The sequence below is a fragment of the Rhineura floridana genome, chromosome 6 (assembly GCF_030035675.1).
Source record: "Rhineura floridana isolate rRhiFlo1 chromosome 6, rRhiFlo1.hap2, whole genome shotgun sequence".
In the NCBI taxonomy this organism is placed as follows: domain Eukaryota; kingdom Metazoa; phylum Chordata; class Lepidosauria; order Squamata; family Rhineuridae; genus Rhineura; species Rhineura floridana.
In genome coordinates, this window is record NC_084485.1 from 114212951 (window position 1) to 114442084 (window position 229134).

Consider the following 229134-nt stretch of genomic DNA (forward strand, 5'->3'; position numbering starts at 1 on the left):
ACATAACAACAACAATTGTTTTTCTATTTTGTAATCCACTCTGCGACCTTTTAGTGAAGGATGGAGTAATAAATACATTTAATTAATAGATACAACAGGGCACCTGGTTCCATAAACAGATCCTAAGCAGACTAAGGCAACAAGGCCCTGTTACTGAAGCAAAACAGAGTCCTAAAAATGTTTAAGAAATTAGGTTTACACAGACCTAATACTGCCCTAGGGCCATGCAGAAGACACAAAGTCCAGATTAATAACTAGGAAGTATCTATAATTGGAGCATGGAGGGAATGGCATATTATGAATTGATACATTTATAGTGAATAAGAAATACGCTTCTGAAAACAAAATTGATTGTATTTGCAACTGGTCAAAATGCCAGCCCCCAAAAACATCCAAAGCACATCCAGCCCAATTCTTCTTCCCCTGATGTGGCAAAAATAACCTGTTAAGTAACTGATCTCTTTCAAATCTAGTTCTGAGCACTTTAGTTTGCCACTAATGAGAAATGTCAGTGTTTCCCTCCTTACATTTTGCCTGCAGTGAAATTCCACCTCTCTGCAAAAGGTGAGGACAAAGGTGACCCTAGAGTGTACTGTAAAGCAGGCTTGAAGCTCTTGCAGAGACTTTGGGGAATGTTTGCCAAATGCACAAACAATACTTGAGCAGCTCATCCTCATTGTCATTTGTATCCATAGCTTTTGTACTTCTCAGTACTGGCATGATTTCTGTTCCCCATAAAATGAAGATATCAGTCAAGATCTAAGTTGTGAAGTGGCAATTCAAGCAGCAATAACATCTTGCCAACAGAACAAATGCCAATATTTTTCTTGACAAGTAATAAATTGGCACTGCTTGTCAAAAGTTAGAAAGTAAGCTTGAGGTGGCAATGTAACAGTATCAAATAGACCTTTTAAAAACCCCACTGCAGTGACAGAATGATTGTCTAACATCTAGATTGGCTGTGTTTGCACATCATACTGAAACATGGTTTTTATCTTTTTTATCATTATAAGGATGATCCATGACAAGCTTCAGGCTCACATACTCCCCCCACTGACTCCAGCACACTAACACACATGTTGCAACCTTCCATTTCCATTTTAATCACAGTTTAGCACATCTTCCAAATCCTAACTGTAATTAATCTTAACTATAGAAGCTTGTATTTCTGGAATTTATATTTTATTTCTTAGAAAGTTGCCATGTCCATTGACCGAAAGCAATAAAAGCTTTCTATACTGTATTGTACAAGTATGATTAGTGAAAACAAGCTAGCTTCATAAACCATAGTAGCGTGACAGATAACAAGGTTCATGTTTAGGGTTGCCAGGTTCATGGCCTGCCTGAGACTGATCCTGTATCTTTAGGAGAAGAGAAAGTCAGCCAAGTGCAGGTGTTCTTAGAACACTGTAATGAGGAAAACCACAAGGTGGAATTCTCCCTTCCCCCTGCACAACTTTTAAAGATACAGAAGACCCCTTGGTTGCCAGGCCCGGCCTCCAAGAGGTCTTCTGTAACTTTAAAAGTTGTGCAGGGGGAAGGGGGAATCCCACCTTGTGGTTTTTCCCATTACAGGGTTGCAAGAACACTTGCACTTGGCTGACTTTCTCTTCTCCTAAAGATACAGGATCAGTCTCAGGCCATAAACCTGGCAACCCTAAGGCCATTTCCAGGGTTGGTTAGTGTGATTGCAAATGCATGAGGAGGGGAAGGAAAGGCAGGGCAGGGCACAGTCACTGCTAATAATAGTAACACGCTGCTCTTGTACAAAAACAGTGAAGGCTAGCTAGAAATGCATAATTTTGGAACAGTAGTCAAAATAGGCCTATTCTAAACATGCAGCAGAATGAGCTGGGAGAATGTTGGTGGGACATGCCATTAAAAAAATCCCTCAGTTAAAAAAACACACACAGCAAGTTAAAAGTAACAATCATTAGGACATCAAGGAGTTTCTAGCAGAGCTCACTCTGCTTACAAGGAGTTTTTACAAAGGGAAACAAACAAAAAAAGGGAGCCCCTATGTAGATTCTGAAATGGTATAGTCCATTCTACGACCTCAGGACTTGACTACCACATTATCCTGTAACTGTAGACCAGGCCCAACATGATGTCATGATGACGATTGTCTCCTCTATCCTACTATTAGGAACCATGGGAAGAGTCATTCATAAAAGCACATCACACATTAGGGGGTAAATGCAACCTTTTGTCAGAAGAGAGAATTCGGAGTAATCATCAGAATGGAACATAATACTTACATACTTTCTTCTTGAGCACAATCACTTTGTACATTATTAGCTGGTGATGATAAAGGGACACAAAGAAATCAGACACACACCCCTCCACGTTTCACATGATCTATAATTTGACTCTTGCAATACTGGTCCATCTTCCTTCTACTGTCTCCATTGTCCTATTTATTTTCTGTACTGCTTTGCTTCCAACTGTTCTCTGTTTCTCTGTATAATGAAAAATTCTGCACACACACACACTTTTTAGAAAGTAGAATATACTTCAGTGATACCTTGACATTGCTTGAGACTCACCTTTTGCACCTTACCCCTCACATGGGCAGTCCTGACAGGAAGTATCTGACTCTTCACAACACTGTTTTTCCTAGTATCAAGCAAAATCATGTGTCTCTGAACCCCTACTAGTTTCTGGAAATGCTTCACAATTTGAGAATCACTGTATTTGGTCATCAAACCCCTCTAATGTGTAAATCTTTTAAGCAAAGGGAAGTACCATGGTTGTTTTATTGGCTCCACGCTGGAGACAGAGCTGAAACACAAGTTGTTCTAGCTACAGAGGTTTTCCTCAGCCCACCCATCCCCCATCACATTTAGAATGGCTTGCTGTGCTTCCAGCTGGTGGTATTACATTTTGAGTCTCCACATGCCAACTCTGCATTCTTAGGCTGTAGACTTTCCTCAGTGACGGCCACCATTATCTGCACATAAAGCTACTCTAAACCTGTGAGACAACTTGTCAGGGATGTGTGCCATTTTCAGTGCCATGTCTGTAGTATAAAGCAGAAGTGGGTAACCTAAGGCCCTCTGCCTAATTTCATGACGCCCCCAGACCAATTTCATATGAGTGACAAAGAGAAAAATGGGAAAGGGGGTGGCAGAGAAAACGAAACGGAGGTGTTAAGAGAGTGGGAATATAAACCATGCTTCTTTAAATGACTAGAATCTAACATGGCTGTGTTGACAGGCAAAACGTTCAAGAGATTTGATAAGACTCCTATGGATGATTTGCAAATGACATTGTCATAAATTGTATGTCATATTTGATTCTTTACCAATTTCCTGGCTTGGAAAATCAGTTCATCCTAAGGAGAAAAAATCACTAGATAATTACATTTCCAAAACCATTCTTCATAGTTTCTGCATGAATATACCATGCCGGAGGATTCCTTCTGCAATACAATAAAAGTGCACTTCGTTGCACAAATACATTTGTTTATAAGATTTAAAGAGGATGCATTTGGCATCAGAATCATTCTGAATTAGCAGAAAATATGCACGACTTCTACAAAGTTGTAAATATCCACCTGGTCCCTGGAAGAAACCAGAAAGCTCAAGACACAAAAAGGACAATCAACATTAACCATTGTCTGTTTTTATTATAAGGCTCCAGCTAGAAACTGTATGTCAGACCTGATGGTTTTGAATAATTTATCCAGTGGATTGTCTTCACTTAAGCTAAGAGATCTTAGTATGCCATGTGGGGAAAAAATTACACATTTCTCATAATTCTCAACATTACAAAATATGCCAGAAAGCACAATTGATTTTTGGCTTGTATTGGTTTCTCTTTAGCTATGGAAAGAATAGTATTCACTTATTAACTACTCCCTCACACACATCATCCTTATAGTTTATCTTGATAACGCAATGAAGGACAAACAAGAGGCTTTATACAAATGTTTCAAGTCCGAAAGCATTGTGCCTATAAAATAATGTTACTGTGATAGGATCCCCATTGAGAACAGCAATCCTATGCTCATATTACGCTGAGACCAGAGATATGCTTCTACTATGCCGGCAGAACAGCTACCATTATCCTATGCATGCTCAGCCCAGGAGGAGTGGGGAAATATAGAAAAATGACAGACACCCCCAGAAACATCCCTGGAAACACTGTCACAATCTACCAGTCAGGGACAGTGTTGTGATACCTCACAGACATAGAGGGAGCAAACCCAAGCAAGACATCTGGGGGTCAGCTGGCCTGAATCCAGAGGACTCTGGATGGGGGGGTCTGTCCTGCAACATCACAGAAGATTGCTGTCTTCTACTAAGAGATCCAATGGGTAGCATCTCTAGACAGTAGAGGGACTGCTCTTCAACTCCTTAGCACCTGGGAGCGGTCATTAGTTTTGGAGCGTAGTGTCATCAGTATGCTGAAGACAGGCAGCTCTGTTTCTCCATAACAGCTGAATCAGGAGAGACTGTGCAAACTGTGGACCAGTGTCTTCATGCAGTGGTGGACTAGATGAGGGCCAATAAACTGAGTTTGAATCCTGGGAAGACTGAGGCTGTTGCAGGCAGCTCTTGTGTCTGGAAGACATGCCAATTGCCTGTTCTGGATGGGGTTGCACTCTTCTAAACTAGGAACAGGTTTGCAGTTTGACGGTACTCCTGGTACTCATTAGAGTCCCAAGTGACCTCTGTGGCCAGGACGGCCTTTTACTAGCTTTGTCTGGTATGCCAGCTATAGATTATTTGGATTCAGATAACTTGGCCACTGCAGACCATGCATTGGTAACTTCAAGATTGGATTACTGCAATGGACATATGTGTGGGGGGGCTTGGGTATGGTCCGGAAGCTGCAGCTGGTGCAGAATGCAGCTGCTAGACTGCTGATGGAGGCAGGTGGCCAACAGCATGTAACACCTCTGCTAAAACATCTGCAATGACTGCCCATATGCTACCAGGCCAGGTTCTAGGCTGTTGTGTTGACATATAAAGCCCTGAATAACTTGAGCCCAGGACTGCCTGAGCCCTTATGCCCCAGCCCAATCACTGAGATCATCTGCAGGAACATTGTTAATTGCCCCCATTACAGAGTCCAAGTGCCTCAACCAGAAGTTGGGCATTTAGTGTCATCAGTCCCATGTTGTGCAACACTCTTTCAGCAGAGATTTACATCCTCACATTTTACTTTCAGGCATCCCTTGAAGACATTTTTGTGCTGACAGGCCTATCTGGTTATTTAAATTTTTTTTGAGTAGCCAGTCATTTTAGATATTGTTCTGTATTGCTTTACATGTTTTCATGTTGTTGTACACCACACTGTTGTTTTGTGATAGGGCAATACTACTTTTATAAAAACAAACTACAGTTTCCAGGATTCTCTGGGGGAAGCCATTACTATTTGAAGTGGTATGATACTTGCTTTAAATGTATAGTGCAGATAGACCTAAGTACGTGTGATCTGAGGCCAGATAGCTATAGTAGGGTTGCCAGGTCTGAAGCATCCCAAACACTGAGGTGTCAGGAGCAGGCCCTAGTGATGTCATTAAGCATGATACATTAAGCATCAACCACAGTTGCTTGGAACATACCATTCAAGGAAAATAAATTCTGATTGGAAATTAAGATAGAAATCTTTGCTAAAAGTGGGTGTTCCCAGGTCCAGCTGAAGTGAGAGGATCATTCCTTCTCAACTGCTTAGGGGGCCTGGGCAGAGAATATTTAATCTAGCCTACTTGCTTCTGGCAAGAAGGGTTTAAGTGCCCTCAGGCCAGGCCACTCACCAGAAGGCCATTGTAGGAAGAAGGAAGCTTACTGTTGTGGCAATGTTAGATGGGAGCACTCAGGAGTAAAAATAGATGCCCCTGAAGGCTGCAATTCTAAACACACTTACTATGGGACTAAGTCCCATAGAACCCAACAGGACTTACTTCTGAGTAGATACGGTTAGGATTATTCTGTTGGTAAAGCTTGACTAGGGATCCTTTGCAAAGATATCCATATCAAAGTAGGGTTGGCAACCCCCTGCCTGGAATGACCCACCCCGGTCTTTTAACATGGCTGCTACAAACTTTATAGACTTGACTCTTCATTGCAGAGAGAGGTTTGAGAAATGAGCAAGAGCTAACAAGATTCTCTACCCTTTCCTGCCTACCATGTGGCTGCTATAAACTCACTTTGACAGCCAACACAATTCCAGTTAGGAATAATTGACAGAGGGAAAACACACATGGTTTAGTCAACCTTAACAGGCAGTAGCTTGGGAACAACAGCAATTGCAGCTACACTTCCCAGTATGTGATTTCTCTTTTACCGCTATTGGGCAAGAAACAAGCCATCATGCAACCAACAAGGTGCATCATCAGTGGATTTAAGGGGGTTGAGCTGAGCACATGGAACCACTGTTGTTGCTCCTATGGATATAAGGGAGTGATGTCAAAGGTAAATGAAATGCAAATAGAAAAACAACAGTCAGTAATGATTTCCTAAATGCAATACATACCAACCACAAGATTCCTATGAGTAAGGCAGAAAATTCAGCATCCCATAACCAGTCACGATTCCTAACCAAAAACCAAAACTAAAAAAAACCCTGGCAGCCAGTCAGCCAAGGTCACAGAAATCCCCATGCAGCACAACCTGACCCAGAGGCTGCAGTTAGTACAGAATGCTGCAGCACGATTCCTGACATGAGTGAGACCCTGTCAGCACATAATACCTCTGCTCTGAAAACTGCACTGGTTGCTGATTTGCTACCAGGCCAAGTTCAAGGTGTGCTTCCCATGTTACAGGTGCCACATAGGACTTGTTATGCTCTTGTAAGAAATTGATCCTTTAGTGTGGCAGCACCTATACTGGAACTCCCTGCCTATTTACATTATGCAGCTGCTTCATTGTACTCATTTTGGCACCTGCTAAAAACATTTTGTTTAGGCAAGACTACCCAGGCATGTAGAAGCTTTTGTGCTTATCTGTTTTTAACTCAGTGTTGGTTTTATTATTATGAATGTTTTTAAATATCTGTCTTTAACTGTTTTTGCCAATAATTTTATTGTTCTAATTCCTTCTATAAACAGCTTTGAAGTTTTTCACAATAAAGCCATTCTAAATAAAATACATAAATAAATGTCGGAGTCACTGTGGCCCTTGGGTCTCTTTCCTCTTTTAGGCACAAGAGATTCTGCCTTATGCCGAGTCCGGCCATTTGATACCATCTAGTTTAGTACTGATGACATGGACTAGCATTGGCTCTCCAGGATTCCAGGCAACAGTCTTTTCCAGAGATTGAATTCTGATCCTTTGCATGCAAAACATGTGCCCTATTATTGATTGATTGATTGATTGATTGATTGGTTGGTTGGTTGGTTGATTGATTGATTGATTGATTGATTGATTGATTGATTGATTGATTGATTGCACTTGTATACCGCCCCATAGCTGAAGCTCTCTGGGCGGTTTACAGCAATCAAAAACATTAAAACAAATATACAATTTAAAACACATATTTTAAAAACAATTTAAAACACAATTTTAAAATTTAAAACAATATAAAAACAATTTAAAACACATGCTGAAATGCCTGGGAGAAGAGGAAAGTCTTGACCTGGTGCCGAAAAGATAACAGTGTTGGCACCAGGCGCACCTCGCCAAACAGATCATTCCATAATTTGGGGGCCACCACTGAGAAGGCCCTCTCCCTTGTTGCCATCCTCTGAGCTTCCCTTGGAGTAGGCACCCGGAGGAGGGCCTTTGAACTTGAACGTAGTGGACAGGTGGGTTCGTATTGGGAGAGGCGTTCCATCAGGTATTGTGGTCCCAAGCCGTGTAAGGCTTTATAGGTCAAAACCAGCACCTTGAATCGAGCTCGGAAACATACAGGCAGCCAGTGCAAGTGGGCCAGAATTGGTTTTATATGTTCAGACCGTCTAGTCCCTGTTACCAATCTGGCCGCTGCATTTTGCACAAGCTGCAGTTTCCGAACCATCTTCAAAGGCAACCCCACGTAGAGTGCATTGCAGTAATCTAATTTGGAGGTTACCAGAGCATGGACAACTGAAACCAGGTTATCCCTGTCCAGATAGGGACGTAGTTGGGCCACCAACCGAAGTTGGTAGAAGGCACTCCGTGCCACCGAGGCTACCTGAGCCTCAAGTGACAGAGATGGTTCTAGGAGAACCCCCAAGCTACGAACCTGTTCCTTCAGGGGGAGTACAACCCCATCCAGGACAGGTTGGACATCCACCATCTGGTCAGAAGAACCACCCACTAGTAGCATCTCAGTCTTGTCTGGAGTGAGCCTCAGTTCATCAGCCCTCATCCAGTCCATTGTCGCAGCCAGGCACTGGTACAGCACATTGAACTGCCCTGTTTAAAAAAGTATCTTTTAACATTGTTCTTTTCAGTTCACTAATGAATGCATAGGATACCTAGGGCAAATCTACACCATTCATTTAAAGCACATTCAAAACATATTTCACACCACAGAATCATGGGAACTGTAGTTTGTTAAGGGTGGTGGGAACTATAACTGAGAGGGAAACTACACTTCCCAGGAACCTTGGGGGAAGTCATTGCTTTAAATGCAAGTTGGATGTGCTTTAAAATGTATTATGTGGATCTGCATTATTTCATAAACTTTGCCTGCATATAAATAGTTTTGATTTTTTAAAATGGAAATCAGGTACCAATTTTACTGGGTGACCATGGGCTACCATCACCATCTCTTAGCTTATCTGCCCCTCAGGGTGAAAACAACAGATGGGGACCATGACCACCCCAAGGAAGAAGGGCATACTTAAAATGTAGAGGAAATAATGTACAACCATAGTGTGCAATCAGATACATATCAAGACGAAGTATGAAGAAATATTTATATAAGCATGTGTGTCAAAGTTGTTTATTATTTACATAACCTGTAAAGATATTTATAGTGCAATCCTATGCATGTTTACTCAGAAGCCAGTCCCAATGTATTCAACAGGGAAGCATGCACTGGACTGCAACCTTAACTGATAAGGATTTCACTCACCCAACCCAATATTCAGAATCATGCCACTTTCAGCTGTTTTGCAAGTGTTTTACACTTGTTTTTATGGTTACTGGATTTTAAATGGATTTATTTCTTGTTGTGAGCTGCCTTGGGTTCCAATTGGCAACCATACCTCACAAGATTGTGGGAAAGACTCCATACACACACACACTAGAGATGTAAAAATACATACATCCCGTATAATAGTTTATTGTCATAACCAGTTGGTCATTGAGAACTTTAAAAAAAGTATGTTTCCTACCAAATAAAAGCAGTGACACCTAAGTAAGCCTTGCCTAATTGCTTTAAAATAGGATTGGAGGGAGAGAAAGATTTATAACACAATCTTTTGCTATGTTCACTCAAAAGTCTCATTGATTTACAGCACGATCTAACCATGTCTACTCAGAACTAAATCCTACTGAATTCAATAGGGTTTACTCCCAGTAATGTGGGATTAGCACTGTAACTTTACTCCCAGAAAAGTGAGTATAGGATTAAAGCTTCAACCCTGATTTCACTTATTACCTAAAAACCTGGAAGGGTGAGGATTAGTGTAGCCGCTACTAACAGAAGTTGTGGGGGAGGGCTGACATTTTGGTGTATACCTCTTGAACCAGACCACCACTTAATTTTTTTTAAAATGAAAACTAAGAGTATGGAGATTGAAGTGATTCACCTGGACAGGACCCCAAAACCTCCAGGCAAAAATTGGAGACCTGGCAATCCTAAACTATAGACCTATTGTTTGAGTTGTGGGCTCCCTGCATGGGGATTATATACTGGTGGCAGTGTGCTGTGATTGGGTGCTGAGTTACACCAATTCTAGTACTTCAGGGCTTGCCAACAGGAGTTGTCTCCATCCAGAAGTTGACTATTGGCTATGCTGGCTGGGACTGATGGGAGATGGAGTCCAACAAATCTGGAGGGCAACCAACATGGTTGCTCTACTCTGTCACAGTTCTCAACATGGGAGCAGCAATTTTTCTATTTTTCTCCCTTCTAAGTCAGTGGGAGAGAAACTGCCTGTGCCAAGGGCTGCTGTACAGTGCACTGTCAAAGAGGGGTCTGGTCATGGGCAGGAGTATACAATATGATGTTAAGTCTGCTCATACCCTGAGCTGCTCATGTCTTGGTTACATCTCTGCCCTGCCCTTTGCCAGTGGAATGGCTTTGCCAGCTAGGGTTGGATGGCTTCCACAGTTTCTCAGTTTTGCAATCATTTTTCCAGTTCTCTACATTCTTATAGCAATTTTCATTTTCCCCCAAAAAGAATCCTCATGAAAATTCATCCGCATTTTTCTGTGAATTTCTTGTAATAAACACATTTTTGTATGCAATTCTGACTCATGTACACATTTGTGCGATCATTTTCTCCTAATATAATGGATTTGTGTATGTTATTTTCACTAATATATTCACTTTTATGCACACTTTCCCCTAAAATGCATTGTTATGCAACAATATGCATTGTTTTGGAAACACTGGTTCATTGAAGAACTAAATTGCAAAATTCAGGTAAGTGAGAATTTTGAAAGATCCCTATTGGCTGCAGAGTGTTCTGCCAGCATACAAGGGGAGTTCACCTGGTGTATCTGTATGTCAGTAGTGTATTTGCTATTCCATTGGCATTCTGGGATTTCTAAAGCCCCTCAGCCAGATCTTTAGTATAGGATTGCAACCTTAGAGACTCTGCAGCATTTTATTATTATTTTTATTATTTTGTAGGGAGGAATTACTTAGAAACCTATCAAGGTCTGACTACTCACATCTCGCTGTAAACATTTTAATAAGGTTTATTACATTTCCAGAAAGGTGAAGTGTTTACAGCAGGTTTTTTGAGCTACATTTTATATTCTGTAATAAATATATAACAGTGCCTAGATTCAGTTCCATCGCATTTGAAACTGAGACGAAATAAAATAAACTAAATTGCCCATTATATATAACAACATTCCCTTTTGTTTCATGAGTGGTCGTAGCTAGGTGTAAACAAAATAGAGCGAGTCATTCCAGATGAGCTACATCCAAAACCGGTGGAAGGTTTCATGATGAACTGCAAAGGTCCTGGCAGTGAATATCTAAAAGAAAAAAATGGAAAAGAAAAGCACAAGAATTCAACAAATAGCTTCATTTCAGTAACATAAACACATACATAAGTCAGTATCTGTGAACAATAGAGGGGTGTATATTGGTCCATTATAACGAAACAACCCTCTCAGCATCAGTAAAATAATACCTTTACCTATTAGGAGGCTCTAATAAAGGTACTCTTTTACTGACATTGTGATTTGTAATCCAGAGAACGTTAGGTGCATCTAAGGGCAGGATGCTACAGCTTTCAAATACGTGAAGATGAAGATATGGTTGTCACACAGGCATGGCCACACGCTAGGTGGAATCCAACCATCCATTATTGTTGGGTGTGTTTTTTTTTTAAAAAAAGAGGTTGGCTTGGTTTTTCCCACCCTGGTGTGATCCTGATTTGGCAGCCTCTGCAACACATGTACCTGGTCTCCAACTGTGAAGTTGTATTCCATCTGCAGCCTTTGTAGACATCGGCAGGTTGAATGCAGGAGCAGCATGCTTCTTCTACCCCAAGGAGACAAGTCTTACTGAGGAGCTGATTAATAAATGAATCTCTGAATGTCTACGAGAGGTGTGTCTTGCAGTTCTTGCCCTGCCTGCCTTTCAGTCTTTAAGTTAGGGAATTCATCTTTTTTTGCAGGATATGCACATAATTTATAAGGGTGGGGAACCTCTGACAACCCAGATGTTGCTAGACTATAAATCCCATCTTCCCTGATCACTGTCCATCGTGGCTGGAGCTGAGTCCAACAACATCTGGAGAACCACAGGTTACTCCTACCATTACTCTCCCCCACCACACACACAAAAGTTTGCATCCATGAACCAAAACACCAATAAACCCCTGCACATTCAATAACACTCCACCAAAAGGTGCGAGCTAGAGTTGCACATGCTTTCATGGTTATTCCTATAAAGCAGCCTTTCCCAACCTGGTGCCCTCCAGACCTTTTAGACTACAACTCCCATCAGTGCCAGCCAGCATGGCCAGTGGTCAGTGACAATGGGAGTTGGAGTCCAATAATATTTGGAAGGCACCAGGTTGGGGAAGGCTGATATAAACTACATACAAATCGTACATGTACATTTAACAGCTGTGTTTCTTTGGTCTTTTTGATTGGTATGTTTGTGTCTGTACTGTTGGGTGAATATAGCAGGCAAGCAAGTTTGACTGGTGACAAAGGGATTGAGTAGAATGCATGGGCCACTGTGATCGGAATGATAGGAGCATAACGTTTTTGGATGCTGGCCATCTTCTTGCTCTTGTGGCTGTGATACACAGCAACAGGCAGTAATATACAGGCTGTCATTATGTCTCTCATGTTACTCTGATGTACGTGGAATGTAATGATGCTCAGATGATAATCATGGGATGTCTGCATAGAGAAGGAGTGTACATTTACATCATTCTCCCTGTGTATAGTATGGTTCATCTGTATGCACCCCTTTCCCTACTATATCTATATTCATTATTTATTGCAAGTCCTTCTTTCAAGGAGGCATACATAGCCCCCCCCATTTCTTCCTCACAAGAAGGACAGGTAAGTAAGCTTGAACAGTAGCGACTTGACACAGCAAGTAGGCTTCATGGCTGAGTGAGGAACTGAACTGAGGTCTCCCTGGTCCATGGCCAACACTTTTGCCACTACAACTCTGTATCTCTAGGAGAAACATATACAAAGAAGCCCTCAAATAAATGGGGTTCAAGGGTACAGTTAAATGCTACACTTCCATTGTTTTTAGGGGACTCTAGCATGCCTACCTTTCTCTGGGATGTGCCCCAAATTCTGTATTTGTCGTATTTCCTTCATCTCTCTGAAGAAAGCATTGAAGAATACAGCAGAACCAAATATTTTTTCAGCAAAATTGCAATTTTAAGGAATTTAATGCATTTTGTATTGCATTGATTTTAATGTAAAGTTGGCTTTACATCTGAAAAGTTCAGCATTTGAAATTCAAAAAAGTGTTTGCAAATACAAGATTAGGTACATTGTTGCTATATCTTGCCTTCAGTTAAACTTTGTCTCCAGGGCCATAAAAACACAGGCCAATGTGCATGTAATTATTGCACCTAAAGTTCTTAAAGCTAATATGGGGGGAAAGGGGGGATTCTCATGTTTCACAAAACTCTCTGTAAATGGAGGACCAGCAAAAGGATGCTTACTTAAGGTGCAATCCCATAGCCGTTTACCTGGAGGTAAGTCCCACTGAAGTCAATTGGGCTTACTTCTGAGTAGATATGCATAGGATTGAGCTGTTCATCCTCTCCCTGATGTACTAACTTCCTGAATGTGAGCAGTTTCAAATGTGGCAGATGGAGACACCTCTCATCCTCACTCAAAGTGGTATAATCCCAAGAGAGATGTATCCCGTGCTGCTTCTCAACATGTAGACAATCTTTAAATTGAGAATAATGGGGCAAGAATCCAAGTGGAGATGGGTCAAGCAATTTAGAAGGCAAGTGAGGGCAGCAAGTGTAAGTTACTCCCCCTTGGAGAAGGGAAGGTGGGAGACAGGACATTGACAGGACGAGACTGAAGAGGGGATTTATAAACAACAACACAGCAGCAACGTATTTGTTGAATACAGAACCAAGTCAGTCCACACCTGATATCTACTTTACAGCAAGAGCCAGCATCACCAAGTATGCAACGATGAATTCCTCACAGCGTGTGAATGTTAATGCTTATGCAGTAAGTGCTGCACACTTGAATGGCCTTATCTAAATCCTTCTGTATTCTGGAAATGCTTCTCAAATTTGCTAGTTTCAACGTCAAGGGCTTGCAGAGATGAGCAGCCTTTGGGAATCCATCATGCACTTATTACCATTTTTGTTAAAGTGAATGCAAATAATATGCAGATAATTCCCTCCAGGACACATATCTCTTTCTCCCTCTAGTGAAATAATTCACCTTTTCCCCTTGTGCCCAAACCACAAATTCAGTGTTACTTGTCCTTGAGGTGTGTAGTCTAGTTCTACCACTTTCATGTAAACTTTTGGGACAACGCCTGGCATCATTCCATCCCCACCACATGCCTACACAATTTCATACTGCTTTTTGAATCTTTAAAAAACAAACACCTTGTACCACATGAGCCATTATAATAAGAATATATACATTTGGTATATATATGTATGTGTGTGTGTATTTTACATACACACACACAGACACAAATACACACACACCCCCTTTGCAATTCAAGATCCTCCCTCCAGTTCTCTCTCATCCTGGAATGCTCACCTGCCTTATTTTATTTTTTAAAAGGGGGGCAATCAGGCTTCTGTCTCCCTTTATATTGCTGCTACTGCTGCTGCAAGAGGGTGAGGGAGGAGGACAAGGGGCAAGTAGTTTCCATTACTCAAAAAAAAATGGTCTGCACAAACCCTACATGCCAAAAACACCATTAACACATGTTAGTACATCCGACTCTTATTTAATGAAGTTGTGACATAACCACCACCTCATTTTTATGATTTTAGCAAACTGCTAATTTGCCATTCATCAATGACTACTCTGATTTATTTGCTTAAAAAGCAGGCAATAAGGAGAAGGAGAACTTGAATAAAATCCTTCAAACAATAATTTATCATGAATTGTCTAATAATCACCCTTTAATCTATTTCCCATTACTGATGTACCATAATTACTGGCAGCTATTAGATAAATGCTCTAAAAGTACATAAAAATAACACCTACACTAAGTGGAAGCTGCATAACGAGCAACGCATTATGCTAGAATTGATTACAACTACAGCACATAATAGAGCACACTGTTTAGAAAGAGTTACATCATGCTATAGGACTCTATTGATGAATGAATGCTGGGCACACTCCACAACGGTTATGAAGATTAATCCTACAAAATTACAAGGCAATGCTGTAAGAGCGTATGATGTTTGTTTGGTCAAGTTGTTGCTACCAAAGGCTTCTAATGAATGTAATGCAAACAAAGACCTGTTCTAGTGGGATTTTGTGTACATTTAAGGTTTCCTTCCTAAGACCAAATCCAATGAAAGGTGTAAAATGGCAGAGTTAGTGCCTAAAGGTGCATTGAAAGGCCATTAAATACCACCACAGCCAATGGAATGGTCGTATTCATTTTGATGTTGTTGGGTTAGGAAGAAATTTTGAGTTGTATCAAAAAGGGGGGAAAGGAGTTCTGTAAAACGGTTTGAATATTGCAAATAGTTAATTCTATTTATTTTAGATTGTTGTATGTTCTTAATTATATGTATTTTTATCTGGAAGCCGCCATGAGTTCCAGTTTGGAAAATAGGGCAGGGTAAAAATAAAGACAATAAATAATAATAATAAAAAATAAATGGGGAAATTTAAGAAATTACAATGTCCTTACAAGTGAAGGAACCTTCTTCCTTGGGATTTCATCAGGCACAATTTAATACAAGAGTTACCTTCATGTTTTTTGCCAATAGATAATGGTTAGCTACAGTGTGTAAGATTGATTTGTTTGATCTAAGCACATTATTTCCATTAAAACAATTCCCTTTTTACATTAATGATGAAAAAGAAGAACAAGCTTTGGTCATAGCTGATCAAAATTTACCATTCTACTGTGATAACATATTAATAGTGCACATGTTTAGTTTTGCCGCTGCAGAGATCTCTCTGCCCTACCAAATATTTCTTTTTCCAGCTGGAATGAATTTATGTTACACTGGTGGAAACAATTTCATGATAATACAGCAAGCAAGTTTCAGATATCAAGAAGCTGGTCCAACTCCTATTGTCTCAAACAATACTAAAGCTGTCGATCCAGCTTTTTAAGACTTCTGGATTGCACTCTGCATTCAGTAATCCTATTTAGCAAACAGATGCAATCTATAGGAATTGAAGATATCAGTTACCTGCTGGAATTACAAAGGTGTGAGGGCTGCCCTGAAGGCTCCCAAATAGCCAAGGCAGGAACATTAAGCAACACAAGATATAGCTCTTCATTTCAGCGCTTTTAAGTCACAAATCACTGGTTCTCCAAATTTCAGATGTCACCGGCTGAACTTCGTTTTACATCAGCATCATTTTTACAGCTCCATTTTGTCACAGTCACGCACTGCTCCTTCCAGAGGTACAATTGCTAACATCAGAGGTGCCAAGGCTCAAACTCACTTAACGTGGGAGCTGATTGGGGATACTGGGATGGGGGGGGGAGAAGAGACACTCTGCATATGCTCAAAAGCAGCTGTCTTGATGGCTACTTCACACATTACATTCTTGAGGTATAAAAAGTATACACCTAAAACTGTAAAAATGTAACATGCAGCAAATGTGTATAATATATTATAGAAACACATGCTAAGGAGCTGTGGCTACAACTCCCAACTGAGTGTACTGCATGTTCAACGGGGAGTATGTTGAGTTTGCTCCTGTCAGTGTGTGAAATAGCCCTCAGTTGAATTGACTAAAGGGAGAGGAGAAGGATTCTCCCAACATGCAGACATTCAGCTACAAAAGACAAAGAATAACTGATAATTCCTCAGGATGAATTCTACCGTGTTAAAGATTTTCATTAGCCATAGTGAACAGGGACGCAAGGGTGCTCATGGAATTGGCAAATGGCACCAAGTTAGGAAGCATCTTGGAAGGAAGAGATAAGGATGCATTAATAAAGACAGGAACTGAGAAGCTATGCAGAATGAATTGGCTGATGCCATGAACTGGAACAACAGGAATGAAAAAGTTCAGTATATAATAGCATGGTGCAAAACGGGCCTATACTGCTTTTAAAAAGCCAGCTCTTCAGGCACCGCAGATGTGTGTCATTCACATATTTGTACAGGGAAGGCCACTCAAGGACAGATCAGATCATCATTCACCCTGTCCCTGCACACAAAAGTATCATCTGCACCAACATAGATAACTGAGTAGTAATAAATCTGTATTCAAAATGATGCAATGTTGCAGGGCATTATGAACTCTGCAAAAAAAAAAAACCTCCTAAATTACAAGTGTTGCATGGATTTTGAGTTATAAGATTTTAGTTTCATGTGAAAAACCCCACATTTTAAGACCATTAAATCAAGACTTACAAAGATAAGATGCCTTATCCAGAAGCAAACCACTGGTCCTTCTAGCCCTATCCTGTCTATTTCAATGGGTGGCAGCTCTCCAGGAAAGAGCTATCCAAGCACTGATGATGCCAGGGATTGAACCTGGAACCTTAGGCATGCAAAGCATGTGTGGTACCATTGAGCTATGGCCCCTTCTCCAAGGGCTGATTTATACATGAGACAGGCATGTCATTACCAAAATCTGATTTTGATCATTTCAAGTTAGAAATCCACTAAACTGAATTTTGTCTTTTTGTGTAGCTGTATTGTGTGCAGAAAAGGGGGGGGCAGAGAATAGACACAGACCTTCCTGTGTCTACTTTAAAAGCACTTTGGCAATGCATCAAGAGGGCTATCTATTTTCCCTTCAGGAAGAGCAGAGGAGTGTTTTGGCAGGCACAGCAGAATCTGGTTTTAAGATCTGAGAGCTGAGGAGTGTCTATTAAAATTCCTTTCCAAAGGAAAAGCTAATGACAAAATATGGGTGGTTAATTGCCAACAAGAAATGGAAAAGGGAAATTCAACACTACGATATTGGATATTTAAGGGTGGGAACATTTCACAGAAAGCAAGGTAATGGAAAGGAATCCATTGCACAGATCTTAAAAGCTTTGGGTTGTTTCCAGTGCTGCATCAGCAGGATTTGGCTAGTGCCAACAAAACTTCCGTTTCCTCTTCTTCTCCCACCCTGCACATCTCCAAAATCTGCTCTGGAGGGTCCCCCAACCCTCTGAAGCTTATTTTGAGAGCATGCAGGGGCTGGAGGGGTCAGGAAAGAAAGATCAATTGTGCACGTAGAAGTCTGTTTGTGCCTGCAGAGCTGCAGTGATAGATTTGGCCCTTTATTGCAACTTATCCAAAGTATTGTGGAATTCTGATCCCAAGGGACACCTGCTAGTACTCCTCACTGTTATCTTAAGGTAGGTAAGGATGCTTCTTTTTCAGCTAGCTCTTCTGTGAATTACTAGGGGAGCTGGTTCTGGTTTGTTTGTTTTTTGGTTTGATTGTTCTCATTTTTTAAAAAACCCATCTAGGTTATTGTTTTGACATTTATTGTTTTTTATCATTGTTTCTCATCTTATGCTAGTTTTCAACTTAGGTCGCGCCACACAAAGCATATATTGAATAAGCATCCAGATTTGTTTTCACAAAATTAGCAGTGGTTATACGTTGCCATCAAGCAGTTGTTATTCTGCACTTTCCACTGTAGTTTTTCACCACTCTTCTTATTGCAAAAAGACTGATGGGGGGGAGTGGATTCGTTGAAATATTTAGCCATTTCTATTTATTGCAGTGTACCCAATATTTGTAGTGGGTTACAAAAGGTGCACTCTTATTGTGCAAAGGACATATTCCAGTATCTACCCAAATGTGTGAAAGATTCACACAAAAATATGGAAGTCTAGAAGTGCCCTCGTTGTTTTGACAGTATAGGCTGTTCTGTGAGTGTTTCGTCGTCTCTCAGAGCCTCTGATGATTGGTGTTTTGTTGCAGGTGTATTCTGCAACATATCACTGATGCAATAATAGTGTATCAGAGATGGATTTATATTGGACCATCCACACATCATTCCACTTTATTACTTGTTTTGCGATGCTTCCTCAATGTTACTGCATCACTGCAGTCTTGCACTATAGTGCAACAAAAGTAGAGCAACCCTCTCCCCATGGAACATCTGTGGTATAAACAGGTTATAAGATTTCAGCAGAAAGCTACAGGACATGTACCTATTGCAAATGAAGCAGTGAATCCACTCCAAAACTATTGCAGGTCTGAACAGTATAGAAAGCAGGATCACATGTAACTGCCCCAGTACCATCATGAGTGCAAATAATCATGAATGTGCAATAAAAGGGATGTCTGGAAGAGCCCTCACTCTCATACACATGCTGCCAAAGGCATGTGGAGCATCTTCTAAAGAAAACATTTTTTGATTCAAGTATTCAGAGACATAGCTCGGCGTGGTTTTGCATCAAAAGACTCCCTTAAGTGGCAGAAGCGCTTCAGGACTTGGCAAAGAGTATAGCTAGAAGGCTGGCAGAGTCCCACACTAGGTTCTGGGAGTATATAGAATGGCTGTCTGGGGCTCACAGTCCTCTCCTACCAGGCAAAACAGTCTCTAGTGCTTCACAGGTGTCACTGTGTGCTTAAGTGCTGATTTGTTGAATGCATGGACTTCCACATTAATTTAAATCAGGGGTGGGGAACTTGTGGCCCTCTGGATGTTGCTGGACTTCAACTGCCATCACCTCCACCCACTGGCCAGGTCTGATGGGAGTTGGAGTCCAACATCTGGAGGGCCACAGATCGCTGACCCAATTTAAACGGTCCATAGTAAATATGTCTTTGTGAAGGAAAAATGAGCAGAATGGAAATCTACTAGTTGATCTCCATGCACAGATCGGAACTATGCCCTGTCAACAACTGCTAGAATGGAATGCTGCTAGATTCAGATGAAATATCTCCCTGTGTGCATGTATGTGTGTGTGTGTACGTGTGTGTACATATGTGAATATTTTATATACATGATACGCTGAATTTTCAACCTGAGGTTGCAAAAAAGTATAGCAGTATAACCAAATCCTTGCAATCCTGCATTGCTCTTAATATTGGACTATATGAGGCCAAAGTCAATGTAGTATATACCTTGTGTCATCCCAGTCCGGGTTAATTCCAGTGAGAGACCCTCTAGAATCAGTTGCGTATTTGTAAACCACTAGCAGGCACTGTTTACAAAGTTCTACTATTCGTTGGCAACACTGGAGCTGATCGGCAGTCACCGCTTCTGTGCTTTTACTGAATATCGTCTCCCAGGAGCTCCTGTCGGCATGGAAACAGACATGACCTTATGTTTTCTGTCACAAATGGCAATCTAAAAGCTTTACTACTCCACATGAGGGATTGAGCCACAGAGAAGGAAGAGAAATAAATGCATGACCTTGCCCATTTACAGTAAAGGGACTACCCTATTTCACCAGCAGATGGTGGGAAATATAAAACACAAATCAGTAAGTTAACCTTCATTTTTGAAAAAAGCCCACAAGCTACTTGTTCAGCACGTGCCTTAAAGGTTCTAAAGCAGAAATGTTTAGGGTTAGCACAGAAATGTCTTACTGACATCCTTTCAAATAGTGTTTAATGCAATGCAAGACAGTGATCAAGGTTCAGGCAACTATCTGAAGTCTCTGATGGAATATCAACCCAGCAGCTAAACAAAAGCATGACCAGAATACAGATCTTCATGTTGGATAGCCATTATGTTGTTTGTGAGGGAAACAAAGAAACAAAACAAAAAAAACCTTTTCCTGGAAAAAAAAGCCCAAAAGTGATGCATCTGGCAGGAATCCTTGTTGCTGAGCTTATACACAGAACATCTCTCTCACTGAACAAGCTACTTAGTAAAAGAGAATTCTAGATGTGGAAAGTAAGAGGGAAGTAGAGTGGGCCCCTTACGTTTTTGTTGAGTGAGGTTTTAAAGCTTGCACTCTGTTCTTACTAACAAAATTCCAATATATTGGCCCAATAAATGGTATATCTACTTTGGCTACAATCCTAAGCCATTTGGAACCCCATTTTCACATTAAGCAGTATTTAAACACATATTATAGAGTAAGTCCCCATTGTAATATACATGGAAAGTAATATCATATGACTTTAAACAGATGTGCTTTCCCCAAAGAATCCTGGGAACTACAGTTTGTAAAAGATGCTGAGAATTGTTAAGAAACCTCCCTATTCCCCTCTCAGAGCTACAATTCTTAAGAGGGACTGATTGTTAAACCACTCTGCGAACTGTAGCTTTGTGAGAGAACAGAGGCCTCCTGACAACTCTCAGAACCCAGAACAAGCTACATTTCCCAGAACTCTTTGGGGAAGGCCACATGACTGTTTAAAGTGGTATGATACTGCTTTAAATGTTTGGTGCAAATGGCTCCTATGTCCTGTTGCACTTAAAGGAACATACTGTATATCTAAGTAAACATGTTTAGGACTGCAATGCTTGTGTCTCCCAAAAGATAATGTACTGCATGGGAATCTTTCTCCTCCATTGGAGAAGTACATTGGGAGTAGATTGAGGGAGGATTTGGACCCTGTACATCCCATTTCCCCATCTCATTCCTAAGAAGGGAGGGATAATATGCCAGCCCTGGAGCTGGCACACTTATTTCCCCCCTAGCTATCACACGCACACACAGCTCTTGTCCTAGCCAGCATGGGCCTAGAAGAGCATAAATAAGTAGTAGTAGCACCATTCCCTCTGCCTTCCATATGACTGCTCTGTAAAAAGCACCAGAGTTGCAGGCAAGGGATTCTAGTCTCTCTTGAACAGGGGTAACCAGTGTGGTGCCCTCCAGATGTTGTTGAGCTATAACTCCTACCAGTCCTAGCCAGCATGGCCAACAGTCAGGGATGATGAGGACTTGTAATCCAGCAACATGTTCTGGAGGGCACCTCGTTGGCTACCCCTGCTCTAGAAGGTTGCAAAAGTAAGGCTGCAGAGTAGCAACAACCAATCTTTCTGATCGCAGTTCTAAACACTTCATCAGACAGAAGGCAAGATGCTTATGGATTCAAGCAGGTCCATCCTCATCAAAAGTTTTGAGCCCATCTTCATTCCAGTCCTGGAAGAATATTCTGAGAACCCTTTGGTGAGTAAAGAGTATTTACCAGAACTCACTCTGAGAAATATAAACCACAGCAGTGACAGAAGTAAAGAACATTGCTTTTCGTTAAGGAAAACTATGAGAGTTACAAGGTAATATACAGCTCTTACCCTGAGTTGCAGAAACAGTTCCACAGCCCTTGGCCATGACTCCACAGCAGGCGATTAAACACACGGTTAAAAAGTCGGTACAAATGTAAACAGTCAACATCTGAAACTCTCCAGATATGCTGCAGAACAGAACGGATGCTTGCTTTCACTATATCTAAAACCTGGAAAAGGATGATATTAAGAAAATAAATGTATAAATAAATAAATGAGGAATACTTAAAAAAAAGTTCAAGGAAAAATACTGTGCCAGTATGGCCTGCCTTCAAGTCAATCCCAACTTATGGCACCCCTATAAATAGGGTTTCCATTTGTTGTTGTTGTTGTGTGCCCAAGTCGATTACCTATGAATCAGCGACCTCCAAGAACATCTGTCATGAACCACCCTGTTCAGATCCTGTAAATTCAGGTCTGTGGCTTCCTTTAAGTAATCAATCCATCTCGTTTGGCCTTCCTCTTTTTCTACTCCCTTCTGCTTTTCCCAGCATTATGGTCTTTTCTAGTGAATCGTGTCTTCTCATGATGTGTCCAAAGTATGATAACCTCAGTTTCATCATTTTAGCTTCTAGTGACAGTTCTGGTTTAATTTGTTCCATGGTTTCTATGGTAAGCGGTATTCAGAGGGGGTTTACCATTGCCTTCCTCTGAGGCTGAGAGGCAGTGACTGGCCCAAGGTCACCCAGTGAGCTTCATGGCTGTGTGGGGTTCAAACCCCGGTCTCCCAGATCGTAGTCCAACACCTTAACCACTACACCACACTGGCTCTCAATGTGCCAGTAAGCATCTAGAGGGGAAATGTTCAAAATACTAAAAAGAGGGTAGGTTTTAAAATGTGACACATTGTTATAGCAAGCACCTGCAATCAAAAACAAATGAGAACACATCAAAATTTTATTAGGAATACTGTACAAACATTTTATTCTCACCCGCTCATGAAGGGAACAACAAAAGTACTTTTTGAGGATAAGGAAGGGGTACTCGTAAGATGGATATAGAACCATTAACTAACTTTGAGCACACTTCGATTCCTCTGAATTGTGCATCTGAATTTTTGGGACTACTAGCCATTCCCACTGAGGTGTTTTCAGACTTACATAATTGGAGTGGTGAGCCCACTTATCCTGTTTTGTTAAGATGTACCATTTTCTCTTAAACATTGAATTCAGAGGCAACCCTGTTTTTCAGCCTAAGGCAGCGAAACGCAGCACTGATTGACTAGGACCCTGTGATGTCATGAGACCAACTTCCCGTCCCTCTCCAGAGTAGTTTTTCAACTTAAAAGAAAAATGTGGAACTGTTATGGTGGTGGCATTGGTGTGTGTTATTTTTCAAATAAAGCAAGGAATGAACTTCTAGCTGAATTACATGATGCACTTTTTTAATAATAAAAAATGGCAAGTAGCCTGACTGGCACATAGAGGAGCAAAAAGATGATACATCAGTATTTAATTTGCTGATTATTATGTCATTGGCATTTTAAGCACAAGTGGAAACTGGGCTTACCTTCCTGGGGAGATAAATGAAGCAATTTCTGGTTTTTGGTACTTCTGTCCCAAGCGTACCTCACTCAGTCAGGCTCTTGCATAGCATTTGCCTCCCGGAGGCCCCGTCACTTTCACTTACCAAGAGGGGAGAGATGGTGGCACCCTCAAGGCTATGCAGACTCACCAGTGGAAGCACTAGATTGGTTCTACCAGTGCACCCATACAGCCCCAACCTTGCCCCATCTCTCCTGGTAAGCAGCAGTGATGTTGCTACTGGGAGGCTCTGCCCCACTGGGAGAGCCACTCCTCTTCTGCAACTACCCTTAACTGCCTTTTACAGACTAGCACTATCTACTTGTGTTTTTTTCCAAAACTTCTATATTGACCTTCCAGCTAAAGTAGTGCCCAAGCCAGTTTAACTGATTAAAACTATAGGCTCTCTATTTAAGCTACATAAAACTATAAATTTCACTACTACTGAATGCCGTGCAGATGCATTGTCCCTCATGGGGACAAGAGCTTGAAGGGACTCTTTTGTTTCATTATATAGGACAGGGATAACCAATGTGGTGCCCTCCAGATGTTGCTGGACTCCAACCTCCATCAGCCCCAGCCAGCGTGGCTACAGGTCAGGGACAGTGGGATTTGTAGTCCAACAATATCTGGAGGGCACCACATTGGCTAACTCTGACATATGAAGCCAATGATTGGTAGCATTAAAGGAAAATAAGCCTAAATAGATATCTTAAATAGCAATAAATACTATATTTTTATGCTTGTATTGTGCTTGCTTTTTAACCATGATATTTGGCTTACAAGAGAAGCAGGCGAGGAAAGGGCTGAAATTATTCTTATTATTCTAAACTGCCTTCCCTGTTTGTGTGTTTCAACAAAATGTATAACTTGGTCACCCAGCTGGATCCAATCAAATCTTTTCTACCACACAAAGTATTTCTTACTCTTTCGATGCATAAAATGTTATTTTACAACATAATTTAATGTAACTGTGGGCTAGAGGTTTCTATGTCTAAGGCTGCAATTCAATACACACTTACCAGTGAGTAAGTGCCAAAGAACTCAATGGGACTTCTGAGTAGACATAAATAGGAATGTTCTCTAAGTGACATGGTCACCACTTTAAAGGGTGATGTGTCTCTTAGACATAGGAATCAGCCCTGGGGATATTTATAGAGCCTTGGAAGATAAATTAAAACTCTGTTCACATGAAATCAACTCACTTTGCCTTAGGATACTAGCTACTTTATTCCAATTCATTTCAATGTTGAGTACAAGTCACTGACTCACTTCTTGCTGCAATTAACTTATCAATTCCAATCTTCTGTAAATGAGGGTGAGAGGTTCATAGGCTAAACGCTGGACCAACAGCTTCCACTCAACATCAAAATGTGAAACTGTAAGCGTAAGATGATTGCAGGGACCATTCTGTGCCTGTAAGGCTAATTGTGGAGGAATTGAACTAAAGCTTCTGATTCCAAGAGGAACTTATTTAGGCAGGCATTCAGCAAAAAAAGGAGCAGTAAATGAGCATTTCTTAACTTCTTACGTAGACCAATACAGACAGACATCAGGCTGCACAAAAGACTAAACACCACAGGTAGTTTTATACACAATGCATTAGAATTTATATTTTGTTTTTTTAAGCATGAAGTTGGCTTATAAGACAAGCAGGCGAGGAAAGGACAAAGGACATGTCAACATTTTTACAATCCTATTTTCTACTGCGATTCCCACCTTTTTTCATAGGCTGCAAATGGAAAGGATATTTTGTGCCCAAACATGGAAGAATAGTAGAACAACAGATATATATGTCATTCATAGGTCCAATATGCTGATTGTGGGATTGTTGTTGTTTTAAAGTCCTTCTTTTCAACTTTGTAGAGAATTGCAGATTCTAGTCAAGCTAATGCAATCCCCATTACCTAAAATCAGGTAACATAAACTACAAGGGAAAACTGTTTTGTGCACCCTTGGGTAGAACCTTCATGTGAACACATGTAAGTGCCTACGCAACGATACCTTGCTCATATGATCCTTCTCTTTTTTTAATGGCAGATTATGAGGGCAGGGCCTGCTTGCACAGCCATTTTACACGACTAAACTGTGGTTTATCTTAAAGGTTCTGCATGCAAGTAGAACAGATGCATCAGTCCAGAGGTTTGCTTCCACAACTATCACAAGAACATCCTACATATTTTCAAGGACCGTGAGAGAACCTTGGGGAAATACGTATATTCAATTCTTATAGCATATATACATTCTCCAACATGTTTTGGAGATTATGCATATTGCCCCAAAGATGTGCAAAATCCTTTTGAGAGGTACCTGTTTACCAAAGCTTGTTGGAGAGTGTGTGTATTGATCAGGTAATGTGCACAATGTGCACATGAACAGATGATGTGCACATTCTCCATGGCATATGATGAATGGGCATAATGGCCAGTCATTATGCATATTAGCCATTCAGCTCTCACTGCCCCTAACATATAAAACCAGAAAGTGATAGAGCATTTAGTATATCTGTCAGATAACTCCAGTTTTCTGAAGCCAGAATATTTGCCTGCACTTTATATCTTACAACAGCTGGTATAGCCCAGTGGGGAGGAGAGCCTGGCTGAGAAGTCCAGAGCCTGTGAGTTCAAATCCCCGCTCGTGTCTCCTGGGTGTCAAGGGCCAACTAAAGATCACCTCACAGGGAGTGGCTCAGGGGTTACATGCCCTGCCACCTGTGCAGCCGTGGGCAAGCTGCGCAGCCCCAAGGAGCCCAGTTGCCCCCCAGATGGCAGTTGTGGACAAGGAAGGGGCTGGCTTGTGCAGTTGTGGCAAGCTGAGCAGGCCCTAGCCAGCTGGGGAGGACTAGCCTCAGAGGGAGGCAATGGTAAACCCCCTCTGAATACCGCTTACCATGAAATTCCTATTCATAGGGTCGCCATAAATCGGGATCAACTTGAAGGCAGTCCATTTCCATTTTTTTATATCTTAGGCCATTACTGGATATGCTCCTGAACTGAAATCTTTAAAAAGCTTCCCACTTTATTTTCTCTGCCATCTGCCCTTATCTCCCACACCTCCCAAGTATTCTGCCCCTCTCAGAGCAGCTTTGTACTTATGTGTCACATTTGGAAAATCTTAAGCTGCTGGGTCAATGCCAAACGTTAAGCCATTTGTTTAACTGCATCCTTAAAAATAACTCTGATTGCTCAAAGAGGTTAGGATTAAACACATGAAGAAGCCTGCAGCAAGTCACTGCTGCCAAAAGAAGTCAAGAGTTCATCAGTGCTTCAGGTAATATTAGCCCCCAGAGTCATCAGGCATGTCTTTGCAAGCTGAACAAAGGCATCCACATTTGCAGAAGTGCTGCTTTTCTCCGTAATGACCTAGTATATCATCTTGACCCAGATCGTGTGCCTGGGGTACCACTTATGTTTGGCAGTGGAAGAAAGCAGATAGACTCGTGTCTGTGTGTATGTGTGTGTGAGTGTGTGTGTTCTACAGGGAAAACACAATATAGAATCATTTTAAGGACAGTCGTGCATAGGATGGTTTGAAGCGCAATTCTGAAGAACTACAGAAGAGGGTGCAGAACTACAGAAGTGGGGATGTAAAGGAATCAGCATGATCAGTGAAAAATTTCTAACCTCAACATGCAAGTTTGCGGGATGGTGACACTCTATGCACGCCGATATAAATTCAGATTGCAATTCCTGGGGACAGGATACTATAGTTGGCTTTTATTACTCTGCAGCGTGCAATGTATGCTGGTGGTACAATGATTATGGATGATTATAGTGATGCACCTCTGGTTCACGTCTCAGTGAGTTGTATTCAACTAAGTCCTACTTAGAGTAGAGCCACTGAAACTAATGAATCTAAGTTAGCCATGTCTACTAACTTCAACAGATTTACTCTGAGTAGGACTAGCACTGAACATCATCCTCAGTATTTCCAAGATCAATACTCTGGTGTAAGCCTGTAGAAAGCCAGTGCTAGGGTGCATTATGGGCAAATAAAACAAAAAGAAAAAACCAGGCTGAATTGGAACACTGGAATATAGGAAGCTGCCTTATATACCAAGATAGACCATTCGTCCATCTAGCTCAGTACTGTCTACTCAGACTGGCAGCAGCTCTCCAGGGTTTCAGGTAGGAGCTTTTTCCTGCCCTATCTGGAACCCCAGGAATTGAATGTAAGGCAGATGTGCTATCACTGAACTATGGTTCTTTCCCAGTATCATTTCTCACGTTTGTTATGCAAAACCAGTGCAGTTTCATACTGGTTGGGAGAGACAAGAAACAAGATGTTATCGTTCTTTACTTGTTAAGTCTTTCACATAATCTTGAATGATAAAAGTTACTTTCCAGGATGGTTTTAAAATAGGATATACACAATTTTAGTTACAAGCGCTGAAACAGGTTTTAGGAACTGAGATTTTGAACACTTAATGTATTAAACAGCTTCCCAAACACTTTAAAAAATTATCTCTTACATTTTTAACTGATTTACAGAACCATGAGGACTAGAAAGTAAGAAAAAATCTCTGTGTTATGGGTAAAAGCTGTCATTTTCAGGGGGTCCCCTGTGTTCCATCTGTAATTAAGTTACTTGCTGGGATACACTCCACAATGCCCAGATCTAGTCTAGCAGGCTTACATTGCTTATGAATGGCATGGATATGAATGTGACACCTCCTTCTGTTTCATGACACAATGCGTGTTGATGTTTTAACTCAATATATTGATGTAAGGAAAAACTGGTAGCTAAGTGCAACTACAATGGGAAACCATGGTTTCCTCACTACAAACTATAGCAGTCCTTTACTCCTTCAGTCCCCTCCTATTTTGCACCCATTAGGAAAAGATTGAAAGCTTCTAATTTTAAACTAACCACAGTTATGCATGACATCCAAACGTGAGGATTTATTTAAACTCTTGTTAGTGAGAACAAGCCGGGATTCAACTGTGGTTTCAGATTCTAAATTGTTCACTAACAAGAGTTTAAACAAGCCAAAATTCCCAGGGTTCAGATGTCATGGGGAACCATGTTGTTGAAATTTGATGCTTAAAATCAAAACTGTCTCCTCCTTGCAGGTGTAACAGAGGAAGGGAAGGGAGAGGAAAACCTGTGAGCCTGCTGCCTACCACAGTTCATTCTTGAAGTAAGAAACCATGGTTTTCTGTTACATCTGAACTGAGCCTATGAGTTTGACAACCTAAAGGACCTATTAAACGGGCACAATACATACTGCTTCCTACTGCTCTGCAAGAATATTGAGTACCTACCAAGTTAAAAGAAGTTAAATACACATAGGACATAACCATAAAAATGGCATAGTTAGGGCCACATTCACACCATATATTTAATGCAGTATTATTCCACTTTAAACTGCCATGGCTTCCCCCAAAGAATCCTGGAAATGGTAGTTTGTTAAGGGTGCTGAGAGTTGTTAAGGGTGCCCTATTCCCCTCACAGAGCTACCACTCCCAAAGTTCCCTGGGAAAAGGGATTGACGGTTAAACCACTCTGAGAACTGTAGCTAAGGGAATAGGAGTCTCCTAACAAGTCTCAGCATCATTCACAAACTATACTTCCCAGGATTCTTTGGGGGAAGCCATGATTGTTTAAAGTGGAATAAATGTCAGATGTTTGATAGAAGTATTTCTAATGGCTATCACACAGTGAGAGAAGTACATACCACTCACCTTCCGCTGTTTTACAGAGTCTAGTTTTATTAACCAATATGAAGCCACTTTTGACTTATGGTATTTCCAGTTATCCATAATCTGTAAAAAAAACAAAACCCCAAAAAAGATTCAGTTGGAATGGTGTCACTTCAAAAGAAGCCCTGCTAGTGCCATATGTCCAAATACAATGAGATTTGTTTCCATGAATGTGTCTGCTGTAACGGGAATGAACACCAGCCACTACAAAGGAGAAAACACTGTAGCCATGCACAGGTGAGAACAGTTTGAAAATTAGCCAATAAGGTTAGGGCACAAATGGCATATTTCCTAATGTTTCTCATTAGCACACCTTTATCATATAGATGTATTTTAAAAAAATAATCACTTTGCATTACTGAAGTTCCTTAAGAATGTGCAGTTCTACTGAATACTATTTCAAACTGTGCCACCAGATGGCGCAAATACTTCCTGAAAAAGATTATGCTGAAGGACCATGGAATGGTGGTAGCCATAGTGGGTGGGGGAGGAAGGGAGAGGGATTATATAAAATGCCCCAATTTACAGGTAAAAGTAAAGGAAGACAAAAAAAAAAATAATCCAATACTGACTTGCTTGTGGATCTAAACAACAACAGAAGGAAAATATAGCCATTGTGTGAGAACAGGTTGACAACAAACCAATAAAGTTAGGAACCAAACTTTCAAAAAGTTATCAATATCAGGAAAAAAAACTGCTCCAAAGAGTAACTCCTATATTGTAGCAAACCACAGCAGAGTACTATAGCATATTACACACAATCAAATCAATAGTCTGGAGCCTGCTTTGGGAAATGTACAAAGCAGTCTGCAAAGTGTGGCAGATCTGAATCATTTAATATCACATTGTTACCTCACACACTGCAGTTTCTCCAATATGTGAGCTGCCAGAATCCCTCCTTGATCATGCACACATCCACAATCTTATGGGTAGCAGCTAGTGAAAAATAGGGTATACACGGATATAGCCACAGCTACTGCTATAAGTATGACATCTAAAGAAAATTGCTTGTGGTCAGCTGTGGTTGTGGATAACCCTCACAGCTGTATGTGTGTACAAGACACATGAAAGGTGCACCGTGCTATCGTGGGCATGGCTAAGGATGAGATGCAGCAGCTGCTTCCTCGTGGAGGTAACAATGAGAGCTGATCTTTGGGGACATGGGTTCATCTAAGAGTCATCATCCAACCACCAGCCCAAAGTCAGGGTCATCCTCAGAGAATCTGGCACAATCTAGACCTCCACATTTCACAAGCAGACAGTAAGTGTGTGACAGAAAGGCACCTGAAGTACCAACTTAAAAACTTTGGAACCTACCTTATGCCAGGTCAGACTATTTGTCCATCTAAGAATAGCCAACATGATACTCTCCTGATGTTTTAGTAGGACTCCTAACTCCCATCAGCACAGCCAGTGGTCAGGGATGGTGTGAGATATTGCTCAGCAACATCTGGAGACCACCACATTGGCTACCCTGATTCTGGCCCAATATTGTCTACTCTGGCTGGCAGTGGTTCTTCAAGCTCTTGGGCACACAAAAGCATTTCCTATACACCTGATCCTGATCCTTTTTTACTAACAGATGTGCCTGGCTTTGAAGCTGGATGCATGCAAAGCCTGTGCTTTGCCACTGAGCCACGGTCCTCTTAAGAGTTCCATGTGGTTCAGGCAAGCAAGCCAAGCCACATGCTCTAGACAGAAGGCAATTTGTCCTGGAGAAAAAATCCTACCCAACACCCAACATCAAAATGAATCAGATTCTTGAATTTCAGCAAAACTCATCAAGTGCGGGAGATATGCCCTCTCCACCCCCACCTCCATCCTACCCTACATTATTTACAGGACTGGAGCAAAGTTTGCTTTGGAGTGATAAAGTTCCTGTTTCTCAACCAAGTTTATAAGAATAGTTTTCTCTGTTATACCACACACACAAAGTGATGGCTACGGAGATAGTGTGGCACATAAGTGGCAAGTCCTGCTGCTGAGTGGCAACAAAGGAGAGATGGGGCATGCTGACTGATGGGTGTCACCTCTTCCACTGCCTCGCCTGCAAACACAAAACTCCTGCTTATGATTTCCCTTCTCCGATACTCACATCTTCAATTATTAATTCCGCTTCTTCATTCGTTTTCCCTGGGAATCGAATCTTCATATCAGTGAAAATGACCAGGGTCTCCTTTGTCAGGGACTCCTCTTGCTCTTTTGTTCTCTGCTGCATTTCAGCCTGCCAAGACAGGAGAGGGTTAAGCTAATTGAGGGGTGTGATTTCAGAGATGTGTTGGATGCAAAGTAGCAGGATGCCTTTCTTGCTAATTCTTTACTTAGAAGAATTGAGAGGATGAGGAGATTTACAAAATAACAAAACCAACATATGTAAATAAAAATTTGACATTAGAGGTATGGTACTGAATTCAACGCATCTAGAATCTTACTGTCTTTCTAAGATCCAGTGGAAAGTCCCATGTATGTGCTCCTTTACAAAAGTGAATTAACAAACACACATATTTCAGTAGAAGGAGGACAGTTCAGGCAAGGACATGTTTGAAGCGATGAGTATGTTACATTGTATAAATGGATTAATAACTTTGGAAGCTCTCTCTGTGCTGTTGTTATGGATCCTCAAAGGGACTTTTGAAAGAAATGCAGCAGGGGGAATTAAGAACTGAAAGTATATGATGCATCTTTGAGATTTTTTTAATGCAGAAGAATTCTGAAACAAGAAATTATAATGAAGCAATATAGTATCTTAGACTTCACAGCATGTTTTGTGGACCACTGATATAGTAAAACTGCTTTGAAATTATGCAGAATGTATTGCTTTGCCATTAGCATCTGCTCTGTTGATATTTATATATTCCTCTAGGTTAGCAACTCTGGAGAGCTGATTAGGTTACCTATATTTATACCACTGTCCTAACCACTTTTTCTTGGAGGTAAATCCAACTGATTTCACTGAAACTTGCTTCCAAGTAAGCATGCGTGGGATCATCACCTCAGTTCATGTTTTTCTGTAGGACTGATGTTTAATCAACCGACTCACTAAACTTATTTTATCTCACGACCCAACAACAAACATTTTATCTTTTCCAAATGATTAGTTTTCCAGCATTATAAAAAAGTACGGATTTTTTCATGCTGTTGGCCAGATGCAGTATATTAGTCTTAATTACACAACAATAATGTAAAACTATAAGCTCACCACTAGTATTTAGCCCTCCTACTCTGCAAATGATTTTATCCACATTGTTAAGATAGATAGATATTGCTCTGTCAGAAAAATAACACTGAAGCAGGATCTCTCTCTCTCTGAAGATGAATCATTCCAATTTTTTGTTTTAAAAAGTCATCAAATATTCATTTAAGTGGGCACCCCATTTTCAGTACATCACAACAAAGAAAGGCTCCATACATATAATAGGCTTATTGTATCCTCACCTAGAACTACAGGATATAGGAACATATGTGAATAACTTCAGTTGGCTTGAAGATGGTATGAGTGGCTTTTAGCTTTCAACTTTTAAAATTAAAATGTGGTTCTATTTTACTGTTTTGGCTGCCTTTATATGCAGCACCAAGGATAGCTCCTAGTTACCAACTTGCTTCAACAAAGGTTGGGAGCAAATTGAACCCTGCAATTCACCTTGCCTAGGCTCTGCCCCCTTGTGGAAAACTAGACTCTCTTAAAAGGCCAACCTTTTGGTTTGAAAATAGGCATGTCTCCTGCAGCCCATGGCCTCTGCACTGTTGGACTGGAAGGGTAATGTGGGAGAAACTTGGCTCCTCAAGCCCAGTGGAAGGCACCCACGAGGGTTCTAGCTCTGGCTCTGTAAGTTCTGGTGCTATGACAGCTGGTTTAGCAGGCTCATGTTCAGTGGCCAGGTCAGAAACCTGGTCTTGCTGTTAGCTGGTGACACTGTACTCTGCAACTTGGTGTCTTTGTCACTGCTAGACCCTGGAGTTACGACATTCCTTGTATCTTCTTCCTGACCCACTCTGGTAAAAGATGGCTTGAGAGAAGCCCATGAGCAGGGCCAATGACATACTTCCTTCACATACAAAGATCATCTGTCATGGAGATCATCTGTCATGGAGTCACATTGGCCTGCTTTGCTCTGCCCACATGGTTCCATCATCCATGTGTTACTTACAGTATAATACTCCATGGTACTATTATGAACAGTGATAATGTGCAGTATTGACATATACCAAAACAGTTGGGAACAAGAATTGAATCATGAGATTCCACTAAACACACGGAAGTGAGTATGGCAACAAGTCCTGCCGCAAACTTGAAACACTAATCTTAAACTTATTTTCTGTTGGGATTTGACATTTTCAAGGCTGAATCAAATATACATAAGAGGAAATAGTAAATGCTGACATGCTCCACATATTCTAGTCTTCCCCTATTTTGGACAAACGCTATAAAATGAAATCAAACTCCAAGATAGCAAATTTATTAGTAATGTTATTTGGTTATGTTAAAATATCTGATGTTGCTAAAGGATATGGAAATGACAGCTTGCCTTTTATCAGCTGCACAGATGACAATATGCACGAACTGGAGAAAACCTCTCTTTCATTAGATTAGTGGATTATTAGAATAGGGAAGTACATATGGTTAAATGAACAAATATAATTAGGGTGAGGGAAGGCAGGCCGTCCGTCTAATAACTTACAGAGCAATCCAATCTCTAGATGGGCAGTATTGGGTGTAACTGAGCAGTGGAGCCACTGCAGCATCCCCTTTGCTCATGCTGGCCAAGGTGTAAGGCGGGGCGCAAGCATTTCCCTCTTCTAGAAAGCTCCATTTCAGTACTTCTACCCACTTGCACTTTCAGCAGGCGGAACAGGGAGCTCTGCGCCAACAGAGTGACACTAGCATCACTCAATGGGAGGTGGTGGCCAGAGCAGCTGTTCAGGGCTAGGCAACCTCCCCACCACAGTGCAAAAGACTGGGCATTTTGATTGTGCCTTTGCTCACTGAAAAATGGAGTATGTCCCACCCCCTTTCCCCCCTTTTTATTTCTTATTCTTTTACCTTTTTTATTATCATCATCATCATCACTATAATGATCATCATTATCTGTATTTAACCACTTGGTTGTGTTTGTATTTCTGGCATCTTTTAATTCAACTTTGTAAATGACTATAATAGTCATAGTACCAACCAACAACAACAACATTTTAAAAAGTTCTTCTGCTGAATGCATACAAGTAGCAATGGAGGTTAGTTGTTGTCACCAATGTAACAAAACAAAACCGTGCCAATTCAGAACCAATTTATTCAATTTTTAATATACACCATAGCCAACATCACTTGAAAAAGACCTGGGGAAACATCCCTAATCAGCATTCAGATACAATAAAATACCACACCCATTTTTAAAGCCTGGCTATGTGGGTTAACCATAAGGACATCAGAAGAGCCCTACTGGATCAGGCCAATAGCCAATCTAGTCTACCATCCTGTTCTCACAATGGCCAACCAGACGCCTGGGGAATTCGCAGCAAGTAGGACCAAATTCACCGTATCTTCCCTTTACACCTACTGAGTTTCCAAATGGGATTGGATGTCTCACTTGGTATGAGGTTGATGTATATTATCTGATGCTTGAATAATCTTTAACTAAACTTACACATTTTAAATTCATTTGAGTTAGTTACCTGTGAATTTCTGGCTGCAGAACTAGAAATCTTAGGCTTGGACAATAAGATCTTAAATATTCACCTCCAGTTTGCCTTTTCCCGACAGATTTTTTTTTTTTTAGCACAAAATTGACACCACGGTACAATCTGCTAACTTACCACAGGAGAATGTACAGTACCCAGATTGGCAGAATGAGACATTTTGACTGCAGGTGAACCTCTGTTTAAGGAGTGTGACCTACTCACAGAAGGCAGACGAGAGATCTGTACCACAGTCTTGGCTGAGAAAGGGCGGTTTTCACTGGCTTGTATTTGCATATTCAAAGCTGAAATAGATCGAGGGCAGCTGACTGAACGCCTGATATAACCTGCCGGTGAGGTGGAAGATGGGACTTTTTTAAGAGGTTGCTTCCAGTACATTCTGCCTGCAAACAGATACAGGTGTGATAAAGAAAACGGTCAACCTCTCGCCTTTCTGAAATCAACATTTTTGAGAGGGATTCCCAAACAAGCATGCAGGAACAAACCTCTTTATCTGTTTAAGACATGCTTGGGATCCTCTTTTCCCTTACATAGTCAGGTCTTTTTTATTAGGTCTTGCCTTCCCAGCACCATGTTACAACTGTTTCCCCAATTCATATGTCTGCAGCAACAGCCAAGATGCCTACTGTTGAGGAAGAGCCAGGCAAAGGAAGAATCACTCCCTTCCTGACATCCCTGTCCCTTTTTCGAACACTCTGGCCTTTGCCTCAGAAAGAAGTGCTGGGGATGGGGAGAGAGATCAAGAAACCAAAGACTCTGAGAGGCATAAGAAAGCTTAACCCTCACCCCACTGTTGCTCCAAGTAATGTTTTTCCCCACTCAAGGAGATGACTGATATCCATTTCTATGGGGAAAAGTAAAAACACTACACTTGGGGATATGGCTGCTGAGCAAGCAACACCCTCCACTGAGAAAGACCCACATGAAAAATGTGGAGACACTGCATGTGCCCCCTTCCTGGGGACGCTGTTGTGTGTAGGCCCACCCTTTCCACTGCACTTTCCCATCAAGGAAGATGCATAGTAAAAAGCCATTTTATAACCTTCGTTATGCCTCTCCTTGATTCAAATGCTTAGCGAAGGTGCATGGCACTGACTTCAAGAGGCCGTGCCACCCCAGAATACATGTGTGGGACCAAACATTTGAACATGTTCTTCCCATCACAATCTATCTGCATGTAGAAAGCTAGCATGTCAAAGAAGAAGCAAAGCTTGGTTCTCCATCTTGATGTTCTAGCTTTTCCTCATCCAGGAAGACCATGTGGTGGAAGGACAAGTGATCTTTCCATGTATGTTCAGAAGCTGCACTGGCCTGTAAGGACTGTACCATATGTCCTGGCCTGGTCATTTTGGAGTAGCATAATGTTATTTTAATAGGTTTTTATCTGATAATGAATATATTGCATTGTACTCATTTCTGTTTTGTACACTGCTTTGAGATTCTTTTGAATATAAAGTGATAAAGTTTTTTTTCTTAATAAATAAATAAGATATTTCCAAACACTTGAATTGGCTCTTAGATATTTGCACTGAAGGGTTAACAAGTATCATGGGGCACATCTTAAAAATTCAATACTCCAATCACCTGAAAGTTCACCTTGATACTCTGCAAAGTGTAAGGGGTGGTTGGACTTCAGTTCTATGAAGAAAGAATAGGGTCAAGCCCAGAGCCATTCAAGGATGTATTTCATAAACATTCTTTTTTCATACCTGGCTAGAAAGGGCAGGTGCTGGAGGATACAATTCTGCCCTCAAGTAGTGATACATAAGGGGGAGAGAAAAAGCACTTTTGCTGAGCTTAGGCTGGTGCAACAGCTATGCCAATTTCTGGAAAGGACAGTCCTAGGCAAATTACTCTAGGTACTAGGATTGGGTTACTGTAAGATGCTCTATGGGAACCTTCCTTTGAGATCCTTCAGAAAGTTCAGCTGGTACAAAATGCTGCTATAAGAGTGTTGACCAGTGCCATTTGGCCATGGGGGGGATGTCACTCTACTATTATGTCAATTGTACTAGCTATCAGTCTGTTTCTGGGCATTATACAAAACACTGGTAATCGTATTTAAAGAGCTAAATGGCTTAGCGCCAGGATAACTAAAGAATTCCAAACATACACAAATATAGGAACTTCCCAGGAGGATCCCTCTGCCTGTGCTGCCTCTGAGACGGGCTCCCGTCTTGGATGAAACTTATCCAGTTTTAAATTCAGTCAGAAGGGTTTTTTCTGACTGGGGATGATTTCTTCCGGATAAGGAAGAAGCGTGAGATATGCCACATAGTTTTGTTTTGATTGTTGGAGCCTGGAATTCGTCAGAATTGTCTGTCTTCCAGCAGTTCAGACAGAGCGAGGATTTTATGCTAGCTCAGCTGGATAAGTGACCCGTTTTTTTTTAACGGACTAGCAGGCAAACCTCCTGTCTACATTTATCATTTTCTTATCTATATAGCTAAAGAGATTTGTCAAAGTAACAGCAATTAAGATAACCTAGATGAGGTAAGACTTTCCTTCTTTATTTACGGAACTAAGGGGGAAGAAAATATAAATAGCTTATCTTTTTTTTTTTATTGCAAAAACCTGACATGGAAAATTGCGTTTTAAAGATTACAACGGATGAGAGCTTTCTGATTGGGAGAGATAAGAAATCTTTTTGATTTACAAGACTTTTGTGTAATATATATAAGGGACTATTTTTTCTGATCTACTTTTTTGTTGTTGTTGTTGACGAATCTGCTCATTCTCTCTGCTACTAGTTATTTGAACGCTGTGAACTAAAAGCTGTTTTTGCACTTCTGGACATTTAAGAGATAAGGACTGTCTAGCGTGTGACGTTAGTTGGTTGGAAAGATTAACTCCTTTGTAACTGGATAAAGAAATAAACTGTTCTTTGCTTGGGACATTGAAAATTAAAGGAGTTTTGTTCTTTTGGTTTTAAGAATGGCAATTAAGAAGATCATGGATGTACAAGAAGGGACTTTATTTCTAGACATGCTTCAGAAAATAATGGATGGGATTAACTCAATAAAACAAGAACTGAGAAATAATAGACAAGTGTGGAGAACTGAATTTCATGAAATGAGACAGGAGCTGAAAGAAACTCAGGATTCTATGAGAAAGGAGAATAAAGATAGATCTGGAAAACAAAAAAAGGATGAAAGAGAAATTAAAGGCAAGGTTCAATCTATGGAGATTGGCTTAAATATGGACATGAAAAAAGATTTGGATTTCCTGGTTGTGACGGATCCTGGAGATAAATATTACAGTTTGGAATACAGCGCTGTCTCTGAAGGAATTGAAGAGATTGGAGATAAAGATATTATCGGTTCAAAAAAATTCCTGGACTGGAAGGATTTGATGGAACTTGAAATGGAGAAAGTTAATAGAATTAATCCCTGTTTTGTGTCAATGGAAAAACCTTCAAGAAATGTACTAGTGTATCATGTGGAAAAGAGGAGCAGAGATGCGGCTTTGAAACAATACTTCAGTGTTACGTTTGGATTTGATGGTAAGAAAATATCTGTGATGGAGGAAATTCCTATCAGACTTTTATTATATGACTATGACAGCAAGATTTTTGGGTGCGTAAAGATGGAAGATGGACCCAATATGGATAATGACAGAAGAGCGATTTGAAACTACTGGACTCAGTAGATTTGATGAGTTGGATTAATTGACATGTTTATTTAGAAAAAAAAAATTGATTGACATATATCTCAAGGATTGGAAACTTCTCTTTGACTTTTTGTGGAAGATTAAAATGATATGATGTTAATGAGATTTGAAACCAACTAAGATAACTGCTGGAGGAAGGTGATTTTATAATCTATTAAGAGATAGGTCTGTTATATATTATAGATTTATAGTTGAATTATAGTGTTTTGAAATTACTGGGTTTAGTAGATTTGATGAGCTGGATTAATTGGCATGTTTATTTAGAAAAAAAATTGATTGATATATATCTCAAGGATTGGAAACTTCTCTTTGACTTTTTGTGGAATATTAAAATGATATGATGTTAATGAGATTTGAAACCAACTAAGATAACCGCTGGAGGAAGGTGATTTTATAATCTATTAAGAGATAGGTTTGTTATATATTATAGATTTATAGCTGAACTATGACAAATCGGAAGTCAATATTTTTATATATATGTATTTTTTTGTATTGTATTAGTTATTGATTTGTGTTGTTTTCTTTTTGTATTATTTTGGTTTTGAAAATTAGAATAAAAATTAATTGAAAAAAAAAAACATACACAAATATATACACAATATGAATTTGCCCATTGAGATTAGTGGTGAGACCCTCCTTTACATCCCTCTACCTTCTGAGCAATGGTTGGCAGAGCCATACAACAGGGCCTTTTCTGTTGTAGTACCCACAATGTGGAAACTCCCTCTCTGGGTACATTGGTCCTCTCTTTATCTGTGTTCCACTGTAGACTCAAAACTCTGCTACTCCAGGAAAGCATCAGTCTGACTACTGCTTGAATTTCTTTGTTTACTGTCTCCTTATTGCTCTGTTTTACTTGCCCTGACCCTAACCCTAACCCTAAGAGTCGGAAGCGACTTGCACTATAAGTGCGGAGACACCTTTACCTTTTTTAAGTCTGTTTTTTTATTGATATCAGCCACCTTGAGCATTTTCTTAGACTTGGAAAAGCAAGATAGAATGTTTTCTAACAAACAAACAAGCAGACCGGAAAGATTAGGACACGACTTTTCATGACAGTGAAAGCAAACAAAACTGAAGGTGCTAAACTCTTCCTGCCACCCACACCTTCACGTAGGCATCTTCAACGATATGGGACTGTACTGAAAAGATATTTTGAGAAGTACTGCAATGGTTTAGGATTTTTTTTGTTTTATACAAGTGGGATCTTGGGCTGGAGGGGCATAGAAAAATGATTATGTAATTAAGGGGTAGTTCAGAACCTCACATTCTCAGTCCTAGAAATCGTTCCAAGTGGCCTTTTCAGTTTCAGCAACCAAAGGCGCACTTTAAAAAAACACTTTATGTAAAATTTCATTAACTTTGTATTTAACTTACTGGACCGCTCTATTAATTTCCTGTCCTCCACGTCAAAAGAGACATTCCTCTCTTTCTTTGCATTTTCATCTTCTTTGTCAGCTTCCTCCTCCCATTCAGATATCTCGCTGCTGCTTTCGCAGCTGCTGCCGCTGCTGTAATTCTTGTTTTTCTTCAAGAACTGTGCACTCTCTGGCATGGAATACAGGGGCTGGGAAAAAAGGGGAGAGAAAAAGAGGAAATGTATTAATATTTATTTTCTTTCTTCACTGTAACCTATCTCATACTCTCTGGTTGAGAGTCTGTGTGGCACCTCAAGGGATCTGTCCAGGTTCAAGATATTTTGGACCTGCATTGGGAGCAGCAAATGGTCCCCTCCCCCAAGTCAAGGTGCATAAATACCCAAGGACAGTCAAGTTATTTTAGTACCTGAGGCAGAAAATCCCAAAAGTGTGACTTTCCTGGGCAGTAAAAATACAACAATAATAAAATAATGCACTGCCCTTTCATGCTGGTTGAGGTGGCCACCTCACTCTGTCCAATGGTAGGGCCAGCCCCAATGAGATTTTAGGATGGAAAGGTAAGTTTTGTGTCAGACCATAATCTCTGTATATTTCACATTAAAAATATTATTATGCATGTAGTTGATTTTAGTGTCTTCTGACAATTACAAGATTCAAGAAAATGAGTCCAACAATATCTGGAGGGCTACAAGTTCCCCAAAACTGCCCTATCACTCTCCTTTTTAAAATACTGGCATAATATTGGTGGGAGAAAGGTCATACATGGCCACTAGAACTATCTTAGAATAGGGTTTTCACATTTATAAAAGATTGCCACACAAGTTTAGTCATTTAATTCATTCTCGTGTTCATTAATCTAATATCCCGAAGTCGGTGTGACACAAGCTTTCATAATACAAGTTTGGAGATAAACAAACAAGCAACCCAACCTTGGGAATAACCCTCTAAGCAATGAAAACAGAACGTGGCCTGGTCAATTTCACTGTAATCCCATAAGCGCATGGGACATTATATCCAGGCTGGGTCATTTATCTTCCTAAATATAAGGAAGGCAAGAGCAAGAGATGGGGAAACAGCCAGAGGAACAATTGACAAGGTTGGATAATTGTCCTCCCTCCCTCCCTAAAGCAGACACAAAACAGGACATCAGTCCAAACAATTCTTTTGAAACATATCATTTGTTGCAAGAGGACTGCCCCACTGGCCTTCCCAGCCATGACTGTTAATCTCTTTACCAGCTGAGCTGTTATGTTTTTATTTGACTGCTTTCTGGTGATTTCTAAGTGAAAAGTAGGTCACTCGGCATAAAAATGGCCAATTTATTTTCATAGTGCTCTGTGGCACATTCAGTTGAAGGTTGTGATGCACCCAGCTGTCCTTCAGAGAGTCCTAAACCCTCTCTGTAACCTGGCACCCCAGAGGGAGCACTAGGTAAGCATAATTAAAGTGCCCCAGCTTTACCACTGTGGCTAAACCTAGAACATCCCAATTATTAGTACATGCCATTACCTAACTGAGTTAACAGAACAACAGGACTCATAAGTATCAGGGTGGGTGGGAAGGTATGGAGAGATAGCATTGGGCTCGCAAGTCACCACTCTGCGAGATGCCAATCTCTGTCCAGCCAACACCCAAAGATATCAGTAGCTTGGCTGGGAAGCCCAAGGCAGTATTGTGGGGTGAATAAAATGGTTTAGAACCTACCCAGATCAGAACACACTAAATTAGTTTAACCAAAGAATTAGATTTATTAATTAGAACATGAGACTGCAGTCAAATAAATAAAGACAATGTTGTTTCAACACCCCACCCCAAAGATTTTTATGCAGATCAGATTACACATCACTGACGAATTCTCCTAATGCATCCAGAAAACAGAAATGAAAGCATGAAGCCTAGTCTTTCAAAACTTTGTCAAATGCTATTTACCAATTTGTTTCATTGCTTATGTGTGTATATTAATTTTCTTGATTGCTAAACCTAATTACGTTCTTATCCAACTAAAAAGCATTTGCACTCCATTGCCTTCAAAATATTGCTGCTTGGGAGTGTGCATGTTTGTGTTACGTGAAATGTATGCGCATGAATTTCACTTTGACATTATGTGAGCACGCAGTACTAGAAGAGGCACAATACTACTGTGTATAAAGGATTAAAGCAATATAGTTGCTTCAGCATAAAAGTGTTTTCAGTAAGAAAGTGCAATGTGCCATCTAGAGGACAAAAGTGGTGAGTTCAATGCAAAAATTCTAAAAAATCTGAAGGAAAGAATATAATGCTTGCAATCCATGTAGTTTCTGAATGTATTTTGTTTTAGTAAAGGGAAAACAAAAATATTAGTGCCTTATTGAAATTATCCTCCAAGGACAGTGCATCCTCCTCTGTACACAAGCCACATATCTTCTCATCTGAAGCTCTGTAGAGCTGTCCTGATGCGTTTCCAAATTCTACCTGTCCCCAACTTCAAAGGTGTTTCAAATGCAGTATAATACCTTCGGTCCACGTGTCCTGACAGATTTTCCCATTAATTTTTCATCGTCCAGTTCACATTGTTCCAGAAGATCTAATATGTCTTCTTCCTAAAAGAAAAAAAAATTAAAAAGAAGTAAATCTCTGGATTAATATAAAAAGCCAGAATGCACACAAATACTATTATACTATTAACATGTCATTTTGATTCTCATCAAACAGATGCAGGATTCCAAAAGGGAAGCAATATGCATTTCTGTAGATTTGCTGGGGACTAATTTAGCTTGGAGCTTGGAAAAGTTACTTTTTTGAACTACAACTCCCATCAGCCCCAGCCAGCATGGCCACTGGATTGGGCTGATGGGAGTTGTAGTTCAAAAAAGTAATTTTTCCAAGCTCTGGCAGCTAACAGAGATCTGATTTTGTCATTATCTACTGATGCCTAAAATCTTTTCACACGCCTGCTGGAACTAAACTTTTAAGTGGGTAGGCAGCATTAAGCTAGTTAACGCACACAACAGCAGAGATGACTACATAGGAATTCCAGAACAGCTTTGCTATCAAAAAGAGGCAGCCAGGATGTTTCTTCCATCGTCCAAAACTTTTCCCTGGACCTTTCAAAGCCACATCACTTCTCTTGTAGGGGCCATTTGCCAACCCAGTTAAGGTCACAAGCAGAGAAGGCACATTGGAGACAACTCCTACCTAATGAAATGCCCACTTTACGCATATTATGTTGGAGCAAAGCTGGCTGAATGAATAGAAACTATCTTGGAGACACCTTCTTTCATGTACTGGTCTTTGAAAACAGTTCAGTTGGTATCATAAACTGGAGGAAGGTGGGGGGGGAACCTGATGAAAAATCCCATGGCACTTAAGGAAAAACTCAACAGTGCACAAAGTCACAGAATTAAACAGGGATTAATAATGCCCAGCCCTCCAAATATTGTCAGACTACAACTCCCATGTCATCCCTGACCATTGGCCATTCTGTCTGGGGCTGATGGGAGTTGTGTGCCTGAGTCTACAAATGTGGTTGCAACTGTCAAGTGCATTTTTTTAACCTGGGTGAGCACAGCATCGGAGAGTTGCATTTGCATCTCCTGAGCCTGGAAAAAGTGTGGGGCCTCTCCCCCGACAGTGGGCTGAGCCACGGGGACACATGGAAAGCAGAGACTGCTTACTGAGTGTCTTTGAGGCTCAGTGCAACAGAGAAAAACCCTTAGTGGCAGAGCACATGCTTTCAACTGCAGAAGGCCCCACATTCAGTTCTTGGCATCTCTAGGTGGGGGCGGAGGAAAATCCCATCTGAAACATCATTCCCCATCCCTGCAGTATAAGAAATCTAAGTCGGACATTGATCATTACACCTATTGGTACCTTCATCCTGGTCAGAGGGTTGTTCATCTCCCGTTGAAGCGAAGCAGCTCTGCCAGCCAGGAATGTCTGAAAGGCAGTGGCTAACAAGCCCTCATATTTTTCAAGTAGCAGCTTATCATCAGGAGGGTAAATACGCCTACAATTTTAACAGAAGAAGGAGAAACAACCGCTATGAAGTGAAGACAGAGGCGGCAAACCATCGACGCCGACACATTACATTGAAATGAACAGGAGTCATGTGAGAGCAGAGCAGTACAGCTTCCATTCATTCCAACAAGATGTGCATATTCGTTTTATCCCGGCAGCTTATGTGCAAAGTCCAAACAAAAAGTTCCTCCAGTAGTAGGTTTGTTCAGTGTTCATCACCAATGTGGAGCATACACTGCGAAAAAACACTAACTATAGTTAAATTACACTATGTGTTATTTAACTAGGGTGCGAGTAGCTATTCCATACTATAAAAGCACAGTGGGCACAGTGCTAGTTCTTCTATGGAAATAGAAAGGTTTAAAACTTTGAATACTCACTGAAATGTCAACTTCAGGTATGCATGAGGCATGAAACATTAACAAAACATTGCATTCATAATTCAGAAGTATCAAGACTGAGTTTAAGGAGCAGGGGGGTACTACAAAAGGAAAGTGGGGATCCCATGAGTTGCCTACTCCTCCTTTTTTTTAGAATAACCATCTGTCCTGAGTCATGTCCTGCTTTCCATCAGGCTGGAGGGAGTGGCACTCAACCTTGTCCATCACCAGCACTACTGTCCCACTGCCCAAGATCAGGCTACCGTATATAGCTGGAGAGGTCAGAGGAGCAGAATTCATTCAAACCTTGAGGCAGGGACCTTTCTTTGTTGTCATCGTTTACAAAACTCTAGGAAGCACAATGGCTCTGTACAGATGAATGTATAAATTGCTATGGAACTCCTGTGCCCCTGTCTATGGACATTTCGTTGCCCTGCATGAGCACAGAATGCACCCAAGGATACTTGGCTCTTCCCTACCGCTGTGCATTTCAAGGCAAGCCTGACTGCAGGGCAAGATCTGGGGTGGGATCATAGCTCATTGGCACAACACATGCTTTGCATATGGAAAGTCCGAGGTTCAATCCCTGCCAACTTTAATCAAAAGAATCAGAGAAGAGGGAAGATTCTTTGGCTGATACCCTGGACAGCTGCTCCCAGTCACAACAGACAATATGGAGCCAGATGGATAAGTATTCTGCTTTGCTGTAAATCAGCTTTCCATGTACTTATGATATATAGGTACATCACCTATTATGGGAAAACTGCCTTTCAAGGAAGGTTGTCCACCATTATTTGTCTTCTGACTGCAAAATTCCAGATAAGCTTCCAGGCAACCCAGGGTTCCCTGGAACAATTTGAAACTGGATTGAAGAAGGCTGCTTCTTCTGTGATTAAGGTTGCAATCCTAATCATATTTGGGAATAAGCCCTATTAAAACACACCCTACTTCATCGGACACACTATCAACTAATAGTAATCCATAAGAGGATCTGTCCCACAGATTAAAAAAAGAAAAAAATCAGTAGCGTTTTGCTTTCAAAATTTAACCTTTACGTTTGAGTTTGAGAAAAATGAAATATATTCAGGGTCAAACATCATCATAGCACTCAAGTGATGTTTTCACAGTGGTGTTTGGATTTATGTAACATGTTTTTCACACATAATCAGAGTGGCACTGTGTATGTGTTTATGTGTTTATTTATTGTAACTATTTTCCACCCATCAATCATGTTCTCAGCATGATTTACAAAAAAATAAAACAATTAAAATGTAAATACCAGAACAAAAGCTAAAAGCTACAAAAAGTCAGCAGAATTAAAATTACATTTAAAAGGCTCAAGAAAATAAAAAAGGTCTTTGCCTGTTGCAGAAAGGACACTATATGAGGTGCCAGGTGAGCCTCTCTGCAGAGAGAATTCCAAAAGTGGGATACCAGCACTGAGAAGGACCTTTTATCATTAAATTTATATCACACCTTCTTCTTATTGGACAGATGAAGAAAATTCAGGCTAAGATGAGCAATTAACATAATGCCAGCCAGACCAGACAATGTTTTGTTTTTTAAGGTGGTATTTCATGCTAGTCCTACTCAGAGTAGACCAACAGACGTGGCTCAGTTAGGTTACTTTCAATGGGTTTTCTCTGAGTAGAACTTAACTGATGACAACCGTTCTTTACAACTTCATTTGCTATTATTAGCCACTGGGAATCAGAAACTCTTGTCAGCCTACTGTAATTCACCTAGAAATCGATAGACCAGCCTTTCCCAACCAGTGTGCCTCCAGATGTTGTTGGACCACAACTCCCATCTTCCTGACCATTGGCAATGCTGGCTGAGGCTGATGGGAGTTGTGGTCCAGCAACATCTGGAGGCACACTGGTTGGGAAAGGCTGCTATAGACAGATGATCCTGATCTACCTTCTGCCCAAACGTGGCTTACACTATGTCCTGAGTATTATAAACTAACAGTTAACTAAAACAATCACTTTTTCACCTCTAAGTTCTGGTGCAGGCTCCTTGAATACCATGGTTTGCAAGTCTGAAACTAGCCATAGGAACACATGCTCCCTTCCTCTCTCTCCTTCCTAATTCAGAGCAAATTCCCGCAATTCTTATCGTCTTTGACCATGGTTTTAGAGTAATATCTGCACTGGCACTAATGATGATTAACAGTAACCTCTCATCTTAACCAGGATTTAAAAGGAGAGGGGTGGAGGGAGAAATTCACTCTCTGCAGAGGGGAAGAGAAAGGAATGCCTGTCTCCAAGGACAGCTCCTGATTTTGCCAAATCATGGTTTGCAGCGAACTGGCACAATATCTGCACTCTGCACTAGATGTAAAACTTGCTGCTGGTGATAATGACCAACTGGTACCAGTTCTAAGTTACACTGATTATTCTCATCGCCCCCTACTGCCACCTGCAGAAAGACATTTTTGCACAAACAGGATTTAAGCACAGCACTCTCCTGTTACAAAGCAACTAAGTCCAAGATTTATTTGGGATAGGAAACCAAGATTACATCATTACCTGTAATTTCCCATGTGTCTGTTTTCATATTCTTCTTTGGAGATTTGCCTGCGTACTTGTGCAAGTCTCTCTTTCTAGAAATCAAGAACATTTAAGAAGTGATTATCAAACACATCACTTGAGGAGGGATGGAAACTGTCACTTCTCTATTTATTTATTTAAAAATACCAGCTCCTCTCTCCTCCTTTCCAGGGAACGACGCTGTTTCTCCCAATCAGAAGACACCGGCGACAGCCTTTTCATCGAGCCTTGGCCATAAAGTCTCTTCTGAGCTTCTGCTTTTTGCTTGGCTAAATTTTTTCTTTTATCACTTGTCCTGAAATGGAAAATTACAGATTACAGGGAGATGATGAAAAGAAACCCAGATAAAGTATCCATCAAAGAGGGCTACCATCTGGCCTGGCCTGGCCTACTTCCTGTGCCTTTAAAACAGCTTGCTGTGAAGGAGCCAATGGGCAAAGCCTTTCATGGTGCAGGAATGACCAGCATAATGGCCAGGGATGGGTCCAGGTTTGAGAGGGTTCTGGGCAAGGGGCCTTCAGGGGCCTTCCTCCTACCAGAGGCAGCTCCTTCCTTCAATTCCCAATGCTTGACAGGTGCAGAATGGAGGCTTTGCCATGGTTGTTCACTTTGTATGGTTTAAAATTCGTCTTCTCTTTTTATGTGCTTTTTAAACTGTTTTTGTTATATTTTGTACATTGCCTTGGGACCTATGTAGAAGAGTATTAATAAATAACAATAAGAATAGCTGCTCCTAACAATTAACTGGCATTGGCAGCCAGAAGCTGCTTGCTCTCCCTCTCCTTGCTACTTCCCTGCTTGTACTGGCCGGCAGTCACAGCAGCAGCTCAGTCTCCCTTTCCTGGAGCATGGCTCATTCCATTGCCAGCTGTTTACTTGATAGCCAGGGAAGGCAAGCCACCATCCAAGAAAGTGGCAAGGGCACCTACTACCAGCTACCAACCAGGAGAGGGCAGGTGAGCAAGCAATGGCCACTCTTGTGGATGAGCAGGCAAGAGGCCAGCAGCAGTGCCAGTGTAATAGCTGCTGCTTCAGCCCACTCTGTGTGAGAGGCAGATGGAGGGGAGGGGAGGGGAAGCTGCAGCCACCACCACAGCCTGCACTGCAGCACCAGAGTAGGGATGAGTACCACCAGAGGAGGCCAAATCCTCCCTGGGGCCTCCAAAATGCAGCAGTGACCTCTGCTTCTCCTCCTCCTCCAGGATCAGTGTTGAGCCCTGACAGTATGGTGGAGCCTTGGCAGCTGTCTGACTATGCTGAACACTGAGAGTAACATCACAAATACCTACACATTAAGCTGCTGTCAAAAGCACAGGGCAGAAGCTGGCAGAGAAAGAGAGGCAAACCTACCATCAAATACATCTGGAGAAACGACGACTATGCACTTACATTATTTAGTTAACTAAAATTATAGGAAGGTTGTTAGAATAAGTTATCTAGGGCCTTACCAGGTGTTTTGTGACACTAAACATGGGAACTCCGTCTGCCATGTCCTAATGCAAGACTGACTAGCTACCCATCCACTTAACTCCTTGGGGTATTCTCACTGTTGGTATGGCAGAGGTGAGGGACTGGATCCATGCAGGGGATCAGATTCAAAACTAGCCCTCCCTCGACAGGCTGTTTTGAAAAGTGGGTGGGACCAACCTGTCAATCACCTCATATATATGACATCAGGTGCTTCAAAGTTCAAAGCACAGCTAACAAGGAAACACCTTCATTTGCAGCCACAGTTCTTCCTGTGCAGTCCAGTTATTAATTCAATATGCGGATGGAAAGGAAGAATTTTGGGGTGGGATGGAAATGCTGCCTTTTACTGAGAAAGAGCAGGCAACATTTGTCCTCTCTGATCTCCGCAGTGTGGTGCTTAGTGCCAAGATAAATCTCTTATTTAGCATTTAGATCAGATATCACATATCTCTGAACCTGATCAGGTGAACCACATCAGGTGACTGACAAGTGGTCTGGTTTGCCCAAAATGGCCTGGTGGTCCTGATTAGGTCTAATTTGCCACTGCTGTGCTATGGAGATACTTGGAGAGGGGCATTATCCCCCTGGCCCTTCTCAGCTTCTGTGTAGCAACAGATGTCCCTTTCAGTCTTCTTTTGTCCTCAGCTGCATTGTCCTGCAAAAACAGATTTCCCCTGATAATGGTGGGGGTTGCAATGATAGAAACAGCAGCAGCAGAAGTGTTACCCAAGCAGCTACACTGGGGTTCTTAATGATAAGGCCAACACTGCAGTCCTGCATATAAATTCCCTACACTGAGCCCAGTCGGTTGTTCTGTACAAGCTGGAGGATGGTAGAGTATTCAGGTCTGGAGAAGAGATGGTCAGAGGAAACAAAAGAGTAGAAGTGGGGACATTTTTAGCTGAGGATAAATGCAAGGAATTGGGAAGCTCCGTTCAATGAATATAAACGTTGGAGCTAGGAGAAAGGACCTTGAATGGGAATGTGTCCGGCTTTTTATATTTAATGGTGGTTGCAGGATTTTGAGTTTTTATTATAACAATTAAAAAAAATAGTCACTCAACAAATCAGTTCGTGTCAGAAGGGGGAAAAAAGCCAACAATATTTTTCCAATTCTAGCTGTTAATCACATACAGATTTAAAAAAAAAAACACTCAAATAAATAATTTACACCAATAAGGGTAGCAAAGGAAAGTCATCACATGGGAGGAGAAACATGTAAAAAAACTTACAATGAAAAGCATTCTGGAAAGGGAGACATTTTGCTCAAAGAGAGTTTCCTCTTATTTATTAATCAATCACTCTTAAACGAAGTTATTGAGCTAATCTAACTAATGGTGTCATTAAGAACCAAAATGTCTCTCAGACAGGCACAAGAAACCAAAACGCTTATATTAGACAAAGCAATTAGAGATCTCAATAAGCAGCCAAACAGCACAAAACTGAAATGAACAACATATTTAAATGCAGACAGCAGCCAAATTTCATATTACTATAGCTAGAAATCCCGCAAAGGATGGATTTGATCAAAACCCTATAGCATTATTTCCCTAGGAGGCAGAATTTGGGAAATAAGTGCGTTCCCTTTAATGACAGGTGAACGGTAAGGCTTTTCCTTCAATACCTTCATGGTAATAATGATATATTGCCATCATTATTTCTTCCAATAATTCAATTTAGCTCCAGCATCTCAGCCTTGCACAAGGTATCTTCCTATCATGGGGTTTAAATCCAAGAGTTGCCTGAAAAAGATGCTTTATAATAAGGCTGGGTGGCCCTTCCTCAGCTCCTGGGTCAAAGAAAAATTTCACTTGCTCCCCACTAGCATACCCTCTCTGATGACAGAATTGTGTTATATTTGGCTCAAAATGTTTATGTCAAAAGGGTTGAATATAAATTACAAGTTTTCTACAGAGCATTTTCTGTTACCTTCGCACATCAAAATATAAATTTATCAGTTTTTTTTTAAACCGTAACAAAAGGAGCAACAGGCAAAATATAAATTTACCTTATATTGAGCAGCTTTAATGCATTCAGCAGAACACCTTTTTTCACATCATAGTCTATTTTTTGGTCAGTACCAAAACTTGGGGCTCGGTTAATCTGAAAAATTAAGAGGACAGAACATCTGCAGATGATACAAAATTGGGAGGGATAGCAGATACCCTGGAAGACAGAAACAAAATTCAAAGTGACATTGGTAGGCTGGAGCATTGGGCTAAATGAAATTTAACAGGGATAAGTGCAACGTTCTACACCTAAGAAAAAGAAACCAAGTGCACAGTTACAAGATGGGGAATACTTGACTCAACAAAACTACACGGGAGAAGGATCTTGGAATTGTTGCTGATCACAAGCTGAATATGAGCCAACAGTGCGATGCGGCTGCCAAAAAAGCAAATGCTATTTTAGGCTGCATTAACAGAAGTATAATTCCCAAATCGTGTGAAGTACTAGTTCCCCTCTATTCGGCACTGGTTAGGCCTCATCATGAGTACTGCATCCAGTTCTGGTCTCCGCACTTCAAGAAGGATGCAGACACACTGGAACAGGTTCAGAGGAAGGCAACAAGGATGATCATGGGACTGGAAACAAAGCCCTATGAGGAGAGACTAAAAGAACCGGGCATGTTTAACCTTGAGAAGACTGAGGGGAGATATGCTAGCACTCTTCAAGTACTTGAAAGGTTGTCACAGAGGAGGGCCAGGATCTCTTCTTGATCGTCCCAGGGTGCAGGACATGAAATCACAGAATCACAGAACAGTAGAGTTGGAAGGGGCCTATAAGACCATCGAGTCCAACTTTGTAAAGCACTGGGTGCATTGGAAGCAAAATAAAGAACATGCCAAGATTTTGCCTGTTCAGATTAAATGCAACTCTCCTGCAAGCACATTCATAAATGGAAAGGCTGGGGGCAGAAATCAAGATAGAAGAACCTGCGTTCTTTAAAGAGTCACACATCTACGAAACAAAAAAGAGCAAGCAACAGAGTGTGGCTAAAACACTGTCAATAATGGGCTCAAGTTATAGGAAGCCAGATGTCAACTGAACATCAAGAAAAACTTCCTGTTAGAGCGGTGTGACTATGGAACTAATTCCCTAGGGAGGTGGTGGGCTCTCCAACACTGGAGGCATTACAAAGGCAGTTGGACAGCCACCTGTCTGGTGTGCTTTAAGTTGGATTCCTGCATTGAGCAGGGGGTTGGACTCGATGGTCTTAAAGGCCCCCTTCAACCTCTAATATTCTATGATTCTATGCCTTAATCTACGGAAACGTAACTGAGAAATATACACAAACATAACATTTGGGTGAAGTTTTCAAATGCCAACCACCCACACTCTATTCAGGCATTATTCCGAACTTTCAGAAATAACTCATGGGGGTTTCACAGGATGTTGGTGTGTGTGTCCCAACATCCTTAAACCCAGCAGTTCCACCCCCAAGGTCTGAATGGGGATTCTTCATATGTCTCACCTAAATGTGCTTAGAATCATCCCCATGATCGGGAATGCTGCATAATCAGGGTTCCTGATAAGTCAGGATTCTAACTATATTCAATGTGAACAAGTGAAGAACATCCCCCTGACTTCAGACCTTCCTGCTCAATGTGGGAAGTTCGGGGTGGAGCCTGTGGAACAGTGATATTTGGGGCAGCAGGTGGCCCCTCTGTATGTTTTTTCCACATAATTTAGAATAACAGCTGAATAAAGCTTTGGTCATCTGTAAAATCCCAGCATTTAAACATAATGCCTGGCATGCGCGTGCACTGTGGATGGCATGCAAAATGTCATAAAACAACGGGATTTTAAGTTAACATTTGCTCTGCAATTAATTAATTAATTATCTATTATCTCATTTTTATACCACTCTTCTTAACTACAACCAGAGTGGATCACCAAAAATATATAAAATAAAATACACAATACAAAAAATAAGAACAACCTATAAAAATCATTAAAACTAACAGCAACAGAAATATTTCTCAGCACTCTAATGTTAGGAAAAACGAATAAGTTACTGCAGATACAATTCTGCTTGAGTTGCAATCAACCAAGTATTTGCCCACTCTTTGGATCTATAGCCATAGTTTAGTAACCTGAGCGCACTGAGTAGGATGAAGGTACAATGTAACGTTCAAAAAACAATGGGGACAACCTCTGTTAGGGTGGTCACACAAAGGATGAAATCTAGTGACCATCACATGCCTTGATGTTTTTGGTAGTTCTGCTGCCCTCCTTGGGGGGGGGTATATGCCCCAGGACAAGGGTATTCTCTGTGGCAGCCCCTAAACCTCCAATTTTCTACTGTCACTTCAATTACAAAATTGTACATATAGGACTTAAGCATTCTATGCCATAGTGGTCCAGCTTTCTGCACTCTGATACAATCCATTCATCCTACTAATTGGCAGGAAGGACAGTATTAATTCATAGCAACTAACTATATGGGTTGCATAGGTTTCTTGAGAACTATTCTACAGGAACAGCAAAACCATGGCCTGCTATAGGACTACCTGCAAAACCCTTCCAAAACTCTCAGCTGGCTGAGAACCACTTACTTCCAAGCCATGTCTCAGATTAAAGACTTCTTGACCCTGGGTGGGTACATTTATTGATAGCAGGGATGGGAAACCTGTGGTCCTTCAGATGTTGGTGGATTTCAACTCCCATCAGACACAGCCACATTACCACTAATAAGAATTGGAGTCCAGCAACGTCTGGAGGACCACAGGTTCGCCATCCCTGATTTATAGCTATGGCTCACTCATCTTGACCACTTACATTCAGCTTCACTTTTTCCAAGGTTTATTAGTTTATTGTTATATATTCATTTTCAGCATTTTATGACTCTTTTATATAAAAACTACTACATAAATGGCAGCCTGAGATACAAAAATTAAAAATAATAAACCAAGCATTAACTGCACAACATTACACTAAAACTGCAAAAGATTAGTGTCAGTTCAAAAGCAGCAGCACTGAAAGATCCATTTTCAGGCAGGAATTGAAAAAGCCAGCTGGAAAAGATAAGCCTTAGCGGTCCACTGGAAATTGGACAGCAATGGGCCAGGTGAACTTATTTCGGCTTCACTGTCTCAGCACCACAGCAAAGGCGGCTCTGACTCTTGTGTCCATCCAGTGTATTTCAGGTGGTAGTGGCCACATGTACAAAGGTATCAGAAAGTAAGCTTTTAATAGATTTACTGTGTAGGAGTGATTAAGTTATGTTTCACTTTGCCAGTTTTAGTTAACAGTGTGGCAGCTACATTCCAGGGAAACTGAAGTTTCCAAACTTGCATACAGCATGTTAACAATCCAATGTGGAAGTGACTGACTAGGCCATAAATGACAAGCTTCTCATGGAAAGGGCACAGCTGGTGTATCCCCCCCCCAAGCTGGTAAAAGGCACTTCTAGCCAATGCTTCCATCTGTCCATCTTGCAGTAAGGATGGACCTAGACTCTGTTTCCAACCTGATCTGTTCATCCTCCTGTTCTGTTTGCATACTTCTCTTCTCCCCTTTATCCTCCTCTCCCATCGTCTTGTCTCACTGCCTCTTGATTTTTGTACCATCTCATTCTCTCCAACTCAGTCCTGCACTGGCCAGCTCTGACAATTCCTTGTGTTATCAAGTATGTTCTCTCTCATGCTAACTTATACTTGATGCAACTACTGCTGTCATGTGGAAGTGCTGGATGTCATAAAGTTAAATACTGATTTACTGACTGATTTATTTTCTGGAGCCATTTCTGTCCCACTACTCAGGGCACATTTCAACCATTTAAGACTGCAATATCATATAAAACAATACAATGAAAAGGTGCTGAGTGTATGGAACAGACTTGTTGAGATCTGTTCAACATGGAGCCACGCGGGCTGTGTCTCTGAACAGGTATAACTATTAATGTATTTTTTAATAAAAATGATGACATTCTAGACTAGACAAAACAAGGTAAGACAAGATTGCTCAGCTTGAAAGAGAATCTTCCACTTTTCTTCCACTAGATGGTGCCAGCTAGTTCACCTTTAAAACAAGAGGCAAACTAGAGAGCGAGTCTTGGACTCTCCTTCTCTCCTTACTGTGAAAAAGGGGGATGTTTAGTGACAAGGGAGATCCTGAGCATTGATAAAACCCGTTAATGTTTTCACCCACTCTTAAATGCCCTCTGAAAGTTTTCATTCAGAAAGGCCTTCTACGGTTAGTGAGGAACCTCCAGCCTGCAGACCAATCTTGGCCCCAAGGGGGTCCAAGTTGGCCCATGAGGCTATTTCCTCAAACCACACCCATCAGCTAATGCTGCTGGGTAATGTCAGCTGATGGGCAGGAGGGCAAGATTCAGTCCTACTAGGGTCTGCTTCATCAATGTGTTCCTTGCAGGGAATGTGCATCATTGAGACATTTGACTTTGACACAGTACAGAAAGCGATTTGCTGGTCTTATAATCTTATAAGCCATCATCCCCTGATGAAAGCCTGCAGATAATAGGCTGAAACGCGTTTTGGGTTTTATCTATAATAAAAGTTCCTATTTTCCAGCATCTTGAGATAAGGATCTGGCCCACTGGCAAGAAAAGGGTCCTCATCCTGGGTGTATATGCTGACTTCAGGTTCCCCATCCCTGCAGGAGAAGCAGCAAAATATGACACACTTGCCAGCCCCCCCACACACACACACTCTTCCCCTGCAATCTTTTCTTAGCAGCTAAAACGCAGAGCTACAGAATTTCATCCATTATGAATATTTGACCCTTCCCCCCCCCCACTGCCTATGGCATTTAAAATAGGCAGGATATTGGTTAACTTTACTTAAAGATCTTGTAGTTTTAGTACACTGCTCAGAGATTATATGTCACATTTTTGTATACCGCTTAAGTGATTGTTAAATATGAAGCACTTCAGAAATGCTTTTAAACAGGGCTTTTTTGTATAATAGTACTCACCACTACCAAATACAGACATCTTTTTTGCTGCCAATGCCAGCCATTTTGTGCTGGCACCTGCAGTAGTTTACCAAGATGTGAGTACCAGCGCCTTAATTTTTTTAAAACAAAAAGCACTGCTTTTAAATAAATCAAATGCTCTTGTCATTTTTTCAGAGCGGCTTACCTCAAGGAGCCATGGCTTGAGTTTTCTGTCCAGCAGGATATCAAACCCCAGAACTTCAAAGCAAACACTGTCACTTCCTGGAGACTGTCCTGGTCTACACATACGATAAGCATGAAGGACATGTGGCTCTGCTACGATGAGTGTCTTCACCACCAATTCCTGGGGGATTGTCCAGAAAGTATTTATCTAGGTTCATCTAGATCATTGTTTAGGTTTGTTAAAAAAAGATCACCAGAACGTATTAAATAACACGCATTCAAACACAGAAACAAGATTGTGCAGAATTAAGGAATCTAACTGACAGCTGGTTTCACTCTAAATCACAAGAGCACATAAACAAACAGCATTTAGGGGTCTAATCACAACCACTAAAAGCACACTAGTAATTTTGTTTAATGCATTTGTCAGTCAACTGGAACAATCTGATTCTTTTGGCAATTTTCCAGTTTCAAGACATGAAAAGAATCTTGCCCCAAAAGAATGACAAGGCTTTATATAGAACAACATGAGGTTTGCACTCTAATAAGTTATCTACATAAAAATATGCATTCAAATAAGAACTACAAAGCAACGTGTCAAAAACCAGATTACGTCCCAGTCCAAGTCAAGATGCAAGGAGTACTGTTAATATGCCGACATAAACATAAAAACAGCTATTGCATATTAGTTTTCTCTTACTGAAATATCATTCCAGAATTTGGAAACGTCAAGGTGATTTGTTTGCAGAAACTCAGTAAACCACTTTATAGAGCGCTTACTGCCTTTATCTTCTGTTTCATCCCGTTCAAAACGCTCGTTATGCTTATTCACAGAGTAGTTGGTCAGGTGCATATACAGCTGGCTCTAAAAGCAAGGGAAGGCAGAAAAGAGTCCTGTGAACTACAGGTAATAAAGATAGTTCACAGACAGTTCAAAGTACTAACTTTGACCTTTCAAGCCCTTAAGATCAGATCTCACTTTAAGACCAGATCTCCCTTTAAGAGGGTGGAGTGAGAGTAGGGTTGCCAGGCCCGGCCTCCAAGAGGTCTTCTGTATCTTTAAAAGTTGTGCAAGGGGAAGGGAGAATTCTACCTTTTGCTTTTTCTCATTACAGTGTTGCAAGAACCCCTGCACTTGGCTGACTTTCCTCCTAAAGATACAGGATCAGTCTCAGGCCCTGAACCTGGCAACCCTAAGTGAGAGCTCTGACTACCAAGAGAGAAATCCAATGTTCGATTCTCTCTTCCTGCCATCCCAGAAACTTCCGCAGCCTTTGCACCCACTGATGTCAGAGCTCCAAAAAGGGAGCATGTCAGGGGGAGGGGCCAGGTGAAAGCTAGGATCTGAAGGATCCCAACCCAAGAGGTGGCAATAGCTCATTTCCCTCCCATTGTTCTCAATGGAAGGGAAATGAGCATTTTGTAAAAAGCAGAAAAGGACGGAGGAGTGCAAGACGGCCACTTCATCAGCAGTTGCAGCCCAATAGTGCATTGGAAGTGACAGTTCATCCATCTTTGATTCTCCTTCCACACCCCCACTTTAGGATTGCAGCCCTCATCTTTTAAATTCTGTACAAATCTGTTGCAGCAAAAACAAGGTAAAACCTTTTCACTGCAAATAAGGGGCTTAATAGTCAATGATCAAGGCATAATTTGTATTTTCTACATCTATTGCAATAAAGAGGGTAAATCTAACTAAGTCATTCTCAGAGACCAGAGAAAACCCACTGAAATCAATAGACTTCAGGAATTTGATAACAACTGATGAAAGAAAAGTTATGGACCCACCATCTTTATTCTAATCCAGCAAAAGGCATGCATATTGGAAGCCAATAACACATGAAGAGAGTCTAACTGCTGTCTTAAAGCAAACCAAATGCCTTTGTGGATTAGAGCCTATGTGTGTTGTCATTTTTATATGGAAATAGCAGATGCATAAAATGTTCATGTGCATTTGTGCACAGCAAATAAAACAGGGTAGCTACATTCCAATATGACAGGTGTTCCCTGGAAAGAAAGGTCTGGCAAGTCCAGAGGACCGATTTCTCTTTGACATAGATATATTATTTATTTATTTATTTATTATTTATTTATTAAATTTATATACCGCCCGACTAGCAATAGCTCTCTGGGCAGTGAACATAGAAATACAAAGCATAAAAGATACAATAAATAACACAATATGATACAAAATAACACAATCTAAATCAACGCAGTGACATTTTAAATTTAAATCAATTTAGATTAAAATGGTTCGGAGAATAAGAAGGTTTTAACCTGGCGCTGAAAAGAAAGCACCGTCGGCGCCAGGCGCACTTCCTCGGGGAGACTGTTCCATAGTTCGGGGGCCACCACTGAGAAGGTCCTAGATCTTGTCATCACCCTCCGGGCATCCCTATGAGTTGGAACCCAGAGGAGGGCCTTCGTAGTAGAACGTAGTGTACGGGCGGGTTCATATCGGAAGAGGCGTTCCACAAGGTAACGTGGTCCCGCACCGTATAAGGCTTTATAGGTTAATACCAACACTTTGAATCTAGCCTGGAAACATATTGGCAGCCAGTGCAAGCGGGCCAGAACAGGTGTTATATGCTCAGACTGCTTTCAAATCTCATCTCAGTGATGGAGGGGCAAGATACTATTTCTCAGTTGAACCCTTGCTCCCATATATAAAACAGGAACTGTGATCATTTATATACTTGTTTTGCATATCGCTGCAAGTCTTATAATTAATCATCAAGAAATGCTGGGCCAACTTTGACTCAGGGTAAAGGTCTGTCTAGCTCAACATTTTGGTGTCAGCAGTGATCACCCAGATGCCACTGAGAACCACCTAAGAGAAGTAAGGCAGAAGTAGACGTATTGTCCCCAACATCTAGTCATCAGCCTAATTTGTTCCATTCATTCTAATTTCTGACCAAAATCCTCAATATTATTTTCCTATTTGTTAAGAGTATTTGTTGTGCTACTTTACTTGATGATCTCACAGAGAGAGAAAAAAATGTAAATTTAATTTTTAGGTCGCCTATCTGGCCGAAGCCACTCTAGGCGACGTACACATCAAATTTCAATAAAATACAATAAAATACAATAAATACAATAAAATACAATATAATCAGCAGTAACAAAAATAACAACGTATGCAGTACACAACAACGGGCATTCAGTATGTAATTAGCCCATCCCAGCGGTCCCAAAGGCCTGTCCAAACAGCCACGTTTTTAAGGCTCGGCGGAAGGTATCCAGGGAAGGGGCATGCTGAAGATCAAACGGGAGGGAATTCCAGAGAGTGGGGCTGCCACCGAAAAAGCCCTCTCTCTAGTCCCCACCAACCTAGCTGCTTTTGTTGGTGGGACTAAGAGAAGGCCCTGCATGGCTGATCTTGTCGGGCGGCATAATTGGTGATGCTGGAGGTGCTCCTTCAGATAAACTGGGCCGAAACCGTATAGGGATTTAAAGGTTAACACCAACACCTTGAATTGGGCCTGGAAAACTACTGGAAGCCAGTGTAGATTGAATAATACTGGCGTAATATGATCACGGTGACAACTGTTTGTAAGTAAACGAGCCGCCGCATTCTGTACCAGTTGAAGTTTCCGAACCGTTTTCAAGGGTAACCCCACGTAGAGCGCATTGCAGTAGTCTAATCGAGAGGTGACCAGGGCATGTACTACCAGTGGGAGCTGGTGAACAGGGAGGTAGGGTTGCAGCCTGCGTATGAGGTGTAATTGGTACCAGGCTGCCCGGCTCACTGCCGAAATCTGAGCCTCCATGGACAGCCTGGAATCAGTTATAATAGGAAGTAGGAAACTTTGCAACTATAAAGTTCAATGACAAAAGCTTTGACCCTAAGCAGTCAATGATTGTGGTTCAACATCTACTGCAATTAAACAGAAAAAAATATTCATAATCATTGAAACAAAACACATCCTAAAAAATAAACAACACAAGTGTAGCCTGTGTCAAATTTGTATTTGTGTACATACAAGTGTATTAAACTTATGGAGTCAATAGTTGAGAAGTCTTGTCCAAAGATTTGTTGCCTATTTTCCATTATCTTCCATGCACCCCCCATACTGGTTTGATTCTGGCATTCTCCTTCTTCTCCAGCCCTATTTTGTGGCTCTAGTGGTTTCCAATGCAGTAGGGGATCAGGATTTTATCTTAAGGGACTAGGGTTGCCAAGTTCAGGGCCTGAGACTGATCCTGTATCTTAAGGAGAAGAGAACGTCAGCCAAGTGCAGGTGTTCTTGCAACACTATAATGGGAAAAACCACAAGGTGGAATTCTCCCTTCCCCTTGCACAACTTTTAAATATATTTTTCCCAACACTGAATGCATGAAGAGCCTCCCACATTGATGCAGAAGTCAGCAAACACCCAGACCTTCCTCCATACTGTTCATCAGGACGCATTTTCCAAGCCTAGCAAAAACCTAACAACCCACTGCTGGATCAAAAGAGACAGTATTATCTTGTCCATAAGGAATTTTTCTATGTGAGTTAATTTAGGGTTGCTACTATACTACATTTTTGCCTGTTCTGACATGTGATTAAGTAAATTTAGTTTACTTAAAACACAAGTAGGCCTGAATCTTCTGAATTCTTAGGATAGTGGGAAGCTGCTGCCAGAAACGTGCCTGTGAGATTTGTATCTGAAGCACACATTCAGATCTTCATTCCCCCTATGTATGCCATCTCTTACGTCTTATTACCTGAGAGGTTAGGATATTACATGATGGGTCAAAAAACTAAAATAGAAAAAAAAATAATTAGAAGGGAATAGCTGGGGGGATGGGGAGGGAACATCTTTGGGTGTTCGCTCCCATGCAATTACAATTGCTAGAGGAAGGCAGCCTCACCCCATTCTGTTCCAGGCATTGGTCTCAGCCTAGGGGCTCATCCAGACAACTGTATAATGTGTGACATGATCGCTTTGTGTATTCATTATTTTTCGGCTGTCCATATGATGCCACCCGCTTTTGCGCATTTTTGCGCAGTTAAATCCACTTTGGCATTACCACAAAAAATGCGATTTGCTTTTTTAAACCAGTAATCATCCGCTGCAACATTAGGGGCTCAGATGCAAGACCGCGGTTTATAGAGATGTAGGCGGTCCATGGGCAGACCTTGGGTGTGTCCCAGTACCCCTTCCGTCATTACCATCCAATAATGGGTTTTTACTTGTGCGCATGTGCTCGAATGTGCTTGGAAAAGCCCAGGAAACTGAACCAATCAGAGCCATGTACTTCCCAGATGTGGAAATGCGCATTTCCACATTTGCACACAAGCAGGTACTGCAGTGCGCTGGGGAAGGTTTGGGATAGGAAGCACTGCGATGTAGCAAGCTCAGCGCAGCGGGAGGTGCCGGTGGCTACATTTCCCCCCCTTCTGGCAACATTGTTAACAAGCCAGGGCTTGGGGGAGGGGGATCTCCACCTCCCCCCCTCACACCCCCTCCCCCCCAGCCCTCAGCAGCCTTTCCTAGCTAAGGAACCCCGCGAGGCTGCTGGATCTCTTGATTCTTGGGGGCTGCTTGTGGTGGTGCGAGTCCAGGGCCTCCCCTCCCCCCTTTTGCACATGCACACACACACATTTCCCTCTCCTCCCGCCACTGCCGTTTCTGCTGGGCCTGGGGCTGATCCTTCCCTCCGGAACCTATTGCTTGCGCTTGGACCTTTGCGCTTGGACGCAAGAGTGTGAAATTTGAATTTACGAGCCAGCGAGCAGGCACAAGGCAAGGGCAGAGGCAGGAGTGGCTGCAGCAATCATCTCTTTCCCCTCTTCCTCCTCCGTGTCCCCTCCCTTTCCAGAGTTTTGGAGGGTCCCCATTAAAAATTGGTGCTGTTAGAAGGGGGGTGCTCCCCATTAACATGACACGTCCTTACTTGCTTGCAGTTCCATGAGAAATAAGTGGAATTGCCGGGCGTGTTTACCCCCAGTAAAATACATACATTCAGTTTAGCGCAATATCACAAATGAAAGCAATAATACAGCAATCATTGTCAGATAAGTGGTTTGCAGGTCTCTTTTATCAGAGGGAACACTTCAAAGCGGAGAAAGGGGAATGGATGTGTCCAACGCGCGTGTATGTGTGCAAAAGTGGGAGGGGAGGCCCTGGACTAGGCACCACCACCAGCAGCCCCCAAGAATTGAGGGATTCAGCAGCCACGGGGGGGGGTTCCTTAGCTAGGAAAGGCTTTTGGGGGCTGGGGGGGAGGGGTGCGAGGGGGGGAGGCGGATATCTCCCTCCCCCAAGCCCTGGCTTGTTAACAGTGTTGCCAGAAGGGGGGAAATGTAGCCGCCGCCACCTCCTGCCTCGCTGAGCTTGCTACATCATGGCGCTTCCTATCCCAAACCTTCCCCAGTGCAGCTGCTGTGAAGTAGCCTCCTCCACCACCACCCCGCAGGAGCCAAGAAAGCTCGGCATGGCTCGGGCGCTGCTCAGGCTCCTGCTGTTCCTGGGCTCCAGGGTGGCAGAGGACCCTGTCCAGGCACCCGTTGGGTTCCGGCTGCCCTCAACTGCACAAGGCAGAAATGTAATAGCTGTAAGTGGAGCTGTAAAAGAGCCAAAAACTCGGTGAACTCCATTACAGCCACTATTACCAAATCAACAGGAACTTCAAACTTTTGCGCTCTTACGTTCAAACATTTTTGCTACAGCATCTCGGGCACCAACAACCATAGAGACTGGTGGTCTACCTTCCTAGACATGGCACACAGTTCTGGAGAAATAGGTAGAATTGCCAGCCGTGTGTATCTCCAGAATGTACTATGCATAAAGGCAAAAACACATACATTCGTTTTTGCATAATATCGCAAATATAAGCAAAAAAATATATACAGTAATTATTGGCATATAAGCACCTGGAGACACACACACACACACACACATGCCGGCTCTGCCCCAGAGTGGCGAGCGGCAAGGAACTCCATTACAGCCACAGGAAATTCAAACTTTCATGCTCTTATTGTGCTTTGTTGCAAAGGGGGAGAGGAGCATACGTCATATTTTTGCAGACCAATTGGCTGATAGGGGGGAGTGTTATGGGCAGAGCTGGGAAAAAGCAAGAAGAAGTACACAACCTCCCGCTGCGTGTGCGGGCGCAAAAATAAGTGTTTTTTTTAATCGAGAAAGAGCGAACAAACAGGCAAAGTGAGGACTGTCAGATGACAAACCGGATATGGAAAACATGGATTATCCCGCTCTGTTTGGATGAGCCCTAGGTCTCAGATGGGAGTCTAGCCTAAGCAGCAGGGGTACTTGGCATGAGTTTAGGTTCATGATGGTGGTGGGCTGGATGAAGGCCAATAACTGAGTCAGAATCCTAGCAAGATGGAGGTGCTGTGGGTTGGTGGTCCCAGAGTTTGGATAATTGGTCAGTTGCCTGCTTTGGATGGGGTCATACTCCCTCTGAAAGAACAGGGGTGCTCCTGGATCCATTTTTGTCACTGGAGCCCCAGGTGGCCTCAGTGGCTAGGAGTGCCTTTTACCAGCTTCGGCTGGTAAGACAACTGCAGCCACTACTGGACCGGGATAGCCTGACCACTGTTGTCCACACACTGGTAACCTCCAGGCTGGATTACTGTAATGTGCTCTATGTGGGTCTGCCCTTGAGGTTGGTCTAGAAGCTGCAGCTGGTGCAAAATGCCACAGCGAGACTGCTCACTGGGGCAGGGTATTGCCAACATGTCACCCTGCTACTGAAAGAATTGCAGTAGCTGCCTATAAGCTACCAGGCTAAATTCAAGGTTCTAGTTTTCATGTACAAAGCTCTATACAGCTTGGGACCAGGATACATGTCTTACCCCTTATACACCCAGTCGATCACTGCGCTCTGCAGTCAAGGGCTTCCTGCACATACCATCTTATCAGGAGGTCCATTCCGCACAATATAGGAAGTGGACCTTTAGCGTAGTGGCCACCAACTCCTTGGAATTCCCTCCCCTTAAATATTAGAGAGGGGCCATCCCTATTATCTTTTTGGTACCTACCAAATACCTTCCTTTTTCAACAAGCTATTTAATTACAGACTTGATCCCTGTCTGTGTCTCTGTTGGAATTGCTTTTTAGTATGTTTTTAAAGCTTTTTTAAGAAAGATTTGTTAAAGATGTTTTGTTTTAATATAATTCAAAGTCTGTTTTTATGATGTTTTAAAAGTGTTTTTATTGCTTTTGTTTGCTGCTCTGGGCTCCTATAGGGAGGAAGGGCGGGAGATAAATCAAATAAATAAATAACTTCCCTCAGAGAATCCTGGGAGCTCTAGTTTACCCCTCACAGAACTACAATTCCCAGCACCCTTAACAAAGTACAGTTCCCACGATTCTTTGAGGGAAGTCATGTGCTTTGAATGTATTGTGGATACACTGCATGAGACTCAGAGCTGCAGCTCCAGAATGGCTAGCTCCACTCTGATGACTGCAGTCTCTTCAGTTTAAAGGGCCCTGGCCTGTTTCAGTAGCCCTTAACTCTAGGAGAGACTGTGCTTCTGTTTAGGTTTCTGGGGCCAAGAATGACAAGTGACTTCCTCAGGCCAGAGAGATGTTAACAAAGCAGGATGCTCTCGTGCTGGAGTTTTTTGGGCAGTGGGGGATGTCTGGGACCCCTTCCAAGGACAATTCTCCCTCCCCCTCTGATACTCCCATTGAATCTATAGTCTTATCCCCCAAAGATGGAGAGTAAAATAGCCCTGCTGCCCATGGACTGGAGAAAGGTCTGAAGAGGGAAGTCTGTTCTACATGCACAATTGGGTTTTAAGTCACAGAGGAGTTTACATGTTCAGAGAAGGCTCCCTCATTTCAGACTTTTCCCAATATGGGGGGATGGGGAGAGGAGCTGGAAGGTGATGGGGTCAGTAGACATAGCCTTGCTTTCTCACTGAACACAATGTTAATCATGTGTTCTTGAATACCTGAACAGTGTGTCCTACCAAGAAGACGTTACAGGTTGCAACACAAGGTGGCAATGGTGAACTAGAATTATAATTTACATAATCAGAACTGTGTATTGTTTTAACGCAAAATTTCATTCCTTTTTCTGTCTTGCAATAAGTAAGTCACCTTTCCTTGCTTGCTTAGCACCTAAACAATTTTGTGCTGTACTCTGAAGTGTTTTGTTTGACCCTAACATCCACTTACCAGGTTTGATTCATTGGGGGGATGATACTTCTCTGTGCCCATTCTCACTAGCCCATCATGATATAAAAATATTTTTAACGGATCACAAGAAGTCACCAGAATGTACACTCTCAAATCAAATTTGTAGCCTTCCATAAGAAATGGTTTGTCAAGGTATTCTTGGACTATGAGGTGTTCTTGAGAATGCAGCTTTTCCGCATTTCTTGTGAGAGAGATTCTGGTTAAAAAGCACAAAGGTAAGTTTAGAACACAGAAAGTTAAGCAAATCCTCAGAAATGTAATACTAGTTCTGACAATTCATTTGATGACTTTATCAATTCAGAGATTTAGGTTTACAAATTGCTTAAATGAGGACCATGAAACTTAGGTCCCTTAGGCTAGTTTTCATCCACCAGGTGCTCTTCAGATGTGTTTGGACCTCAGCTCTCAGCATGCTGGGATGAGAGTTGTAGTCCAACAACATCTGGAGGGCACGAGGTTGGCAAAGGCTGCCCTAGGCCACAGGGCATGTCAGCCACATGTTCTGGTGTACCAAGACTTTAAATAAACCCACTGCTTTTGATGCCCAATTTTATACTAAAGCAATGCAAAATTATCTGTAGCACATTTAAAATTAAGGGGCCTATGAGGATTCCTTCATGTGTGACTCCATTGTTACCATGGGAGACTACACCCACTGATGGAAGTAAAATCAAAAAGTTAAGGATTTAAATCAGCTTTTCAAGTCATATGATTTTCCTTACAGTGTGTTCAGCTGCTCTGTTATTAATGTCATCAATTACATTTCTATTGCTCCACACGTATTTACCCAAAACAATCCTTACATGGCAAACTGTTGGAGCTTTGTTTAAAAGAAGCCATGCTTAAAACAAGCATGAGTTATTTCATCTTCATTTCAGACTTTAAAAAATAATAATTTATTAATCACTTATTGTTGATAAGTCCATGCAAACTACTTGAACTATGGTAGATATTCTCATAAGATAAAGAATTAACCTGAGCTGCGTATTTGTCAATGCATTCGTAACTGAAGAGAGAAAAAGCAAAACAAAACAAAAACAATAAAAACCCTCCACTATTTGGAAATGAATGTTTGTTACCATTTTAGCATTATATGAAAAAGGTATTTAACATCATTAGTTACTACTAAATTAGTTGGTCACCTTTATACAGAACAAGAAAATCTATATTCAGCATAATTCACAGTAATAAAAACAGAACCCCCCAAGATTCAAAAATCCATAAGCAGCCTTCCTGAACCCAACATTCTCCAGATGTTACTAGACTCCAACTCCCACTAGCCCCAGCCAGAATGTCCAATGCACATGGATAATATGAATTGTAGTCCAGCAACACCTGTAGGACATCGACCTGGGGAAGGTCAACAAAAAGAACCTTCTTTAACACTGCACATACCCATGCCCCATTGCCCCATTAGCTGGTTTGACTATGAATGTTTTCTGTCTACGTTTTCTCTTGAGTTCTTTCACATAATTCTGGAACTGTGTGTGCTCTGCTGGGAAGATCCACGTGCGAGGAATAAAGCTGTACTCCTGAGGCTGAGATTTGATCATTCTGGGAAGAAAAAAAAAGTCAGTCTAATTGGATTTTCATACTTTGTGGTTTAAGCTTGCTATGTTTCAGTGTCTGGCACTAACAGACTAGGCCACTAAATGTTCCACTGGAACCACTGGGTTGGATCAAATGCTGTCCATGTGTGAGTGGAATGGATGTGCAATGGGCTTGACCTTCCTCTCATCCCTTCTAGAGCCCCCCAACAACCCCAAATTCTGCTTTTGCATTTTGGGTACACTCCACAGCAGATTTTGCAAATGCACAGGCTACAGGGAGGAGGACATAAATTCCTATTGTATGAGTGGAAGTCTGCTTGCACAATGTTGTATTTCACTCAAAGTCATCAACTTGAACAGAGTGTGATCCCAAATGTCATAAAAATCAACCTGTAATTTGTATTATCATCCCAAAAGTTTACTAACTTAATGGAGCACATGATTAACTTAACGATATCAGGATTATGAAAAATCAAAAGGAGATATATTTAATATTTGCATGTATGGACTTATCTCTTTCTTTGTTCATATTTTTCATAGTCTGAATGTTCCTCCAACAAATCATATGGAAATCTTAAGGAACAGAATTTGCATTTGTACATTAACACTGTTTACAATTTATTTTTACTCCTTCATTCACAGGGGGGTAAGACATGAACACAGTTATCATTCATTACATTCAGTGGGGCTTTCAGACATAAACGGGCATCTTGATGCATCTAAAGTCTGAGGTATTAAAAGAAATGTTTGTGCAGGGAAATGTTAACAGACACACGTGCAGTGTCACTTTATCATCCTGTGCAATAAGTACACAGCAAACAAAAAAAGAGATTTGATGATACTGTATTAATTCCACAAGGAGATTAAGTAGAATTCCTACCATGGGGACAAAGAGGTTTATGCTTAAAATTTCTTGTCTTGTTTACAGAAGTTGCATTTACAAGCACATCTGTAAAACCCAGACTAAAGCCAAGAACATCAAGGCCTTTGTACAATAGATAGCCTGTTACAAAAACAACTAGCTAATTGTGCGACAAAACACTTTAAAAACAACAATCGCCGCTGTAGTTTTTACTGCTGTTGTCAGGGTCACTATACCTCCAAATATTGGCATGCATTTGAGGTACCACACCTCAATACGTGAAATTGTATTATTGTCTCATTTAAGCTCAGCAACCTGGATCTTTGTAATATTTGTATCTCTGTAAGGCTATCAAGTAGAGCCAGTGTGGTGTAGTGGTTAAGGTGTTGGACTATGACCTGGGAGACCAGGGTTCGTATCCCCACATAGCCATGAAGCTCACTGGGTGACCTTGGGCCAGTCACTGCCTCTCAGCCTCATGAAAACCCTATTCATAGGGTCACCGTAAGTCGGAATCAACTTGAAGGCAGTACATTTACATTTACATTTAATGCTATTAAAAGGACCTCTTCTTTCATTCAAATTAAAAGTTGGTTCATACTTGTTCTGGGATGTCTGTCCACTGAAAGGTATTCCATATGAGGTGATATGAAACCTGTTGCTGATTGTGTGTGATTTGTGAATACCAGCAGATGTTAGTATTTTCTTCTCCATGCTCTCTCTCATGAGGTTTGCTTTGGTGATTGAACAATAAATGCTGGAATGTATTTTGACAAGGGATGTTGGAGAATTCCGTAAGAAACAGAAATGGGAGCAGAAATGGCCATAATTTGCATGTTCGTCCAAGGTCAGAGACAGAAATCATGCAAATGAATATGAGTACTATTCTGTGTGCTGTCTCTCTTGTATTTTCAATGCCTACTGAAGACCTTACTTTTCAAATGAGCCTTTTAAGTAGAGATCCTTCCTGCTCTGCATCTGTATTGAAATTGTGTTTAGATGTTTTGTTTTATCAATTGTGTGTTTACCATCCTGGGCTCCTTTGGGAGGAAGTTCAAGATAGAAAGTTTAATAATAATAATAATAATAATAATAATAGCCATCAAATGATGAACACAGTTTTCTCCCCCATGCTATTTAACATCTACATGAAACCATTGGGAGAGGTTGTCCGGGGGTTGGGGGTTTGGTGCCATCAGTATGCTGATGACACCCAACTCTACTTCTCCTTTCCACCTAACTCCAAGGACACTGTCTTGGTTTTAAACCGGTGTCTGTCATCAGTGGTAGACTGGAAGAGGGCGAACAAATTGAAGCTTAATCCAGACAAGACAGAGGTGCTCCTGGTCAGTCGAAAGGCAAATCAGGGAATAGGGATTCAGCCTGTGCTGGATGGGGTTACACTCCCCCTGAAGACGCAGGTTCGCAATTTGGGTGTGCTCCTGGACTCAGCTTTAAATCTGGAGGCCCAGGTTTCTGCAGTGGCCAGGAGTGCTTTTGCACAATTAAGATTAGTGAGCCAACTGCGCCCGTTCCTTGAGCCGTCTGATCTGGCCATGGTGACACATGCCTTAGTTACATCCCATTTAGATTACTGTAACGCGCTCTGCGTGGGGCTGCCTCTGAAGACTGTTTGGAAACTTCAGTTGGTGCAACGTGCTGCAGCCAGAATGTTAACTGGGGCTGGTTACAGGGACCATACGACTCCCATGTTACAAAAGCTCCACTGGTTGCCACTTTGTTTCCGGACACAATTCAAAGTGCTGGTGATGACCTATAAAGTCCTATATGGCTTAGGTCCAGGCTACCTGTCAGACCGTATCTCCCTATATGAGCCTACCCGGGCCCTGAGATCCTCAGGAGAGGCCCTTCTCTCAATACCTACATCCTCACAAGCGTGACTACTGAGGACGCAAGATAGGGCCTTTTCGGTGGCTGCCCCAAGGCTTTGAAACTCCCTTCCTAGGAAAGCAAGAATGGCCCCCTCCTTGCAGTCCTTCCATCAGCAAGCAAAGACTTTTTTATTTCAACAAGCCTTTGGAACTGAAAGCTGTTAAGGACAGGACTTGAAGGGTGCTGCATTGCTATTGTCTAATTGTATTATTTTAAACTGAGTTTGAATTATTTTAACTGTATGTATGATTGGTTTTAATACTGTAAATAGTTTAATTCGATTTTAATCTAGACTTTTGTATGTTTTTAATTATATGTGTGCTTTTATCTGGAAGCCGCCGTGAGTTCCAGTTTTGGAAAAAGGGCGGGGTAAAAATAATGATAATAAATAAATAATAAAATAAACATAGTTGTAGAAACAGGGCCAAAGGTTCAACTTTGTGTGCTCCAAAGTATGCTACCTAACAGACTAGATTCACATCCACATGGTGGTTGTTTTAGTAATTCAGGGCTCAGAGGTGTTGTTTCTCATAGGTGATCCTGTTTACCATTTAGTAATCCACAAGTCAAAGTAGGGGAAATCTCATTAGCAGTAAAAACAACATAATCTGCATGGGGGGGGGGACCTCCCTATATATGGAAACTTCTATTTTCCCAGGCACAATTCCTTCCATTACTGAATTCAAGTATCAAGTTAAGGAAGTTTTCATGTAGATACGCTCTTCTAGGGCCTAAGAGATCAGATGTTCAGTCCGCTTGTGTGGACTAATTTGAAATGAAATGAAAGCTAATTTCCCCTGTGTTCCACGTCCCTTCTTGCCAAGGAATTAAATTGCAAGTGTGACTATTTCTCTCTCATTTTCCAGACAAAGTTTAAGCATACCTCTCTGCACAGGACTGCAAAACTCTTCAGAGTACTATACCTTTCCAAACCAAGGTAAGCATACTATGAGCACATAAAATGAAAACTTAGAAACCATTTCAACCAATAGGATGGCCATACATCTGTAAATTTTTAAAGATGGGCATAAAAGAGTTTTCAGCTTTGGGTCTATATTCAGTTTAGGCTCAATTTTAATTCTGAGCCAGGGTTCAGTGGCAGGTACATGCTTTGAATGAAGAAGGTTCCAAATTCAGTCCCTGGCTAGGAAAGATCCCTACCAGAAGCTCTGAAGAGCTGCTGTCAGTGTAGACGATATTGAACTATATGGACCAATAGTTTGGCTCAGTACAAGGCCACTTCCTATATCCTCCAGCTGCTGCTTTGAGACTGCCTTGGCAGTCTTTTCTAATATAATACAGATGTGAAAGACAAGAGACCCTTTTCAGAGGGCTATTCTGAGGCCTTGCAGATTAGCATGGATGCCCTTTAGGAACAGCAAAAGGCAAAATTGAAGCAGGTACCTTAAACATAAACACTGACTGCAACAGATTACAACAGTCTAGGCACGTCTATTTCCTTACTTTGTTATAGCTTTGAATTGCATGTCAGAACATATTAACTTTTTGAAGCCAAAGGGAACTAGGAAGATAGTAATGAAAATATGGGGCAGGATGGTTTGCTGCTCTGTTGGTGTCCTCAGACACACAGTCAAGCATATCACGGTTACCTTTTTCAGTCACAAAGTTGCCTCTAGACTTCAGTTTTAGAACAGACAGGAAATTTGTTTTGCCACCTATGCGGTATACTTTCTTGGAAAGGACTTTCAACTAAGCTCTTATTACTTAGTTGGTGTTTTCTTTAGGTTGTAGTCCTACTCAGAAGAGACCCATTGTAGTTAGCAGATATGACTAACTTAGGTTCATTAATTTAAATGAGTCTGCTCTGTGTAGAACTTTATTGGATACAATCCTTTGGACAACTAAATAACTGCACAAGTGGAATGACAGATTTAGGGGGCACGGGAGTGGAGAACTATCCACTGTGCAAGGAAATCCTTGCGCTGACAGAATGTTTGTCTTAGCACTTCATTGAATACAGCCCTTTGGTTCTCCCTATTCCATTTGTCCTTCTCTGTCTAGATGTCTTCTATCATTTCTCACTTACAATACAGTTTTGCCGCCCTGGGCTGCTGCTGGGAGGAAGGGCGGGAAATAAATCAATTAATAAATTAATAAGTAAGTAAGTAAGAAGGAGGAAAGTAAGTAAGTAAGTAAGTAAGTTAGAGGTTCCAAGGACAGTTGAATAAGGCTGGGCCCCAAGGACTTCAACCCAATAGGGGCCCTAGCCAAACCACCAGTTGAGTGCCTCTCCTTCATGCAGATGGAAAGAATAGGCTACTAAATGTCTTGGAGTAATAAGTACATCTTATTTACACCACAATACTTGTAGCATTAAGTGTCTATAAAAGAGGGGAGATAATTAATAATGAATACAAAAAGGCATAATTAATACAAGAGAGGAAAACATAAACATGTTGATTGTAAAAAGAGTTTCAGACTTATCACTTAAGCCTCAACGTGAAGGTGTCCACCATATAAATGTGGAAAGAGGGTTTGTCACAAGATAAACCTTAGATCCAATCCAATTTACATGGGCAGAAAAGACGGTTTTATTCCACTAGACTTTTACTATATTTTAATCTTGCTTGCTGTGGGCTTTTGTATTTATTTTGGCATGTTTTAACACACTAGGTTTTTGCAGCAATAATTCAATTGTAAATCACCTCAGGGTGGCTGTGTTATTTTGGTCTGATTAGAGATGGATGGATGGATGGATGGATGGATGGATGGATGGATGGATGGATGGATGGATGGATGGATGGATGGATGGATGGATGGATGGATGGATGGATGGATGGATGGATGGATGGATGGATGGATGGATGGATGGATGGATGGATGGATGGATGGATGGATGGATGGATGGATGGATGGATGGATGGATGGATGGATGGATGGATGGATGGATGGATGGATGGATGGATGGATGGATGGATGGATGGATGGATGGATGGATGGATGGATGGATGGATGGATGGATGGATGGATGGATGGATGGATGGATGGATGGATGGATGGATGGATGGATGGATGGATGGATGGATGGATGGATGGATGGATGGATGGATGGATGGATGGATGGATGGATGGATGGATGGATGGATGGATGGATGGATGGATGGATGGATGGATGGATGGATGGATGGATGGATGGATGGATGGATGGATGGATGGATGGATGGATGGATGGATGGATGGATGGATGGATGGATGGATGGATGGATGGATGGATGGATGGATGGATGGATGGATGGATGGATGGATGGATGGATGGATGGATGGATGGATGGATGGATGGATGGATGGATGGATGGATGGATGGATGGATGGATGGATGGATGGATGGATGGATGGATGGATGGATGGATGGATGGATGGATGGATGGATGGATGGATGGATGGATGGATGGATGGATGGATGGATGGATGGATGGATGGATGGATGGATGGATGGATGGATGGATGGATGGATGGATGGATGGATGGATGGATGGATGGATGGATGGATGGATGGAAATTAAAACTTGAGCATTTTATAGATTGCACATTGGTTAGTTGTTTATGGGGCTTCCATGATTCAGAATGGTTAAATCCATCCAGAGGTTTCCCATTTCTGTTTTAGGGCCAAGCTAAATCTCAAAACAGCAGGCCCATATTTTAAACCCAGTTCTGCCCCAATAACATAGAAAGTAGGGTAAACAACAGGAGCATAGAAGTGAGGAACGCTGACCACCCCCATCCATGGTTTACTCCCCTTGCCCCAATTCTGTTCCTCAATATTACTTTTCTCTCAGCTGGGCTCCTGTACCAGAAGTGAACAGATCTGTGTTACTGGCTGGAGCTTTCATTCCACACCCCTAGCCTGTTTTTCCCCCTAAGAATAAACCTTTTTCTGGAGATCTGCATCTATACATTCTTCAATCTGAAAAACTCAGATTCTCGGGATCTAACCAAAGCACACAGTTCACACAAAATTATTTAAGGTGACATCCCTGAACAAAAGAGCTAGATACCTGGTGTTGCATTTTTCAGCTTTGTCCAATTTTCTCCAGATTCCAGTTCTTCACACACAGAGAAATATCCTGATATCTACAAGGGCAGTGATCTTACATCCCTCATTGTATGCATGGAGCTCCAATCAAGACTACAGCAAGGGTGCTCTATGACAGAGCCTTTGGCAATATTCCTACAACATCAGGGATGGACAACTTCTGCCTTCTTGGAGCCACTCAAAGCTCCAAACAGTGGTCCAAGAACTGAAAGGACAATTTTGCCCTAGTTGGGAAACACATGCACTAAGATGCATCTTTTTTACAACTTTTCCTATTTTTTCCTATTCTTTTTGAGTGAACTATGGAAAACTTTTTACTACACTAATAAGAACATAATTAGAGCTGCTCGATCAAACCAAAAGCCCATGTACTCCAGCATCTCACTTGTCACAATGGCCAACCAGACACTTCTAAGAGGTTTACAAGGAGGGCACGAAAGCAACAGCCCTCCCTAGCTGTTGCTCCCCATCAAATGGCATGTCTGTTGCCTATGATGACGGCATACCCATCCATCCTCACAATTATTTGGGAGGGTCATTAGGGACTAGATTAACCTGCATTCTAATCAACATTCCTCCATTGTTCATCATATTTTAAAAAGCAAATTACTTGGTCATGTTTCTTGCTAAGAAATCCTTTCTACAGATCTCACCCATTCCTGGAAAATGGTTGATTCTCTGGGGGGAGAAAAAAAAAAGGAATATATATATTAGACAGAAATCTGGCACAAAATTTACCAAGACTTTTTGAGAGGAAGGGCAGGATATAATAACAATAACTGTTCTCTAGGACCACAATGTCACTCTGTAGATCTCAATTAACTAAATTCTGGGCAATGAGATTTTCTTTTAGGAAAGAAAAGGCAAAAAGGCAAAGGCTCATGGACATGCACAAGAGATACAAGGTCAATCAGTGCACTACTCTTCAGCTGGTCCTGTCTGCCTCCTGTCTCCTGGTGGTGGTTGTACTAATGAAAGCAGCTTTGCTCACGGAAAGACACTTCACACCAGCTGTTGTTCCCCAGATGAAGGCCTAAATACACACAGGCTGAAACGCGTTGGGCTTGGATTACAAATAAAATATTTTTTTTCTAGCACTTTGGGGTTCCCCCCTTCTTTTTTCCTTCTCCTGTCTGTGTAAACTCACCCGTTAGGACTTTGGTAACTGACAGGATCCATTAACACCTAATCACTTATTGCTATAGTTTTCAGATTACAACAGACATATAAGCAGAAGTATGATGACCTGTGTTTGAAGACATAGAACCATCATGAAAATGCTTTCACATTCCCTGTATTAACTGATGTACAGATGGCTGAGACTGCTTTCTGATGTTACCTCTCATGTTTTCATGTTACCTCTCATTTTACCTGCTTGCATGGGAACAGGAAGCACTGAAGCTGTCCTTCAACTTCAGTTGGTGCAGCATTAATAAAGGGAACTTGGAGTAGAAGGGGAAAAGAAATGTGCAAGCACCACTTCAAGAATCATTTTGCACATTCCCCCTAAAGAAGCCCCTTTTCAAACATTATGTCAGCAGACATTCATAAACAGGAAACACAATTCTTGCTTCCTATTACCTCAGAAAAAGGTAATGGGTGATAACATTTTGAAAAAAGGTGTCATCTAATATATAGATTTTTTTTCAAAGTCTGAGCAATACTATGGGGGAGACCTCATGTTATTTCATTTACTGTCCTGATCAAGGTGTGCAAGGCTACCTAAGTACTTCCTTCTTTCACCTGGTAGTTTCGGAGTTCTGCAATCTTTTCCTGCTGCACAGCACAATCACTCCAGATGAGATTTGCAGTCTCATCGTCATCCCGAGTCTTGACATACCCCATTTCTTCCATTACAACACGTACTGCAAGAGAGAAATAGGCACATGCAAAAAAAACTAGAACTACATTTCTGGACTCCCAGAAAAAGAACACAGGGTTTAGTCATACGGCAGCATTAGCACGCAGGCAATTGTTAAGAATACTTGCATTGTTCAGCTTGTAATATTTAATTTTGCAAACCTAATCCTGCCTATTGCACAGTTATCATGATTGTTCCGCTGGGTTGAGAGCAAACATTAGCTCGGTAAAGAAACTGATCAGACCTTACAGTTCAAACAAAAATTATTTAGGAATAATCCATTTGGCTCTGAATTGCATCTCTGACGTGAGATCTGCAACATGTTGGCTTTGAAACAGTTCATCAGGGATGACAAGGTTGACTTTACAAGTGTGATTTCTAACTAAGCATAAATAATCAAATAGAAGTCTGTTGATATGCACACAGAGGCTGGTAGAGTGTCTCTACCCAATTTCTTTTTAATGGCTCTATTTTAGAGTCTAGTAGTTGGCCACGCCTCCATTCCTAACAGTTGGCATACCAAAGGAGATGTCACCGCTATAAACGAACAAAGGGGGAGGGCTGTAGCTCAGCGGTAGAGCATCTGCTTTGCATGCAGAAATTCCCAGGTTCAATCCCCATCATCTCCAGGTAGGGCTGAGAGAAGCCCCTGCCTGAAATCCTGGAGAGCCACTATCAGTCACTGTAGACAGTACTGAGCTAGATGGACCAATGGTCTGACTTGACATAAGGCAACTTCCTATGTTTGTTCCCATGTTCCTAAAGGTAAAATGTTGAGAAGAGAGCAGGCAATATTCCAAACAAGGACAAATCAATATTAATGCCTGACAGAGTGATGAGACTGAAATGATCCCAGAGGAGGGCCAGGATCTCTTCTTGATCGTCCCAGGGTGCAGGACACAGAATAAAGGGCTCAAGTTACAGAAAGTCAGATTTCAACTGAACATCAGGAAAAACATCCTGTTAGAGTGGTATGACAATGGAACCTATGACCGAGGGAGGTAGTGAGATCTCCAACACTTGAGGCATTCAAGAGGCAGCTAGATAGCCACCTGTTGTGCAGGGCCGGATTATCCATTAGGCTTAGTAGGCTGAAGCCTAGGGGCCCGGAGCTCTTGGGGGCCCATGCATAAGCTAAAAATATATATATAATATAGATTTTTCATTATGTACAAAAAGAAAATGTTTGCACTTTGCAATCGCATTCATAACGTTCTAAAAGGATGGCTTAAAAGACATAATGCACACCAGCCAAATAAAAACGGTCCATTAAACATTTTATTTTTCATAAGTTTACTGAGCCTGCGCGCTGCACCAATATTTAGTATTGATCACTGTTTTTAATCTTCGCGGTTTGTGGCATGCATACTGTATGTATAGGCAGGGTTCATTGTAAGGGGTTTGAGAAAAATATTGCCTAAGAGGAGAAGGGGGGCCCAAACACCAATCAGCCTAGGGGCCCTCCTCAGCTTAATCCGGCCCTGCTGTCGGGTATGCTTTAATTTGGATTCCTGCACTGAGCCTTATAGGCCCCTTCCAACTCTACGATTTTATGAGTCTGTGAAGCAGAGTGAAAATCAGAAGACCCCAGCACATTTCTCTCTATATTACAATGTTTGATAGAAAGGATGACTGGACACCTGCTGTATGATCTACTCTGAACGGTAATTATTGGAAGAATATTCAAATGACAGCACAGACCACAGCACCCTTGTCATAAGCCCCCAAACCTAACAACTAATTTACTGTGACTAAACTCAGAAGGTAAAAAGTCAACTTGGGGGTGGGGGAGCACTCTGCTCTTTTGCAAGTCATGTGTAAAATTAATGTGAAATGAGTGACTATGTTGCACTTACTACACTGTGATTAGTCCTGTTAAATGTTAGGCGCTGGAATGATTTGATAGAAGTTACTTAATGCACAAATTCCAGCAAATGTGCAGGCTCTTACAGAACCAGGGTTAGGCCTTTAAGCAGCTATTTCCTCTCAGGTGACATTTCAACCAAGCATGAAAACACAAGGATGTTTAGGGTGCTAAGACTGGTTGCTAACTCTATGTTCAGAATATCTGGAAGCACCACTCCTATAGCAAAGGTGAAGGAGGTGTAGACTGGATCAGTGCCTTGGAGGGAAACCATTAGGAGCTTTCCAAAGGCACACTGGAGTAATTATAATATATTCATTCACTCATTCCCTAAGAAAAGCCCAGGTGAACCAGACCAAAAACTCCTCTAGCCCAGCATTCTCACAGTGGCTAACCAGATGCCTATGGGAGCCCACAAGCAGGACATGCACACAACAACAATAGTATCACGTTCTATCATACTTTGACCTGGAAGCTTTTATAGCTATGTAACTTTTCTTGCTGCATCCACTTTTCTTTATTCTTATCACATAATTAACTGTAAGGTAAGCAGAATTATGTAGCTTGCTACCAATCTCATATTTTGTGCCAGCAATATTCGCAGTGATTGCTCCATGCTTTTTCTTCTCTCTGACTTTTCTCCTTATTGTGCTTTGGAAGGACAGGTCCGAGCTCAAAGTCAGGGAAGAGGTCCCTTGGTTATCTGTTAAAAATATATATTTATATATGCAGATATTAGATCACCACCACAATGTGATTCACAAGCAAACTAGAGAAGTGAACTGAACATGCAGGTAACATTCTTTATTATACAGCCACGAGAGTGGCTGTATACTGTAGCCAGCATGGATTTTTCACATTCCGTGATATTAAACTGAAAATACCCTCCATGCCATTCTGATGCTTCCCATAAGCTCATTTCAAAACAAAATCTTACAAAATTTGTAGTCCTAAACTCAGAAACGCTTGCTTAACAACCGTCCAAGTTTTCATGGCAATACACAAAACACTCAGACAGAATCAAGAGTTCAAAGTGTAAAACAAGAGTGGGGGAAATCCAGACCCCTGTTGGACTGTTTTCTGTCAGGGGTCTCATAATTTGTTAAAATTAATTAAAAATCAGCCATGTTCACAGAGTACCTCTAATCCTATTACTGCCCTTGCCCCATATGCTGACCTTCATCTTCTGCAGTTTAAATGTTGTTGTTTTTAAGCATGGCTGATTTTTAATTAATTCAAGAAATTTAACATTGGAATGCTCAGGCATACTCAGTAAGAACCGTCAGTGTTCTAAAAGTCAGACTAGCAGCTGTTTGGCTTGGCTAATCAGGGGGCCATATCAGGGGGCCACACCCAAGCCAGACCTTGATTCCACTTTAGACAGTGATGACTTCCACCAAAGAATCCTGGGATGTGTAGTTTGCAAAGGGAGCTGAGAGTCGTTGGGAGACTCCTATTCCCCTGACAGAGCTCCAGTAGTCAGAATAGTTTAACAGTCAGCCCCTCTTCTGGGGATTGTAGCTCTGTCAGGGGAATAGGGCATCTCCTAGCAACTCTCAGCACCCTTCACAAACTACATTTCCCAGGATTCTTTGGAGGAAGCATGACTGTTTAAAACTGAATAAATGTCTGGTGTGGATGTGGCTAAGGACAGCTTTGGTTTAAAATTTGGGTGGGAGACTACATGTGCCTGCTGTAGAATAAAAAGGTGGGGGAAACCATGACAAACAATGATATTATTCACAATGTTTTCCTTTGGGAAAAGAAAGGGACTTTCCCTCTGCCCAGTGCCCACCCACCCAATCTCCTCCCCTCTCTTCCCTCCCTCTTCCTCCCCTTCCCTCCTCCTTCCTCCTTCTCCCTCCTCCCCCTCGCCATCTCTCTCCCAGGTCAGTTTTACTTATCCTAAGCATGATTGTAAGGGAGTAAATCCCATTGAAGTCAATAAGCATGCAAATGATCAAACCTGCCCACCCATTTCTATCCCATCCCCCCTCCTTCCCCCTCTCCCTCCCTCCTTCCCCTCCCCTCCCCTCTCCCCTCCTCCTCTCTCCCCTCCTCCTCCCTCCCCTTCTCCTCCTCCCCTGTGGTCAGCTTCACCTATCCTAAGTAGGACTGCACAGGCATAAATCCCACTGAACTCAATATGCATGCAAATGATCAATCCATTCTCAGCAAACTTGCATAGGATCCCATTTCCTACCCCCAGATTAAAAAGCAGAGAAATTCACTAACAGGCAAAAAAAAAAAAACCCTTGTGGTTTAAGAACATACAGTACCTATAGCCAACAGATATTTCTAGCTAACTTTAAAAAGCAGGGAAATAGTGAATGTCCTCCTCTAGGATGCACACCTTAACGTGGGGAGGGGGTTTGAGAGTGTTGAAGAAGTTGAGAGCAATGCCGTCAGGAGTCTAGACCAAGAGGCTAGACTCCTAGCAGGGGCACCCAAGGCAGAATGGTCAAAGCTCAGGCACCAGACTAAGATGCATCCAGACTCAGATGAAGGCAATGGTAAACCACCTCTGAATACCTCTTACCATGAAAAACCTAGGAACAGAGTATCCAAAATGCAACACAACATAGTGCTGGAAGATGAGACCCCCAGATCAGAAAGCACTCATTGAGCTAATGGGGAAGAACAAAGGACAAGTACGAGTAGCGCTGTGACTAATGACGCAGCTGGGTCAAAGCCAAAAAGAAGCCCAGAGGCTGATGCGCACAGATGCAAAAGGAGAGTTCAGAGTTGTACGACATACACAATAGGAACATGGAATGTAAGAAGCATGAACCAGGGAAAGTTAGAAATTGTCAAGCAAGAAATAGAAAGCATCAACATTACAATACTTTGTGCAAGTCAATTAAAATGGACGGGAATAGGACACCTTCAATCAGACAACTACAAAATATTTTATGCAGGAAATGAGAAATTAAGAAGAAACGAGGTTGCTTTAATAGTGAGGAGTGATGTAGCAAAAGCAATTAGGAGCTATAACACGGGACTTCCGGGAAGGGTGACTTAGCCTGTGCCTGCTTTTGAGACGGGCTCCTGCCTCAAAAGAAGCTTATTCAGATATATCAGTCAGTTTTTTCTTTTTTTTTTGACTGATTAAACTTCTCCCGGGTAGGGAGAAACGAAGAGATTAACCTCAAAGCCTATTTTTGTTGGGACGACCAGATCTCATTAATTTATGGGACGAGGTCCAGCCGACGAAGGTGGGACGGATTTTCAACAGCAAGCTCTATCTGTTAAAGCGAACGTTCATCTTATCTTCTAAGAGAGAACGCACTAACAGGCAAGCACCCTTCTTTCTATATTTTTCTTTTACTTGACTTAAATTGTTGCTGTTTAAAAGAGATTTGCCAGATTGATCGGTTTTTGACATCTCACTGGGGAGCCGTAACTTCTCTCTGCTACGCACTAATTAATAGCTTATCTCTGTTTTTGTTGCAAAAAGCTGTCCTGGATTTGCATTCTAAAGATACACACAGAAGAGGGATTTCTATTCCAGATTTTTATTTTGAAAAATATTATACTGTTTTGAGACTACTCTCTTTTTGGTCTATTTTATTTTGACGAATCTGTTTCTTGACGATTGCCATTAATTGCTTCGATCCTGGGAACTGCATTTTGTTTACTTAACTATTGGAGAGATAAGGCTGTCTGCTCTGTTTATACTGTGATGTCACCAAGTTTGGAGTATTAACCCAATTGTTGCTGAAATAAGAAGTGGTTTTCCTATATTTTTCTTTTAAAATGGCAATTAAGAAAGTGGCTGAGAATCTGGAAATAACTATGTTTCAGAGAATAATGAATGAGATTGAGATAACGAAAATTGAATTGAGTAAAATGAAGCAGGAGATTAAAGATATAAGGGTCCCTGTGAGAGAGGTGACCCTGGAAGGGGTCCCTGTGAGAGAGGAGACCCCGGAGATTGGAATAGGGGTCCCTGTGAGAGAGGAGACCCTGGAGACTGGAATAGGGGTCCCTGTGAGAGAGGAGATCCCGGAGATTGGAACAAACGTGGAACAGGAACAAGATTTGGAGTCTATGGACTTTAGAAATAAAATCTATTGTTTGGAACTCAATGTTATCTCTGAAGAAATTAATGAAGATTCTAGAGATAAAGTTATCAATGGCATGGATTATCTTCTGGACTGGAATGATGTGATGGAGCCCAATATAGAGAAAATCTATGGAATTAACTGCAGCCATGTGACAATGGAAAAACTTTTAAGAGATGACCCAGTGTATTTTGAAAAAAAGAACAGAGATATGATTTTACAGCAGTATTTCAGCAACTTATTCAGAATGGATGGCAAGAAAATATTTGGGATAGAGGTAATTCCCATCAGACTCTTATTATATGACTATGGCTTTGACAGCAAGATTATTATGGAATACTGATAATGGAAGATTGGATATTGAAATTACTGGACTTAACAAGACTACTGAAGATGGAAGATGGAAAATGGAACTAATAGAGATAATAGAACAATGGCTACTGAAATTACTGAACCTAACAGATTCTGATGTGATGGATTAATTGAAATGTTTATTTTGACTATGGTTATGACAATAAGATTATCATAATTAGTAATGAGATGGATTAATCGATATGCTTATCTGGAAAAAAAAATTGATAGATATATTTCTTAAAGAATTGAAACCTCTCTTTGACTTTTTGTGGAAAGAATAAAGTAATGTTTATGAGATTTGATGATTAAGTAAGATAACTACTGGAGGAAAGTGATTTTATAATATGACTTAAGAGACAGGATTGCTATATATTATAGACTTATAACTGATTTGATCTTTGACAAATGGGAAGTCAATATTTTACTCTTTATTTTTTATTTTTTTTTTTTCTTCTTTTCTTTTTTTCTTTTTGTTTAACTATTTTTGATTTTGTTTTTTGTCTTTGAATGTTTTATGATTTTGTCTTGTATGTTTTATGAAAATCTGAATAAAAATTATTGAAAAAAAAAAAAAATTAGGAGCTATAACACAAGGTCTGGGTGAGTGATATCAATGAGATTTAATGGGAAATGTAACCATCATCCAAGGCTATGCTCCAACAGTAAACACAGAAGAAGAGGAAATGGGAAGATTTTACGCAGAAGTACAGAAAGAAATTGATCACACACCAAAACAAGATGTGATGATAATCATGGGGGAATGGAATGTAAAAGTAGGGAACAAAGAAGAACTAGAAAATGTGGGAAAACAGGGCTTAGGAGATAGAAATGAAGCAGGAGAGAGACATTGAATTCTGTGAAGCCCATAATTTGTTTCTTGCTAACACATTATTTGAGCGACAAAAAGATAACTGTACACATGGACATCACAAAATAGTCAATATAGGAATCAAAATGATTATACAATTGGTAGCAGAAGATGGAGAAGTTTCATACTTTCTGTGAAAACAAGACCAGGAGCAGACTGTGGTACAGATCATGAACTAGTAATATTGAAAATCAGAGTAAAGTAAATGAAGAACACAAAGCAATCATAATGCCAAAATACAACTTAAATAACATCCCAGAAGAATATAAAGATCAAATAAAGAACAGATTTGAGGCTTTAAACTTAGTTGACGGAGAACCAGAAGAACTATGGAGTGAAATCAGAGACATTATCGGGGAAGAATGCAAAAAGACAATACCTCTAGTTAAAGAGAAAGACCCCAATGGATGACTAACAAAATTCTTAAAATGGTTATAGAGAGAAGGAAAACAAAAGCAAAAGAGACAGAAACATGGTTAGAACCCTAAATGCAACTAACTATACAGTGACTGGTACATAGGGACAAAGAGAACTATTACAATAGTTATTGTATAGAAATAGAAGAGAACAACAAAAAGGCAGAACAAGAGCCCTATTCCAAAAGATTAGAGAAATTAAAGGGAAATTTAAACCAAGAGAAAAGATGTTGAATGATCAACAGGGGAACACACTAACTGACCAAAATAAAATAAAAGGAAAATGGAAGCAATACACTGAAGAACTATATAAAAGAGATGCAAGGATGACAGATTCATTCATGGAGGAACTGTATGATGGAGAACCAGAAATTTTAGAATGTGAGGTGAAAGCTGCTCTTAAAATACTTGGATGAAACAAATCATCAGGAACGGATGGCATGCCACTAGAGTTGCTACAAGTTACTGAGACTGAATCTGTCCAAATTTTGACAAAAAATTGTCAACAAATATGGGAAACAAAACAAAGGCCCCCAGACTGAAAGTGTTCAATATACATCCCAATTCCAAAGAAAGGGGATCCCAGGGAATGCAGTAATTATCCAACTATTGCCTTAATATCCCATGCAAGTAAAGTAATGCTCAAGATTCTACAACAAAGGCTCTTACCATATATGGAGCGAGAAATGCCAGATGTCCAAGATGGATTTAGAAAGGAAAGAGGTACCAGAGATCATATTGCAAATATGCATTGTATAATGGAACAGACCAAGGAATTTCAGAATAAAAGCACGCTGTGCTTTATAGATTACAGCAAAGCCTTTGTGTAGATCATAAAAAACTATGGAATGTTTTAAAAGAAATGGGGGTGCCACAGCATCTGCTTGTCCTGATGCGCAACCTATACTCTGGACAAGAGGCTACTGTAAGGACAGATTATGGAGAAAGGGTGTGAGACAGGAGTGTATTTTATCACCCTATTTGTTTAATCTATATGCAGAACATATCACATGGAAAGCGGGATTGGACCAAGATGAAGGAGGTGTGAAAATTTAAGAGAGAAATATCAATAATTTAACATATGCAAACAATACCATACTAATTTGAAATGAATGTGCAGAAGGCTTAAGTAATAACAGAAGATTTATGTATCTTTAAAGTTGACAATGAGAACATTGAACTTGTCAAGGTTTATCAATTCCAAATTAACTAAATTAACCAAATTTGGTCATTAACCAAAATGGAGACAACAGTCAAGAAATTAGAATGAGCCAAGACTGGGGAGGGTAGCTATGAGAGAACTAGAAAAGGTCCTCAAATGTAAAAATGTATCACTGAACACTAAAGGCAGGATCATTCAGACCATGGTATTCCCAATCTCTATTTATGGATGTGAAAGTTGGACAGTGAAAAAAGCGGATAAGAGAAAAGTCAGCTCATTTGAAATATGGTGCTGGAGGAGAGCTTTGTGCATACCATGGACTGAGAAAAAGACAAATTGGTTGTTAATAGATTAAACCAGAACTATCACTAGAAACTAAAATGATGAAACTGAGGTTATCATACTTTGGACACATAATGAGAAGACATGATTCACTAGAAAAGACAATAATGGTGGGAAAAACAGAAGGGAGCAAAAAAAGAGGCCAAACAAGAGATGGATTGATTCCATAAGGGAAGCCACAGACTTGAACTTACAAGATCTGAACAGGGTGGATTATAACAGATGCTATTGGAGGTCACTGATTCATAGGGTCGTCATAAGTTGAAATTGACTTGAAGGCATATAACAACAAGTGAATGTACCAGAGGAGCAGGAGAACTGACCTCCTCTCTGAGATATTGTACTGCCTTACAAATTTGTAAAAATGCAAACACAATTTGGGATGATCTTTCACAGTCCAATCCACTTCCTATGTAGCTTGGAAGAATTTTGTAACATGTGCCTCTGAGCATATGGTGAGTGGTAGCAACACTTGCAACCAGGACTGCATCTCCAAAGATAATTACATTTTTTATGATTGTTGGTGTTCTTACTTTGCTTCTTTCCTGTGTTACTACTGTTTCTATTTATTTATTTATTGTATTTGTATACCGCCCCATAGCAGAAGCTCTCTACAGATAATCTAACCTAGAAAATTATATTTCATTACTCATCCTAGAAATCTGTGGCAAATTTATTTTTATTAATTTCAAAGCCTTTTTATTGGTCAGTGTCATATGATGGTGAAGACAGCCTTTGGTGTTTCAGACTGGAGAGTACACTCTGTTTCTATTTTGGGTGCTTTAACAGTTGAACCTGAAACTTCAGTTTGATGTAAAATTAGACTGATTACAGTATGTTGCTGCTTAAGCAGTGCAAACTGAGACACTCCTCATGTCCACTGCAGACTATTCTGCAGAATAGTCAGTGACATTATTCCACAATTGTTTCTGGAGTTTTTTTAGTGTAAATTATGCAAAGTGCTGCCATACTTCATATATTCACAGAAACATAAGCAAAAGAACATAATTTACTATAGGAATTTTCAGTAAAATTGCCAAGTAAAGGAAACATATTTAAAGTGACGATCTGAACCTTATCAACTGTCTTAATATTGTTGCTTCTTCCCTGGTAAAACAAGATCAGCATAGCACATGTCGTTTGTTATATGGGTTGATTTCAGGTGTTGCCACCACTCCCCATATGCTCAGAGGCACATGTTACCAAATTCTTCCAAGCTACACAGGAAGTGGATTGGACTGTGAAAGACCAACCCAAATGGTGTTTGCATTTTGACAAATTTGTAGGGCAGTACAATATCTCAGAGAGGAGGTCAGGTCTCCTGCTCCCTTGGTGTATTCACTATAGCTGCCCAGTTTCCCTGCTTTTAAAAGTTAGATAGAAATATCTGTTGCCTATAGGCACGTTCTTAAACTGCATGGATTTTTGCGAGTTAGTGATTCTTTTGGTGTTACGACATATAACAAAAATCAAAAACTAAATACATACATAGGACTTTTAGGTCCTCTTAAAAAAACAATTATGCAACTTTAGTTTAGGATGATAAGATATTACAAACATATTGGAGCAAGTTACAGATAACTCATTTTCAGTCTTGTACCAACAAGATGCATGCTCAAGACTATTTTATGTACACGTGTCTTTTCTGAATAGCATTTTTTCATTTATCTTTTTCTAGTGTTGTACCGTTATTTATTGTTTAAGGTATATATTTCATCCTTTTGTTTCTTTATATTCTGTATACCACTCTGATATAATGTGAGCAGTCTTGTATATCTTTTAAAATAAAAATAAGAATAAAATAAATCTTGCTAATACAAGGAACAGTGCGGCCACATGTGCAACCAGCATGCTTCATGCAACACAGTATGACATATGCACTACGGGAGTGCACGTGTACTGCCCAATCATGTACATTATATTATCATCATTTACTGAATAAAACCAAGATATATGATTTTTGTAAGAAGGCAGCTTACCTCCCTCACTGGGCAAGGATGGCATGATCACTGGGACGTTGCAGGAGCAGAGCCCAAATCCTGTTGCACACACTTAGGAAACGTAAAGGCCTTCTAAGCCAATTCTCTGAAAGCTCTTGTCATACCATGGCAGTTCAAGACTGTGGCAAAATCCAGTTCCAAAAATGAAACAGGTTCCTGTATTTAAATAAAGACATGTACCAATGATAAAGAACTATTTGCAAAGTAAAATGCAAGGTTATACTAACTGATGATGTTCAATTACACACAAAAATACTGTATTTTTTTTTCAAGGTTAGATTCAGGTAAAAGTGCAGATTAGGGGTTGGATCCCTAGTCAGAGGAAGAGAATCTGTAGATCCAACCCATACATTTAAAGGTGTAAATTTCCAAAATGGTGTTCCACTGTTTATTACATTGTTGCATTAAAATTGTACCTATATATTGGTTTAAAAGATGTACAGAATAATTATTACTGCCACTAAATTCTCTACTTATGTTAGCCCCCATACCCTAGATTTCCAACACACCATACAAAAATGGCATGCAAACACATTTCAGATGTGCTTGCAAGACTAAAAAGAGCCATTATTTAATCTCTCTCTCATTATCAGATTATAATACCAAGTCACAAATACTGTATGAAATAAAATTTTGCATAATAAACTGTGATTCACCAACTCATTTTTCTTTGGAAGAGATCACCACAGCCATGACTCTGAAACTTATATTCATAAGTTTGACAAGTAGGTCATCCTCAACAAATCCTTTCAGCAAAATTAGTTCCTTTGGCTAGGCAACATATGCAATCGAAGCACGACTAGTCCAGCCTGTCAGAATGTTTGTTACATAAGTATCACCTTAAGTATCCTATGTAAAGTTACAATGCACAGTTACATATGTATAGTATTACTGAAGTCTATGAGAGGAATATATCAGACTAAGCAGTAATTCATTTGCATCCATTTAACTGAGGGTTTTTTTGTGAGTGGAAGGACAGGAACTATGCACTTACAGAATTTTTTAAAAAACTATGTCATTCACAGTATGTCCCCTTTCACGTCACATTGAGTATCTCTTCCTTCCCTTTCCCCCTAGAAAGCTATTAGATCAGACACTTGACAAAATGCCGCATGAAATGAGGACAGTGATGGATACAGCCATAATATAGTTAACATGCTAATTTCATGCATACAGCAATTTATCATTACACAAAAGTTTATGGACAGTAACACATACCAAATGTGTTTGATTTAGCAGCATCCCCTATATTGGCTCCTGACAATTCTGTGGGGAGAGGGCCAGGAACTACACGAATAAGATACTGTGACATCATTTGTGTTGCTTTTATGCAACTGGAATGGCAGTTTAAAATACAGCATACTCTAAGAACCTGAGAACATAAGGAGAGCCCTGCTGGATCAAATCAAACACCCATCCAGTCCTGCATTCTGTTCTCACGGTGGCCAATGAAGATGCTTGTGCAAAGCCCACAAGCCGGACAACAGCACGCATGATTCCTAGCAACTGCTATACAGAGGTATGGAGGGGGCATACATTCATTTGATTCATATTTTAACGCCGATCTACAAAGTTCACATTTCCCTAACCGATACACAAACCAGACCCCAGTTATCCTTTGAAATTTACACTTCTCTGAATTTTGTGAAGCAGTTCAACAAAAAAATGCATACCCCCCCCAAAAAGCATGTATTTAAATAAGCACACACACACATGCTTATTTTATTATTTATTTATTATTTTATTTATACCCCGCCCTTCCTTCCAGCAGGAGCCCGGGGCGACAAACAGAAACACTAAAAACACTTTAAAACATCATAAAAAGACCTTAAAATACATTAAAACAAAACAACATTAAAAACATTTTAAAAAACTTTAAAAACATCTTTTAAAAAAGGGTTAAAGGTATTAAAAGACATATTAAAAGCAATTCTAACACAGACGAAGACTGGGATAGGTCTTATTTTAGTGGAGGGGAAATGCATTAGGAAACATTGCTTGAAAAAATGTGCATATTAGGCAACCTTGCATACAAAAATGTGTGTATTAGGTGGAATGCTCATAAAAAAGCATGCACATTTTCATGCAGGCTTTTTTTTTAAATCATCAACTGATGTGAAAATGGAGAGCACTGAATTTAAGACTGGAAAAAAATGAGAAACTGACTGATACTGTAGGTAGCATACCCATAACGATTAGTAGCCACTGACAGCCTTGGCCTCTATGAATTTGTCTAATCAAGGACTTTATGGTTTACTACAATTTATTTTAACACAAACACTGTATATATGAGATAAAAGTATAAATGTAGGACTAAATTATTAACGTTATTATTATTAATGTGCCCCCTTTCCCTTCAAATAGGTCAAGAAGGTCCCTTTTCCATCCTCATGAACCCCTGTGAGGTAGGTTAGGCTGAGAGATGGCAACTAGAGCAAGGTTATCCAGTGAACTTTATGGCAGAGAGGAGATTTGATCCTGAGTCCTTCCAATCCTAATCCAAAATTCTACATAGCAGTAAAGAAAAAACGCACTGAAAAGTGAAGCAATGTTCAGCTTGAAAATGACCATCATCAAATCATGAGGTACACAAGTGTAGAGTTCCAAAATAACTCTACCATAATTGTTGAAACTATGCATGTGCAGCAGGGATTTGTGGCTTCTGCCTGGGTCTCCTGGGTGTTGCCTAGTTCAGTAGACTTGGAGAAGAACTGTATGAATCCCTGGTTCAGTTAAAAATAGGATGAGGCCCAGGATACAGCTCCAAGTTTGAGATGGTCTTTGACAAAGTGTCCTCTGACAATGATGGTGGTGGCACCATCCAAGATAGCAAGGAGCTGCCATTGTAATACCCAGAATGCCCCAGAGCACCTGACACAGCGAGACACTGTGAGAAATTTAAATGGTGGCTTGGAGACCCCAGCACTCAGTGTGGCCCAGGACAAGTGTCAGTGGGTCCTGTTGGGCCCCAAGCTCCTGTCCTAAAATGCAAGGTGTCAATACCAGGCCTGATCAGGCAGCACATGATGTGAAAGACCTTTGTCTGAGGCCCTAGAGAGATGGTCAGCAGTCTGGTCTGGTACAAGGCAGTTTCTTACACTGTGGCTACAAAACCACACCAAGGCACAAAGACATGTATAAGTGGCACTGGTTTATGCTTTGGGCTTCACTTGAAGCATTCTTGCCCCCAAAATTGTCCTCCACTAAATTATACACTATGCACAAGGACAAACGGTTTGTACACAAAACTTGATAGTGTTCCTTACAAATAGCCCTTAACAGCCAAATAACCAATACTTCAAGCCCATAAAACCAACAAGGTTGTGCAATGTGTAAATCAAAGTGAAAGCAGAATTTGACCTTCAAGCTTTGCCTCTGGCATTTTTGACCTAATTGCCCAGACACACTGGGCTGCTGCCAAAAATGGCTTCTGGGTGTCATGTTCATCCCCAACCCCCAATCCATAACATGCAGCAACACCTCATGACACCACCACATTTCAAGTTTCACCATCCATGCCAGACACAGCCGATGATGGGGAGAAGACTGGGAGGAAACAGACAATGTGTGACATTGCTCTATTTCTCCTTTTCATCTTCTTCAGGTGAGGTTGTCAATGTGCTGAATGCCTGGCTGCGATAATGGACTGGATGAGAGCTAATAAACTGAGGCTGAATCCAGACGAGACTGAGATGCTGTTGGTGGGTGATTTCTCTGATCAGATGGTGGATATGCACCCTGTTCTGGACGGGGTTACACTCCCCCTGAAGGAGCGGGTTTGTAGTCTGGGAGTACTCTTAGATCCTTCCCTGTCACTCGAGGCTCAAGTAGCCTCGGTGGCACGGAATGCGTTCTACCAACTTTGGTTGGTAGACCAGCTACGTCCCTATCTGGACAGGGAGGACCTCACCTCAGTTGTCCATGCTCTGGTAACCTCTCGATTGGATTACTGCAATGCGCTCTACGTAGGGCTGCCTTTGAAGACGGTTCAGAAACTACAGCTTGTGCAAAATGCGGTAGCCAGGCTGATAACGAGGACCAGGCAGTCTGAACATATAACACCTGTTCTGGCCCACTTCCACTGGCTACCTATATGTTTCCAGGCCAGATTCAAAGTGTTGGTTTTAACCTATAAAGCCTTATATGGTGCGGGACCACAATACCTCCTGGAATGCCTCTCCCGATATGAACCTGCCCGTACACTATGTTCAACATCAAAGGCCCTCCTCCGAGTTCCGACTCATAGAGAGGCTCGAAGGATGGTTACAAGAACCAGGGCCTTCTCGGTGGTGGCCCCTGAATTGTGGAATAGTCTTCCTGTTGAGGTGCACTTGGCGCCGACATTGCTATCTTTTCGGCGCCAAGTTAAAACCTTTCTCTTTGCTCAGGCATTTTAGTTTAATATGTTCAATTTGGTTTTAGATTTGTGGATTTTTATATATATGTTTTTGTACTGATTTATGTGATTTTATTGTATATACTTTCTGTTGTACACCGCCCAGAGAGCTATGCTAGTGGGGCGGTATAAAAATTTAACAAATAAATAAATAAATTACATCATGGAATTGCTACACTCACTGAACTCAATATAGGAATGCTGCTGCAGCCCTGTGTCTCCATTAACACATAGCACAGGAAACTGGTGGCCCCAATGTCAGTGGGGCAGTGAATCTGCTCCAGGTTTTAGTTTGAACTGCTCACTGAAAGTTCAGACTAAAACCCGGGGTGGATTCACTACCCACTGACATAAGAGCCATCAGTCTCCGCTGCACACAGGCCATATTCACACATGTAATGCTGAACTATATTTTAACACAGGCTGCGGCCGCATTCCCCTGTAGGCAACCTTCGGTGGTGGGCAGTGCCATATGCAAAAATGAGCAGAGCAATGTAGGCGACTCTTACCTTTGTACAGTAGGGTACACTGCAGCCTTGCAACAGATCAAAGACATATTCTAGCCAGGCAATGTCACTCAAGGAGGGTGTGGCCTCTGGGAGGGAATATGGTTTGGGAGAATCCTGTGGGCTAAATAAAGAGGCCTGGAGGGCCGCATTTGGCCACCAGGCCTGAGGTTCCCCCAGGCCTGAGGTTCTGGATTAATGCTGTATCAAGTATGGACAACCTTACTGAGGGTTACATTCTCTCAGAAGTCATCTGTTACAAACCACATGTCAGTGGTGGGCAGGGCCATTTCTCTTTCCCTCTTTCTTTTTGCCCCCCCTTCCCCATCCAGTGCAGCTTTGGGGGTTAGACAGATCACTCTTGCTAGAGCTCTGAACTCATAGCATAAGGGGACTCTTGAAATTAGTTTGAGAGCCACATGAAATTAGGCCAGGAGCGACAAGCAGCCCACCCCTGTACTACATGGTCAAGCCTAAGGAAAGGATCAGGTTTGTATGCTTCCTACCTCCCTCTCCACTTCCTGCACAGATGGAATGAGCTAAATTTAGTTTCACTTTCAAACACCTAAGTGTTTAGTTTCACTTTCAAACACCTTTAGATAGAGGTGTGAAACCTGCTAGTTTCACTTTCAAACACCTTTGCTAAGTTTAGTTTCACTTTCAAACACCTTTGGATAGAGGTGTGAAACCAGTCCTAGACAGGTTGGACTGAAGGACCACATTCATAGTTTGGAGATGAACCTGGATTCGTCGCTATCTGGGGAAGCTCTGGCGGTGGCTATCGCCAGGAGTACTTTTTACCAGTTTTGGCTGATATGCCAATTCTGACTATTTAGAAAGTCTGATCTTGATTCAGTTATCCATGCAGGTATCATATGCAGACTGGACTACTGCAATGTGCGCTACATGGGACTGCCTCTGAAGACTGTTTGAAAATTTCAACTGGTACAAAATTCAGCCATCTGACTTCTGGTTGGGCCTGGTGATCAGGACATATTACACCTATATTGTATCATTTATGCTGTGACTTGGATTTTTATTGTTTTATTGCTGGCTGTTAGTTTTATTTTTAGAGTAATCATGGAATGAATATTTTATTGTTACAGATTGTAACACAGTCTCAAAAAGCAGGGTATAAATTTATTAAATAAATAATATTACATACAAACCAGGAATCCTGGTTTACAACAAACAACGGTCACCTAACAAACCAGTTTCATAAGACTGTGCACAAGTCTGCTTTGCTCATGAATGCTTATCTGCGAATTGCTAAACAATGGTTTGGCATTTTGTGCAAACTGGGCCATGGTTTCATCTGTGCTTTGTTTACTTTTTGGGTTACAAGGATTGCAATATGTGACTGTTACCCATAAGATAAAGGGGGAAATACACTGAAATAGTGAATTAGAAGTTAGCTTCTAAGTGCAATGTAAGGAGTTAAGATACAAAACAACACCATCATTAAAAACAGATTCCAAAATATTTTAAGGGAAAATATTTTAATCATTGATATGCTATCCTGGCGGTTCAATACAGAGATGATATTTAAAAATAAAAACTGAAGTGTGCCCTTGTTAAATGCTCAGTGCCCTACCTCATTAAATGCTCAACGATGGCAACTTGCTAGTTCCAGATGACCACCCTCAAAGGTCATGAAGCACAGATGCTATTTCTCTGCAGCAGCCACTGCAATTAGCATAGGAACAAATCAGTTATGCCATCGGGATGTGTTGTTTATATTGTGGGGCACAGCATATACTGTTCTTCCCCCTTCTCTTGCTTGCTTATGAATAATGCAGGCTTAGTTATGTACTCTGCTGCTTCATGGGCTATGATGGCCAATGGTTCTCCATGTGATCCCACTAGATATCCAGTGTTCCAGACTCTCACTGATGGCATAAATAGCCTGCACAGGGTGGTAGAGCCTAGGGGCACTGCACGGTTGGAGGACCTTGGGTTGTAGTGCTATGCCCTGGTGCACTGCAAGGAATGAACTGCTACCGCAGCAGGGCACCATATCTGCCACCCAGCTTGCTATTGTACACTAAGACTCCAGATCCAACTGTTCACACATGAAGAGGTTTGTGGGCATCATCTTTATCCCATGGTCACAGTGGGGAGGAGAGCCTGGCTGGGAGTCCAGAGTCTGTGAGTTCAAATTCCCACTTGTGTCTCCTGGGTGTCAAGGGCCAGCTAAAGATCACCCCCACAGTGAGTGGCTCAGGGGTTACGTGCCCTGCTACCTGTGCAGCCATGGGCAAGCTGCATAGTCCCAAGGAGCCCAGCTGCCCCCCCAGCTGGCAGTTGCAGACAAGGAAGGGGCTGGCTTGTGCAACTGTGGCAAGCTGGGGAGGACTAGCCTCAGAGGGAGGCAATGGTAAACCCCCTCTGAATACCGCTTACCATGAAATCCCTATTCATAGGGTCACCATAAGTCGGGATTGACTTGAAGGCAGTCCATTTCCATTTTACATCTAGTAGCATTGTGCAAAAAAATATTTTTTTTAATGGAGCTGTGTTGTAAAAATGACAATAGCTCTCAAATTCAACCGACAGCCAATTTAAACTTACTACTTAGCCACAGCAATGAAAAAAAAATAGCTATCAGAAAAGAAAACATTATGTTGCTAATCGGCTAGATGTAACACCAAAGGGCAGTCACTGTACATTGCTCCTGACTAATGCATAATATATTACAGTTTTTAAAGGGTGGGAGGAAAGCCGTGTCTTTAGAAGCACTCACAATGCAAATGGAAAGAATGACTCAGTATTTCTGACTCTGTCACATAGGTTCAGTGCATTACCAGAGTGTTGAACAAGCTTAATATCTGGGGGAGCTGCAGTGCTTGTCTGGCCAATTATGCAGTTCACTGCACATCCAGGCCTACCCACTTTCCAGCAGCATCTCTGGACTATAAACAAATACATTTGCAGATGACAAGAAACAGCTGCTTAAGAAACAGCTGTAGAATGACATTAATGTAAATTCTAAACAACAAAACCTTTGCCTTTTACGTTGTAATTAATGGGACTCAATCTATATTGTTCAATCATGATGATACAGAAGAACAGAACACATCGGCACCAGGGTAGAAGGCTCCATTCTCTCCCTGGTAGTTATTTTCAGAGAGTTGGAGGAGATTTGAAACAAAATTGCTGATCATGATACATGTACTAAACCCACTTTGGCCTCTAATCAGTAGGTTTTGCATTGTTACAGAAGCCTACAAAACTTATTTGACCATAGGCAAAAGTGGGACAAAAGTTATTATTATTTATTTATTTATTTATTTTATTTGTATCCCACCCTTCCTCCCAGCAGGAGCCCAGAGAGGCTTTGTATGTTGTTTGCCATGGAAGACCATGATGCTGCACTCTCATACCACTTCCAGCTCTCATCATCGTGCCACTTCCAACTCTTTTAAAAACATACTGTTTACAGTCTTAATAGCTTCAGCTATCACTGTCTATGACAAATAACTGAAAGCATCAGAATCAAAATGCAACAGTACCAAGGTAGTAAACACTGGATCGATTTGTACACACATATCTTGGATTATTAAACTGAGATACACACAAGCCTTGTGCTCGTGTACTCCATCCTTATGCCACCCCTTTCCCTCTGGCGTGCCATGACTGAACACTCCCTGGATTAAACGACCATAGTTTCCCATTATGTCCAAACCAGAAAACTATGATTAACAGGACTGAAGAAAACCAGGATTTGAAACCAATAGTTTCAGTTCCTGGTTTGCTCTGATAGTTTGGACATAACAGGGAACTATCATTAATTAACCTAGGAAGTCTTAATCATGGTGAGCCACGAAGGGAAGGAGAAAGCAGCAGTGTGAAGAGGGAGTGTACAGGAACAAAGTTCATGCACATCTTGGCTTGATACACAAAGACATACATGTCCATGCCAGGCCACATCCATGGTGTGTCAGCCTCAAACAAACCATGGTTAGGTTCAGAAGTGAAACAATCAAACAAACCCACTGTCCCATTAAACAAACCATAGCTTACGCACAGTGAGAATAATGCTGTGACATCCTACCTTGGGCCTGCTGCAATCTTTTGTACCCTGTACAATTTGCTACAGCCTGAAAAAGGCCAGAGTACAGCAGACCATTGGTATCTTGGTATGTTCTTGAACCGAGGCACTGTGTGGGTGAAATTATTTGGCCTTTGAGATCTAGACTTTCCAGGGCCAAGCCTACCCAAAATGTAATAATGTGGCATATGCAGCATCAGGGTAATCTGGGAAAGGATTTCAACAATGTTTATTTTTTCATATATCTCTCAAAAATGGAACTCAGTAACAACTGGTCTTTCAACGGATTACTCTTAACAGTTTTAATGGAACACATTCTAAATAAGCCAGCTATTCTTAGAACAGCACCTTGGCTATTTTTTGCAAAGGGTTTCATGTTTTTAGTAGCTGTCAGCAGATTGCAGGAACAACATAATCACTGTGATTAAATTCATTAGTTCAAAAACTGTGGATTCTGGAGCAAAAAAAGATCAACACAGCTAACAAGCAGCCTTTCCTTGCTCTTGAAGACATATTTCCTAAAACCAGGCCCAATAAGGTCCTAAAAGATGTTTATGATCCATTATCAGACTGTCCATCCCTTTAATCCCCCCCCCAATAAAATACAGCCAAGTGGGTTGGAACTACAAGACTAGGAGAGGAGGTCAATGCTTTTCCCTTATGCAGCTTTCCTAAAGTGTGGTGTAGTGATTAGAGTGTTGGACTAGGAGTTCAAATCCCCACTCAGCCATGAAACTCACTGGGTGACCTTAGGCCAGGCACAGTCTCTCAGCCTAACTTACTCACAAGGTTGCTTTGATTATAAGACAGACAGAGGGAGAACCATGTACATCACCATGAGCTCCTTGGAAGAAAAGTGGGATATAAACGTAATAATAATAATGTGTTGTACCCAGTGTTACTCCTACTCATAGTAGATCAACTGAAATTAATAGACATGACTAGCTTAGAGTAAACCCACTGAAATTAATGGACCCGGTTGGATACAAGCCAATAATCAGTGCATTTTTATGACTGTTCTCACCAGTATTGAGTACCGTCACCTCTTTTTTCCCTTTTTGCTGCCATTGGTGGTCATTTTGTGCTGGTACCCATGCACTATTATCCACATATGAATACCGGCACCTTATTTTTTACCAAAAAAGCACTAACAATAATAATCACCATCAACCCAAAGCTATTTGCCCCATTTTGAAGCACCATCCCCAGTTGTTCAACCCAGGATCAGTTATAAGAGGTAAACTTTTGAGACGTATGAACACACATATGAAGACGCCTATTCTGAGCAGAACCGTTGTTCCATCTAGCCCAGTACTGTCTCCACTGTGTGGCAGTGGCTCTCCAGGGTTTCAGAAAGAAATCTTTTCCAGCATTCCCTGGAGATGCCCAGGATTAAACATGAGACCATCTGCAGGCAAAGACCATACCTGCCCGCACAAGTCTTCAAATCAGATTCTAAATATGCCATATTAAAATACAGGGATCATAACTGCAAAACATAAAACACACGGGAGATACAAGCAAGGAAATTACTCTCTGCTCTGCATTAATGGAAATGGAGGGTCTGTGTATTTAAACACATGAATGTGTTTCTCAACCATAACTCAATCACTCCCCAAGCAAAGCCCTGAAAAATCCAGTACAGTTTACAGGCTAACTTTATGCTGCCTCCGAGCGACAAGCAATGACAACACTGTAAGGTCCACTGGATCTGTAATTTCAAGTAACTGCAAACCCTGACCTCAATGTGCCCATTCCTCGTCATGCCTTGAAGTGCCAATGCCAGAGTTCAGCCCCATGCGAGCAGAGCCACTCAGAACAGCTTTGTGCTTACGTAGTTACTAAGATCAACATTTAAGGACAAATGTGATCTGCAGAGTGTGTCTTTGTGAGGAGTTACTTGATGTATGAAAGAGAGAAAAAGCTTGCAGAACATATACCACACAATTCTTCCATTTCAGAAAAGTCTGCTCTACAATGTATTAAAAAAACTAACAACTGAAGTATAATGAAAGATTTAGAGCTGAGTGAACATGCCTCTTATTTATTTATTAGATTTATATCCTGCCCTTCCTCCCAGTAGGAGCCCAGGGCGGCTTCCCCCAACACCAATTCCTTGCTGTTGCTCCATTCCCAGGCAGCAGGTTTGGAAAGGCCGTTCCAGCGTGTGTGTGCATGTGTGTGTGCAAGAGTTCCCCAAAATTCTGAGGGGCACTTAATATTTAGCAATAGTTGGCTTAATTTGCTCTACTATAAAGAGCTATGCTGTTTGTTATTTGCAGAAAAGGGAAAGGGAAAGGGGAAAGTGGGATGGAGGGAAAAACCACCCCAAAATTGTGTTATGTATACCCTAAACCTTTCAGGAACTTTTCACTGACAACCAAATAACACCCATCTCCACCCCAGTTTCTGGTTCCCTTCCTCCCTCTCCTCCCGTTGCCCAATTTAGAGCCAAAACTTCTCCACGGAAACATTTTGGCTCAGTTCTACAAAATATGCATTTGCCATATTGTTAATGTATCTCATAAATTAAAATTGCCATATGTTTTGTGATGGCTGGTGTAGCATAACAAGCTGGAAAATATATGCCTGCCTCTGCTCTCAGCTGGACCATGTTGACATAGAAGTAAGTCCCTTTAGGCAAGCCTCTCTTCATCAGCCATAGCCATCTGCATGGCAATACGGCAATACTAACACTAACTTATCAAACAAGGGTGTCACAAGGACTACTGACAATATTTGTGAAGCACTCTGAACAGTCAAGGAACACTATTTAATCCTTTAGGATGAGGGCTGAACAATCTTTTTTTTTCAAAACCAAGTTAAAATGAGGCCTAAAGGCTTCCTTTTCTGAATTCAACTGAGTTAGAAAAGAGCCAAGTGCTGTTCTTACATCTAACAGTTTCATCAAGAGAGAAAACCATTTTTTAAAAATCTCTTCAGGTTGCCAGATTTTGACAAATCCTTTTGCATCTGCATATTAATGTTATCTGACAGGCCACAGGAGACATGTCTAGTTTTAAACAGAAGTCAAGGTTATTGGTAATGATTTACATACTACTATTTGCTTGCATGACTTCCTTTCCTGACCTCTGGTGAACATGCGAGTTGGGGTAATTTCCAGTCTCATGTCCATTTCTGATGAAATTCTCTGACATCCCTACCCTAGAGTTGGATCCACCTTCCTCAGGGGATGAGGTTGAGAACTCTGAATCAGAAGGAGAATTGCATGTAACACTTGCAACTCCCAGAAACACTTCCACAATACAAGCCGGTGATGTTGGTGCCCTTTGGGCCAGAATATGCTGTATTGTCATCCTCTGACTTCAACAACTGCACTTGCAGAAGCCCCAGAGTGACCAAAGTCTTTCTCACTCTATTGGAGTAAAAGCCTGCTGGAGTGGGCACCTTTCAGTAAAGGCAGAATTTGCAATTGGAAGCGAACTGCTGCTCCTATACAGAGCTCAGTGTGACTATTGCTGAAACAACATCAGAGCTCTGCTTTCTGTTCATATTCAGCCTGAACTAAGGAGGTTCTAGCATTCCCCCCAATTCTGATCTGGTACCAAATTTTCCATTAATTCACTTATTCGCTATCATTGCGGAACAGATTTTTATGTTGTTATTTTCCCCTGCTATTTTCAGGAACTGGTTTTATGTAAAAAAAATAAAATCTGCATCTAAAATATTGATATTAATATCAACATTGCAATAGGTATTTTCTAAATGTTTCCTTTAAAACTATTAATATTTCCTTTAAAATATTGATATTAATATTTTTCAGAGAGGAAAAAAAATGAATTGATACTAGCCTGTTAGGTCATCAGAATGCTTTGAAACCAGCACTAGCCAACGAATCCCATCCCTAGCCTGAACACACCACAAGGTAGCCCTGGCTTGCTGCAGAGCAAGCAGATGCAATGCTGATAAGCCAAGTAAATGGGTGAACAGTCCCTAATTAGGATCCAAAAGCTCCTTTTGACGAACCGAAGAGGCAGGACTGACATTATAGATAAAATGTCCACTTTCCCCTCCACCCTATCAACCAAGCCTTCACGCCTTACATTGCAATTAGTACAGAGCTGATTGCTGTGTAGAATGACAGCACACAGGGGAATCCTGGAAAATTCTAATCTTCAAATCATACACCGGGTAGACATAGTCAAAGGCAGATTAAATCACAAAATTGGGTACAAAGAAGAAAATAAAATGTGAATTGCTACTAAAATATAAAACAGAATTCAACTTTAATCTTCTCAAAAACATACATAAAACATATGAATGAAATCTCTAAAATGCAGTCATTACAAACACAACAATGTAAGGCGATGCCTAAACAACAGGCTCATGTGGCCAACAATGGTAAACTTAACACACTGAATCAAAGGTAGGCTACGGAAATTGAATGTTTTAAAAAAAATCAGACATCACCACCGCCTAGGAATCTTAGTTACATGTTTAAATCTCCATCTGCTCATAAAGTACATCTCTGAGGAGGATTTAGCTCACAGGAACAGAGTTATTCAAACAGGCTTGCCCTGCATTGCCACAGGATGAAAGAGCTGAAGGTGAACATATCTTTTATGTGCTTTTAACTTCAAAATGTGCTCATGTGTCGACTGCTGCCCCCAAGTATCTACAGAGTCTAGCAAGTTGATTCTTCCTCACTGCACCAACTACTTAGAACACTGCAGATACATCAGGAGAGAGTGTCAGCAGCAACTTCTCTGTCTCTCTCTCTCTTTTAAACTAGGTCACTTTATGAACTTTATGCTTTTGTCCTATTTTGCTGTCATCTATTGTGCTTTGGAAAGAAAGAGTACACAGGGTTCACAGGGTTAGTAGAATAAAGTATTTGATTAGAACCAAACACTGTTCACAAATGATGCACATCAGCTTTTGAGTTGCACAGAACTCTTCCTCAGGCTGGGTGAAGTGAAAAAAACCAGCATGTGACCCTGTAGAAACTACTAGAGCACACTTCTCTCATTGCGTGCTGCAGCCACCGATGATGCCTGTAATCCGGCTGCCTCTCACCCTCCTCTTCGCTCTCTACTCTCATGTTTCATCGCTGCTTCAGAAAACATTGGAGATATGCAAAGAGAAAAAGGAGGAAGGTTGAAGAGAAAGCAATGTTTAAATAGGGCTATGCTCCATATTCAGTTGAGGCCTGAACCCTGAGCCAAATCGGAGGCTTTTGGGCCTCGGCCAAATCAGGTTCAGATGCCCTGAATCGCTACAGGTCAGATATGGTGGTCCAGAATGATACAGGGAGGGGTGTGGGGGGTGAGCTGAGCAACAACATCCAATGCTGGACACTGGCCTCTGAAAGGCAGAGGTTGTGGAGCAGCTGCCGGAGCCCCCAACCAATAGTGACCTCTTACGTGGCTCTTCAACAGTCCACTGCAATGATGCTTTCCCTTCAACACTGGCGTGCAAAGGAAGAGGCCAGTGTCAGGCAGGTTAGCCCTAAGGCCTGTTCTTGACTCCACCCTGCTCAGGCTCTCACAGGATCTCCCGACATCACTAGCAATCCTGCAAGAGCAAGCATGGGTAGGAGGAGGAATCTCCCTCCCATCACTCTGGGGGGCACATGCCACCCCACAATAGCACCCTGTGGCAGATGCAAAGCAGTTCTCATGTGCTGCTGGTTGCACCCTCCTGCTCCTGGGAGGGGGAACAGATCTTCTTCCCCCTCAACCATATTTTTAATTTTAAAAAATCCTTAGCCCTGCCCCCCTCCAATAACTTCAGGGATGGATCCGGGATGGGGTGTGTGATCCCAGCTTGGCCCTCTTCGGATCGAGGCCAAGGGGTGGATTGGGAGGGCTGTGCACAGCCCTATTTTTGGTTACAGAAATGATGCAACTAGTGAAAGTCACATGAATGTTGACGGGTTCCCAATGCATCCTGTGAGCATCTGCAAATTGATTAGTTTCCTCATGTGTGGGAGAAACATCCATAAAGACTGAAACTCACCATTTATCCCTGCCTTTTTGGACATTTACAAAATGCATCTGTGAACTGGATTCCATTTTTCCAGGTGGGGTTGAAAGTTGTGCCTCTGGGTCGCTAACAACCACTGAAGGTCGTTCTTTTTTACTCCATTTCCAGATGTCACGTTTCAAGTCCCACTACACTTAACTGGTCCATGCTCATTTAAAAATTGTATGCCATGGAGTAAGAGGGCCTATTCTATCCCTCTCTTTATGCTCAAGGCAAGAGCATGTACCAGCAGCCAGGCTATGGATGCTGGCTGTGATGAAAAATTCCTGAAAACTTTCACAATAGGTATATAACCTATCACTGTGCTTCTTCATGGGTGCTAAAAATAAAAGCAAATGTCAGTCCAAGGACAAAGTTGGAAGCACACATCTCTAGTATAATCAAAGAAGAATACAGTCAGCGCCTGCCCCGCCCCCCAGCAAATGTTAAAATAACTTTGTCAACAAATGGCTAAATTTGTGCTACACAACACTTCCTCCTTTCAGATTGGTTCATTTTCCAAAGTGTGCATTCCAAATTGCTTCAGAAATCAAACTAAACCAAAACAACAACAACAAACGATTAAGACCTCTCTCATGTGGAGGCAGTTTCCACTGTATCACAACACTGCCCTTGTCTTACTTCCACCTCCTTAACAAGCACAGCAGAGTCAGCAAGGCAAGAAGCAGGAAATAAGAGCTAATTCAAAAGCTGAGACTTCCTTTCATGGAGAAGTAAGCTTGCAAATTGCATGTAGATTGGCTGTAATGAAAAAAATGCTACAATCACACCTCTGCACAGCATATATTCACAGGTGACATGTGGTGAAATGAATGTGGTGAAACTTCAAACAATCGTTTTACAGGATATGCAAAGCAGGTCTACAATGTGTACCTGTTAAAGCATAACATGTCATAGAAGTCTAAGGCTGCAATTCTACACACCACTGAACTCTCATTGAACTCAGCAGGATTTACTTTCAAGCTAGCATGCATAAGTTGGCTGTAAGTAGCTGAAACTCTTTGCATCGAAGAAAGTCTCAGGTCAATACTTACAGGAACTGCAGCTGTTTTTTATTTCATGTTTCCTTCTAATCCCATACTATGAAAAGGCAGAAACAAGTAAGTTCTGATATTGGCTAAAAACATAATATGCAAAGTTGTCAGCTATATTATTTTCATGGTTCTCGGGGGGTTTTTAATTGTGAAAATCTCTGCTCTCACTTAAAACAATCTAATCATGATGACTGCAGATCAAAAGCATGAAATGAAGAACAATTTATTCTCCAAATATTAAAAAATAAAAATTATGCTTTATTTATTCATGTCAAATATCATTAGGTAGGGGTGACAATGTATGGGCACACAGACTGCACCCAATCCACAAAAATCATTCCCACCCAAAAAAAAGCTTCTCTCCCCCCTTTCCCCATGCGTAACAATAATGCATCCAGTTCAATGGCACTTGGATGAGCATTGTAACGTAGACACACAGGAGGATTTGTAACCAGATGGCCAATTGTATAGTTCTCCCTTGTTTGATCAGGGAGAATGTCTATGTCCTGGTTCACACCCAACACTAAGCCATGGTTTGTTCAGCTTAACCATGGTTTGTCTGAACAGTCTAGCAAAATAAAATGCTTTGTTTTTTGCCAACAAAGCACAATGTGAAGTCACAGTTTGTTGCTAGCTTATGAGCCATTGCTTGTTCTAACTATCATTTGGTGCTATGTCTGAACCTAAGAGCCTTGCTGAACCACAGTGACCATCTCACCCCAAACACTCACCAAGCTGCAAAGGCATAAAGCAAAAGCAACTGGAAAACAAACCAAACTTTGGAAAAACAAGGTAAGGTTTGATTGCTCATCTTGTGTGACAACTCACAGGTTGCTGAACAAACTATGATTCAAACAAACCAAAGCTTATCATTATGTGCAAATGCAACCAGCAATAGAAAAATTGTAATGTACTATAAAATGCAGGCACAACATCAGACACTGCTGCAAACAGCAAAATGGTGGTTCTGAGGAACCAGTAATGAAGAAAACTCAGCACTAATCATTCTATATGGATCTACCTGATTTATTTTTTAGCCAAAGTCTTAGGGTTAGTTCCGACAATACTTTTTTGTACTCCAGTGTGAATGCTCAAATGATGTACCAAGTGTAAACAATGGTTGCATTATCATTCCTGTTCCTCCTTAAAACATATTCAATCAAACCCTTCTTCCATGCACCTGTGCTATAAGGCGGCAGGTATTATTCACATTTGATACTTTAAACGTGTGTTTCGGGTATTTACACCCAAGTACAATAGTCACATATAAATAAACACTCCATTAATAAAAATATGCTTCTGAAGTAGCAAACTACCTACAAAATTTACATCAGCTGATCTGCAGAAAGCAATAGGAACTCTTCTACCCCATGACATACAGTTGAATCCAGTAGTTGGCTTTGGGGGTAACATATAATCACTGGCCGATTCTGATGATAATTTGTGTTGAAAGGCACAACAGAAAATGGCACAGCCAAATTTGGATTAAGAGGACATATGCTGACTATCTGGAAACCAGTTTCCACAGCCCTGGGCAAACTGCAGAAATATCATTGCTGTTTTGCTGATGCTGGGGAGCTTTAGAAAGATCTTATGGAGAGGCAGTGAAAAAAATGCCTCCTGACAAAGTTAAACTACAGGTATTAAAGAAACAAAAGGATTAAATATAAATTCCAATGCATTTTCTTGCCAACATTCTCAATTCACAACACTGATGGCAATGCTTAATTCTTATTGCTAAAGAAGAGGCAGTAGTTATGGCCTGGATATCCAGAAATCAATCATATTAAATATAATACATTTGATTAAAAAGAAAAAGAAAAAAAGGGGAAAAAGAAAAAGTATTATTGTACACTGATGAAGTGTTCAAACAAACAAAAATCACACTACTGAATTCATGGAGAACATTTTAAGCATATGCCAGAGACTACTATTGAGGAAGTATTCAATTATCTGGACAGCAGCAGCCTTTTTTGCAGATACAAGAAAAAAGAAAAAGAAATCTATTTGGACATTCATTCAAAACTCAGAAATCAATTAGTAGTTGGAAAAGCAGGAAAACCTATCTATATTTTCAGTACAGCACTCCTGTCTAGGAAACTACTGGCCTGGTGTGAGCTTGCACCATGCACTGCTGAACTTGTGGAGCTCTTTCTCCACAAAATGTCAGCTGTATTGCTGGAGGAAATCAGTGGAGATTGTAGGGCAGCCTTCCTCAATCTGGTACCCTCCAGATGCAGTTGGACTTCCTCCCATTAACCCCGGTCAGCATGGCCAACAGTCAAGAGATGATGACAGTTGCAGTCAAACAGCATCTAGAGGGGACGGAGTTGGGGAAGGCTGGTGCAGGTCAAGAAGGGGCCAGACTGAGCAGCTTGAAAATAACAGTAGTGGAGATCTTCTATTTGAAAATTAGTCTATAATCAGAATAGAGAACACAGTGCCCTTGATTAAGAGGGTTCACTTGGAAAACATTGGATCAAATAAAACTATGCATTTCTAGTACACCTTGCAAGTTTTATTTTCTGTAATTTGGGAAAAGGTGCCTTTCCTTCTTCACCACCACTAAATAGCTTGGGCCATTTTACAATTAGGAATATTCCTCCTACTCCTACTCCTCCTACTACTACTACTACAGTTGATTCCAGTAGTTGGCTTTGGGGAGTAACATATAATCACTATCATTATTAGTAATTAGTATTAGTTATAATGATAGTAACATTATTATTAATAAAGCTGTCTATGCACATGACACTTCACAAACAATAGATTTGTAATCTTTGTCCAGCAGAGGCTTAGAATCTAAAAACAGGGAAATAGAGACAGGCATAAACAGGGAAGAATATGCTATTATTATTATTATTATTATTATTATTATTATTATTATTATTATATCCTTCCTCTTCCTCCAAGTAGGAGCCAGAGTAGCAAACAAAAACACTAAAAACACTATAAAACATCATAAAAACAGCCATTAAAATATATTAAAACAAAACATCTTTTAAAACATAATAAAACAAAATCTTTAAAACATACCTGATGGAACGCCTCTCCCGATATGAACCCATCCATACACTACGTTCAAGATCAAAGGCCCTCCTCCGTGTGCCTACTCCAAGGGAAGCTCAGAGGGTGGCAACAACGGAGAGAGGGCCTTCTCAATGGTGGCCCCCAAATTATGGAATGATCTCCTGATGAAGTGCGGCTGGTGCCACACACTTTTATCTTTTTGGCGCCAGGTCAAGACTTTCCTCTTCTCCCAGGCGTTTTAGCATGTGTTTGAAATTGTTTTTATTTTTGTTTAAATTTTAAAATTGTGTTTTAAATTGTTCTTAAAATATGTGTTTTAAATTGTATATTTGTTTTAATGTTTTTGATTGCTGTAAACCGCCCAGAGAGCTTCGGCTATGGGGCGGTATACAAGTGCAAGCAAGCAAGCAAGCAAGCAAGCAAGCTTTAAAAACATCTTAAAAAGGAGTTCCAGCACAGACGCAGACTGGGATAAAATCTCTACTTAAAAGGCTTGTTGAAAAAGGAAGGTCTTCAGTAGGCGCCGAAAAGATAACAGCGCTTGTCTAACATTTAAGGGGAGGGATTCCAAAGGGTATGTGCTACCACACTAAAGGTCTATTTCCTATGTTTTGTATAACAGACCTCCTAATAAGATGGTATGTGCAGGAGGCCCTCACCTGCAGAGTGTAGTGATCAACTGGGTATATAAGGGGTAAGACGCCCTTTCAGGTATGTTGGTTCCAAGTTGTATAGGGCTTTCCACACCAAAACTAGAACCTTGAACTTAGCCCTGTAGCTAATGGACAGCCAGTACAATTCTTTCAGCAGCAGGGTGACATGTTGACGATACCCTGCCCCATTGAGCAGTCGCACCACCATATTTTGCACCAGCTGCAGCTTCCGAACCAATCTCACATAGCGCACATTGCAGTAATCCAACCTGGAGGTTTATTGTTTCTGTTATATGTGCCTTGGCTCAGTTACAATAGGCCAATATTCCCTAAGATGGTTCTTGCCACATGTTGTTAGACTACAACTCCCAACATCTCTAAACATTGGCTCATGGGCTGGGATTGGAGTTGGAATCCAACAACATCCAGAGGACACCAGGTTGGGGGAGGCTGCAATTGGTTATTGGAACTTAGGGATACAAGACATTTCTCCCACTACTCTCTTGGACCAAAGAGGTGTTCTTTGATAGGCGGTCAGACCTAAGGTGGAAGCGTCAAAATGAGAGATTTCTGCTCTTCAGCATAGGGAATAGCACAATAGGAAAAGGAGGCTTGTGCAACAGAAACATTAGAATGCAGCCAGAGAGACACAATAAAACAATGGAAATAAAATCAGTATCCACAAGACCTTGCATCTGATGATATTAAGGGCAAAATGTGGTACCAAGGAGTGTTTTATTGTTTTATAGACAAATAGTGACGGGAAGCCAAACAGAGAGTTGTTGACAGGCTCAGTCTTCTCCCAAAAGAAAGTCTATTACCCTCGTGGCAAACGCAACGTACAAGCTGAAGGAGCAGGACTGCAGCTTGAGATTGACAGACAAATGGTCAAGGAATACCTAATGACTTTGAACAAGTTCAAATCTTGAGGGCCCAATGAACTGCATGCTAAAGTAATGAAGGAACTGGCTGAAGAACTCTCAGAACCACTATTCTTATTATCTTTGCGAACTCGTGGAGGATGGGTGAAGTGCCGGATGACTGGAGAAGAGCTAATGTCGTCCCTATCTTTAAAAAGGGCAGAAAGGAGGAACCTACGAACTACAGACCAGTCAGCCTGACATCAATCCCTGAGAAAATTCTAGAGAGGATTATAAAGCAGTCAGTCTGTAAGCATCTTGAAAACAATACAGTGATTACTAGAAGGCAACATGGATTTATCAAGAACAAATCCTGCAGATTAATCTTATCTCATTTTTTGTTCGGGTAACCTCAACAGTAGACTGTGGGAATGCTGTGGACATAATATGTCTTGACTTCAACGAAGCTTTTGACAAAGTGTCCCATGATATTCTGATTAATAGACCAACTAAATGTGGGCTGGATGGAACAACTATCAGGTGGATTCACAGTTGGCTACAGAATCGTACTCAAAGAGTGCTTATCAATGGTTCCTTTTCAAACTGGGTGGAGGTAAAGAGAGGGGTACTGCATGGCTCAATCGTGGCCCCAGTGCTTTTCAACATTTTTATTAATGGCTTGGATGAGAAGATGCAGGGAATGCTTATTAAATTTGTAGACAATACAAAATTGGGAGGGATAGCTAATAACCTGGAAAACAGAAACAAAATTCAAATGGGTCCTGATAGGCTGGAGCATTGGGCTGACAACAACAGAATGAAATTTAACAGGGATGAGAGCAAAATTCTTCATTTAGGAAAAAGAAACCAAATGCACCACATTTTAAGAAGGATGCAGACAAAGTGGAACAAGTTCAAAGGAGGGCAATGAAGATTATCAGGGGACTGGAAACAAAGTCCTATGAGGCCAGACTAAAAGAACTGGGCATGTTCAGCCTTGAGAAGAGAAGACTGAGGGGAGATATGGTCACACTCTTCAAGTACTTGAAAGGTTTTTATACAGAGGAGGGCCAGGATCTCTTCTTGATCGTCCCAGGGTGCAGGACATGAAATAATGGGCTCAAGTTACAGGAAGCCAGATGTCAACTGAACATTAAGAAAACCTTCCTGTTAGAGCAGTATGACCATGGAAATAATTCCCTAGGGAGGTGGTGGGCTCTCCAACACTGGAGGCATTACAGAGGCAGTTGGACAGCCACCTATCTGGTATGCTTTAAGTTGGATTCCTGCATTGAGCAGGGAGTTGGACTCCATTGCCTTATAGGTACCTTCCAACTCTACGATTCTACGATGTAGCTTCAACTAGTTTACTACATTATGGGCTTACAAAAACACCATCTCTCAGCCTTATCCAGTAGACCTAATAGTGAGCTACCTTACGTGGATGCTTTATGAATGAAGGCAACTAAATTATTACAAATTAACATATGATGAAAAAATGAGAATGAAATGGTTTGCATTGTAACTATACAAACTGATAACAGGGTGGTCTTTCTCTCTTCCTTCATTTACAATCAAGTATTCTTCTCACTTTTCCAGGCATATTCTGTACTTGAAGTCAGCATTTCACTAGACTTGACAGTAAAGTCCTATTATATGCACAGTCAGAGGTAAGCCCCCTTAGTTCAATGGGACTCACTCCTTGGTACGTATGTAGAGGATTGCACACCTGAATCCCTACTATCTAACATTCAGGCTGCAGTTTTATATACACTTACCTAACTTGGAGTAAACCCCACTGAATTCAATAGGACTTGCTTCTGAGTTAGGACTGCACTGTTAGCTCCTTTTTTTGCCTACAAGGCTGAATGAACATTGGCACGAAAGCAACCACAAGTTCTCTGCCAAAAAGGTAAAGTACATTTCTTCCCATTGTAATTTAGGACATTAGCACAGTTTCTCTGTCTGAAAGCCCTGTAAAGTCTTCTGACAATAATTGTATTTCTCAGCTGTTTTAAAATAGTGCATCATTGCCCTAAAGGTTCCACCTCCTAAAATAATCCCATCACATTCCGCTGTGTAATCAGTATGACAGTCTCCTTGCCTATAACTTTCAAGTCATTTGCTAAACAGCAAACCCATTTGTCCTCTAAAGGGTAATTTGGCTTTGACACTGTGGAGGTCATTTTAACCTTTTTTCCCCCTGCACAGCTTAATATTTCTAATAACCTAATATTATACTTGCATACCTAGCTGTAATCCTTACCACAGCTCTGTCAGGTAAGTCAGTATTATTATCCCCCATATTAGAAATATTTTCTTCTGAATGATGGGCAGCCTTTTCCATACAATACTTCTTTTTGTTATGACCAACAGCATAGGTCAACATAACACAGGCATCTATCTATCCCACATGACTTTGGTGGAATTTTGCAAATATACTTCAGAAAAGAAAGCAGAACAATATACAATGGGGGGAAAGTATACAGCCAATGAGTGACCCCCTCCCCCTTTGTAAAGCACAAGTCAAGCACTTCATATCTATTTTCTCTCACACAGGTGCCTCCCTCATGTCAAAATGAAGATACTGTACCATATTGCACTGAAGTGAAACACCTCCAGACATCACTCTTTCAAATGAAAATAAACATGTCCTGATCTGGCTTACCACATTCAGTAAGATTTCAAAATCAAACAAAATTTAATCAAATGCATTTCATAATCTAGGCCAAAGGGCAGTCGTCTTATGCATTCTTGATATGGGCTCTCCTTCCTGCCACAACCCCTATGTCCCTGACATTTTGCAGGAAAAGGAAATGCTTTGGGGACCATGCCCTTTTATTTTTCAGCAACATCTTTGTGACCAATTGTGCCACAACCCCCTCGGCACAGCTCAATCGGAGGACCCAACCGCAGCAGGAAAAGGGTCAACAAACAGAATAACCATAATGGCAATATTCAAAAGAGCAAAGCAGAGCTGAGCTTTGGGTCCACATGACAAAGCAAGGTTAACACCACAGATCTAGAGATGGGTTAAAGGCAACACACCTTCACAAAAGGCGAAGAGCACTGGGAAGGCCCCTCGCGGTGTCCTCTCCGATGGGGCTCCCTTCTTCAGTTCTTCTTTGCTCTCCAGCTTCCAGGGAATGATGCTGACTCCTGAGCAGCAGCTTCTGTTCCTCGTTCGGTCTCTCTCCCTTTTGATGACACCCGCTCCTAGTTGCTGCAGCATCAGTTTCACACACACACCCTTTCTTCTTCTTTTTGCACTGATAGGGTGGGAAAGAGCTGGAAGGGGTGGTTAAGATATCTATTGTGCTATAATATGCACTCTGGGAGGCCGCCTCCGAGACTGGTGACAAGGGGCTGGGAAGGTTGTTATAAAGGGGTAGAATTAATGCAATGGCTTTCTCGCATTTACCTGCAAGCCGCGAGTCCTCACCCCGCCCCAGGGCAGTGATCCTCCTCCTCAGGAGCGTGAGGATCCAGCAGGCTCCTCTAAAGCAAGGCTGGGTGATGCCAACAGCAAATTAGCCTCCTGTCTGTAGGTCAAGTTCCAACCCGTCCCCCTGCAGCAGTGACAGCATCTGCTCTGGAGCCTGCCAGGGCAACACGCTTGGAGGGGAAATGTTGCAGCAGAGCGGGGAGGCCGGAGCGAACCATTCCTAAACGGGGGGGGGGGTAGAAGAGAGTGTGGCTGCACGATAATGGAAGAGAAGGGCGGACATTGGCTTTTGCGCGCTCTTTGCAATAGGAAGTGGATAGCGGGAAAAGAGTATCTGGTGCCAAGGTGGCACATCCTCCCCTCTCCTGCCGCGAAAATGTAAAGTCCCTTCTCGGCTGCCTCCTCCACCGCCGCTCGCTGGGAGAATTGCAAACAGATTGGTCCTAGCAACGAGAGAGTCTGCTGTTCTGGGCTCGCTAATCGGTGCATCGGCTTCCACCGTTCTCCCGCAGTTCCCCGCAACCAGCACCGAGTTGCGCCAGACCCAGCGTCGGGAAAGTTGTCCTTGGTGTCCTCACATCCGTGCTCAATTGACGGACGCATTCATGTCACCAGATCCTAGACGCGTTTATTTGGAAGTAAATCCCACCGGTTTCAATGGGATTTGCGCCTAAACGTGTTTAATGAGATCGCAGCTTCACCCTTTTTTCATCGATTATCCTTACGCCGGCAGGCTCACGCACAAATTACTGGTTTTACTGCCTTTTCTCCGACTAACATTCTCTAATAGCTTTCTCCCTCACAATTCAGGTGATCCCTAATATTTCTCCTCCTCGCTGGAGAATTACACCCAAGCACCATACAGGCCTCTGCTTTCCACTTGATAAACCCCACTGATCTAGTCTGCAGTCCTGTACCCCTGGGGCAGTCCGCGTGATGCGCTCCAGATTTTTTTGGACTACAATTCCCATCATTTATAACCATTGGCCATGCAGGCTGAGGCCAATGGGAGTTAACAGTCCAAAAGTATTTGGAGGACACTAGCTACCTCTGTTATATAAACTTAGGAATGTCCGATTGATTGAACTCAGCGGGACTTCTGAGTCAGTAGAATTTAAATTTAAATACTGCATTGTTAAATTCCCTTTCTTGAGGGCAGATATAATGTAAGTGGTGTACAACAAAAACAGTGAAAATCATTAAAACAAAAACACAACACAAATCAAGTCTTTTTAAAGTAATAGATGTTTGTCCAAATGAACACCCAGTCCTAGTTTTTGGACAACCAAACAAATGGACACATAAAATTTAATCAATGAACGAACACAAACAGATTGGAAGCCACTGAAACACTGACTAGAGGTATGAAATTATAGAGAAATTTAATACAAAGTAAAACATAGGGGAACATTACAAAATAATTCATGGGGTTATTACAAACCCCAAAAGTCTCTCATAAACGTTTTAACAAAATATTTCCCCAAATCTCTTTCTCAAAAATGTCTTAACAACACCTCTCTCACTGTGATGTCTGGTTCTCTCTATCTTCGTTCTTTTTTTGTAAGAATTCTACTACAGCATGGCACAGATCATAAGCAGCAGTTTTTATTTGCTTTTTAATTCATGTATTTACTGGTGTGTGGGCAAGCTAGTAAGAAGTTTTGCTAGGCTAGTAACTTGTATGCTCATATCTTGCATTTGCAAGGCTATATTTACTCTCTGGATTTTTGTTTTGTTTTGTGTTTTAGTTTGAACCACTTTCACCTCAATCCAAATGTCCAGGCTTGTACATGGTAGAGAGGCTTTCATGTGCAAGCCATTTGAATGAAAAAAATGAACATCTAGTAACAATTCCTTTAAAAATGCCCTGACCAAAACACACTAAGATAGTAATATAACAACATATAAAGACAGGAGTTCAGGGAACTTAAACTGATAAAAACAGGGTCTGAACTTAGGGAAAGTCTGGGGGTGGTACGCCTTGAGTATGAAATGCAAGCAGTGTACCCGTAACTAAACTTTACAAATAAAGGCCCCATCTACACTAAACATTTATAGCAGTATCATTCCACTTTAAACATTCATGGCTTCCCCCAAAGCATCCTCCAAACTGTAGTTTGTTAGGAGTGCTGAGAGCTGCATATAAATTTTGATAAATAAATTAATTAATTAATTTTCTTTCCTGTCTGCTGCATAGATGCCTAGCAGCACACATTGTCTGTTTCTTCTCTACCAGTTTCCACCCCTTCCATGTGCAAATAACTGGAGTAGAACAGTTCTCTTAACAGTAAGCATCAGAACCCATGTGCATTTTATCCTGTGGTTATTGACACCCTCCCTGCATCCATGTCAAGATAAAGCATCCCACCATGGTTCCAAATCAAAACCCTCTTGATCTCATCCCAAGAGCACCCTAATACCTTCCATTAGCACTTTTTGATCACATAAATAGGTGTTATGTAACTGTCAATCATCATCCTGCTATGCAAGAAATGATTGGGAACTGATAGGTTATGCAAGTGAGGGCATACCAATATCAATAATATTCCTCTTCCCCTACTTCTCTTATTTAGTCTCTGCTTTGAACAATGAATGATGCCAGTGAAAAACAACAGATCACAAAGTTTAACACAAAACTCATCTGGAAGAGAAGGAAAATGTTGGGGGAGGTCAGATCTGTGTGCTGTGTATGTTTGCAGAACAGATGCTATAAATTTCAGTCTTTAATTTACTCTTACCTCTTTTGGGGCTAAGTTCAATGGGACACTTCCAGATGTTTTAGCTCAGTGGGACTTATACAGTTTCAGCTGGTAAGATAGCTGCAGCCATTTCTGGACCAGGATAGCCTGAACACTTATCCATGCACTGGTAACCTCCAAGTTGGATTACTGTAATGCCCTCTATGTGGGGCTGCCCTTGAGGTTGGTCCAGAAACTGCAGCTGGTGCGTAATGCAGTGGCACGACTGATCACTGGGGCAGGGTATCATCAACAAGTTACCCCACTGTTGAAAGAATTGCACTGGCTGCCTATTAGCTACTGGGCCAAGTTCAAGGTTCTGGTTCTGGTGTACAAAGCCCTATACAGCTTGGAACCAAAATACCTGAAAGATCATATTACCCAGGGGGATCACTGCGCTCTGCAGGTGAGGGCCTCCTGCAGATACCATCTTATCAGGAGGACAATAGGTGCACCTTCAGTAGGTGCTGAAAAGATGACAGAGATAGTGCCTGTCTAATATTTAAGGGGAGGGAATTCCAAAGAGTAAGTGCGCACAGCATAGGAAGTGGACCTTTAGTGTTGTGGCACCTACTCTTTGGAATTCCCTCCCCTTAAATATTAGACAGGCATCATCTCTGTCATCTTTTCAGCACTTACTGAAGACCTTCCTCTTTCAACAAGCCTTTTAGATAGAGAATTTATTATCCCAGTCTGCATCTGTGCTGGAATTGCTTTTTAAGGTGCTTTTAAAGTTGTTTTTTAAAATATGTTTTTAAGATGTTTTGTTTTAATATGTTTTTAAGATGATTTGTTTTAATATGTCTTTTGTTTTTAAAATGCTTTACAGTGCTTTTAGTGTTTTTGTTTGCCACCCTGGGCTCCTTCTAGGAGGAAGGGCGGGATATAATTTAAATAAATAAATAAACACGCTACACTTCAGCCATGCAAAAGCCAGAGGTTCCTACACACACTTCTCTCCATCCATTCAAGCAACAGAGTCATCATCACAGGTCAAGGGCACATTCTAGACAGATAAAAGCACAAAAGGGGTGTGTGGAGCAGGGCGGGTGAGGGGTTTGGACTTTATGTGAAAATCGATTGCCACCTGACAGTAGCCATGTGGCAGTTGAGGAGGGAAGAGAAGGGATGCAGGTTCACTCCACTGACGCAATTGAGAGGCCAGCAAATGTTGGCACCTTATGTCTTTGAAGCTTTCTACCCCAGGTTGCAATTGGAAAAGCTAAGAACTTCCCTGAGTTTGTTTTTTTCCTTCTTCCTCCAAATCCATTTTCTGTTTGTGTTGTGCGTCTTTAGTTTGTAAGCCCAAGGGCTGGGACTGTCTTGTTTGTGATTATGCTGAAGAGCATAGATAGATAGATAGATGAAAATGGAAATGCATTGCTTTCAAGTTGATTCCGACTTATGAATAGGGTTTTCATGGTAAGCGGTATTCCGAGGTGGTTTACCATTGCCTTCCTCTGAGGCTGAGAGGCCCCAAGGTCACCCAGTGAGCTTCATGGCTGTGTAGGGATTCAAATCCTGGTCTCCCAGGTCGTAGTCCAATACCTTAACCACTACACCACACAGACAGATATTAAACAGTATATAAGATTCATGCCTGGTTACCTAAACGATGCAGGTTGGCAGCCTCACAGCAACTGGTAAATAAAAAGTGTGACAAGCTGGAGGCTTTTTACAGTATGGTGCTGATCTAGTGGAGAAGAAGCCTAGTGGACTATATGCCCACAGGGACACATAGATCCCAAACACTTTCTCCATTTTCATTTTCTTTTTAATAAACAATCACATTTCCTAACGTAAAATAAAATAATCCATGATGAGGAACCTGAACGTTTTATCTGCATATGAGCCACATCTGAACCCTTCTTCCTGGTGAGTGTCTGTTCTTCATCTAAGCAGATTTATTTATTCTATCATGGCTGCCTGGCTTGAATTCCGAGTGGCAAAGGGGTGATTTGTTTATTTTCCTGGCTACTGTTACAGAAGACACAAGAGTATGTGAAGAGCTTCTTTTAAAGCTCTCTTCCTCATAGATTCTTCTCAGACATGTACACACTTAAAATGGACTGGAGAACATTAATTTCCTACAGCAAGAGTTAATCCAACACTGTCTATTATTCCCTGAGATGAATGTCTTTTTTCCCCCAGTACACCAAAATATATATTTAGCAAATATTATACAGAAATAAAGTTGGTATACTCTGAAGGTAATCTTTATCTGCACTGAGCACTTTAAAAGTGAAGTCCAGAAACATAATGGAAATTATATCAAAAGAAGCAAAGCCGCTGCCTCTTACAGTAAGTGAGTACTCACAGTCTGATTCAAGCAGCTCTGAAATGACCTAAACTTTCCCATCAGATTCAGTTCCCAGCTTTTTTCAAAGACCACATGTATGTTCACTGATGTTTACCAGAGTTGTCCTAGGCAACCAACGGAACACAGAGATTTAAAGGGACCACTTCCAGACTAAATATCATCTTCTTCAAATATTATTTCACCGCTTGTCCCTTTTTTAGAGTAACATTACAGGAAGGCGCTGATGTGAAAATGAAGAAACAAACTACTGTTTCTTCTCTTTATCTCTTTATCTCTGTTTTTAAACAGGAAAACAGCAACCCAGTTTTCAATCAGTATGTGGAATTTCTTAGCGCGATTAGAGTATTTACTTTTCAAAAATAACCAGAATGTCACACCCTTCCCTCCTTGGACTTCATGGTATATTTCATTGTTCACATTCATTTGGAAAGTGAAATCAGCTCCCTCTAGTGACAAACGTATAATCCACATAGAGGTCATATCAGGATAACATCACCAATTGCAGGTTATTCTGTTTGTGAACAGGCTCCTCCACCTGCTCCAAGGACTATTAATGTCAACAAAAGGTTGCCAAAGCAAAGACATAAGGAACTGAAAGCAAAAGTGCTGCGGCTCCTTGGGTACTACAGGTGCAATCCTATACTGGCTTACCTGGGAGTAAGCCCCATTCAACTCCTTGGTATTTGCTTCTGAGTAAATATACCTAGGACTCCTCAAATGATGACTGGGCACAAAGCAGCACAAGAACAAGCAAACAAATACCCACACTTTTATTATTTATTTGTTTGGGCTAATTCTAGCCTGCCCTTCATCACAATGGATCCCTGGGCAGGGTGCAATACATAACTGCAAAACACAAAATGCATAAAATTAATTAAACAATCAAAATAATAAATCAGCATAAACAATTAAGAGCAGCAAATAATAATGGTTTAAGAGCTTGCACACCTTTGCTTCTAGCTAGATTTGAAATTGTCTGTTATTTTACTTATAAGTTTTAAAGTTTTTTTAAAATGTTTTTAACGTTTTGTTTTAATGTATTTTAAGGTCTTTTTATGATGTTTTAAAGTGTTTTTAGCATTCCTGTTTGCCGCCCTGGGCTCCTGCTGGGAGGAAGGGTGGGATATAAATCAAATAATAAATAAATAAATAAAATACTGCCCAAAACAGGTCCTTGAAAGTAACCCGATATGGGATCTGAAGTCACTAACCTTCAGAGCTTATTTTAAAAAACAAAACAAACCACCAGATTTCCTGTTGACCCCTCCATGCAGGTCTCCACCTATGACCCAATCAGGTTTCATTTCAGCATCACCCTTTTCTGTCCACCAGATCTTGCCTGGTTCTGCCCCTAAGTACTGATCACACCCAGGAGATAAAGGTTTTTCAAATCAAAAGCTGGCAATCCAACTCTTAGCCCCAGATGAGAATTTGGCCCCATAAGTAGTATAGTGACAAATTCAGAAGCACAGGGTCCCTTCATAATAGAGTCATAGCCAGACCCCCTCACATCCACATCCACTTCTAAGATTATTCAACCTTCTAAGATTATAGAATAATCTGCCCAAGATTGAATGCTGCTTTCTGCTTCTCTGTCATGTCACCATTTGACTGTCTTTTCTCACTGTCAGAGATATTGCTTGAATTACTGCATTGAGTGTCAACACGTTTATTTCTTGCTACTGTGAAACAGCTTCATGATGGAGATGGGATGCTAACATCAGGATTCACTGTCTCTTTTGCAGTTACAGAATTTTCACTCTCCACAGCTTGACATTTTGAAGTAGGAACTAATAGAAACTCCTTTTACTGATTGGCTCTAATCAGGAGGAAACAAGAAGGAAGCAAGTTAGAAACTCTTCTCAGTGCCTAACACACACCCTTTTCATGCTGATTGGTTCATAGGACCTTGAGACATAAGGATCCTGCTGGGACTGGCTTCCCGAAAAGTAAGGGGTCTAAGACCCTGGACAATGACACCTCTGAGGCCCATCTGCACCAGACATTTAAAGCAGTGATCATACCACTTTAAACCAGCATGGCTTCTCCCAACAATCCTGGGAACTGTAGTCTGTTCAGGGTGCTGAGAAGACTGTCGCTATGGTTGTTTTTAAGATACTTTGGGATGTCTTTGAATGCAACAATGCATCAGAAGCTCTTCCACAATAATTGTCTCTCCCATTCTCCTCTATTAGGCAGCTACTGAAGACATTTTTGTTTAAGAAGACTTTCCCTGACGCATGACCCAGACATTTTATGGAGTAATCATTGTACAATTGTTGAAATGGCTTTACTGCATTTAGTTTACCAAGTCTGTAATCTCTTGTGTTATACAGTATATTCTGCCTTATTTTCTTTTATTATACACAGCTTTGGTAACTTTTGGTTGTGAAGCAGTTTCTAAATCTGCAAATAAATCAATAGATTTTTGTAGTAGTGGGTTGTGATAAGAGTTAAACATGATCTCCAGTTATTATGGTTTGGAACTAAGACTCCACCCTTTACCATTTCTTGTGTTGCTTTCAGTGTCCTAGTTAGTTATACGTCATCCTGTTCAGCGATAAACAGCCTCTTGTTTTGGACTTAAGAAGTGAGTACTCTGTTTATATTACATAAGAATTGAACAGTGGTGACAAAGGCAGGATCCATGAGGGCTGAGTAGTCAAGTGACATTAAGATGAAATCTGCATACAGATAGACAAACCAGAAGTACAACAGCAGTCACCAGGGAGGAATGAGCTTACACTGGAATCAGAGTCCAGGAGGGTAACTGAAGATTCTGAAACTGGTAATTTGGCGCCATTCACCAACACTGATGGTAGAGACATCAGAGACACCAGCAATGGACAGATATTCCAAAAGCTACAGGAGACGCCTACTCCTAAGGAAGAGCATTATCCAGTGACAGAACAGCTCCTATTTGAAAGACTATGTCCAGGTTGTAAATTTAGGGTGGAGGAATATAATAATGGGTCATTATAGAGTTAATCTCCAGTTATTATGGGTTGGAGCTAAGACTCCACCCTTTAGCTTTTTCTTGTGTTGCTTTTGATTTCCTAGTTAGTTGTATGTTTGCCTGTTCAGCAATAAATAGCCTCTTCTTTGGCCTACAAAGTGAGTACTCTTGTTTATATTACATAAGAGTTTAACAATTTTGTTGTTTGACTTTTGAGAAATAATGTTCCTTTAGAAGCCTTACACTCATAAGAAAAATACTCTTTGACCAATTCATTATTTTGAATGTTAATTATAGCAAAAGGCAACAACATAGAAGCAAATAATGTGGTGACCAGCACTGCTTCTTAACATGAAAGGTAGAAACACACTGTTTTGCCGATTCCAGTGCATCTCCACCTCTCTGTTCTGAAAATGGAGGTGCATGATGCTAGTCAAACCCCGTTACTTCTTACTGTAAAACCTGGTGGGAGCAGCTTGCATGCTTTTTCTTTAAACAACTTCAAAGAGATTTTGCAACTAATCGGCAGATCCCATTCACCCTCCAGATGTAGCTAGTGGAAATGCTTTGATCTGGCAACTAGTGTGTTTACTGCCTAAGAATCAGTGAAACGAAGGGCTATTTGAAGGGAAAGTGTGTATATGAGAATGTGCCCTTTGTTGTGCTTCATTAACTCTGAGAATAAACAAATTTATTTTTCAGATTTCCTAAACAATTCGTTCCCTTACGGTTACTCTACCTTCTGATCAGGACTGGTGCCGGGCATGACTGGGCCTTTGGGCGCCAGCCTGCCCCGGGGCCCCTGCTCCCATCCCCCCCACAGACCATTCGGGACCGCTCCATCTACCTCTTCTCTCTTTCTATGAATGCCCTGAGCACTGGGTTCACAGGTCGCTGCCATCAACCAAGATGACAGCAGAGGCTTCTCTAAAGGGCTGATACCCCCCACTGCCATCTTTGTTGATGGCACGCATGCGTGCTATGCTGCAAGGCTTGTATCCTTAGTCACTAACAAGTCCATTGATTTCAATGGGTTTACTCTAGTATTACTTAGTATTACTTAGTAATTACTAGTATTACTTAGTTTTCCTTCCTTAACTCTTAGTATAATTTAGATATTACAGTAAATTCATATATTTTGTTTTCCTGCTCCACAACAGTAGGAGTTCGACACTACTTTTCAGAATTGGACAAACTATTGGTCCCAGAGTATAGTCTGAAGGCAATGAGGCCACCCCCTTTCTGAAGCTAAGTAGGTCTGGGTCTGGTCAGCGCCTGCATGGCAGACCACCTGGGAACCACATGCATGCCACCTTGGGTTCTATGATGAAAAAAGGCAGTATATAAATGTCAGAAATGTATAGATATGCCACAGTAATAATGTATGAAAACATTTTATGGTATTGTACTGGCAAATCCCTAGCATAACTTTTAAAAAATCAAAGGGGTAAAATCTAATTTTATAGATATGTTTTAGGCATATCACAAGTCCTCCACATGCCCTCTTTCTTTAGATATTTCAAAAATTTAACATCCAACATAACTGGTATTTCATGAAGTTTCTTAGTCTCAGAGGGCATTCAGACATAAAGGAAAAAGCAGCCATAAGGCTTGGACTCATGTGCTGCCTCTCCTCCTTCTGTTTTCTTTTGTCCACAAACAAGAATCAAACTGTGGTTTGGCAACAAACTATTAACTTGTACATATCACAGTTTGCTGTGTTTTGACACAATGGCAAAGTGTGGTTTGCCAGTAGCTAGAAGGTTCTAATCTCCTCCCCCCACATACATGGAAATAGTTAAGGAATGAAGGAATGTGAGAACTTAACAGCTGCTCCTATAATTAACAGCAATCCATGCTTCACTGCTATATCTGAGTGCAGCCACAGTCTTAAAATAGTTTCCACTTTGATATATTTCATAATTTTTAAGTCTTTCAAATATGTTCCCAACTTGGAAATTAAGACTTCCATAGATCTTGCTCCCTCTCATTTCTGATTTAGCTTTTATTTGGCAGGTTCAGATGTATTGGCTAACTATGGTTTGTTCTAAATTGTAGGTGAGAAGGAACACCAGAGCTTACAGGAGGCATGGAAAATTTGCATACACTTAGCATTTGGTGTTGTGTCTGAATTGATCAACTTGAAATGAATCTTGCTCATTAGTATACAACTTGTGTCTACAGGCAGCCATGCAGCTAAGCTTTGTAGAGTAATTTGGGGACTACTTTCATCTACCTTAGTAAAGTCTACCTTATAACCATCAGTAACTCATTGTCACAACTTTGCACAGCCCTTCGAAGACAAAATCACTTGCCTCCATGCTGATATAGGGCACCACTGTTGAAAATCTCTGATGAGTCATACAATGCATGGTCTTGTCCTCTTTTATGGGATCAGTGTCAGTTTTTGTGATCTGAGGATTTGGATAAGATGGCTCTATTATTTGCACTCTCAACCCTTGTCCATCATGGTTGATTAAAGATAGCTAGTTGCTTGGGGTTGAGCAGGTGGATCCAAGCAGTGATGCATGATGGGTGGTATCTGCCACCATGAAAGAGACACTGGAAGAAACTGATTTTCTGGAGCCATTTCAATCTGAGTTTAGGCCTGGTTTTGGGACTAAATTGACCTTGCTTGCCCTGATGGATATCTGCTCTTGGAGTGAAATGGGGATGATGCAATCTCTTAACCTTGCTAGATCTCTTATCAGCTGTTGATACCATTTACCACAATATTCTCCTGGACTGTCTCTGTGGGCTGGGGATTGGAGGCACTAGTCATTAGACTTTTATCTGCAGGGATGGTTCCAGAAACTAGCATGGGGCAGCTGTGGTTCAGCCACCTGGCAGTTGAACTGTGGGGTGCAATAAGGCATTGTATTGTCCTCATTGTAATTTAACATCCATATGCAGGCACTGGGAACATACAGTACATTAGGAGATTTGGAGTAAAGCGATTTAAATGATGGAATCTTTCAAATTGTTTATTGTATTCTAATAATAATAAATAATAATAATTTAATTTATGTGTCGCCTATCTGGCCAATGGCCACTCTAGGCGATGTACAAATCAGTTGCAGTAAATGCAGCACAATAAAATACACATAAAATACAATATAACAAGGAAACTATAAATAGGAATGATAACAGTTCAGAGTAATAGGCAGTTAGTCCTGAAAATTAACCCTCCCCGGAAGTCCCAAAGGCCTGTCTGAAAAGCCAGGTCTTCAAGGCTTTGCGGAATACATTCAGGGAAGGGGCATGCCGAAGATCGTACGGGAGGGAGTTCCAGAGAGTGGGGGCCGCCACTGAAAATGCCCTCTCTCTAGTCCCCACCAACCTAGCTGTTTTAGTTGGTGGGACTGAGAGAAGGCCCTGAGTGGCTGATCTTGTCGGGCGGCATAATTGGTGATGCTGGAGGCGCTCCATTAGGTAAACTGGTCCAAAACCGTGTAGGGATTTAAAGGTTAGTACCAACACCTTGAATTGAGCCCGGAAAATAACTGGAAGCCAGTGTAGATCGAATAACACTGGAGTGATGTGTTCCCGGCGGCGACAATTTGTAAGTAGTCGAGCCGCAGCATTTTGTATAAGTTGTAATTTCCGGACCGTTTAGTACCATAAAACCATGTCATGCAGCTCCTTCAGACAGCTGTTTATAATGAAGGGAGCCATTTGCATGCGTTTGAACATGCATTGGGTCTAATTTTGATGCATGACAATGGACACAGAAGGTAAGAGCTGCACAATGAAGAGAAAATCCCCTTTTTCTCATCACAATCTCTGGATACACCGTGACAAAAAAGAAAAAAAAGGTTGTAGGGGTAGCCATCCTGCCTCTGATTTTGATTCCTGCAAGTGTGAGAAAGAAACCCATTATGATGTTGACATTATTCCTCCTTTTGTTAATCTAATAGAGTGGCCTGTGAGTTAATGGGCCTCTGCATTGCCCATTAGATGGTGAATGGGTGTGGGAGATCCTATCGTTATTGAAACTATTCTGTAGCCCACCCCCCTAGATATCATATTTAAAGGTTATAGTGGGGTGGGTATGTTAGCTATGACCAGAACTGCCATGCCTGGGAGACCTTTGTCATGCCTGGAGGAACGGTCGAGGAAGTCTGTGAGAAGAGTCTTCACAGTGGCTAAGACACATTAGTTTCATGGCTCCATTCTGTCTATGGCTACAGTGGGGTGGGTCTGTTAGCTATGACCAGAATGGCCATGCCTGGGAGACCTTTGTCATGCCTGGAGGAACGGTCGAGGAAGTCTGTGAGAAGAGTCTTCACAGTGGCTAAGACACATTAGTTTCATGGCTCCATTCTGTCTATGGCTATAGTGGGGTGGGTGGGTCTGTTAGCTATGACCGGAACGGCCATCCCTGGGAGACCTTTGTCATGCCCGGAGGAACGGTCGAGGAAGTCTGTGAGAAGAGTCTTCACAGTGGCTAAGACACATTAGTTTCATGGCTCCATTCTGTCTATGGCTATAGTGGGGTGGGTGGGTCTGTTAGCTATGACCAGAACGGCCATCTCTGGGAGACCTTTGTCATGCCTGGAGGAACGGTCGAGGAAGTCTGTGAGAAGAGTCTTCACAGTGGCTAAGACACATTAGTTTCATGGCTCCACTACTTATTCACACTACCCACAATTTTACTACCACAAGATGTGATGACCACCATTTTTAATGCTATAGACAAATTCATGAAGGATAAGGGTCTCAATGGCTACTAGCCATGTTGCCAGGATCAGAGGTGGCATGTCTCAGAATACATGTTGCTGGGGGGAGGGCTCTTACCTTCATGTCCTACTTATGCAGAAGTTCCCAGGCATCTCCAAGGAGGTCTGGGGAAAAGAAGCCTGCCTGAAACACTGGAGAGCTGCTGCTAGTCACTGTAGACAATGCTGTGCTAGATGGACTACTAGATGGACCAATAGTCTGCCTATGTTGTGGGCCTTTTATTGATTTCTGGCTGATTACTGTGGGACATAGAAGACTGGATTACAGTAGGGCCCCGCTTTACGGCGTTCTGCTTTACGGTGCTTCGTTCATGCGGCGTTTTTCAGTTAGGGAAAGGCCCCACATTACGGCGCTTGTTCCGCTTTTACGTCGGTTTTTTTCTGTCACGCGCCATTTTGACGTCATTTTTGTGCGACGCCGCCCATTATAGTCTATGGGGCCCTGCTTTACGGCGATTTCCGCTTTACGGCAGGGGCCTGGTCCCTAACCCGCCATATAAGGGGGGGCCTACTGTACAAAGCCCTTTAGTCTGATCCAGCATGGCTCTTCTTGTATTCTCATGTCTTTATTTCAAGTCTCATTTCTATCTTAAAATTATTATGGTTGTAATTACTATTAATATGCAAGGAGTACACTGGTTCCTGATGAAGGCTGGTGACTCCAATATCAGTGAGGCAGTGAATCCTTTCAGCAACCCATCCAAGGTGCTTTAAGCTTGAACAGTTCCTTGATAGTTCAGACTAAAACCTGGGGAGGATTCACTGCCCCATTGACATCAGAGCCACCAGCCTCCACTGTTGGTTCCTGTTCAACCTACACTTCATAATTAGACTTATATTTCCAGTATTCTGTCCTCCAAAGGAATCTGATTTTGAAGTGGCAATCCTGAAATTCTTACTGCCTGGATAAGTTGGCACTGGTGGTGGTGTGTGGGTTAATCAGAAGCATCACTATGCATCCTTTGACCTCTTGTTGAAGTGAATCTTCCCAAATCTGCCTACCCAAGATGACACTAGCAGGCTTTAGCATCATGATAGAACATGATGTCATACAACAGGGGTGGCTAAGCTGTGACTTTCCAGATGTTGTTGGATGCCAGCTCCCAACAGAACCATCCAGCATGGCCAATGGTCAGGACAGAAGGATGAGAGTTGTTATCCAGCAACAAACAGAGGGTCACACATTCCCCAAACATACCACAAAACTAGCACTGATGTACAAATGTTCCTTGGGTGACTGAGGCTAGGGCTTGTACCTGATAAAGAGTTAGCAAGGTTCTATATGTGCAGGTTTTAGAAAAACACATGAAAGCAAACTCACATGTACAAATGTACATCTAGGCTGTGACTGAAAGCTCTACGTTTTAAATGTTCACTCACATTCTGCCTGAGATCTGCTGGAGAAGCTCTGCTGGTAGTTCCAGGTTTAAGTGAAATCCAAGGGTCAGTTACCTGGGCGAGGGTCTTGTTAGCAATAGCACTCCATCTGGAAGTTAGGCTGGTGGCAACATTGTATAGCTTTAGGCACCAGGTGAAGATGTGCCTCTTCATTTCAGGCTTTTAACAATTGCAATCTTGGCCTGTAGTTTGGGACACTGACAGATTACTGATGTGATCTGATATGTTAATATTTTGTTTTATGTACATACTTGCTGTAACCTCGTCTGGGGTCCTGCAATGAAGGATAGGCTATACTTTTTTTAAAAAAAAAATCATCAGTGTCAGACAATCGTCCCTGTGTATTGCATCAGGGTCCCTGGATATGCTCTGGAACCACCGGACAAGGAAAATGATGATTTGAATAAATTTATATGCAAGTGGAGAGCTGCAAAAATTTAATGTTTGTGTGTGTATGTATTCTGTGTCAATTCCCTGCTCACATCTTACATTGATTCAAATTCACCCCCTCATTCAAACTACTACAGTGAAGTAATCATCCAACTGCTGCTTTATTTATTTATTTAGTCATCCATCCATCCATCTCATTTATGAATTGCTTCCCATGAGAGAGCCAAAACTGATTTACAATATAATAAAACATATATAAAAGTTACATATGCAAAGACAGTTAAAATATATATGCACACAGAGAGAGAGAGAGAGAGAGATTTAAACAATAATAAGACGTACATAAAATCAACTCAGATCCAATACAGGTATAGTTTGGTACCTGTATGCACAACACCAGGGGTAGGGAAACTTTTTGGCTCCGTGGGCACACTTTGACAGGTGGACGGGGCAACCCACCAGTCAATTATGTCCATTATGACATCACACAATTTACAGGTAAATCTGTTGCCCTTTGGGAGTCTCCCTGTTTTTTCTTTCTATTCCCAATGTCAGCCGTGAAAAGCAGTTTTCATTGAATGAAAGGCATGCTCCTGCTGCCCATCAGCTGATGGGTGTTTGGGAGTGCACCTTGGTCCAGCAAAGGAATGATCAGGTGCCCAGTTTAAGCTTCCTAGTGTTCCTTTGAAGCTCTGCCCTTACATGCCTCAGACCTGGTGCTATGTATGACATCAGAGGTAGAATGGGTGGATGGGGCTTCCCCAAAACGGGCTCATGGGACAAATGGGGAGACCTGGTGGGCCAAGCTTCCCATCCCTGTACTACTTAATACACTAAGAATATGAGACACCGTCCACTTGTACCTTGTGATCCTCAGGGCAGCTCTCCGCCTGTTAGCTTCCTTCCTGCTCTTCCCCCGTGCCTTCCATGGCTGCGCGGGCTTCATGCTCTTCCCCCACGCACCATGCCACCACCTTCCACGTGTTGTTAGCGCGGGCAGGGCAGCTCTCTGCCATAGATTTATATCCCGCCCTTCCGCCCAGTAGGAGCCCATGTACATAATACTACATAGTAAATGTGTGGGAGAGAGAATAGAAGAGAAGAGACATTGGACCCTTGGATGATAAGGGAGTCAAAGGTGTACTAAAGAACGATAAGGAGATTGCAGAGAAGCTAAATGAATTCTTTGCATCTGTCTTCACAGTGGAAGATATAGGGCAGATCCCTGAACCTGAACTAACATTTGCAGGAAGGGATTCTGAGGAACTGAGACAAATAGTGGTAACGAGAGAGGAAGTTCTAAGCTTAATGGACAATATAAAAACTGACAAATCACCAGGCCCGGATAGCATCCACCCGAGAGTTCTCAAAGAACTCAAATGTGAAATTGCTGGTCTGCTAACTAAAATATGTAACTTGTCCCTTGGGTCCTCCTCCGTGCCTGAGGACTGGAAAGTGGCAAATGTAATGCCAATCTTCAAAAAGGGATCCAGAGGGGATCCCGGAAATTACAGGCCAGTTAGCTTAACTTCTGTCCCTGGAAAACTGGTAGAAAGTATTATTAAAGCTAGATTAACTAAGCACATAGAAGAACAAGCCTTGCTGAGGCAGAGCCAGCATGGCTTCTGCAGGGGAAAGTCCTGTCTCAGTAACCTATTAGAATTCTTTGAGAGTGTCAACAAGCATGTAGAGGTGATCCAGTGGACATAGTGTACTTAGACTTTCAAAAAGCATTTGACAAGGTACCTCACCAAAGGCTTCTGAGGAAGCTTAGCAGTCATGGAATAAGAGGAGAGGTCCTCTTGTGGATAAGGAATTGGTTAAGAAGCAGAAAGCAGAGAGTAGGAATAAATGGACAGTTCTCCCAATGGAGGGCTGTAGAAAGTGGAGTCCCTCAAGGATCGGTATTGGGACCTGTACTTTTCAACTTGTTCATTAATGACCTAGAATTAGGAGTGAGCAGTGAAGTGGCCAAGTTTGCTGATGACACTAAATTGTTCAGGGTTGTTAAAACAAAAAGGGATTGCGAAGAGCTCCAAAAAGACCTCTCCAAACTGAGTGAATGGGCGGAAAAATGGCAAATGCAATTCAATATAAACAAGTGTAAAATTATGCATATTGGAGCAAAAAATCTTAATTTCACATATACGCTCATGGGGTCTGAACTGGCGGTGACCGACCAGGAGAGAGACCTCGGGGTTGTAGTGGACAGCAGGATGAAAATGTCGACCCAGTGTGCGGCAGCTGTGAAAAAGGCAAATTCCATGCTAGCGATAATTAGGAAAGGTATTGAAAATAAAACAGCCGATCTCATAACGCCGTTGTATAAATCTATGGTGCGGCCGCATTTGGAATACTGTGTACAGTTCTGGTCGCCTCATCTCAAAAAGGATATTATAGAGTTGGAAAAGGTTCAGAAGAGGGCAACCAGAATGATCAAGGGGATGGAGCGACTCCCTTACGAGGAAAGGTTGCAGCATTTGGGGCTTTTTAGTTTAGAGAAAAGGCGGGTCAGAGGAGACATGATAGAAGTGTATAAAATTATGCATGGCATTGAGAAAGTGGATAGAGAAAAGTTCTTCTCCCTCTCTCATAATACTAGAACTCGTGAACATTCAAAGAAGCTGAATGTTGGAAGATTCAGGACAGACAAAAGGAAGTACTTCTTTACTCAGCGCATAGTTAAACTATGGAATTTGCTCCCACAAGATGCAGTAATGGCCACCAGCTTGGATGGCTTTAAAAGAAGATTAGACAAATTCATGGAGGACAGGGCTATCAATGGCTACTAGCTGTGATGGCTGTGCTCTGCCACCCTAGTCAGAGGCAGCATGCTTCTGAAAACCAGTTGCTGGAAGCCTCAGGAGGGTAGAGTGTTCTTGCACTCGGGTCCTGCTTGCGGGCTTCCCCCAGGCACCTGGTTGGCCACTGTGAGAACAGGATGCTGGACTAGATGGGCCACTGGCCTGATCCAGCAGGCTCTTCTTATGTTCTTATGTTCTTAAATGCGGTATATTTTAACTGATGGATCTGTTAACTGTAGCTAATGTATTTTTACCTAGCTTAATATTTTATTGTGTTTTTAGGTACTGTGCACGATTGCCTTGTGAGCTGCCCTGAGCGCCCGCCCCATTGTGGGGTAAAAAGGCAGGATAGAAATATTTTACATAAATAAACAAGCTTTCGCACGATGAAGAATGAAGCAAAAGCAACTATGATTTGGGTCCAACCCTTCCATTAACCCGTTGCATTATTTAATTTTTCTGCTTTGTTTTTTATGGAATGTATTTGTATTTTATTGTACATCGCCCAGATTGGCAGGATAACCCCTGCCAGATGGGCGTCTAACAAATTTAATAAAATAAATAAATAAATAAAGGATGGCGTGTGTATGGGAGTTTTGGCGGGCTGTCCCGGCCACCGCCCCCTTTTCTCCCCTTCCCTGAGGCCACATGAGGAAAGAGAAAGTTGGTCTCCCTCAGAGCGCCGCTCCCAGCGTTTTCGCTCGGGCATGCGCACCGGCATTCCCTCAGGGAAAGGAGACAGTGGCGGTGCGGCTACGGCAACGCGCGCCTCATCCAACCCCGCCCACTCACCGCTTTGGCACGTGTCCCCCTCCTCCCCCCATGCTCGTTAGGGAGCACGCATGTGAGATGGAGGGAGGTAGGAAAGAGTGTGCGGGAGCGAGCTGAGAGGGAGTGCGAAGGAGCCAGCCTGTGAGGCAGCAGGGCGGGCACTGAGGGAAGAGGGCAGTCACCGCGCTCGCTCCTGATCTCTCTCTCTCTCTCCTCCTTGGCCATGCCTGCCACTTCCCAGCGGTGGTGCCTAGGGTGGGGGGCAGCTCTGGTGTCATCCCCGTCTCGTGGTGTCACCTGGTGCAGCTCGCACCCGCTGCACCGCCCTAGTGATGCCCCTGCCCCCACCCCTGCAGAGGTTCTGAGTCCCAGTAAGTCTAAACCCCACCAGGTAGTGATCTGTCCATGACAACGGAACTACCGAGAGTTCCTCCACACCAGAATCACCATCATCCCATCCAGCACAGAAAAGAAGGTCCAGAGGGTGGCCAGCAGCATGGGTAGGGCCAGATAATACTTGGGACAGACCCATGCAGAGCTTGGAAAAGTTACTTTTTTGAACTACAACTCCCATCAGCCCCAGCCAGCATGGCCACTGGATTGGTCTGATGGGAGTTGTAGTTCAAAAAAGTAACTTTTCCAAGCTCTGGCTCACCCATGGTTGTCATGGAGGCCATGAAATCCTGAGCCACTCCCGACAGGGTGGTTTCGGCATGGATGTCGAAGTCCCCTAGCACCACAAGCCGTGGGGACTCCAGCACCAACCCTGAGACCACCCCGGCTAGCTCAGGAAGGGAGACTGTTGAGCAGCGGGGTGGGCAGTACACCAACAGTATCCCTATTCTGTCCCGGCCACCCAGCTTCAGATACACACACTTGAACCCTGAAGACTGCGGAACAGGCACCTGCTCAGGGGGATAGCATCACGATATACTGCAACTCCATCTCCCCGTCCCCCAGGTCTCACCTGCCGGTGCACAGAGAAACCTGGTGGGCAGAGCTGCGAGAGATTAACCCCCCCAGCTTCATCCAACCAGGTCTCTGTAATGCAAGCCAGGTCGGTATGCTCATCAAGTCCTGGATTGATGTTGCTCTCTTTTCCTCTGATTGATAGTCTGTGCCTTTAACACAGGGTGGTCATTATGGTGAGCTCCAGATGCCGTGGGCTCCATTATTCTTGACCATTGGCCATGCTGGCTGTGGCTGATGGGGGTTGGAGTCCAGGAGATTTGGAGGGCACCATGTTGGCTACCTCTGCTTTAACAGCTGCACCTGGAAATTTAATAAAATGCACCTTCTCCTATTACTGCATCTCTATGCCAGAGAAAGCAGCACCTACTGAATTTCTGCCTGTCGTGCAGCTATTCAAAGCATCAAACCTCTGTCAAGGAAAAGTTGGCCCCCAGTTTCCATTCTCCATGTTTCAGGGAGTTTCTATAGGAAAAAGAAAAGGGCATCTCTCTCCCCCCCTTCCTTATACATTAAGAGGCGAGGTAAACAGTTTTGCCTCACCAAGCCTGGGTACCTTTGCTGCTCTGGGTTACATTTATGAGTTAAGACATGGCATGCTTCAAAGGGAACCATTCATTCAAGCAACAAGCTAAAGTGAAGCCACAGGCCAAGGGGGGAAGAGAGAAGCTCTCATCTTCTCCCCCCTCATCTCCCCTACTTTTTACAGAAGTTAAAATCAGAAATCTTTCAGGAATACCCAGGACTCTTAGTGGGTTTCACCAACCTGCAGCAAATAACACATTTTCCTTGGCACAGAGGGGGCTTCAAACCTCTCTGTTCCTCTGTTCTTGTTTTTATATGAAAGTGGGAAAGATGCAGAAATTGGGGTTTTAAAACCCTCTGTGTGTGTAGTTATTTATTCTTTGCTTACTACATGAATGTCTCAAAGTGACTTACAATTATAAATACACACAAGATTTAAAATACACCAAAAAGATAAAAGAACATTACTTTACTAAAAGTCCTCATCTTGCAATAACAAAAAGGACAGATCCCATTCCATTCCACCCTATTAAAATATGAACACCAATACAGGCTTGGGTACCCCCAATTAAGTGCAAATGCCTGGGTAAATATATCTTGGCGGAGAGCATTCCACAATCAGGGAGCCACCACTGAAAGGGCCTGTTCCCATGTTGCCACCCTCTGCATCTCTCTCCAAGGTGGCATACAAAGGTCTCAAATGAGGAATGTAGACGAACTTAGAGGCACTTTGTTAGTTAATTCTATGTAAGCCACTTTTTAGCAGTTGGCTCCAGCTGGCAAGCTCTACGAAAAAAGCACAGGAGAGAATGCAAGCTTGAGATCAGGGCTACATTCACAGACATTTATTCCACTATTATTCCACTTTAAACAGTCATGGCTTCCCCAAAAGAATCCTGGGAAGTGTACTTTGTGAAGGGTGCTTTGTGTTGTGAGAAGACTCCTTTTCCCTCACAGAGCTACAATTCCCACAGTTCTCTGGGAAGGGGAAATGATGGTTAAACCACTACCGCAAATTGTAGCTCTGTAAGGAGAAGAGGTCTCCTAACAACTCTCAGCACACATTCACCCCTGCACTAGCCGTGGAAGGACGAAGGGGCATAGGAGGTGAAAGGCATTCGCGAGAAAGAATCCCTCCTTTTTTTCAGGAGACGGCTATAGACGATCAAAGCCCAGGGAAGTTGTTCAGAGACATACTGTTAACCACACAGAAATTTAATGACCAGAGTGGTTTCACAGTCATTCACTCTTCTTGGACTTTTCAGTCAGTGAGAGGAATAGTGTTTTTATAAACTTTCTCCTCATTCTTTTGGTGGACAATTGTATTTTTTGAAAGTAAACTTGTTTTAATTTTCAAAACAATTTTTTAAATGAGCATCCCCGTATTTCTTTGTGTATGCTACTTCTTTATACTGCAATAAGAACAGGAACGCATGTGTGATTAGGACTAATAATTAAAAAACCACTTGGAAAAAACAACTTTTTATTTGTTAAGTTAAAATTCTGAAACTATGATCCTACTATTAAGTGATGGTTAAGAATTCATGCATAATCATTTGGAAAAGGAAGGCTACTTTTATACTTTCACCATGGTTCAGTTCCAAATTAAATTAACAGTAAACAACACAACACTTCTTCAGCACATGCCGGCATCCCTCCATGGCATACATTTGGTTTCCGTGCAACTATTCCCATATAGCAACATTGCAAGCAACGCAACGTGATTTCTCCTGCAGTTTACCATGGAGAAAACAAACCCTAGGGGCTCTGCTGTTGTGACTTTTGAACACATCTTGCACTGCTTGAAAAGTGTGGAGTGTCAGTAAGTGGCAGTATTAAGGGGGTGCTTAACTCAGAATCACATAATTCTGAACTTTGCAGTGGATTTAATTCAGCTATGGGACTTGGTGGTTCCCAAATTTGTAAAACTATCGAAAAAATATTACTGTGTCATCATCAGAGTCACTGGTGCCAGTGATGAAGGCCTGTGAAGAAGTGTACAAATCATAACTGTTCCATTTGGGAGTCTGCCTTTTTTCCCTGTCCTATGGCAAATTAAGGTCTGCTTGTTTTCCTACTTAGTTTGGTATTATAGCTGAATGACGGTTGTGAAAGCTGCTGTAGTGGCACACTTCTGCTGTTTTTTCTTTTCTTCCCCACCCTTCCACTTACACTGGCAATGCTTGCAGCGCTACTGTTTTGCTCCAGAAAAGAGGGAGTTAATGATTCAAGGTTGGACACAATGCAATTAACAGCAGGGACTATGCCAGTCATTGTTTCTAGGTACATGGTTCTCTCATGTTTTCTTCTGCACGTGCACTCGTTGTGGCCAGGCTCTCACGAAACAGTTCATTATTTACTGTCATTAGTGACAGGAACGCCTCTTTCTCAGCTGCTGCCTCTCGCTCTTTCCTACAAGAGTACTCTGTTACCTTTTCCAATATTGACATTAGGAGTGTCTCTGAACGTGCTCCTTTTGCCTTCTTTCATCTCAGTTCTGCCAGACGAGCTGCTGGTGACAGGGTAGCTGTGGGGTTGTGCACTGCCGGGTCTGTTGAGCGTGCAAGATTATATGTTAGAGGAGTTATGCGAAATGATGGCATGCCTTGATCCATGGCATAAATCTGAGCATGCATAAATTGTCTTGCATTGCACAAGTCACTATCATGCCCAGTTCATACCATCCCCTCCAAAAAAGACAACTTGCCGAAAGTTCCCCTTGGATCTTCAGCAGCCACATGTTCAGGTGCAGTCACATCCGGTTGCAAACCTTTTGGGGACATAGCAAGAAAAGAATGGATGTTATGAGACAACAAGGGATGTTATGAAGATAAAATAGGGGCAACCCACACCTACGTGTGAATCACAAACGTCCCTCGAGGAAGGAAGAGTGGATACAAAATTGAACCATGTCAACGTACCATCTTGAACACACCCTGCCATTTCTCATGATAGTGATGCTCATTTTGAATTGTTTATGAACAGATCGAAGGACAAGTGTGCAACTGTTCTAACATATAGCTAATAAAAAAAACAGAACACCTGAATGTCTATTAAAAACATTGTAGCTATGCTTCCACACATTACTGCTCTAATACACCACTGACGGGGGAAATTGAAAGAAGGGTACAAGTCAGGGGGCTGACATCAGCTATCAAACCACTAGGCATCTGCCAAGATCCCAGTCCCAGTAAGGTTCCCACTGTTTCAACTCCTCTGCCTTGAAGTTGTGCCTTGTTAAACTGTGTTCTCCAAGCTTGCAAAAATTGACAAGGGGAAGAGGAGGAGCCTGCACCTGTCTTGCCATCTTCCTGTCAATGGCCATGCAGATTCCTTTTTTAATCTTCTGCCAAAAAAAGGGGGGCCTTCTCAGACAAGCTTGCATATGTCAGTGATAAGTACATGCCCTCCCTCCAGCTTGCAGTCTGGAAGATATAGCACAAAAGGAAAGGGGATGGAGAGGCAGGAGGACAAAATTAAACCAGGCAATATTCCGCAGTAACAGAGTTCATAGAAAGACCCACTGGAACGGAGTGGTGTCACTGGTGACAGTGCCAATAAAATTGTCCCACTCTAGGCGGAGGGGCGACAAACAAATCCAAGGGACACAAACCCCATATATGGAGACATCAATGACTATTTGGGTAGATGTTTGAGGAGGGGCCATGACAAGCACTGGTGGCATGTTCCACTTCCACATAAATAGATACGCAATCTCCATGGAGCCTGCAGCTCTATAAAGCAGCCTAGAGAAAAAAGATGAACACCACCACCTTGGGTTTGACTTGATGGTCTTATAGGCCACTTCCAAGTCCACTATTCTAGGGGTATATGATTGACCACCAACACCATCACCCTGGATAGAAAAAAGCCAACACTGTGGCTGCTTACTTGCAGTTGCAATTTTCAAGTGGGATTCAACAACATACCATCAAATTCTGTTTGTGCAGTTAAAAATGCTTTGGAGGACTGCCTCTTATAGTCAGAGGAAGGCAGTACGAAGAGCTAATAAAGGGATAGGATCATTTTTCTTTGCAAGTGCTGATTTAAATTTTGGTGCCAACGGGCACCATTTTGTCCATTTACCTTTTCAACAGGGTCCAGGGCAGGGAACACAGGCAGCTCCTTCCCAATCTCCGAGCGGTGAGATTTCCAGGGTCCCTGCGCTCATCCAGGGTTTGGTTTCCTTTGGGAAGACAGTTAGCGGAGACTGCGGTGTCTTTATGAAATATGGTTTATTTACACACGCCACCCAAAAAGCCATGGTGCGGAGGGCCAGTCTCTCTGCCTGCCTCCTGTCCCCAGCCTTTCTCTAGACATACTCTCAAACAAACTTCTCCTAGCCACCAGGAAGGCTCTCAAGTGTTTCAATAATAAAAGGATCTTCTGGGCCCATTTCACCAGTTGCTGGGCAACTAAATAGGCCCATTAACTACCTGGCCACTCTATTTGGTTAACAAAAGAAATTCATCTGGCCAGCAGATAGAGTGTCTTTTCCCCCAGGTGCAAGTCTCCAAATCAGAGGTTGGAAAGGGGGCCCACAGGAATCATCCTACCCAACCCCCATGTTTCTTCTTCCACGGCGCTGAAACCCCCAACCCCCCATAAGTCGCAGAGGGACCCCCAAGCATGCCCGGGCGACCAGCAGGGAGGGGTGCAGCTAAAGGCCCCCTCTTTTTGTTTTCATTTGGGGTTTTTTTAATCCCCTTTTTCTACTTGATGAGTTTTTTCCCTGACAGCTGTTTCTTCTTCCATGGTGCTGCAAACCACAACCCCCGAAAAGTCACAGAGGGACCCCCAAGCATGCCCGGGCAACCAGCAGGGAGGGGTGCAGCTAAACGCCCCCTCTTTTTGTTTGCGTTTGGTTTTTTTTAACCCCCTTTTTCTACTTGATGAGCTTTTTCCCTGACAGCATGTTTCTTCTTCCATGGCGCTGAAACTCCCAACCCCCCATAAGTCACAGAGGGACCCCCAAGCATACCCAGGTGACCAGCAGGGAGGGGCGCAGCTAAAGGCCTCCTCTTTTTGTTTGCGTTTAGGGTTTTTTTAATCCCCTTTTTCTACTTGAGCTTTTTCCGACAGCATGTTTCTTCTTCCATGGCACTGCAAACCCTAACCCCCCAAAAGTCACAGAGGGACCCCCAAGCATGACCGCGTGACCAGCAGAAAGGGGTGCTGTGACGCCCTTCCCTGGCTCTCCCTGTCAGGTTCCTACCTGCTCGTGGCTACTGCCTTTCACTAGGCACCACCAGGGACTCCACCAGTCCAGACTATCCTTTTTTATGGTTTCTCTCTCCGCTCTAGCACAGATCTCAATAGATCCCCCTGCTAGGCAGCACCACCAGTCATGTTCTACAACCAATGTTCCCAGAGACCTTGCCTGAGTCTCTCTATCCGGTTACATTTGTGACTGCGTGCCTATGCTGTTCCCAACCCCCTTGTATCAATGCAGATAACTCATAACTCGGGGTTGCTCTGGATACTTATAATGTTATCTTCTCCTCTTCACCGCTGCCACCATTTGTTACTGTTTCCCTTCAGCCTTGGTTATTACCTTACTCTCCCTTCTGGTCTGTGAAACCCCAGCCAAGGATCAGGCCTTCGGTAAACCAAAATAGTATTTATTAAATAACATTAATAACAAGATAACTTTGATAATGATCTCCAAGCTTATGGTTTCATCTATTACTGTGATATTTGACTTATCACTAATCCGAACTCCACCTCCCTCTTTCTCCACACTCTCCTGACATACACCAACTCACACCCACCTCCAAACTCCACCAAAACAACCCACTCACGTCCACCCAGATTCAACTGTCATCCTTCCATTTATACTCTCAGCCATCCAAACACTCAGCCAATCATCCAGCATTCTACTGCTCATTTACTCCCCCCTCCTCTTTCATTCCACTTACCATGTATCTTCTATACAAACAGCACTTACCATATATATATTAATACAGGAACATCACATTCCCCCCCCTTAAAAATAACGGCAGAGTATTATTCCTGCTCTAGGATTCATACGCCGCGTTAACAATAAAACCAAGTCTTTATGGGGAAAATGTCTTTTTTGTTCCTACGTCTGCATCACGTCACTGCAGTCCCAGCCACCTGCCTTGAAAGTCCATCGGCCAATACATTGTCCTTGCCTTTTATGAACTGTAAGTCCACTTGATAGTCTTGTAGGGCCCAGGACCACCTCTGCAGCATAGTGTTATGGTTTTTCATAGTCTGTAACCATAACAAGGCCCGATGGTCAGTCATCACCGTAAATCTTCGTCCCCACACGTATGGGCGCAACTTGTTCAGTCCCCACATGACCACTAGGCACTCCTTTTGGACCGACGAATAGTTTTTCTCCCTCGACGTCAGCTTGCGACTCAGATACGCCACTGGATGTCTGGTGCCTTCTCTCTCCTGCAGCAAGACGACTCCCAGCGCGAGGTCCGACGCATCCATAGCCACGATGAATGGCTGCTCATAGTCTGGTGCTATTAATATAGGTACTTGGCACAAGGCTTGCTTCAGCAGATCAAAAGCCTTCTGACATTCATCCGTCCATACCACACGCTCAGAACACTTTTTCTTTGTCAACTCATGCAAGGTTGTCGCTATTTCCCCAAAATTTTTCACAAACTTTCGGTAGAATCCAGCCACACCTAAAAATGCCCCAACTTGTTTCTTTGTTAAGGGGATAGGCCATGATTGTATTGCCTCAACTTTGCTCCATAAGGGGGTTATTTTCCCACTCTCCACCTTATGTCCTAAATAGATGACCTCATTCAATCCAAACTGGCATTTCTTAGCTTTTATTGTTAGCCCTGCTTTTCTTAATGCCTCTAATACTGTGGTAATTACATACGTCACTGTGTCAAGCTTTTCTCTTATGGTATATGGTCCCTCTCAGTTAGCCTGTAATTTATCATGTTTCCTGGGTATGAATGCCATAACCATATCTCCCACATCATACACACGTTCCCTGGCTGTTCTGTCATACCAGTAACTTTGCTTCTCCTGAGCTTGACTCAAAATCTTTTGTACAGCTTCCATCGATGTTAATTTGCTGCGGAAGTCTAATACAAAATCAACTACAGATGTTTTGTACTCTCCCAGGGTTCCTTCCCATGGATTTTTTAACAGTTCCAAAGGTCCCCTCACTTTTCTAGTGAACATCAGTTCAAAGGGTGAGAAGCCTGTTGACTCCTGAGGGACTTCTCTGTACGCGAATAAGAAGCACCCCAAACGTTCATCCCAGTCTTGTGGATGATCTTGAACACAACTTCTTATCATGCCCTTCAGAACCCCATTAAATCTCTCAGTCAATGCGTTAGTGGCTGGATGGTAAGTGGTGGTCTTTAGATGTTTTAGACCACAACACTTCCACATACATTGCCTCACTTCTCCCATGAATACACTGCCTTGATCCGTCAGCACTTCATGAGGGAAACCCAGCCTCATAAAGATTTTTAACAAAGCCTCTGCCACTACAGGGGCTTCTATGGATCTTAATGCTTCCGCGTCTGGGTACCTGGTGGCAAAATCCACCACCACCAATAGATATTTCTTGCCATGCCTTGTGGGTTTGGAAAAAGGGCCCACCAAATCTACTCCCACTCTATAAAAGGGTTGTCCAATTATAGGAAGGGGCTTTAAGGGTGCCTTAGTCTTTACTCCACTTTTTCCCACCTTTTGGCATATACCACAAGATAGACAATGTTGTTTTACATCTTTGGAGATATTTGGCCAATAATAGTGTGCAGCCAATCTCCTCTTGGTCTTTTTTATTCCCAGATGTCCTGCACATGGGACATCGTGGGCTACCTCTAGCAATCTGGTTCTGTATTTGCTAGGTACTATCAACTACTTCACTGGTTCACATTCATCCTTTCTCTCAGCAGGCATCCACAGTCTATATAAAATCCCATTCTCACACACAATTTGATTCCTCAGCTTGTCAGTAAAGGGAATCTTTTGTGTCAGGGCTTGCTCCTTTATTTGCTTCAAACTTGTATCCCTATTCAGTTCTTCCCTGAACTGCTCTGCCTCTTCACTAGAGACCATTTGATACAAGTTGTTTCTTTCAGCAGGCCTTCCAGGGGTTGCTATGGTGACCGTAGGCTCGAAAACAGGTTCCACCCTGTTTCCTTCAGCCCCTTTTAACATGGCTTCTGTTTCTCTGCCAAGTTGTTGACTGGTTACCACATATATTTTTCCTTGTGCCCCCATTACATCTCTTCCCAGTATCACTGGCTCTTGTTGTTGGGCATTAATACCCACTTTATATTTTCCCTCTCTGCCTCTCCACTGCATTTTCACTAGGGCCATGGGTAAGCTTTCTGGTTTACCCCTCACTCCTTGGATAGTCACCGTTTCCTGAGGTAATATTTCCTCAGATTTTATTAAATCTGGCCTCAGTAACGTCTGAGCGGCACCAGTATCAAGCAATGCCCAATAATTTGCCCCTTGTACACTCACTTCCTCTCTCAGATATTGGTATACCTCTGCCAACTCCCCCTCGATCAAGTTCGATAAACATTGCATATATTTATCCTCTGGTAGCCCCCACATTTGAGCCGCTTTTTCAAAAGTGCTGAGGTAAATTTGTGGATCTTGTCCAGGCTCAAACACTGCAAAATCTTTCGGTGTCACCTTTATTTTAGTTTCATTTCTGTCCTTTCTTGTTTCATCAGAATGAAACTTCTCTCTTTCAAACTTTAACTTTTCCACCTGTAATTCAGCATCCAATGCTTGTTGCTTCTCCCTCTCCTCAAACCCCATTCTCATTCTCTCAATTTCCAGCTCCCGCTGTTTTTCCTTCTCTTCCGTTTCAAAGACCCTCTGCTTGTCTTTTTCCTCAGCCTCCCTCCTCAATCTCTCAGTTTCCAACTCACGTTCCCATCTTAACTTCTCTCTCAAGTACTCTATATAAGCAGGATTGCTTGAATACCCTTCTGGGGTCTCTTCCCTGACAGGTTGTTTTTGCTGGACAGTTGTAAAAGCTATTAGTGCTACCCTCAGTTCATCTACCCCTTTACCCTCGTGAGGTAAATTGAATGTTATGCACTTCTCCACCAGCTCCTCTCTTTTCATTTTTATATATTCAGCCATGGTGTTGGAGTTCACTCACTCTTTTCCACACACTTTGCCAGTCACTCTCACAAGTAATCTTTATTTGTTATTTCTGTTTGCCACACCACTTTTAGGGATTCTCTAGTATTCGAATCTGGATTCTCTGTTGTTCGTATCCCACCGCTACAGCCAACACCTCTGACGCCCTTCCCTGGCTCTCCCTGTCAGGTTCCTACCTGCTTGTGGCTACTGCCTTTCACTAGGCACCACCAGGGACTCCACCAGTCTGGACTGTCCTTTTTATGGTTTCTCTCTCTGCTCTAGCACAGATCTCAATAGATCCCCCTGCTAGGCAGCACCACCAGTCACGTTCTACAACCAATGTTCCCAGAGACCTTGCCTGAGTCTCTCTATCCTGTTATATTCGTGACTGCGTGCCTATGCTGTTCCCAACCCCCTTGTATCAATGCAGATAACTCATAACTCGGGGTTGCTCTGGATACTTATAATGTTATCTTCTCCTCTTCACCGCTGCCACCATTTGTTACTGTTTCCCTTCAGCCTTGGTTATTACCTTACCCTCCCTTCTGGTCTGTGAAACCCCAGCCAAGGATCAGGCCTTCGGTAAACCAAAATAGTATTTATTAAATAACATTAATAACAAGATAACTTTGATAATGATCTCCAAGCTTATGGTTTCATCTATTACTGTGATATTTGACTTATCACTAATCCGAACTCCACCTCCCTCTTTCTCCACACTCTCCTGACATACACCAACTCACACCCACCAAACTCCACCAAAACAACCCACTCACGTCCACCCAGATTCAACTGTCATCCTTCCATTTATACTCTCAGCCATCCAAACACTCAGCCAATCATCCAGCATTCTACTGCTCATTTACTCCCCCCTCCTCTTTCATTCCACTTACCATGTATCTTCTATACAAATAGCACTTACCACATATACATTAATACAGGAACATCACAGGTGCAGCTAAAGGCCCCCTCTTTTTGTTTGCAATTGGGTTTTTTTAATCCCCTTTTTCTACTTGATGAGCTTTCTCCCTGACAGCATGTTTCTTCTTCCATGGCGCTGCAAACCCCAACCTCCCATAAGTCGCAGAGGGTCCCCCAAGCATGCCCAGGCGACCAGCAGGGAGGGGTGCAGCTAAAGGCCCCCTCTTTTTGTTTCCAGTTGGGTTTTTTTGCTGTTTGCTGTTTGGTTTTTTCAAAGTAGGACACCCAAGCAGCCACGGAATGAGGGTGGAGGAAGAAGCCTGCAATGCTGCAATGGGTTTTTTTGCCTGGATGACTCTAAACTAAGAGCAGAAAAGAGGAGAATAGAACCCCCCAGTGTCCGCAGACTTTACCTGCAGGAGACAGGGAAACACCACCCCTTCAGTTAACATTTTAAATACAAGGGCGCGGCAAAAAAAAAAACCCAAATACAGTTATTGCGAGCACATATGAACACCAAAAAATATATATATATATCCGCAGCAAGGACGGACATTTCCAGTCATTTTGAAAAGCAATCCGCACATGCTGCACAATACTAATCTAATCTGAAAGTAAAGAAATAACCTGTAACTGCGGAAAGATCCATCTTCAGAAAAAGGCCATGAGAAACTGGAGCAAAGCTGAATCCAAGAGTGGTCCCAAACTACTGCTTCTTAAAGAGCAGTGTACAACCCCAACCAGATCTGGCTGAATACCTATTCTCAGGTTTCCCCGTATGTCCAACCAAGCAAAACCTCAGCCTCGCCTGGATTAAGCCTGTTTCTTTTTCTTTTGCCCACATCCAATCTCTCACTGGTCTGGGCATCAGGTGCAGGATGGCAACCAGGCAGGCATCGCAAGTCAATGCATGTTTACTGGTAAACAAAGTCCCCTGAATTCAAAGTGGGTTCCTCCACGGCAAGTGCGCCAGACTTTAGGCATGTCTACCCAGAAGTCGCCGCGTATTTAATGGGGATTAGACTTTTCCTAAGTAAGCGTGGATGGGATTTACAGCGCACTCTCTGCATGTTTCTCCAGATGTTTAACCCCACTGAGTGCCCTGGAAGTTACACCCAAACAAGTGTGGATAGTAGGGTTGTAGCCGTAGCTGGCTGACTAAGGTGGGTTCCTGAAGCAAACGGCAAGTGGCGGCTACGCTCGATTAATTAACTCAACAGCAAGAAGAGAGTGTCTGGCAGCTTGTGCGTATGTGGTGTGGTCGTGAAAGCGCTGAAGAAAAAAAAGTGAGCTGAACACGAAAGCGGGAGGAACTCATCTCGTTTCATTCGTTCTCCTGCGGCGGCACAAGAGCTGAGCCACGCCAGGCCTTCGGGACACCGATGAGGCTTTTGCGACTGTGAGGCAACGGCCAGGAGACGACTCAGAAGGAGGAGGTGCTTTCAGCGGCCGTCATTTCCGCCGTGTGTGAGTCGGGGAGGGAGTGGGGAGGGCAGGCAAGCAAGAGGAAGAGCGCTCGCCGCCTCCAACTGGGGCCGCCCGGAGACCCAGAGCAGAAAGAAAGGGAGGAAAAGAAAGCGTGAGAGACCAAGCGCTGAGGGGAGGGAAGCCACTCGCCCGCCGGCCCGCCTAGGTAGGGTCAACACGCACTCGGGATTCCCGCCCTTCCCTACTGGACGGACGGAGCAACCCAACCTCCCGCCTCTCGCCCCGTCCCGGCCATGGGGAACGCAGCTACCGCCAAGAAGGGCAACGAGATCGAGAGCGGTGAGTGAATGAGCGGAGAAATGCGACGCATTGGCAGGCTACAGGGAAGGAAGACTGTCCTCCTTCTTCTTCACTCCCCCCCCCGTGCACCGGGACGGTCAGTGGCAGGCCCTGCGGCCTAGCTTGGCGGGCTGCGGCACAGACAACCCCCCTCCTTTACCCGGTGCAGGCCCTCTAGCTGGAGGCTATACTCGGTCGAGGGCCTGCTGTCCCTTTCTAGCTTTCGTGGGGCCTGCTTCGCGAGGTGGCGGTGGTAGGGAACTGCTACATGCATTTCTCGCTCCGGGGCTTATAAGTAAGCGGGTTAACCTGTCTCCGGTCAGCTGTAGAGAGGGGACGGAGAGGCTCAGTTGTCCCTGGAAGCCGCGCTGTGCCCTTTGTAAGGATAACAGTACTTCCAACCTCTTCGTCGCCCGCCCACCCCTTTTCTTTCCATGTGCATCCTCTGCTTAGGACAGTCTGCCCCACCGGAGGAGGGAGTGAATTAAAGCAGGTGGGCTTTCTTTTCCTTTATCGTTTTCCCCTTTATTTTTCTTTAAAAACTGTTAGCCCTGGTGAAAGAAGCTTTTCTTTCAACAACCATGGTGTTAGGGCTAACCTCTGAAGGAGCTCTGCATAACGATAGAAACTCTGCTGTGATTTGTTTAGTAGTACATGTGTGTTTCCTTCTTTCCTTATTCTGTCTTCCCCTTCCCCATATTGCTGCAGAAAACTCCCTAACCCTTTCCGTTAATAGTGTTCACTGCTGTTGTGGAAAGGGTTATTCTCAGCTTCTTCATCTGCAGTTTATGGAAAACAGCCTTCTTCCAGCATGTTAATCTGTTGTGAAATCTCTCTCTACATAAATAAAGTGTTAAGAGTGAACTCTTATCTCATAAGGAAGGTATTGTAACACTAGTAAACTAAAAGTTTTGTCATGCAGGATCTTGAAAGCTGCGTTTGGTTGGTATTCCAGTGAATGCTGGATCATTCATCTGCGATAAGACATTAATGCTGCAATCCTAACCACTTGCCTGGGAGTAAGCCCCATTGAATTCAATAGGACTTCTGGGTAGATTATGGTTAAGATTATGCTGAAAATTACTAATATGATTTCTTGAATTTCTGAGTGTTTCTATTTGTTTGAGATGTTTTTGTTTCTAAACCATATTCAAGATTGTTAACTTGTATTCATTAGCATCTATTTACTTTTTAGTTAGACAAATATTTTACCTCAAAATAAAGGTTGTTATACAGTAGAATATGTATTAATTATCTAGTCCAGGGGTGGAGAACCTGTGCCCATCTAGATACTGGACTATAACTCCCATTAGCCTCAGCCAACATGGCCAGTTGCTAGGGATAATGGGAGTTGTAGGCCAGCAACATCTGGAGGGCTACAGTTCCCCATCCCTGATCTGGTCAACTAAAACAAAATCCTTTGCTAAGTAGAATAATCAATTTAAAATAAGTGGAATTTAAAATTTAAAAAATAATACAGAGAGAGCTATGCATGCTTAACTGCATATTCCTTTGTATGTCTACCAAGAAGTAAGTCCCATAAAATTAAGTTGAACTAACTTCTGGGTAAGTGTGTATAGGACTGCAACTTTAGTCCTACTGTAGAGGATTTGATCCCTTCACTGTGTTTAACTTAAGTTGCCTCCACCAGTTAGCAACTCCTGAGGGTGATTTTATAATTGTAACACTATGCAAAAGTGATGTGGAAGAAAAGTACATTGTAGGACAGGTACCAACTAATATGACAATGCCACACTATAATGCCTGTCTAGAGGATGGGATGTCGTATTGATCCAGTATAAACAAATTGTATGCATGTGAGTAATTTTCTTGGCTTTTGGTGGTTTCATGTCACATTTGAAAAAGGCTCTGGCTTCAGATCTGTGGCCTGAGAGAAGAGACTCCCTTTAGGGCTTTAGCATACTCTTCCTTCCTTGTCGTACTACCTTTGTGGAATGTATTAGTGATTACCTTGGTGAGCTGTGGCCTTAATTTTAATTGAAAGGTTTTACATTTAGAGCAGGGGTAGCCAAAGTGATCCTTTCCAGATGGTAGATTGCAACCTCCATAATCTCTGACCATTGGTCAAGCTGGTTGAGGCTGACAGGAATTGTAGTTCAACAACATCTAGAGCAGTGGTTCCCAACCTGGGGGCCGGGACCCCCAGGGGGCCCGCGAAGTAATCCAGAGGGGGCCGTGAACAGTAAAGAAATGAATTATTTATTAATTTTTTTAAAAAAGTCTTCACTCCCTCTACACTGTCCGCTTTCCACTGCTGCTGCAGATGACACCTCCCCCTTGCTCCAAACGAGGGGAGGCCTTTTGCTGAAGCGCCAGAGTGTCCTTCAGGTGCACCGAGGGCAGGCATGTGCCTATAAAATACATGGCAGACACCAAAGGAGGCTGAGGGTGGAGCTACCAGGAAGAAGAGGGGATTACTATCACTGATTCCCATCTCCTTGCACTGCCGCTACTGGCAACGCTTAGAATGAGAGGAGAGGGCTTTTTGTGAAGCAAAAAGAAGCAAGCCTGCAAAGAAAGGCTGCTTTCCCCCTTCCTTCCTGGCAGCCAGCCTGCCTCCCTGGGGGGAGGGGGTCACAATTTTTTTTCAGCTTATAAAGGGGGTCCCGTGCTCATAAAGGTTGGGAACCACTGATCTAGAGGGCACCATTTTGTCAAATGCTGCTTTAGAGAATAAAGCATCATACTCTTGCTTTACCTCCTGTTCACAGTTCTGCTTCTGTTGAGGGTAGTCTGCATGGGGGGGGGGCTGGAAGAGACCAGATTGCTGGATATCCTAAGGTGAAACATGGGATGTCTTTGGCTTCAACTGAATGGTCTGCCACATTGGAATATGTCTGCAACAGCTCTAGGCACAGAGGTCACATGCAGGGCCGGCTCCAGGCATGTGGGGACCCTTGGGCATCAGCTTGCCCTGGCCCCCCGGTGTGTGTGTGCACGTACGTGCACGCACGGCCCCCCAATGGCCCCCCTACCTGTCTAGTCTTTACCATTGCCCTTAATGAAGATGGCAGCTGCAGTTTCCCTAAGGGGAATGAAGCCTCTGCTGCCATCTTTGTTGATGGCACATGCGCGTGCTATGCGTGCACATCTCTGCCATCAGGTAAGATGGCGGCAGTGGCTTCAGTACCTTAGGGAAGCTGCAGCCGCCATCTTCATTAAGGGCAATGCTAAAAAGCCGGCTGACAGGTAAGTGGGGGGCACGGATCGCGGAAGGGGAGCAGAGGGCCCCTCAGGGGCTCCCGTAGCTCCGGGGCCCTCGGGCCAGCGCCCAACCTGGCCGCCCTTTAGAACCAGCCCTGGTCACATGCTTAGTGCTCAGTACGGAGTTGTTATGCATTCCTTTATCCATCCATGCAGTATGCAGAACTGTGATTTCTAGTGTGGATTGTACTTGGTATGCTTCAAGACACTTCCCCTTCCTATTAACAATGTAAAAACAGTGACATTGTAGTAACAGTACGCAAGTCAGATCTGTCAACTTGTCAGATCTCTAACAAATGCAGTCTCTGTGGTTGCTTTGTTCATGCAGTTGAGGTATCAAATATTAAAGCAAGTTTCTAACCTTTGGCTGGGTCCTGGACTTGCAGTTGTACGGCAGTAGTGGTGATGATGTAGTTCAGTAGAAATGTGCCGTTCACAAGCAGGCTAGGTGTTTGTGATAGACTTTCCTTTGGTAATTATTCTCTTCTGAGATCTGTGCTGGTAATTCTGAATGCAAAATAAGGCAGTGGTAGCAGTACAGTATGTGGGACCCCACAAAATAAGCTTCCTGAGCACCCTTCCTGAAGCTGTGGATTTGGAGGGGCTTGAGAAGAAAAGGAAATCTGCAGCAGTGATAGGGGCTGGGGGTTCTCGAATATGGATACTTTTATGGTTTGCAAGCTTTGAAACAGGTTTACCCTGCTTATATGATGCAGCGTCTCTTGCAGGTTGCATTGTTACAGAACTACATCTTACTTAAAAGACCTCTCAGAGAACAAGTCTTAAGAACTTACACCACATATTAAAAAGATTACAAGTTTGGAGTAAGTTCTGTAAACTGTGACAGTGGGGGGAAAGGCAGTGACCGACCAGGAGAGAGACCTCGGGGTTGTAGTGGACAGCACGATGAAAATGTCGACCCAGTGTGCGGCAGCTGTGAAAAAGGCAAATTCCATGCTAGCGATAATTAGGAAAGGTATTGAAAATAAAACAGCCGATCTCATAATGCCGTTGTATAAATCTATGGTGCGGCCGCATTTGGAATACTGTGTACAGTTCTGGTCGCCTCATCTCAAAAAGGATATTATAGAGTTGGAAAAGGTTCAGAAGAGGGCAACCAGAATGATCAAGGGGATGGAGCGACTCCCTTATGAGGAAAGGTTGCAGCATTTGGGGCTTTTTAGTTTAGAGAAAAGGCGGGTCAGAGGAGACATGATAGAAGTGTATAAAATTATGCATGGCATTGAGAAAGTGGATAGAGAAAAGTTCTTCTCCCTCTCTCGTAATACTAGAACTCATGGACATTCAAAGAAGCTGAATGTTGGAAGATTCAGGACAGACAAAAGGAAGTACTTCTTTACTCAGCGCATAGTTCAACTATGGAATTTGCTCCCACAAGATGCAGTAATGGCCACCAGCTTGGATGGCTTTAAAAGAAGATTAGACAAATTCATGGAGGACAGGGCTATCAATGGCTACTAGCCGTGATGGCTGTGCTGTGCCACCCTAGTCAGAGGCAGCATGCTTCTGAAAACCAGTTGCCGGAAGCCTCAGGAGGGGAGAGTGTTCTTGCACTCGGGTCCTGCTTGCGGGCTTCCCCCAGGCACCTGGTTGGCCACTGTGAGAACAGGATGCTGGACTAGATGGGCCACTGGCCTGATCCAGCAGGCTCTTCTTATGTTCTTATGTTCTTATGATGTACCATTGGTACATGACTCCAGAAAAGTTGTCAAAAAAGTATAGTAATGTTTCTAATGTTTGTTGGAAATGTAAACAACAAGAAGGATCATTTTATCATATGTGGTAGCTGTGTAAAAAGGCAAAATCATTTTGGGCACAGATAGGTAGGAAGATGCAAAAAATTCTAAAGACAAATATTCAGTCAAAACCAGAATTTTTTTTATTGGGTTTTATGGATAAACAAATAGAAAAGAAATATGGAAGAATAATATTATATATGATTACGGCAGCAAGATTATTATATGCACAAAAGTGGAAAATGGAATCAACACCAACAACGGAAGAATGGCTATTGAAATTAATGGACTTAGTAGAAATGGATAAATTGACATGTCTACTTAGAGAAAAATCGACAGATACATTTCTTAAGGAATGGAAGCCTCTCTTAGACTTTTTGTTGAAAGATCAAAATAAAATGATGATATTGGGATTTGACGATTAACTAAGACAGCCTATGGAGAAAAGTGATCCTGTATGTATACATTAAGGGACAGGTTTGATGTATATTATATACTTATAGCTGATCTGCGACAAATCGGAAGTCAACTATTTTATATTTTTTGTTGTTGTATTGTTATTTTTTTTACTTTGTTTTGTTTGTCTTTTGAAAAATTTGAATAACAATTATTAAAAAAAATACTTTGAAAAGAGTGAAATACTTGATAAAAGAATTTGAATATAGAATTATCATTTTGAGATAATGAACCATGTCATACTGCATAGATTCTGAAAAGCTTGCACTTGCCTTATTCAGTTGTTAGCCTTCTAACATTTGGGAAATGTTTAAAACAGTTTTTGATGGGTTTTTTGTTCTTTAAAGTGAGCCTGAGAAAGCAGCTTGATGTCCCTGCAAATGTTTTTCCACATCATTATCTTCAAAACCATTGGGTGATATCCATCTAAGTCATACTTGGAGTTGACCCACTGAAATGAATTGACTTTATTTAGTGGTATGACTAATGTTGGATATCACCTACTGCCTTGCTCTCTCTACCCTGTCTTTCTGTCCTTGTTTGCTGATACATCCATTTGTTCTTCCAACTTTACCACCACTAGTAGCCCAAATATGTTAAACAATTCCCCCAATGATTCCCCCTATGTTTGGGTCTTCTTTCCAGAACAATTATTTTCAAGTTATTCTTCAGAGCCCACCAATTCTGGGAAGCCTTTGCGTAACCCATTAATCTTCATCTGTCAGCTGCAGCATACTGCATGAAACTTTGCTTGCTCACATTTCATCCCTTGTTACTCTTGCCTCTTCCGCTGATCTCTTCTACTGTCAACATGTGGATTATAAGCTTTTTGGGGCAGGGACTTGTGAGTGTGTGGTATGATTGAAAAGCAACAATCTTGGTCTAATAAACCATGTTTTATTAGGCAGAGAACAAATCTTGTCACTAGGTGCTTTGTCTTTGCCCTTCCCTGTACCGCTTAGCTTTGGCACTTCTGCTGTGGTTTATTAAATCACAGTTTCTGTTACCTCTCAACCACCAAACTCTGGCTTAATCTGTTTACAAACCAGACCATGAAATTGATCGGATCCTGCTTTCATATTCTGATTCATAAGCGATAATTAAACACAACTTTCCCAAGTTGAATGTAATGAGAAACTGACTTAATATACCCTGGAAGTGTTCTATTATGATGAGGGGAGGGAATGTGCAGCCACAATTCTTGTTCTACATAACAAACCATGGCTTATTAGACAGAGAACATTATATTTGAACCAGGCCCCTGTGCTTAATTTTTGCTTATGCTTTAAGGCAGGCTTTAACACTCCAGGTTAGGGACCAAACTGGGAAATTTAAAAAAAACCTATATTGTTGCTTTTTAGGACAGCAATAACTTAAGAACTCTAGTTTTATATGTGGGCTAGTATTTGCAAGCTGTTATAACTGAAGGTATTGTGGGTTATATGCAACTGAGTTATATTCTGAGTAGACCCATTGAAATTAATGGACCTAAGTTAGTCATGTCCATTAATTTCAAAGGGTCTTCTCTGAGTTTGACTAACATTTGATATAACCCTGTATAAATAACAGGTTTTTTAAATGAAGCTTGTAAATAGCCACTTACTTGCCTGTAGTAAAAATCTCCTTCAGGTGACCAGGCAGTGAAACTTTTTGTTAAATGGAAAATTGCTGTTGCTTCTTTTTCTTTCAGCTCTTGATGCTCCCACCAATGAGTAACATGGATATGTGAGTAAAGGAGCTAGTGCTGCTTATTATTTATAAAGCCCAAAATAACTTAGTACCAAGCAACTTGAAGGATCATCTTCTTGTATATCAGTGTATCCATCTTTTAAGATTAGATGTTGAATCCCTCTTGTATTTGGCATTGCCTTCTATGGCAAGGTATGTGGCAACATGCAAAAGGGCTTTTTGTGTGGTAGTGCCCATATGTGGAAGTCTCTGCCCCAGCAGGTTAGGTCATCTTCCTCTTTATTTATGTTATGCTGGCAATTTAAAAACTTTCCTTTTTAAACATGCTCGATTCTGTTGCTGTTGAAGGTATTGATTGGTGGTGGTGCTCTTTGTGTTATTTTGCTGCAACAGGTGGTTTATTGGTTGTGTTATTGTTGCTTTTATGTTGACATTTTATTTGTAAGTTACTTGGGACAACTATTTCGTTGAGGGGGGAAAGCAGGGTGTACATTTTAAAAAAATATTAGCACCTTTTTTGGGATACAGTAGGGCCCCGCTTTACGGCACTTCGCTTCTTGGCGCTTTGCTAATGCGGCGGTTCGGCGCTTGTTCCGTTTTTGCGGCGATTTTGCGGCATGACACAAATTGATGGCGCCTGATGCCCTTAGCACGTCGTCAGAGCTTGGAAACGTTCCTTTTTTAAACTACAGTTGGGCTGATGGGAGTTGTAGTTGAAATAAGGAATGTTTCCAAGCTCTGAGTCCGAGAAGAGCATCAGGTGCCATTTTACAGTATAGTGTATTGTCGGTGATTCAGTCTGTTTCAGCGTTTGTGCATTCAGCGTTTCTCTGTATTCTGGCAATTTTGCAAACGTTCAAAGGTTAAGATTACTGTATTATATTATATTATACACTGTATATAAATATATATAAAAATATAATACTTATAATGTATTTATAATATATAAATATAATATTATATACTGTACAGTAATACTGTATAATAATATATATAGTAATATACTGTAATATACAGTATATAATATATACTGTACTGTATACAGTAAAAATATAAAAATATATACAGTACAGTACTGTCTAAAATATATACAGTACTGTACAGTAATATTTTTGTGTTAATTACAATGGCATCTCAGTGTGGTACTAGTGATAAAAAAGGAGTTGTAAGCCTCTTACTTTAGCTGCCAAGTTAGAAATGATTAAACTAAGTGAGCAAGGCATGTCTATGGCTGAAATAGGCCATCAGCTAGGTTTGGCTTGCCAAACAATTAGTACAGTTGTGAACGCTAACAAGAAAGTGTTGAAGGAAATTAAAAGTGCCACACCAGTGAACACTAAAGTTATAAGAAAACGTGATAGCCTTATTGCTGACATGGAAAAACTTTTAGTGGTGTGGATTGAAGATCAAACCAGTCACAATAAGCCGAGCCATCATCCAGGGCAAGGCTCTAAGTCACTTCAATGCTATGAAGGCTGAGAGAGGCAAGGAAGCTGCTGAGGATAAATTCGAAGCTAGCAGAGGCTGGTTTAATAGGTTTAAGGAAAGAAGCCATCTCCACAACATCAAAGTGCAGGGTGAAGCAGCTAGTGCTGATACAGTAGCTGCAGAAAGTTATCCACGTGAGCTTGCAAAGATAATCGAAGATGGTGGATATACTAAGCAGAAGATTTCAATCTGGATGAAACAGGCCTATATTGGAAGAAGATGCTGTCTAGGACTTTTATTGCTAAAGAGGAGAAGTCAATGCCTGGCTTCAAAGCTGCAAAAGACAGGCTAACTCTCTTGTTGGGGCTAACACAGCTGGTGATTGTAAGTTAAAACCTATGATGATTTATCACTCAGAAAATTCTAGGGCCCTAAAGAACTATGCAAAAGCTAGCCTCCCTGTTTATTATACATCCAATTCAAAAGCTTGGATGACTGGCGATCTTTTCTCAAATTGGTTCACAGACTATTTTAAGCCTACAGTTGAGGCTTACTGCAAGGAAAAGAAAATTCCTTTTAAGATTTTACTTCTTACAGACAATGCCCCTGACCATCCTAGAGCTCTAGGAGATATGGACGAGGAGATAAATGCTATTTTTCTACCTGCAAATACAACTTCATTGCTGCAGCCTATGGACCAAGGTGTAATTGCAGCGTTTAAATCCTATTACTTAAGAAGAACTTTTGCTAAGGCTATAAATGCCTTAGACAGCAATACAGTAGCTGGGCAAAGTGAAAATAAATTAAAAGCATTTTGGAAAGGCTTCACGATTTTGGATGGTATAAAAACTGTTAGAGATGCATGGCAGGAAGTTAAAGAAACAACATTGATTCCCTCACTTGTGGATGATTGTGAAGGCTTTGAGAATCCAGTGGAGGAAGTCACTACAAATGTTGTGGAAATGGCAAGGGAATTAGAATTGGAAGTCGAGCCTGTGGCAGAATTGCTTGTCTCTCATGACGAGACCGTAACATTTGAAGATCTTCTTCTGATTGAAGAGCAAAGAAGGCTGTTTCGCGAAGAGGAGTCCCATCCTGATGATAGTCCTGCTGTGCCTAGAGAAATGACAACCAAGGAATTGGAAGAAGCTATCAACTGTATAGAAATGGGGATGGCAGCTTTTGAGAGGATTGATCCAAATTTCAAAAGAAGTTCTAAAGTGAATGCAAGCCTTCTAAACAATATTGCATGCTGTAAAGAAATTCTAAGGGAAAGGAGATGGGAATTCATCAGGCAAAGTTCATTGCTTTCCTACTTTAAGAAAGTACCATCACAACCTTCGACAAGAACAGCTACAGCTAGCCTTGGACAACCTTCAACTTCAACATCAACAGCAAGAGCTTCATCCAAGTCTCCACCATCAAAACGAATAAGATTCGCTGATGTGTCAGATGATGGAGACTTGGATGACTCGGAGTCAGATGATGAAAATGTGCCAGCCCCAGGGACAACGGCGAAGGCTTGCCATGCAACAGAGCGCCAGCCAGCCTCACAGCCCTAAAGGATGAAAGGGCAGACGACGCCAAGCACTTCTCTGCCCAGAGGCTGATCACCTTTGCATGCGCAGGAATAACACCTGCATCAGTGCCAACCTGCTCCTCAGCGCCGTGCCAGGAGACCCAACAAAGATAGCAGTGCTGCAGCCAAGGTAAGCAATGTGTGTGTACCGAGTGAGTGAGCGAGCGGTGGGGTGGTGGGAGGGTGAGCGGGCGGGGGGATGAGCAAGGGAGCCGGGAGGGGAGAGGGCAAGCAGGGGGACAAGCCAGGGAGCCGGCGGTAGCAAGCGAGCAGGCAGGGGGGAGGGCGAGCGGGCAAGGGGGGACGAGCCAGGGAGGCGGTGGAGAGCAAGCAAGCGCTTGAGCGAACAGGTGGGGGGAGGGCAAGGGGGGGATGAGCGAGGGATGCGGCAGAGAGTGAGCGAGCAGGCGAGCATGGGTGGGAAGCTCCCTCCCTGCGATCCGTGACAGGGAGCCTGCCGCGGAAGGGGAGCACTACTCCCCCACCATAACGAGGGCGAGCAAGTGGGGGGGAGGGCGATGCACAGAAAAGTGGAACATCGAACAGCTGTTGCGGGGGGAGCTTCAGGGGCCAAGCACTGTCAGCTGGAGCTCCCTGCACTACAGCTGATCGATGTTCTGCTTTTCGGCAATTTTCGCTTTACGGCGGGGGTCTAGTCCCTAACCTGCTGTATAAGTGGGGCCCTACTGTAGTAACCTTTGTGGATTTATTTCGAAGGCTGCCCTTGGAATACAAATACACATTTAATGCAAGCAAGAAATATTTTAAAATGTGAAAAACGTACTTAGTACAGATTTTTTAATAGAGCAAGGCACCTAAGATTTCAGTTAATCAGAGCATTAACTGAAACATGTTTACTCAGAAGTAATCTTCATTTCAGTAATGATTGATTGTAGAAGGTATAGTTCATCATGCTGATAGTGTCATAAAATACTGTATTAAAAGATAAGTATATAATTATGAGAGGTGGTGATTATTATATTCACTACTGAAGTTATATCAATCTGGATTTTTTCCTAGATCAGAGAATCTCAGTGTGGGAGATGCTATTTTCATCATTGGTAACTTTTCTGTATGTCTATGAACTCTGAACTTGCTAAAAACACAGGAACCAAGAGTGTCAGTGCTTTAACAGGGCATCCAGATGAGCATAGTTCTTAGTTTACAGTTCTGTAATCTAGAACGTTTTACAAGCAAATTCATTCAATGAATGTGTTCCATGTCATTTATAGTAATTTTGTAACGGTGTCTTAGACTGAGATTCTTCAAATACTTATGAATCTGTGTGCTTGTTTAACTTCAGTGGAGCATCCTGATCCCTAAATGTTACCATGGGCAGGCATTGGGTTGTTTTTTTTAAAAAAAAACCAAATTCCTAGGCTCTAGTAGTAAACGTCTTGGTATGCAGGCTTCTTAGAGTTTTCCAGGCTTAGTTTTAGCTTGTTATTGAAGCATTGTTCTTAGCTGCAGTTGAACACTGGGTTCACGAAGACAGTACCTTACTACTGTAGACTGTTACTTTAGGACCCCTTCATTTTTACAAAATATCTATTACGTTCTGTACAGAATGTATGTGTGTCTCCTGTAATTTAGGCTGATTGTGTGTGAGCACCATAGGCAATAACATGAAACAGTGTGACTGCATGAGAATTTTAAAGGCTGATATTGCCGAATCTCTTTATGGTCACACTGCTTGCATGTTACTTTTTGCCTTTCCCCAGATTTTGGACTAATTCAACTTTATTTCTGTAGATGCTGCCCATCTTTCAGACTAAAAGGTGGCTTTTAATATCGCTGAAACATTAAAATACAGAATAATGGAAACATTTAATCATTTGGCACAGTCACAACATTCATGCTGAGTTTCTGTTGAATTGAAGGGGACTTCTAAGCATGTATGTTTAAGATTAGGATGTAAGATTCTGTAGAGCCTCTCTCTTGCCACAGACTATAGTTTGGATTGCAGTCATATTCTACAACAAAGGCAGTGGATGTAGAAAGTAACTTTGGAAAGAACTTTGCACAAATCTCATTGGCTCTCAACTTCATTTCATTTACCTTTTTAAAAAATGTGCACACCAAGTGTAATAAATGCCTCTGAAAATTAGGGGTCAAAGTAGTCTAATAACTCTTATTTTTATTACTACTACTACTACTTCTGTGGTGTGGTAAGATGAAATAATTGCAGATAAAAAGCAAACCTTGCAATAGACCAATTAAGATTAGTTTTGGAGTGCTGAAAAATTGAAAGGGAGGGAATAAATTGTAAGTAAGGCTATGGTTTAGTGCTATGTGTATGAGTTACTAACTTACAACAAATTCAGATGAAGCCTCCAACTCCTGCATGGCTTGGAGAAAGATTGTTTTGGCATGAAAGTTTCAGTTTCAAAGAATCCTGGCTTAGCATTGCTTACGAATACTTAGAACAAGCCAGGTTTATAAACCATAGTAATGTTTTAGTATTACATGTGAACAACTTCAGTACGTACAAATATATATAGTTTTGCACAAAGATGGCTGCCAATTATTGTGGTGTGGTGGTCAGCCATATAGTATCCAGCAATTTACACTCCCCTTTCTATTAGGATGCTGTTTTGTACTTTGGTATCAACTTTGCAGGTAAGGCCAAAAAAAGTTCACAGATACCCGGGTTAGTCATTTTGCACATTAACAGCCCGAAAGAAAAAAGAAGCAACTTTTCCCCTATTTACAAAAAACCCAAAAAACAGTTTCCTAGTTGTCTGATAAGGCAGGTATCTTTGTACAACCCTGCACAGTATGTCAATTTACTTCTTATTTCTCTTTACAACTTACTGATTTTCAGCAGAGATAGAACTGCCTGTGTGATTGCCATTAGGAACTCATTTTTTTTCCAGGCTTCATTACAAAATGTCAGTTTGGAAAATTTCTCTTGAAGTTGTATAATAGGGCTTAGAAGTTATAATAGGACTTAGAAGTATACTATATTTGTTTGTGTTCATGGAGTTCACAAATCACTCTTTTAACAAAAAAGCAAAGACACATCGGCAACCTCAAATTTAATAGTTTCACTAATCTGCTCAGAAGCATAAGCTGCATTGCTAATGTCAGCTCAGTATCTTCTAAGACACTCAGCTTGAGCTTTGGTGAAGTTCATGAGGATCTGTGATGAATCTAAGAGTCAGCCCCTCTCCCCTCCTGCTGGTAATCAGAATGTGATGCTTGGTCTGAAACAATAAAGAAGGCTGGGAAGGGCCAAAGCTCAGTGGTGGAGCATCTGTCTTGCATACAGAATATCCCAGGTTCAGTCCCCAGCATCTCCAGGTAGGGCTGGGAGAGACTCCCTGCCTCAGTGTTGCCAGTACTGAGCTAGATGAACCAATGGGTCTGCCTTGATACAAGGCAGCTTCCTATGTTCCTAAACCTGTGGTATTGAAGCAGCATCTGAGGTCATTTCCACGCCTTCACCTTGTAAAATTGTTATATTGATTGAATATTGGATCATAACAAAATTTTAGAAAAAAAACTATCTTCCGTATGTGTTGAGCTCAATTATTGGGGACTTTGGGGGATCCAGCTGGTGTACTGGGGATATATATGGAATGCTTCAGTTTTTAGAAATCAGTACTGTTTATATATTTAATATCCAGTTGTGCTAAGAGTTCGTGATAAATTGCTCAAATACCTTGGACAACATTATGAATACTTGCCCTTCAAAATCTATTCTCCTCCAGTCTTTAATCTCTTAATTATACTTACAAATATAATATTAAGAGAAGATTATCATAACACTTTGGGCAGCAGAAAATTGCCTATTTCCATTTTTACCTTCTTATAATAGGATATTTGGTTGCTTTGGAGAAGGTGAATTTATGATATTATAAATGGAAATGGACTGCCTTCAAGACGATCCTGACTTATGGCAACCCTATGTATAGGGTTTTCATGGTAAGCAGTAGTCACAGGGGGTTCACCATTGCCTTCCTCTGAGGCTGAGAGGCAGTGACTGGCCCAAGGTCACCCAGTGAGCTTCATGGCTGTGTGGGGATTCGAACTCTGGTCTCCCAGGTCATAGTCCAATACCTTAAGGGTGGTCTATTTGTGACCCAATTTTTTATCCAAGTTTAACTGTCTTACAGTTGCAAAAAGAAGAGAACCTTCTGAAGCCCAACATAAGAAAAACAGACAAATAACTGTTCTTATACAGTATTCATTATCTGAGGAATCACGGCATTGTTCCCTTATATGCATAAAACACATGGCACCAAAATGGAATATTATTCAAACAGTGGCTATATTAAACATCACTTATGGTTTTAAAAAAGTTTATCTGGACACTCACACCTAAAAAAAAATCATAGTTTTACATAGTTGCAACTATTTTGAAGAATTTCCTGGTTTAATAAAATATATATTATCCTTTATCTTGTCCAGTTGGGTCTTTTTTCTCAAATCATAGCTTCTGGTCTGAGGATTGACAACATGTTTTACATTTTATTGTGCATTGATTATATAGAATATAAAAACAATTGTCTTAAAATGTTGGTAATTCAAGAGTTACTAACAACTGATATTAAGGTGCCAGCTGAGTAACCATAATGTGAGGGTAGAAACACACTACTCTTCTGAAAATGGGGACACAGGACACTAATCAGACCCTGCCCCTTTTTACTGTAAAATCTGGTGGGAGTCATTTAAAAAAAAAATTCAGCTACAAAGAGATTTCGCAACTGATAGGCAGATCAACCCATTCCCTCTCCAGGTGTGGCTGATGGAAATGCTTTGGGAAGCAACTAGTGCATTCACAGTCCAAGACTCAGTTTTCATAGTTTTTGCATGCAATTCCCCTATATTCAGAAACACCAATTTTCTTAAGTGTGCTGAAGATGATATCTGGAAACTACTATTCTGCTCCTAAAACTAAGGTCATTGCAAACATACATAACAAAAGTTTGTCTCTAAAAGAAAGGGAGAGTTCCTGGAGGTTTTATAAAAAGCAAAAGAACCACCAACCTGTAGTCTCAAATCTGAAAACCTAGAACATTTCTCATTATTTTTTATCAAAATGGGTTAAAAATTAAACAAATACGGGCTCTGTCAGTACTGTGGAAGATCCAGAGTGATCTTACATACGCACTGTCTGCTTTAGCTTCCTTTGATTCTAATTGTTAGAAGTACACCTATTGTAGTTTGCCTTAAAAGAAAACAGCACGCTAGCTTTTGACAGAGAGTAGAAGGAACAGCTATTTCCAATTCCCCTTTCATCTAATCTGCAGAGAATAGCGTCAGTGACCCCTGGAGTACATTTTAATTTATGACGAAAGCCTTAGGTAGTTGATTGTACTGGGTTAAAGACTGCAACCCTAAACATTACTTATTTGCAAGGTAGTGATTACGTTGCATGTGTTATAGAGATGTGGCTAGATGGTGTTTAGTTTTACTGCTTGTCCATTTCACTTTGGCTGGGCACTCAGTCCACCTTCAGTCAAAGAATGCTTTTGGGGGGAAATTGTGGAAACTGTAAAAGTTCCGTTTGGGCCAGTGCAGCTGTAGTATTCCTATGATTTAATCATGGTTAATAGATAAAATAATTTCTAACCCATGGTTAGTGTTAACTAAGATTAATTCCAGTGCAAATGAACTATATATAGTTAAACACAGGATAAATTCACAAATGAGAAGGAAAGGCCAATTGAAATGAGCTGCCAATAAGGAGAAATAGAATGCTTCCACTTCTGATTTAAAGCTAAGGACAGTTCCAGACAAGTTCCAAATTCATGGCTTGACAACAAGCTAGAACCTAGAACCATTATTATGTCCAAGTGATGAAATCAAGATTCTTCAGCACCCTCATGCAGCTATTTCACTTCTCTTTTTGTATAAGTGGTGAAACAAGCCAGAAAACAGCATCAGAACTGTGAACTATAGGTAATGGCTTGTAAACAAGGCAGAATCTGGAAGTCAACTTTAAACCTTGTTTTTATATTCTGGCTTTTGTGTGGGTTTGTATGTGTGTGAAGCAATTAACCATGGTTCTGATTCAGATATAATGGGAAGCTGTGGTTCTCTGTGGCTTCCTGGCTTGTTTTGCGCAAAGGGAGGAGTAAAGCAGCTGTGCATGAGGGCAAAAAGCTTGTGCATTAATAAGCTTGTGCTTATTAAGTCAAGATCTGATCATGTAAACATGACCAATTATATAATTATGACTAGGGATGGAATGATCTGTCAGTTTCCGTCTCTTAGTTTTTCATTTTTCTAATTTTAAATTAAGTTCTCCACATTTCTAAAGGAATTTGTGAATTTTTTGTGGTACAGCTTGAGGATGTTGACAAGGTGCTTGGACAGGTTCGTGCAACCACTTCTGCACTGGATCCTTGCACTTCCTGGCTAATAAAAGCTAGCAGGGATGGAACAGCCGGCTGGGCCAGGGTAGTGATTAATGCCTCTCTGCGAGAGGGGATGGTCCCTGGCTGCCTGAAAGGGGTGGTAGTGAGTCCACTCCTAAAGAGACCCTCCCTGGACCCAGAAAATCTTAATAACAAAAGGCCAGTGGCAAATGTTCTATTCCTCAGCAAGGTCCTTGAACGAGTGGTTGCAGGCCAGCTCCAGACACTCTTGGATGAGACCAATTATCTGGATCCATTTCAGTCAGGTTTCAGGCCTGGTTTTGACACGGAAACAGCCTTGGTCACCCTGTATGATGACCTCTGCCATGAGAGAGACAGGGTGTGTGTGACTCTGTTGATTCTTCTTGATCTCTCAGCGGCTTTCGATACCATCGACCATGGTATCCTTCTGGGAAGACTGGCTAAGTTGGGAGTGGGAGGGACTGCATGGCGGTGGTTCCGTTCCTACTTGATGGGTCAGCTCCAGAAGGTGGTGCTTGGGGAGCATTGCTCAGCACCCTGGACTCTCCAGGATGGGGTTCCGCAGGGATCAGTTCTGTTCCCCATGCCATTCAACTTCTACATGAAACCATTGGGTGCGGTCATCTGGAGTTTTGGAGTGCGTTGCCATCAGTATGCTGATGGCATGCAGCTCTATTTCTCCTTTTCATCTTCTTCAGGTGAGGCTGTCAATGTGCTGAACCAGTGCCTGGCTGCGACAGTGGACTGGATGGCGGCTTATAAACTGAGACTCAATCCAGACAAGACTGAGATGCTGTTAGTGGGTGGTTCTTCTGACCGGATGGTGGATGTCCAACCTGTCCTGGATGGGGTTGCACTCCCCTTGAAGGAGCAGGGTTGTGGCTTGGGGGTTCTAGAACCATCTCTGTCACTTGAGGCTCAGGTAGCCTCAGTTGCACAGAGTGCCTTCTACCAACTTTGGTTGGTGGTCCAGCTACGTCCCTATCTGGACAGGGATAACCTGGCTTCTGTTGTCCATGCTCTGGTAATCTCCAAGCTAGATTACTGCAATGCACTCTACTTGGGGCTTCCTTTGAAGATGGTTCAGAAACTGCAGCTTGTGCAAAATGCAGTGGCCAGATTGGTAACAGGGACCAGATGGTTCAAACATATAAAACTGTTTCTGGGCCGCTTGCATTGGCTGCCTGTATGTTTCTGAGCTCGATTCAAGGTGCTGGTTTTAACCTATAAAGCCTTACATGGCTTAGGACCACAATACCTGATGGAATGCCTCTCCCGACATGAACCTACCTGTACACTACACTCAACATCCAAGGCCCTCCTCCGAGGGAAGGTGGGTGTCTGGCAACAAGGGAGAGGGCCTTCTCAGTGGTGGCCCCCGAATTATGGAATGATCTCCCTGACGAGGTGCACCTGGTGCCAACACTGTTATCTTTTGGGCGCCAGGTGAAGACTTTCCTCTTCTCCCAGGCATTTTAGCATGTGTTTTTAAATTGTTTTTAAATTAAAAAAAAATTTTTTTAAAAAAAACCATGAAAATTCTTATGCATTTTAGTGTAATAAAAACATTTTGTATGCAGTTTTGGCTAATGTACACATTTTTGCAAGCAATTTATACTAATATAATGTATTTTGTATGTTATCTTAAGCAATATATTCATTTTGTGCACACTTTCCCTGAATGTAGGTACTTTTGTAAACATTGCTTCGTTGGAGAACTGCATCACAAAATTCAGAAAAGTCCTCATATTGTTTGGGAAAGTGTGAATTTGATCAATGTGGCTTTACATGCGAATTGAATCAAATTTCTCCCCCATCCCTAATCATGACCTGCTCCCACTAACAATAGTGTTAAACAAATCAGATCTTTCAGTTTGGACATTGCTGGGAATTGTAGTTGGTTTAAATTTGAAAGTGTAAGCTTTTGATGTCCTCGTAGGCACAAAAGAGGATGAAAGAAGGGATGCACAAGTCCAAGGCTCAATACTGTTCATTCTCAGTGATAAATCATAGTTTTCCATTACATCTGAACTTCGCCATTGTGAATAGGTACTTACTTCCTCTTCTGTGAAACAGTGCCAACCTGAAGTATCTGAGTGACCCTTTGTTGTAAACACTCACACACAAAACCTGAATTTAGGATGTTTATATGCTTGCCAATATTTGTGTAACAGTAAACATTCCCCATGAGCTTTTTGAGGAGTTATGACAGTTTTAAAAATGATTTTAAAATACATTTTAGTCCAGATGTATAGGGTGGTGTCCAGAAGGTGCTCTAACCCTCCGGAGGAGATTTTGAGGGTGCACGGGGACTGGCGAGGAGGGGGAAATTCTGTTGCACAAGAAGTATGGCAATGATGGATACAACCCATGGTGTGTGAATATGCAGTAAAAACTGCAGGCAGTATTTTTTGAAGAATTGTATTTATTAAAGTGTTTGTAATCTGCCTTTCAACTAAGACCCCAATAGCTAACAAGCCATATTAAAAACACTTTAAAAGATAACTATTTTTTTAAAAACCAAACTGCAAACACTAATTGGCACCCGCATTGATCAGAATAGCAGAAACTAGACAGTAAGTAAAGACAACTCAAAAGCTTTCTTGAAGATGGCTACCTTGGTCTGGGATTTAAAAGCAAATAAATACAAATAAATATCTTTTTCACAGGAGCTGTTCTTGGTACAGGACTAAGGCAGCAGATTGACTGTTCTGTGCTCATTAATTGTTTGTGGTGATGGCATTGAGATATCTGTTCAGAAGGTCACCCTTTCAGGAAGGACTACTTTGTAATCTGTTTTCTAACTGCAGATAAGCTATGAAGCTTCAGTAGTGAACACATTATGTCCTGGCAGGTTGCTCTCAAAAATTCTGTGAGGCATTTTGGTTTTTAAGAGGTTGTGGAGAATTAGAGCCTACAATATTCTGTGAAATGAGTCTGCATGATAAAGTAGGAAATATATGCTATTTTGACTTGAAATGCTTAGTCAACAAGATGACAGTATTGGATGCATAGTGTTACCTTACATTTGGAGAAACAGGAACACTGGTTAATGCAAGTCTTGTGTAATGGAAACTCTGTTTAAAGCAGGGATCAGCCTTTCTCAGACTAAGGACTGCATTCTCTCATGGACAGCCTTCTGGGGGCTTCATACCAGTGGTGTGTGGGGTCAGAAGCAAAAATGGGCAGAGTAATGGATCAGACTCTTACCTTTGTACAGTAGGCTGTATTCCAGCCATGCAAAAGTCAAGAGTGCTGCACACTCACACACACCTCTCCATCCAGGGAAGCAAGAGGCATTATCAAAGTTGAAGGACACACTTGAAATAGGTGAAAGCACTGAAGGGCATGGAGCAATGCCAGTGAGGGGCATGGGCAGCGCTTCAATATTTCATGGCTGGCTGGCTGATCTTGCACCACCAATTCACACAGGCAATAGGGCTGCTGAGAGACGGGTACAGGAGGTACAGATGTATCCAACAGGGGGCCCAGTCTGTCAGCTTTCATTAGGAAAAAAAGGAAGTCTCTTGCCTTCTTAGAAAGAGAGTTATGAAGCAAAATGCGAGTTCTCCCCAACCTGGAATTTCTGTGAGATGAGCTAGCCTGATTGACTGCTCCTGCCTTTCTGTGATTTTAGCCAGTGAGTGAAGTCATGGCTGTGATTGATGAGTGAGTTGTTCAGACACCAGGAATCCCTGAAGTCCTAAAAAGCTGCTGTGTCCCCCTCCCTTGAATGTTTCTTTCTGGTTTGTGGCTTCTCTCTTCCTGTTTGAGATCAGGAACTCCTTATACTTGTTCTCCACAGTAAGTGGATGTTAAAGAATCCCATGGTATACACATATACCCAGAAGTAAGTGTCTTTCTGTTTAATGGGGCTTAAGTGGGTACAAAGTTACAGCCTAAGCTTTTATGCGAGGAAGGGGCAGGGAAAGGTTCATGGTGAGAGGATCCTTTCAGCACACCGCTTGGAGATTAATCTCACTTGAATACAACCTAAACACACAATAGTCACGCCATTTTGGTTGAAGCCTGGAGGTGTACTAATTTGGGGGGTGGGGGGAGAACAAAACATGCCCTACCCTTTACAAAGATTCATCACCTTAGTTAAAGGAAGAAAAATTTGATGCCGGTGATACTAGAACTAATTCCCCTTTTGTAGTCGTTTTATACCTCCTTCTTTATCGTCACGACAACCATGTGAGATAGGTTCAGATGAACTTTGATAACTCGTCTAAGGCAGGAAGTGAGTAATGCAATGATGAGTTAAGTGAGTTTAAAATGTGAAATTGTACATGTTCAGAGTACTGTTTTTATTTGCTGTAAAAAATCAGGAGTAGAATGTAGCAGTCAAAGCATGGGGGATGGCTGTTTTCCTGGCTTTGTGTCTGTTTTTATTTCTAGTGTCACATCACCTCTTCATTGTTTGTTTCTATGCTATATTACAAATTACACAGGTATAGATGCTAATTTTTAATATATATCAAGTTGCCCAAATGTTTTGTCACTGTTGTTTTTACAGCATGGGCAGTAGAATCAATGGGGGGGAATATGGGGGTTCTTGTGGGTGTATTGGTGCTGCTAGTATCATCAACACTTAACAGGGTTTTGTTGTTGTTCAAAGAGATGAAGATGGTATACATGGCATTCCCTCTTTCCATTTTATCTTTATAACAAACGTGTGATATAGGTTAGAATAAGAAATAGTGACTGGCCCAAGGGCACCAGGTGAGCTTCATGGCTGAGTGAAGATTTCAAATCATTTTTAATAAAAATGCTATATTTATTATGAAATGTTAATAAATAACTAAAACAAATGTAAATAGTGAAAAAACAAATACTGTATTCATTTATCCCAGCATGAGTATCTGAACAGAACTGCTGTAAATCTTTAATCACGTTTGCCAGGCTTATTATATGTCCAGGTGGTGGTGGTGGTTGTTAACAATAACAACAATAATTAAACAAAAACAACCAGGGTTGTAACCAGCTAAGTTCTGCTCGGAGTATACCTAAGTAGGAGAACAGCTGCAGCCCTAGGAGACTGGAGAAGACCTGCCGTGGGAGTGAGTATCTGGGTGCTCGCTCGCTCCTGTGGGTTGCTGTCTCTTGAGACAGCTGAAGTCTCTGGTAAGTGCTGCAAGGACTGGGGGCCCCTGCCTGACCCTGACTCCAGAGAGAGGCTGCAGTCAATCTTGCAGCCTCTTGCATCAGCTCCTGGATGGGTCAGGGGGCATGAAAGCCCAGCTGCCCTTGTGCATCGGGTCTGCCACTGGCAGGGGCCACACCAAAGGGTCATCCCTTGGGGAGCTCCTTAGGGAGTCCCGAGGGCGAGGGCTCTATCCCCTTCTATTTTCTTACCCAGTCTAGAGGAGATTGATAATGGGAAGGGCATATGGCACATGTGTAGTTCATGCGCACGGTGAGAGCCTGTGCAGTGAACTGAATGATAGGAGAAAGTTGCCAGATGGCTTCAGAGTGAGAGTTTGCTACTGGCAAAAGGCTGCCCTCCCTGAGTGTGAGATGCGGGAGAGTATACGTGCCCTGTGTGAAACATATTGAGTGGGTCTGACTGTTCCCAGTTTCTCTTGGAGGCCTACTGGGACAACTGGTTCAGGTATGTTTTATTGGTGGGCTCCTGTTGGGTCCGTTTCAGATGTTTAGGAGGAGTCTTAGTAAGGAGGAACATGGGTGATGCCACCCCAATTTCAGTTATCGTGGCTAGAGGGACATATAGCCATAGGAAGGTGATGAACTACCATAGAAGATGAGGGCAAGACTATCTATGCCTTGTTCCTCACTCCCGCTCTTCTCATGGATGGGTTCCTCGCTGCTCATCTGCTGTGCCCACTGACCTGTGTGTGGTGTTGTTTAACGCCAGATTGGTACACAATAAGACCACACTCATCCATGATTTGATCGTGGATGAAGGTGCCGATTTGGTGTGCATGACCGAGACTTGGGTGGGTGAGCTGGGGGGAGTTGATCTGACCCAGATTTGCCTACCTAGATACTCAATGCAACACCTGCACATGCTGCAGGGGAGGGGGGAGATGCTGTGGTCTACAGAACGTCTGTATCTGTCACCAGGAAACCACTCTGTCTTGGAGCTGGCTGTGAGGGCCTGCCCCTGGTGTCAGGCCAAGGAGACAGGAAACAAGGGTTGCTGCTGATGTACCATCCACCCTGCTGCCCGTCAGCTTCTCTGACTGAGCTGGTGGAGGCCATCTCAGCTGTGGTATCGGAGGAACCCAGAACGATAGTGCTAGGTGATTTCAATGTCCATGCTGAGGCTGCCTCTAATGTTCCAGCTTGGGACTTCATGGCCTTCATGACTACCATGGGGCTGTCTCAAGTTGTCACTGACCTGGCACATAGGGCAGGGTACACCCTTGACTTGGTCTTTGCTCCAGATGGAAAAAGGGATGGTCTGGTGGTGTGGGGGTGGATGTCACCCCATTGTCATGGTCAGACCACTTCCTGGTGAAGTTTAACCTTATGGCTCCCATTCTCCCCTGCAGGGGTGGTGGACAGATGAAGATGGTCTGCCCCCAGAGACTAATGGAATCCACTGGATTCCTGAATGCCCTGGAGGAGTTCCCAGTAGATAGAGCAGGTTACCCTGTTGAAGCCCTATTCACACTGTGGAAGAGCAAGGCACATCAGTTGCCCCTGAGTGCCCTCTCTCTCTGGTATTGTGGAGCCCAGTTTGCACCATGGTATACCAGTGAGCTAAGGGCAATGAAACAGGCTGGATAATGGTTGGTGCACAAGTGGCAACAGACATGCTGTGAGGCTGATCGGGCACGAGTAAAACATCATATCCATGCCTATTGTGTGGCAGTGGGGGCAGCAAAGAAGACCCACTTCTCTGCCACCATTGCATCCTCAAGTAGCCATCCAGCTGAACTTTTCCATATTGTCTGTTGACATCAACTCCAGGAAATGCAGTTTTAGACCCTTTGGAGGCCTACTGTGAATTGTTTGCAAGGCACTTTGAGGGTAAAGTTGCTCACCTCTGTAGCAGTCTTGATGCCCCATCCACATCTACTGTAATTCCCAATGAGGTGTCAAGTGCAACATCTGCTGCAACTTCTTGGGAATGGTTTCAACTGATGCGGCCTAATGACAAGGACAAGGTGCTTGCGATGATGCGACTGGCAACGTGTCCTCTTGATCCTTGCCCTTCTCGGCTTATTAAAGGTTGCTGAGGAGGTTTGATCAAGTGGACCCAGGGTGTGGTCAATGCATTGTTGTGGCATGGAATGCTTCCAGCCGCCCTGAAAGAGGCGGTGATCCGACCGCTCCTGAAAAAGCTCACCTTGGATCCATTGGTTTGCTGCAACTTATTGGGAACAGTTTCAGTTGATGCAGGCTGGTGACGAGGACAAGGTGCTTGGGACGATGTGGTCAGCAACGTGTCCTCTCAATACTTGCCCTGAAAAAGGCCACCATGGATCCATTGGATTGCGACAACTACCGCCCGGTTGCAAATGCCCCCTTCTTATGGAAGGTGATTGAGAAGTTTGTGGTGTAGCAATTGCAAGTACTCTTGGATGAAACAGATTATCTTGACCCATTCTAGGCTGGGTTCAGGCCTGTTTATAGGACTGAATGGATCTTGGTTGCCCTGATGGATGACCTTTATCAGGAGAGGACGGGGAGTGTGACCCTGTTATTCTTACTTGATCTCTCTGCGACTTTTGATACCATTGACCCATGGTATCCTTCTGGGTCGACTGGTGGGATGGGCATTGGAGGCACTATTTTACAGTGGTTCCAGTCAGGGCTGTGGAGTTGGTATGTCAAACCTTCGACTCCGACTCCTCTATTTTTCTACTGTCCAACTCATTCATACATACTAATTTTATTTTGAAGTCGGAGTTGGTACATTTCTACCGACTCTGACTCCACCCAAAATTGTTTCCAACTCCATAACTCCGACTCCACAGCCCTGGTTCCGATCCTATGTCCAGGGTCATTTTCAGAGAACAGCATTGGGTGGGGTGCCGCAGGGTACCATCATGTCCCCCATGCTGTTTAACATCTATATGAAGCTCTTGGGAGTGGTCATCAGGAGATTTGGGGAGAGGTGTCAGCAGTATGCTGACGATACCTGGTTCTATTTCTCTGTAACATCTGAATTGAGAAAGGCCGTGCAAGCCCTAGACTGGTGTCTGGACTCAGTGGTGGGCTGGGTGAGGTCCAATAAACTGAAACTAAATCCTAGCAAGACAGAGAGGCTGTGGGTTGGTGATTCCTGAGTTTGGATAATTGGTTAGTTGCCTGTTTTGGATGGTGTTGTACTCCCTCTGAAAGAGAGGGCTATAGTCTAGGGGTGCTCCTGGATCCATCTTTGTGGCTAGAGACCCAGGTGACCTCAGTGGCTAGGAGTGCCTTTTACCAGCTTTGGTTGATAAGACAGCTGTGGCCATTTCTGGACCGGGATAGCCTGACCACTGTTGTCTATGCACTGGTAACCTCCAGCCTGGATTCCTGTAATGCTCTCTATGTGAGGCTACCCTTGAGGTTGGTCCAGAAGCTGCAGCTGGTGCAAAATGCGGTGGCCAGCCTGCTCACTGGGGCAGGGTATCGCTGAAAGAATTGCACTGGCTATGTGTTAGTTACTGGGCTAAGTTCAAGGTTCTAGGTTTGGTATACAAAACCGTATACAGCTTGGAACCAAGATACCTGAAAGACTGTCTTATCTCTTATATACTCAGCCGATCACTGCAGGGTCTCCTGCAGATAACATCTTATCAGGAGGTCTGTTCCACACAACATAACAAATGGACCTTTAGTTTAGTGGCACCTACCCTATGGAATTCCCTGCCCTTAAATATTAGACAGGCACCATCTCTGCTATCTTTTTGGTATGTACTGAAGACCTTCCTCTTTCAACAAGCCTTTTAAGTTGAAACCTTATCCCAGTCTGCATCTGTGTTAGAATTGCTTTTTAATGGTTTTTAAACTTCTTTTTTTAGGAAAAAAAATGTTTTAAAAGTTTTTTTTCTTTCCTATTTTAAAATGTTTTTAAAGATTTTTTGTTTCAATATATTTTAAAGTCTGTTTTTATGATGTTTTAAAGTGTTTTTAGTGCTTTTGTTTGCTGCCCTGGGCTCCTACTGGGAGGAAGGGTGGGATTTAAATCTAACAAAAAAGTTAGCCGTGCGCATTCATTTCAATGGTCTGCCGTGAATAGGACTAGAATTGGATACAACTCCCCCCCCAGTTTTTACTGATGAATTGTATGCCATGCTTTTATGTCTTTCCATTTCTGCAGTGACCTCAAAGAGGTGTATATTTTCTCTTTTCCCTTTCACTACCACTTTTTTCCTTCACAATAACCTTCATTTCACTTATTGCTTACATCCTGCTTTTCCTTCCTGAGGGGCGGCCAAAGCAGCTAACATCAAACAGCCCATTAATGAAAGCAAAATATCAGAATCATCGATATAACAAAACATGGCTTTTCTGGGCAATGTTGAGTCACTAGTGGCTGCATTTTTAACTTTTGGACAGTAGATGCCAGTAGATAGCTTTTGAATTAAAACAGAAATGCGGCAAGCGCTGCCATAGCAACAACTTCCTCTTGGTGTTGTTATTTATAGAAATGCTGCTGCCTCATCTTTACATTGCTCTCTTGCTAAAGAGAGACTTTCTGAAAGGCTTTAAAAAGCTCTGCTGGCAAGATGTAGAATATCAGTTTGTCCTAGACTATTTTTTTTTAAAGAAAAACTCTTATGCATTAACTTGTGTTCCTACTGCTATATTTGTTATATAGCAGAGAGCTACTTTAGGCACCTTTAGGGGCTAGGGCATACTTGGTCAGATTTTTAAAAACTTTTTCTACCTTTAAACAGCAGATTATCTCCCTGGTCTTTCATAAAAAAACTACTTTTGAGAGACCCCCTCAGCTTTAAAAGTGGTTGGTATGGGTAGGGGAGGAAATAACTAGTATTTGCCAAACATGGGTCCAAAGCCCCCTGGGATCATGTAACTAGTTGAGCAGTTTTTTGGATTCCAGGCATAGTAAAGTTTGCTCATTGAGCTTGATATCGCTGGTAATGTTCAGTACAGATTAACATTTTATCTAATTGGGTATTTATACAGACTAGACTACAGCATTAAAAGGTAATTTCAAGTTATAGTGCAGTCTGATGCATGTCTGTTAGAATTCAATGGGATTTACTGCCAAGTAACTTTGTATAGCTGAAGAGTATACTTTTCCCAACATCATAAAGGCAAAACTATAAAATAGTGCTTTGCTAAGAGTGGTTTGCTCTTACAATGTAAAATGAACAATCATAACCCTTTCAACCTTGCCTGAACACCTTTGATTTTTTAAAGAAAGGTTATTGCTCGCTTTGCTCGCCAACCACGGTTTCCCAAACACACACACACACACACACACACACACAGGCACACACACGCAGGGTCTTCCACACACACACAGAGGGTCTTATACTCACACACACACACACACACACACAGGGTCACACACATACATGCATGCACATACAGAGGGTCATACATACGTGCACACACAGAGGGACTCCCAACCCCCCCGGGACCACACATGCACACGCACACACACAAGGACTCTCAGTCTCCCCATATTACCAAAAACGCATATGAACGCATGCACACACACATACCCAAACATGTACGCGCACACATATACAGAGGTCAGGTCACTCCCCCCCAAAGAGGTTGCTAATCTTCCTCCGGTCCTCCCCTTTAGACCTCCTGTGAGGAGAAGGGAGGTGGACAGCTGAAGTGAGCAACAGAGGGACAGTGAGGAGTGGCCAGGGCAGCATCTTAGCAACCGTTGTTCTCTCCCACCATTTGCCTCCTTGTTGCCTTCTGCCGCTGAGGCTGTCAGTGAGGTGGGGAGCAACAATAGCAGAGGAGGACGATGGATAAGGATGGTCTGTCCTGACTATGCCTCTTTGGCTCACCTGGACTGGCTTACACTGATGGCTTACAAAAATATTGTATATATAGACATAAACTAGGCTTTTGCTTACATTTTTCTAAGTAATTGTTTGGAGTTTTATGTAGGGGGAGTTATTATAAATATGTTAGTACTGATTAAAGGTGTACATGTGTCACACACAAGCATCCTTTTTCTAATGTGTATACAGTACGTTCTCTCTCTCTCTCTCCCCCCCCCTCTGAAAAACCACAACTTGAATTCTATCTGTAATATGTGAAACTTTTCCAGTAGCATATCCAGGTTATAAAATCAAAATTATGTCTTTAAAAATTGATGTTATGAATGTAAAATCTCACTTTCTAAAACTCATTAAATTTTTTTAAAAAATGAGTATTCATCTTATGTTTACTTTTTACTTAGGAGAAAAACTAAATATTTTTTTTCCTAATAGCAACTCAAATAGATTTCAGTGTAATAAATTTTTCTGTTTTTTTGTTTTATGAAATCAGTTTGGAAGAGCCTTTTAGCACCACAGCAACAATATAGTGAGGAGGGATGTGTGTGCTCATGCCCAAGGCAATACTGGAAATGACTCTTTAGAATACTATAGAAATTCACAAATTTGCAGTAGTTTTTTGCTTGTCCTTCAGGTAAGGCTTCACGATTAATGAGATAAAAAATGAATAGTAACTAATATTTATATGAGTTGGGATGGCTTTTGCACTTCGTTAGCTGCATTAGTTTACCCTTTCCCATTTTTCCTGGTATTTCTGAGATAGGCAGCAGACAAGAACAATGAAGAACTTGGGCAAGTGTAAGTTTGCCTTTTAACAGGTTGTTTTATGCCTTTCTATTTTTTTCATAGGTAACTTTCCCAGCAGATAGCTCTGAAATTTATATTAATGGCACATACAGACTTTTCTTGTTGTAGTGTCATAAATCCTACCAAGCTGTTCAGAGGCTACAATAAGTTCCATAGTTACTTAGAAGGTTTTATTCATGATACATTGTTTTCTGTCTAGATCAGTGGTTCCCAAATGTTTTTCCCCATGGACCACTTGAAAAATGCTGTGGGTCTTCGTGGGCCACTTAATTATTTTTCTGCCTGTTGTAGCAATTGTAATATGCTGTGCTAGATGCTGTATGATTTTTAATTGTATTTTAATTGCTGCTTCTATTATATTTTGTATTTTTTAATAATACAAGAATACAAGAAATAAAAGAAGCAGTAAAATACAATTAAAAATCAATATAATATGAATATTCAATGTGATGGATGTGCTGCCTCCCGTCTTCAACCACAAATCCACAAACACACTATGGACCACCTAAATGAAGCTCACAGACCACAGTTTGGGAACCCCTGCTCAAGATGTATCTGAAATATCACAAAAAGCAGACTGAATGAACTGAGCAACAGAAAACAGCCAAAGGAACATCCTCAGCTAGGAATACCATATGGTTTGTAAAAACCTAGTTTAAAGATGTGTTTGATGCTTCATGTAAGCCAAATAAAAATGTATTAGAGGTACAAATGAGAGTGTTAATTAGTTAAGTTCATTAGGATATATACTGTACCTGAAGTATGTATTTAAAACTGTCGGGATGAAAGCTGAGTATATTGTGCATTTGCTGTAGCACCTTAGACTAACAGGCTTGTTGTGGCATAAGCTTGTGTGAATTAGCATCCTCTTCATTACAAACTGTTGTAACAATATGCTCCTCCCATTTTTTTCTTTATAGCTTCCATTTCTGACTCATAGTTACTAAAGGATGTCTACTGTTGTTTGTCTGGCAGTAGAGATCTAAGTAGAACTAGGATGTGAAGTAGTTTGATACTTTTATTTGTCTTCTTCTGATGCTTAGCAAAACCCCAGCTGTGCTGCATAGCTGAATGCATTGGACCTTTTGCCAAGGTGAAGTTTCATGTGTATATTGATTACAAAGCTACTTTGAAAAGCATCCTCAATGGGGAGGAAATAATTGTGAATGGGCCATTAGTCAGCCTTCCTCATGGATATCTACAGTCATCTTAATGGCCACTTGAGAGAGAAATTGAGTTCTCCCTTGAGGGGAGGATAGAAGCCAGCTTTGACTGGGGCTGGGAAGTCACTCTATTTGTAGTCTGGAACAGGCAAGTCACAACCCTTTAACTCCCACATGTCTTCCTGCCTTGATGGCAGGGCAACCTTTGGCAGAGCCCATTTTTCCTAAGGAAACCACTCTGCCTAACAGGGTGGATTGATTTAAATTAAGGAGATTTAAATAATTGATTTAAGTTATGATTTAAAATCACCAAGATAAACCCTTGATTTCAATCAAGTTTGTCTCTTGTAGTACTTCCCATATTTCTTAAACAATGGTGCAAATCTGATTACTAAAGCATGTTAATTTACAACTCAGTATAGCATTTTACAAGGAGGGTACACTTTGTGTAATTGTTTAGATAACTTGATTTTTATGAACTTAGGAAATAGTACATAATATTGCCTGTGTCAAGCTGCAAAGTTTTTGAGAAAACAAGTATAGAAGGAAGTAAAATAGGGAACAGACTTAAGACATCACCGTTATGGTCTGCCATGATGTTCCAAAATAAGGGGTGTGTTATGTAATATAAAATAAGAAAATGGTACCCAGTAGCAATTCTTCTGTATCTTTCTGTACTATAAATGTCTGTTTTAGATTCTAAACCTAGCTGATTAAACAAGCCATAAGGAGCTAAGCTTTTTTCTATTAACATCCAACACAGCAAGCAGCTATGAGAGTCTTGAGAAATGATAATGCATTACAAAGTGAATTATTCAGTTTACTAACCATTTAATCCACATTGCTCTTCAGACATATCCACATCATTTTCTCACAATAAGCATGTTTCATTATGATGTTCATCATTCTTGCATGTAGGCCCTGCATCTCCTCGTAGCACTGTTTACACTTCACACATTTTCCTTTTTTGCTCAGCAAAGGAATTTCTTCAAAATATTCCCAGATAGGGTTTCTCTTATGCCCCAAAACCATGACACGTCTTCTGTGGCAAAAGTGTGGGGGAATATAGGAACTGCAAGCTGTGTCTGTACTATAATGTCTTTTTTTTCTTTCCACTCCACTGTTCCTTTCTATTCTGCATCCAACTATCATTTTCTATACTGTCTCTGTCCTAATTCCTTTGCCTTGTGTGGCCCAGCGCCACCAACACCTCAGCTCAGACCAACAACAGTCCCATTCCCATCCAGCCAGTGTCTTTGCACATGTAACTTTAGTCAGAGAAACAGAAACTAAAAATTGAGAACTTCCAAAAACCAGAGGTTTGTAGCTAGGTTGGGCCCATCCATTTCCATGAGATTGTAAATGGCAACTAACTCAATTGGATTGTTTTTTTTTTGTCAGCTTTAGTTTCTGATTTCAAGCATTTTTATCTTTTTATCTTTAATATTTAATACCATGTTTTTGTATTTGTGGTTGGTCGACTGTAAATAAAGATTGTTGTTGTTGTTGTTGAGATGAAAAACTGAGATGAATGCCCATGTTTGACTTAGGTAACTCATTGTGTGTGAGTGTAAGAGAGCCATTAATTCATTTTAATGATACTGGAAGTGTAGATTTAGCATGTTTGTAATAACATATAATTGAATGAGAGAGAAATTTACTATTTTATTAATTGTTTAAAAAGTTAAAAATCCTGGATTTAAATTTTAAAAATCTAATTTCTAGTTGTTAATTTTTTTAAAAGCACTGATTTTTATCCACCCTGCTGCTTAAAAAAAAAGACTGCAATGGTTTCTTGTGGTGGCAGCAACAGCAACCTTCCAACTTTCCTCTTCTCCCAGGCATTTTAGCATGTGTTTTTAAATTGCTTTTTAAAAATGGGTTTTTAAATCTGTATATTTATTTTTAATGTTTTTAATTGTTGTAAACTGCCCAGAGAGCTTCAGCTATGGGGCAGTATACAAATGCAGATAAATAAATAAACTCCAGGGTTGGCTCCTGCCTGAGAGCCTGCTGTGTGGACATTTGTCCTTCAGGAAAGGGGTTTTTGCATCCCTACAGAGTCTTTTTCCTCCCTCCTGAAATTTGACACTGCCAGGGTGTTCCTATTGCTGCCAGGCACCTCCATGACGCATCTGGATTGCAGTTTAGTGTGATTAAGTCATTTTTTTCATGCCCTCATTTTGGTCTGTTCCTGCTCCTGTCTTGTTGGGTCACCCAGGATAGTGACATGGCTACAGTCTAGTTACATGATCAGGACCCTTCTTACCTTACAGAGGAACAAGGTATTTCCACTCTGGAGCAAGGGGACAGGAAGGAATATATTTCTAGGCCCAGCTTTGGGGATTATAGGGATGGCAAATATTCTTTTCCCTCCCTTCCCAGTTGTTGATGGTGAAAGTATCCAGCCCAATTTGCCCAATTAAAGCTACCTTTGTCTACCACTTAGCAAACTCACACTGAAGAATCCTCCTAGTGCAGGGACTATCCCAGAGGGAGGTACCATTCTTTTTCTTGCAGTTTGCCTAGACACAGAGACAGACATTGACCTCCTTCTCCACCTCCAAGATATAGAGTGTTGTTATCCTACTGTAGTCACTCTCACCATTCCAGAGACCATTCCAGGTCTTGTTCCTACTCCCAGCAGCATGGCTTTTCCTCTTCTAGCAGAAACAAACAGAGAGAGTGATACATTCAGGTACTAAGGTTAAAATCATGAACAGTCCTTTCTCTCCCTCCCACCATAACAGCAAAAGGGCTAGAGATTGCTTACTATGTCAGGTTTTGTCTCAAAGAGGCTTAAGAAGACTAGGCTTTCTCATGCTACTGTCACACTTGAGTTGAAGCCATCTCCCTCCCCTGAATTTCTAGATCTTCTTCTCCAGTTAGATTTCACAGGGATGGGAAGATAATGGGAAGACAATTTAAATGATGAACCTCATGGCACACTATTTCCTTATCATGATTTCCTTGTTGCTCAGCCAGGTAGAAGTGACCTTACAGCTTGAAATGGCTGAGGATGTACCCAAGATAGTCTCTAAGATTTCAAAACTTTCAGAATTGCTTCTGCTTTCTGGGAAGTAGTTCCTGCTGCTCTAATGGTATCCTTTCCTGCATCCTTCTATGAGCTCCTGTACTGAGAATGGGTTATGCCAAGGGTAGCCAAAGTGGTGCCCTACAGATGTTATTGGACTCCAACTCCCATCAGCCCTAGCCAGCATGGCCAGTGGTCAAGGGTAATGAGGGGAACATCTGGAGGGCACCACCGTAACTACTTCTGACGTCTAAGCCCAGATCTCATCACTGCTTCTGTGAAACATTTTATGGGCTCCCAGGTGATGTTATGCTGGTCCTTGCTGTTCCCAAAGTGGATGCTGCTGTGGCTGCACTCATTTCTGAGGCTCTTCTTCCCTCTGTGGCTCTATGATCAGCATGATAGGTGTGTGGAAGTATATCTCAAAAGACGTTTTTAAGCTTCTGCCAATTCTTTCAGAGGTGGTTTTGCCTAGTCCAGAGCTGGTTTTTCCTGGTCCAGTGAGCTACTTGGACAAGGACATCAGAGACATATTTTGGAAAATTGCCTTATCCACAGCTTTTATAATTGATGTCTTTCTTGACACTGAGAGGCTAGACCATGGCTTCAATGGATTGGAAAGACACACTCTTAGTGACTAAGGAACTGGTGAGTGGGTGCTAAATCTAAAGCAAGCATAACTACAGCTCCCATTATTCCAGGCCAATGGTCATGCTTTGCTGGGACTGATTGGAGTTGTAGTTCAGCAACATCTGGAGGGCCAACAGTTACCCACCCTTGCAGGAGAGCAGTACCTAGAGATCAAGCATATCTGCAACTTTTACTGGAATAAACATGAGGGTTAAGATATTTCACTCAGTCTCTAAGCAGTTAGTTGAGGAACATCCAAGGTTCTGGTGCAATATAGGACCCTAACTGAGTAGATGTGAATGGAAGGGCTCACTAGGTCTGAAAACCAGAGACAGTGGGGGCATATCGGTGCTATTAGAATCATGTTTGTCTGAGGGTCTCTGATTTTCCTTATCAACCTTAGGAGGGAGAGGTAGAAATGCGTAAACATAGCCTCTTGGCCATGGAGTCTTTAGAACATGCACTATCTCTGTTCCCCTGCCCTGAAACCTTGCTGTGAACCTTCTTAGCTTTTTGTTTTCTGGAGATACAAAAAGATTTGAGAATTGGGAGCTGTAGTTCAACATCATCTGGAGGGCCAAAGTTTGCCCAAATGAGCTGTTCTAAAAGGGTTTAGAACAAAACGTGGAAGGCATTTACTTCTGGTGTCAGAATTAGTCAAAACCACCTACTACAGGTTCTTAGGTTCTTAGGTTCCTAGGTTCTTTCCCTAGGTCTCAAGCCAATACACTTTGATGTCAGGTATCAGCCTTCTTCAGTATGAGCTAGAAACAGTTCCTTGGGTTCACACCCTCGCATCAAAAGATTCCTTCAAGCAGCCCCTCTAATCTGTCCTTCTCCAAGTCTCAACGTGATGGCCCAATATAGTTCTCAGGCCTTTAATGAAATCTCCATTTGAACTATTGGGGGCTATATCTCTGAAACTGTTATCCTTCAAAACTGTTTTGGTGGCAGTGGCCTCAGGTTGTTGCGTTTCTGAATAAGGGGCTCTGTTAGCTGAAAAGGAGCTCTGCAGCAGGCAATGTGATTTGTTGTCCAGATCCAAAATTTATTTCCAAAATAATTTGGTGCGTTACGTGGCTCAAGAGCTCATTCTGTCCTTGCCCATTCACTCCTCTAGAGCATGAATTTTATGCCCTGGATCTTTGCGGAGCACTCAAGTACTGTATTGACAGACCCAAACCTCTTTGTCAACAGACCTCCCTGTTTGTATCTCTTAAAAATTAAACCAGGATAAGAGGGAATAGGTATCCATAGCTCCCTTAAGCACATGGCTTCAAGAGCACATATCACTAGTTTACAGCCTCCGATTTATAATCTCCTGAGATTATCCAAGCTCATTCTACTACTTCAGTTTTCTAGGAAAGAGCTTCTTGAAGACATTTTCCTCTTGTTGAGGACAAGAGCCAGGCTCATCCCTTGTGGGACTGATTCTAGGTGGCTGCAGCACTCTTTAATATACTTTTTTCCAGGGGCATCTTTTAGGTGCCTTCTGTATTAATTTTCAGACGTTTAATGAAAACTTTTCTTTGCTGCTAGGCAACATTTTCCATAACAGTCAGCTCATTATCTGTTTTAATTCTTGTGTTTTTAAATTGTATTATAATTGTTGTAAACCACTTTGATCTTTTCTATAAATTGCTGTATACAAATGTTTTTTATAAATAATTTTTTTTCGAATGAATAAAATTTATCTTGCTTCTTTGTAGGGTTGGATTTTTTTCTTCCCAACGTTTTTCTGATACTCTTCTTTTTCTTGTTCCTTGTTTTGATCCACAAATTATTTTTTAGGTGGTTTGGGGCGGAATTTTATGTACTTGTGGCTTGGGAAACTTACTTTTTTTCCTCTGTGTATAAAACAAAAGTATTCAGTCTAGGAAATGATTTGTCTTTTTTTGGGGGGGGTGTCTCTCACTATTGGGATCCATTAAATTATTTTATTTATAATTGCCCCAGGATGAACATAATCCATGAGTGGGACCTTAGGTGACCCCCATAAGTGGGCCGAGTATAGCTTAGCCTTAGAGGGATGTGCAGCTATTAAATTTTGTAGTTAATAAGCTTGGGCTCGTTCCCATCACTGCAAGGTTTGTTTCAGAAGAGAAGAGTTAACATGCAAACGGCAGAGGATTTTTTCCCCTCTAGTCACCACCCTGAGCTGATATCAAAGAGGCTTTTGCTGAGAATAGCTCTTGAAGCTTGGTTTTATATTAACAGGAAGCAGAACAGCAGTTGTGGCTTTAACAAACTGCATACAGGAAGTCTGACACATACTTTTTGGCTTCTGTGTTAACTTATTACGTTCAGAATTGTTTCTTGCTTTTAATATACACCTTAAATGCATATAGATGGCAGCCCAGAAGGAGTCACAGGGTAGCCCAAGCATGGGGACTGCTAATGCTTTGCAAAGACTGGAAGGGTTTGCCAACAGACTTTTTCACAGGCACTCCAAAAGTTCTGCAAGTGAACTGAAAGTGACTCTGGAAAATGAGTCTTTTCGCTTCTCTGAAACTGCTGCACTGTGGGACAGATCAAGTAAGTGGGGGGGGTTCCTTCATTTGTAATAGCAAACTGTAGAATGTTACATACTAAATATAGAAAAATGCTGACAGCTAAACTGGTAAATTAAATGATTAACAGCTGGATCCAAGTCTGTAGTTCTGTTTCTTAAAGTATTTGTGAGCCGGATATTGGTCCGTTTCCTTTTGTGCCTTGCATATTTCCCTGTTTCTGTTAAATGTCTGTTTCTTCATTATTTGGCTTTTTGAAACAGTAATACAAACTATTAATTGTTGATTGTCCTTAAGTTTGATCAATGGAAGACAAGGATATGCTGTAATAGATACTAACTCTAGTCCAGCAGGGGTGAGTTACACACTGAAACAGGCTTCAGTATGTAGACCCTCTTGCAGTTTGGGCCCCAGAGTAGCATTTTCACCTCTCTGTAACCATGTGGTATAAGTTAGGTTGGGCAGGGTAGGGGGTTGCCAGTGAACTCCATAGCTGAACAGTTTTGAACCTGCAGTTTTCCATACCAAAGCTCAAACTCGCCGCAGTAGCATGCTTGTAATTTAACTAGATATTGATGAATATGAAGTTATCGTATTTGAATTGCAAATATGAGACTATAAATACTTTCACATATTTACTGGGCAAGCGTATGTTTGTTGATGTATTTTCATGCTTTTCCTTAACCTGGTGTATTACAATCAACAGGGCTCCCACTTCTCTGGACCAATTCAGGATATTTTATGCATTTGCCTCTGGGATAGGAGACTGTTGGGTCTGGTGTTCAAAATAGTATTCATACTTATTTGAAGGGGAATAATATACAAATTTGTATATGAAAACTCAAAGCTGTTTTAAATCATGATTATTTACTAATTTACATTAATCTCATGTTAGGGACATTGAGGTCCCTAAATAGTTATGTTTATTGAAAATAACAGATATTAGCAAAATGCTATACCGTAATTATAATCAGGGCTGAAAGTCTTAATTGAATAGTGGCCAACCAGTTAATTCTTGGATCTGACCGTAATGTGTTATACTGTAATGATTTCAAGCTGTACTCTTCTCTAGCTATATTTTCCATCACATTTATGCAGTGCTGAGACAACTTTTGTAAACAATCTATATAAGAAGTAACGTGTGTTGTAAATTGGGTTTTTGAACAATATAATGGGATGGATCAAGACAATCATGGTTAGAGTAGACCCACTGGAATAAATAGGACTTAAGTTAGCCACTGATTTCATTGAGTCTACTTTAGCTAAGCATGACTAGGTTTGGATCCAACCCGTTGTATTGAAGCTGAATCTACTTTTCCTTGATATTCAGCAAACCAGTTAACCAACTGAAATTTATAGCTATATGAACACATTTTTCAAAGAAAGCAAAATCACGAAATATACTAAGCATGTATAAAAAGTGGTATTTTTCCCCTAGGAAAAAAGATCACATTATATCATGTTGACTTCTTAAATTAATTAACTATACTGTAACTCTTCTACTTACTAAATGCACTGTTTATGTGATCTTCTATTTCTACTTAGACATTGGCTAGAATGGTATGTATGTAGCAAACTGTTGGCAGAACATGTATCCATCTTTCTACTGTGCTGTAGTTCAGGTCTGTTGGTTAATTTAAAATATTTATATACCATTGCTCATCAAAAAATGATTTTTAAAAAAGCACTTTGGACTTGAACTTACCATTCATTCTATAGTGTATTATTGACATGATTAGTGCATTTGAATTTCATTATTGGCAACATTCATAAGCATCTGGTTGGTCACTGTGAGAACAGAATGCTAAACTAGACAGGCCTTAGTTTGATCCAGCAGGGCTCTTTTTGTATACATATCTTTGTGAATAAATGAATAAATGTAAAGCTCTTCCAGGTCATTGTTTTAAAACTATACACTCTTATATTATGGCACTAGGATACTATCTGAAGGCACATGTGGCTGTCACCTTGCTGAAGCTAAGAAGTCTGGGTCTAGTCGGTTCCTGGATGAGAGACTGCCCGGGAACCACATGTACAGCACCAGGGCTGATAAAAATCAATGATTTTTTAAAATTTAAATCAGATTTCAAAGTTTTCTTTAGTAAAAAAAGGCCCTAGGTCAAAGATATCATCATGAATACAGTAGGGCCCCGCTCGTCAGCACCCCGCTTGTCAGCGCCCCGCTGGCCCCGCTTGTCAGCGCCCTGTTAATACGGTAGTGCATGATCAGCTGGAGCACAGGGAGCTCCCGCGCTACAGCTGATCGCTGTCAGCTGGAGTTCCCTGTGATATAGCTGATCGCGTGATCAGCTGTAGGGCGGGGAGCTCCCTCGCTCCAGCTGAGTAGGGCCCTACTTTCTGGCTGTTTTCGCTTTTCAGCGGGGGCCTGAAACGGAACCTGCCGTATGAGTGGGGCCCTACTGTACTAATTATACAACTTCTAATTGTATTCTATAAATAAATTAACAGCAATATATGGAGATGGAAGATAACCTGATCGGTCCTATTCTGCAGGTGATGTACATGAAGTGCATATTCTCTCTCAAGGCCTCGCCTCTGTCTAAGTGCAAAGACATAGAAGGTCAATGAATAGGGAATTGGGGGAGATAGAGTAGACCTGAACAAGGGGGAGACCACTGAAGGGGTAATCCAGCCCTTAACAGCAGTAGTCTCTTCTGCAGGTATAGAGAGATTTTTTTCTCCCTTTGGACTAATTCATTCTAAATTGAGAAATAAGTTGGGAGCTGAAAAAGCAGGAAAGCTGGCATTTTCCAGACAATGAATCAGGAAGACACGGTGAAGTAGACTTGAGTTAATTGTACCACACAACATTTTAAGCTTCTCATATTCTTGGTTGAAATTGCCTAAATTGTTTTTTTGAAGAACTTTACATTTATCTAAAAACTGAAATAGTAACTATTCAAAATCCATGTGTATGTTTTGTTAATGTTGTTGTTGGTTGAAGAAGAAAACTAACCAGAAGAATAAACAATCTTAAAAACATTTTTAAAATATCATGATTAATTGAACAGTTGAAGCTGGTTTATCTCCTGAATGTCTTCACAAGTTCGTTCTGCTTTAGTACTAAAATGGCAAAATTATCATCTCATTTTTTGATGAAAATTAATCTGAAAACAATTCAGAATAATTGCTTAGTATGTACCTACCTTCTAATGAAACCTACATCTCTGAATATGTATTAGTTATATTAAACAATAATGTACTTCTACTCAAAATGATGATTAAATAGAATCTTTCTCACTAGTGATTTAAGTTGTGATTTAAATAATTAAAAATGAGTCATTCAGAGAAGCAATTTAAATCATGATTTAAAGTAAGGCAGGTATAAATGTAAGAAAATGATGTGGCCTCTAAGATGCATAGATTCTAACTCAACACCCAACAATACTGTAAAGAAACTGTTCTGCTGAACCTGCATATTCTCCTTGCAAGGATATATAATCTGAAAGACGGGGGAAATCTGTAAAATACATTTAGATTTGAAGAATGTAGTGCAAAAAAGATGGCTTTCTTCCATTTTCCCAGGAAAATGACATTGGGCAATAATTTTATTTATTTATTATTTGATTTATCTCCTGCCCTTCCTACCAGTAGGAGCCCAGGGCAGCAAACAAAAGCACTAAAAACACTTTAAACATCATAAAAACAGACCTTAAAATATATTAAAACAAAACATCTTTAAAAACATTCAGAAAAAATCATAGAGTACCTTCCTATTTGTTGTCTTCCATATTACGTGCATCCTGTTTTTAAATCCCAGAGTTCAGTTGTGGGATACTTTTGAAGTGCATTATTACATAATAAGTAAGTATTAAGTAATAATTATGTTCAATGATTGCATATCGCATCTTTGTGAGCATAATATACCTATTAGACAGAAAATATGATTTTATGAAATGTCTTCCCTTGCTAGCAGATGGTCCATTGCATACATCAGTACAATGCTATGTTACTATACCTCTGTTAAAAAGATTCTAAAGCATGCGCTGCTAGAGGTATTGGAGGATAATGAATAACCCTGTGAAAGCTGTTCTCTCTTTTTTTAAATAATAATAACAGCTTTATGTAACTTACTGTACTTTTGGACACTACAATGTTATTTCAGGTTTAAAATCTGTTCTGGCAAGACTAACGTAGATAAAATCCTTAGTTGTTACTGATACATATTTGTCTTTGGCAACACTTAATAATATTTAATTTGTTTTCCAAAGCCAGGTTGGAGGTGGAAGTAGAATTGCTTGTATCACTAAAACAGTTCTGAATGAGAGAGCTGATTTCCTCAGCTTCTGAAAGCTAGATAACAGAAACTCTGGAGAACCTCTAGTTATTCTTTGCCTGATTTAACCTTAGAGGTGCCATTTTTGGCATAGTTCCAAGTCAATAAAACCTAAATTCCACAAATGAGCTGGTAGGCCACATAACCTATATTTCTAGGTAAAATGCACAATTTCTTTCATAACAATACTGAATGTGCAGATAGCAGCTTAAATTGTCAATTTCCAAATTATAGCCCTAACCACATTATTAAACCATAATTTAAAACTTTAACTGATTTTGTGTAAACAAACAAAAGCTGCAGATCTACATTGTAAGCCACAGTGAGAGTTTTCTAGCTGAATGATAGCACGTACAGCTTTTTAATTAAATAAATTGTTGAAACAGCATGTCAGCCAAACATTGTATTATTATTTGGAAGCGTCTCACTGAGTTATATGAGACTTAGCCTAAGGAAACTTTCTAGGAGATTTCAGCTTGGATAACTTCTATCATATGCACATTAACAATGCCAAAGCTATGGAGTTTGGTAAGGATTGCCATTTCTAGCTGAAAATAGTTATAAACTTTAAAATGCTCCTAAATGTGCAAATGTTACCAAAAAAGCAGCGGATCTCATTTAAAATCATGAAACCAGAACATTTGGAAAAGAGGTGGTAAAGCTAATATGATACAAATTATATTGCAGTCCAGTAAGTCTGTTGCTTCGACACATCCTCTTTGCAAAACATCTTGTGATGCAGCTATAGTCCTCTCAAAGAGGAAGCTGTATCTCTGTGGGTTATTAGTTTCTTGTGGTTTAATAATGTGAATAGAATCATTCTCTTTGTTGCCCTAAGTTGACTTGCTTATACTGAATTTTTACTCATTCTGTGACAGGCTGTTGGAACTTGTCTTGCCTCCATTAATTTGGGTGGGGGGAGGTGGCTAGTGCATGAAATGCATGCTATAAACCCTTCATAGTCTTGCACTGACTTCCTGGCTGTAGTTTCTGTTTCCAATGGCTTTTTAATGCTGACATGATAGAAGGCATTATTACTTATGTTCTCTATTTTTAGAAAAATAGGGTCTTTCAAACAGTTTGCCCCAGTTATCAGAACCATACTAAAATACTTGTTATGCTGATGCTTAATTAAAGCTTCTCAGTATTATGGAGGCATTATGTTCTAATATAGAGTGGCTTTATGTAGATGTAACATTTAACTATGTTTGGTTAAATTATGGTTGGATTAGATTTCCATTTGTATACCTATATTCTTAGTAACAAACAATGGTTTAAGTGGTGGTGGGGTTAACCTTTAGTTCTCCAGATGTTGCTTCATTATTGCTGGCCATTGGTCATGCTGGTTGGAGGTGGTGAGTGGCTGTCTCTTTCTAGTTTTCGTCTATTTTCAAGTCCTGGATCAACTATGGTTTTCTTGTGGGTGACTTAGGAAAATTATCCTGTTTCAGTCCTGTATGCCAGAACATACCACCATATTTTACAGGGTTATTCAAGAAAATTGCATAACAGTATAAATCATAGTGTACCTGTTAAACTGTATATATAACAGGTGCACTATGATTTATACTGTTTGTACTTTGTTTCTGGTACATTTCTGGGCTCATTTAAAGTGCTGGTTTGGCTATCAAGTCTTACATGTCTTGGGATACCATTACCTTACAGAACATCTCTCCCATTATGAACCTACTTAGAGATGATGAACCTGCTCATCATCAGAGGCCCTCATCTGAGTGCCCCTTCCGGCAGAATTGTGGAGGGTGGTTACAGGAGAGAGGACTTTGTCCGTAGAGACCCTTGATTGTGTAATGCTTTCTTCAGGAAAGCCTGATGGGCACCAATATTACCATTTTTCAATGTTGGGTTAAGACTTGCCTCTACTCCCAGGCTTAGGATGTTAATTGCATTTTTGTGTGGCTCAGTGTTTTTTAGTTTTTCAAATAGCTATTTTAATAGTGATCATGTTGATTTAGACCAGGTGGTTATTGGCTTACTATTAGGAATAGTATATGGTCACTTTTAGGTTGTCGTTCATTTAACTGTATGTATTCTCCGTTCGTCTGATGTTATGGTATATCAGTAACAATGATAGTACTACACAGGGTAGTACTGTGTGTGGAACGAGTTAATACCAAGGATGTTGGTTGGTTGTGCTTGCATGATGTAGCATGACAATACATCACAATAGAAAAAAGTTGTGCTTTGAGCACTTTCCGGGCATTTCATAGGATACTATATAGTTTCTCTAGACAATTCCAAGTTGTGTTCCTCTGAAGAAATACTGTTGAAAAAATTAATAAAATATATAGACAGATGTTATCTGTGTGGATAGATTCAAGCTGTAGGAAAAACTACTGGTTGAGTACAAGCAGACCGATAATTCTCCTCTAAGGTTGCTATGGAAACAAGCAGTGCTTGATATAATTGAGAACATCTTAAAACATCCTGGTGTTTTTTCCCCTCTGCCATTTTGAGTTGCTTTAAATGTGTATAGGTAATGCTGCCTCAAAAACAAGTTGTTAATGAGCATCATCACTATTTGAACATTGATCTGCTTTTCACTGCTGGTATTTTTATTGGGTAGTTTTCATATCTCAAACTGCCTGGATGAAGACAAGCTCCCTGGATTTGTTTGCTTTCCAGTTCTCGTGGCTGTGTGTGAGAGCACCAATGCTTTTACTCTAGAGAATAAACAACTCATTTACTGGACAAATATTACTAGCAATATGTTTCAAAAAACTAGCCTTTCAACATGAATGGTAAGTCGTTTCCATTGTTTTTAATGTTACAGTTTTGTTGCGAACCTGAATTTATCTGCTTTTTAAGGAAGCCTACAGAATTGCCCTCTATGCTACATGAATTTCTCATGAGCTTTTCCTCCTTTTTATCTAGCTATTCTAGAGTTGCTTTTTTAAAAAAATTGATACTAAATTATTTAATATTCTATAAAGTGTCAAGATAATCATTTCCTGTCATGCCGGCTTTAATAGAATGTAAATTATAATAGTACTAATGCTTTATTTGTATGTTTATTTGTTTTGCTATGTATAATTTAAGTTTCACAATTGTAAGTAAAAGCTTGTAGAAATATCCTGTATTTTCTTTCAATTATTTTCCTTTTAGCATCTTTCATAAGTCACCATTTGTAGAAAGGTACATACGTATCTGCATCAAGCATTCATCATTTGCAATTGATGACTTTTTAGTTTTCTGTATGTGGTAGACTTTGCCACAAATATTTCATCAAGGAATTATAGAGAAAAACCATCTGTGTGTGTGTGTGTGTGTGTGAGAGAGAGAGAGAGAGAGAGAGAGAGAGAGAGAGAGAGAGAGAGAGAATGCTTAAATTGAGGCGCTGGGATTTAAAATTATAGCTGATCTGGTGAGGTAATGAGGCGGTTTCTGTGATCAGGTTGCCAAACTGATTTTTGTTAACATTTCAAGTAAACTTGATGTTGAGATCAAGCTGAAACAATATAAATTGTCTGCCCCAAACCTGAATGAAATAGGCAACCAAATAACCTACTATACGTGCAGTTTTAATTTAAGGATATAATTTGTGTGTTTAAGCTTATTTTCAGAAAGGTGTATCAAAGGACATCCTGAACTTTCAAAAAAAATTTTTTTTCAAAATAAATGTTAAAAGTATTCCAGCAATGTTAAAGTACAATTTAAATAGCAATACTGTTTATAAAATGTTAAGATAATTTAAATAAAAAGCAAGGTCAGTACAGAAGATAATAGAACAGAAAAATGCTTATTTGCAGGTTGCAATCGTGTTCTTAATATTACAGCAGAAATAAATTGCCTTGCTAATGTTCCACTATCGTATTCATGGAACAAACCTGAGGTGTGACCTGAGTTTTGGGGAGGTTAGTGTCTGTGCAAAAACAGGATCTGATTTGGACAACTGCCTAATATAGTCATGGTAACTGCATATGCAGCTGCTAGCACACATTGTAAAAATCTGGCCTATAAGAACTGTAGGCTGATAGATTTATCTTCTTTTGATTCTCCCCCCACCCCCGTTACAAAAATTAGATGGAAGAAATCTGTTGCTTTTTCTGTTTGAACTATATTCTGGTGCACTGTACATGTTTGTCATCTTTGGAGCAGAGCAAACAACATGCAGAATCAGATTTCCACACAATGCTGGATCAGGTCCCATGTATATAAAAGGATATCTCACTGGGTTTAAAACTGCATTCAGCTTCTGGGACCATCCACAGGGCAATCTGTATATAAGAGCATAGCCTCAAATGGCTAGTTGGTACAATCAATAAGATTACCCTATTTCAGGATGTGGGAGAGGCAGCATGTTCTGCTTCTACCCAGACATCTGTGCCTGAGGTGTAATGTTTGAATATGGCATGCATGTGCGAAATCCAACATATTTAAGGCTTGAACTGCATTATTGATATTCCAGATAAAATCTGGAAATAGCCACACAATCTAGGGGCCCATACGTGTTCAATGTTATGTGTGTAGGTCAGGTTGGCCAATGTGGTACCCTCCAGATGTTGTTGGGCTCCATCCAACAAGGTCAGTGGTCAGGGATGATGGGAGTTGTTGGACTGCAACATCTGAAGGGCACCATGATAGCTACTCTCCTATATAATTATTGAAAATTTATGCCCATGCCATGGACATCAGAGGTAGGAAAGGAATGGCTGGAGCCAAATTTATCTTTAGAAGGGGGAACCCCCACACTTGCCACCTGATCAGTGGTTACACTGATAAATACCTTGGTGGATTTCACGTCTAGAGTTGTTGACCAGGGGAAAAGATTGGGGGAGGTGAACAGATTAGATATTTGGCATGTGGCTATGAGTCCTAGTCTACCTTACCCAGTCCTTCTGTATATAGGATAGAAGAAGTCTCTTGAGCATATTGTTTTGAAAAGCATAACTTCCTTTGATTCCACATGCACTTCTGGCCATCATCCTGCAGGACAGAAAAAACATCAGCATAACAGATGCCAAGGACTTACTGTTTTCAGTAAAGAACTTTGAGTGGTAGGGCACAGGAAGGCCTGGGAAAGACTCCTGCCTGAAACCCTGAGGAGCTGCTGCTACCCAGTATTGATAATAGTGACAATGTAATTCTGATGGACCAACTGTTTTAACTTGGTATAAGACAGTGTCCTGTGATCTTGAGTCTGAGGTTAACTGAAGAGCATGCACTGATTTTTTTCTTGTTTTGTGATTCATGCTCTCTCAGTATATCCATATTCCCCCTCTTGTGGGCTGCATTCAAACATCATGTTTCCAAACATCATGTTTCTAAACTTGGGAACTGGGAAAGAGCCATGTGCTTATGTGCTCTTCCCTCCCTTTCGTGCAATATGCTTAGCTTCATGGAATATGTCATAGTTTGATCAAACCATGGTTTGCCATTGTGCGGAGCCCTGCAAACTGTAGTTTAGAGCAAGCCCTCCAAACTAGGAATGCAGGATGGCTTGCATTTCTGGTTTTGAAGGCTTGCTCTAAACCACACTTTCCTAGGTTTGGGTGTAATGGCAAACTTGTTTGATCAAACCAGGAAATAGGCTGACTGCACTACATTTTGGGGGTGGGAGAGGGAGCATGCAAGCACAAAGTTTGTTCCCCTTATTGCAAACTGTGGTTTGGAGGATCCCCTTATAAAGTAGCATATGTTCAGCTTTAAAACTATCAGGATCCTTGGAATTAAACCACTTGATATAAAAACCTCAAATTAATGATCCCAAGGTCTTCCATCAACAAAATTGTATTGTATTAGCTCACATATCAAAAGAAACTTTAAGTTTACATTTTACCAGGAGTTATTTTATTCATTACAGTGCTGAGGTCAATTCACTTCTGTGACCAGCCTTAGTTTCTAGTACAGGCGGTCCCTGCTTTAAGGCGCTTGTTCCGCATTTATGGTGGTTTTTCTCGTCGTGCGACATTTTTCCGCAACATGCACCATTATTGTCTATGGGTTCTGCTTTTCAGTGGTTTCCGCTTTTCGGCAGCAGCCCAGAACGGAACCTGCCATATAAGCGGGGCCCGCCTGTATAGTTTTATCTAACCTGAAGAATTCTTTATGGATTAAATGGAGAGAGAGCACGCAAGCACATTGCCCATTCCCACTTATAAGAGAAAAATTTGGGCACACACAAGCATACATGGTATTGTTCTCAGACACTGTACTAAAACATTTCAATTGGAACATTTTATGGATCTGTCAGATTCAGAACCTGGGCTTCTTCCTCTCCCCCACCCTTGGTTTCCCAGAAGGTAATTATGCTAAACTATGGAGATAGATGAAAATCTTCCCACGGAAAAAGGAAAACTATCATCTTGTATTAGTCTAACATGTCATCTTATTGGACAAATAGGTTATAACTATATGATAAACCCTTTGATGTTTCTTAATACCTGATACATGGCAAGCAAATTAATACAATTTTTAAACCAACTGTACCTTTTGACTGCCTGTCATCTAGATCTATACTGACAGCCACATTTGTATGGTGTGGGTGTTTAAGTGACTACATTGGTTCTTTGCTCCCACCTTCAAGAATCTCCTTTTGACTATTTGTTGTCCTGTGCCAGCCTTCACCAAATTGGTGCCCTTAAGCTGTTTTGGACTACAACTCCCATCAGCCTCAACCAGCATGGGCTGATGGGAGTTGTAGTCCAAAACACCTAGATCAGCCTTTTCCAACCTTTAAATCCCCAGATATTACTGGATTGCAATTCCCATCTGCCCCAGCCAGCATGGCCAATGATCAGGAATGATGGGAACTGTCATCCAGCAATCAGCAAAAGGTTAGGAAAGGCAGATATAGATCACTGTTCTTCAACCTTGGGCCGTCAGATGTTGTTGGACTACAACTCCTACCAACCCCAGCCAGCTTAGTCAATGGCCAAGGATGATGGGAGTCTGTTACATGCAGACATTACATTTCAGGGAGAGCTGCTTCAATGATAGTTGTTTTGGCTTTCTACATGATATATAGAGCTAGCATAGACTAATTTTTTCCCAAATGCTGTTATTACAGAGTACCCTCATAGGGACTTGTGAACTCTACCAGGCTAAATTTGTACATGACACACAGTTTTTCCTGCCCTGGGCTCCTGCTGGGAGGAAGGGCAGGATATAAATAAATAAATAAATAAATAAATAATCTTTGGACTAATAATTGAAATGATAATTTTCTGCCCTCTGCTGCTCCACTTTCTCCTCTTTCCCACATTTCCCATCATATGTCTTTACTAGAGACTCCCAGATCCAAGATAGGCATCATCAGTAGTCAGTCCCTGTGTGTACTGCTAAGCACAGGTCCCAGTTTCCTGCCACTGTTTCATAGAAACCAGCTGTGCGATTGTCAGTCCTTTTGCATTCTGCAACACACTCCAGTGGTAGTGGTGGGGATTATCTATGCAGCTGCCTTTTGCCTTTAAACGCCCGGTGGCTGAGTTGTGAGCACAGCAATCTTGATTGCCAGGGCGGAATTGCCATTTGCTGCTGCAGGAAATAAAACTGTAATGCTAACTTTAGATGAACAACAGGAAAAGGGCAAGAAGGCACAACAAAGGGGAAATCTTATTTAGTTTGGCTGCACCAGAACTATATGTAGGTAGAATCTTAAAACATTTTCGTTAAACCTTAGCTGCCCTTCCAGAGTATGAACAAATTATTAGGAGACATTTAACTCTGAGATGGAATTTCATAAGGAAGTTTTAAAGCACGTTGCTGACATACAGAAACTGAAAACATGCCTCCTGGACTTTAACCTGAAGCAGTCCTCTGTTGTTGTCATCCCCCACCCACCCCAATACTGTCTGAGTCATTCATTTATCCATGGTAGTAAAGTTTATATGTGATAACTAGCCTCTCGTGTTCACATATGATGCTTTTATCTAAAATATTCCCTATTATGAACATTCAAAAATTGGCACACCACAGAATGAGTACACAGGCAAATGTTCATACTGTTAATCTATTTTATGTTAATCTGACCTGTAGACTGATAGCATTTCCATTATATTAAAGGCTGTATTATTTTTATGATGATCATGGATTTTCATGTAATTTCATGAGCCCTGTTGACTGGATTCTAATTGTGAAAAATCTGTGCTGTGAATAAAAAGGGGGGGGGAGGTTGCCGTTAAATAAATGCTTACTATAATAAGATGCACAGCCCTACTTAGAACAAGCGAATAGCAAGATCTAAAATGTGTCATGGAAACATAACTTTAGGTGTGGATGCTGCCACACCTATAATAAAATTTTGATGACTGTATTGTGTTTGTGTATAAATAAAACCAAGTTGACAGAGTGTTCTCCTCTGTTCAGAAATGACCTCTGTTTAGGTTGGATTGTTATCAGTTTTGTGCTCAGTCTTGTTTCAATTACTTCCTGATTATTATCCCTTTTACTTGCATGTGTAGTTACTGTGGAAACCCTTGCTTTGGAAAAATAGAATATTTGTGATAAAATAAAAGGCTGCTGCTTTTTTTTCTTCCTTCTTCAAACCATGTGTGAGGGTTGTAAAAGCTGCTGGAGAGTAACCATTTCTCATGGATGCTTGACAGTTGCTATTAATCCTGTAGCTGCAGTGTGTTAAGCCCGTAGGTGCTTCTGCTCTAGATTCTACTTGCTGCTGATCAGTCTAACCAGGCCAGCTACTGTTTGGCTTTTCTCTCCTGCAACAGTCCTGTCAGACTTGGGGTCTGTTGTCCATGAAGTTAATGGAATTTTTGGAGTAGCAAGTCTCAAAATAACTTCTGAACCTAAATAGCATCTGAGCCAAAGACAGAATGTAAGCATGTTCACAGACTGTAAGATGTCTGCCGTTTACTTTTGTGACTCTTTCTGATTACTCTCATCTAAGGCTTGGAATTAATTATATATTTTTCTACCGCACATTAAGGGCATCTGAGTGATGAAACACATATGTCCAGGAGCGATAACCTATGTTCTTTGGATGTTCTCACATGCAGAAGCCCTGAAACGTGTGAAGTAGCTTTCATGTGCAGGGACTAAGAAGAGGATAAGGAGGTCCTTCTGAGTTATGTTATATTCACATCAGGAGGGAAAAGCTGGGAGAGGACAGTTTCATTAAGCTTGCATAGTAAATGATCTTAGTATTTGAAAATACAAGGGCGAATGTGTGTGAAAAGCAGTTGAAACAAGTAAGTGAACAAGATGCAAAGTTTCCTTTCTAATGCTATATCCAGGTAGCAGCTCCTATGTTTCCTGTTTGGAACTAAGTTGTGCACTAAATCCAGAGTGTGGGAAGGCAGCAAAATGATAACAAAAAATGCAGGCGCTTTCTTTGCTATTAAGCTCCAGTCTAGCTCCGTATTTCACATGGTCTGTGCTGGTTCTTTTGCTTTCAGGGGGCACTGAGGACAGAAGTGTCTTCCATGTGTGGGCTCCAGGGGATATTTTCTTCTTTTTCTGTAAAGGCAAGCATATATACTACAGACAGTAGGAATATATTACTGTGTGAAATCTGAGGATCGCTGTATCATGCCATGCTTTGAATGTCATGATAATTTGTGATTGTAACAGAGTTTTCAAATGGAAATTAAGCTGCAGGCTGATAACGTTCATTCTAAATACACAAGTGGCATTTAACCAGAGCAGATGCAAATTATTTAGACTCAGATCAGTTTACACTTTTGCTTTATTTAAAAAACCATCAACCATGAACTCTCTGGAGTGGAAGTTTTGTTCAGGAGTGCTGGCATGCTGACACAGTCCTTAAGGACTATTGGCATACAGCTCTGAATTCATTGTGTACATGAGAGCTGAAAAGAGGAAGAGCCAGATAATTAATTCATAGTTCTTAGCTCAGACTTGTGCAAATATGGGTGTATCTTTTTCTCATAGATTTATTTACTAGTTTATTGGCTTACGGGGCTGATTCTTTAATGTGAAATTATTTTGGTGGTAACGAAAAAATAAATGACAGTATGATTAGCTACTATATTTAAAATTCCAGATATTGAAATTAATGCCATACACTTTGAGAATTTCTAGAATAATTTATACATTCCTAGATATGTTAATGTTCCAAGTCTTAGATATTTTTATATCTGTAGTAAAATTATTCACTCTTTGGGCTGGGCTAAATTGGCCATACTTAATAAACAATAGGGCAGCTGTGGAATGATGTTGCCTACAAGTTATAAGGAAACATCAAGAAGCTCTCTCCATAAATATTTAATTTTAAGAGGTCGCTACTGTATATGAATTAAATCCACATTATAGGTTCACATGTCCAATATTTGCAATTATGCCTGCAGAATTTCTTTTAAATTCTAATGGAATAAGATGTCTATACAGAATTTCTTTAAAAAAGATTTTATTTAGAACCCTGTTTACAAAAATGTTTTCATTTTATTAAACACTGCAAATTGCCATCTCATTTTCTTGCTTGAAATATGAGATTTTGTAGCTGATGGCCGTGAACAGTAGAAATGTTAAACTAGTTTTCCCCCAATGTATAGAGTTGTCTGATATGATTACTATATAAAATTATTTATGATATGACATGAAAGTTACCAGAGACACCTCTGGACTGAGCTTTCTTTTATTGTCGCAAATTTTCATACAGCAAAAAGTGTATGGTTCATAAGGGATGGCATACAAATATACCCACAGATATTTGTTCATTCTATCAATGTTTTATATGAAAGAATGTGATCTCTTAATTGTGTAATGTGGTAAAGAAAATTATACCATTCTGCTCTATGATGGCCCAGTTCAGATCATCATCTCTAAACTATTATTTAGATTGTAGCAAACAAGCTGTGGTGAGACTTGGACTTGTATGTTGCATCCTTCATCTCTCTTCAATGCAAAAGGAGGAGAGTGAGGACAGAAGCGTCTTCCATGTGTGGACTCCAGGGGATATTTTCTTTCTTCTTTTTTCTGTAAAGGCAAGCATATATACCACAAACAATGGGAATATCTTACTATGTGAAATTTGAGGATCACTGTATCATGCCATGCATTTTTGACTAAATCACTAGGTTGTATTCAGCTTAGGGTTAGTCAGATCATTCCATCAGTGCAAGGATTTCTGCTTGTGGAACAGAATGATCTCCCCCCTGTGTACCTCCTAAAGCTGTTCTGGTGGTTCTCCAACCCTCCAAAGCAGATTTGGGGATAGTGCTTGGCATATACAGAGGAAGGACAGAGGGAAATCCCCTTGTGCTAGTGCAAGTAAGATTACTTTGAATTCAGTTGTCATGCGTGTGGTTACATATATCTTCAACATATTATAGTTTCTCTTACTTCATATACTTAAGTCCTAAACCTGCCTCACTACCCATCTAAATACACATCCACCCCTCGCTCTCTTCAACCCCAAACCAGAACCGAACCCCTGACCAACTGTCATTCTCCTCTATATACATTCAACCACCCAGATGCTCAGCCAATCACAACACAGCATTCCTCAACATTCCATCATGTATATGTAACCGCATGCATGACAACTGAATTCAGAGTAATCTTCTTTATTCCCAGTGTTATTTAATAAATCTGTTTGGTTTAACAATGCACCTGATCCTTGGCTGGGGTCATACAGAGGAGAAGGGTGGGCAGAGCAAAAACTAAAGCTGGAACCAGTAGCTATGGTGGCAGTGGTGAATGGTTAGTGTATCAGCAGCAGGTATCCAGAGGCAACCCAGGGCTGTAGTCTTTAAAGACAGAAAAATACAAGGATGTGTGTGTGTGGCCTGCAAGTGTACCTAGACACTTAATAGCAATCTGTTAAAGGGGGAGACTAAGGCAAAGTCTCAGGGCAGCATTGTTTTCTAGTGTGTCAGGTAGTGATGCCTAGTGGTGGGACCATGAGAGATCTGTGCTGGGCTAAGACAAGAGGTCTGACAGAGATTGCACATAGCTGTTCATGTATTTCCATTACTGCCACTTGCACTGCTGAACAGGCAAGCTACTTTTGCGTTCAAAATATAGATTGCCTTTTCAGAAGTGTGTGTGTTGTTGCTGTGGAGATATCAAATCTTGGGCTGCACATGCAGTTCTTCTCCCATGCTCACAGCTTTGTTGGTTTGCAGCCTATGAAATTTCATCTCACCATGTGTTACTGAATATGCAGTTTGGGGGGCAAGTAGTAAGTCTTTTCAGTGAGCACAACTCTTATATAAATGACCCACTTGGTTTCTTTTAAGATTTTGGATTATAATATATTTGTATCTGTATTGGTATGCCTATACTCCTGTTCCTTTAACTTCTTAATCAAGCTACTTTTTCATTATAACTTCCGCAGTGTTTTTCATGTATAGTACTTTACCATTCTTATCTGTTTGTTCTTTATGTGAAAATTTGTGTGTCTTCACTTGGTTGCTGTTTATAGAAATAATTTCTGATGTAGCCTGATCTACTGTGACAACATGTGGAAACTCTGATGCCCATTTTCTAGGGAAGAGAGGGGTGGGAAAGACATCTGGGTTGGGATGAACTTGAACTCTGTGTATCTCATATGGAAAATGCGTAAACCCTTTTTCTCTTTCTTTTTTTCTTTCTTTTCATCACATGTATGCGGGTGAATGTTCCTGCAAATCCTTGGTGAAACCTTTAGAAACTTTTGGTATGCTTATTCTTTCATTAGAGCCCAAAGTCATTAACTATACTATAAAATTATGAAAAGGGGGGAAATCAAATTATAAAACCAAGACATTATTAAAATGTGCACTTGGGGTGGAAGTCTAGTGGTGGGGTTGTCTAGACATTTGAAATGTCTTCTTGTGTTTTGCACAATCTTTTCCCCTCAATATTATAATATAAAATCTTCATGCGCCCCCCCTGACTCATTTAGACCCTGATATGTAGGCTGTGCAATATTTAACTTTCTCTTTAATCGAGGCTCTTTTTAAGTGAAATTCCCAAAGAAGTGAGTTTCTATAAAATTGTGATATAGGCCATGCATTGCACCATTAGTTCAGTATAGAGGAACATCTATGCCAGATCAGGCTTCTGCGAAAAGCAGCCCTTTGCCCGTGCCTCATGGCAAACTGAGGAAGTTTGCAAAATAGTTTGTGATGTGCCATGGAAATGCAATCTTCACTGGAAAAAACGTTTTTAAAAAATCACTAGGCAACAGCCATTTAAATGGTCTTGACCAGGCAAAATGATTCTGGTTCTGTGTGCATGGAAACTGACTACTATAGGATCTTTCAAAGAGGAACGCAATAAGAAAAAATTAGCTCATGTTCTCTCTTCATCTGTGGGAAAAGAAGAGGAATTCTTGTATGGCTGGAAGATGATTAAAAAGTAGCATGTCGTAGCCCTTAAATCAGGGGTGGGGAGTCTTTTTCAGCTCAAGGGCCGCATTCCCTCATGGACAGTCTTCTGTGGACCACATGCTAGTGGTAGATGAGGCCAGAGGCAAAATGTGGGTGAATGTGACTTTTACCATTGTTACAGCTATGCAGAAGTCAGTGTCCCCCCTTCCCCCACACACACACATCTTCCATCCAGGCAAACAAGAGACATTAACAGAGTTCAAGGACACATTTTAGCCAGGTAATAGCACCTGAGGAGGGTGTGGAGCAGGGTGCTGTGGGGAGAGTCCCAACGGCTGGATAGAGGTGCATGAAGAGCCACATTCTGCCTCTGGACTGAGGTTCCCCACTCTCAATTTAAAACATTGTGGGTGCAATCCAGTGGGAACTGTTCTTGAGCAAGCCCTGATGCGTTGATAGTGCAACAAGAATATTCTCCAGTCTTTTTGACTGGAATTCTAGTAATGGATATATACATCTCCTTTCCCAAGCAGTTACATAGCACAGTGCATACACTGCAGGTGGATTGAACTGGGCACCCATCTCACAAAAGATGGAATGAGGTTACCTCTATTCTGGCCATCTAGGATTCCCTAACTGTTCTGCCTTGAGATGACAAGTAACCCTCACTTAGAAATATATAATTTTTATAGAATAACCTGCTGTGGTTTGGCTAATAATAATAATATTCAAATGTTTGAAAGTGATGTGAAGTAAATTACTTCACATCTTAGTGCACATTTTATATAGTTGTACAGAATATTACCTGAAATGCAAAATTAGTACTTCAAGATAGTCTCTGACTGTGGGCATCTCTAATGTGCAATTTTGTAATCCTATGTTTTGCCTTTGCTTGCAGTAATGCTGTGCACTTGATTCTTCAGCTTGCAAACAGCCTTTAAGCGAAAGTGATGCATTATATTGAGGAGAACTATTTGCTCTCCAAATACCAACAGGACATTTTTATTTTATTGTTTTGCTTTACAATCTGCCTCCAGTCTATCTAAGAGGATCTGCATCACCTTAAAGCCTGCTCGCGTGTACAGTCGTGTGGCCTATTAGGTTTAAACTAGTTTAAGCAAATTGTGCTGAAATTGTAATTCATAAGCTTTAGAGAGCTGTTAGATCTACTGTAGAAATCTTGCTTCTTATTTACCATGTGAGTTGAAAAGTATGAGTTTTTATAACTTCTTAAAATAATTTGAAAGAGCTTAATTACTTTAGTGAATTGTTCTAAACAATATGTTTTCATTTTTGCTTACAGTGAAAGAGTTCCTAGCTAAAGCCAAAGAAGATTTTTTAAGAAAATGGGAAAGCCCCCCTCAGGTAACAAAACCGCTTAAATCCCCACTGACCTACAATTTGGTCTCTTTGTTTTTGGAAATAACAGAAATCATATGCAATACAGTTACAAAAACTCCTGGGAAAGCATTAGATGCTGTGTAAGAAACATATAATGATGTCTCCATCCCATGAATCTGTTTTTATGTGAACATACCCTGAAGGTGGCATGCAGTTCAGTAGTAAATGGGGAGAGCGTTTAGCCAAATATTTTTTATCAGTTGCTAAGTTTCTGCACAAAGAACTCATTGGCCATATTTGCATGTGACAGTAAAGCAGATTTTCTGATTTATTGTGGTTGATTTTAAACACTGCCCAATCTCTCCTTCTTCACTCCTTCTTTCACATGAGTAGGTTAAACAAACAAACAAATCCTTATTTTACTGTTATTTTGGAACAGGGATCATGGCTGGTTGTTTGCTAAAAAGCCACAACTCAACAACAAACCATGGCTTAAGATTGGGTAGCAACTATGTCAGAAGATGGCCACTGTTAGCTTAATTGTAAGATTTGAATTCTGTTTCTTTAATATGTTGCATTGTAGTAAACCTAACAGGAGGCCTTGTTCAAACTGGGACCCATTACTAGTAAATCCTTCATCATAATGGTTCTTAACTTCTGTGCAACTGTATTGCTTGGGTTAATGGGATTCAATGCTACATGTCTCTACCATATGTGCTAGAGAGTTTTACAGTGACTGGGCAAGCTTTTCTTCTCCTTTAACAACCTCTAGATTCTAGTCCCTTAAATGTCTCCCACAGAAGTTAATGCGAGGTATTTAATTCTGTGGGAGAAAAACATGTCGGAGCAGCACTGGGGTGGAGGGAAGTCAGTTCATGTCTGTAAGGTCCACTCATGCCCTGTTATACTGGAGCCCGAGTTTGTCTTTGCTCCTTATAGGAAATAAGGATGCTCCCCATCAGAAACACTGTTGTGTCCAAGAGAGAGGTTGTGTTGGTGCATGTTTTTTGTACTTTACAAAATACACTGTCATTTTTTCTTCTAGTACCAATGCTGTTAACAAATATCTGGTGAATTACATGAAATCTAAGCAATAGGTATTCTTGATTTTATTCCTGATTTTTCATTCATACTTGCAATAGAGTATGGTTGTAATCCTCCTTAATTATAATACACTTTACATCTAGTGTTTGCAGGAGCAGAAGGCAGCTTGCACAATTATCTTTCTCTTCCCCTGCCCCCTCCTGTAGCCTCCTCTGTTCCATTGGAAAAAGATCAGCAGATTTTGGGTGACCACTATTCAGGTGGGCCCTAGTGACTTTCTGAATAGGATTTTGTAGGGAGGGTACAAGGGGCTGTCAGAGAGAGATAGGAAACTGAAAAATCCACTATGCTCACACAGCCATTGAATACAATCTTGTATGGTTGTTTCTGTATTTTTAATGGATGTCATAATAATGTTTATCTTTTTTTATACTTTGAATCATTTATCTGTCTTATGCTTCTGTAGAATACCGCTGGTTTAGATGACTTTGAGAGGCTAAAAACACTTGGAACGGGATCATTTGGCAGAGTCATGCTGGTGAAACACAAATCCACTGAACAGTATTATGCCATGAAGATACTGGATAAACAAAAAGTTAGTATAGTTCGATTATAATAATCTACTATGTTTGAATGTTAATTTTTGTGTTCAGTTCCCTGCAAGGCTATGCTTAAGAGGAGTATTTGCAATAAAATGTTGGGTTCTAATTATGATTCTGGAGAAAGGTGAGGTAGATTTCTGCTCAAGAGTTTTCTTGAGATTTGCCTTATGTAGTAATAGTTATGTACTGGAAATGATAGCCAATTTGGGTACTTTTATATTTGTTTGTGTGTTTGTGTGTGTGTGTGTGTTGAAATACTTCTGAATTTTTAAAATCTCAGATTACTTGTGAAAGTTTAGTTTTTATTGGCAATTAATTTTAAAGAGCATAATTTCTAAGTTGAGGATTTTGTTAATTAAGTTGTATACTAAAAGTGACATAAATATTCTGTATTGATAAAAATGGAATTCGTTGTTTTTGTGCTCTTAATCTTAGCATATCTAGTTATGCATATCATTGTGTTGCTTAGGCAGATTAATATACTGTATATACCTGTGTAATCTCACAGGAAATAGTTTGATCCGTTTTGGGCAATTCTCTCTGAGAAATAAAGTTATATAAATATATTTTTCTATTTTTCTGTAATATTAGATAGTAAAGTCTTATGACATATTAGATATATATATATATGGCTTCTTGCTTGTAACTGGCTAATATTTGCAAGGAGATACCTAAAATATATTTTTTTTAAAGAAGTAAGCAATTATCTGAAGTGAGCATTGAAAATAGCTACTGATAACGTTGTGATCCACTGTGTAATCTAACCATTACTACTTGTTTAACTACTGTAGATTGATCACTTACGTTCTGTTCACAAGCATCTTGCATTTCTCCAGTTAACTTGTAACAGGGAGTAGCATTAGATAAGAAGAGTGTATTTTTAGTTTGATGTTTTAATATAGTCTAGCAGCTGCACATTTGGAAGGGAGATGGCATGTGGCAAATCAACACTCCACAGGCTAGTTTCAGTAGTATAGATAGACATTAATACATAAATTACAAATTAGAGCATAAAATTTCAAGTAATGTTCTGAGTTTTCAGTACCAGATTGTTGTTTTTATTGTTTGTTTTGAATTTCATTTTACCCAAAATTTAGAACTGGGTCCTCAAAATTAAAATCTCAGCTAACATTCAGATTTCCATAGGCAGTGGAATAATTATTCATCAGAGGTATGCTTTTGTAATCCATGTTATAGCACCTCACAATAAAAATAAAAATTGGGATGCTAATTATATGATATTGACAGTTTTGCCGTACAGATAATTTCATGTTTAAAAATTAGGCCCCAACAGAGAGAGAAATGTAAAATCCCCTCCCCCGTCCAAAAAACTTGAGATTACATATCACTGGGCACATATTGGAGCTTGGAGTCCTCAGAGTCTGCTGTGTCTCTTCTAGTGTGGACCAGGCCCTCTCTGCTGCACCCTCCATTCCACAATACCCATGGTGGGCCTAATCTGTGCCAAAGGGAGTGTAATATGTGCAGAATCTCAAAGCTCTGCCACTCTCCCAGTATTGTACTAAAACTTACCAATGTGTAGGAAGGCCCAAATCCTTTCAGGTGTTTTTGGTGCCTGTTTGAATTTACCATGACTTCAAATTAGTGGCCCAAATTGGTCCAAAAGTGGTATATGTGGAGTTCATGTACAACTATGTAATGCACTGTTTTCTTCTGATAACAGTATTGTGCTATGCTTGTTTTTTTCCCTTTTTTCTCCCCCATGACTCCTTCTTTCTGTTACTGCTTGCTTACCATGGATCATGTTCATCTTTGTTGGAAAACGATCTTACGTTCAAGCGGCCATGTAGTTTCTGCTTCAAATACAGCTCTCTTGAGCCCCCTTCAGGCGATTTATATTAGTGTTATGTAAACACACAATGGGTTGTCTGCTGGGATTACACTAGCTCCATCACCACCACAAATCACTATTCTGTTCACCCTGTATTTGTGAAGCAGGAAGCCTGCTGCTCTATTATTTTGGCTATGTAAGGATCCATGTCACACAGGTGGCTTGTCATGTGGAGCTACCTCAACAACTTTGCATTTCAATTAGATATCTTGTTTGCACATAAGAATTTGCCCCTGTGATCTTAATTTGTAACTGTATGTATACAGGAAAGTGGTTCCCTAAATTTAGAGTCATTGGATATTGTTCAATAATGTGTAGAGCTTACATTAGACTTTTTCATATTAAGACTTGGCATGGATGTTCTCTAAGCCCATGACAGCTGCTTTTCCATGAGCATCTCCTGTACAACTGGAGGAGATGGACCATTGGAAAGACGCTGTGATCAGGCCCCACCCGCACGATCGTTTAAACCACTTGCATGGGAACTATTCTCATAGCTAGAGAACATCTAAAGGGTGCTGTAGCTTCTCATGTTTTTGAGCAATTGTGTTCTTTGTCAGATAGGTTATTCTGTTGCCTATAGCAGTGTGTAAAAGAGTTCCTCTCATTTTCCTGGTCCCTCAGAAAATGTTTGAACTTGCTCATTCCCAGTTTACAGCTTTCAAGATCCTTCAGTTATTTAGTACTCTTTCTCCATCAGTAGGTCTTGCAGTGCATTATAGTAGGAAAGTAAGCAATTAATTTTTTTTATAAAGTGTGTGGCTGTTAAGAACAGGTGGAATGTTGGATATTAGCAAACTTTAAAACACTGCTACACACAGTCATTTTTGGAGACTAATAAATCAGTCTTACTTGCCATACAAACTGACAAACGTAGGAGAGCTATTTTTTGCTATGGCTGAGTAGTTTTCACAGGACAAAGTCATGCCTAATCAAGTAAGAAGCAAAAGAGTATATGAGAAGGCTTCTAAGCAGCATATTTTTTTAAAAAAATTAATGCAGTTAAAAAGTGGTCTCCAAAGGGACTCTACTTTGTCTGCCATGGAAATATGCATAGATATCCTGCTAGGTTATCATACTGGCTTTACTCTAACAAAGGTTTGGGTCCAAATGTGGTGTTCCCTGAAGGGAAGGTCTTCCATTTGCTACGGTGTCCCTGCTGATAGAACAGGGGAAACGTTTTTCTACTATTTCTTCTCTTGCAGCCCACAACACCTCCATATCATTATAAATGGTTCCCCAAATATCAAGAGCAGATTTTCAGGGGGCTGCAGAGGGAAGGGGGAGTTCTACTCCAGGGAACTTGGGATCCAACCTGAGTTGTTTTAACTCCTTGGTCCTTCACTTTTTGTATTGTTTAAGTTTGTAAATGAAAGTCCAAGCATCAAAACTGTTGGGCGTAGTCAGTAATTTGGCTGGCTGTCAAGCCATTCCAGAACCACCCATAGGGGCAGTGAGTGGCTACACTACTACAATTGCTTGTACATCTCCATCCAATGCCCCTGTGCCCTGTTTCAGATTCTCCTCATCACTTACGAAGTCTTTATAGCCATTCATTTGCCAGTGTCCTGTACCATTTGATGGAAACTTAGAATGCAAATTTAACTAATCTGCATTTATAGCGGCACCCACACACAACAGGCAGGAATAGTCAGACTCTGGGAAACCTTGAGGTTTGCAGAAGTGTAAAAGATATTTGGGGGGGGGATTCTAAAAGTGGGAACCACCAAAAATAGCCCAATGAAGACTGAGCATTCTCAGTGGGAATAGAATGCTGGTCATTTCTGTTGGAATTTCCTAGTACTGAGAAACTATTTTTAAATGTACACAAGTATGGAGGTGAGAGCTTCCCATAGAAATCAGTGAAGAAATGCAAATTTTTAATGTGGTGGAGGTCTTCCCCCCCCCGCCAGTAAGTAGCATCAAAGAGTTCTTGCTCTTTATAACCTGTTTTTTATTTACTTACAATATTTTATTTAACTTAAAACAAATTAACCCAGCCTTCAGAAGATCCCTCAAGCAACTTGTAGATAAATAAAATTTTAAAAGGCCCTACCTTCAGGTTTGCACACTAAAAGAAATAACACAAAAGATAAAAGGGAGGAAGAAAAAAGTAAACACCAATTCTTGAAACAATCAGCAGAGATGGAAACGGAGCATGTAGCTTGATACTGTAGAATGGCCATGCATACCTTCTGCCCCTCTGTTGAAGCCCAACAGAATGTGAAGGCTGAGGAGCCAAACATTTTTAAAAATGTTAATGAAAATTCTAAAGCAAATGCAGTTCCTTGTCCATAGTGTATAATGAAAGAGGCTGTGGTTTGGAGAGAATGCCTCAAGACAGCCCTGCAGGGTAGTTCACATTGAATACTACGTTTACTGCTAATCATCATCATAATCAATTGTTTTTATATTGTTTTAAATTTTAAAATTGTGTTTTAAATTGTTTTTAAAATATGTGTTTTAAATTGTATATTTGTTTTAATGTTTTTGATTGCTGTAAACCACCCAGAGAGCTTTGGCTATGGGGCGGTATACAAGTGCAATAAACAAACAAACAAATCATCCCACCCTTCCTCATAAAGGAGCCGAGGACAGCAATACTGTTGTCCAGCAGTACTGCAAGTTGGGAGTTGGGCTGAAGCTAAGAATACAACAACTCTATACTGTTATCCATGTTTTTACCTTCAGATTGTAGGTTGGGCCAAGAGTAGGAGACATCAACCCTGCAGTGTAGTTCACTGTAACTCCTTATTTCAGGTTGGAGGACTGTGCTGAGAGAGTACCTTCAGCAGGGACGCTCTTGTTCTTAATACATCCATATTAGGAATTAACTGCAACATTTTATTATGGGGCTCTGCTTGTAAATCACATGATGATGTTGAAGCCTCTTCTAAGAATCAGGAAAAACTAGGGGAGCTCTGTGTGTGTGATTGCACAGCAGTCAATCACAGAGACTATCACGTGCAGGAGAATGTAGATGGTTGTGTAGCAGCCCCGTATATGGTTCTCCAATCCATTGTTCCTAAAGTAGGCTTTATCCTGATGTAACTATGGTGCTGTGCTCCTCATTCAGTTCCAAAGTTTCCCAGCAAAAATCTCCTGAAGGTGCTTTTTATTGCAAACATTTATTTGTTTATTGCATTTATACCCCTCCTTTCTTTCATCAAGGAACCCAAGGCAGCATACACGTGGCTCCCAGGTGGTCTCCCATCCAGACCCAGATGCACTTAACTTCAGCAAGGAGGTGGCCTCAGGTGCCTTCAGACCATACCCTGGGACCAATATCACATTCAGTTTCAAATAGTGTGGGGAATTCTGGGTAGGACACTGGTGTGGAGCTCCCATCCAGGCTGGAAGCATGACACCAGAGTGGACCCCATAGCTGTTGCTCTTTCAAAATAAATGGCAGTGCTGAGCGTGCTTTTTAAGAAGCTGCCTTGAAGTTACTCACCACCCTCAGACACATGGGAAACATGGCACCCTCCATATTGCAGCCTGAGCCAGAGAACATTGTGTCATGAAGTGCTTTTCCAGTTCTTAAGAGTTTTTCTAACTTTGCAAAGTGTGTGTGAAATGAATTGACCTTCTATACTACTGTAGTATTTGCGTTGCTTGTGCATGCGAACCATCTTTGTTAGAATTACTTTTAATACTCCTCTGACAGTATCAGCAGAAAAGCCAAAGATTAAATAGGCATAGAGAGTGCACTCTTCTTCTACTAATGAAGCATCTTCTAAAAGGTACAAAAGGATAACTGCTTTGCTACATAAACGTGCCGTATAAATGTGGGTGTAGCATTCCCTGCTTCTAGAGCTGTATGTGGCAGTTGCCACCATCTTCTACAATTGCTACTCTTAAGTTATATTTTTCTTTTTTTCACTAAGAATACGTTGACTTGTTTGAATTATTTTCATGTTTAGACTTTATTCTTTAAATAAAGAAGTGTTTTGTTCCTAGGTGGTTAAACTGAAGCAAATAGAACACACACTGAATGAAAAGAGAATATTACAAGCAGTGAACTTCCCTTTCCTTGTCAGACTGGAGTATTCTTTTAAGGTAAATACTGAATGAGAAGGTATCAGTGATTACATTTCCCCCCAAAAAAACTTTCTGTCTTTTTGGAGTTTAGTGACCTTTGATTTTTTCATAGCAAACCTCCCAAGTCAAAGCAAAGATGATTTGAGACCAGAGGGGGGGGGAGCAATTGTTAAAACTAGAAACTTAAATGCTTGGCTGTCATCTTGATTACTGGTAGATCAAAAGCAGATACACATGCATCTCTGTGGCAGGCTTGATGGACTTGAAGGAGTGACCCTAATATAGCAAAAAGCCCACAGATCTCGATTCCTTTCACCATCCTGGGATGGGTTGGGTTGCCGTGAACTTACTTCAGGGAAGCCTGTCGTAAACACTGAGAACAATGAAGAACACATAGTTAGTTAATTCATGGGCAGGCTCAGTGCTTCCTGTCTCACGTTCAGCCTTCAAGAATATGAGTACTTAAAATGTATTATTATTTTTTATTTTTGTTTGTTGTGCTTATATGCTTGAAGATTGCTTTGGAAGGGCGTTTAAGGCTATACTCCAGTGCACTCTTACCCCAGAGTAAGCCCTGTTGCACAAGTGGCACTTACGTCTGGGCAAATAGCATAGGATAGTGATTCATATGAGATTATTGCAAACATGATTTACTTTGATTTTCTTAAGCATTGTGGATTTTCAACTGAACATTCTTCATGTTCCTTTAGGATAATTCTAATTTATACATGGTTATGGAATATGTTCCTGGGGGTGAAATGTTCTCACATCTAAGAAGAATTGGAAGGTTCAGGTAAGAGAGAATAAATAAACTATAATTTGAAAAATGACATGAGGAGGGGAAAGAAACACAGGTGGCACTGCTAAATTTTCAGAAGTTTAGTTGATATTTGGTATGGGGTCCTTATTTGTTCTTACCTGTTATAAACTTGAAAGTTTTCTGAAATGACTTGAAAAACATTGTTTTCAAAGTGGTATTGGGAAATGATTAATAAGACCATAAAATTAGGTTATGTAGTCCCCTTTGTGAGATAAAACAAATACATTTTTCATTATTTATAATTAATGAATATAAATTATTATATTAATGAATATAATTTCAAAGTAACTTTATCATTTGTAATTTTCTTTATTTCCTTATGTTGATAACAAAAATGTTTAAACTTTCAGTATTAGAAATAAGAGTATTTTATGATGTGGTTTAAAAGCCTAATATTTCATTTATTTACAGTGAACCTCATGCACGATTTTATGCAGCTCAGATAGTGCTAACATTTGAGTACCTCCATTCACTAGACCTCATCTACAGAGATCTAAAACCTGAAAATCTTTTAATTGATCAACAAGGATACATCCAGGTATGATGAAGATAACATTTACATGTTAAACTTCTTTCCATAACAAGAAATACAGGGTGCTTAAATGCTTGCTTTGTAGGGAAATAGATGATGGTGGTATTGATTATGATAGATTAATTATCTTGATTGGTTGATGTGGCAGGTTATGAAAGGAAATTCTGAAACTTGATCCATGTTGAATTATATCTGCAGCTGATTATAATCAAATACGTGATGTCAATTGACAAAAAGGTTTTATTAATACCACCTAATGTTAAACATAGTATACTAGGGCTTGTGCTTCCTAGTCATTCCCCCCCTCCCGTTTTTATGGCTTATAAATGAAGACAGATTCTGTCATGTCATGATTGCAAAGATCTAAAATTTGAATCCATTTTTAGTCAGTCATAAAACATGGAACCACTTCTGTGGCTGAACATTTTTTGCAAACTATACATAACATTAAAGTTATTACTAAGAAAAAACAAAAACCTAAAACGAAAGCTTGAATAATGCGTTAACTCTTTTTTTATGCTACTAGGTCACAGATTTTGGGTTTGCAAAAAGAGTAAAAGGCAGAACCTGGACGTTATGTGGGACTCCAGAATACCTGGCACCTGAAATAATTCTCAGCAAGGTATTTCAAAATGCTTCTTGGTGTTAAAAAAATAATGTTAAGAGAGGAAGATGATAGTCCCAAGTCTGCCTGTATGGAAGATGTTTCAACTGAAATGAATGGAACTTAACTTCCAAGTAAATATGATATACCAACTTTTGTGGAATCTGTCATGGTAGTTTACTTCTGCAAACCACATAACTGCACAGCAGAGAAAAAGCAAAATCTTAACTAGTCCGGAATGTACAGTTTTTAAGTCTCAGAAATGTTTATTGATGCAAGAAACATTCAAGGGAGGCTACAGCTTTCTTTGTTTGAAAGGCGTTATTTTTGGAGGCCAGAAGAAAGCTTTAAACTGAGTAACTAAATCTTAGCCACTTTTTACCTAAAACTTACAACAAGGGTTTAACAAGCAGGATGAGAGCGGGAGGTAGGATCCAAGTCCTTAAAATTCTTTGAGAAGTATAAAAGAAGGACCTCACTTTTGATTGGTGATTAGCAAAGTGTCTTAAAGTGTTAGTAATGGGATGTAGCTGCATCATCAAAGGGCAGTCAGTTTTGACATTTCAAATTACATACTGAGGTTTAGATTGAAATGGACCTGAGATGAACATTGCATGTCTATCAAAGCAGCGTGTCTCTCAAAGCACCCTTGATCTACTGAAGACATTCAAGAACTCATTCTCATCTTATTAATATTGAAGGTTGTGCTTATATATGCTTGCAGATTGCTTTGGAAGGAGTTTAGGGCTGCAATCCAGGGCACTCTTACCTCAGAGTAAGCCCTGTTGCACAAAGTGGCACTTATATCTGGGCAAATAGCATAGGATAGTTGTACATACGAGATTATTGCAAACATGTATTATATCTGAAAATATTTTTAAATCCCTGTGCTGTTCTCAGAGATCTTCAATTCAGTATTAAATTAGAGTGTAGGTCAAATATTGTATATTATAAGTATATTATAGTTGGCTGGTTGTATTTTAAGTTTAATGAATGTACCTACAAAACTTTCAAAAGAATTATGCAAATAAAGTAACTATGTTACTTAATGGCAGAAGTGGGGAAAGCTGTATCTGCTTCTGGGCAACCTTTGGAGGGCCACCTGCCAGGGCTAGGAACAAAAGTGAGCAAACCAGAAGATAATTTGTTATACTGTAGACTAGTTTCTACACACTGTCACACCCCTCTCTCCTGCATCCAGACAAGCAAGAGTTCAGTGACAGGTTCCAGCCAGGGAAAAGCATTCAGTATGCAAACCAGGAGAAGTGAGGGGGTATGGCCTGGGAAGAGTTTCAGGTGTCAGATAGTCCTGAGGGGCCACATTCGGCCCCCTGGTGCTGTAGTTCCCCACTCTTGCTTAATGGTCCGTAGACCACCAGTGGTCTGCGAGCCTCATTCAGATGGTCTGTGGCATGATTGTGGTTGAAGATTAGAGACAGCACATCTAGTGCACTGAATATTTGTTTTGTATTTTTATTGCTTCTTTTATTTCTTATATTGTGTTCTCCGTATTACAATTTCAATTCTATGGAATTACAATTGCTACAACAGGCAGAAAAACCATTAAGTGGTATGCTAAGACTGTCAGCAATTTTCAAGTGATCTTTGGGGGAGGGAGTTCGGAAACCTCTAGCATAAAAAGTACTGTGGGGGCAAAGTTTGATTTCCCTGACGCTAAAGAGTGTGTTCGTTTACATTGGAAGCATTAATTGTTAATTATCTTAGAGCATGGTATCCAAATGAAGGTAGCTTGAAAGTAGGGGGGGTATTTATATGGTGGTATAAAATATGCGTGTTATGGAGAAAGTGAATAGAGAGAGAAAATCTCCCTGTTTCGTAATACCAACACCCAGAATCATCCAAGGAAACTGAATAGTGGGAGATTCTGGATAGACAAAAAGAAGCAGTTCTTCAGGCAGCACATAGTTAAACTATGGAATTCACTACCCAAAATGTAATGATTGCTGCCAATTTGGATGGCTTTAAAAGGGGATTGGGTAAAATTCATGGAGAACAAGACTGTAGATGGCTACTAGTCATGATAATAGTATATTTTAACCATTATCGGAGACAGCATGCCACTGAACACCAGTTGCTAGGGAACAAGTGGGAGAGTACTGTTGCGCTAATATCTTGCTTGTAGTCTTCGCATAGGCATCAGATTAGCTACTGTGTGAACAGAATGCTGGACAATATGGGCCTTTTGTCTGATCCAGCAGGCTCTTCTTATGTTCTTACTGCAAAGAACATAGTTTTTTAAAATAATACAAGAATAATCATTTGTTTTATTTATTTACAGTTATTTGTATCCTGCCTTTAGGATACAAATCCAAGGTGGCTTACAAGTAACAGCAATTATTATAAAATCACAATAAAAATATGAAAACATAAGTCATCAAGATCCCGCCCAAGAGACAGTTGGTGGTAGAAGGCCCTGTGGTAGAAGGGGATAATCCAGCTAGAGTAGGTTCTGAGGTACTCTGTGTTTTTTTGTGTTTTTCTTTACTTAACAGGATTTTTATACCACTTAAAATTTCTAAGTGGAGTACATAAAATATAAGATACATTAAAATTACTGATAAAATCAGATGCTAAAAACAAGTTAACCTAAAAATGTCCAAAATATAAATAAATAAAATCAGCAGTTTTAAAAGTATGTATTATAAAATAAAATTGCACAGCAATATACATGTCAAATGTACATGTCTTGGTAGGGATGCTTAAACAGAAAAGTTTTAGCAGGGGCCAAAAACAGTACAGTGAAGGAGCCCGCCTAATATCAATGGGCAGGGAGTTCCAGAGTGTAGTCACTCCCACACTGAAGGATCAGTTCCTTGCAAGTGTGGTACAAACACTATGTGGCACTTGTAAAAGTGCCCATTCCACAGGTCCAAGCAGTAGAGTGGGCAGATACGGGGTAAGGTTCACGTAAATTGGTCCCAAGTTGTTAAGGGCTTTATATACTGATAATACACCTTGAATTTGGCCCTGTTAACAAATTGGCAGCCAGTGCAGATCACTGAGCAGAGGTGCAGTCTGACTCCTGTCAGCGTTCATGCTGCAGCATTCTGCATTAACTGCAGTTTCTTGTCCAAGCCCAAGGGAGACCCCACATAGCGTGCACTGCAGTTATACCATCCCAAGGCCTGGATCACTGTGGCCAAACTACCCCAGTCTAGGAATTGTCACAGCTGTTGTACTAGCCAAAGCTAGTAGACAATGCTGCTAACTACCAAGGCTACCTGGTCCTCCAGTGATAAAGATGGACCCAGAAACACCTCCAGACTGTGTACCTGCTCCTTCAGGGGGAGTGCACTACATGCCCATCCAGGGCAGCCAGTTGATCAGTTTCTCAAACGCTTTGCCTCCTTCACTTTTCTCCTATATATATACATCGCCTTGCAAAAGTATTCAGACCCCTGACCAGTGCTCATATTACTGAATTACAAATGGTACATTGTAATTTTGTTCTGTATGATATTTTATTTTGAAACACTGAAACTCAAAATCAATTATTGTAAGGTGACATTGGTTTTATGTTGGGAAATGTTTGTAAGAAGCATAAAAAACTGAAACACATTGCTTGCCTAAGTATTCAACCCCCATACCTTAATATTTGGTAGAGCCACCTTTCACTGCAATAACAGCTTTAGGTTTTTGGGGGTAGGTATGTACCAGCTTTGCACATAGTGTTGGAGGGATTTTGGTCCATTCTTGGCAAATTCACTCCAGGTCGTTCAGATTGGTTGGACGTCACTTGTGGGCCACAATTTTCAAGGAGTGCCACAGTTTCTCAATGGGATTGAGATCAGGACTTTGATTGGGCCACTATAGGACGTTCACCTTTTTGTTCTTGAGCCACGCCAGTGTTGCTTTGCCCTTGTGCTTGGGATCATTGTCCTGCTGAAAAGTGAATTTCCTCCCAAGCTTCAGTTTTTTAGTGAATTGAAGCAGTATTTCCCTGTATTTTGCTTCATCCATTTTTCCTTCAGTTTTAACAAGATGCCCAGTCCCTGCTGATGAGAAGCATCCCCACAGCATGATGCAGCCACCACCATACTTCACTGTAGGGATGGTGCGTCTTGAAGCATGGGCAGTGTTAGGTTTGCACCACACTTAGTACTTTGAGTTTTGCCCAAAAAGCTCTATCTTGGTCTCATCTGACCACAAAAGCTTTTCCTACATGACAGCTGGGGCACTCTCATGCTTTCTGGCAAACTCCAGACGTGCTTTCAGATAGTACGTTTTTAGTAACGGCTTCTTTCTTGCCACCCTCCCATACAGGCCAGTGTTATGCAGAGCTCTTGATATGGTTGACTGGTGCACCATTACTCCACTCCCAGCCACTGAACTCTGTAGCTCCTTCCAAGTGATTGTTGGCCTCTCTGTGGCTTTTTTCACAAGTCTCCTTCTTGTTCGAGCGCTGAGTTTTGAGGGACAGCCTTTTCTTGGCAGTCCTGGGTGGTGTGATGCAGCTTCCACTTCCTGATTATTGATCCAACTGTGCTTGCTGGGATATCCAAACACTTGCATATTATTTGTACCCTTTTCCTAATCTATGCATTTGTATTACATTATCTCTCACTTCTGTAGAATGCTCTTGGTCTTCACTTTCCTTCAGATCCACAGCCTGACCAATGATCGTTCAACAGTGGGGTTTTTATCCTGACAGTGTGACAGCAACTTTAATGGTTCACAAGTGGAGGCCAATGGTAAGATAGGGCAATTTCTTTCATCTGTGTAAACTGGGAGCTCCACAGCACAGAGGTTGAATACTTAGGCAAGCAACATGTTTCAGTTTTTTTTGTTTCTTACAAACATTTCCCAACATAAAACCAATGTCACCTTACAATAATTGATTTTGAGTTTCAGTGTTTCAAAATAAAATACCATACAGAATGAAATTACAGTGTACCATTTGTAATACAATAATATGAGAGCATTGGTCAGGCACTGTATATCACCTGAAACATAACTGTTTTATACTAAGTATGATTAGCGATATTAAAAATTTCATTGGATGTTGCTAACTGTAATATTACCCTTTCACCAGGGCTACAACAAAGCGGTGGATTGGTGGGCCTTAGGAGTTTTAATTTATGAAATGGCAGCTGGATATCCTCCATTCTTTGCAGATCAACCAATCCAGATTTATGAAAAAATTGTTTCTGGAAAGGTAAGCAAGGGCTGTTGTAATCTTGGAAACGATTTTCACTAACATTTGTGTGCTCTTACTTGTGTGCTCTTATTTTAACTTTTTTGAACAGGATTGCTCATCTTTCTGTTGACAAATACATGTGAACTCCTATCTTATATGTATATTTATGAAAGCTAAGGTTCGGGCATCTTTAATCTGGAGACAGTTGCATGCCAGACATGTTTGTTGCCAATTTTCTTATGCCAATACACTGTTACTTATTTATGGAAATTGGCAAGAATTAACAAGCCTCAAAATAAATGCAGGTAAAATAACAAACGCAGAAGAAATACACAAAATCACAGACAATGCGTAAAATGGCTTTATGGCTTGAAATTGCAAGGTTACAAAACAACAAGATGGTTAGTTGTTACAAAATTGCCTCTGTTATTTTGCAATATACCAGACTCATAGCACAGAGTGAAACCAAAGTGGTCACTTAATTCTGATGCATGTGCCAACAACCCCTCCACTGTACCATATCCCACAGTTCTGTGTCCTCCATCCTTTACAGTTGGCTGTTGAGGGGACACAGTTGTGAGGTTACAGTACTGCATAGGAGGCCAGATACAAATGTCATCTTCTATAAAGTGTAGCTAACTACACTTCTCTTCCTCCCCCAACAGTCCCTGCACCACATTGTTTAAGTGGCCCCCCTGATTCTCCAAAGAGGCTTTAGGAAGCCAGAATTAGTTGAAGGGGAGTGAAAGGGATTGTACATTTTCCTTTCATGAATTTCCTTAACTCTGACAATTGATTTCAGTTCCTAAGTTATAAAGCTGGCTAATTAAAGTAACCAGAGATTGTTTTAAACCAGGATCAATGGTTTGAACATAACAGTAAGCTAGTAATTCTTTAAAAGTGGGATTATCGTCACTCAGGCCACACAGGAGGAGGAGAGAGGAGAGACACAGATGAGATTGCATTGGCTATGAATACCTTTCTTATTTGAGGGAGTTTAGCATTTATCAATTGGCAACAGATGTTAGTGTGTTTGCTTCAGGGAAGTAGCCATAACCACACCATTGTTATGAATGTAATATTTACTCACTTATTGGCAAAAAAACCTTGCTGTTTAAGAACATACCTATAGCCAACAGATATTTCTATCAAACTTTTAAAAGCAGGGAAATTGTCTATAGGTATGTTCTTAAACCGCAAGGTGTGTTTTTTTTTTTTTTTTTTTGCTATTTGTGAATTTCTCTGGATTTTAATCTGGGAGGTAAGTAATGGGATCCTATGCAAGCTTGCTGAAAATGGATTGATCATTTGCATACTTATTGAGTTCAGTGGGACTTACTCCTGTGCAGTCATGCTTAGGAAAGGTGAAACTGACCACGGGGAAGGGAGGGAGGACTGGAGTGGGGAGGGGAGGGGCAGGAGGGAGGTGATAAGGGGGGAGGACAGGTTTGATCATTTGCATGCTTATTGAGTTCAGTGGGATTTACTCCCATGCAGTCATGCTTACGAAAAGTGAAACTGACCATGGGAGCAGAGGATAAAGGGGATGGAGGGACGGCTGGAGTGGAAAGGGAAGGGGGAGGGGGAGCAGCAGAGAAGGGGGGAGAATGGAGGGAGAGGAGGGAAGAGAGGAAGGCAAGAGGGGAGAAGAGGGAGGAGGGGAAGGGCAGGTAAATCCCATTGAGTTCAGTGGGATTTACTCCTGTGCAATCATGCTTAAGATAGGTGAAACTGACCTGGTGGGAGGAAGGTGGACGAGAGGGGGTCAGGGTAGGGAGGGGAGGAGATTGCACACACATGTAGTCTCCCACCCAAATTTAAACAAAAGCTAACCCTGGCCACATCTGCACCAGGCATTTATTCCACTTTAAACAGTCATGGTTTCCGTCAAAGAATCCTGGGAAGTATAGTTTGTGAAGGGTACTGAGAGTTGTTAGGAGATGCTCTATTCCCCTGATAGAGGTCCAGTTCCCAGATTTCTCTGGAAAGAGGGGCTGGCTGTTAAACCACTTTAGTCATTGGAGCTTTTTTAGGAGAATAAGAGTCTCCTGATTAGCCAAGCCAAACAGCTGTGAGTCTGGCTTTTAGAACACTGACAGTTGGTTCTTACTGAGCATGCCCCGCGTTATCATTGACTCCAATGTTCAATTAATTAAAAATCAGCCAGGCATTTTTTAAAACTTTTAAACTGTAGAAGATGAAGGTCAGAGTATGGGGCAAGGTCAGCAACAGGATTACAGGTACTCTGTGACCATGGCTGGTTTTTAATTAATTTCAACCAATTATGAGACCACTGACAGAAAAAAGTCCAAGAGGGGTCTGTTTTCTCTCTCTCTCTCTTTTTACACTCTGAACTCTCAATTCCATCTGAGCGTTTTATGTACCACCATGAAAATTTAGAGGGTTGTTAAGCAAGCGTTTTTGAATTCAGGACTATAATTTTTATAGGTTTTGTTTTTAAATGAGCTAATGAGAAGCAGCAGAATGGCATGGGGATGTATTTTCAATTTAACTTTGCGGAATGCAAAAAAAATCTATGTTGGCTATAGTATACAGCCACTCTTGTGGCTGCATAATTAAACAATATATTGAAGGTAGTAACTTGCCAACATAAAATGATTAGAAGCAACAAAGTGGTCTTTTACGTTGGAACACCACTCCAGAGACATACAGAATAGAAAGGGTTAACGTATTACACAGGCGGACCCAGCCAAGTGTTGCCTGGACGATATGCCTTGTTGCAACTGCAGAGAGACTATAGGCGGAAGATCACTTAATATGTATAGAATTAGAGAGACCCAGCTTCACTATGGCAAAAGCAAAAGAACCAGAATGGGAGGATTAAATGCAAAGTAGTAACTTGAATGAAGTTAGAGAGTTGAGATGCTATTGTTACCTGTCCTGCATTAAGGAGAATATTAATCTTGACATTGTTGTATTCAAACCAAAGTTCCTGGTTTGAAACAGCTGAATTTTCATCATAACATGTATGGATATTGTGGACAGGCCATCCTGTTGGAAGATAGGATTTTAAATAGGTCAGATCTGCGGTAGAGACACACTTACTGTGTTGCTGGTTCCAGTGTGTCTCCACCTTTTTCTGAAAATAGGGTCACACAATGCTAGTCAAACCCCTCCCCTTTTTACTGTAATATCTGGTAGAATCGGCTTGGGGTTTTTTTTAAAAAAAATTCAGCTTCAAACAGATTTCTCAACTGATCGTCAGATCAACGCATTGCCCCTCCAGGTGTGGTCAATGAAATGCTTTGCTGCAGGCGACTAGTGTGCTCACAGCCCTCGTCTGTGGTCTATAGCGAGTTATCTGGAACCTGGAAAGGGTCCTGAGGAGGGCAACGAGGATGATCAGGGGACTAGAAAGAAAGCCCCATTAGGAGAGATTGAAAGAACCGGGCATGTTTAGTCTAGAGAAAAGACTGAGATATGATACACTCTTCAAGTACTTTAAAGGTTGCCACACAGAGGAGGGTCAGGGTCTCTCCTTGATCATCCCAGAGTGCAGGACATGGAATAACAGGGTCAAGTTACAGGAAGCCAGATCTTGGCTGGATATCAGGAAAAACCTCCTAACTGTTAGAACAGTATGACAATGAGACCTATGACCGAGGGAGGTGGTGGACTCTCCAACACTGGAAGCATTCAAGAGGCAGCTGGACAGGCACTTGTCGGGTATGGTTTAAGTTGGATTCCTGCATTGAACAGGGGGTTGGACTTGATGGCCTTATAGGCCCCTTCCAACTCTACATTTCTATGATTCTATCCAATCCTAGGATGAATTCCCCTCTTCACAATCACTGGTCCCTGGATTCCTAGGTCCTTGTGAACCTAATAAAATGTTGTTAAAATAAAAAAAAATCCAGAAAGTTATGATAGCAGATGCCTCCCTGTCAAGAGTACTGACTTGTCCTGAGGAAAAATAACAAACATGCTTTAGAAGGAAGGGAATGAGAAAAGGAGAGGCGAGTTCACAGGATAGACCATTGGAAAAAGAGTGGCAACAACTATTGTCTGTTGTATTTCATTGTTACCTTTATTTTGTGTAAACACAGAAATAATCTGTGGTATTCTATAATACTTATACTTTTAAGAAATCTTTTTTTTTTAAATGGCTTAAACTCAACTAAGGCTGCAATCCTGTACACACTTACTTGGGAGTAAGTCGCATTGACCCCAATGGAGCTCATTTCTGCATAGACATGTATTGGATTGCAGCTTAAGGCAGGAACTAGATGTTGCAGCATACATTACCACTGTTGAAAATAGGAACCCTCCATCTCTTCCCTCCATCTTGTTTAGTACTACAAAACATGAGATGGGATCATGTTGAAACTTTTCCTGTCACCCCTTCTGCTCATTGGCTGCTACTTGTGGGGATAGTTAACTTGCAACGCAAGAACATCACATCAGGTTCTGTATTGCTGGTTGCTACAGTAGACAAGAAGAGAATGAGACATGATCTGCTGTTCCAAACACCAATACAGTAATATCTAGTTCAAATCCAACTTTGTGCTTGATTGTAGCAATCACCTACATTTTTCAAAATGCACGGTTTAGGTTTGATCTTCTATTATACTTCTAAAATGTAACTCATTATCTTATTTCTTCTCTCTCCCCTCCGCCCCCCCCCCCGAGAGAGGTAAAAAATGTATGTATTGCAACAATAAAATATATTGGGTTTGTTTTGTAGGTACGATTCCCATCACATTTCAGTTCAGATCTTAAGGATCTACTAAGAAATTTACTCCAGGTAGATTTGACCAAACGATATGGAAATCTCAAGAATGGGGTAAATGATATTAAAAATCACAAATGGTTTGCAACTACAGATTGGATTGCCATTTATCAGAGAAAGGTAAGAATTCTTTCTTAGGATAAATTCAATAATAGTGCACACAAAAAATGTAAGACACACTTCTTGTTCTTTCCCAATTATTTAAGAATAGCACATGGGTTGGTTTTCAATTTTAAAAATGAAGGCTTTTCAAAAGTATTTTGGATTTACAGTCTTGAAGTAATGAAAGTATTCATCCTAAAAATACATTTCCTTGACACTTTTATTCTGAGTGCTGGTTCCTGAATTGTTCTCCCTTTTCCTCCAAAATGCCTCCCACTCCCCCCTTTCTTTCCTTTTCTATCTAACCATTTGAAAACTAACTGCTTAATCTTGGCAGACAAGCTTGATTTCCAGCACAAAGGTATTTAATTTTTATTATTTTCATCACTGAGATACTGTTCCATATAAGTGACTGTGTACTTTTCCATACACAGAAATAAGTAACAGAGCAAAATATGTGTATAGATGTTGATCCTAAACTGTCTTTACCTCTCATTAGATCACTGGTGAGATGCCCACCTGTATTTTCTCTGATTTATAATGTCTAAACATTACTATCCCTTCCCTTGGTTACACAGATCTGCAACAATTACTTTTTGAGCAATAACTCTTGACATTTATGTACAATGTCCCTGTAATTTTTTAAACATCTTTTAAATGTTACTTGGACTGAACCAGCATATGATGGGTTCAATTTTTTAAAGCATTTTAGTTACATAGGGATATTCCTATACAAAAACATTTTTAAAAGCCAAATCTGAAACCCAACAATAGTATATAAAAAGAAACTAGTTGTTTAGCTATGCAATGTGACAGTACAGTAGTAGTTAATAATCAGTAATGTATTAATTACCACATGACAGGCCATGATTAACACCTCAGTGTATTCTTTTATTTTGAAGAGACTTCTTCAGCAAATGTTCACCATAGAATGGTAATCTTCTCGTCTGCATTCTAAAATAGCCATTTAGTATGCAGTTTCTGTGAAGTGAGATTTTCTGCCTTTTAGTAATTCTTTACTGTTAAATAAATATTTCACTATTTATTAAAGGTGTTTTAATTCTTAATTCTTCACTATTACGTTGTAAGCTGTTCTTTAAAATTTCTTTGTTCTTTGAAGAACAGATGGGCTATATTTTATTTATTTATTTATTAAATTTATATCCTGCGCTTCCTCCCAGTAGGAGCCCAGGGCGGCAAACAAAAACACTGTAAAACTTCATAAAAACAGACTTTAAAATATATTAAAACAAAACATCTTTTAAAACATATTTTTTAAAAGCTTTAAAAACATTTAAAAAGCAGTTTGAACACAGAAGCAGACTAGGATAAGGTCTCTACTTAAAAGGCTTGTTGAAAGAGAAAGGTCTTTGGTAGGTGCCAAAAAGATAACAGAGATGGTGCCTGTCTAATACTCTATGTTGGTATAGTATTAGGAAGGGCAGATATAGCTCATCAAGTCTTTTTTACATCAGCCCATAGAGCAGAGCCTATTGAGTTTCTCCACTTGCCTGATTTTTTAGGCTCCAGGAGGCATTGGGACAATAGTATGGTTGTGTTCACACATAATACTAAACCACAGATTAGCACTGCGAGGACACCCTTCCTCTGCCACCTCCATCTTCAGAGTGGTTGCAAGAAGGAGATCAGAAGCATCTCCTTAAGATTACTGAAGATTAAGTCCAAACCCTAAACTGTGGTTTTAACAGACTACAGTTAAGATTAACTGGTTTATCCAGGTTCAGATGTCTTGACAAAGTGCAATTAATTTAAAATGGAAGCAAAAAGCTTCTGAATTCTCTTATCTGATGCTTTAAATTTTCAGATTTTTTTGTTTAATTTTTTTATATTTTAAATTTCTGAGATTTTAAGTGTATGTTTTAAAATGTGTATAGTGTGTATTTTAATCTTTGTAAGCCACTTTGAGACCTAGAGGGTGAAAGTAGGATATAATTTTTAAAAATGAAATAATAAACTCCTTGTGTTCATAAAAGAGGAAGAGGGAGGAGCACATATGCCTGAGGCTCACTACATCTTGCCCTCAGAATGCTAGACTGTAGTTTAGCGTTACATATGTACAAGGCCTACACAATGTAGCAGCACTTACTTTGGCCAGCCTCCTGTGCTTAGAGGTTTTCTTTTAAAATCTTATTGTCAGAAATTTTATACAGATCTGAGTTTGCCTTGGTTTGAGGCAGTGCTTATCAGTGAGGTTCTATATATTTTGTTGTGTTGTACCTTAAATTTCTCTGTCTACCCATAAAGGGGCTGTGATGCTTCATTTAAACACTGTAATAATTCTCTCTCTCTCCTGAATTAATCTATTTCATAGTTGAGAGTGTTTAACCTTCTTAGATTCATTCTTCAAGTATATTGGGTAACCATGTTTTTGTTATTACTTTCCCTGCCAAGAAGTTTTTTACTGGTTCATTCTTTTGGATTGGCAAATACAATCTTCTGTGCTTCTATTTCTCATGTAGGTAGAAGCTCCATTCATACCAAAATGTAGAGGCCCTGGAGATACCAGCAACTTTGATGACTATGAGGAAGAAGATATCCGTGTGTCTCTAACAGAGAAATGTGCAAAGGAATTTGCTGATTTTTAGTACTTACCGGAGGATAAGAGGACATCAGGGCTCACATTGGGATCTTTGCACTCTGTTAACTCATGAGGGTGGAGCTGAGACCATCATATGTCAAAACAATTACCTAGTTACTTCATTCCACAAAGCTGACTGAGGTCTTTATTGCCATCTTCCATGTGTGCGGTTTGCACCAACCCTTATAACTAGGCACAATTAAGCAAGCACGGTTTGTGCTATAACACAGAATATAGACCACTTTTTCCTAACTTCCTTTTGGTTTCTGTCATTTTCTTTGTTTTCTGTGTATTGTTCATTTCCCCTCTGTTCTCTTCTTCCCCCACTTTCAAAATTAAGTAGCCTTTTACTTTACCCAAGAATGCTCCATTTTATTTTCAATAATGTATTTGCGCAAATGAAACTGAAGGTGTTCTGGCTAGTGTGAGTTAGACTGAAGTGAAGATAAGTGTTGCTTCTAGTCTGTGCCAGCCAATCCTTCTGTGTCTGTCTTTGTGTCTGAGACGACGGTTCATAGGTTTGTATTTTTTTTTAGTAGCTCAGACTGAATCTAGCCAACAACATTAGCATTTTTGAAGATAGTATTTATCGCCATATGAGTGTATGCTAACTGACTTAAACACATCTTCCTGGAAACTGACCAAATTTAGCATCAAAATTGGACAGTTGATGTAGGGTATAGTAGCTAGACCCTGTGCCTTGGTTTTCTACATGCTGGCAGTTCTTCTCCCTGCCTCGTATTTCTTTTTCCTTTCCTGGGCAGTAGGTAAATATGCCATAAGCAAACTGTGCCATAAGAAGCACAGTCTCAATAAGCATCCAGCCTGGACTTTGGACCATATTTAACCATGCTTAAGTAGCTATTTAAATGGTTTTTTTAACAGCTTAAAACCCAAAACACTTAAAAGATTTGGTCAGTATTGTCAGAGACTAGGACTGGTGGTGGTTTTTGGTTGTTGTTTTTTTGGTTTTTTTTGTAATGTCAATGTTGGGGCTCCTGAAGTATTTCACATTTCAACCCCTTTTTATTGAAGGGGGAAAGCATTTTTTTTAATCTCTTTAGCTATGAGAATAAATGGTTTAGCAAATTGAAAATTTAGTATTAAAATATTGATGCATTGCTAGATAAACCTGGTATTTCTGTTAGCTGTGAAGAATAAAAGAAGTAAATGCCAAGTTTTTATTCTGGTATACTATATTAGTAAATCAAGGATGGACTGCTGCTCCAATCATGGTTCTTATCAGCAGCACTTCATTCGCATGGAAAAAAGGCAAAAGTTTCAAACTGCCACCATCTGTGACGTGGTGTCTTCATTTCTAACATACTTTTCTTTCAGTGAAATGGAATGTACGATCACACAGAGAATCGTTTGGGTTGAATTACGTTTTTATAATCTCACCAACTGACTTAAAAGGGTTTTGCTGCCATGTGCTAGCTTCCAGCACTTTTACACACACTTATTTCAGTGTTTGTTAACAATCAGTGGCTCAGCACATCTTGTGCTTTTAAATTTATCCATACAGCTTTTTAGTTGGGCACTCAATTTCTGGTTTATCTCAGTGACCTGTCTGAAGATGGCACATCAGTATGTTTAAAATAAACTAGGCTCTTCATGTTTTATGATCAATTTACATGCATACAAGGATGAAGTGTTTTTATTAAACTGGTCTAGATTGCTATGTAGTCATGGTGTTCTGTAGAATGCCAATGCAGATGAGACCATTGGCATTGCTTTCTTTTAATCTTTATGACACTCCTTTCAGAAAAATCTCTGTAGGCATTTTGCGGAATAAGATGTACCATACAACTTTCTGTTATGTCTTTAAGTTGTCAAGCAGTTTTGCACATCTTCATTGTTAGGAGTCTGTTTGCCTTCGTTGTCCACCCCTGTCTACGTATGTGCAAGATAAGCATACGATACTTCGCAGTAGCAAATTTTATGTAATAAATATATTGTCACATTAATAAATTTAAAGAAATTTGTATGAAAAACGTTACAATCTTTTGTATTTCATCTAGACTGAGGACATGCTGTTGTATGCTAGCTGTATGCGATAAATTCTACAGTAACTTTGTTGTTTATGGACGTTAAAGAATTTAATAAATGCTGGAGATCACTTTTTTGATTCTGTTATGAATTTTAGCCAACGGAGTGATCGGATGACACATGCGACATGTGTCTTCTCTAAAATAGGTAGTGAGACTTCACTTTGGATGTATGTTAAGGAATGCAAGAGGACTGATTCCAGCATGTCTGAAAACTCAACTCTAGGTGGACATATTTTTGAAGTACCCTTTTAATTTCTTTGATTTATGCTTATTTAACTAACGTATCAGAAACAGAAGGTAAAAATAAATCTTAAAAGAGTAATAGACTGGAAATAAAGGGTTTGGGCAAAAGTCAAGGAGGCCATTTACAAAGAGTACAAACTTGGCAATATGTTACATGGCTCTGTCATTTTAAAAACACAAAGTAAAAACCACAAGATCATGATGCCTGTATTTAATTTCAAAAATCCTTTCCATCACTCAAATACTGTATATTTGACAGTAGAGACTTGTTAATTTTACACAATTTGAGGAATTAAGTGTTGGACTGTATGGTATCTTTTAACTGTACTCTAGTTGTATGTAGCTCTCATTTTCAACATAAAGGATTGTATCTCATTAAGTAAATAGCTTCTTTTATTTTCTTGTCAGCTGCATTAAAACCCTTATTTTTAAATTCTGTAAGTATTTTATTGATTTCTTTGCAAATAGTTTGCTACAATAGTGTGCAATACAATAAAAATTTATATACAAAACTGCAAATTAAATTATGTACAACACTACATAGACTGTACTATTTTTTTCTGAACCAGGCTATACTCCCATGCATTCTAATTTGCCAAAAGACCCAAAGTTAATTGCTCTGCATAGAATCCTGTTCTAGGAAGGTTTTGAAGAGTAACCTATGCATGCCCTATAATACACTGATTTAGGCCGAATTCCTAGTTATATCAGTCATGGTGATAGCTGCTTAAAATGGAACTGTGCGTGTATGTTTCTAACTTTCCAGTTCAGTTTAATCAGTACAATCACCAATCTAAAAAAAATAAAAAAGCTTGTACTGTTATGAGTACTAACTGTACAGACTAACTGTATGAGAAGCATGAAATGGGCAACATTCCGTTCTGTTTTGTAACATAACCACTAGCATAACATAAAAATGTTGGTCTTAAATTTGAAGCTTGGAATATGATGTGTGTTTTTGCCAGGAAGTGGATATAACACAGTGAAAGGCCAGCAACGGACAATAGCTGTGGCAAGTTCTCACAAACAGAAGAAATGGTAAATTTGTGGGCTGGATCACTTCCGACTGCAGGTGTAGGTCTAACATGTTGAAATGTTTCTACACACACACACTGACCAGATAGAAAAATAGCATGTCGGGTTGTGCCGGTCTTCCTGACGTTTAGATTTATATTTGCATGTTTTAATGTATGCATTTATTTATTTGCATGGACTAGCATGCTAGTTCTCTGCAAGCAGCCTAAAGTGGTACAGCACAGACCAAGGTTTATAGTGCAAGCCCTGAACTGCTGCCTGGACTCAGTGGTGGGCTGGATGAGGGCCAATAAACTGAGTCTGAATCCTAGAAAGACAGAGGCGCTGTGGGTTGGTGGTTCCCAAGTTCAGATAATGGGTCAGTTTCCTGCTTTGGATGGGGTTGTACTCCTGCTGCAAGAGCAGGTCCGTAGTCTGGGGGTGCTCCTAGATCCATCTTTGTTGATAGAGGCCCAGGTGGCCTCAGTGGCTAGGAGTACCTTTTACCAGCTTCGGCTGGTAGAAAAGCTGTGGCCATTTGTGGACTGGGATAGCCTGACCACTGCTGTCCACGCACTAATAACCTGCACACTGGATTACTGTAATGTGCTGTAAGTGGGGCTGCCCTTGAGGTTGGTCCAGAAGCTGCAGCTGGTGCAAAATGCGGCAGCAAGACTGCTCACTGGGGTAGGGTATTGCCAACATGTCACCCCACGGCTGAAACAATTGCACTGGCTGCCCATTTGCTACCGGGCCAAATTCAAGGTTCTAGTGTTGCTGTACAAAGCCCTATACGCCCTGGGACAAGGATACTTGAAAGACTATCTTATCCTTTATATACCCAGTCGATCACAGCACTCTGCAGGTGAGGGTCTCCTATAGATACCATCTTATAGAATCAGAATAGTAGAGTTGGAAGGGGTCTATAAGGCCATCAAGTCCAACCACCTGCTCAATGCAGGAATCCAAATCAAAGCATTCCCGACAGATGGCTGTCCAGCTGCCTCTTGAATGCCTCCAGTGTTGGAGAGCCTGCCACCTCTCTAGGTAATTGGTTCCATTGTTGTTTGGCTCTAACAGGAGGTTTTTCCTGATGTTTAGCTGAAATCTGGCTTCCTGCAACTTGAGCCCATTATTCCATGTCCTGCACTCTGGGATGATCAAGAAGAGATCCCAGCCCTCTATGTGACAACCTTTCATGTACTTGAAGAGTGCTATCATATCTCCCCTCAGTCTTCTCTTCTCCAGGCTAAATATACCCAGTTCTTTCAGTATCTCCTTATAGGGCTTTGTTTCCAGTCCCCTGATCATCCTTGTTGCCCTCCTCTGAACCTGTTCCAGTTTGTCTGCATCCTTCTTGATGTGCAGAGACCAGAACTGGACACAGTATTTAAGATGAGACCTAACCAGTGCAGAATAGAGGGGAACTAATACTTAATGCAATTTGGAAAGTATACTTCTGTTAATGCAGCCTAATATAGCATTTGCCTTTTTTGCGGCCACATTGCACTGTTGGCTCATATTCAGTTTGTGATCAACAACAATTCCAAGATCCTTCTCACATGTCGTGTTGCTGAGCCAAGTATTTCCCATCTTATAACTGTGCATTTGGTTTCTTTTTCCTAAGTGAAGAATTTTGCATTTATCCCTGTTGAGTTTGATTCTGTTTTCAGCCCAATGCTCCAACCTATCAAGGTCCCTTTTAATTTTGTTTCTGTCTTCCATGGTATTAGCTATGCTCCCCAATTTTGTATCATCTGCAAATTTGATAAGCATGCTCTGTACCTCCTGATTCAAGTCATTAATAAAAATGTTGAAGAGCACTGGCCCCAGGACTGAGCCCTGTGGTACCCCACTCGTTACTTCCGCCCAGTTTAATAAAAATAATAATAAAATTTTATTTGTGAGTCGCCTATTTGGCCGAATTAATGGCCACTCTTGAGAAGGAACCATTGATAAGCACTCTTTTGAGTACGATTCTGGAGCCAACTGTGGATCAATCTGATAGTTGTTCCATCCAGCTCAAATTTAGCTAGTTTGCTAATCAATATCATGGGGTACTTTGTCAAAAGCTTTGCTGAAGTCGAGATATATTATGTCCACAGCATTCCCACAGTCTACAAGGGAGGTTACCCAATCAAAAAGAGATAAGATTAGTTTGACAGGATTTGTTCTTCATAAATCCATGTTGGCTCCTAGTAATTACTGCATTGTTTTCAAGGTGCTTACAGATTGACTGCTTTATAATCTGCTCCAGAGTTTTTCCAGGGATTGATGTTAGGCTGACTGGTCTGTAGTTCCCTGGCTCCTCCTTTTTGCCCTTTTTAAAGATAGGGACAACATTAGCTCTCCTCCAGTCATCCGGCACTTCACCAGTCCTCCATGATTTCACAAAGATAATAGACAGCAGTTCTGAGAGTTATTCAGCCAGTTCCTTTGATACTCTAGGATGCAGTTTATCGGGCCCTACCGATTTGAACTTGTTCAAAGTGCTTAGGTATTCCTTGACTGTTCGTCTATCAATCTCAAGTTCCAATCCTTCCCCTTCTACTTCATGTTTCCTGGGGGGTTCATAGACCCTTTTTTGGGAGAAGACTTAAGCCAAAGTGGGAGTTGAGCAATTCTGCCTTTTCTTTGTCATCTGTTATCATTGCCACCCTCATTGAGTAGCTGTGCCACCATTTCTTTTCTCTGTCTTTTACTATGGACGTACCTGAAGAAAGCTTTTTTGTTGCTTTTGGCATCTCTCACTAACCTCAGCTCATTCTCAGCTTTAGCCTTCCTGACACCATCCCTGCAATTCCGTGATACCTGCCTGTACTCTTTCTTTGTGGCTTGGCCTTCTTTCCACTTCCTGTATGTGTCCTTTTTTGTTTTCAGGTCATCTCTAAGCTTTTTGTGAAACCACATTGGCTTCTTCTGCTGTTTTTCCCCTTTTTCCCTTGTTGGAATTGCTTGCCATTGCACTTTTAGAATTTCCTTTTTTAGAAACTCCCACCCATCTTCGACTCCTTTTCTCATTAGGGTAGCTTGCCATGGAATCGTACTTTCAATTGTTCTGAGTTTATTAAAATCAGTTTTCCTGAAGTCCAAGGTGCGCATATGGCTACTCTCAGCTTTTGCTTCTGTTAAAATCAAGAATTCAAGTATGGTGTGGTCACTTTCCCCCCCACCAATTCATCTCTACTGGTTAGAAACAAATCCAGGATAGCTGACCCTCTGGTTGCTTCCTCCACTTTCTGTAGGAGGAAGTTACCTCCAACACATGTCAGAAATTTCTTGCAGGGGCCGTGTTTGGCAGAATTTGTCTCCCAACAGATATCGGGATAATTGAAGTCCCCCATTACTACTACATCACGCCTCCTCAAAACATTGGCAATTTGGTTTTCAAAAGTTACATACTCGTCTTCTCCTTGATTGGGTGGTCGGTAGTAGACTCCAAGCACCACATTCCTTTTATTACTTGCCCCATTAATATTAATCCAGATACTCTTGGAGCTACCAAGCTCATCTTCCTGTGTTTCTGTGCAGGGATATATATATTTTAACATGTAGCACAACTCCACGTCCCTTTTTATTCCTTCTTTTCTTTTTGAACAAGTTATATCCTTCAATTGCTGTATTCCAGTCATGGGAGTCATCCCACCAAGTTTCAGTTATACCTATCAAGTCGTAATTGCCCTCCTGTATTAAGAGATCAAGTTCGTCCTGCTTGTTTCCCATGCTCTGCGCATTAATATACAGACATCGAAGACCATGTGATTTATGGCTTGGCTTCCTTACTACATTTTTCTTTGGACTTTTACTGGGCCCTATTAGAGCCAATCTGTCTGTTCCTGTTGCTGTGCACAAGCCTTTATCAGTCGTTACCACCAAGTCTACCCCTTAAGATTCAGTTTAAAGCCCTCCTGATGAACTTCTTCATGCTGTGGCCAAGCACATTCTTCCCAGTCCTTGTGAAATGTGACCCATCTCTTGCAAGCAGTCCACCTTCCAGGAAGCATAGCCTGTGGTCCCAGAATCCAAATCTCTCACATCGGCACCACTTTCGCAGCCTTTCATTCACACGGAGTATTTTTCTTTCCCTTTCTCCTCCTAACTACTGGAAAGATGGATGAAAAAACTATCTGGGCCCCAAAATCCTTGAGTTTCCCAGAGCTTCAAAGTCTGATGTGATGTCTTCATAGCTCTGTTTGGCAGTGTCATTTGTTCCCACATGGATGAGGAGAAAGGGATACCTGTCAGTGGGCTTGATGAGTGATGGCAACCCTTCCGTCACATTTCTAATCTGTCTTCCTGGTAGACAGCATAGCTGGCAAGTCCACAGATCTTCTTGGCATACTTTGGTTTCGATCCCATGTAGTAGGGAGTCTCCCACTCTTAGTTCTATTGTTGTTGTGGGGTGTGGCTTCATTGCTCCTGCTTGATTGAGCTTCAGCCTCTTGCTCATTGTTGCATGGGGTCTCCTGTAATTCTTCCACCACAGGCTGTCCTCCAGTCTCGTCCTCAAGTAGTTCAAAGTGGTTCCATAGTCCCACTGGTGAAGGGTGTCTTCTAGCTCTTCTCCTAACTGTCACCCTTTCCCACAGAGTTTCCTCCACTTTGTTGTTCCTCTCCAAAGCAGTCTCCTCTTCTGCTACCATACGCTGTTGTTCTTCCATCTCCACTTCTCTTTGCTGCTATTGTTCCAGCGTTCTGTCTAAGAACTCTTCATCTTCTCTTATAGTCCTCAGTGTGGCCACCTGCCATTCCAGGCCTCCCACTTTTTCTTCCAACAGTGCCACGAGCTTGCACTTGTTGCACGTGTACGCCATGTTGTTCTCAGGCAAGAAAACAAACATGGCACACATCTTGCAGGTCACAACCACTGGAGAATCCTTCCCGTTCATACTCTCTTCTACCTTTTGTTTCTTTCTAACTACTTGTTTTGGAGTGTCCTGTGCTTTGTCCTGTCCTACTTCAGGGTAAACTTGAGAGTCCCACTGGTATGTGGTGCACTGTACAAGAAGAATTAGTAATTTTTTATTTTTTTAGGGACATCCCCCTCGACCTCCCCTGTTGAACTCCTTCGTCAAACTCCTGTTCGCTCTCTCTGTTCACACTCTCTCTGAAAGCTTGCTTGCTTGTATCTCCTCTCCTGTGGACCAGCTGAGACAGCTCTGCTCTGCCCAGTTAGGAGTCAGGAAACAGAATGAAAGTCCCAGCACGTACAGCTGCTGCTGTGGTCCGTTCAGGAGGTCTGTTCTACACAACATAGGAAATGGACCTTTAGTGTAGGGGCACCTACCCTTTGGAATTCCCTCGCCTTAAATATTAGACAGGTGCCACCTCTGTTATCTTTTTGGTACCTACTGAAGACCTTCCTCTTTCAACAAGCCTTTTAAGTTGAGACCTTATCACAGTCTGCTTCTGTGTTGGAATTGCTTTTTAATATGTTTTAAAATCTTTTTTTAAAAAATAAACTTTTAACCTTTTTTTAAAGATGTCCTCAAAGCTTTTTCAAAAAATGTTTTTAAAGTTGTTTTAATGTATTTTAATGTCTGTTTTTATGATGTTTGTTTTTAATGCTTTTGTTTGCTGCCCTAGGCTCCTGCTGGGAGGAAGGGTGGGATATAAATAAAATAATAAATAAATAATAAATAAATATTATCTGATATTTGTGAAAATTGGGTCTGTATAGATACAGGATTTCTTTTGTGACCATGTAAAACTCTGACACCTTCCAAAAGGTAAGCCTACAATGTGTTGGATTTTAGTAATATTAGTAAATAAAGTTGGTCACTTTAGGTACAATCCTAACCCTAATTACCTGTGAATTAACTGCACTGAATTCAATAGGATATGAGTAGACATGGTTAGGATTGCATTGTTCATTTGTCTCCCTCAGCAGAAAAGGACTGCTAGCATGGGGACAGGCCCCTCCTCTGAGGTTAGGAAGGCACTATGGTGATCTTATCTCCAAACGAGGAAGGGCCTCTCTGTTCAGTTCGAGACTACTTGTCTTTTTTGTGGGCAGGCACCCTGACAGAGCTCCTGTTTGCAACAGCCCCACACTTAAAAAATAAAAGAGAAAGCAAAGACATTTTTCTCCCACGAGCGAGAGTAGAGCACATAGGTGGTGGCCTGGAAGGGGAGAGTGAACCTCAAATCACCATTTTTGGTATGTTGCAGGGTGCTGCTACTGAACATGTTCACCTAACAGAACACCTCCACTGCAGCTCCTTCCTTCCTCTGTGACAGTTGCATAGGTGATATCACAGAGAATATGGCTATCCAGTCACTCCAGTTGTAGATGATACAAATGAGGATGCAGTACATTTTATCCTTGGGACGGGGCAAAAGTACACCAGGGTCAGTCAGAGGACATGGGTTTAACACCACTGCTGTGTTGCAGAGGGGTATCCACTCTGGGTTTTGCCAGGTGGGTTAAACTATCTTTGATCACAAGTTGATTCCATGTCACCCCATCTTTCTTGAAGAAATTAGGGCTCTAGGGAAACATCCTGTCACACCCTTCCAAGCACGCTTTAACAACATTCTTCAGAAAGAATTGTTCCAACCTCAAAATATAAATCACACCATTGCTTTTATTATCAATTTTACCATCTCTCAGAAATGAGCAGAGGCATGGCCACTTTACGGATTCCCTTTCAAGAACAAATTGCACAGCTACACACTCAGCATGTCTTGATTCCACAGACTCTTCACAGAAGGCTGAGATGGTGGCTGACTCCTCAGTGGCTGCAAGAAGGAATAAGCCTAGAGACTCTAGTCAGACAGGTGATCACTACCAATGCCAGTTTGTTAGGTTGGGGGGCACACCTGGACTCACAAGTGATGCAAGGGGTGTGGTCTACCAAGGAAGTACAGCAGAGCATCAATTGGCAGGAACTGAGAGCAGTTCAGTTGGCTATGCTGGAGATGTAAAAATATATACATCCCATATAAAAATACACACACTGGAGATGTAAAAATACATACATCCCATATAATAGTTTATTGTCAAAACCAGTTGGCCATTGCAGAACTTTTTTAAAGTATTACTTTCCTGCCAAATAAAAGCCGTGACACCTAAGTAAGCCCTGCCTAACTGCTTAAATAAAGCATCAGAGGGGGAAAGATTTTCAATAATTTTCTATGTTAACTTAAAAGTCCCATTGATTTTCAGCACAATCCTAACCATGTCTATTCAAAAGTAAGTTCTACTGAATTCACTGGGGTTAACTCCCAGGTACTCTCAGAAAAGCGTTATTCATATTGGGAAGGTTTTCAAAACAGGTTATGAATAAGACAAAGAAACTGCCCTCTTCAACAGTCCAGTAAAATTTAAACTTGCTTGACACCTTAATTAGAAAAGTATAACACTGCAACATGTATACTTTTTAAAACTTATGTTCAAAAATTATTTGAAAGATGAAATGTACAAATATGCCATTTTTGTAAGTAATTAAAAAAACCTTGCATGTACACTTTTATTATAACTAGAATTGTTTACTGTGTATGCCTATCAAGATCCTGCTGTGATCTTCTGTTGAAGTGCAATCCTATGCATGTTTACTCAGAAGCAAGTCCCAATCCTGTACAGAGAAAGTACTGTTGCTGCTGCTGAAAGCTATATATTTACTGGATTCCTGATGTGAGATAAGCAGGAAACTGTTCTCAGAACTTGAAATGGAGTTTAGGTATTGTCGGGGGGGGGGTCAACAAATCTTGTCAATCACAACCCTGATTTGACTTATTGGCTAAAAACCTGAAAAGGCAGGGATTGAAGCAGCCGGTACTAACAGAAGTTGGGGGGGGGAGCGGCTGACATTTTGGTTTACATCTTTTGAACCAGACCACCTAGAAAGTTATTTTTTTAAAAAAAATAAAAGCTAAGAATCTGGAGACTAAGGTGATTCACCCAGAGACCCGGATAGGACCCCCAAAAACCAGAGTCTCTGGGCAAAAACCGGAGATCTGATAACCCTAATCCCTGTGCACACAATTTATGCTGTTAACTTTATCTATATATTTAAAAAATGCATCCCATCTTTCTGCCA

At 41.1% G+C, this 229134-nt stretch overlaps 2 protein-coding genes across 11 annotated transcripts; one reads left to right on the forward strand and one right to left on the reverse strand.

Annotated features, from left to right (window-relative positions):
- Nucleotides 1–10676: 10676 nt before the first annotated feature.
- TTLL7 (tubulin tyrosine ligase like 7) lies at nucleotides 10677–109975 on the reverse strand. 8 transcript variants are annotated; one of them, XM_061630524.1, is made up of 23 exons: nucleotides 109404–109973; nucleotides 85799–85975; nucleotides 77185–77316; nucleotides 74632–74753; nucleotides 73499–73566; nucleotides 65925–66083; nucleotides 64509–64725; nucleotides 56075–56239; nucleotides 55397–55555; nucleotides 50300–50394; nucleotides 46969–47116; nucleotides 46801–46874; nucleotides 43743–43878; nucleotides 42386–42472; nucleotides 39892–40081; nucleotides 36430–36483; nucleotides 35050–35228; nucleotides 31250–31378; nucleotides 29137–29217; nucleotides 21939–22099; nucleotides 19811–19984; nucleotides 11520–11601; nucleotides 10677–11090 (listed from the first exon to the last, which is right to left on the reverse strand). In XM_061630524.1, exons 2-23 carry the CDS (start codon nucleotides 85821–85823, stop codon nucleotides 11031–11033), a joined length of 2697 nt encoding a protein of 898 aa, XP_061486508.1. In that variant the 5' UTR covers nucleotides 85824–85975; nucleotides 109404–109973; the 3' UTR covers nucleotides 10677–11030. The 8 variants fall into 8 exon arrangements, with proteins under 8 accessions (XP_061486508.1, XP_061486504.1, XP_061486509.1 ...); XM_061630520.1 differs by having other exon boundaries at nucleotides 34963–35228; XM_061630525.1 differs by lacking the exon at nucleotides 77185–77316 and having other exon boundaries at nucleotides 34963–35228; nucleotides 109404–109975.
- A 30499-nt stretch (nucleotides 109976–140474) lies between these two features.
- PRKACB (protein kinase cAMP-activated catalytic subunit beta) lies at nucleotides 140475–220529 on the forward strand. 3 transcript variants are annotated; one of them, XM_061633488.1, is made up of 10 exons: nucleotides 140475–140915; nucleotides 195643–195704; nucleotides 197191–197319; nucleotides 203139–203237; nucleotides 203930–204012; nucleotides 204451–204577; nucleotides 205098–205193; nucleotides 210229–210351; nucleotides 215039–215203; nucleotides 217666–220527. In XM_061633488.1, exons 3-10 carry the CDS (start codon nucleotides 197257–197259, stop codon nucleotides 217789–217791), a joined length of 882 nt encoding a protein of 293 aa, XP_061489472.1. In that variant the 5' UTR covers nucleotides 140475–140915; nucleotides 195643–195704; nucleotides 197191–197256; the 3' UTR covers nucleotides 217792–220527. The 3 variants fall into 3 exon arrangements, with proteins under 3 accessions (XP_061489472.1, XP_061489470.1, XP_061489469.1); XM_061633486.1 differs by lacking the exon at nucleotides 140475–140915 and adding an exon at nucleotides 140922–141215 and having other exon boundaries at nucleotides 217666–220526; XM_061633485.1 differs by lacking the exon at nucleotides 140475–140915 and adding an exon at nucleotides 176583–176817 and having other exon boundaries at nucleotides 217666–220529.
- The last annotated feature ends 8605 nt before the right edge of the window (nucleotides 220530–229134 follow it).

What these genes read in the sequence shown, in the direction of transcription:
- TTLL7 (XM_061630520.1), bottom strand. Translation starts at nt 85,823, where the DNA reads ATGCCATCCTTGCCCAGTGAGGGAG. An exon ending in CCCCCAATGAATCAAACCTG is followed by an intron (nt 56,240 to 64,508) that starts GTAAGTGGATGT and finishes CCTTGCTTTTAG; the next exon opens with AGCCAGCTGTATATGCACCT. An exon ending in TTAAAGCTGCTCAATATAAG is followed by an intron (nt 47,117 to 50,299) that starts GTAAATTTATAT and finishes TTTCCATTTCAG; the next exon opens with GACAAGTGATAAAAGAAAAA.
- PRKACB (XM_061633485.1), top strand. Translation starts at nt 176,631, where the DNA reads ATGGCAGCCCAGAAGGAGTCACAGGGTAGCCCAAGCATGGGGACTGCT. An exon ending in ATCAACAAGGATACATCCAG is followed by an intron (nt 204,578 to 205,097) that starts GTATGATGAAGA and finishes TTATGCTACTAG; the next exon opens with GTCACAGATTTTGGGTTTGC. An exon ending in TTGCCATTTATCAGAGAAAG is followed by an intron (nt 215,204 to 217,665) that starts GTAAGAATTCTT and finishes TTTCTCATGTAG; the next exon opens with GTAGAAGCTCCATTCATACC.